Below are 288358 nucleotides of genomic sequence, written 5' to 3' on the forward strand. Positions count from 1 at the left end.
CGGGTCAGACGAGGGAGAGTGCAGGGAGATGAGGTCCCAAGGGCAAGGGTGCAGCTCCCAGGGCCCTGGGAGAGCTAAATGGAGCTGCCGTCAGACGTGGGGCAGGGCTGGGGCAAGATCAGAACTGGGTCCAGGTGTGGGCTGTGGGCCGTCCATGTCCACTGACTCAGTCTTGTGTTGTCGCTGTCCTTCTGAGCAGGAGTCAGTGACCAGCCCTGTGAGCTTGGCAAGCTGCCCGTAGGCCCCAGCTTCCTCATCCGTGACAGGAGGGAGGTGGAGGCCCCACCCAGGCAGCTGGTGAGATGGGGTGGGACAGTGCACACTCGAGCTCAGCACAGGGCTGGCAGGGTGAGTGTGGGGTGGACTCACTGGGCTGCGTCACGGCAGCTGCAGGCACGCAGCTGGAGGCGCGTGACCTTCAGGGTCGGGCCACACTCTCTCCGGCCACCTTTTGTGCTCACACTTTCTCCCCTTGAGCTGGCCGCAGCACGTGGCCCCTGAAAAGTTGCTGGTGGGCACCCCCCAGGTCGCAGTCACCCTGGGCTGTGTGGTCAGGCGCCCAGAGCCCACTGGCCACTGAGTCTGCTCTCCCTTAGCCCCAGCGGGGAGCCTCTACCAGCTGTGCGCCCGCCGAGTGTCCGAGATCCTCCGAAACAAGGTGCACAGGACCGAGGAAGTGAAGGACGTGGATTTTTATGCCTTTTCCTACTATTATGACCTTGCTGCAAACGTGGGCCTCATAGGTAAGGGTGGGGCTTGGTTGGGCTGTGCAGGGACTTGGGTGTGGGTCCCCGGGCAGAGGGCCCGTCAGTCACATCAGGGTGATAGAAATAGAGGGAGGGCGGGGGACGTGTCACTGAGTAGAGAGTAATAGGCCCCCTTTTTATAAATAGGTCAGTTCTCTGAGCCTCTCCGTTCAGGAAGGCTTCCTCGCTGTCGGTTTATTCTCCTTTCACCTGTGTGATTCTCAAACTGTCAGCCGCTGGCACCCAGGCCAGCAGGAGGGCTCAGCCCACCCCTCAGATCGCCCTCAGGAGCCTGGGGGTATCACCCTGACCCCCTCCCAGCCCGCGGTGCCATCAGGACAGAAGATGGTATCGTGAGTCTGGGACCGGTGCTGGTCAGACCAACTGGAAACCCTCGAGAGGGTTGTGAGGTCACTTCAATGGGTCGTGACCGGACATGTCTTTTGATGAAATAGATTGAGGATATTAGAACGTGTTGCCCGTGGCAAGGGTGAGAACGTTAATGTCCACAGAAAGCCGCCCTGGAGAGACGGAAGCCGTCAGGTTCCAGCTCCCTGGGCCCCGCTGGGCTACACTGTCGGGCCCAGTGTGGACGGCAGCCAGCCAGTCCAGGCGGAAGGTGACCTCTCAGCCCTCACCGAGGCCCAGGCCCCTCCCTCTGGGGCACCCGAGCAGCTGTCCCTCGGCCGCCTGGTCTGTGGGCTCCCTGTAGCTGGAGCCAGGGCACCCTCGTCTGCACGCCGATGCCCAGACGTGCGGCCGCCCGCATCTGACCCCCCATCCCCAGGGTACCCCAGGCGCAGGCCCGGGGGCCTCAGTGCTGTCTCGGCTCCACGGCGCTGGTGCAGACTGGGTGCCCCGTCTCCTCCACAGATGCAGAGAAGGGAGGCAGCCTCGTGGTCGGAGACTTCGAGACTGCGGCCAAGTACGGTGAGTGGCCTGGAGGCAGGACGCTGGCCCGGGCGTGAGGCAGGTGCTGGCCCCAGAGCTCCTGGTCGGCACCTGACTGTCGACTGGATGAGCCTTCGGGGGTGTGAGAGTGTGTAGGGGCCGCTGAGCTAGCCCAGACCGCAGGCCCACCGCGCCCTGTGTGGCCCGGGCGGTGGAGGCGGGGGTTTTTAGTCCCAGGGTTGTGAGGAAGAGACTCCCTTGATTTCACTTTTTCTGACTCTTTCTCTGCGACTCGGGTGACCTCAACTCCCCAAAGTGTCCCAGCAGATTCACAATTGCCAGGGACCCCTGCGCCGCAGAGTCCAGTGTGGGGGACGGAGAGCTGTCCCCCGGGGTGTGCCCGGTGGCTGCCACCCCCCTCGCTCCGCCATGGCCGGGTGTACGGGCTGCTTGGAGATTATGCTCTTTGGTTGCCTTTCCCAGTTGCAGGTCAAAGGGGTTAAACGCTGTATGTTTCTCCATAGAAAGACCTTCTCTCCCTCCCGTCAGAAAAGGCTTTTTTTAAATCGTTCTCATCGCCTCTGGGTTTGTCTCCCAGACACCAGCCAGAAAAGATTCCGAGCAGAGGCTGTGGGTTGGTTTGTCCGTCCCCGTCGTGAACAGGGGTGGGGTGTTCTGTGCCAGCTTGGTGGGTCCTTCCAGTCCCCAGAAGGCCCAGGTCCACACCTAGGAGAGGTGTCCGGGGTCACGGTGCAGAGATGGGCCTGGAGGCAGGCAGTGGGCACTGGGTTGGCTTCAAGTCCCTGTCTGTGCTGTGCTCTGACCAGCAGTGAGGCCCCGGATGGCACAGGGCCTAGCGGGGGGGGGTGCCCCAGGTTGGTGGAGTCCGGCTGCTCGCGCTCCCCCACCTCCACGTTCCCCCACCCAGGAGCCCTTCCCCCCGCAGTGTGCCGGACGGCGGAGACCCAGCCGCTGCGCAGCCCCTTCCTGTGCCTGGATCTCACCTACGTCAGCTCGCTGCTCCACGGGCTCGGCTTCCCGGGGGACAAAGTGCTGAAGGTGGGGACTCCCCCGGTGCCCCCAGCCCCCTCCCGTCGCGAGCACATGCCCACCTTTCACACGCACGTGCTGGTGAGCACACGCCCACCTTTCACACGCACGTGCTGGCGAGCACACGCCCACCTTTCACACGCACGTGCTGGCGAGCACACGCCCACCGTTCACACGCACGTGCTGGCGAGCACACGCCCACCTTTCACACGCACGTGCTCGCTTCCACCCCCCGCCCCTTGTCTTTTCAAGTTGACCCGGAAGATTGACAACGTGGAGACCAGCTGGGCTCTGGGGGCCACTTTTCATTACATCGACTCCCTGAGCCGACAGAAGAGCCCCACCTTGTAGCAGCCCAGCTGCCAGCCGTCCCCGTAGAAGCACTGTCTCTGCGAGAATAGGCCCCTTTGGGACCCCCAGTGTGCGGGGAGGGGGTCACGGCACAGGCTGAGACCCTCCTCCCCGTGACCTCACAGACCGGCCCCTGGACGTGCTGGAACACGGCCCAGGCCTTAGCTCCCGGTGGGCAGGGACCAGACAGGGTAAGGGGCACAGGCCGAGGCCAGGGTGGCACAGCTGCTGTCCCCACCGTCCCATCGCAGGGCTGGGGCAGCTGTGACACACGTCCTGTGACGGGAGTCTTGTTTTGTCCCACTGCCCCCAGCGGGAGCCCCCTGGGTTGGTGGACCAGGCGTCTCCTCTGTGGGTGTGGACTGTGACGTCGTCCAGAAGCCGCTTCCTTGGGTCCTCGGGTGGCTCAGGGTTAGCTGGCGGGTTGGCGCTGAGACTGGAAAGAGGGGCTGGAGGAAATGCCTCTTTGTGGCCTTCTCGAAGCGGTCTAAACGTGAGCGTGAGCTGCTGTGAGATATCTGTGTCTGTGAGTGAATGATGTCTGTGTGGTGCTGCGTGCTCGCGTAGCAGCTGTGTTCTGAGCCCAGTGGATGTATCGCTGCCCTGAGCCATTTGCAGCCAAGCAGTGTCAGTCGGGCCGAAGCCCCAGATGCGCCCTCTCACGGCCTGTCCCCGCAGGCTCGCAGGATGCTGGCTGAGCTGTGCACAGGATGCTATGTGTCCCAGGCCCACAGCCGTTCCTGTGGCATATGCACAGTTCACGGAATAAGCTGAACCTCATGTGTTCCACTTGAAATAAAGGGTTTTCCAGGGGTTCTGCTTCTTTGATTCCTCTCGGTGAGCGCCAGCCATGTCCCTCCACCCCAGGTGTCAGGCACATGGGGTCCCTGTTCACCAAAGTTTAAACAAAAACCTGCCCAAGTGGGTGACGTGATGGCAGGATTAAATCGTGTCGGTACATCTTGGGGAGACAACAGCAGAAGGACACACAGAAGCCCCCGTCGGGCCCTCCTGGCGTCCCCTGTCCGGGACTGGCCCTGTGGAGGCCCAGGCTGTTCTGGGCTCTGGCAGGGCAGAGCCCCCTTGACTGTGGCTCGCGGCACTGCCGGGTGAGGATCCGGGCTCATCACCTCCGGCGGCCGTGGGGCCTGGAATGAGCGCTGAGCTCCAGGTTGCAGTGTGTTCAGCAAGGATCTGGCTTTAATCCAGGACAGTCAGAAGGGGGTCACGGGCCGGACAAAGACTGGACAGACCCCTCCCAGGGCTGCAGCGGGTCCAGAGTGACATGACTGCTGAATAAGCCCACATGTTAGGCCTATGGGCACGGATCCCTGACCCCGGAGTGGGCAGGGCCAGGAGAGGGATGCAAGTGTACAACCTGAGAAGCGCTGAGCCTGCAGGACAGCCACATGGGGAGTCCCCACCCCCTCCTGGGTGTCCTGACCCAGTCTGGATTGGGGCATCGCCAGAACCCCAACCCTAGAGGGCTGGAGGGAGGCCACCAGGATGCAAACACTGGAAACTGGAGCCAGCTGTCCTCTGCCTGGTGGTTTGCCTGAAGTGTCAGTACTGGGGTAGGGGGCAGAGGTCTGCCTGCGACACAGCAGGAAAAGACAGAGCAGGAAGATGCTTAGCCACGTCAGCACTAAAGCTCCAGGCTCTACTTTCCACCCAGTACCCACGCCTTGGTGGGCCTCCCAGCCCCTTCCTTCCATGATACCTTACAGTTTAGATACTTAATGGACTCCAGAGGCAAGGAATCAAAAATGCATGAAGGCAGAAGTGAAAATTGATTTGGTCTGTTTATAGGTTGGTGATCTCACATCTGAAAAAATAAACAACTGGACGTTTCCCAAGAGATTCCCAAATAAGTCATGGAATGTTTTCGAGCTGAGCAGAATATGCAAGTCATTCACTGAGTGTCTTTGTGATAATGAGGTGGGCTCTTGTTTTTTAAAAATAGCCACACGTGCACATCCCAACACGTTGTGAGTGATGCATATGCATGGGCAAGAGGCTCCCACCCACATGCCCTGCCCGTGTTTCCCGCACCCCACCTTCCCGCCCTCACTCAGAACAGCTGCCCCGTCTGGATGACAACCCCACAGTGTCCAGCTGTTTGCACTCCCACACCCATGTGCGTGAGCTGGCCTGACATTGCAGACCCAACTGCAGGAACGTGCTTTATTTTGTTTTAGGGTGCTTCTTAGAAGGGTATTTTAATAAGGAATTTAAAATCTAAATTAAATTACAGCTTAAGCTGTATGATGGTGGAGAGGCTTGGATCAACATAAATTAGAAAATAATGGAATTAAACTGATTTTTACTCCCTAATATGTAATGTACCCTCTCGACACTCAGAATAGTTCAACCTACTTCCCCTTTGTCTTCACGGGGTTAAGTATCTTGAGAAAATAGAAACTGTGCTGGGAGCTCTGTGTCTTAGGTGACTCACTGAGGCGTCCCACTGGGAGACCCTGCCTTGACTTCTGGGGTCCAGTTCTGAGAGGGTGTTGTGTGGAGTTGAGGTCTATTTTCCCTGCCCTCCTGGAGGAGATGGACGAGTCTTAAGGGTGATACAAATGGAGTGGTTGAAGGAGCAGCCTTGCTGATCTAGGGAACCGCTCGAGGTGACAAGCACCTGTGAAGATCGGGGCCCTGGTGGGAACAAAGTCCTTTAAGAAGCAACACTTTTCCAGAAGACAGAGTTGTGAGACCCCTGGAGGAGTTTCGGGAAGGACTTCACTTGAAATACCCCCAAGGGTTTGCCTGCTGCTGTTATGCCACCTCAAGCAGAACGGGAACAGATTCCCCAGGCGAGACACGACATCATGTCTTGAACTGTTCTTTTCTTAACTGAGGTACAATTGACATATAACATTGTATCAGTTTAGGTGTACAACATAATGATTCCACACTTGTATATGTTGTGAGGTGATCACTGATAAGTCTAGTTAACTAATCTGTCACCATACATAGTTATAGAATGTTTTTTCTTGGGATATCTACTCTCTTAGCAACTGTCAAATGTACAGTACAATATTATTAACTATAGCCACCATGCTGTACGTTACATCCCCAGGGCTTTTATTTTATAACTGGAAGTCTGTGCCTTTTGATCTGTTTCACCTCCCCCTCACACGCCTTACCTCTGGAAACCACCAGTCTGATCTCTGTTTTTATGATTTCCGTTTTCTAGATTCCACGTGTGTGATCATATAGTATTTGTCTTTCTCCGTCTGACTTATTTCACTTAGAATACTGCCCTCTAGGTCTATCCACGTTGTCGCAAATGGCAAGATTTCATTCTTTTTTTATGGCTGAATAATATTTCACATTTTTTCATCCATTCATCCAGCAATGGACACTTAGGTTGCTTCCATATCTTGGCTACTGTAAATAATGCTGCTATGAACATTGGGGTGCATGTATCTTTTCTAATTAGTGATTCCATTTCCTTTGACTATATTCCCAGAAGTAGGATTGCTAGATCATATAGTAGTTCTATTTTCTATTTTTTAAGGAACCTCCATATCATTTTCCACAGTGGCTGCTGCAATTTATATTCCCACCAACAGTGCACAAAGGTTCCCTTTTCTCCACCTCCTTGCCAACACTTCTCTCTTGTCTTTTTGATAATAGCCATTCTGACAAGTGTGAGATGATATCTCATTGTGGTTTTGATTTGCATTTCCCTGATGATGAGTGTGCTGACTGTCTTTTTGTGTACCTGTTGGCCATCTGTATGTCTTCTTTGGGAAAATGTCTATTCAGATCCTCTGCCCATTTTTAAACACATTGTTTTGTTTTTTGCTATTGAGTTGTATGAGTTTGTTATGTAATTTGGATATTAGCCCCTTTTCAGATATATGATTTGTAAATATTTCCTCCCCTTCAGTAAGCTGCCTCTTTGTTTTGTTGATGGTTTGCTTTGCTATGCAGGGCAGGAACATTTTAAATTGTGGCTGCTTTGCCAGATTTCCCTACAACTCCACTGGCAGCTCTGGTGCCTGCTTCCCAAGCCCTCATCAACACAGCCTTGGCCAAGCTGTTTGCTCTGCCATTCTGTCAGGTAAAAAATGAGAACTGATAGTTTTACTAGGCACTGATCTAATTCATCTTGTGTGCGTGTGTTTGAGTATTTCCTTTTCTGTGAAACATCTGTACATGTCCATTGCCAATTATTCTGTAAGACTATGGTCATTTTCTTACTGATTTTAAGAGATTTTTATATATTAAGGAAATTAGCTATCATGGTAGAATGTGTTGCAAATTTTTCCCCGTTTTATTATTACTTTTTGACTTTACAATATTTTTTCAATACACAATTTTACTATTTTAATGTATTTAAATATATCTAATTGTTTGTTTGGTTTTTTTTTTGGCCGTGCTGTGAGGCTTGTGGGATCTTAGTTCCCCAACCAGGGGTTCAACCCAGGCCCCGGCAGTGAAAGCACCAAGTCCTAACCATTGGACCACCAGAGAAATTTCCTAAATGTATCTAAGTTATTACAGTTTGATACAATTTATCTTATTTGATGAATTCTGGGGTTTGTGTCATAATTAGAAAGGCTTCCCCCATGAGGCAGTTTTAAAAGCTAACAAAACAGTTTTTTTTAAATATAGTTTTAGTTTTTACATTACTTTAAGAACCCCCCGCACATGCTTTTGAATACTCTCAGGCACAGCAAATCATTGTTTCGGGGTGGATATGATTTTTAGAACAATCTCAGAATCATTGGAAGGCAAATATGATATTCGAACTGGGATAATACCATTTTTGGATAAAATCAAGGATAGCAATAAAATCATGAGGCAATTCCCAAAGGGAACTTTCAGAAGGGTGCAGAATCATCACAGGTCGGTAATATAAATACAGAGTCTCCCGAGGTAAGAACTGTGAAAAGCCACACTTGGGTGTGCAACTTGTGGTAAAGTTGTTTTTAAATGACTTGTTGGGAGACTGTGAAATGTGAGGAGTGTTCATCCTTGTAGAGGATTTTCTCCGTCTACTCCTCCACTCACCCCTCACTCTGCTCTCAATGCTCCACCCTGAGACCAGACATGTGGGGCTTTTCCCACCAGGCAAATCTCAGACACCAGCTGGGTGCACAGCATTCAGCTCCGTTCTGACACCATCTACCTGGAGGCGGCGTCGGACCCCACAGGTGAGGGCTCAGTCCTGCAAGACTGCCCGCCCTTCCGAGGCCCTTCTCAAGTCCAGGTAGTCAGCTGGGCTTCTGATGGACCAGCTGTAAATCAGAGGTTCCTATGCCCCCCTCCTGAGATTCTGTAGTTTGCTAGAGAGACTCTCTCAGAATTTAGGAAAACAGTTTAGTTCTTACTGCCAGTTTATCACAAAGGATACAAACCAACAGGCAGGCGGAAGAGACACGAGGGGAAGGCATCGGGGAGGGTACGGAGCTCCCACACTCCCCGGGCGCACCACCCTCCCGACCCCTCCCCACCCTGGGAGCTCTCCGAACCCTGTACTCTGGGGGTTTTTATGGAGGCCTCATTACGTAGGTTTGACTGATTAAGTCATTGATCTCCAGCCCCTGTCCCCACCCCAGAGGTTGGGCCTAGGAAAGGTGGAATCTCTGAGCCCTCTAATCACTTGGTTGGTTCCCCTGGCAACCAGCCCCCACCCTGTGGTTACCTAGAGGCTTTCCAAAGATCATCTCATTAATGCAAATTCAAGTATGATTGAAAGGGCTAATAGGACTGAGGACAAAAGACCAAATGCAACAAAAGATGCTCCCATTGCTCTTATGCTTAGGAAATCCCAAGGGTTCGGGGAGCTGTGAGCCAGGAGCAGGGATGAAGACCAAACATATATTTCGTACTATAAATCATGACATCATAGGCCTGGAAAGAGGCTTTAGGTGGGTGGGGTTCCGACAGCCGTCCTCAATACTGTAAGGGTTGGAAATTCCCTGGTGGTCCAGTATTTAGGACGCCTCGCTTTCACTGCCTAGGGCACGGGTCCAATCCCTGGTCAGGGAACTAGGATCCTGCAATCTGCCTGCCCTCCCCCCCCCAAAAAAAAATACTGTAAGGATTATCAGAGGCTGGCCCCGCCTGTGTGGCTCCAGAAGCTGGAGCTCAGACTCACAGGGAAGCTGCTGATGAGGAAAGATGTCCTGAAAGAAGACGGCACATCAGCATTCAGGGGTGCCCGAGAAGGGGGTCCCTGCTGGGGGTGAGAGGTCAGAAGCAGGCACCTCCAAGGCCTCTTCACACTCAAGGTCCTTGGATTCACCTTGAAAAATATGTTGAGTTCGTGGCGGGATAAGCATACCACATGCAGCATCTCTCTATTTTGAGCTACAGTAACGACAATGGCTTGTGCTGATGGAGAGCTTACTGGGTGTCAGGCATGGAGCCAGTGATTTCATCATCACAGCAGCCACGGGCAGGTACCCGTCATCTCTGTCACGCAGCCCAGAGGCTGGGACTGTCTGAGCTCAAGGTCAGTGGCTGAGGAGATGAAGGACCCCACTAGGACCCAGGTCTGGAGGCTTCCAAACCCCAAGCTGGTGTGCCTCCCAAGTTAATAGCTATTTATCAAAAGCAGGTTTCTCTGCTGAAGAATCAACCATCACGATCATAATGAGCATGTAATACTTTTTTATATATATATATAAATTTATTTATTTTTGGCTGCATTGGGTCTTCATTGCTGCGCGGGCTTTCTCTAGTTGCAATGAGCGGGGGCTACTCTTCATTGCGGTGCACGGCTTCTCATTGTGGTGGCTTCTCTTGTTGTGGAGCACGGGCTCTAGGCACTCGGGCTTCAGTAGTTGTGGCATGCAGGCTCAGTAGTTGTGGCTCATGGGCTCTAGAGCACAGGCTCAGTAGTTGTGGCTCACGGGCTTCATTGCTCTGCGGCATGTGGGATCTTCCTGGGCCAGGGATCAAACCCGTGTCCCCTTCATTGGCAAGTGGATTCTTAACCACTGCACCACCAGGGAAGTCCAAGCGTGGAATATTTAGAAAAATAGTTATAGAGTTAAGAGAAATAAAAACTAGCTCCATGGGCTTCCCTGGTGGCGCAGTGGTTGAGAGTCCACCTGCCGATGCAGGGGACACGGGTTCATGCCCCCGTCCAGGAAGATCCCACATGCCGTGGAGCGGCTAGGCCCGTGAGCCATGGCCGCTGAGCCTGCGGGTCCGGAGCCTGTGCTCCGCAACGGGAGAGGCCACAACAGTGAGAGGCCCGCATACCGCAAAAAAAAAAAAAAAAAAAAAATTGATTTCTTTAAATTAATTCATTCATTTTTAATTTAATTGACATATAACACTATATTGGTTTCAAATGTGCAACATAATGATGCAATACTTGTATACATTGTGAAATGATCACCACAAGTCTGGTTACCATCCACCACCTTACATAGTTACAAAATTTTTTCCTTCTTTTTTCTTGTGATGACAACTTTAAGATCTACACTCTTAGCAACTTTCAAATATGCAATACAGTATCATTAATGATAGTCACCATACTGTACATTACATCCCCAGGACTTATTATTTTATAACTGGAAGTTTGTACCTCTTGACTCCCTTCACCCATCTCACCCACCCCCACCCCCCACCTCTGGCAGCCACCAATCTGTTCTCTGTATCTATGAGCTTGGTTTTATGGTTTGTTTGTCTGTTTCGTTTTTTAGATTCCACATACAAGTGAAATCATACAGTATTTGTCTTTCTCTGTCTGGCTTATTTCACTTAGCATAACATCCTCTAGATCCATCCATGTTGTCACAAATGGCAAGAGTCCCTTCTTTTTTATGGCTGAGCAGTATTTCCTTGTATACACATACCACATCTTTAACCATTCATCCATCAATGGATACTTAGGATGTTTCCATATCTTGGCTACTATGAATAGTGCTGCAATGAACATAGGGGTGCATATATCTTTGAATTAGTGTTTTTGTTTTCTTTGGATAAATACTCAGGAGTGGAATTGCTGGTTCAAATGGTAGTTCTATTTTTTGTGCCAGGTCTTAGTTCCTGCATGTGGGATCTTCACTGCGGTGTGCAGGATCTTCATTGCGGCATGCAAACTCTTAGTTGCGGCATGTGGGATCTAGTTCCCTGATCAGGGATCAAACCCAGGCCCCCTGCACTGGGAACGTGGAGTCTTAGCCACTGGATCACCAGGGAAGTCCTTCTTTTTAGTTTTTTGAGGAATCTCCATACTGTTTTCCATAGTGGCTGCACATTCCCACCAACAGTGCACAAGATTCCCTTTTCTTCACGTCCTTGCCAACGCTTGTCTTTTCATTCACTTGGCCATCTGTATGTCTTCTTTGGGAAATTGTCTATTCAGATTCTCTGCTCATTTTTTAATCAGCTTGCTTGTTTTGTTTCTGTTTTTGTTTTTGCTTTGCTATTGAGTTGTATGAGCTCTTTATGTATTTTTAATATTAACCCCTTATCAGATATGTGATTTGAATGTTTTCTCCCATTCAGTAGGTTGCCTTTTCATTTTGTTGATGGTTTCCTTTGCTGTGCAGAAGCTTTTGAAAGACTTGTACACTGCAAACTATACAACACTGATGAAAGAAATTGAAGAAGACACAAATAAATGGAAAGATATTTCATGCTTATGGATCAGAAGAATTAATATTGTTAAAATGTCCATACTACCCAAAGCAATCTACAGATTCAATGCAATCCCTATCAAAATTCCAATGGTATTTTTCACAGAAATAGAACAGTCCTAAAATTTGTGTGGAGTCACAAAAGACCCTGAAAAACCAAAGCAATCTTGAGAAAGAAGAACCAAGCTGAAGGCATCATGCACCCTGCTTTCAAACTATATTGCAAAGCTATAATAATAAAAACAGACACATAGATCAATGGACCAGAATAGCAAGCCCAAAAATAAACCCATGCATATATGGTCAATTAATCTACAACTAAGCAGTCAAGAATATACAATGGGGAAAGGACAGTCCCTTCAATAAATGGTACTGGAAAAACTGGACAACCACATACAAAAGAAAGAAACTGGACCACAATCTTACACCATACACATAAATTAATTCAAAATGGGTTAAAGACTTGAACGTGAGACCTGAAACTGTAAAACTTCTAGAAGAAAACATAGGTAGAAACTCCTTGACATCAGTCTTGGCAACAATTTTTTTTTAAATCTGACTCCAAAAGCAAAGGCCATAAAAGCAAAGATAAACACTAAAAAGCTTCTGCACAGCAAAGACACCATCAACAAATTGAAAAGGCAACCCTTAGATTTTTTCAGTCTCCTCATGGTCTCCCCTCAGGCCTGTGGGCTGAGAGAAGATTCTCTCCCTGGGGCAGGTGGAGGGTCAGGTCTGTTACTTCCTGGTGAAGCCCTGGGTCCTGCAGGGGCTGGGCTCATGGGGAGGGGTCCTCGACTGCCTACTGAGTCACAAAAGGTTGCCTAAAAGAAAGCAGGAGAATTGAAAATCCGGAGAACAGGGACACTGACCTTCCCTCTCTGCCCCCCAAATTTCCTGTGGAGCCAAATATCCTCTTGTTTTCCCAGTGGAAGTTCCTGGTAGGACTCCACCCAAACCAAACAGCAGGGCTAAAGGGTTAGCAATGCAAATAGGCTTTCAGCAAGAAGACTTCCTTCACTTCTCTCTTGGATGGACTCTTCATACTCAGCTCAAAGCTTCAGCTGGAATGTCTCTGCACAAAATGAATCTCAGGAGGAACTCAGTGTTGCTTCCTAGAGGCTTGGATTTGCAAAGGCTTCTTGTTTGATGGAGGCTGTTTTTGGTACTTAAGCTCTTTCTACCTTTTACTTCTGACCTAGTGAGTTTTTTTTTTTTAAGAATATCTTTATAGAGGTATTTTCATATAGAAAAATGCACAGATCTTAAGAATAGAGTTCAAACCACTGTGACAGATACACTCATATAGCCCATATCCCTATTCTGTCACCCCAGAAACTCCCCAGACAATCCCCCTATCCTTGGCCCCTGGGGGACTGTTCTGAATTCCATCACAACACATTACTTTTGCCAATTCTGGAACTTCATGTCAATGAAATTGTACAATATATGCTCTTTTGTGTCTCGCCTTCCACTTGGCATAATGTTTGTGAGATTCACCAGTGTCATTCCTTTTTATGGTTGAGTTAGTATTCCACTATTTCAATATCTTACTTTGTTTCTTCACTTTCCTGTTGATAGTCACCTGGGCTGTTTCCAGTTTGGGTTTGGGGCATTAGTGATAAGTCTCCTGTGAACATCCTTGCACAAGTTGTTTTGTGGGTATAGGTTTTTATTTATCTTGGATGAATACCTAAAAGTAGAATGGCTGGGCCACGTAGTAAGAGTATGTTTAACTATTGACTATTTTATTATAAGAAACTGCCACACTGTTTCCAACATGGCTGTACTAGTTACACTCCCTTGAGCAGCACTCCACCACCTCACCACCACTCTGTGCTGTTGGTCACTTTCTTTTTTTCTTTCTTTTTTTAAAGGCTGCTTTAAAAAAAAAAGAGCATTTATTTATTTAGTTAGTTTATTTTTGTCTGCGTTGGGTCTTAGTTCTGGCACGCAGGATCTTCATTGAGGCACACGGGATCTTTCATGCGGCATGCGGGCTCTTCCTTGTGGTGCGCGGGCTTCTCTCTAGTGTGGTGCACGGGTTCCAGAGCGTGTGGGCTCTGTAGTTTGCAGCATGCAGGGTCTCTCATTGAGGCGCGAGAGCTCAGCAGTTGTGGCGCGTGGGCTTAGTTGCCACGTAGCATGTGGAATCTTACTTCCCTGACCAGGGATCGAACCTGCGTCCCCTGCATTGGAAAGCGGATTCTTTACCACTGGACCACGAGGGAAGTCACTGTCGGTCACTTTCATGTTGACCGTTGTATGTAGCAGGTAAGTCCTGCTGCCTGCTGGGTTTTTTTTTTTTTTTTTTTTTTTTTTTTTTTTTTTTTTGTGGTACGCGGGCCTCTCAGTGCTGTGGCATCTCCCGTTGCGGAGCACAGGCTCCGGACACGCAGGCTCAGCGGCCATGGCTCACGGGCCCAGCCGCTCCGCAGCATGTGGGATCCTCCTGGACCAGGGCACGAACCCGTGTCCACTGCATTGGCAGGCGGACTCCCAACCACTGCGCCACCAGGGAGGCCCATGCTGGGGTTTTAATGTGCGTTTTCCCAATGTGATCTAGTGAATTTTAAAGAGGCTTCAAGAATTCTGCCCAGGCCAGCCACCTCCCACACCTCAGTCCACCCTCGCCTGGAATGCAGCACCTAGAACCATGGGGATTCGCTCCATTTGGGGTACATTCATGGGGCCTGCGAGTGTGAGGCAGTGCTGGGGACATGGGGCCCTCCCCCAGGAGGAGGTCAGGGGCAGCACCCTCTGTAAGGGGCAGATTCAGGCCATACAGTCTCTGTCACGATGCTCAGCTCTGCCATGGATGTGTGAAAGCAGCCCTAGAGAAAATATAAAGGAATGAGTGTAACTGTATTTGTAGACACTGAAATTTGGATTTCATGTAATTTTCGTACATCATGAATTATTCTTATTTTCACTTGTTTCCATCATTTAAAAATGTAGGGCTTCCCTGGTGGCACAGTGGTTAAGAATCCACCTGCCAATAGAGGGGACACAGGTTCGAACCCTGGTCCGGGAAGATCCCACATGCCATGGAGCAGCTAAGCCCGTGCGCCACAACTACTGAGCCTGTGCTCTAGAGCCCACGAGCCACAAGTATTGAGCCCACGTGCCAAAACTACTGAGCCCGCGTGCCTAGAGCCCTTGCTCTGCAACAAGAGAAGCTACCACAATGAGAAGCCTGCGCACCACAACGAAGAGTAGCCCCTGCTCGCCACAACTAGAGAAAGCCCACACGCAGCAACAAAGACCCAACACAGCCAAAAATAAATAAATAAATTTATTTTAAAAAATAATAATAAATAAAAACGTAGACAGCGTTCCTAACTTGAGGGCCATATAAAAACAGGTGGTGGGGCTTCCCTGGTGGCGCAGTGGTTGAGAGTCCGCCTGCCGATGCAGGGGACACGGGTTCGTGCCCCGGTCCGGGAAGATCCCACATGCCACGGAGCGGCTGGGCCCGTGAGTCATGGCCGCTGAGTCTGCGCGTCTGGAGCCTGTGCTCTGCAACGGGAGAGGCCACAACAGTGAGAGGCCCGCGTACCGCCAACAAACAAACCAACAAAAAAAAACAGGTGGTAGGCCAGCCTGGGCTGAGGGTGAGCAGAGGCAGCCCCCCGAGATGCAGCTCAAAACCAGGCCGCAGGACCTTCACTGCAAATCCGCCTCTCCAGTGAGGGACTCTCCAGGGGTGAGGGCTGCAGAGGGCAAGATCCAGACCAGGGAGGCTTGTGGATGTTGGTTGTTGTCCTTCGCCGCCCCTCACAGACCCACAGGCTCCACAGTTCGGGGGCTCCTTCTCTCTCCCCACCCCCAGCTCTCTCACTGACCCCAGCTCTGACCACTTCCCCTTCTGCCTGGTCCCTTTGGGATGGGACACATGAGAATGCCTGCCTGCTGCAGTCGGGTGCCTGCCTTCACCTGTCCCCTCAAGTCCCCCAGGCCCAGCCTGAGGACCTGCTAGGGAGGGGCTGAGGCTGGTTTAGCAAGCTTACCTGGCTGGGGTTGTGGTTTGTAGGAGCTGTGCTGGGCTCAGCCCTCTGCTGAGGGGCTGTGCAGTCTGTAGCCTGGGTAGGATGGTTTTGGGGAGTTTCTGGGAGGCGGGGGAGCCCATGAGGAAACTACCACAGGAATCCCAGCAAGAGGACCCAAAAGAGCAGCTAAGGATGGACTAGATACATAGGGAATAAAATGGCTGGAGGACCCAGACTTCATCTTGGAGGATCAGCTCCTGAGAGAGAGTCCTTGGGAGCTTGGGAGAGAAGGCAGGCCCACCAGGCCTGATGTTATTGGCACTGGATCTGTGAGCAAGCAGGAAGGCTTTGGCCTAAAGAAGGATCTGGAGCCCCGTTGGGTGTGAAGGGAGGGCAAGGAAACAGGATGAGCTGTGGAGAAAGATGCTGGAAGGCCCTGGGCCGCACCTGTGACCGAACCCCCCCCGGGCCCCGCCCCAGGACCACACCCACAGACACTCCCCACATGGGGTAGCTCCCATGTGTGCAGTGATGAGCTTGCACACCACATGTAATCAGAGCTTTTCCAGATGCCACGGATTCACCCACTCCCCCTCCCTGCCCACCCCTCCCCCCCCAGCTATGTCCACCTCTAAGGCTCAGCACCATCCTAGGTCTGCAGGCCCAGAGATTGGCCAGTCTTAGAAACTCACGTGAGTGGAATCCTTCAGGCTGTGCTCTTTAGCGCTGCCTACTCTCACTCAGCACTGTTCGTCTGCGTATTGGATGTGGTCTGTCATTCTCACGGCTGGGGACTATGCAACTGTGGGAATACGCCACAGTTTATCAGTCCAGCACTGGTGGGCATTTGCGTGGTTTCCAGTTTGGGACTGTTTTTTTGGTTTTTTTTTTTTTGCGGTACGCGGGCTTCTCACTGCCGTGGCCTCTCCCGTTGCGGAGCACAGGCTCCGGATGCGCAGGCTCAGCGGCCATGGCTCACGGGCCCAGCCGCTCCGCGGCATGTGGGATCTTCCCGGACCGGGGCACGAACCCGTGTCCCCTGCATCGGCAGGCGGACTCTCAACCACTGCGCCACCAGGGAAGACAGGGACTGTTTTTGAATATATGAATATTATGAGCATTTCTGTACGTGCCTTTTGGTTGGTATAAGCATTCATTTCTGTTGGGTATTTTCTTTGGACTAGAATTGCTGGGTCAGAAGTAGGTGTTTGTTTACCTTCAGTGAATACTGCCAGTTTTTCAATGTTAAACCAACCTGTAAGGACTCTCCTTGATGCAGAGACCCCAGAGGCCAAGATAGGATCAGGGAGGAGCAGTGGGAGCAACACTGAAGCCGGGGACCCGAAGATGGCCCTAGGGAACAGCAGCGGTGGTGCTAGTGGGTGTAGACTGGAGGGTTGCTGGTGAGAGTGAGCAAGAGGGCCCCAGATGAGGACCTGCAGGTAGGAACCAGGTGAGCAGCTTTAGGGAGGGGGACGAGCAGGAGGAGACACTGTCTCAGGGAGTGGACATGAAGAGAGTTGCTGGCAGGAATGGGCCACAAGCTCAGGACCTCATCCTCAGCTCTGGGAGTTGAGAAACTCAGCAATACTCCTTCACCCAGGGGTAGGTGCAAGCCCCTCCAGGAGGCCCCTCCCACCCTGCGACCCCGCCCTTCCTCAGGCCCCGCCCCTCACGTTGTCCGCCGCAGCGCGCAGGCGCACTCTCAGCACCTCCCTTTCTCGTCGCCGCAGCGCAGTGCGCAGGCGCGGCCTGGCAGCCGGCGAAGCGGCAGCATCCTCTTGTGCGGGCGTGTCCCCGCGGCTTATCTTGCCCTCCTCGTCCTCCTCGGACTACCGGCGCGATGGCGAAGCCGCTCACGGACGGCGAGAGGCGGAAGCAGATCAGCGTGCGCGGGCTGGCGGGGCTGGGCGACGTGGCCGAGGTGCGGAAGAGCTTCAACCGGCACCTGCACTTCACGCTCGTCAAGGACCGCAACGTGGCCACGCGCCGCGACTACTACCTGGCGCTGGCGCACACGGTGCGAGACCACTTGGTGGGCCGCTGGATCCGCACGCAGCAGCACTACTACGAGCGGGACCCCAAGGTGAGGCGGCACCGGGGTGGGGAGAGACCCCCGCTGAGGAGGGACCTCCCCGCGAGATGGGGAGACACCCCCCCAAGTGAGGATAGACCCACGGGTGAAGAGAGGCCCCTTAAGATGGGGAGCGACACCCCGCTCCCCCAGCCCCGCAGTTGAGGAGAGACCACCGGGTGAGGCGGCCCCGCACACGGCGTCGCCTAACCCTCACCTCGCGTACTGGGCGGCCCGGAGCCCTGCGGTTGGGGCCTGCTGTCCGGGCGGGCAGAGATGGGAGGCGTCACTGGGAAGCCTCCTGAGGAGAAGGAGCCCGCAGTGATGGGCTCTGCCTTCCAGGCGCTCACACCTGCCTTGAAGAACTTCACTTAGCTTAAGGTTCGCCGACGTTAAGGAATTGTTTATTCTTTTTACATTTTACACACATGTAGGTTTATGGTAGAAAAATACACGAGAGAAAATTTGCTCATCCCTCCGTTATTAACTGTGTTAAAATATAGGTGCACGTCCTTCTACATCTTTTCCCGTTCCTGAATATATATGCACACTTTTAAAAAGCATGTTGTATATGCAATTTTGTGGTTCTTCTGTTTCGTTCATCAACATTTGTAGCTTTTTCAACAGCTTTCCAAGTCAGTAAATAGGATTCTCCAAAGTGGTAGTTTTCAGTTTGATGGGTACGGGCTTGGCCAGGCCCCTGCTACCAGTTTTGTTTGTTTGTTTGTTTGTTTGTTTTTCCTCTTGACCATGGAGAGTTCTGTCCTTTCTACCATATTAATGTAGAGTGAAAACTGGTGAGGAAAGGACACACACTTGCAGGCCTGCAGCCAGTTTGCAAAGATTTGACTTGCGGTGTACACCTGAGCACTGGGCAGTTGCTTTGTTGATAGTATTTTACAGTATTTTTGTAGGGCGTTAAGAAATGTTTAATAATTGCTAAGTCTGAGATTGGTTGCTTTTCCAAACTTATTCTGGGGCACTCTTTTTTCCGAACAGAGAGGTGGTAAAAGGGACAGATTGGTTAGAATACCAACTAGGATCTTCATATTTAGTATGCAAGACGGTGAAGAGAGAAGTGGCACCAAATGGCTGAAACAGGTTATTTCAACAAGGGCTTGGGATGAATTTGCCAGGGAAACTGGCCAACAGGCAGTGGCTCCCCCAGAATTCCCTGCTGATGGCGAGCTCTGATTTGCAATATCATTGTTATTCATGTAGCAGGTGCATCTCTGACGGCACATTCAAGGGCAACACCGTGGGGTCCCATTAGAGTGTTTATCTATATTTAGATCCTGAAAAGGCTAGTGATGGGCTCAGGGATTATGGAAATAACCTTTCATGAACAGGATTAAATCCCTCTAACAAAACAGGTTTGCTCATCCCCACTGATTGCTATGGTGGCTATAGGTGTAAACCTTTGTCTTCTTTAAAGCCACACAGCCTGTAAATGGAAGGTTGTTTGCTTGTCCTGGATAGGAAGGTCATTTGAAAGTGGAAACTTGGAATTTGAGTGCTTCCGTCTGGCTACTTCATGTTGAAAATAAGCTCATCATCTCCTTTTTCTGCAAAAGTTACATGTTTGCTTGTAAAGGACAAGAAACAAGCCCCAGGAGGATCAGAGCTGACAGGACGTGGAAGGTCTCCCAATAATAATCCTGCAGAGCCACATCCCCAGCCTAAGAACGGCTTCAAGGATGTGTGCCACTGCACTGCAGACTTAGGCAGCCTGACGATCTAAACAATAAGTTAAAGTGCTTTTATTTAATATTTTTATTTACTTTAAAACAGTTACGCAAGTCCTTGATTATTGGAGAAAAAATTTGAAAACACAGATAAGCCAAAAAGGAAAAAATTAACTAATCTCACCACCTAGTGCTAACACTGTAAATGCTACAAACATCTTGTGTTCCACATCTCTTTTTCTGTGCAGGTAGAAACATTTGTTTTTATTACACAAAATAGTATAGTGCTGTGCTGCACCTATTGTTTCATAACTCTCAAGCACTCTATTTTTGGTAGTGGTAGAAACAGTTGAAGCTCAGTGCTCAGAGGAAGAGTTTTCAAGTAAGCTGCCTGGCAAATCAGCAAGTCAAAAAATCTGGCTAAAATTAAGAAGTCTGCTCTTGGCAGGAGGCAGGCTTAGTTCTAAAGATGGCTCCAGGAGTCTCTGAAGTGATGGCAAGGTCAGGACTCCACTGCAAACTCAGGGACGGAAAAGAACTGGGTGGTGAGGGATGGCTCACAGAAATCCAGGCTCCTCAAGTCCTGGCTTTACCATTTGGCCTGTTTGACCTTTGGGCTTGGGTGGATTTCTTAACCTTTCTTGGTCTCAGTTTCTTCATCTTTAAAATAAGGAAGTTCAAGCTAGGTAATCCATCCCTGAGTACCTTGCCGTTCTAAAACATTATAGCTTTGTGTTTGCTGATAAAACGTTTCCATTTTACATTAACATTCCATCCAAAAAGAATTTGAGAATGCTTAAGCAAGATATGCTGCAAAAGTTTCAACTTCATAGAAGACCTCAAAGAGAAAGTTGGGGCATGACAGTAAGGGTAGGGAAGTGGGTTAAGTTCAGATACACGCTCAGGACACAAAATGCAGATGTAAGTTCTGGCAACCAAAGCAAATTGCAGATCATGCCCAGTTATGGGAGTCATGGAACCTCTGCAGTAAATTCTAGAATGAGTAGGTGCGAGATTTGTTCCATGGATCTTTAAAGCAGACGTTGTACGATGCGGACAGCTGGCCTGATTGCATCCTTGTAGTGGATGGACTGGCCAGTTTACCATGGCTCTTCCCCATGAGCTCTTGGCATAACCATAATGGTGGACTAAGGAAAGGAGCTCTACCACTGGGTCCAAACAGCTGTCCTAAATATTTCTAGTAAGATAATCATGATGAATACAATTAATCTTAGGGTTTGGCTGGATCTGGGAGTTAAAGGAAGATGATCTAGAGCAGTTTTTTGTTGCCTTGGCTGCACACAACCCCTACTTCTGAAATTTTGTTTTAATTAGGCAGGAGTGGGTCCAACACGGGGATCTTTTTGACCCACTCAGCTGTTCTGATGTGTTTGCCCTCATCTGTGTGAAGTTGACCTTGTATCCCATGGGCAAGCTTCCCTGATAGCAGAGAGCTCAGAGTTACTTTCTCTAGCCAGAAGCTGGGGAGGGGCAGATGTTTCGTGTTGCTGATTACCCTGACAGCTTGCCAAATGGAAGGTAGGCTGAAGCCGTCATTTATGAGATTAGGAAGCTTTGGGTGTGTGCCGTGATTTTTCTTAGAAGACAGTCTAGTCTCTCCTCCTGCAGGCTGTGATGGTTAATTTTGTGTGTCAACTTGGCTGGGCTATGGTGCCCAGATATTTGGTCAAATATTTTTCTGGTTGTTTGTGTGAAGGTGTTTTCTAGATGAGATTAACATTAAAGTCAGTGGATTTTGAGGAAAGTATATTACCCTCTGTAATGTAGATGGGCCTCTAATCAGTTGAAGGCCTGAACAGAACAAAGACTGATACCCCCACCATAGCCACCTCCCCTCTCTTCCTCTCCACATCCCTCCCCAGCCAGAAGGAATTCTCCGGCAGAAGGCCTTTGGACTCCAAATGCCGCTCCTTCTTGAGTCTTCAGCCTGCAGGCTCACCCCAGCAGATTTTGGTCTTGGACCCCCATGATTATGTGACCCAATTCCTTAAAATAAATCTCTGTGTATATATCCTGTTGATTCTGTTTCTCTGGGGAACCCTGACTTATACCCAGGTGCTGTGGATGGCTAACCCTCTGTATCTTTATGAAATATTGTAACCGATCTCATTTCTGCATCCTAGCCCTTTATAGATGATTTTTTAATCGTTTATTTTATGTGATTTCAGACTTTTACAAGTTGCAAGAATGATACAAAGAATTCCCATATGCTCTTTATCTGGATTCCCCAAACATGAAACATTTTTAACATGTTTGTTATGTCTTTCTCTCTGTATAAATACATTTTTTCTGTGAACTATTTGAAAGTAAGTTTTAGACTTGATACCCCTTTACCCCTGAAAACTCAAATGTGTGACTCGGAAAATCAAGGAGATTCCCTTATACAACCAGAGCATTTGGAAAAAACTCAGGGTGTTCACACCAACATGGTGTTGTCACCTGCAGACTGTACTCAGCTTTGTCAGCTGTGCCGCTGATAAGAAATACAATGAAGAAAACTGAGAGAACTTTACACATCTTTCCAGATATACCTCCTTTTTTCCCGCCCATTAAACAGAGCAGGCTCTAACCCATATGGAAACCCACACATTTTAAGAGATGAAGCAGGTAAACAGCAGGCAACAGATAGCTGGCTCTTTACTACCTTGTAGAGAATGGGGCTGTTGGGATATGGCGAAGGGAAGAGAAATGAACACAGAAATTTAGAAAGGTAATTGGACAACTGAAAAGTCTGGTTAAATTTCCTCTAAGATCAGGAACAAGACACGGTTGCCCACTCTCACCACTATTATTCAACATAGTTTTGAAAGTTTTAGCCACAGCAGTCAGAGAAGAAAAAGAAATAAAAGGACTCCAGATCGGAAAAGAAGAAATAAAACTGTCACTGTTTGCAGATGACATGATACTATATGTAGAGAATCCTAAAGATGCTACCAGAAAACTACTAAAGCTAATCAATGAATTTGGTAGAGCAGCAGGATACAAAATTAATGCACAGAAATCTCTTGCATTCCTATACACTAATGATGAAAAATCTGAAAGAGAAATTAAGGAAACACTACCATTTACCATTGCAACAAAAAGAATAAATATCTAGGAATAAACTTACCTAAGGAGACAAAAGACCTGTATGCAGAAAATTATAAGACACTGATGAAAGAAATTAAAGATGATACAAACAGATGGAGAGATATACCATGTTCTTGGATTGGAAGAATCAACATTGTGAAAATGACTACGTTACCCAAAGCAATCTACAGATTCAGTGCAATCCCTATCAAACTACCAATGGCATTTTTCACAGAACTAGAACAAAAAATTTCACCATTTGTATGGAAACACAAAAGACCCCAAATAGCCAAAGCAGTCTTGAGAAAGAAAAATGGAGCTGGAGGAATCAGTCTCCCGGACTTCAGACTATACTACTAAGCTACAGTAATCAAGACAGTATGCTACTGGCACAAAAACAGAAATATAGATCAATGGAACAGGATAGAAAGCCCAGAGATAAACCCATGCACATATGGTCACCTTATCTTTGATAAAGGAGGCAAGAGTATACAATGGAGGAAAGACAGCCTCTTCAGTAAGTGGTGCTGGGAAAACTGGACATTTACGTGTAAAAGAATGACATTAGAACACTTCTTAACACCATACACAAAAATAAACTCAAAATGGATTAAAGACCTAAATGTAAGGCCAGACACTATAAAACTCTTAGAGGAAAACATAGGCAGAACACTCTATGACGTAAATCACAGCAAGATCCTTTTTGACCCACCTCCTAGAGAAATGGAAATAAAAACAAAAATAAACAAATGGGACCTAATGAAACTTAAAAGCTTTTGCACAGCAAAGGAAACCATAAACAAGATGAAAAGACAACCCTCAGAATGGGAGAAAATATTTGCAAATGAAGCAACTGACCACGGATTAATCTCCAAAACATACAAGCAGCTTATGCATCTCAATATCAAAAAAACAAAGAACCCAATCAAAAAATGGGCAGAAGATCTAAATAGACATTTCTCCAAAGAAGATATACAGATTGCCAACAAACGCATGAAAAGATGCTCAACATCACTAATCATTAGGGAAATACAAATCAAAACTACAATGAGGTATCACCTCACACCAGTCAGAATGGCCATCATTAAAAAATCTACAAACAATAAATGCTGGAGAGGGTGTGGAGAAAAGGGAACCCTCTTGCACTCTTGGTGGGAATGTAAATTGATACAGCCACTATGGAGAACAGTATGGAGCTTCCTTAAAACACTAAAAATGGAACTACCATACGACCCAGCAATCCCACTACTGGGCATATACCCTGAGAAAACCATAATTCAGAAAGAGGCATGTACCACAGTGTTCATTGCAGCACTATCTACAATAGCCAGGACATGGAAGCAACCTAAGTGTCCATCGACAGATGAATAGATAAAGAAGATGTGGCATGTATATGCAATGGAATATTACTCAGCCATGAAAAGAAATGAAATTGAGTTATTTGTAGTGAGGTGGATGGACCTAGAGTCAGTCATACAGAGTGAAATAAGTCAGAAAGAGAAAAACAAATACTGTATGCTAACACATATATATGGAATCTAAAAAAAAAAAAAAAAAAAGGTTCTGATGAACCTAGGGGCAGGACAGGGATAAAGATGCAGACATAGAGAATGGAATTGAGGACACGGGGAGGGGAAGGGTAAGATGGGACCAAGTGAGAGAGTGGCATGGACATACATACACTACCAAATGTAAAATAGATAGCTAGTGGGAAGCAGCCGCATAGCACAGGGAGATCAGCTTAGTGCTTTGCAACCACCTAGAGGGGTGGGATAAGGAGGGTGGGAGGGAGACGCAAGAGGGAGGGGTTGTGGGGATATATGTCTATGTATAGCTGATTCACTTTGTTATACAGCAGAAACTAACACAACATTGTAAAGCAATTATACTCCAATAAAGATGTTAAAAAAAAAAAGTCTGGTTAACAATGCCTTCAACAGGATCTTCTGGAATAGGAATTATATGTAATTTCAGTTTTAGCTGAGTGTCTTTTCTCAGCCTTGAAACACCATTTTTTTTTAAAGGTGAAAGTAGCTCTGTTGAAAACACTGACTTATAACACTGAGTCACAAGTGTAGTTTGACATGGTCCAGATCACTTACTATAAATTGATTAGGCTCTGGCTATCTGTCAGGGACAAGGTGGCCTCCATGATTATCTGGCTCTGTGGTGGGGTGAGTAGACGCTTTGTAGAGCTTAATGGCACATAAGGTGGAAGGCAGAAGACTGTGACACTGACATCATGTAACACAAAGTGAATTTGTTTCCTGCAGAACTAAGTGATCTCTGAGTGTAAAGTCCCTGTAGATTTTACAGGGATAAAATACTGTAATTTTATCATATTTTACATTTTCCAAGTTGACTTTACACAAACAGACCTGTGTTCTACTCCTCGGTACCAGTACCTAAAATAAAAAACAGGATTCGTGGTCCACGTTGAGACACAGCCCACCAGTTAGGGGAAGCCAAGGTTCCCCGGCACTTCGCTCTGAAAGAAAGTGCGAGTGTGACTTCATAGGTTGGGCCTTAAGAGGTGTGGCAGATAGCGCTCAGCATCCTCACACAAGCACAGTAGTGGTTTTATAAAGCCGTTTCCTCCAAAAAGCCCCTCAGACGCAGTGGTGTGTACACGGGGACATGCTCCGTGAGGACAGGGGTGGAAGGGCCCCTCCCCCCAGCAGCCCTCCTCTCGCTGAGCTGCTCGGGCAGGGCGGCAGGCTGGAGGTGGCCTCAGTGCCTTTGTAGAGGCTGGGGGGCCCAGCGGAGCTGACTTCTGTGTTGGGTCAGTGGTCAGTGTCCCTGTGTCATGTCAGGGCCAGCTCTGGCTGGCGGGAGCCACTCTGTGCTGCGAGAGGGCAGCTCGTGGGTTAAGACGCCGCTGCGGCACCGACAGAATCTGATAGACAAGAGGAGTGAGGCTGCGTGTTCCTGGTGCAGGCAGACACCTTCCTGGCCAGATCTGCCTGTAGAATCAGGTTCTTGCTGGTGGTGAAGTCGATTGCCCCAGTCTGTGCTTCAATGCCCTGAGTGTTGAAAGTTATTTCTTTCCTTTTCCTGCAGAGTGTTCAGACCCTTCCGTTAAACAAGGACTCTAAACACACTTTTAGGAGAGGGAAAAGAAATTGGAGGTCTCTGAAAGTCCAGTTCTATGTATTAATCTCGGTTGTACAGAGAGCAAAATGAGGCTGTACCTATTGACATTAAACTCCATTTTCACAGAGTTCATTAACTCCTAAGATTCTTTAGGAGAGTAATATGTTGTATAATGTTTGTGTTGATCACATTTTCATCTGTGTTGAAGAGCTTTGTTTATGCTTTCCTGTGATGTTACCTGTTGGTGTGGGCTTTGCATGTAATAAATAAACTCAATTTATAAAAAACTTAAGGCTGCCTCTAGGCCATTTAATACTTGTTACAGCCATATTGCAAAGAAGGGACTCTGCAAGAAAGATCAGTGACCTAGTTCAGGCCTGCAGCCGGCCTCCCAGAGCTGTGTGGCAAGGTTAAGGGGTCCCTGCTGTTCTCAGGCTCAAGCAGGTGAACATCTGGTTCTCGATTGGCACCCCTGAGCCGGCAGGCCCTGTCCAAGATTGCACAGATGGCGCCGGGGAGGCTGGAGGGGCTGGAGAGGTAGGAAGGGGCTGGGCCGGGCCTGCGATGGCCTTGGGCCTGCAGCAGCAGAGTTTGGGCCTGGCAAGGAGCTGGCCCTTTGCAGGTGTTTTTTTCCAGAATTGTCACCCTGTTCTTTAGGTTCCACACCCCTCCCTGAAAATCTGGCCAGGTGAGGGGACCAGCATTGCCGAGTCCCAGGTAGGCATGGTGCTATCAGAGACATAAAGTGACCAGGTCACCCCACCGGCCGCTGCAGGAGCCGGGATGGGACCCAGTCCGCGTGGTTCAAAATCTGTGCATGTCATTGGCCGGTTTCTCAAGCGCCTTCTTCAGCTTGATGGTTTCACACTGAACCATCTTAAGGAAACTGGGGAAAACAAAATCAACATATGTGAGGAAACAATAAAAGTTCTCAAGTCACACAGACAAAAACAGCAACAGAAAACAAGGCACAAACCCTGAGTCCAGAGCTCCAGCCAAGCACAGCCTGCAGCGGTGCCTGACGCAGAGCTGACTGTGGTCGGTCCTTTCTGAGTGGACAGTGCTGGGGGGACCCTGGATGCCATGCTGCTCCTGCTGCCCTCTTGTTCAGGATGCCGCAGGAGGCTGCCCGGGCAGGTTTCAGAACTAAGTACACAGGTGAACCCTGGACACCCATGTTGAACTTGGGAGGAAGATGAAAGAGATTCAGAGGCTTTAAGACTGGGCCCAGCATTTTATCCCTCAGCACCCATCTCTTAGAAAAAGAGATAATCAAGCTATTTTCATAGTGCTAGTTAAAAGTTGGAAACTTTAGCAGAAAGATCAAACTACAACTTTTAAAATACATATTTATAGTTAAAGGCAAAATAAAAACATCTTAATCATATCCCTGACCTGCCAACTTTTTTTTTTTTTTAATATTATTTATTTATTTTAGGCTGTGTTGGGTCTTAGTTGTGGCACTCGGGATCTCTCATTGTGGCGCACAGACTTCTCTCTAGTTGTAGTGTGCAGGTTCCAGAGCGCGTGGGCTCAGTAGTTGCAGCGCACGGGCTTAGTTGCCCCGTAGCATGTGGGATCTTAGTTCTCCGACCAGGGATCAAACCTGTGTCTCCTGCATTGGAAGGCAGATTCTTTTTTTTTTTTTTTTTTAATAAATTAATTTATTTTTGGCTGCTTTGGGTCTTCGTTGCTGCGCGTGGGCTTTCTCTAGTTGCAGCGAACGGGCTTCTCATTGCAGTGGCTTCTCTTGTTGCGGAGCACAGGCTCTAGGTATGCGGATTTCAGTAGTTGTGGCTCATGGGCTCAGTAGTTGTGGCTCAGGCTCTAGAGTGCAGCCTCCGTAGTTGTGGCATACGGGCTTAGTTGCTCCGCGGCATGTGGGATCTTCCCAGACCAGGGCTGGAACCCGTGTTTCCTGCATTGGCAGGTGGATTCTTTTTTTTTTTTTTAATTATTTTAAAAGTGTTTTTAAAAAATTAATTTATTAATTTATTTATGTTTGGCTGCGTTGGGTCTTTATTGCTACACGCGGGCTTTTTCTAGCTGTGGTGAACGGGGGCTACTCTTTGTTGCGATACATGGGCTTCTCATTGCAGTAGCTTCTCTTATTGCAGAGTATGGGCTCTAGACGCACGGGCTTCAGTAGTTATGGCACAAGGGCTCAGTAGTTGTGGCTCACAGGCTCTAGAGCGCAGGCTTCGTAGTTGTGGCGCACGGGCTTAGTTGCTCTGCGGCATGTGGGGTCTTCCTGGACCAGGGCTCGAACCCGTGTCCCTGCATTGGCAGGCGGATTCCTAACCACTGCGCCACCAGGGAAGTCCTGGAAGGTGGATTCTTAACCACTGGACCACCAGGGAAGTCCCCTGCCAACTTATTTTTTAAATATAAATCTGATTGTTTATTTATTTATTTACTTATTCATTTTTGGCTGTGTTGGGTCCTCGTTTCTGCTCGCGGGCTTTCTCTAGTTGCGGCGAGCGGGGGGCCACTCCTCATCGCGGTGCGCGGGCATCTCACTGTCACGGCCTCTCTTGTTGCGGAGCACGGGCTCCAGATGCGCAGGCTCAGTAGTTGTGGCTCACGGGCTTTGTTGCTCTATGCCCTGCCAACTTTTTATAAAACCTCTTGGGAGAACCCCATAAATAGGCATGGCCTTCATGTGTGCCTAGAAGAAAGGAATGGCTGCTCAAAACATTCACTCACTCTCTCGGACAGCTGGGTGTTGTCGTCTCAGTGTGTTTTCACGTTGATTACTAAGCCCCATCTAGAGGGAGGAGTGGTACCGTGCTTTGGGAACCCCATATAATAATAAATCAGTTCATGTGTAGAGTAAATAGCGTCCAGGACAATGAAAAGTCAGGAGGAAGCAATGGGCCGTGAGCAGCAGTGACAGCGGTGGTGGAGCAGCGGGCAGCTCTGCAGAATCACTCGTTACACTGCCACGTGTTTGTGATTTAAAGGACACTGGAATTTTTTTTGTATGTAAGCATGTTCTTTCAATTTGTAGGTTTAATATATATGTAAAGTTTTCTTAAATTACATATTGAAAAAATTTTTAACATTTTATTCATTTTCTTTCTTCAGGAACACTAATTATGCAGATGTTAAGTATTCTTTGTCTTCTGTATGGATATTTTTCTCTCCAGTCCTCTTCATGATTTTCCCCCACTTTGCTCACTTTTCCAGCCAGCTTTTTGTTTTCAGCTGTGCCGCTGTTTTGCATTCAGTGCTGCCTACATTTCTGTGGTGGTTTTATCTCTTATTTATTTTACTTCTTTCCCGTGCTTGGTTGAGTCCCTTTGTTACCTTATCAGTGTTTCTTGATGTCTTAGATGGGTCTGTGTTTATGGATTTCATGTGGCCCTTGGTAAATGTTGGGTGTTCTTTGCCTGTTGTATTTCCTGTCTGTTCTGTTTTTCTTCTCAGGGTGTAGATCCTGAGCTCCATCTCTGAGTGGGGGGGATTCTTCCTGAGCCAGTTGCTTGCAGCTGGATGATGGTTCAGGGCCTGCTGTGTGCAGCATGGAGGGAGCAGCCCCTCCTGGTTCCCAGTTTTGTGATTGTGTGTGTGTGTGTGTGAGTGAGTGTGTGCCATGGGTGTGAATGCATGTACACGTGTGGGTGTGTGAGTGTGCACACATGTGAGTGTAAAGTGATTTGTCCCTTCATCGGGCTCAGAAGGCAGAGACCAGCAGTGGACAGTCACCCTCATCCCTCCCCTGCAGCTTGGTGGTGAAGTGGTACAAGGGGCAGTTTCTGGCTGAGTTCTGCCTCCCTGTTTCCACCTCTGTTTTCCTAGGGTCAGTGAGTTTTAGGGAGAAGTGGACAGAGACATTTTTATCCTACCACCTTTACAACTGGAAGTATTCTGTCTTACATACAATATTTATTGAGATAAAATTCAGATACCATACAATTCACCCATTTAAAGTGTACAGTTTATTCGGTGGTTTTGGTATATTCAGAGTTGTGCAACCATCACCACAGTCAGTTTTATAACATTTTCATTACCCCAGAAAGAAACCCCACGCTTTTTAGCTGTTACCCACCCTAAACTCCCTGTCCGCCTGTCTTAGGCAACTACTAATCTACTTTTTGTTTCTGTATATTTACCTATATTCCATATAAATGGAATCATACAATATGTGGTCTTTTGTGACTGGCTTCTTTCATTTAGCATAATGTTTTCTAGGTTCATTCTCATTGTAGCTTTATCAGTACTTGATTCCTTTTTATGGCTGAATAATATTCCACTGTATGGATATATCACATTTTAGTTATCCATTCATAAGTTGGTGGACATCTGAGTTGTTTTCACCTTTTGACTATTAAATACAAGTCTTTTAGTGGACACAGGGTTTCATTTCTTTTGGGTATATGTCTAGGAGTGGAATTGCTGGGCCAAATGGTAAACTGTTTAACTTTTGAGGACCTGCCAGACTGGTTTCCAGAGTAGCTGCACCATCTTACACTCTCATCAGCTAGTTTTCAGATCCTTGCTAACCATTTGTTATTATCTGATGGCTTATTGATCATAGTTGTACTAGTGGATGTGAAGTCGCATCTCATTGTGCTTTTGATTTGCATTTCCCTTATGATTCATGATGTTAGGCATCTTTTCATGTGCTTATTGGCAATTTGTATTTTCTTTGTAGAAATGTCTGTGCAGATCCTTTGCCCAACCTACCACTGGGCTGTCTTTTTATTATTGAATTGTTTATATATATTCCTGATACAGATCTCTTACCAGCTAAGTGATTTGCAAATATTTTCTCCCAGAAGAACAGAGCTGGAGGTATCACGCTGTGACTACAGTCACAAAGCTACAAAGCTACAGTCATCAAAACAGTATGATACTGCAACCTAAATGTCCACTGACTAATGAACGGGTAAAGAAGATGTGGTACATATATACAATGGAATATTACTCAGCCATAAAAAAGAATGAAATAATACCATTTGCGGCAACATGGATGGACCTAGAGATTATCATATTAAGTAAAGTAAGTCAGACAGAGAAAGACAAATATCATATGATATCACGTATATGTGGAATCTAAAAACAATGATACAAATGAACTTATTTACAAAAAGGAAACAGACTCACAAACATAGAAAACAGACTTATGGTTAACAAAGGGATAAGGGGGGTGGGCGAGGAATAAGTTAGGAGTTTGGGATTAACATATACACACTACTACATATAAAATAGATAGTCGACAGGGACCTACTGTATAGCACAGGAAACTCTACTGAATATTCTGTAGTAACCTATAAGGGAAAAGAGTCTGAAAAAGAATATATATATGTATAACTGAATCACCCTGAAACTAACACAACATTGTAAATCAAGTATACTCCAATAAAAAAACAAAAACAAACTAACAAAAACCAGTATGGTACTGGCGCAAAAACAGACACATAGATCAGTGGAACAGACTAGAGAGCCCAGAAATAAACACACCCACTTAACGGGCAGTTAATCTAGGACATAGGAGGCAACAATATGCAATGGGGAAAAGACAGTTTCTTCAACAAGTAGTGCTGGGAAAACTGGGCAGCTACATGTAGAAGAATGAAATTAGATCATTCCCTCACGCCATATACAAAAGTCAACTCAAAATGGATTAATGACCTAACTGTAAGACCAGATACTATAAAACTCCTAGAAGAAAACATAGGCAGAACACTCTTTGACATAAATTTTAGCAGTTTTTTTTTTTAATCTTAAGGCGAAGGAAACAAAATGAAAAATAAACAAATGGGACCTAATTAAACTTAAAAGCTTTTTTTGCACAGCAAAGGAAACCATTGACAAAACGAAAAGGCAAGACCTACTGAATGGGAGAAAATATTTGCAAATGATACGACCAATAAGGGGTTAATATCCAAAATATATAAACAGCTCATATAACTCAATATCAAAAAAAAACTGATTGGAAAATGGGCAGAAGACCTGAATAATCATTTTTCCAAAGAAGACATACAAATGGCCAACAGGCACATGAAAAGATGCTCAGAATCACTAATCATCAGAGAAATGCAAATCAAAACCACAATGAGATGTCACCTCCTACCTGTCAGAATGGCTATCATCAAAAAGACCATAAATAACAAATGTTGGCAGGAATGTGGAAAAGAGGGAACCTTCCTACACTGGGAACGTAAATTGGTGCAGCCACTATGGAAAACAGTATGGAGGTTCGTTAAAAAACTCAAAGTGTAACTGCCTTATGACCCAGCAATTCCACTCCTGGGTATATATTTGAAGAAAATGAAAACACTAACTTGAAAAGATATTTTCACTGTTTACAATAGCCAAGATACGGAAGCAACCTAAGTGACCATCAACAGATGAATGGATAAAGAAGATGTGGTCAATATATACACTGGAATACTAGTCATAAAACAATATACATCCAAAGAAAATGAAAACACTAGTTCAAAAGTATGCACCCCAGTGTTCATAGCAGCATTATTTACAATAACCAAGATGCTGAAGCAACCTAAGTGTCCATCAATAGATGAATGGGTAAAGAAGATGTGATATGTATATCACAGTGGCATATTACTCAGCCATAAAAAGAAGACTGGATAGACTTGGAGGGTATTATATGCTAAGTGAAACAAGTCAGACAGAGAAAGACAGATACTGTATGTTATCACTTATATGTGGCATCTAAAAAATAAAATGAGTGAATATAACCAAACAGAAATAGGCTTGAATATACAGAGAACAAACGTGGTTACCAATGGGGAGAGGGAAGAGGGGAGGAGCAAGATAGGGGTAGGGGATTAAGAGGTACGAACCCCTATGTATAAAATAAATAAGCTACAAGGATATATTGTACAGCACAGGGAAATCTTTTATAATAACTTTAAATGGAGTATAATCTATCAAAATTGTGAATCATTATGTTGTACACCTAAAACTAATATAATATTGTAAATCAACTATACTTCAATTTAAAAAAATTTCCCCCTTTTTGTGGGTTGTCTTTTTTACTTTCTTAATTGTATCAAATGTTTTACATGTTGATGAAGTCCAGGTTATCTTTTTTTTCACTTGTGCTTTTGATGTCATGTCAGAAGAAACCACTGCCTAATCCAAGGTCACAAAGATTTACCCCTATGTTTTCTCCTAAGAGTTTTATAGTTTTGGCTCTTACATTTATGTTCTTGATCCATTTTGAATTAATTTTTTGCATATGGTATGAAAGAGGAGTCCAACTTTATTCTTTTGCTTGTGGATATCCAGTTGTCCTGGCACCATTTGTTGAAAAGACTGTTCTTCCCCACAGAATTATCTGGGCACTCCTGTTGGAAGTCAGTTGACCACAAATGTGAGGGTTTATTCTGGACTCTCTGTGCCATTCCATTGCTCTGTGTGTCGTTTATGCCAGTATAGTCTCACTGACAGTAGTTTAGTAGTAAGGTTTGAGATTTGTGTGAGTCCTCCACTTTTGTTTTCTTTTTCAAGATTGTTTTGACTATTCCAGACCCCTTACATTTCCATCTGAATGCTAGGATCAGCTTGTCACTCTGCAAGGAAGCCAGCTGGAATGTTGACAGGGATTGTGTTGAATTTGTAGGTCATCTTGGGATTATCGCCATCTTCACAGCGTTAAGCCTTCCAATCCATTGACATGGGATGTCTCTCCATGTACGTAGGTCCCCTGCCTGTGTGTTTTGCAAGTTGGGAGCCTCTTTCTACCTGGCCCATCCTTTCAGGATGCTTCTTGGTTCTGAGGAGAGTAGTTTAAGAACAACTACAGTGAAGTGTGAAGTGATGGTGTGAATGCTGCTGGAAAAACCCAAAGGGCAGCACCACTAAAACGGCTGTTGGCTGGCAGATGGTCACCAGGTTTCCTCAGGTGTTTCTGGTCAGCTGCTGGTCAGAATTCTAAACAAGGTATAAGAAAGCACCTTCAGCGTGTCTCTGCCCATATGGTGGGCTCCGAAGCTGCTGGTGCGGGGCTCAGCAGGTCGCCCTCTGCAGGTGTCTCCATGAAGTGCACAGGCCCCAGCAGCCCTCTCGCCACCTGAGGAGAAGGAAAACAGGCCTTTCTTCTCCCTGCATTCTGCAGACCATAGGGAAATAGATGTTCTAGATTGCATATTTTGGAAATTTTATAGGAAAGGTAGAACCGTAGTGCAGCCAACACTCTCCCCTGGATTCACACCTGAGACCGAGACGTGCTGTCTCGTCATCGTGCACGTGCACAGCTCACAGACACACACCTTTTCAAGGCCTGGTTTTGCTCTTTTACGTTTTACTTAGAGGCAATATTAGATTGACAGCGGGTTGCAAATAGAGTGTAGCATGCTCACGTGCCCTTCACGGCTGCCCCCAATGGTAACATCCTGGGTGACCACAGTACAGGTATCAAAACTAAGAAGTCAGCGCTGGCTCAGCACTTGCTGTCAGTTCTTCTTCTGATGGCCTTTCTCTGTCCCGGACCTAATCCAGGGTCCTCAGGGCATTTAGTTGTCCTATTTCCGTAGTCTTCTATCTGCAGTGGTGGTTGGTCTTGCCTTGTCCTCTGTGACCTTGACAGATCTGACAGGGGCTGGTCAGGCAGCTCCACAGATGTCCCTAACTTTGGGTCTGACCGATGCTTCTCACCGTCAGTCTGGGGTTGGGAGTCTTGGAAAGAAAACCGTGGAGGCGAGGTCCCCTTCTCATGACAGCGTATCACCCGACCTGTTACTGGTGAAGTTAACCTTGATCATGTGGGGAAGGTGTCGTCACAATCCAGAATTGTGAATTTGCAGTTTTCCCTTTGCAGACTGTTTGTCGGAAGGGAGCTGCCATGAGCAGCCCACCCTCAGCGGGAGGGGGATTGAGCAGCACACCACCTCCTGGAGTGAAGGCTATCAGGGAATTTGGGGGCATCTGCTAAAACCACCACGGTGACTAGGATTATTTTGGGGGAGACACTTGGGGGGCTGTGCAGAATATCCAGTCAGTCCCTAGAGCCTTGGTGGTCACCTGCACAGCTGTTACTGTGCTGTTCTCATGGTGGTTTTCCATTCCTCCCATTCCTTCTGCGTTTATTAATCAGAATTCTTCTGTAGGGAAGCGTTTTTCCCTTCTCTCATCAAGGCCTTACTCTTTTTTTTTTTTTTTGAGAGTTCTAGTTTTATTTTATTTTATTTTTTTAGCCGTGCTGTGTGGCATGAGGGATCTTAGCTCCCCAGCCAGGGATCGGATCCGTGCCCCCTGCATTGGGAGCGTGGAGTCTTAACACTGGACCTCCAGGGAAGTCCCAAGGCCTTACTCTTGACAGCTGGAGGCAGCATGGAGCCCTGTATGAGAGCAGGACTCTGCGGGCCAGATCTCAGATCTGCCACTGCCTCCCGTGGCCCACTGGGTGGTCGTGTGTGCAGGTGGCACCAGGCACGGGAAGTGTTGAACCCTGTGTGGCCCGCAGCGAGTGTTGGTGGTCGTCACCTCGTTTACACGGAGGTTTACCTCTCAGCCCCCCAAAGCCAGCAGACAGTTAGCAGGTGGAAGTAGACGTGTCCATCCGTCTATCCCGTTGTGCTGACCGTGCTGTTTGCACTGAGTACTTAGTGCAGGTATCAGAAGCTGTTCATCCTGCAGGGCTGTTTCTCCCCGTGTGAGCGATGTGGTCTCCTCCTCGAGGGCGTGGCTGGGAAGAGGCCCCGCCAAGCTCAGACCTGGCTCTGTCTGTCCTGGGAGTCTGTTCCCCACTACTGCCCCTCCCTGCCTCCCTACCTCAGGCAGTGGTTCGTTTCCATCCCCTTGGATGGAAACCCCCAGAAGGGCAGTGAACAGACTACTTTCGAGGGGCCCCCACTAGGGGCACTGCCCCTGGAAAGCTGAGGTTGGCCAAGGCTGAAGGGAGTGAGCCCGTTTTAGGGATGTGCAGGTAAGTGCAGGGTTGACTGAAGTCCCTAAGAAGGTCTTCTCGGCACCGGACTCTTCTCGTGTGTGGGGTGGAATGCACAATCTAAGATGCTTCCTTTTGCTTCCTCAGCGCATCTACTATCTTTCCCTGGAATTCTACATGGGCCGCACACTACAGAACACGATGGTGAACCTGGGCCTTCAGAACGCCTGTGACGAAGCCATCTATCAGGTATGGGTCCTTGAGGCCAGGCTGCTAGGTGGCCTCTTGTGGGCACTGGGTCTTAATCCAGGCCCTGCAGAGGTGAGTGCTGCCATCTGGGATGGGAGAAGTGGCTCAGGCGTCGGGGAGAATGGGTTGGTGGGCGACACTCCTGCTCACGGGGAGAAAGCACAAGTGGATGGGAGCTAATGCATTGGAGGGCAAGGACTGGGGTGCGTTGTGATGCCAAGGCTTGACGCTTCTCGACCTTTGCACTCCGTACCCCGACCCCAGGCGGGTTTGCCACGTGGCAGGAATGGCTGGTATCGTCCCATTTCTCTCCACTTTATTGAGCCAGTGACGCACCGCCAGCTCCCTCCCCCACCCCCAGACACGGGTCGTGCCGTCTGGTTATAAAATCGCCCTTTCTCCCCTACTCGGAGTAAACACTGCCTTTGCCTGAGCTTCGTCTTTGACAGCTGTTCACTCAGAGGCCTCACCCTTTCACAGTTGATGTGCAGTTTTAGGGCAGAGCTGGAACGGCCGTGTCTGTTTACTGTGTGTGTACCCCCTCTGTGGACACTGTCTGTCTCCCTCCCGCACCGGACGCTCAGTGTAGGATTTCTAGAGTGTGAATGGGCAGCACCCCTGCCCTCTGCACGTATGTGGACGGGTCCTCACCAGAGTCGTTCCTTCCCCCAGCACCTGCCCCTGCCTTTGCTTTTGTTTGGTTTTGGTGTTGGGGTGGGAGGTGCTCTGGGGGCTTTGTTGGAAGCAGGGTGGTGTGAGCCTCCTGTGGCTGTCAGGCCCTGGCATCACAGGGGCTCCTGTCTCCCCTCCAGGACTTAGGGGAGCCAAGCATCTGGGGCAAGTAGTTTCAGTCGGCACAATAAAAACTTGGGAAAAAAATTGACTCCCCCAAATAGGAACCTTAGGCTCACAGTTATCTAAAAAGATGGAGGTTATCCTCCCAGGTGATTGGTCATTTGAGTTTCATTTACTGACTGTGAATGTTAGAACATGTCTATAAGGACCACAGAACAGTGGATTTTACAGTCGTATAAAGCATTTCATTTTCTGAAACATTTTCTCTGTATATAATTCTTACAGATAGTAAATATTTTAGGGAATGTTTATACCATAAATATGCATTATCTGTTTATAATGTTTTTAAAATATTTACTTTAAATGGCTGTTTATTATTCCTGAAGCCAATTTTTTTTGGCCGCACTGCAGGCTTGTGGGATCTTAGTTCCCCGACCAGGGATTGAACCCTGGCTCTTGGCAAGGAGAGCACAGAGTGTTAACCACTGGACCACCAGGGAATTCCCTGTTTATAATTTTCACTACACAAATAAGATGTTAATTGTAGAAACTTAGAAAATACAGGGAGGCATATATCTTTTTAAACATTATACATTTTTTTCCCTAAAAATGGTATTTCAATTATCATTTAGCTTTTTTTTTTTTTGCGGTACGCGGGCCTCTCACTGTTGTGGCCTCTCCCGTTGCGGAGCACAGGCTCCAGACGCGCAGGCTCAGCGGCCATGGCTCACGGGCCCAGCCGCTCCGCGGCATGTGGGATCTTCCCGAGCCGGGGCACGAACCCGTGTCCCCTGCATCGGCAGGCGGACTCTCAACCACTGCGCTACCAGGGAAGCCCGCCATTTAGCTTTTAATGAAGCTCGTGTTTGAAACGTTTCCCCGATGACAGACCTTGAGCATCTTCGGGCACACGTTTGCCTTCCTTCCAGGCACAAGGCGGGTACCAGACGCTGTGGGTGGGACTGTCAGTCATGCAGGGCTGGAGGCCTCCTCCCTCCAGGCTCCCCAGTTGCAGTGCAGTGTCAGAAATAAAACATGCTGCCACTGCATCACCCAGGGCTAGTTCTGGGAGCGGGTTACACTAAAAACTAGAAATTCAGAAGAAGCCACTATCTCCTGATTGAGCTGTCAAGGACACATTTAAAATTTTTTTATTGTAGAAAACTTTATATATGGAAATTGAGTGACTGTTATGATGAACTTCTTCCACATACCATCACCTGGCTTCACCAGTCCTCAAGCCCAAGTCATGGCCGGTCTTGTTTCCCTTATGCTCCCACCACTCCCAGATTGTTTAAGCCAGTGTCAAATATAATATTTCACTTGTAAATATTTCAACGGATATTTTTAAAGATAGGGTCATACGATTATGACCTCTAAAATGTTAATAATTCTGTAATATCAGTTTTTCAGCCAGTGTACAAATTTCTCTGATCGCCTTAAAATTTTTTTAAATAGTATGTTCAGAAACTTAGTTGCATTTGGTTAATATATCTCTTAAATCTCTTTTAATCCATGAGCGTTGCCTCTTTTTTAATTTGTCTGCCTTGCAGTGTATTTGTTGAAACTGGGTTTGTTCTGTAGAGTGTCCCCAGCTTGTGTATAACCTGCTGCTTTGTCCAAAGGATGTCTCAGCACTTCTACTCAACATTGTACTGATGGAGCTGGGGCATTTAGCCAAGAAAAGGAAATAAGAGGTATCCAGATTGGAAAGGAAGAAGGGAGGCTATCTCTACTTATAGATGACATGACCTAGAAAATCCTAAGGAATCTAGTAAAAATGTATTAGTACAAATGAATGGGTTCGGCAGAGTTGCAGGATAAAGATCAATATACAGAAATCAGTTGTATTTTTATATACCTGCAATGAACAATCTGAACAATCCTAAAATGAAATTAAGAAAACAATTCCATTTAAAATAGCATCAAAAATAATAAAATACTTAGGAACAAACTTCCAAAAGAGACACAAACTTAGGTTCTGAAAACTATAGAACATTGTTGAGAGAAAGAAAACCTAAAACTGGAAAGACATCCCCTGTTAATGGCTTGGAAGACTTCATGTTAAGATTGCAGGGACTTCCCTGGTGGTGCAGTGGTTAAGAATCCACCTGCCAATGCAGGGGACACGGGTTTGATCCCTGGTCTGGGAAGATACCACATGCCGTGGAGCAACTAAGCTCGCAAGCCACAGCTCCTGAGCCCGTGTGTCACAACTACTGAAGCCCACGTGCCCTAGAACCCAGGTGCTGCACCTACTGAGCCCATGCGCCGTAACTACTGAAGCCCACACACTCTAGGGCCCATGTGCTGCAACTACTGAAGCCCGCGTGCCTAGAGCCCGTGCTCTGCAATAAGAGAAGCCACCGCACCACAACGAAGAGTAGCCCCCGCTCACTGCAACTAGAGAAAGCCCACGTGCTGCAACAAAGACCCACGCTGCCAAAAAAATAAAGATTGCGAGACTCCCCAGACCGATCTACAGACTCATTGCCATTGTAAAATTCCATTTGGCTTCTTTGCAGAGATTGACAAGCTGATTTTAAAATCCAGATGCAGTTGCAACAGATCAGGATTAACTAAAACATCTTGAGAAAGAAGAACAAAGTTGGAGGACTCACATTTCCAATTTCAAAACTCACTACAAAGCTACAGGTGTGGTCCTGGCATAAGGACAGACAGACAGAGCAGTGGGACAGAATTGAGAATCAAGAAATAAACCCTCACATTTATAATTGATTTTTTTCCCAATTTAAAAAAATTGAGGTAAAATACACATAATGTAAATTTACCATCTTAATTGTTTTTAAGTGTACAGTTCAGTGGTATTAAGTACATTTATATCATTGTGCCACCGTCACTACCGTCCATCTCCAGAACTCTTTCATCTTGTAAAACTGAGACTCTAGGGCTTTCCTGCTGGCACAGTGGTTGAGAATCTGCCTGCCAATGCAAGGGACACGGGTTCGAGCCCTGGTCTGGGAAGATCCCACATGCCGCGGAGCAACTAGCCCCATGAGCCACAATTACTGAGCCTGCGCGTCTGGAGCCTGTGCTCTGCAACGAGAGGCCACGATAGTGAGAGGCCCGCGCACCACGATGGGGAGTGGCCCCCACACAGCGATAAATGAATGAATGAATGAATAAATAAAATTTAAAGAAAAACTGACTCTATATCCATTATATGCTAACCCCCCAGAGGCCATGATAGTGAGAGGCCCACGCACCGCGATGAGGAGTGGCCCCCCACACACAAATAAATGAATGAATGAATGAATGAATGAATGAAAAACTGAGACTCTATATCCATTATATATTAACTCCCCATTCTCCCCTTCTCCCAGCCCTTGACCACCACCATTCTACTTTCTGTCTCTGAATTTGATACTCTGGGTACCTCACATAAGTGAAAACATACAATATTTGTCTTTTTGTGACTGGCTTAATATCTTCAGGGCTCATCTATGTTGTAGCATATGTCAGAATCTTTTCAAGGCTGGATGAATAATAGTCCACTGTATGTATATACCACATTTTGTTTATCCATTCATCTGTCCTTGGACATTTGGATTGCTTCAACCTTTTAGCTACTGTGAATAAGGGTGTTAAACATGAGTATACAAATATCTCTTCAAAGCCCTGCTTTCAATTCTTTTGTGTGTATATATAGAAGTGGGATTGCTGGGTCATAAGGTGATTCTGTTTCACTTTTTGAGGGACCACCATACTGTCTTCCAGAGCAGCTGCACCCCTTTATATTCTCACTAACAGTGTAAAAGTTTCCAATTTCTCCACATCCTCACAAACACTTATCATTTTCTTTCTTTCTTTCTTTTTTAATAGTAGCCATTCTGATGGGTGTGAGGTGATACCTCATTGTGATTTTAATTAACATTTCCTTAAAGATTAGTGATGTTGAGTGTCTTCATGTGCTTATTGGCCATCTATATGTCTTCTTTTGGAGAAATGTCTATTCAAGTAGTTTGTCCGTTATTGAACTGGGTTGCTTGGTGTTTTTATTGTTGAGTTTTAGGAGTTCTCTATCTACTCTGTATATTAATCTCTTATCAGATATGTAGTTTGTGCAGATATTTTCTCCGATTCTGTGGGTTGCCTTTTCACTCTGTTGATAATGTCTTTTTTAAAAAAATTATTTAATATTTATTTAGGGACTTCCCTGGTGGTCCAGTGGGTAAGACTCTGTGCTCCCAGTGCAGGGGGCCTGGGTTCTGTCCCTGGTCAGGGAACTAGATCCTTCATGCATGACGCAACTAAGAGTCTGCTTGCTGCAACTAAAAAGATCCCACATGCTGCAACTGAAGATCCCTCATGCCACAATGGAGATCCCTCGTGCCACAACTAAGACCTGGCGCAGCCAAAATAAATAAATAAATAAATAAATTTAAAAAATGGTTAAGATAGTAGATTTTTTAAAATTATTTATTTTTTTATTTGGCTGTGCTGGGTCTTAGATGCGGCACGCAGGATCGTTGTTGCCACGTGCAGGATCTTCGTTACAGCATGCGAGACCTTTAGTTAAGGCATGCGGGACCTAGTTCCCTGACCAGGGGTCGAACGTGGGGCCCCTGCATTGGGAGCGAGGAGTCTTAACCACTGGACCACCAGGGAAGTTGCAATAATGTCTTTTGATGCACAAAAGATTTTAATTTTCATGAAGTCCAGTTTTCTTTTGTTGCCTGTGCTTTTTTTTTTAATAAAAATGTTTTCATTATTATTTTTTTTATTTTTTATTTATGTTTTTTGGCCTCACCATGCGGCATGTGGGATCTTAGTTCCCCGACTAGGGATCAAACCCGCACCCCCTGCATTGGAAGCGTGGAGTCTTAACCACTGGACCGCCAGGGAAGTCCCTGTTGCCTGTGGTTTTGGTGTCATATATGGTCAATTGATTTTTTTTTTTTAAAGGAAAAGTGCACCAAAACAATTCAATAGAGAAAGAATAAATAAACGGTGCTAAGACGCTTAGACATCTACTTGCAAACGAATGAAGTTGGATCCCTACCTCACACTACATATAAAATTAACTCAAAGTGGATCAGAGACCTAAGTGTAAGAGCTAAAAATATAAAATTCTTAGAAGAATATATACAAGTACATCTTCATGATTTGGCAATGGATTCTTAGAAATGACACCAAAAGCACAAGCAGCAAAAGAAAAAAATAGGTAAATTGGCCAAAGGACATCAAAGGACATAATGAAGAAAGTTAAAAGACAATCCACAAAATGGGAGAAAATATTTGTAAATTATAAATCTGATAAGGGTCTAGTATCCAGAATGTATTAAGAATTCCTACATCCAAATAACAGAATGACAGAAACATTGCTCAGCGTCATTAATCATCAGGGACATGCAAATCAAAACCACAGTGAAATACTACTTCACACCGACCTGAATGGCTGTAATCATAAAGACAGAGAACAAGTGTTGGTGAGGATATGGAGAAACTGGAACCCTCATATGCTACTATGTTGAGAAGCTAGTGTATTAAATTAAGAATATGCACATTATGGCCAGCTGAAAGAGGAGGCACAAGCCACCCACGTGGGGTCAGCATCCACGCTCCCACTTTGGGGAAAGACACACCCTGGGATCACTTTGATTGAAGGTACAGTTGCAATACACCCACATAAAGTAAGTAAAGTCACAAGACTTGTTGCTTACAGAAATGGGGGTTGGGGGGAAGAGCAGTCCTCTGTCACAGGTTGCCGGCAAGCAGGAGATAGAGAGCAGGGCAGTAAGCACTTAGTACTTACGAGGTGGTTTCAGGCCCAGTTCTAAGTGGTTATTTTAAAAGGTTATTTTTACTGGGAAAAGCAAAGTGGGGACGTGGGTTGGGAATCCTCAGCTTGAGTCCTTATCTAAATGCCCAGACTCTGAGCGTGAGCAGGGCTGTCATACTGTAAAATGCCGAGGCAGCAGCTCATCATCACATCTGGTAGGAAAGTAGAATGGTGGAGCTACTTTGGAAAATAGTCTGGCAGCTACTCAAAAAGTTAAGCATAGAATTACCGTGTAACCCAGCAATTCCACTCCAAGGTTTATACTGAGAAAAATGAAAACATACTTCTAGTGGGGGGCGTAAATCAGGAGTTTGGGATGAACATACACACACTACTGTACATAAGATAGATAACCAACAACGACCTACTGTATAGCACAGGGAACTCTACTCAATATTCTGTGATAACCTATATGAGGAAAGAATCTAAAAAAGAATGAATATATGTATAACTGAGTCAGTTTGCTGTACAACTGAAACTAACACAACATTGTAAATCAACTGTACACGAATAAATTAAAATTAAAAAAAAGAAAACATACATCTATACAAAAAATTGTACATGAATGTTCATAGCAGCATTATTCATAATAGCCAAAAGGTGAATACAACCAGGTGTCTTTCAGTGTGGCGTGGCCATACAGCGGACTACTACACAGTGATAAAAGTACTGACACAGGCTACAACATGGGTAAACCTGGAAAATAGTATTCTAATTGTAAGGAGCCAGATACAAAAGGCCACATATTGTATGTCTCCATTTACAAGAAATGTCCAGAACAGGCAAATTTATACAGACAAAAAGTAGAAAAGTGAGGGAGGGAGAAATAGGGAGTGACTGCTGCTGAGTAGGGGGTTTCTCTCTGGGGGGATGAAGTTCTAAAGCTGGAGAGTGGTGATAGTTGTACAGCTTTGTGAATATGCTGAAAACCATCGACTTGTTCGCTTTTGTGGTCTGTGGGTTATAACTCAATAAGAAAAAGTCAGGTTGTTAAGAGAGCTCTGTTGTGCTCAGTTTCCGTCTTTGTTTCCGAAGCCCACTTTAGGAAGGTTTTTTTTTTTTTTTCCTTTTTTATTATTTATTTATTTATTTGGTTGCGCCAGGTCTTAATTGCGGCTGGCAGGCTCCTTAGTTGTGGCATGCAAACTCTTAGTTGCAGCATGCATGTGGGATCTAGTTTCCCGACCAGAGATCTAACACGGGCCCCCTGCATTGGGAGCGCGGACTCTTCACCACTGCGCCACCAGGGAAGTCCCAGGAAGGTTTTAGACTTTGTGTCAATTAGCTACTTCTGTGCCTCTTCTGAATGCTCTCAAAATCAAGGCAAAATTTGCCTTCCTAGGCTGAGGTGTGCCTACAACATTCCAGGTAAAAACGTAAAGGAGCAAAACATCTTGGCCACATGCACCCTGGGCCTGTCTTCCTTGAGTATCTGGTCTCTGAGCTAAGAGAGGTGTCAGGAGTAAGAGGTTCCAGCATCAGGTTTGGAAAATGTGGCAGTTAAACACGTTTCTTAGTGTTGAGCTGGTAACATGTTATTAGGTACATCCTATCTCCCCCACACACCCAAAATATTTTGGTGGAACACACTCTTTGAAATTGCTGTAGGAGTCAGTATTTTGAAATTTCAAATTAGAAATTTGGAAGTCAGTATTTTGAAATCTTAATCAGATTGTTATACATGTTAATACCATTTGATTTAATAGATACTAAATCATTTCTTTATGACTAATGTTTTTAATTTTCTCACAACTTAGCTTCCACCCTTTGCAGTTTGTCAGATCCTCAAAGTGTGGTCTGGAGATCCCTGGGGTCCCTGAGACCTTTTCAAGGGGTCCTCTGAGTCAAAACTATTTATTCTTATTCGCATGAGTCTGTGTACGGTAGGCTTTCCAGAGGCTCTATTGTGTGTGATATCTTAACAGATTGAATGCCATTAAAGAGATTTATAAAAATGTAAAACACTGCCACTCTTTTCATTATTTTTTTTGGTTTTTAAAAATGTAGTTATTTTCCATTAAACAGTGTTGTTTGTGTTAATATGTAATGGGTTTGTTGTTGTTTTAAGATGAATTCATATATACTTTAAAAAATTCTCCATTTTAATTTCTAATTTGATAAATATTGATAGATATAATCTCAATAAACAGAAACTCTTTAGGTCTTCCTGAAATCAAAAAGTTTAGAAACCACTGATCAAGGTAATTAATGAGGGAATTCCCTGGCGGTCCAGTTAGGACTCTGTGCTTTCATTGTGGAGGGTGAGGGTTCAATCCCTGTTCGGGGAACTAAGATCCCACAAGCCATGTGGCGTGGCCAAAAAAAAAAAAAAAAAAGTAATTAATGAGCAATTTGTCAAGTTTAATACACTAAAGCCAGATTAATGGAACAATTATCCATCTATCCTAATTGAGAGCCTTAAGGTCTGCATTCTTTTGTTTATTTGTTTGTTTATTTATTTATTTTTGGCTGTGGTGGGTCTTCGTTGCTGCACAGGCTTTCTCTCGTTGTGCTGAGCAGGGGCTACTCTTCGTTGCAGTGCGTGGGCTACTCATTGCGGTGGCTTCTCTTGTTGCAGAACATGGGCTCTAGGCACGCAGGCTTCAGTAGTTGTGACATGCAGGCTCAGTAGTTGTGGCTTGCAGGCTCTAGAGTGCAGGCTCAGTGAAGCCTGCACTCTCAGGGAAGCCCCAAGATCTGCATTCTTGAATGGTTTTAAATCAGGTGCTTTCTCTCTGATGTTTAACCTACCATATCTGTTTCACAAGATTGTTTGAATGCAGTTGGAATAGATAGGAAAGGCGCTTTTAGGTTTTGGCTTTAAAAGATGTCATATAGGGCTTCCCTGGTGGCGCAGTGGTTGAGAGTCCGCCTGCCAGTGCAGGGGACACGGGTTCGTGCCCTGGTCCGGGAAGATCCCACATGCCACGGAGCGGCTGGGCCCGTGAGCCATGGCCGCTGAACCTGCGCGTCCGGAGCCTGTGCTCCTCAACGGGAGAGGCCACAAAATAGAGAGCTACTAAAAGCATTGGCTTCTTCTTAGGATACACATTATAATCTGTCCACTGTAAGTAGGTTAATAACACAGCAGTCAATATCTCTGGCTCTTAAACCATGTCTCATTTTGACTGTTAATTCTTAAGTCATTCAGCAGCTTTTGAAATACCTGGAAGCTTTCATTTTCATGCATTGATTAAACACCAGATTTTTAAAAAATTGAAGTATACTTGGTTTATAATATTGTGTTATAGGTTTCAGGTGTACAGCAAAGTGATTCAGTTTTTTTTTTCAATTATTTTCCATTGTAGGTTATTACAAGATATTGAATATAGTTCCCTGTGCTACACAGTAAATCCTTGTTGTTTATTTTATATATGGTAGCGTGTATCTGTTAATCCCATACTCCTAATTTATCCCTCCCCACTTTCCCCTTTGGTAACCATAAGTTTGTTTTCTATATCTGTGAGTCTGTTCCTGTTTTATAAACATGTTCATTTGTACTATTTTTTAGATTCCATGTATAAGTGATATCATATAATAGTTGTCTTTGTCTGGCTTACTTCACTTAGTATGATAATCTCTGGGTCCATCCATGTTGCTGCAAATGGCATTATTTCATTCTTTTTTATGGCTGAGTAATATTCCATCGTAGATTATATACCACATCTTCTTCATCTGTCGATGGACATTTAGGTTGCCTCCATGTCTTGACTATTGTGAATAGTGCTGAAATGAACATTGGAATGCATATGTCTTTTCCAATTAGAGTTTTTTTCAGATATATGCCCAGGAGTGGGATTGCTGGATCATATGGTGACTCTATATTTAGTTTTTTGAGAAACCTCCATATTGTTTTCCACAGTGGCTGCACCAATTTACATTCCCACCAACAGTGTAGGAGGGTCCCCTTTCTCCGCATCCTAACACCAGGTTTTAATGTTGGATTTGCAAGTCTAAAAGAAGGCAGACTCTAACCTTTGATTGATACAAGCTCATAAGATTTAAATATCTTTCCACCTCTCGCTGAGGGAAAATATTAAGTAATATTAAAATGTTACCTCTGTTTTTATTCACAGTTGGGGCTAGACTTGGAAGAACTGGAGGAAATAGAAGAGGATGCCGGCCTGGGGAACGGAGGCTTGGGGAGGCTGGCAGGTAACCCCGGGCTCCTGTCCAGGACAGACCTTTCCTGACACAGTGCCTTGGTCAGAGAGCAGAACGTGGCAAGGCCAAGATCAGCCATGCTCCCAGCACTGGTCCGTGGGGATAGATTGGTCCCTCAGAGTGGATGGGACAGTGTGTCCTCTGGGTCAAAATCTTTGCCACCAGTAGGGGAAAAAAAATGCAAATTATATATTCTCTTTCACACAAAGGGCACTTCCTAATTATGGTGACCAGGCTTGCCAGTACTGGGGAACTGGTGCCAGGAGGGGTTTGCAATATACCAACCACCTCCACAGCCAGTAACTGGGAGAAAGACAGAGGGCTAGAAACACACACGCACAATTTATGAATGTAGCCCAGCTTAAAGCAACTGCTCCTGCTTTACTACAGGAAACAGATTGCTCTAAAATAGCAGAGCTGTTTCTCTTGGAGCTGCTGCTCCTTTGGGCCACCCTATTTGAGAATATACCCAGTTTGAAGTCTGTGGGGTTTTTTTCTGTTTTAATTATTTTCACCAGCCTTTATGGGGGGGAAGGAGCTGGGTTAAGAACTTGGAAGTGGAAACAGCAGTCACAGTAGACTTGATGTCACTGTGTCCTTCGAGGCTTTTGGGCACAGTGCTTCTGGAGCAAAGGTGATCAAGTTCTGTGCTGCCCTTGTGTGTACGGGGCCCTAAAGTGATACACTTTGCATTACTGCCCCTTTTGAGAGCTGTCATTTTGTAAGGGGAGCAAATGCCCTAAAATTTATCTGGGTGAGTTGTGTGTATGTGTTTATGTTTTCAGAATTTAAGTTAAATTCTTCAAAAATTATAAGCACAGCGTATGTTTCTGTCCAACACAGCAGCACCCGGCTCTAGGTTAACCCTCGGCCAGGCGTGCCCCGCCTCCAGGGGAAAGGCCGCATGTGCCCCTGGCGGGTGTGGGCTCTGTGTGACCTGCGAAGGTGAGGTCACACGCACCACGCTAAGCTGTCGCTTCCCGCCGCAGACGGCGTTACAGCGTCCAGGCCGGCAGGCAGAGGCAGCCCCGCGGGCTTCGGTCCCTTTCGCCCTCACGGCATCCCGTTGAGCGTGGTCACCTCCCCACTTAGTCCTGCTCAGTCAGTAAAAACTGAACCTGTCCCCCGAGCTCAAGGGAAGCTCCAGGCCGCCCACCCTGAGGCCGGCGTGTCAGCTCGTGGGCCGTTCCCGCCCCTGCGGGTCCTCAGGCTGCGTCCGGCTGCTTCGCGTCCACTCCAGGCACCTTTCCTGCCACTGGGCGGCGCCACCAGCCTTCCCCCTGGACTCATCTGGGCCCCTCTGGTTCCACGGCTCCCCTCGCCGTGCAGACCTGGGCCGCCCCCAGCCTGCGGTAGCTTGTGTGTGGCGTCCCTCCTGCGAGAACGATTTCCTCAGAGCGAGAGCCCAGGTCTTAGTTTGTGGGTCTTCTTGTTGTTCCTCCTCAGCAGAGGATCTGACACCCCCAGGTCTGTGCATGTTTGGTAAATTGGCATGTGTCTTATGTGCTGGTGTTTCGTTGTTAAAATTTTGTGCTCTTTTAAATCCACAAGTTTAATAAGGCTGCCTTCTGAATCTTTATTCAAATCATGGTGGTTTGCTTTCAAGACATTTTGGTCGGAACGAGGGCTCCATTTGGCAGCACCTTCCGGGGGCCCTGGTGGCACTTTGGCACCTGGGTATTTGGTGCTGTGGGTGCTGAAATGTACACTTGCAGGCCCCACTTCTGTGCCTTCTTTACCAGTGTGTGGGGAGGTGTTTTGTGATGTTGCTTGGATTTCAAGTAGAACGTGTGAGGGTGGGGAGGCCTGCAGCCTGAGTGAGGGTCCCTAAGAGAACGTTGGCAGGAGGGGACAGTGTGTTGGGATGAGCTGAGTTTGGCAGTGTCCTCTGTGGGGTTCGTCCCTCTTCCCACACCCCCAAGTAGCCCCCGTGTTGGTGTTGTCTTGTCCTGGCCCCGGGCTCTCAGGCCGAAGGCCATCAGAGTGGGGTTCCATTTTCCTTTTCATGAGACCTGAAGGTGACCGGTCACCACTGGGCCACTGCCTGATGCCCGGGGGGCCGGCCCTCCGGCGCCTACTTGACTTGGTGTCTGGGCCTTGGCTCCAGAGGCCTTGGGTCTACTGATTGCCTTTGATCCCAAGAAGTTCTTTGTGTTTGGACTTTCAGCCTGCTTCCTTGACTCGATGGCCACCTTGGGCCTGGCGGCGTATGGCTATGGAATCCGCTATGAGTTTGGGATTTTTAACCAGAAGATTGTCAATGGCTGGCAGGTGGGTGCGATCTCCTTCCTTTGCTCACTTGCGGCTCTCATGCACATGAGAAAATAGCCAGGCACTGTCAGTTCTATTTTTGGACTTTCTGCTCCTCCTGGAGAGGCTGTGTGCCGGTCCTTGGCAGAGCAGAGGGGGGCAGGGGGGCAGTGCTGGGAGTTCTGGGCACTCCGTGCTTTCCACATTGTCCCCACGGCCGGCAGTGCCCGTCGCCCACATGTGCTCATTGCACACAGCTTCTATGTGGTGACAAGACGTCTGGTGGGCCAGGGCCAGAGCCCAGCTGGGCCTCACAGGAGACACTGTGGGTTGAGGACGCCACAAGCTGGTGGTGTTTTCTGTCGTCTCTGACAGAGCGAAGGCACCCCCCAGCCCAACCCCACCGCAGAGGAGGATTGGCCTGGAGTCGCTAGGAGAAGAGCTGTTGCAGGCTTTGCTCCCACCTGCCCTCGCTCCCTGACACCAGCGAGGTGGTGGCGTCCTGTGAGGTTAGGGGCTGGACTCTGCAAAGCAATGTGGCTCTTAGGAAGAATAAACCTCAATTCTAAAGCGTCAGGCAGAGAAGTAACACGGTCAAGACCCTGCTGGTAAACGGGGGGACTCAAAACGCAGTCCCACCTTCCTTCTCTTAGGCATTTGAGAAAGGAAGGCAGCACTCTTCCACTTGGGTGGAGAATAGTTTAAATAATTTGGGGTCTAAAAGTCACAGATAAAGCAGGGCTGGAGTTAGGCTCAGAAAGCTGGTAACAGGAAAGTCGTACAGTCTGAACGAAGAAGCTGATGATCGGGGTAATGGAAATGTCCTCTGTCTTGATGGGGTTTGGGTCACACAGGTGTGTGCAATTGTCAGAACTCACCAATGTTGTCCTTAAGATTTATGCATTTCACTGTGTGTCTGTTAACCTAAAAAATAAACACTGTGATGGACTGTCCTTAATGACATGCCTGCTGAAGTGTTCAGGGGAGAAGTGGATAGATGTCTGGGATGAACTGCTCACTTTGAAATGCATCAGAAAAGTAATGGATGGATGGAAGGAGACGTGGTTATCAAGTATAGCAAGATGGTAGCAGTGACAGAGCCTCGGTGGAGGGTGTGCAGTTCACTGTCAATTCCTTGGCATTTCTATGTGTTTGAAAAAGCTCATAATAAAACGTTAGCCAAGAAAAGTATGGCCAAAAGTAAAAGGAAACAAAACAGATTTGTAGCCACTGGTTAATTTATAGAAATACTCCCTCTGACCTTGAAAGGAGAAATGCACTTTTCCTCCTGCCACCTTCTGGGTGATTTTAGTCACAGTTTTTTTTTCTTTTTCTTATTTTTTTTTCCTTTTTGGCCACACCGCGCTGCATATGGGATCTTAGTTCCCCAATCAGGGATCAAACCTGCACCCCCTGCGTTGGAAGTGCGGAGTCCTAACCACTGGACCGCCGGGAATTCCCTAGTCACAGTTATTTATGTGTGTCTCTGTCAGATGTGAGCCAGCCTTTGTACATGTGTGGTCTGTGGCCCATTCTAGCTCTTTCGTGGTCGAGGCGATGTGTGTGTTTGTAAGACAGAGACTCTGAGGCTCCTCCCTGCCTGGTGGGTGTTACGGTTTTGGTGGTGGTCTCTGTCTCTGTCCGTTTGACCACAGACACTTCTTCCTCCTGGTTCCCTGTTCCTGTGCCTCTTGCCGTCATGCATAACAGTTTAAAGATAGTCCTAGGCTGATAGGCCGGCGGTAAACCTGCCAACTCCCACGCTTCTGTCAAGGGAGCTGCTCAGTCAGAATGCTTTTAGCGGAGTTTAGCTGTAGCACAAGTAAATGTGGGCAGTGGTCACAAAGCATCATTGGTGGCCAACGGGGGCCACAGACCAGCCTTCCTATCAGAGAAGGGGCTCCAGAAGGGAGACCCCCTTGCCTCGGGTACTTGGGAAGATGCTGCTTCTGCAGACAGCTCATTGAACTGCTCTGTGGAGACAGCCAGGCTCTGATGTTGGAATCTCACTAACGTACAGGAGGTCAAAGGCTTGTGATGAGTATCTGCCTGCACCAGGCAGAACAGTCTTGCCGGGAGTTCTGTGGAGACGGGCACAGTGAAGCAGTAACCTCAGCCACATCACTGTCCTAAAAGCATGACCCAGATGCTCTTTCTGGGGACTTGACTTCCTTCTGTCTGTGACTTGGCCGTCCTGGACGTGTGGTGTAGACAGGGCCATCCTTCCGTCTGTGACTTGGCCGTCCTGGACGTGTGGTGTAGACAGGGCCATCCTTCCGTCTGTGACTTGGCCGTCCTGGACGTGTGGTGTAGACAGGGCCATCCTTCTGTCTGACTTGGCCGTCCTGGTCAGGTCACGTCACATGGATGGAGTCATGCGGTGTGTGGACTCTGCGTAACGTCTCGAGGTTCGTTGATGTGCCTGCCCCAGGACTTCTTCCTTTTACTGCTGAATTCAAGCAGTTCTTAACATCTTTTTACTTTGATTTATTCTTCTAATTTTATATGAGTTTTTTCTTTCTTTAACAGTCCAAAGTGTTCATTTTTAAACAGAGCCTTGACCAGAATTGGAAACCTTTGAGCTGTAAATAGGCCACAGTTTTGTTTCCGTGCCGGGCAGCATCGTCTGGATGGCGTGGTCAGTGCGGGCGGAGGGCAGGGTCCGCCAGTGCCTGGGACCGTCTCCCCCGCCCTCACCTGCCGCCCTTCCAGGTGGAGGAGGCGGACGACTGGCTGCGCTACGGGAACCCCTGGGAGAAGGCGCGGCCGGAGTATATGCTGCCTGTGCACTTCTACGGGCGAGTGGAGCACAGCCCCGAGGGCGTGTGCTGGCTGGACACACAGGTACCACGGGCGCTTCTTGGTGGGTGGGGGGCTGAGCACGGGGACCCTCGACTCGCCTTCTCACGTCGGCTTCCCTTGGGGCTTCCCTGTGGGACCCACCTCCCCACGCTCGGTCGGGACTGTCCAGACACCAACTGTGAAGCCACACTCTATAGTTTAATGGGAGCCATGTCGGCTGAGACTGGCGGTGTCTCGTGGTGAGCAGGTCGGCGCTGGGAGGGGCAGGGCACTGACCACTGCTGCCCCGACCCCAGTAGAGGGGGTGGGACCAGCCGCGCGTCCCTGTGGGGCAGGCGCTCACCCCTCGCTCCCCGTCCCGCGTGTGGCCCCGGCTCTCAGTGCAGCTCACGGGTTATTCTGAGCGGTCGGAGCTCTGAGCATGCGGGGCGGCTGGGTGGATGCCCTGCAACTGAGCACGGCACCCCCGGCCCCCAGCTGGGCCCTGGGGTACCAGGGCAGGAGCACCGAGTGCTTGGCGGAACGCGGTGCCGTACCGGCGGGTGCACACGCGGAGTCCAGCCCGGGCTCAGAGACCGCGGAGGCGGAGGAGAGCTTCTGGGGGTGGGGATGGGTGGTGGTTACGATACATAAGAAAGACGCCACGGCAGCCATGTGGGCAGTAGAGCATAAACAGGGCAAGCCCCTGAGTCACAGGGGTCAAGTGAGTCATCCAGACTCAAGTCTTAACTGGGGCTCGTGGAGCCAGGGCTGGCTGGCAGCCTAAGATGCCAGAATAAGTTGTATTTAATTTGGAAAAGCAGAGAAGGGGGTCTGGTTTTCTAGATGCGTGTGCTTGTAGAAGATGAACGAAAGGAGGCCTGGAGACCACTCGGCACCCCAGGCGCCATGCAGTGAGGGCCTTCCCCGGGGGGACTGGCCGTGGAGAGGGAAGGAGCAGGTTGCGGATGCTTTGCAGGGCTTGTCAAGGCCGGGCAGGGCTGGGGAGCAGCACTGCGGGGAGACGGGAAGGGAAGGCTGATGCTGGGGCTTTAACCTGGGGGCCCTGCCCCGTAGTCCTTTGTGGCCATTGGAGCTGCCTTCACCTCCTGAAGCCGCACACGAAGGACCCCCGAAAGCAGGCCTGAGTGTGAGAAGCCCGTGGGAGGATCTGCGGGTGGAAGTGACCCGAGGCTTGTGCACCTCTTCCTGTGCTCGGCGAGAGCAGAGCTGGTGCTTCTGGACAGATGCGGATTGGGACGGGGGTGGAGGGCAGGCCCAGTGTTCTCTGTCGGGAGGGAGTGTGCAGGCTGCCTTGGTTTTGCTGAAGTTCGAGGTCAAGGCAACAGGAGGAGCCTCACCGCAGATGTGGGAGATGGTCTGAAATAGCAGCTGTCTGTGGGGAGAGATTAGGTGAGTCCCGACATCGCCCACGCAGAGTTGAGTGAGAAGAGGGCAGGCGTGGAGGGGGAGGCCGAGGACACGGGAGGAGGGGCTCCCGAGGAGCCAGGTGACAGTCGACGCCGGTGTCGAAGGTAAAGCTCGAGAGGGCCTGGCGTGTGGTCAGGGCCCGCCGGAGGCGGCCTCGGCTGCTCCCGGCTCAGGACGTGTGCGAGCCGGGGCTGCAGATGCGAGGGACACGGGGCAGGCTGGGTGTGTTTGAGGAGGAAGGAGCGAAGCCGGAGGAGGGCGGGCCGGTGGGCCGCTTCCTGCGAGGCCGAGCTGCCCCAGCCCGTGGGGGGAGGTGGCCCAGGCCTGGGGACCATGTCTTCCCTCGGCAGGTGGTGCTGGCCATGCCATATGACACCCCGGTGCCGGGCTACAAGAATGACACTGTCAACACCATGAGACTGTGGTCCGCCAAGGCGCCCAACGACTTCAAGCTCCATGACTGTGCGTCCCCTCCTGTCCCCATCCGGTGGCTGATCCCAGACTGACCCCGTCTGCACCCACAGCCCACGAGGCTCCCCACTGCGGGAGGGCTGAGGACGGGTTCCCTGTGAGCCCTGGACTTCCCAGGGACCCCGCGCCCTCTGGAAAGAGCCAGGGGTCTGGGGCGGGGTGTGGGCCGGTCAGCGTAGCAGCTGTGGGACGCCTTCTGCTCAGGAACACTGTCCTCAGACCGATCAGGGCACAGGGGAGCCTCGGCAGGCACGCGGGTCCTGACTCCGCTCTCTGCCCTCAGTCAACGTGGGCGGCTACATCGAGGCGGTCCTGGACCGGAACCTGGCCGAGAACATCTCCAGAGTCCTGTATCCCAACGACAACGTGAGTAGCTGCTGCGGGTGGTCCTCGTCCGCGCCATTCCTCCAGCGTAGGAAGCACCCCTGCAGGGCTGGGCTCCAGAAGGGCCCCTGTGCTGCCCTCAGGTTTGTCAGGTGAGGCCACTAGAGTGACCTCCTCAGAGTGAGGGCGGACACGGCATCCCTGACGGGGTCCAGGAGCACCTATGTGCTGTTAGCCCCTCCTTTGCCCTCTGCCCAGGGGAGCTCTTAGGAGGTTCCTGGCCTCACACCTACGCTCCCCATAAACACACGGTCGCCGAGTGCAGGGCCGCGGAGACCTCAGACCTCACGTCCAGCCGTTTCTGCTCTTCAGCACCTGGTGCCAGCTCCCCAAGAGCTGGTTGTCGCGTTGTCGCGTGGGGCCAGCAGTCCCTATTCTGCAGGGATGCCTTGAGATGCCACGTGGTCATGGTTTGGAACGCTCTTAGCAGGTGTCCCCACTTGTGAGGCGGGGGCCTCAGCGACATGATCCACTGCCACCAAACGAGCCCTTAGGATTTGTCCATCTTTGTGGATTGTGTGTTTTTCTTATTTTATCAAGGAAATACATGCATGTAGCAGCAAAGGGCCCTGTGCTGAAAGGCTCATAAGAAAATGCCCTCCCCCAGCACCCCCCGGGATTCCGCACAGAGACTCATGCTTCAGGCATGAGGCCTCCTGGGACGTGAGGCACCCGGGAGGTTGCTTTCCTGGCCTCGGCCCCAGCACCGGGGATCGAGGCATCGCACCCCTGGGCCGCACCCCAGCCTGGGCCCTGTCCTGGGTTCGGGGGCCCCAAGGGCCCATGCAGCAGAGGCTGAGCCGGGCGTGTCCTCAGTTCTTTGAGGGGAAGGAGCTGCGGTTGAAGCAGGAATACTTCGTGGTGGCCGCCACCCTGCAGGACATTATCCGGCGCTTCAAGTCGTCCAAGTTCGGCTGCCGCGACCCCGTAAGGACCTCCTTCGAGACGTTCCCAGACAAGGTGCGTGTGTAGAGGGCTGAGCGCCGTGCCGGAGACGGGCTGTTCCCGGGCTGGGCCGCCTCCTTCCGGCTGCGCCGCCTCCTTCCGGCTGCAGTGGGGGCGGGGCGGGAAGCCGCCCCCCAACCTGGGCCTCCTCGTGCCCGGGGACCAGGCCGCCTTCCTCCTCGACCAGGGCTGCCCTGGGCCTCAGGAGGCGTCGAGGCAGCAGGGGTCGCTGTGAAAGGCTCCGTCGGGCAAAGCGGCCAGTTTGCAGGCTCAGTTCAGTAATCTGAACACAACCGGCCAGTGTCCGTCAGGCAGGAGCAGCGGTGCTGCGGGGCTGGCCTGCGGGTCCTCCACCCTGACCTGCCCCCTGCTCCTCCGCGGCTTTCCATGCTGGGCCCGGAGCCCGTGCAGCGCCATCCGCTTCCTGCTGCCAGCCCTATGACCAGGCTCCTCGGGGCAGGCGGCCGAGGACCCCAGTTCTCTACACGCAGGCAAGGGACTGAGGGGGTCACCCCGTGTAAACGCAGGTGGCCATCCAGCTGAATGACACCCACCCGGCCTTGGCCATCCCTGAGCTCATGCGGATCCTGGTGGACGTGGAGAAGGTGGACTGGGACAAGGTGAGCACCGAGGGCCCGAGCGCAGTGTCCCCGAACACCTGGGCACGGGGGTGACCTCCCCGCCTCTCCCGACAGCAGGGGTGAGCGCTGAGCTGGTCCTGGGATGCAGCGGGAGGCCTCTCTGGTGGCCTCGGGAGAACAGAAGGAAGTTGTCCCTGGGAAGACGGGGCTATGGGGAGAAGGACGTTCCAGTAGCGTTTCTGGGGTTCCTCCCAAGGGCAGGGCACAGTGAGTGGGCGCAGCAGTCTAAGGGCCAGAGAAAGGTGGTTTTCTGGAAGACAAAAGGATTCTGACACTTCTGAGAGCTTCTCACCTATATTTTTTCATCTTAGAATTGTGGCGAAAAACCCAGAAGCGTTCAGTTTAAAGAAATGCATCGTTTACACATTTATAGGCTTGTTCTCCCTGCTTCACTTATTTTGGTCTGAGATTCTTTAGTGGGGTTTTGTTGATCTCGTTTACTTAAATCAACATATAAAACCATTTTTACCCCATTTTTTAGCACCAGAGCCCCTTTCTGGTTTGGGGCTGCACTTCTGGGTGGGGCTGGGCAGACCCTGTTCACCCCTGGCCAGCGGAGGGCAGGGCCAGGCACTTTACCAGTTTCCTCCGGACTGTGGGTGTGAAGTCAGTTTGGTGGCAATAAAGCAAAGCTGCCTGGAGCTCTGTCTGGTTTACAGAGGAAAGTCGTAGTGGTTCCCAGGTAGCAGGTAAGGTGCTTATTTCTGCGTGTGCTGTGGGTCAGGATGTGAGGTGCGCTTGGGCGTGTCAGGACAGGGAAGGGCGCAGGGCTCCCTGTGGGTTTAGGAAGTTCTGGGCTCCGGAGAGCAGAGACGTGCGGGGCCCCTCCTGGTGGCATCCGAACACCTGCCTCTGACCCTACACGTTCCCCTCACCTTGGCGTCTGGCCACGAGCCGCTTTTTTCTGAATAAAACATTGGGGTGTTCTGGAATGTCGTAGGCCTGGGAAATCACAAGGAAGACCTGTGCATACACCAACCACACGGTGCTGCCCGAGGCCTTGGAGCGCTGGCCTGTGTCCATGTTTGAGAAGCTGCTGCCACGGCACCTGGAGATTGTCTACGCCATCAACCAGAGGCACCTGGATGTGAGCTCGCCCTTCCTGTGGTGACGCGGGCAGGGGAGAGGGCTGCCCCGCGCTGACGGGCCCTCCTCGGCCCTCCACGTCAGATCGTCTGGCCCGGGACAGGTGCTTTACTTCTTGAAGGGAATAGCCATTCAAGAAGAGGACTCTGGGGTCTGGGGCTGTCACTTGGCAGAGCTGTTGCCTGGTCCCCACGCTTGGACCCCTGCTGCGTCGGGGGGAGTCTTCTTCTCATTTCTGAGCAGGTTCAGGTGTGAGTGTCTGTCCCTGGAATGCCAGAGGCCTTTGTCCTGCGACATCACTGCAGCATTTGGGTGATTTGGAAACAAAACACCTTTGTCTTTCTTCTGTCACCCACAGAAAGGATAGTGGTACAGGCACAGGGGCACTTAGAATTCAGGTGTGATTATAGTTCATTTTTTTAATCTTTCGGTGAAAGAGTAGCCATTCTCACTTGTAGACTGCGGTTACACCCTGCCTGGGCCAGCAGGGACAGCATCCCCATCTCTTCCTGTACATCACACGGCACCTCCTCAGCTCCCCCGAGCCCACAGGCCGGGCCCGCTGCCCCCCGGCCGAGGCAGACCTTGGCCCGGGGCCCAGTCAGGCTGGGCTGCAGCCGCCCTGGGCCTTTCTTGGGGAAAGCAGCCCCCCGCCCTCCTGCTCACTGCCCTGTCTCGGCAGCACGTGGCCGCCCTGTTCCCCGGGGATGTGGGCCGCCTGCGGAGGATGTCCGTGATCGAGGAAGGGGACTGCAAGCGGATCAACATGGCCCACCTGTGTGTCATCGGGTCCCACGCGGTCAACGGCGTGGCGAGGATCCACTCGGAGATCGTGAAGCAGTCAGTGTGAGTGGGGCCTGCGCCTGCCCGCGCCAGGGCGAGTGAACTGCCCAGAGCGCGGCGGTGGGAGGGTGAGGCTCTGACTCGGTGGACGATGCTGGGGGGCCGAGCCCTCTTGTCACCAGGAGCCCTTCCCGTTGTCTGCGTTCTCCGTCTATCCAGGCAGAGGTTCTCCTTCTGGAGCACGTGCCGCTGGCTGTGGGGCTCCGCGCCCCGCCTGGGGGGAGGTTAGGGTGTGACGGGCTGGGGCTCGTCCCCGAGAGGAAGGAGGAACCTTAGGTCAGGTCCCCTGCTCTGCCGCCTCTCTGCGGGCTGTGGTCTTGGAATTCCTCCTTTCCATCCTCGCCCCAGACCTGTGGAGCGCCTCGCGTGAGCGCCCGGCAGCCCTGGACGAGTCTGTCCGTGTGGAGGCTTCCGGGTCCTCGGTGCTGGCCTGAGGCTTTGTGTGATGTACTGTTTAATCCCCACTGTCCGTCCACCCTCCACTGTCACGACCATTGGGAGGAGGCCAGGCTCCAGCTGTGGAGTTGGGCTCCTTGGGGGATGGAACAGAAAGGCTGGGCTCTGGATGGCCCAGGGGCTCCCCTCAGAGGGCCATGTGCCTCTCGCTCACCTTGTTTGAAACAGCGCTTGTGACAGTTGCCCGTTGTCTGTGTTTTTAGCTTTAAGGACTTTTACGAGCTGGAGCCAGAGAAGTTCCAGAATAAGACAAACGGCATCACGCCCCGACGGTGGCTGCTCCTGTGTAACCCGGGGCTGGCGGACACCATCGTGGAGGTGAGGCCAGCGCCTCTGAGCCCACCCCGAGCTGTGGGCAGGCAGAGCGAGCGGCAGCCGCCTGGGGCCGTGTGGGCGGCGACCCGCTCCTCTGCGTGTGGATAGCGACGGCTCCTGGACGGGTGCGGGCGGTGGAGACCCACTGTCGCCCTGGGTGTGGGGGCCTGGGCGGTCGGTCAGCAGCCCTGGTGGCCGGTGCAGGAGTTCAGAGGGGACATCCTAGGCTTCAGGCCCAGCTGCCCCCGAAGAGGTCTGTGGGCCAGGGATGCAGTCGTCGTTGACTTGTTCCCGTGCTCACGCTCTCAGCGAGGAAGGAGACAAGTCACGCAGGGGCCAGGCCGCATGCTGGACATGGGGATGCAGCGGGGGTGCTGGGGGGCGGGCTGTGTGCCTAGGAGGCTTCTCTGGAAAGGGACGGCAGAGCCGAGGTCTGCCTGCCCAGTTACCGGGAGGGCCGGGAGCAGCGCTGCAGAGACGTGACCACCCGCAGCCTGGCTGGTGCGGCCTCGGTGCAGGGTGAGGCCACGGAGACGGCCCAGGTGTCTGGAGGCCAGGAGTTTTCCTCTCGGTCCTGAATTAGAAACAGGGAGACTGAAGCTGGGGTTCGTTTGGAAACAGTGCTGTGCTGCGGTGTCGGGGGCAGGGTAGGGTACCCAGGCCGGGCGGGAGCCGCCGGAAGGCCTCCGTCCATCTGCGGTTCTGGCGGGTGCAGGCCTTGGGGGTGGGCGGAGATGGGCCCCCAGGTTTCAGGCCTGTGGGGAGCCAGGGGAGGCGCATGCATTTGAGGGCACGTTTCAGCGGTCGGGACTTGACCGGCGCCGGGTGTGCGTTGTTTCCTGGGAGGGGGTGTCGTGGGAGAGGAGCGGGCCTGGGGCTGACGGGGGGAGAAGAGGTGCAGAAACCGCGTCTCCCTTACGACTCGGCAGAGAATCGGGGAGGGTTTCCTGACGGACCTGAGCCAACTCAAGAAACTGCTGCAGCTGGTCAGTGACGAGGCACTCATCAGGGACGTGGCCCAGGTCAAGCAGGTAGGCCCGGTGAGGGGCCCACCCCCCCACTCAGCCTTGCAGAGGGGGCCCCGCTGACCCCTGAGCGCACCGCCGCCCCAGGTCCGGAGGAGAGCTCGTCTGGAGGGAAGCAGTGGGAATCGATGCAGGTCTCGCATCTGCACTTGACATGCTGTCCGCACACCTGGGCCTCCCTGTGGCCACCTCACCACCAGGCGGCCTGGCCCACTGGGCGGCCTTTGAAGACCGAGGCTGACCCTCCACTGTGCCAACAGCCTGGCCTCGGGGGCCCAGAAATAGTCTTCATTTTGGAGTCTCGCCCCCGCCCCGGGTCTCCTTTGCCCCTCTTCCTGGGTCTGCATGTCTACCTTCCTGTTTATCTCCACGCTCTCCTGCGGATCCACTTTCAGGATCAGGCTTCCCCCTTCTGCCCACCAGGCTCCCGTGACCACCTGTGTCCCCCTGTGTCTAACCTGGGGTGGCAGCGCGTCCTGGGCATCCCCTCCCTGCTGCGTCTCTGACACCAGCCCTGGGGGCTCGGCTCTGTGAACATCCCACCATCCTTACCTCTGTTCTCCCAGGAGAACAAGGCGAAGTTCTCTGCCTTCCTGGAGAAGGAGTACGGGGTGAAGGTCAACCCCTCGTCCATGTTCGACGTGCACGTGAAGAGGATCCACGAGTACAAGCGGCAGCTGCTCAACTGCCTGCACGTGATCACCCTGTACAACCGTGAGTGCCCCGCCCCCGCGCCCCACCCACCCTTCCACCGGGCCTTTTTCTCACGTGGCCACTGGGGAGGACGTTGCACATTCATTTTGAGTGGCACCTTCTGGTTTTCTGTGTTCAGAACAGAGCAGCTACAAGGAGTGAGACGTGAACTCAGAGGTTGGGGAGCTTGAGGCCCAGGGCTGCACCTCCTCCAGAGTGGAGGCTTGGGGGTACTCGGAGGCTGGGTTCTAGGTCTGGTGTAGCATTTCTTTCATACTTAGCTATTATCGTTACTAGACTCCCCTGAAGTTATTTGGAGAGATTATACTTAGCAGGTGAGGCATTTGAAGTATACTCATAGAAGGTGAAATAGTATGTTACATCTGTACACCTTAAACTATTTAAGTGGCATTTGATTTTGAAGCACATGTGAATCAAAGACCCACCTAAAAGTAACTGTGAACATTTGCTACTTCTATAAATAAGATAATAAAGCCTCAAGGAAAAATCTGGTTCTTTTTTTGTTAATTTTATTTATTTAATTTATTTATTTTTGGCCGCGTTTGTTGCTGTGCGCGGGCTTTCTCTAGTTGGCGGCAAGTGGGGGCTACTCTTCGTTGAGGTGCACGGGCTTCTCATTATGGTGGCTTCTCTCGTTGCAGAGCACAGGCTCTAGGTGTACCAGCTTCAGTTAGTTGTGGCACGTGAGCTCAGTAGTTGTGGTGCACGGGCTTAGTTGCTCCGCGGCATGTGGGATCTTCCCGGACCAGGGCTCGAACTGTGTCCCCTGCATTGGCAGGTGGATTCTTAACCACTGCGCCACAAGGGAAGCCCAAAACGTGGTTCTTAAAATCTTGTAATGTAGTAAAGCAAATACTAATTTTGAAAATGAAGGAACCAAATCCTTTCCAAGACGCAGAGCTCCCCTCGAGAACATCAGCTCTCCGGTTGCCAGTGAGGGAGACTCCGTCTTGAGGGATCCACTCGCTCCTGAGACAGTGAAGTGACAGGACGGATGCTAGTTTGGGTTGAGTAGTTCTGACCCGACCCTCAGAAAAGGCCCAGGTGAGGGCCCTCCTGTGCGTTTGGCTGAAGGGCGCGCCTCCCGGGCCAGAGACGGCAGTTCACGGAGACTTTGTTTTGTGCTCCTTGCCGTGGTTTTCTTCTGCAGTTGTGATGTTTCTGCATTTTCCTTGTCGTTTCCCCGGCGGCGTCCCCGAGTCCCCTGCCTGTGAGCAGCAGGGCCAGTCGCTGGGTGGCCCGCCCTTCCTCCCGTCACCTCTTGTGGCCGGTGCCTTCCTGCTGCCCAGGGTGCTGCTTCTGCTCGGCTTGTGAGCGTCCGGGGCGCCTGCGGCATTCCGATGGGGCCATCAGGGCACGTGTCACCCGCCCCCCGCCTGCTCGTCCACCTGCGTGTATGCAGCGTACAACGTGGTGCTGCTGTGCCGTCCTCGCCTCCATCTGACCTGGGTTTCCGTCTGCGATGAGACGCCCAGTCCTCTTACAGGGCCGTCTGGTTGCCTTCTGCCCAGCTCCTGGGCCCCGAGCTCTTCCACGTCCACAGCAGTCTGTGGCCTTTTGCGGGAGGGGTGGTCCCGCTGAAGCGATGTTCTCAGTCTCCCGTTCGTTCCTTGAGCAGCAGCATCTGGAGGGCGGGTCTGGAGCGAGCTGCTCTCTTGCCTGTGCTCATTCTGCTCGGCTGTGTCTTGGGTGCCTGCTGTTGGGGGTCAATTTTCCTGATGCTCGGGCACTCTGAGGATGGTGGTTGATATCTTGTATCATTTCTAGGAAGAAGTTTCCTTGAAATACATTAAAACGTGTGTTTGGCTTTCTTCTCCTGGGGCTCCAGTGAGGTGTGTGGTTGGTTTCTTCCACCACCTTCTTTTTGCCTGTCGATAGCTCTCCCTCCTTTTCTGTTCCGTGTTGTCTGCTGGTCCCGCTTCCACGCTCTGTGTGTCTACTGTATTTTCTGCGCGTCTCCCCTCCCTCCTGGCTTCTGTGACCGGGCTGCACTCTGGGGGGCGGTTCTGCCTTGTCGCCTGTGTGTTGCCTTCTCCCGGGGTCTTGCGTTTCGGCGCTGTGGCCTCCCGTCTGCGTTGACAGTCCTCACAGGTCGGAGACTCACAGGGAGGCTGCTTCCACTTCCCTCGTCTGTGGCAAAGCTGTGTGTTCGGGTTGGTCGCTCGTGTCTGAGGAGCTGCGTCGGGACTCTGGCCGGGACCTCGTGAGCTCAAGGCAGCCGCAGGCCTCCCCAGCTTGTGACGCCTCTCTGGGGCTCCAAGTCCAGGCTGGCTCAGGAGGCGTCGTGGCCCTGTGGGCCTCTGTCCACAAGGATGTCCAGACCCCCTTTCCAAGGTCTCTCTGTAGGAGGGGTGCCGACAGGGTCTGCCGCCCGGCCCCCCGGGGCTCTTTCCTGCCTCCCCTTCCCCTGCTCACAGCCCCCGGGAGGCTGGGGTTCCTGAGACCCTGAGTTCACAGCCCTGTCTCCCACCCATCCCATGACCCAGCAGGACTTGCTCAATGATCTGGAGTTAGCGTATTTTTCTTCTTTACTAGTTTTAGTAAAAATATAGTTTGTGGGTTTTGGGCTTTTTTTTTTTTTTCCTGTTCTCTTTGTTACTCTGTCCACAATCTGGAAGCGGGAAGATTCAGAACTAAGGGCTGGTCATGTTCCTACTAGAACCTGAAGTCAGAGGTTAAAGGTCAGCCACGACCCTTTAGTGGCTCCTGTAAATCCTGCGGCCGATTCCTGACTCTGGTGAATGCCATCTCGGGCCGCCGGTCACTTCTGTAGACACTCCCTGCCCCCACCCCCCAGCTGGACTCTGGAAGCCGGTGGCCTGGTGAGGACACCTCATGCTGCTGGGGCCGGAGGTGAGCTGTCTGCTCCGGCGCAGAAAAGGTCCGGGGGACTTCCTACCCTCTGTCCCAGTGACGGAGGGGGCTTGGGGTCTCACTGACACCCCTCGCAGGCTGACAGTGAATCATCACCATCCCAAGGTCACCCCATTTTTGAGTACCCATCACATGCAAGGGCCTTCAGTCCTTGTGACCAGACCCAGAGAAGCTCCTGTGTTGGGCTGTTCTGGACACAAAGGCACAGCTTTTCCACTGAACTTTCTGGAAGAGTCTGCTCCTGGCTGGCCTTCCAAACCAACCTGGACCAAGTGTAGAATTCTGTAAACGGGAGCTCCTGGCAGTGCAGCACCTGTGTCGGGCTGGCCTCTGAGGACGCTGCCACTGAGGCCTGTCCCAGGGCTCAGGCATGTCTGGCTCCAGGGGCTTCACGTGGCTCTCTTTTTGTTTGTCCTGCAGGAATAAAGAAGGACCCAGCCCAGACCTTTGTGCCCAGGACTGTCATGATCGGGGGCAAGGTGAGATGATGTCTTCTTTGCTCCTGCTTGGCATTGGTCGGGGATGCACAAACCACCGTGCTTTTCAGCAGTGTCTCTGCATCGGGGCTGGATGCTGCGGGTGGCCGGGCGCCAACCTGCACACACAGCCCCAGAGGTCCTGGCCCCAGGTGTGCCTCTGGGCCAGGTGAGGCTCCATCAGCTCAGCCACAGGAGGGAGCTGGATGGGGCCCCTGCCTGCCCGGCCCAGGGTAGTGGGGTCCCCAGCCCCAAGGGCCAGTCTCTCCTGGGCTTGCTGGCCCCTGCCTCTCATGGGGCAGCACCATTTCTCCGTGTAACTGCCGGATTTCCATGCCTCCCCTGCACTTGTGTGCCAAGTAGACATGAGTCGCTGGCTGCTTCGTCAGCCAGACGTGCGCCTGCTTTCGGCTCAGCCTGGCCTTATTCATTTTATTTACATGTGCTTTTGGACATGGGATCTCAGAGTCCCAGCGTATCGCCAGCAGGCATCAGTGGGTCCCATCATCGGGCTCCACGCTCTAGGGCCCATGTCCCCACCCTCTGCCACTTTTCCCAGAAGCCTGGGCACAGCTGCATCACGGGGGCTGCGGGTGGGCCCAGGACTGTCCTCGCCCCTTACTTGAGCACATGTGAAGGTGGAGGCGCCGGCCCCCGGCCCCCCGACTCCTGATGTTTCTAAAGCAGACTCCAGACAGCATGCTGGGGGTTTTTTTCTTTTCTTTTCTTTTCTTTTTTTTTAAACTTATCTATTTTATACATATCAGTGTATATATGTCAATCCCAATCTCCCAATTCATCCCACCCCAGCATGCTGTTTTGTCAGTATTTCCGTATGCATTTTAGAGATGTGGACTTTCAAATTTTTTAAAAAATGAATGCTTTTAAAAAGAGAAAAAAAGAATTGCAGAACATGCACAAACCTGTCCCCCAGACTTTTGCTGAACTATTTCATAGTAGATTACAGACACTATAACACTTCAACCCTAAGAACTTAATCAGTTGTCTTCACAGTGATGTTTTCCTGCAAAACCACACAGCGCCACCATCACACCTAAAACACTTGACAAGAATTCCTCCACATCGTTAAATATCCAGCCAGGGCCACATGCAGCCGTCTTGTGACAGCTACAGATATCTTGAGCTTGTTTGAATCAGGACCCAGCAAGGTTCTCACAAGGTGACGGGCGGCTGTGTCTCTTAAATCTCTTCATCTGTAGGTTTTTCTCCACGTCCCCCTCTTTTTTTCCCCTGCAATTTGTTACAGAAATCGGGTTGTGTGTCTTCCCCAAACCACGTCCCTCTGGTATCTCCCAGTACCTTCCTTGGTTCCCTGTGTTTCCTGTAAGTCGGTAGTCAGTTCTCAGAGGTCCTTGTTCCCTTTCTCCATTTTTGAAAAAACCAACTAGAATCAGAAAACGAAGCTTGAGGTTGACAGATCTGTGCACGTGGGTGAGGTGCTGTCATGAGAGGCGCTCGGTTGGAGCCAAGGAAGCGGGTGGGGCACTGTGCCCCGTGACCCCCACGCTGGCAGAGCCACTCGGCTGGGCGTGTCCAGCCCCGGCTCCTGCGACCCTGCCCTGCCCCTGAGCACAGGGTGTCTGCTGAGCGCCCCTCCCCGGTTGCAGGCAGCACCCGGCTACCACATGGCCAAGATGATCATCAAGCTGGTCACCTCCATCGGCGACGTTGTCAACCACGATCCGGTTGTGGGCGACAGGCTCAAAGTGATCTTCCTGGAGAACTACAGAGTGTCCTTGGCCGAGAAAGGTGAGCCTGCCTTACCTGGGCGCAGCCAGTGGTCCTCTGTGGTCAGGGCCTGTCTTGCTTTCAGACAGATTAACAGCCCCAACACCAGGCTGCCCAGCCAGAGGGCCCCCCACCCCTGGTCTGGCTCTGGGGGAGCCCTGCTGCCGCCGAGCGTGTGGGTCGTCCTCGGCCTCACACACCCTTGGTCTCTGAACTTCCCGCCACGCCCCCTCCTCACTCCTCTGCCCCTCAGCTTGGCCTTTCTGCCCCGGGGCTCCCTCTTGCTGGCCCTCCCCGTCCCCCAGAGGATGCTTCTGCTCGTCCCCACCTGTTACTCTGGCCTGGCGTCCTGCACCTGCTCTGGGAGGGTCTAGCCTGGGGCCACTCCACTTTGGGGGTACTGGGTATGTGTTGCCATCTGGAGAAGGGCCTGTGGCCAAATGTGCCTCGGAGCATAGCTGTCCTGAGCTGGACAGGCCTTTCTGTGCCGGCCACTTCCAGAGACCTGGCAGGAAGTGCTGGGAAAACTGAGCCTGGAATTGTGGCCTGAGTAGCAGCCCCTCTGATCCACGAGACTGTGCGCTGCCCTCCAGGCGTTGAGTGAACGGCAGGCTCACGCACTCCCTCCTCCTCCCTTGTGGACGGGTCATCAGGACCATCCCTGTGGTCCTGCCACTGCCATGGGCCATGTGTGGCTCGGGGGTTGGGTTGGGGTTAGTGTTTCACTGAGCTTCTAAAGCAACTTGCGGCCGCTGCCTGGCACTCCCAGGCCAGTTCCTGCGCTTCCTTAGAACTGACCCTGGGGACAGCCAGCCTGGAGTTGGGCCCCGCACCCTCCACCAGCTCTTGGACTGGCCGTGGTAACGTGTCCACCATCCCCTCTGCCTGAGGGGCCGGGGGGGCCTGTGTCTGTGTCCTGGTGCCTGGACCTGACCTTGAAGAAGGGCCTGGTGACCCCGAGTGCCCTTCAGCTGGGTTAGGGAAGCAGCATCAGCTCTGAGAACAAGCTGAGGACGTGGGAGCAGGGATGCCAAGGCAGGCAGGATGGAGGCTGCGTTCCTGCTGCCACATGGAGAAACTCACGCAGGGAACCCACACTTGGGAGAAGCTGCAGGGCTGTGGATGGGGTCGTGTCTTGGCCGCTCTGCCAGTCTGTAAACGGCACAGAGTGACTTCGGTGTGTGTGGCCACAAGTCCCCCTGCTGTCCCCAGTCCTCTGGTGCTGTGAGTCGGGTTCCTCTTTAAGCCATTTAAGGAGCCTGTGGGGCTGATCTAATAAGACAGCAGTGATGTCAGGATACAAGGGAACGATGACAACACCAGGCTTTGGTTTGGCCCTGGTCCGCAGAAGGTTCCAGAACAAAGGTCCTTTGCCACCTGCAGGGCTTCTCAGGCGTCTCCACTGTGGATCCTCTGCCTCAGGCTGCCCTAGATCAAAAAAGGGAGCCGTACAGGTCGTGTGGTCAGTGCGTGGTGTTTCTGTGCTGTTCCCATTGCTCTCGTGTTGAGCGGTTCATGGCTGACGGGTCTTGCTCTCGCCCCCTTGCAGTGATCCCCGCCGCCGACCTGTCACAGCAGATCTCCACCGCGGGCACCGAGGCCTCGGGCACAGGCAACATGAAGTTCATGCTCAATGGGGCCCTCACCATCGGCACCATGGATGGAGCCAACGTGGAGATGGCTGAGGAAGCTGGGGCCGAGAACCTCTTCATCTTTGGCTTGCGGGTGGAGGACGTGGAAGCCCTCGACCGGAAAGGGTGTGTGTCCCTCTCAAGACCTCAGATCTCCTCTACTTGTTTTTCACACCCTTGGATACCTTGAGGGGTCCCAGCCCGGCCTAATTCTGTGCAACTGAAATTGCCTAGTTGCCTAAAATCCCTCAGGGGAGTTGTTGAGGCCTCAGGCACCAGCTGCTGAACCCAGTCAGAACCTTGTCAGCCTGTGAGCGCTGGCCCTTTCGGCCCTGTCCCATGTCTGCCACACGCCTCCCTCTCCCCGGACTCCCTAATGGCCACAGGGTGTCTCTCGAGCTTGGTTTCACATGTCATTGTCTTCTGCAACATCCTGGCACTGGGGGCGGGCCGGGGGCGGGGCTGCTTGAGCATCCTCTCGGAGGACTGCGGCAGAGCCGTGCGTGTGACTTGTACGTTCTCTAGCAACCACGGGTCTGTAACAGTAAAAGGAGGTGGTGGAATTGATGTGCTCACGGCCCATGTCCACCTCCAGTGCCTGCGGGTTGCCAATCCCACCTGGCTGTCCTGGGCCCGAGGCACAAACGGCCCCAGCACCTGCCCATGAGGCTGCCATCTCCCCACAGGTACAACGCCCGGGAGTACTATGACTGCCTGCCTGAGCTGCGGCAGGCCGTGGACCAGATCGGCAGTGGCTTCTTCTCCCCCAGGGAGCCCGACTGTTTCAAGGGTGTCGTCGACATGCTGCTGAACCATGACAGGTGGGACAGGCCCCTCGTCCCTCTCTGATGGGTCAAAGTGTCCCCCTGGCACGCTGAAAACTGCACGTTGTTTGGGGCCAAGCCTGGGCCTCGGTGAGGCTCACCCCCACCTCAGCCCACGGCCAGAGGCTCGGCCGCACCCAGGGACCGGGGTTTGTGGGGCTTCTGATGGTGCTCAGTGAGCCTGGGGGCCTGGTGACGGGATTGCCAGCTGCCAGGTCCAGCCCCAGGCCCCCGGCACCAGCTGACCTCCTGGACGGGAGTGACAAGTGTCGCCTGGGCAGGTTGGAGGCGACTTCCTCAGGGCAGAGGGAGCCTGGGTTTAATGGGGAGCCCAGGAGTGGTTCAGGTGGAATGAGCTTGTGAGGCCATGAGTTACCACATGGTTGATGTTTTATGACGAGGCCGCTGACATGGGGTTCTGCTCCCCGGGGCACAGCCTTGCACAGCACTTTTTATAGGTCGCCAGTGCCTTCTCTGACGACAGGCCTCTTCTTCACCCAGGTGGTAAAAGCTGAGTCTGTCAAAGGCTGAGAATCGACCTCTATTCCACTTTCAGTTCCTTTGGTTTAGTCACTTTTTGATGAATGCTGTCAGCTGGCTTCTGTCAGACCCGATCGTAACTCCATACACGCCCGGGGCTGGGAGCTTGGCCCTGCTGAGGTCTGTGATCAAGGAGGGACTTTACAGGGTTTTATGAATTGTGTTTCTGACTCAATCGTAAACAAGACGTGTTTCTGTGTCCATAAATCCTGCACCACCAGTTCTCAGCCCGTGAGATCTGAGAACAGATGGTGATGGAGCCTGTGGTCACCCTGTGCCCTTCCCCTGGAGGTGAAATTGGCGGGAGGCCTCAGCCTATGCAGCTCTAACCCATGTGCACAGGTTTTAAAGAACACTGGGTTAAAATAAGGTTTTTCTAGAATAGGGTCCCTAGGACAGAAGTGTTGCTCACAGAGTAGTCCCCGTGGCCACCCCTGTCCTGCAGAGCCTGAGGACGCAGCCAGCCAGGCCCGTTTCCTGACCTCCCACTCGTCACCCACCCAGCCCAGCTTCCTGTCTCCCATTTCAGGTTCAAGGTGTTTGCGGATTATGAGGCATACGTGGAGTGCCAGGCCCGGGTGGACCAGCTGTACCGGGTAAGGTCCTTGGGCCCTGGCAGGGAGGCAGCAGGGCGTGGCTGTGTCCTGCTGTCTCGGGCCACTCCCAGGAGGTCACAGTTCATCTAGTGGCCCAGAGCAGGTTGGGCTTCCTCATTTCCTGCTTAGGGACTGACTCAGCTGGCCCTCTGCCCAGGCTGCTGTCCACACCAGTGCACCTTCCCCTGCAGCCTCTGGGCAGCTGCCACGGAGCACAGGTGAGCAGGGCAGGAGTTTCCTTCTGGAGGCTCTGCACACCCTAGCCTGCGATCTGACCGCCCATGTGGGTGTGATCAGGAGAGCCTGAGGTGAGGGATGGGCCTTGTGAGCAGTGAAGACCTTTCTGTGCTTAAAACGAGAAGATGAATGATTCCTTGTAAAAGTGACAGATCTGACAGCAAGTAGAACAAGGACTTGTAGCTCTAAGGAGTGGAGTTTCTAAGGTGGGGCTGCGGGAGCCAGCTCCCCAGTCCGTGGCCCCGTGGCCCTGCCTTGGCGTGACCCACAGAGAGTGTGCATGTCCAGTGGGGTCTCCTGGGAAGACTCAGCTCCTGAACCTGGGGAGGGAAAGGAGGGTGTTCCACCCTGTGCACCCAGCCAAGGATGGCAGCAGGAGGAGACACTGGCGATGGGGGTGTGACTGCGCAGTTGTTGGGTCAGATGGTTCATTGCCCAGGTCGTTAAAGCAGATTCTTGGACGCGGCCTGAGGGGTTTGTGTGTCTGAGTTGTTGCCCACGTCTCACCCCTCCCGCCCCCCCACTCGAGGAAACAGCCCAATGTTCCCTCCTGTGACAGAACAGGAGGGGGCCTAGAAACGGAATGATCTTCTGGGCTCCGGGAGGGACTTTGCTTTCCTTTCGGGGAGGCCCCTCTCGGTGCTGGCTGCAGCCTGGGGGCACATACTCCTCTGGTGGGGTGTCTGTGCATTGTGTGCACCGCACCCCAGCAGGACCTCTGTCTAGTCATCTGGAAACTTTCCTGGTGGGTGGGCCCCCTCCCTGGGGAACTCTTGGTGCTTGTCATCCGTCAGGCTGCCCAGGGCCTAAGCGCATCTGGGAACAGCCCAAGGTCACCGATCACCGGCTTCCCTCTGCAGAACCCCAAGGAGTGGACCAAAAAGGTCATCAGGAACATCGCCTGCTCGGGCAAGTTCTCCAGTGACCGGACCATCACGGAGTACGCCCGGGACATCTGGGGCGTGGAGCCCTCTGCCCTGCAGACCCCACCGCCCAGCCTCCCCAGGGATTAGGCCCCCGCCCTCCCCCACGGGACCAGAGGCGTTTGTTTTCTTGCTGACTCTGCCCATTTCCAAGCACTTTGCCAGCACCCTGCTTTTTTCAGTGCTGTTTCCAGGACGGCCATGGGGATCCGGGTGGTGGCTTTCAGGGATTGGGTTGGGGGAAGATGCTGAGGTGAGATGCTCCCCCGTTTCCTGCAGGAAAGCAGAGCCCACAGCACTGAGCAGGGCAGCTGGCCTCCTGCTTTGCCCACCTGCCCCTTGGAGGTGGGGGAAGGTGGACTTGTCTGCTGGGCTCCCTGTAGCCTTGCACACACCTTATGTGAGCTCGTTTTTAGTTTTGAGCCTCTGGATTCTGGGGTCCGGCCAGGTAGCCGTGGTAAAGCCTGGGGTGGTGTATGTTTCTGCAGCGCCTCATCCAGCGTGGCCCCCGTCCTCCCTGGCCCAGCTCTGCCTCCTGGCCATGCAGGGAGGGTCCAGTGTGCTAGGCCATGTCGTCATAGCTGCTGTGTGGGAACCCAGCCCGGAGTTTCCAGACTGATCAGATAAACAGGCCCCAGGACAACTGAGAGTGACACTGGGGACACCTGTGTCCAGCATCTAGGGAGCTTTGTCTGGGACAAGGCTGGCTGATGCGGAATTGGTTTGGTTTTGCTTTTTCATACGATTTTTCATAAGGAAATGAAACTAGCTGAAGCCTTGTTTTAGCAACTAAAAATAGCACTTTTCAAGTTTAGTGCCTGGGGAGGCAATGCTGGGATGTTCTCACCTGGCCCTGGGGACCCAGGTGGGGTCCCCACCTCTGCTGGGTGAAGCTGAACACCCAGCCCCGCTGCAGGTCTGTGCCCGTCGAGTCCAGGAGGGTGCGTTTCCGGTCTCACAGGAGGCCAGCCTCCCTCCTCCCAGCAGCATGACAACCTGGTCTGGAAAAGGACTGAGTGGGCCCAGAGAGGAGCCCACTTTCCATTCTGCCCAGAGAGCAGGCTGGAGCTGGGGAGAGCGGGTGAGCAGATGGGAAGGACAGGGCCAGGGAGCAGGCAGGAGCTGTGGGCGGAAGCGTCCGGAGGCTGTCTCCTCACATGCTGGACCTGGGTGGCACAGGGTCCTGCCCTCATCCCCGTCCTGACTGCTCACCTCCCCAGAGGCATGAGGGTCTGGGGTTGCATCCCCAGCGCCCTCTGCTGCCCGTCCCTTAGGCCGAGTGTAACCATCACCGTGCCCCCTCACTGTCGCTGCCTCGTGTGAGACACGGATTAAATCTTCCTGCTTGTGCTCAGTTGATCTGGCCTCTGTGTGTCACTCTTGTGCCCAGGGCAGTCCCATGTCCCAGCCGGGCTAAATTATGGTCCATCATTCCAGGACTGAGAACAGAAAGTTCTCTCACCTCAGCTGCATGTGGGGCTTAGAGCCACGAGTGCCTGAACCATTAAACCCAGCCACTTGGAAAACTGTCTCCTGGGTGTTGGCATTTTTGGTGTGAATTGTACTGTTTTTTTTCACCCATCTTTTGCCACCCACTCCTGACCCTGGGAAGTGGAACGCCCTGGGGACCAAAACTCCTCCCCCACCACCCTAAATTGTATGGCTGCAGGTTAAATAAAAAACCCAGAGGGATGTGACTTGGGGCTCACTCTTACCCAAAGTACCCAAGAACGCCGTGGATCCCTGCTGGTGGCAGGATGTGCGAGACGCCCCTTGGTTGGGGGCACCTGAGATGCACATTCCTGGTCTCAGGTCTGGGGCAGCTCCTGGGACACATGCATCTGACGACCACAGTTCACAGCTGTGCACATCTCTTGCTGTTCCTGACCACCGACTGACTTCTGTGACCCATTAAAGGGTCAGTCCTAACCCACAGTTTAAGCCTAGTCGCTCAGACAGAGGTAATAAGCTGAGATGCCACCAGGCAGAGATGTGTAGACCTGATTACTAATTACCTGACAGCTGACAAGGGCGGCAGCTACCAGCCCCACGATCCCTTTTTATGCTTCCTTATCTTCAGACTGTCAGACACCTGTAAAAACACTAACAGCTTGTATTTTTACTTTATAGCTTACCTTATTCCCCCCAAAAAACTCTGAGGCAACTTCCATAGACAAAATTTTAAGGAAAACAAGATGCAGACTTGAGCCCAGGCAGAGCAGGCCAGGTCTAGACGGCCTCATTGGTCAAGACGAGCTGGGGATGTGGCTCTGAGCTGCAGGGCCTCCAGGAGCCTCAGTGACTGAGAAAAGCACGAAGGGGCTGCCCTGGCCAGGCGGGCACTTCATGCTTTAGTTACATGAAGACGGTGTCAGGTGGGGATGGGTGTCCAGCTCTGACGGAAATCCAAGGAGACATGAAGCTGGGGGACGGGGTGGGGCCCTGCAGGCCATGCTCACACCTGAATTAGATACCAGGAGCACAGAGCAAACCTGTCCAGTAGAAGATAACTGACAAACTGACCTCAGGAGGGTCTGTTCCGTTTCAAACCCGGTTTAAGAAAGACGTGGGTTTTCCAGATATAAGAATCACCGTGGGCAGGTCTAAGGTGCTTCAGAAAGAGGGTGTAACCTAACCTGCTTCTGGGCCTCCAGCCAGGGCACAGCTGCTAACAGGCCACAAGGGGGGCAGGTAAACAAGCCCCTTCCCACCCTGGGGAATTTCTGCGCTGCCGAGACTGGAAAATGCCAGAGCCTGACGACCTAGGGGAGGAAGGCCTGCCATCAGGAGAGACTTAGGTGGACTGAAGTCCTCCGACCTGGGACAAACCCTGTGCTTCACAGCTCGAAGCCCCCTTATTAAGCCACACACCCTCTCCTGGGAGAGAGGTCACAATGGGGAGGTGAGAAGTGGGACAGCTGGCAGGCGCTGGCTGGGAGCAGCACACGTGCAGGGGAGGCTGGTTTGGCAAAAAGCCAAACAACACAAGCGCCACCACCAGTAAGTGAACAGGGCGATGCCCGTGGGCCAGAAGAGTCCCTGGACTCCAGCAGCCTAAACCCCACCCACCACCTGTCCATCGACACGGCAACATTCAACGAGCTTGTTAACTGTAAGGTTGGAAAGGCCACCTGTGTAGGCCTGGTTTTTAGAAAAATGCCATCTCCACCTGGAGAAGCCGTCCCCACCTCCCCACCTCCCCACCGTGAACGTACCTTTCCCCAGAGATAATGTCCCTCCGTGCTGGGCCTCAGTGTCTGGGAGGAAGCGGGAAAGAAGGGCCCGTGATCCTCGGCCTTACAGAGGCGACACCACCTCCCATACGGCCGGGTCCTGAGAATGGCCTGGTGCTGTGGGTAGGGCCTGGCCTGGAGGCGTCACTGAGAAAACAGACAGACCACCACCACGATTTTATTCTTAAATAAATGCTCAGTCTAAGGCCAGGTTAGGTAGACAGGTGGGTGGAAATCGGAGGAAGGCGGACCACGGGCACCTCCCCCGCTGGGAGCAGTGGGGCCGCCCAGGGAGGCAGGGACACCAAGGAAGGCAAGCCGGGTGCACAGGGTGGGAGGGGCTGATGGAACCACTGGAGTCCGTTCTGGGAAGGGACAGAAAGAACCCAAGTTGCCCCACATTCTCGAGAGTGGTGCCAGAAAGCTCAACGTGGTCCCAAGACCCCACGCCTCCTGCCCCAGGCTCCCGGTGCCCAGCTCAGGAAGTGTGGGATCAACTAGCCGATGGCCAGAAGGCTGTCACTGTCTTCCCAGCAAGACCTCGGGTTGAGTGGCAGCAAGAGGGAGAGAGGGCCGCATGCCCGCCGCCCACGCTGTCCACAGAGACCTGTGCTCCCAGCCACCCGGGGCGGGTGCCTCAGGTCTGCCAGGGCTTCCTCTGCCTGGCCCGCTGGCATCCGAGTTCTCTCCAGGCGCATCTCCAGGGTGCCGGGCTGGCCGGAGGAAGCGGGGGGACAACGGCAGACATCTTCATGCTCCTTCAGGTGGCGAGTAACACTCAGTGCTGGCGCCCCGGTTCCGACTTGCCCAGGAACTCCCTGGACCAGAGGAGGACACCTGTCGGCCAAACCTCTTCAGGCCAAACATGAGACCCCACCTCCTGTGGTCCTCCTACAGCCCACCTGGGGAGGCCGCAAAGGAGCCTGGAGGACCACACTTCCGCTCAGAAAACCCCGTGAGTTAGACAAGCAGGGCGCCAACGGCAGCGCCCAAGTCAAGTCCCGACACACAGGAGCAAGGATGGGGTCACTAACTGCACCCCGATGTTGGAGCCATTCTCTGGTCTACATTTTACGTAATGTATTCCTTTTATGGGGAAAAACCACAGTCCCAGAGCAAACCCATACTCATCACTGTCCCCTCGCAGCAACCCACATCCGTGAGGCAAGAAACTGCAAAGGAACGCCCCTGCAACCTCAAGGGCGAAGTGTAACCACCTGGCACACACCTCACCAAGGGCTGATTCCAGCACCCTGGGCTCCGCAGAGGCCCCCCAGCCAGGACGTGCGGGCTGCCTGCACCCTCCAGCGGGAGGCAGGGAGCGCCTGGTCCATCCAAACCCTTCGCTTTGCCACCAGCGCACCCCTCATCCTCAGGCTCTGCGCCCAAGCTCGAGATGGGTGCCCAGGGCAGCAGCCCACGTCCTGGCCCAGGATTTCGGCCAGCGCAGTGCAGCCACGGGCACAGCCTCCCTTCCAGAAGCAGCTGGGGACAAACAGGCTTTTGAGGAGCTGGCCCAGACCTGCACCCCCCTGTGCCCCACGCGCACGAGCAGCAACCTGACGGGCCCTTGGGAAGGGACGGAGGCCTGACCCGAAGCAGCTGTGGTGTCTGCGCTGCACGACCTGCACCACAGGGAGATCACAGCCCGAATGACGGTGGGGATGGCCCAGGAGGGAGGGGTGACGCTCTTGACCCCTCACTGTGACTCGGCCCCGAAATGGCTTTTGTAGCTGCGGCCGCACACGCCTGCCTGAGCCATCGCCACGCAGGACGGCATCGCAGGTGAGAGGAGGGCGCCTCACCTCAGGATCCGTGGAAGCTCAGGGCTCTTGTAGATGTACTTGTGCCTGTAGCCAAGGTCCGAGTGGAAGGGGATGAACTGAACCTTGAAGTCTCGGAAGCTGCGTGACGGTGCAGCAATGTTGTAGAGCTGGGGAGGGAGAGGCGGGTCAGCGCCTGGGGGTGACCTGCCTACTGGCCTCCCTCTGCCACAGAGAGCAGCCCGTGGCCGCCGTCTCCAAAGAGCAGCCCAAGACCCCCGTGCCCAGCGCCCTACAGCCTGCCTCGGCCACAGCAGGGACCCTCGGGGCCACCACTCAAGACCCTCTCCGTCCTCACGCCCGTCTTGCAGACCGCCCTTCCTCAGGGGCCTGCAGCACCGCAGAGAGCCACCTGCTACGGGATGCGGTGGTGGCCTGAGTGCCAGGAGCAGCCCCGATGGCTCAGTCCCTGGGGCTGGGTGGGCTGTGTGCCTCAAACTTTGCCGTGTGCCTGGGTCAAGGCCCGCCAACAAGGTGGCTCAGGACCTGTGCCACCTCAGCCCCCTCCTCCCAGCCCGGGATGGCCAGGTCACGTGCCCGGAGCAGCTGGAGGGAAGGACCTGGCCCCCGCACACCTGCCTCAGGCCTGGTCTGATGTGGCCTGGACGTCGCGCCCTCTAGCAGGCCAGCGCCACGGCCAGACAGTGCTCTCTCCCACCCTAACCCCACCTACAAATCTAATCGGGTTTCCTGGCAGCAAAGGCAAAGCAAATACGGCAAAAGCAGACACACAGGCAACATGGCACCCCCTTTGTCGTCAGTCCCATCCCAGAGGCAAGAGAACAGGTGAGAGTTCTGTACCAATTCCAGCCACTGGGGGAGCCTCGCCATCAAGGGTTCTTTCCCTCCAGCCAGTAACTGGCAAGCCCTCCTGGCTGAGTCCCCTGTACGGGGACCCAGGAGATATTCATTTGCTTATTTTCACGTTTCCTTCTGGGGCGGCATCAGCTGTCCAGCCCCGCCCCACCCCTGCTGCCAACCTCCTCTGCCCTCTCCCTCACAAGGGGCCCTGCCAGCAGCAGGACCCTCCTCCCCACCTGCCTGGCCTAGCCTGGACCGAACATGAGTTTGCCCGACGCCCGCCAGACACCCACCTTTCTGCCGAGCTGGAAGGGCACGACAGGGTCGTCCTCGGCGTGCAGGATGAGCAGGGAGCAGGAGATATGCTTCACGCTGCAGGGAGGAAGAAAGGCGCTGGACTGGCCCCCAGGAGGAGCTGGGGTCTCCTGGGCTCCCAGTCCTGCCCACAGCAGGGACCTGGCTTAGGGAGCGCTTCACCGTGGTGTGGAACGCCTCAAACTATGGGCATTTTAATAGAGAACTAGCAGTTGATTTCTCAGATGTTTCCATCAATATCTATTCTAGGTGACAGGTGTCAGCCAAATCTAGAGATCAATTCATTCACCAAATCGGGTCCCTGAATATTTCCTGGAAATTAAAAATTATTTATTTTGCTAGTAGACTACTCTTAAAAAGTTACAAAACAATATTTACAAACTAAGTAATTTAGGTGGGCCAGGAAACTCACTCAAATGAACTTTACTGGACATCTGTTGGCAAAAGAGCCACCCTCTAACTTATCTTTCGTGTAAATGATATTTAAGGTCACTCCTGAGCGTTTCAAGTAAATTAACATTCTCAACAGATTCACAGGATCCTATCCTTCAGCAAACCACCTAACAGAAGGACTGGATGGGCCCGGGGTCTCCTAGGCGCCCCTCACTGAGGTCTCACGGGGAGCTGCTGGATGCAGCAGACACCTGTTGTTGGTGATCCCATGCTGATCTGGGGGCTTCACAAGGGCAGCCCCGGGGCAAACCTGGCAGGACCAGGCCTGGGGGCGCGCCACCCCTCAGAGGCCCAACTCTGGCAGTCTGCAACTGCTGCTAGCGGCTCGCAAGTTCACCCGCCCACCGCGTTCCACTCCCAGGGTGGAGCGCTGCTGGTGTGTGAGTCACGCTTTGGCGGGCAACGTCTTTTCTGGACTTCCACCCACGAAGCTGCTCCGTAGCCTCTCTGACTCTGGAGGCCCCCCTCACATGCTGTCACCTTACCAAATATTTGGGACCAGACCTGCCCACCAAGCTGGGGCTCCTGACTTGCAGCGGGTGAGGGCCGGCCGGCCCACCAGCACTCACACAGGCTCAGCTGGGGGGCAGCCAAAGGTGGCTTTCTCATCGTTGTCATTTTTAGAGGGAACCCAGTCTATTCAGATCATTCTTCTTTTAAAAATGTAGATTTTTAAATGTTAACTGCATATTCAGATAAGGATTTTTCCTTTTTCTTTTTTTTTGAAGAAATTAAACCCCATGAAATTAAGATATCACAAAGATAATATCAGCAGAATCTGAATGTTGTCCAAAGAACAGTCCTTAAATAGAACATGTAACTGCTGGTTTACCTCAGAGAAATACTTTTAATATAAAACTTTGTAACATCTTTCCATAACCAAACACAAAACCTATGGCTGAGGCAAAGTCATTTTTTGAATAACAGTTGCTATTACTGCTTTAATACCTGTTTAGGAGTTCTGGTTTTGACAGATAATTTTCAAATAAAACGGCGTTATGGACCAAAAATATGTTGTCTTCCTATCTCTTTAATCTAATCCTACAGTCCTTCCACACTCCTGGTTCTCCTTCTCTAACTGACATGCCCTTTACAGAGACGTGTTGCTTACAAAAGATCCCTGTGTATTCAGAATCCTATCCCACTTGGTTAACGTGACTCAAGACACTTATTCTGGGGGTTCTTGGGGTTTTTCTAAATTCTCTTCCATGGTACTCACTTTTCATCATTTGCAAACTGAATTCCACTGCTTGTGATGGGATCAAGGAAGAACCAGTCAAACCCAGGGAAGTATCGATAGATCTGGAGGCAACATGTAGACAACAAGCAGAGGATCAATTAAAACACCCCCCGCAGGGCTGAGGGTCCAGACAGAGGTGCCGTGTGCCCGGGGGTCACTCCTGCTTCTGAGCAGGCTGACCTGTGGGCCCCCTGGAGCTGGGGGGGGCGCCCCTGCCCTTCCTGGCCCCCGCCCTCAGACTCCCTGCTCAAGAGGCCCCCAGACCGGCTGCAGGGGGGCTGCCCGCAAACAGGGCTCCCACACCTCAGACTAGGAGACCAGGCTTCTCACACACAACAGGCTGCCACCCCCAAGGAATGGGGTCCGTGTGACTCGGGAGAAGAGCAACATCAAAGGAGACCCAACAAAGGACTCTTCTGTCTGAAACGGAGCAGCATGAGGTCGGGTGGGGCCGACACGGCTCCCCTGGACACACGGAGCAGTGGGAGGAGGAGGAGGAAGCAACAGGGTACAGAGGACCCTCCTCTGGGCCCGGCCTGTAAATGGAGGGTCCAAGGCCTCGAATCCGGCCAGTGACGGCACAACAGCATGTAATCCCCACCAGGCCTTCCCTGGGGTGCCCACCAGCTCCACTCCTGGGGAGGCTGCCGGGACAGCGCCCTCAGCCTGCACTGAGCCCCATGGGCAAGCAATGCCAGGGGGGCAAAGCCTCCTGTGGGTACAGCCGCCCTCAGGCAACCTGGCTGTGACTCCATCCTTCTACCTGGCACAAAGTTATAAACATCCTGAGCGGCTCTGTAGTCAGGCCAGTGCCCAGAACTAAATGAGAATTAACTTTTAATAAAGTTTGTATTCATTAGACTATTTAAATAATAATTTTATGATATTTAAATTTATTTATTATACACTTACAGTCATTTTTATATTTTATAGCAATTATTTTCATTATAAAAATAAGTCCATTTTTAATAAGATCTGTACTTGCCACTGAGAATGGATGGCTCTTAGCTTCTTCGCGGATGTTAGTAAATGGAGATTCCAATATGAGGGCATCTGGAGGTGTCTCTAGATAAACAAACGGGGAACTGGGAGGTGAGCAAGAAGCCCCAGTGAGACACACTCCTCCGCTCCCCATCCACGCACCCTCCACAGGACAGCGGAGCCCGGCCCCTGGTGACGCCCCGCCAGCCGCTGGCGGATTGGGGGAATGGGGGTGGGCCCTCAAGGGTCTGCTCAGGCCCCCACCTCAGCGCCTGGCTCTCGTCTCACCGTACGGCGCGTCCACCACCACCCACTTCACGAGAAGCCCCAGGGCCTGGAGCACAGCCGGCTCCCCAACGCTCCACCCGCCCACGGGAGCCGGGCCGTCCCCACGACGTGTGACCCCACACGAGCCCCTACCTCGCTCACAGAGGCGCCGCACCAGGTTTGTGGCCACTCTGGAAAGAAAAAAAAAGTTCAGCTGAATTATGACAAAAATTGTTTCAGATGAGATCCTCCTAATACTCAAAGGTGACCGAGGAAGCTGGGATCTGCAGTGACCAGTGGGGTTTTGGGCGGGGGGAGCACAGGTGCCCCAGCCGTCAGCCAGCCCCTCTGACAGGGCACCTCCATGTCCCCGAGGCATGCACCTCACCTGGAGCAGCCCCTTCAGGCCACACAGCGGCGCCCCAGTTCACACCCGGTCCGTATGGGTGCCGCCGGGACACAGAGGAGGACAGCAGGGCCCAGGGCCGCCCCGCCAGCAGGGAAGAGGCTGCAGTCTGCCTGCACAGCTCCTGGGGGCGGCAGCACTTGCAGTCTGCCAGGCCTGGGGGCCTCCTGCCTTCCCAGGACCAACCTGGGTGGGTCCCATGCAGACACCCAGGGCAGGATGGCCTGCTCTCCTGTCCAGGGTTCAGTCCCCCCGCGAGGGCGGGCCAGGAGGCCCTGTCCCAGGCACTGCCCAGCCTGCGGCCCCAACCCGCCTGCAGCCACCACGTCCAAAGGAAAGGCAGCAGAAAAACAGCAGGTGCTGGTCTTGGGCTCCTTTAGAAACACTGGCCCCTACGCCCGTGGAAGCGATGCAGGCAGCTCACGTGGAACATCGAAGTGCTTCCTGTCTTGGCAGATGGAGGAAGGGAACCACCACTGCTGCCTCCCCAAGTTCTCCGGTGACGACGCCAAGCGTGGGCTAAGGGGCCCACTGTTCGCAAACAGAATCAAGGCCCCGGCTCCTGGGCTTGCTGGGCAGCACATACGTCCTCAGCCAGGCCAAGGGAAGCCCGAGTGCCCTGTCCCGTTCTGCTCGGACCCCCCTCCCCAGGGCACAGTCCTGCTGAGGCGCGTCTGCATCCTCCCTGCGGAGGAGACGGCACCTCCACGACTGCTGTTGTACCTCCCGTCACTTCCTGGGTTGAGGAGCTGAAGTATCTCAAGCCCCTCGTGGTCTCTGTGGTGCTTCATCCCCTGCCCCCATCACAGCACTAATGGTGCTACAGGGCCCAGAGGACACCGGGGCCCCTAGGAGAGCCTGGGCTGGACAGTCGCCCGTGAAGACCTGCTCCTGCAAAGGCCACGCGGGGAATTCTTACCCGGTGCCGAGGGAATGGCCCCAAATATACACAGGGTTGTCTCCACTTCGCGCTTTGATCCAGTCAAAAACATGGAGTGCGTCGTACGTCATGCCCCGCTCCGACGGCGTTCCTACTGAGTCACCCCAACCTGGGAAAGCAGCAGCAAGAGGAGGACGTCACATGCAGCCCAGGGGACCTCGAGGGGCAAGCCCACCTCCTCCCCCTTCTCAGCAGGAGGCCCAGAACGTCTGGGGCCTCAAGGTCTCAGCCAAGCCAGCTCTTCTTCTCCCACCTCCTCAGCTGTCACAACCTCTGAACCCAAACGGCCATCCACCCGCCCTCATCTGAGTCTCGACGAGCAGCTAGCTGAGCAGACGGGGTGGTCGGACACGCAGACCCCTGCCGGCCCCAACACCTGGGGCTTGCCGCCAGGATGAGGCACTGACAGGCTCAGCCAGGGAGAGTCCAGTCCGCCCTGGGGCCCCTGAGCCCAGCCCTGACTCCATGGCCCAGCTGTGGCCCAGCTGTGGACAGGCGTGGAGAGGTCCCCAGACAGGCAGATGGCAGGCTCAGGGCAACTCTGACCCAGAAAGGAAGGGGCTTTTAGCATCCTGTTTGCTTAACAGAGGAAAGCCAACTGTCTCGGCCCCTAAACCTTGACCTCCCAAGGGACCTTCCCTCCAGATTCTCAGAAAAGTCAAGTGTGACTGTCATTTCCAGCAGCTCAGCAGTGAGTCATCATCAAAGGATCTGAAAGCACCACAAGGCTCAGAAAGACCAAGTCCTGCTACATAAGCAAAACCCAGAGGCAGGGGCACCACAGGCCACCTCCCTGGGGCATCCCAGACCCAGATTAGGGAAGGAGCCAATGTCAGGGACAAGGCCAGTGTGAGGGCTCGGGGCACTGGTGGCGGCAGGGACAAAGAGACAGGGAGAGACACAGAGAGACAGAGACAGGGACAAACTCTTGTACGGCTTAGAAAGGCAGAGACTCAATGGGAAATGAAAAGAGGAAGTGCTAGATGGGATCTTATTTCTGTTGGAAGCACCAGAAGGTGAACAAGGAAGAGGCCACCCCTCTCACTACCCTGAGGTTCCAGCAGCAGGAGCAGGAGGAAAGGATGGGCCTCATTTCAGAGTTTCTCCAACGCAGCACCTTCCTCCTGATGGAACACTCTTCCACCAAAGAACCATCCCTCACCCTATGGTCAGCAGAATAATGGCCCCCAAAGATGTCCATGTCCAACCCCGAAACCTGTGCCTCTGGTACCTCACACGGCAAGGGGAATGAAGGGTGCAGAAGGAAAGAGGCTACGAATCAGGAGACCCTGGGATGGGAGGTGATCCTGATCAGCGTGAGCCCCCAGTAATCACAGGGTCTTTATGATCAGAAGGGAGACAGAAGTCAGAGCCAGAGTGATGCAGACTCAGGCCACAGGCAAGGAGTGAGGGTGGCCTGGAGAAGCTGGAAGAGGCCAGGAACCTGACTCTCCCCTGGAGCTTCCAGCCGTGCCCACACCTTGACTTATCCCAGTGGCTAAAGATTTTGAACTCCTGACCTCCAGAACTTCAAGATAATGAGTCTGTGCTGTTTCGAGACATTTACATTTGTGGTAACTTCTTGCAGCAGCAAGAGGAAACTCTTCCAAAGTTCACATCCAGGTGATGTCAACTGGCTCCTGGGTCTGCGGATGTGGAACCCCCCCAACCGCTTACCCCCAGTCAGGGTGAGCTGGACAAGAGGCCTTTAGCCCTTTGGCCTCTCCCACCAAGGACTGTCCAAGGCACACACTTGCCACACAGCTGCTCCCTGCCAACACAAAGCATTTTCCTCACGCATCAAACCGTGGGAGGCCAGAAAGAAGAAATACTGAGGGGCGAGAAGATGAGTCTCTCTCTTCCCTGTCTCCATAACGTCAACAAAACCAGCTGTGCTGAGCATGAAACGTGCCCAGCTGTGGGGAAAGTCTGAGTCCAATAAAGACAGTACTTCCTACTTTAAAAATGTGGCTGACAGAGGGTGTGTGCTGGGGTTCCAGGCACCCTACAGGGGCGGATGCACGCAGGACACACCTCCGAAGACCCTGACCCTCCACCACATCCACGTGCTCACAATTGCCACAGGTCACGGCAGAGCCGCCAGCCGCGCAGGAGCCTCTCAGAGCAACACCTGCATATCCCACACCGACCTGGAGGAAGCGGGGCAGCCCTCACCTCTGTAGTCAAAGGTAACCACGTGGTAGCCAAGGGAACTCAGCACCTGGAAGTGAAAAACAAACACCTGGGCAACATGGCTCTGACTAAACCCACTAAACCCAAGCAATTCCAAGTGACTTTATGTAATTTGCCGATTTCTGGCATATGATCCACAAAGTCCATTCATCCTGATCTTGGAAACTATCCCCAGAGGCAGCAAAATGGGAAGCATTCCATGGGGAGACGTCCATAACAGGCAGTGTTAAAAAGATCAACAATGATTATTAACTCAAAATTATCAGGGGGACCCCCTTCTGTTCACGCGTCCTGGAAAGAACAGCCAGAAGCAGGCGGCAAGCGACGCCCAATCTGTCGCAGACCGTGTGGGTCACACCCCGTGGGCACTGCTCCATCCATCTGCCCACTGTGTGGCCTCTTCTGTCTGTCATAAGCTAAGGGCACCGCTCCGTCCATCATAAACTGTGTGCCGTCCTCACCTACCTTGTAAAGCTCCACCCGGTGGTCGCCTCCTCTAGATCATCAGGGAAAGGAAACAAGCATGGCTGTTAGTGCATCTTCTCAGAAAGGGGGCCCAGGATCAACACTGTAGCATCTGGGCCCTTAGGGCCTGGCCCCCAAACCTACACAGGAGGGTGGTGGACAGGTCACCTCCTCCTCAGGGCACCTACGCAGCTCCCAGCTTGCCTCCACAGTATGGTGCCAAACAAGGGACAGTCTGAGCATTTGGGGGATCTTTCTTAACTATTACCTCACCTTTGGTTTGAGCAGGCCATACAAACCTTCAGTACAAACACCAGAAGACACAAAGGGCCCCTCAGCTCCCCAGTGTCCAGGACCACCCATGAACAGGAGGGAAGCACTTCCCTGCTGGCACACACACCACGGGGACAGGCCACAGGCACCTCCCGCCCCAACCTTTTCACCTACAGAGCCAGAGCCAACTCTCAGAACTCTCCTCCTCGGCCATTCACGCCCTCCCCTCGTGGTCACTTCGGCTCTTTCCCACCTGCTGCTAACTGAGGTTCTGCTGCTGCGGCCACCCCCTAACGTCCTTCCACACACGTGTATCTGCGGGTGGATGCTGGGTCGAAGGTGTGATCGTGATCTGACAGCCACTGTGAGCCTCCCAGCCCCTCACCAGCAGGCTCCAGCTTCAGAGACTCGGCCGAACACCACGGCCGAGCAGGCGCCACTGCTGACACCACCTCACGCCTGCACCTCTCTCCAAGGACTGTCCACCTCTTTCTCCCACGTTCTGCCCAGATGCTGGCTGGCTGTTACCGTGCACAGATACCCCTCGGCAGAGGGAAGCACCTCAGCAGGCGGCTCACCCTCACCAGACTTCTCAGCTCTTTCCCTTCTTTATGAGGAGCATTTGGCCAATTTCCGGGGTGTGTGTACACGGAGCGAGTGTCCTCAGGGGAGGCGAGAACACGACGAAGGAGGAAAGCCAATATAACCCAGAAACAAACATTCAAAGGACTTAGCTTCAAGACCAGAAGAAAATACTGCAGTGTCTTCAGTTACCTTTGCAACAATTTGTCACGGCTCTTTTCTAAATGTCCCAATACCCTACCTTGAGCAAGAAGGGGGATTTAGAGCGTGATGGGGCTGGGGGCGTCCTGGGGGTCCGAGGCTGCTGCTGTCCTGCCCGGCCGGGTGGCCGCCAATATCTGCAGCCTGAGTAGTCCTTGGGGACGTGGAGGGGGGTGGGTGGGGGTGGGCAGCAAACCTTCAAAGTCACAAGATTCCTTCCATCCTGAAGTTACAGATGGACTTTGTCTTCTTTACCATGTGATTGGCACTGCTCACAAAGAACTCCAAACTTGCCTCATTTACAGAAAGAGGCTACAGGAGCTGTTTGTATTCACTTGCTCTTTGAAAAGCGGAAGAGAAACCCGCTGTAGCTTGTCCCAGACGAGGGGAAAGCAGGCTGCCAAGAGCGTGCTGAGTCAGTAGCGCAGCGCGCTGCTCTCCCGGCTCCGTGTCCCTGCGGGCCCCACTGCCTGGACATCCTGCTGCCTCCTCTGTGTAGCCCCTCTGCCCAGACGCCCGCTGTGGCCTGCTTTGTCCTCCTCGCCGGTTCTGCCTGTGAACTGACTGACCCCAGCCCGGCCCCGCAGTGCCCGGCCTCCTGCTGCTTCTTGCTGGCTCTCTCTCACGAGACCCAAGGAACAGGGACCCTCCCAGGGGTTTCAGGCAATGCTTGTTCAGAAAACGCCCCTCTTCCTCTCACCCCACCAGCTCTCCTGCAGACTCTTCTCAACAAGGCTGACCGTGTGGGCTGGAAGGAGCCCTCTTTAAACAACGGCTCCAATCCCCGCTTGTCCGAAAGACATCCATTAAACCTACTCTTGAACAGCACCTGGGATAAACCTGGGCGAGGGCTTTATCTGCACAGACGTAGGTGCTTCCTTGATGGCCCACTGGGATGCGCTGGCACTGCCGGCTCAGGGCTGGAAGTACCCTGGCCTGAGAGCGTGGCATGGCGGCCCCCCGAGGACAAGCTTGTCCCTGCATGCTCAGCTGAGTCCCATGAGGACTCCCCCACCTTCAACGTCACCCTCGCCCCTCCCCAGGAAGCATGCCTCCCCCTCCAGCAGGGCACACCTGCCAGCAAGAAAGTGTCCTCAGACCAGACAGCAGATGCTGGGTGAGCAGGGGCGACTTCCTGGGCACACGGTGGCTCTGCAGGGTCTCAACAAACCTCGGCTGAGGGACCATGCCTCCTGCCCACTGAGAAGCCTTGTTCCCTAACCCAGGAAGAAGGACACCCCTCTGGCTGAGGCTCTGGGTCGCTCTGACAGATGCAGCAACCTCCATCCCACCCCAGGCACGAGCTTCAGACCAGGGGTTTCTGGACACAGCTGCCCACATCTGCTCAGCAGGTGGTTTCCAAGCAAGCAGACCCGGTCCACCTTGCACACAGCCCTGCTCTGCTCTGGGCCTGTGGGAACACGACTTCATGCAAGCTTCTCCCAAACCCCAGACAAACCCTGCCTCTTCGTGTGTTCTCAGGACGCCCATGTCCCAGGTGCACCCACGCTCTCACTGCGATGGGCCCCACGAAGGAGCCCTTCCTCACCTGGTGCCCGCGTTCCCGTGCAGGTACAGGATGATCGGGTGGCTAGAAGCCAAGGCATCCTCATACCACATCTGGTCCTTCCCTTGGGCGTTCTTCCACCAGACAGTGGGGACAGTGTGCCTGGAAGCAGAAGCAGAGGGGAGCGGCAGGTGACGTGCCTGCAGACGGGATGCCCACGGCTCAAGTCACAACTGAGCGGAGAGCAGGAGGCTGGGTGGGCTGACTGCAAGCTGTGAGGGCAGCTTCTGGCAGCTGAGGCAGGTCATTTCCTGACTCGCGGATGGGCCCTCTCTGGGCCCCAGAAGCTTGCCCCGGCAGCAGTTACTAGGGGTGGGGCGACAGCCGCTCCTCCTGTATAAAGGGGAAGCTATGTGAGCTAAGACCCCTTCCAGCTGGGTTCCAGCACAGAATGGGCACTGAATAGACACTGGGCAACGCCATGTCCCCTCAAACTCATCCATGTCTTTAAGTACGTAACTTAACTCACGACGTAAGACATATCGTGCTGTTATATGTACTAATTCAGCAACACGGGGCTATGGGCTGGACTGGAAGCCCGGCCATCGTTAAGGCACAATTTCTAACACAGAGCCTGTCCACAAGCCGTCTTGGCCAGACGCACCGCTGCAGGAGATGTCACAGGCCCATGTGGGCAGTCCTTCCATGCCTGGCCAGGCAGGTGGACACTTGTCTATGTGGCCAAACCCTCCTTTAGAGAGGTGCTCTGGTTCATCTTAACTCAGGACACATCAAAGTCACTGTTCATCACTGGGGAGGGTCTCATTTAATACCTTTTTTCTGTAAAACTTATTCAAATTCATTCTTGGGAAGTTTTAAAAACATTACATGGCCGATTTCTTCTTTTCTAAGTGTTAGCATCTCGTTTCTAACGTAGTCTCTCTGACCCATTTCAGAGGACTGCATTTTGGGTGGTTCTGACAGCTGCAATTATCACTCCCCCACAATTACAAACCTATGAGACGGAAAGGTACATTTGGAAGGTGCTGGGAGCTGATACGCCTCCAGTAGCCAGCCTACCCAAACTCAGAGCTCCTGACGAAGGCCCAGGCAAGCTAAGCTCTCCATCCCTGGGCTCCTCCCCCTGCCAGGCAGAGGGGAGCTGCCCTCCCACCCCCCCCACCTCCAGCTCCTCTGCAGCAGGAGGACCTGGAGAGGTGCCAGTGAGGGCAGGTGGTGAATGGAGTTGCTGCCACCCAAGGGCCCGCACTGCGAGCAAGACAGCGCAGGGTGCAGACCTGGGCGGGCTGTGGTGCCCACCAGCACACAGCGGCTGTCACTTCCCGGAGACTCATGTGGTCATCACCAACACAACCTTCACAGGTAACTGTCCACAAATACCTGTCCTGTAACACGGCTGCTCTGCTCGAGGAAGAAGCCTGGCTGAGCCCACATCTTCAAAGCACAGACCCTCTTAACCATCAGGAGAGCCACCAATTCCCCCAAACACCTCTGAGCAAAACATGTCAGGCTTCTGACTGAAAATGAAAATGCACAGCAGCCCGCATGCACACACTGGTCGTAAATGCTCCGTTAAAACAAACCAGAAATGACCAATGACAGCCCCAGCCTCAGCCACTACGAACCAGAACCTCCCTCTCACCCTCTGGTCTTTACGCAGGACCCCCTGCCCTCTGCACAGCACAGGGAAGCGATTCAGAGCACTTCACTCAGAAGCTTCTCACGTCCACAGCAGTTCTACTGAGACAAAGGCAGCAATTCAGAGCTGCTTCTGAGAGAAAGAGAAGACGCCACAGGAAAGCCAGTCCGCTCTGGTTCTGTTGTTTGTAAATACCAACTAGTCCACAGTAAAAGCATTAAATCATATTCCACAGAAATGCCAAGAAGTCACAGAACTTAGGCCCAACCTAAATTTATGGCTAAAAAAGTAAACGCTAAAAAAAGAGCAAACGCCACCACTATCAAGAGCTGAGTGCTGTGTGTGAAAGAAATGCAGCTGTTTTCAACAACTGGGTGGGCCCTTCTCTGCAAGACAGGTGTGGCTCAAGCCTGCGCTCACGATTCTGTGATATATTCTCTGTTTCTGGCTTTCTTCTCCCCTGGAAACGAGGCTTTCTGCAAAAACCAATCTGCTTTGAAAACCTCAGAACAGAGCTGGCCATCTCGTGCCCCATTATTCAAGGAATTTAGTTGAGATCTTTCCTTTGGAAGCGGCAGGTAAAAGATAAAAATGGACAAGCAAGAGTTTCAGAGACGGCTCCGCTGTCAGGACAGCAGTGGCCACACCTCACAGGCCTTCTGCCTCCTGGAGAAGCTGCAGAGCCGGTGCCCGCCCCTGCAGCCCTGAGGCTGCACACTCACCAGACTCCAAGGGTCACGTCTTCCTCTGGCTGGAGGTAGTAATTACAGGTGTGATTCAAACCTTGATCCTGCGGTTTTTTCAAATCAATGAAATAGGGAACGCGCACTGTGGGGGACAAAGAGATGGAAACCAGGATTAGTGAGGGTGGACGGACACACACGTACACAGCAGAGGTGAAGCTCTCAAAAAGTGCCAAGTACTTTCCCAACGCTATACTGCCTGGGGCACCGGGCCCTCCAGCCTCAGGCGGGGCTGGAGGTAGGTGTATCTACAGATCCTTCGGCAAGGACGAGGTCCAAGCAGAGACCCACTGAAGGCTGTTCAAGGTGTGAGAAGATGTGAAGGAGGGAAGGAAAGATCCTTGGGAGACCTGAGGGTCAGCCTGGCCATGAGAGAGGCTGGAGACAAGGAGGCTACGACTGAAAGCTGGAGCCAGGGTGTTGGGGGAGGGACTGTGGGAAAGGCGACAGACGGACGTGTGTTCTGGGCCTGGGGCCACGGGCTTGATGACCACCTGAATGTAGGTGCGGGCCAGGTAAGTGGGATTCTGAGGTTCCTAGTGCTGTCATTTAACAGAGAGTGAGGCCAAATATGAGGAGTGGGTGCTAGAGGTGGAGGAATCCACAGAACCCACAAGCCACACAGAGTCGACGGAAGGCATGGGAACAAGACAGCAGCTACTCATTCAGCCCTGAATTTAACAGGTGATCTGTAGACAGGGCAACGGCTGATAAACTGCAGTGTACCCAACGATGGGAAGCCTTGGGCCTTCAGACAGAGGCAGCCGATATCGAAAGACCTGGAGGAACCTCCGTGAATTACAGGCAGATGAGAAGAGCAGGGAAGGAGGGTAAGATCACTGTGCTGCTGCTACGTAATCCCATGTCGTCACTGTACAAGCAAGCAACACCAACACCAACACCAACACTGAGTGTGGCTTGGAAAGAAATACAGAGAGACACACCAGGCTGTGAACATGGGTTTAAAGTGTGTGTGGGGGGTGGAGGCGAGTGTGTAATTTTCCCCTTGTATACCAGTGCACTTTTATTGCTTGAGATGAACACAATTTTTGAAGTTATATTTAGTTGAAAAATGAAAAACAAAAAACCAAACCTTGAGATGGGATTTACTCACATTATAAAATGGCAATTCCCAGAGCGGGTGGGGACAAAGGGCAGTGTAGCCCTGACTTCCAGCCAGTCCCGCCTTCAACAAGGAAGTCATGCAACTCTGGTTTTCTTTGGTGAAGAGAGTAGTTTCATTGTGTAACTCACACGGCCTCTCGGCACCAAAGCCCTGCATGCCCACCTCACGCCCCAGGGCCTTTGCACCTGCTGCCCCCCCAATACTCTGCACCCACATACCTACATTCCAACTCTTACTTCGTCAAATGTCCCCACAGCTCAGTAAACGTTCACTGAAGAAATGAAATAGCCAACTCACGAGGACATAAGGATATGCACATGCTCCTTCTCCCCAGGAATTCCCTGAGCATTTCAAACCACGGGGAAGACAAATCCTCCCACCAGGGCTGCTTTTGAACCTCCAGCTTCTTAATCCATCTCTTTTCCAAGCAGCAGGCTACATTTTAAAAACTTTAATTATTTTCTCTCAACAGAAAACCGGCACTCAAAGGAGGTGGAATCTTATTTACTGGTGCACCTTCCCAGTACTCTGAACACCGTCCCTGAAACAGGCTGGTACGACTGTGACCACAGCATTTGCTCAGCCATGAGTCACATGTGATGATTCTGGGATTTGCACCCAGGCAGCCCGACTCCATAGCCCACACTCTTGACTAATCGGACAGGAAGTGAGGAAGGTAAACTGGCTCTGATCCTGGTGGGCCCTGAATGTTCTCGAATTGGGTCCCCCCAAAAGATATACTGAAGTCCTAACCCCCAGCACATCAGAAGGTGACCTTGTTTGGAAACAGGGTCTTTACAGAGATAATCAAGCTTAAGTAAGGTCATTTGGTGGACCTGATCTAATACGACTGGTGTCCTTATCAAAAGGGAATTTGGATACAGACAGACAGAAGGAAGACAACATGAAGTCACAGGAGAAGGCAGCCGTGTGATGGAGGCAGGGGCAGCAGTGGTGCAGCTACAAGCCAAGGAACACCAGCCACCACCAGAGGCTGGGAAGAGGCAAGGAAGAGGGAGCCCACGCCTGCCAACACAGGGATTTCGAAGCTCCAGAACTGGGAGAGAATACATTTCTGTGGTTTTAAGCCACCCTGTCTGTGGTGTTTGTTGTGCTGTGGAGTCAGAGTTCACTCTGACAACATCCTCAGGGAGGGCTCCTGACCAGCAGGCCTAGAAAGGTCTCCCCTGGACGCGTCTCTTTTAGACAGAGGTGCCCGCTCCTGCCATCCCTGGTGACTGCTCCGTGCTGGGGAAGCTGAGGCTGCAGCGTCAGGTGGCAGTTCATCATCTGACCACTGAGGGGAAACGACTTTGTCAATAAAACTCTGACTATGTCCAACAAGTGCTGACTCAGTCAACTCTGCTCCTGAGGCTGGAGTGCCCGTGCCAAAGGGAAGGTGGGCACCATCGAGGGCTGAGGGCACTGCTGTCAGGCCTCACGGGCTCTCTCCCAGAAAAGGCAGCCATGCAGCTTACGTGCTGCCCCAGAGCTCCGAGAGGGCCCCTACCACTGAAAAGCATCTTCCGAGGATTAGCAGTTAATCCTAAAGCTTCCAAGCCTGAGAAATCTAGAACCAAGAAACTCAATCCTGCTCTAGGACAGACTCATCCCACCAAGCCCATCCTCTGGTTCACTTTCATTTCTGTTTTAGAAACCGTGGAAAAGGATGTAGTTAATGCACCAAGTGCAGGTGCTGCCTGTGTGCCTCCCCTCCAGCTAGAGAGAGGTGCCTGGTCAGTCCCGGGGGGTGAGACAGCCCCAGAGGAACCACCTGGCCACTACTGGTAAAAGCAAGCAGAACTGCTGCAAGACAAAGGAACGGAGTCAAGGGGTGCAGGGCCCCAGGCTGGCCTGAGGAGGGTCCAGGATCTGCCTGGACCAGAACACGGCTCACTCCTGTGGCCACAGCCCTTGGCCCGTGACTCTGGGATGCAGGCTGGAGCCCACCCTCCTGGCCCCTGCTTCCACCGCAGGGCTGAAGCATGGAGAGAGCACCCAGCCCGCCAGCAGTCCCCTGAGGTGGCAGGGGCAGGAATCGGGAGCCGGGGACAGTGACCCAGCTCCTCATCGCTATCGATTACAAGCTCCGCCTCACACAGAAGTTGAGTGCACAGCCCAGGGACCCAGCACACAGGCCCATGCAGCTGTCAGGACCAGGCCTCTGGGTTCTCCTGCTTCCCCAGCTGTGTATTATCCACCCTCTGCCCTCGCTGTCATTTATCAGCAACCACAAACATCATGGGGAGTGATTTAGAAAGGACCCTCGAGAGATGGTGCTCGGTGAACAGTGAGCAAACACAAGAATGAACAGAAAACAACGGAGCCTGCCATCCTTTCCTCAGCCAATCTAGAAGATACTGGTGGGGTGAGAGGCCAGAACTCCTGGGCTGCAGAGAACACGTCTGACTGCCTGAGAACTGTGAACAGCGGGGCTATGCCCCATCCCAGGCACTGAGTAAAGACCACCCTGATATACGGGCAGAGGTGGGCCACCAACAAGGGAAGGGCTGGGAAGGCCCTCTGGGTTTTATCAAACTCCAGCTCCCCGACGGGCTCTGGGCTTCCACAAGAAGAAAGGGATAAGGAAAGAAAGCTATCAGGGGTCACAGGGACTGCTAAGGGGAAGGAAAAAGAGGAGGCTGAAGGACCGCCATCCCGTGAAAGCTTTAGTGGACAGGCTGGCCTTCGGCTTGAACAACAAATGAGCAATTCATATATTAACCCTAATCTCCAAAAAAGGCCCAAGGCAGTGTGCAGACAAGAGCAGTTTTGCACCAGCCTCTGAACTCAAACATTCCTTCCCACCAGGAGACGGCTCTAAATCCCAGGGCAAAGACTGTGACAAGGGGCTGGTATCACCACAACATCGCTGGGCTGGGGGCGGGGGTACTGACTTTTGAATGTGAGTACTGAAAAGCACATATATTTATGCTTACATGTACAGACACACACAAAAAGACCAGCAGGAAATAAACAATGTGACAGCGATTTTCTCTGAACAAGTTTCATTTTCTTCTTCACGCCATTCAGAGTTTTTCAGTTAATCTTTTGTTTTTAGAAAGATCATGTAATTTTTTGTTTATGAAAATATATTTTAAGTAGAATAATGCCTTAAATCATAGATGCTATCCTTCATCTAATGCTTATTTATCTGAGTTATACATTTAGTTTCAGATAGAATTGCTATGAACTTAAGACTATTTTAATCATGTTTTGGGGCCCAAAAGATTGTTACACTTCTTTCAATATCCAAATGGAAATCCACAGCTCACGATTCACATCTTGAGGAGATAAGAATGAAGATGCCCCCCGAACACGCAGGCCCTCCAGAAGCGTGAAATGAAACTGCCACGTCACACTGCAAGACAGCCTGGAGATCCCCATCTCCTCCACAGGGGAGGGGCACAGACAACTACCCCACTTCCACACAGTAGGCATATGGAAACAAGGAGTTGGGGACGGGTGTCTCTCTGGGGGGTGCAGGATGGCCCCACGGCCCAGCCTGGCCCTCCTCTTCTGTGCCATGGAGCCCAACCCAGAGAACCCAGGAACATCCTGCCATTTCATTAGGAAATCAACAGTGCAAAATTTGTGGGCTGTGTCTAAAGTTACCCCAATGACTGACCTAAAGAAAATCAACTCAATTCAAATATTTGCTGGGACCCCACGGTGTGGCAGCCCAGAGGGCAGCAGGCCACCTGCTGCCAAGACACCTGCCCAAGGGGCCTGGAGTTGTCCGGAGGCCTGCCTTGTGGGAAAGCTGTGCAGGGCTGACTGTAAGGTCTGCTATCGGGAAATCTGCAGCCTGTGGCTTCGTGTTTGCGTGTAACCCAAACTCTCTTCTGTGCTAGACTGACTGTGGACATTTAAGGGACATTACAGTCAGAAAAAAACAAAACTTTCTTGATTTTAATAGGTTGTGAGTTCCTTCTAAGTTTGTGCTTCTCACAAGCGGTGAAAACTCAGGGATGATAAATTCCTGGAAGTTAAGCCACGTTTATGTTAGAAAAATCAAATGCTTCATAGTGTACCTACATGTGTTTTACACTTACTTTATGACACCCAAATAAAAAACGCATTTTAGGTTTATGAAGTATTAAATATCCACCTCACTGTTTCTGTTCCTCCTCCTCCTGTGCCTCTTTAGAGCAGACATTCCCTTTTAGCAGCGACATCCACTTTTCTGTGATCAAGTCTACTGCAGACTTAACACCCCAAACTCATGTGCCCCAATGCACACGGGCCTCTGCAGAGTCTGCAGCACTGGTGTTACTCCAGACGAGGGGCCACCCACCCCCTGCCTTGCTGCCCCAGGCCAGTCGCACAGGACACCTCAACACCTCTTGTGTGTCCTCTCCCCCCACCTCCTCTTCACCAGCTCCCCCGCTGCCTCCATAGCACCAGCCCAGCTTCCCAAGCCTCCAGCTCCGACACACACAAGTTCAAACCCACTCTTTGCAAACCAGCACAGCCAAGAGCGTGCAGAGCCTGCCTCATCTGCCCTGAGTGCTCCCGACACCCGACTGCAAGGCCACCTCTCATGAGGCACCTGCTGTGTGCCAAGCACCAGGTTCTATCCGCCGACCTCTAAGGCCCGCAGGCGCAGTCCCCCCTCCCTGCCTGGCCTCATCTTGAAGGTGTAAAAGGATGCTCCATAAAAGGATTATTCCTGGCAACCGTATACTTCATAAACCTGATACTTCTACCCTTTTTCCTCCCACTTGCCCAAAAGTAAACATATAGCATGAAAAAAACAAACAAACAAACAAACTTTGGAACATACCAGGTCCAAGTTAACTGAAGGAGACTATAACACCTCTAAAGCCAGCATATAATTCCACAGAAACCAAAGTATGTCAGGGTTTTTTAAGGGGGGAAAAAAAGATTTTTTTTTAGTTTAAAGAAAAAAGGCCTAATTATTTTTAAGGCACTATTGTCAGTGGTCACCTTTTCCAAGGACAGTTAACCTCCTAGACTGCACAAGGGACAGAGCCTCCCCAACAAGACAGCTTCAGAAGACTCTCCATGTCATCAACATTTCTACCCACCTCAGCTGAAGAAAGACCCCTCCACCACGCAGTAGTCACCTGTGCACACAAATGCCAACCCTGAAGAGCAATGCCCTCGTGACAAACATCTTTTAACTGGGAAGGGGCAAAGGGAACCTTCTGGACAATAAAAAGGCTCTATTTCCTGATCTCAGTAGTGAATATATAAATACATAAATCACCATGAAAATGAACTCTTACTAAAATGAAAGGAAAAATGGACACACAGCACTTACCGAAATTCAAGAAAATCAGTTTGGCCTGTATCCCAGGACACAGTTTGATGAGACATGGAATGGCCACGTACAACCCCACGACACAGAGGAGTATCTTCCTCAGTCGGAAGCACAGGCCCTTTCGCCTGAAAGAGAAAAGCAGTGAGCAGGTCAAAGGCAGGAATGAGTCTGCGTGGTTTAGTAGCAGCATCACTGACCAAGATCCATACCTATTGTTTCCAACAAGAATATCACCAATGATAAGAGGAGCCTCCCACCTGCTTTTGCCTTTTAATTTGCGCTTAGAACTCTACCAGAAGGGTAAAATTTGTTTCCTGAAAGCCCAAGAAACAGTCCTGCTGATTTCCTTTGTGTGCCCTGGGATCAGAACCCAGCACAGCCATCAGATTCTCAGAAAGTGCCCAACTTCATGTCAGACAGTAGCTGCAACTTCACCTCAGGAGAGTGGCTGCCTCTGAGCCTCTGACTGCCCTCCTGCAAGCAAGCGTGAGCTACCCATCAGAGGAAGCACGTATGGGACAGAACCTGCCACACCAGGTCCCGGGAGGCAGCAGGGGCTGAGAACAAGGCTCTGGCCATCACTGCATGTTCTCATATTTCTGCCCGCATACCCTCCAGAGGCCCCTTTTCCGGGGACCTCGGGCCAGGTCATCACCCCAGGTCTCAAGACTCTTCTAATCCACAACCAGCTCCAAGACTTCCTCATCCTGTTCCTGATCCCCTGTTAAAAAATGTCCCTAGCCCAGAGAGTCTCAAACTTCTTGGACTAAGGGCCTCTCTACAACTGAAAAATTGAGGGCCCAAAAGAGCTTCTGTTCATATGATTTGTGTTTATTACTATTTGTTTTATGAGAAACTAAAGAAAAATTTAAAATATCTATTAAGTCATCTAATAACAATAAACAACCCATTACATGTTAATATAATTAACATCTGTTATAAAAAATGATATTTTCCAAAACGAAAAATTTTAGTGAGGAGATTTTTACAAATTTCTTTAAGTCAGACAGCTTAAAAGAAGACAGATGGGTTCTCGTATCTGCTTCTGCATTCAATCTGCTGCAATCCCACACGTCATGCAGCATCTGGAAAGCTCCTGAAACCCCATGAGAGATTGAAAGTGAAAAAGGCAAACAGCATCTCAGTGTTACCATGAAATCTCTCTGACCTCACGGACATGCTGAAGGGTTCTGGGGACCCCATGAGCCCCAAGCACACATGGAAACTGCTGCTTATCTCAGCATATCAAGTCTCAACCTCAATGGGTTTAGTTATTTATTTCTGGACTATTTCAAAAAAAAGTAAGGTGGTTTAAAAAAATATACCTTGAACTGCTGACACATGCAACAATACAGAAGGATCTAAATGCATTAGGCTAGGGACTTCCCTGGTGGCACAGTGGTTTAGAATCCTCCTGTCAATGCAGGAGACACGGGTTCGAGCCCTAGCCCGGGAAGATCTCACATGCCACAGAGCAATTAAGCCCATGCACAACTACTGAGCCTGCGATCTAGAGCTCATGTGTCACAACTACTGAAGCCCGCGCGCCTAGCCTGTGCTCCGCAACAGGAGAAGCCACCGCAATGAGAAGCCCACGCACCGCAACTAGAGAAAGCCCGCGTACGGCAACGAAGAGCCAATGCAGCCAAAAATAAATAAATAAATTTATAAAAATAAATAAGTAAAAATTTTTAAAAAACATTAGGCTAAGTTAAATAAGACAGACACAAAAGACTACATACTGTATAATCCCATTTGTCTGAAATTCCAGAAAAAGCAAAACTACAGAGACAGAAAAGCAGAACAGTGACCTCAGAGGCTGGGAGTAGAGGGAAGAGATTGCAAGGGGCATGAGGCAACTTTTGTAGTGATGGAAATGTTCTTTATCTGGACTGTGGTTGTGGACACATGAATGTATATGTTGGTAAATTTTATCGCACGTAAATAATACTTCAACAAAGCTGATGTAAATAATACCTCAATAAAGCTGATGAAAAATATGCATATCTGACAATGTAATCCTTTCACTCATTCACCTGGCTCAACCACCAGTCGTTACTGAGCACTGGGCACTCCTGGGGCAGTGGACAATAAGGGCAGCAGAGGATGCCATCTGCGTCTCTACTGTGCTCTCAGCTCAGCGGGGCAGACAAAGGGCTGTGAGAGAGGCATCTGGTGCAGGGTGACCTGACCTAGTCTGGGCTTCCAGGGAAAGGGCCACTGATGGAAACACTAAGTCAGGAATACAGGAGTTAACTAGATGATGCAGAAGTTTAAAAGGGCATCTTAAATTCCACGCACAATCTACCCGTTCACCGAGGAAAGGCATACGATGTAGTGGTTAAGGTGCCGGCTCTGAAGTCAAATGATCTGGTCCAGCATCCAATCTACCACTTACCAGCTGTCATATCCCTCTTGAACAAAAAATATATATATAAATAGAAATGAAAAAAAATTATATACCTGTAGCAATAAGGCTCTTCTACATTAAAATTATTTTCTTCTGGATTGAGTTATTATAATTATTATCATACACATTAATCAAAATGACAAATATGTTATAATTTTGGTAAATTATTATTAAGCATGCAAAGTAAACTTTTATTGAAAATACATCTTTAAATGAGATGGATTCCGCTACTTTCCCAAATGCATCATGTCTCTCTCTATATATTACTTATTGATAGAAAAAAGAGGGGAGTTAGCATTAATTCTATTTGTTTTTGGTTTTTAAAAATATAAGTATTGAGAACTTGTTCATATCAGTAAAAGGGAATGGAAGTTTACTAGTATCACCACTTCTTCAGGGTTATATGCTCAAAATCACACAGTAAAAAAACTCAAATAAGCCCTTTTCATTTTTGTTGACAGCTAAGAATTTGACACCACCTGACTTGTACAGTTTTTATGCGGTCATTAGACATTCACTTAGTTTCTCAGCTTTTACCAAGAACTGAGCCCTCTTGCCTTGACCTTGACCTGCCTTAAGCAAGAATCCTGCTAAGTCATCCCCCACCTTGATATCTGATCAAGTCCCTCATCCCCCACCCTTGATGTCTCCTCAGTAATTTTTCATCCCCTGATCCCCTAACTCTACTTTCTGTCTGGAAATGCCAAGCCGTCTCCTCAGAAGGCATCCCAGAGAGGGCTGTACGCGTGCCTGACCTTTCTACCGGCTCCTTCTGTCCACCCTGCCAGGCCTTTGCCTTCCCACCCCAGCCCCACCTCCCTACAGCCACTAGAGCTTTAGGCCCCTGCCTCCATGGGGGGCTGTTAAGGGACTCAGGGACTCCACACAGCCTCTACCTGAGGATGAAAAGGAAAAATGACAAAGTGGAAACAGGTCGGGTGTTTTACCCACGCAGCTGGGCTGTGGAAACACCCAGACTGCTGCTTGGTATTCTCAAAAAGTCCCTCACCTGAAAGTTAGTCCATTGCCTCCACAGGATTACATATCATGGGAAATGAAAATCTTAAAAGTTAAATACAGTAAAAAAGCATTAGTCCTCATCTTGAGCAGGTTACCTTAAATTGTTCCATTTCCCAAAAACTAAATTCAGATAAAAAGATAAATAAAGCAGGGCAAAGATGAGAACCAACTCTTACGTTACATAAGCTGCTGAGTTTTGTGTGACTGTGATTATGCAGACTGGTGGCTCAGCTGTCAGGACGAGTGCAGTAAGATCTCTCTTTGTATCTGACTGTCTGTTTACATATGTATGGACATATGTGTGTGTATGTGTGTATGTATATAAGCTACAGCTGACCCTTGAACAGCAAAGGGGTTAGGGGTGCCAACCCTCCATGCAATTGAAAATCTGAGTATAACTTAAAGTTGGCCCTCCATTTTTGTCGTTCTGCTTCTGTGGATTCAACCAACTGTGGATCATGTGGTACTGTGGTACGTCTTTGGTGAAAGAAAATCTGTTTATGAGTGGACCCGCTCGCATAGTTCAAACCCATGTTGTTCAAGGGACCACATAGTTCAAACCCATGTTGTTCAAGGGACCACTGTATTTGTGATGTTTTCCTAGCCCTGGATGGTATTACCAAATTAATTTATAAAACCCCTTTAAGGAGCTCTGTTCCAACTGGCTTAAAGAGAAATAAGTGACAAATTAAATATTCCTAAAACTCCCAGAAGTATAAGAACCCAAATATTTTTCAAGCTCATGTATAAATAAAACCAGTTGAGTGGTGTCAGTTTAATAAAAGCACTTGTCCTCTTGAAACAGGAGGGAAGGGGGCAGGGCACAACCTTTAAAAGAATGACACAGCCAAAGGACATGACAAAAACTAGATCCAAGATGGTGGAAGATTCGACTTCCAGTAGACCTTGAGCCTCATTATATGCTCATTGTAATGCATTCGCTAAATGACACACCCACCAGTGCCATGACAGTTCTGAGACCAACCAAAACCAGCCAAAAGCGGGTGGTGGCCCAATTCCTAGAAATCCCCGCCCCTTCCCCCCGAAATAGATGGAATAATCCTGCTCATTAGTCTATGAAATTTACCCAGCCCATAAAAACTAACCACACCATACTTCGGGGACTCTCACCTTCTGAGATGGTCCACACTCTGTGGAGTGTGTTTCTCTCTAAATAAATCCACTTCTACCTATCACTTTGTCTCTCACTCGACAAGACATAAAGAACCTCAGCTTCATTAAGTCCTGAGACCAGGTGTGTGACCTCAATTAAAAGACAGTGGGTTTTGACCAGGTTCAACTCCCCGCATGTGGGTTCAAGTCCCACCTGAAGTGCATGGTTTCACTCTGAGTTATCAGCATTAAGTATAATATGAGCACACATTATTTGGCTAATAAACCCAGGTAGAATAACAACCTAATATAATCTACTAGATTATTAAGATTATAAAAATTATAAACTCAACCTAAGAATAAAAGTACAAGTAGATATGCAGTAAAATTGCTTGAAATCCATTATTTCATGTATATCAAGTGCAGCAATAAAACAAAACCCACGTAGTTAACTAAGGTTTTTATTGTGTGATTTTTTTTTGTTGTTGTTTTTGTTTTTGTTTTTCCGGTACACAGGCCTCTCACTGTTGTGGCCTCTCCCGTTGCGGAGCACAGGCTCCGGACGCGCAGGCCCAGCGGCCATGGCTCACGGGCCCAGCCGCTCCACGGCACGCGGGATCCTCCCCGACCGGGGCACGAACCCGCGTCCCCTGCACCGGCAGGCGGACTCCCAACCACTGCGCCACCAGGGAAGCCCTGTGTGATTTTTTTTTGAAACTTGCCTAACACACGTGTTATAAAAATAATAAACAGGGAAATAACTTGATGATGGCTAGCTTACAGCATTCATGAACAATCCCAGTATAACTGTTAAGAACCAGTGTATCGGGCTTCCCTGGTGGCAAAGTGGTTAAGAATCTGCCTGCCAATGCAGGGGACATGGGTTCGTTCAATCCCTGGTCCGGGAATATCCCACATGCCCGGACCAACTAAGCCTGTGGGCCACAACTACTAAGCCTGCGCTCTAGAGCCCGCAAGCCACAACTACTGAAGCACGCGCACCTAGAGCCCGTGCTCCACAGCAAGAGAAGCCATTGCAATGAGAAGCCCGTGCACCACAACGAAGAGTAGTCCCGGCTCGCTGCAACCAGAGAAAGCCCGTGAGCAACAACAAAGACGCAATGCGGCAATCAATCAATCAATCAATAAATAAGCAAACCAACCAACCAGTGTATCAGGCTGACGTGATATAAAAGTTTTATGAATGATTTTTCAACAATAGCTGAAACCAAGCAGGACTCTGCGGGGCCCTCCTGGGCACAAAAGCCCTTCTGCACCCCCTGTTTCTAGGAGATAGGCTTCACTCAGCCTCCTTGACCTTCCCTGATTTCCAAAGGGCAGATTCAAACAGTTGCTAACTGGGGAAGGGAGGCAATGAGAAACAAGGGAGGGGCAGTCAAGAACAACAGTGCACCCTTGGGGCAGGGTCCTGGCTCCTCCTCAAGGGGTACACAAAACAATATCTTTGACTTTCTTCTGCAGGAACTAAGGCCCCCACCCAGGTGGAGGATGGTAATTTCAGGCTGCGCACAAGATTCCTGTAGCACCACCGTAATACCTCACCACCAACCAATCAGAAGAAAGTTACACACCCTGCAACCCTCACCCCAAATTTTGCCTATAAAAACTTTTCCGCCAAAACCATCAGGGGTTTTTGAGCACGAGCCACCGGTTCTCCTTGCTTGGCCCTGCAATAAACCTTTCTCTGCTCCAGACTCCAATGTTCTGGTTTGTTTGGCCTCACTGTGCATTGGGCACACTAACTTTGGTAACAAACGTTTATCTTTTTCCCCCTGCCTGATCCTTCCAGAATTCAAAGACTCTGACTGACTGTTCTTCTTTTCATGGCAATGTCGTTACTTGCATAAGTTCAGCAAGAATCCGTCCTCCTTGTACAGGACACAATTGGAAACACTGATTACATAACCAAGGCTCTGACTGGAGTGGCATATTTAAAAATGATTCACAGAATTGTATACGACCAGACAGCTTTAAGGAACTAAGCCTGACTTTATGGAACCAATGTTTAGAAACGCCTCTTAGGAACACAGGCCTGCTACCTAATTTACATAGTTCCCAGCCTTACTTACACGTCACTTCCTGGCAGGCCCCAAAAACTGTAAGGTATTTTAAGGACTTCAGGAAGATAGGAATTCATCCAAATCTATAGCTACTGCAGTTCTTGGCTTGGCTTCCTAGCTTTGAAAGACTTTTAAAAGTCTGAGATTCCTTATAAAATGTTCCAGCAAAGCAAACTTTTAAGAGGCCTATGTGGTCAACTGGCATGCTTGCTGCACTTATGTAAATGATTAGGCCAAATCTTTTTTTTTTTTTAAATAAAGAAAAATAATCTTACTTTGAGTATCTCTGATCAAAGAAGGACACAACTGTGGAGAGAAATTTTATGTTTCAACAGAAAACTGTAACACACCCTTGTGGGTTATTCAGATTTCTAGTCCTGTTCATTATCTTTGAGGTTTTATTATCTATCTGTAAACTGGTCTAGATCCTGCCCTCTTGTACATTTTATCAGTCTTCACCAAATTCTCAATTCTTTGGGTTTCCTTCAATGCCTGGTTACAACCCTCCAAGTTAACATTTCTAATTTTCTTCACACCCTCCTGACTCGAGGTGACCTGACTGCCCAGATCCTCAATGGGACTCCAGGCTGTCGTGCAGTTTCCCCCTCCCTGAGGGTCTGAAAAGTCCTTCCGGATGAAGCTGGTCAACTTGATGTAAACCTTTTTGAGGCTTCACCACAGCAGATCACGTGTGGGATGCCATTACCAAAGACATTCAAACTGCAAACCAGGAAATCCATCTTATTGCCATCCTCCCTCCACCACCTAAAAATGCTTCAAACTCAACGTTTAAATATCTTCTCGACTGACTGCCCTCTGGACTCAGAAAATGGGTTTAGAATCTGCTCCAACCATTAATCTTTGTTTTTCTTTTTGTTTGCTTGTTCTAACCCAAGGTCTTCTTTCCTACTGCAGATTGCCTACTTCTCACCTTCTCAGCTGAGTCGTCTCTCTGCAGCAATCAACCAGCTCCTTGCTTGTGAAACTTCTTGGGAAGTTTCAACTGGGGGAATGTGGGGACTGATAACCCAGAAGAAATGGTCAAAATTACTTCAAAATGAAAACATCTAATTTCTAACAGAAAGAAATCTCATTGGAAATTCCCTCCTCTGCCTAAGGCAGAGCTCTAGAAGAGCAGCTGCCACAAACCGCCCTTGGGGAGGTCTCCAGTCAGGGAGGTGACTGACCTTGGGCACAGGACATCCAAAAGCACTGTATCAACAAGGCTCAGTCCTGCCCCTCCCCTTTATGACACTGGCAGTATAAACCCTTTCCCTCTGGCTGTTTGGGTAGCCACTCTCTTTACAGAGCTCTCCCACATGCATAATAAACTTTTCTCCTGTTGATCTGTCTATTGTCAATTACTTCAGATCTAAATTTATGCTGGAAAAGTTTTTCTCTCAGCAGCGTAATCATCGGGTCTGGCCATCTTTCTCCAACAGATGAAGTCCTTCCAGCAGGGACCCTGTCTTTCAACTTTGTCTCTGTGGTAGCTAAGTCAATGCCACGCCTACAGGTTGTGCTCAGTGAATGTTTGATCAAAGAATTACTGCCCCATGATCATTAATGCAGAAAATTATCAGAACCACCACCAACTTCTCTGGGCTCCCACTACACTTGAGTTCCACAGGTTTTTTCTATTTCATAGTTTGTGTCTTCAACCAAGCATCTACACTGAAAGTTACTCTGGTTGACAGTCACTTGGTTGTGTATTAGAATCTTTGGAGAAATTTACAAACTATCAATGCCTGGAACTTGCTTCAGAAATTCTAGTTTTGCAAACAACCCAATCCAAAAATGGGCAGAAGACTTAAATAGGCATTTCTCCAAAGAAGATATACAGACTGCCAACAAACACATGAAAGAATGCTCAACATCATTAATCATTAGAGAAATGCAAATCAAAACTACAATGAGATATCATCTCGCACCAGTCAGAATGGCCATCATCAAGAAATCTAGAAACAATAAATGCTGGAGAGGGTGTGGAGAAAAGGGAACACTCTTGCACTGCTGGTGGGAATGTGAATTGGTACAGCCACTATGGAGAACAGTATGGAGGTTCCTTAAAAAACTAAAAATAGAACTACCATATGACCCAGCAATCCCACTACTAGGCATATACCCTGAGAAAACCATAATTCAAAAAGAGACATGTACCAAAATGTTCATTGCAGCTCTATTCACAATAGCCCGGAGCTGGAAACAACCTAAGTGTCCATCATCGGATGAATGGATAAAGAAGATGTGGCACATATATACAATGGAATATTACTCAGCCATAAAAAGGAACGAAACTGAGCTATTTGTAATGAGGTGGATAGACCTAGAGTCTGTCATACAGAGTGAAGTAAGTCAGAAAGAGAAAGACAAATACCGTATGCTAACACATATATATGGAATTAAAAAAAAAAAAATGTCATGAAGAACCTAGGGGTAAAACGGGAATAAAGACACAGACCTACTTGAGAATGGACTTGAGGATATGGGGAGGGTGAAGGGTAAGCTGTGACAAAGCGAAAGTGAGGCATGGACATATATACACTACCAAACGTAAGGTAGATAGATAGTGGGAAGCAGCCGCAGAGCACAGGGAGATCAGCTCGGTGCTTTGTGACCGCCTGGAGGGGTGGGATGGGGAGGGTGGGAGGGAGGGAGACGCAATAGGGAAGGGATGTGGGAACAGATGTGTATGTATGACTGATTCACTTTGTTATAAAGCAGAAACTAATAAAAAAAAAATAAAAAATAAAAAATAAAAAAAAAAAAAATAAAAAAAATAAAAATTAAAAAAAAAAAAAAAAAAAAAGAAATTCTAGTTTTGGGAATTCTCTGGCGGTCCACTGCAGGAGGCATGGGTTTGCTCCCTGGTCAGGAAACTAAGGTCCTGAATGCCGTGCAGCGTGGCCAAAAAAAGAAAAAGAAAAAATAATAATAAAACTAAAGAAAGAAAAAAAAGAAATTCTAGTTTTATTGGTCTGAAGTATGACTTGACCACACTCGAGGAGACCACAGCCGCCTGCCCACCCAGCAGCCCCTGAGCACCTCGGCACTTGCTGAGACAGGAAGGGGGCAGGGCATAACATTTAAAAGAATGACAGCCATCTAGGACACAACATAAACTGGTTAGAACCAATCAGCTCCAAGATGGTGGACGAGTTGACTTCCACTAGACCTTGAGCCTCAGTATATGCTCACTGTAATACATCATGCTAAATAACACACCCACAGGCGCCATGACAGTTCCAAGGCCAACCATAAAGGTCACAAAGTGGGCGGTGGCCCAATTCCTGGAAATCCCCAAAATAGTTGGAATAATCCTCCCACTCATTAGCCTACCCACCTCTATAAAATTACCCACCCCTATAAAAACTGACAACCCCGTACCCTGGTGCCTCTCCCCTTCTGAGATGGCCTACACTCTGTCTATGGAGTGTGTATCTCCCTGAATAAACTTCCTTTTTTAAAAAATTAATTTATTTATTTTTGGCTACATTGGATCCTCGTCACTGCGCACGGGTTTTTCTCTAGTTGCGGCGAGCGGGGGCTACTCTTTGTTGCGGTACACAGGCTTCTCACTGCGGTGGGTTCTCTTGTTGCGGAGCACAGGCTCTAAGTGCACGGGCTTCAGTAGTTGTGGCATGTGGGCTCAGTAGTTGTGGCACACGGGCTCAGTTGCTCCGTGGCACGTGGGATCTTCCCGGACCAGGACTCAAACCCATGTCCCCTGCATTGGCAGGTGGATTCTTAACCACTGCTCCACCACGGAAGTCCCCAAATAAACTTTCTTATTACTTTACTATGGCTCGCTCTTGAATTCTTTCCTGCGCAAAGTCAAGAACCCACACTCGGCAGCCGTCGCCCGTCCCAGGAACTCACCTGAGACCTGGGACATGACCATCCTCTCTGGCCCCACTCTTTCTTTCCTGCGACACTGCCACTTACTTCACCTTCACGGCCTTTCCCTCTGTCCCTGCCGAGCCAGACTCAATGCCCAAGATCATTAATGTGCCACCACCCGCACTTCAGAGTTTTGTATGGCATGTCCCTTCCCCTGGGGTTGGAACAGACCAGTAAGGGTGCTGAGCACGCCTGAATTCTTCCTGAGATTCTCTGTAAAAACCTAGGAGGGGGCTTCCCTGGTGGCGCAGTGGTTGAGAGTCCGCCTGCCGAGGCAGGGGACACGGATTCATGCCCTGGTCCAGGAAGATCCCACATGCCGCGGAGCGGCTGGGCCCGTGAGCCATGGCAGCTGAGCCTGCGCTTCCGGAGCCTGTGCTCCGCAACGGGAGAGGCCACAACAGTGAGAGGCCCGTGTACCGCAAAAAAAAAACAACCCAAAAAAACAAACAAAAAAAACAAACAACAAAAAACCTAGGAGGGACAGAGAACTGGGGACAAAGGAAGCCACCCTGGAGTAGCCAAAGGAGCCCTTCAATCTCTCAGGACAGGACCTGAAGGTTCTAATTTTAAGACTTAAACCACTTTCATAAGCAAACAAACAAAAAGGAGTTTCTGGCCTCAACAGATCAAATAAGCTCAATGAAGCAGGAAACTGCATCTGGCAGTAAGCAAAAAACCAATAACCAGAATTGGGCCCTAAGGACTGCTCCTACCTGCAGTGCCAGTTCACCGCTGTGGGAGGTGGAAGCCAGACCCAGGGGTACATGCTGTCCCAGAAGCAGGATGGGAGTGGGCAGGAACGGCAGTGAAGGAGACACCTACTGGCTCACAGTGCCCACAGTGGGAGGACTTTCCCGCAACTGACCTCAGCTCTGGTGCCAAAATAGGTCCTTCCACAGAAGTTCATTCACATTTATGGCTGACTTTTAAGCATTCTGGCTTTTCGGCATCAATTGCCAGGCCTCATGCCTTCTGGGCTAAAATGTTGTATATAAGTTCCAGGTTCCAGATGAGAAACTGAGGCTCACATACGAGCACACGGTCCACGTGGAACTGAACGCAGGCCACCTTTCCTTATGCCCAAGACAAAGACATTCTCCGGTCCGACCATTCACAGAGACACAGAGGATCCCAAGCGATCTGGGGAACATGACAACACCAAACCAAATCCAGCAAGCCAAACTACTGAGTCCGCAAAATCCTATGCAAGACAGGACTGTACTGTCAGAAAAAATTAATCAAGGTTACACTAGAAGAAAAATGAACTTGTCTGGTCTGCTCAGCTCTTGGCCATCCGTCCCATCTTCTCAGAACGACAGTCTTCACACCCCCTCCAGCAGTTCAGACCAAGAAACTGGCCCCATCGCTTCTCTGTCTGCTCGCTTATCTGACCTGGGCTTTCCCTTTCCCACCTCTCTTTTTCTTCTCCTTCTGTGCCTTCTAAAGAGATACTCAAACATAGTTAAACTGCTTTGAACAATGGAAGCATTATTTCTTTGTAAGAGGTTTGAGCTGTCAAAGTCTGTCTTTGGAACAGGAAATGGGAAAAATAACAGTACAATCATCCCCAAGGGCCCCCACCTCATATAAACACTACCATGTCCTCTGCGAGGCTAGAGCTGGAAATTCTGTATTATATGGAACCAGCAGGTGTTAAGAAGTGAACCCTGTCTGATACTCTGTCAATCTGCAGCTGGAAAACAGTTCATGCAGGACATCAAGACTAGCAGGGGTTCACTCTCATTCTCTGCTAACAAAGGAAAACAGGCAGATAACAAATGAAGATTTTAAACAACAAAGCCCTGTCCCCATTTTAAGGTCAAGACAGAAAATAAGAATGAGGCTGCACTCATCATGTGTAATGAGAAAGGCTGTGTCTCTAAGCTCAGCCTAAGAAAACTTCCTGTGGATGAAGCTCTCATTTAAAAAAAAAATTTTTTTTAAACCATTTCCTGCCAAAAGAGCAAAACCCCTTCTTTGAGCAAACTGAGAAGGTATATATTTTTAAAGATTTTTCATTGCATGCCACCAAATGAAAGTTGTCATTTATACTTTAAGGAGGCTGTCTTCTTTTTCCCCACTTTGAGCTGTGAAACTAGGGCAATAATATGAAGCACTGATGGGGAGATAAAGAGAGGCCTTTCTTGGGACTTCCCTGGTGGTGCAGTGGTTAATACTCTGCACTCCCAAAGCAGGGGGTGGGTTCAATCCCTGGTCAGGGAACTAGATCCCACATGCACGCCGCAACCAAGAGTTCGCATGCCGCAACCAAGAGTTCGCATGCCACAACCATGGTGCTGGTGAGCCGCAACTAAGGAGCCCGCCTGCTGCAACTAAGACCCGGTGCAACCAAATAAATAAAATAAAATAAAATAAAATAAAAGAGAGAGAGAGAGACCTTTCTTGAGAGAACAGAAGCCAAATCTAGGAACCAAGGAAGCCAAAAAGATGCTCTTTACTGAGGAAAACGTCAGTGAATGAGCTTGTTTATATCAATGTAGTTCCTGCACTATGGAGATGAAAAACAAAAGTATACCTTAGTGTGTTCCAGTCAAATAGCACCTGCCAAACTGAACAGGAGAAATGATACCTAAGGCCAGGCCCCCACAGTAACTCCTGCTGGTCCGCCTGCTCCCAGCACCTGACGCTGTGGAGGCTTCGTTTCCCACAGGCCCTCTGCAGGGCAGCTGGTACAAGCCCTCAGACTTCCCTTAGGCAACAAATGCTCAGCGCTTGCAAGATTCTCTGCAACTAAGCCTATCAGCTTCCAAACAGCCGTTTCCCATGCACTGCTCTGACACCCAATGGTTTAAAACTGTTGGGAACTGGCCACCCTCTCTTTCCTGGACGTGTGACCTCAGCCAGCATACCCACTGCTGCTGTGGACGTGTCCACCTCTCTAGCACCAGGACTGGAGCCCTTCAGGGACCAACCTGGGGACCGACTCCACCTCCACGAGCCCTGGTGAGCAACCCTCAGATGCGCCCAGACAGGCAGAAGGGCTGCAGTTCTAGGAAAATGTGTGAGGAGGCAGGTGCAGGAATGGCACCTGCTTCCCCTCCGATTTCCAAATTGATAGTGATTTGCTTTTCACCTTACTGTTCCCGAGTTAGATGTTTCAATAACCTGCCTGATTCCTCTGCCAGGGGAGGGAACAGAGTGCTGGGTGAAGACTCAGAGCAAGGCCCCCATCCAGTAAAACAGCCCTTCAGGCAGTTGGGGCCCTTGCGGTGCTTCCCTCCAGCGGGAGCACCTGTAAAGTGCGAGGCACCGTGCTCCCAAACCTGGGCTCTGCATAGCCGTGAAGACAGAGATGGCCTGTCACTCCTCACAGCCCGACTCTCTGAGCCTCGGTTCCCTCACTCTAAATGGAATCTACCTGAAAGGCCCGTTGTGCAGAGTAAACGAACAGGGACATGAAATGCTCAGCACGGTCATGGTCTCGGTCTCGCACATGGAGGAGGAACACTGAGCTGAACTGAAAGAGCTTCTGTCCTGGGCTGGCTTTGTCCAGCCCTGCTTGGTCGAACTACCCAGCTGAGCTCTAATTTCCTGCTCTGGCATCCTAAATTACAATTACTCTTTAACCACGTTAGTGCTTAAAAGCAGTAGTTTCATGCTTCAGAAATGACGCCAGTAACATGGCATGCAGCACCAGAAGGGAAGCTAAGCGGGAAGCGGGTGCACGGTGGTGGGGCTGCCAGCCTCCTCCGGGGTGGACCCCACCCGGCTCTGGCAGCTCACAGGCAGACCCACCTCACTTCTGTGGCCCTCGGTCCCCAGGACACTTGCGTTTTCTAGCAGTCACAGGACCTCCCTGTTCAGCTTGAGTGGTGTTCTGCCCTAGGCCTGCAGGACATGCCCTAAGGCAGCGAAGAGGGGAGCAGTGCTCTGGGCTGTGGGCCCAGTGCTACTCGACTGTCATCTGCTAAAAATAGCCGAGCCCATCAGCTCTTGCACAGAATGCATGGCAGTCGCCGGCGCTGCTCACCGTTCTCTCTGCCTCTGTGCCTTCCTGGGCCCAGGGTAGGATGGCACGTCCCCCTTCCCCTTTAGAGTTAGGGGCGGCCAAGTGACTTGCTTTGGCTAAGGAAACGTGAGCAGAGAGACCATGTCCCTTCCGCTTCAGGAGCAGCAACGGCCCACAAGGTGGAGGGAGGGTGTGTGGAGCTGGAGGCCCTGCTGGCCTGGATCCTCGGTGACCACAACAAGCAGAGGCCACACCAGACACACAGTGGGGTAAGAAATACACCAGTGACCCAGGGGTTCTGCTGCATGACCTGGTCTGCCCTGACCAACACTCAGGTCAGATCAACAACGTGCAGGCCTCAAAGGACTGAGCTCCAGGTACAGCGCTGTATACACAGCTATCTTCAGTGTCTCCACGTGGAGTCCCACAGGCAAATCAAAACTATCACGTCCCAAACCAAATGCTTGATCTTCCAACCTCTCCCCCTCTGCTTCCATCTGCTTCCCCTCCAGTTCTCCATCTCAGCAAATACCTGTGCCCGTGGCAGACCCCCAGCAGTCATTCCTGAGACCCATTCTTGCCCCACTTCCACTTCCAATGCACACCAAGACTCCAAAACATTTCAAACCCATACACCTCTAGTCACCTCGTCTGCTGCCTCTCTGCTCCAGGCCAGCCACATATCTTGCCTAGACCAGCAGCCCTAAACTTTCTTGATTACACATTCAATCAGTAACATTTTTGGAACATGCCCTCAATATACACGTTCGTTTTAAATTAAACACATGTATAACTGGGTGGTTAATATCTGAATATGAATATAATTAGAAGTCCCAGTATTTCCTTCCCATATCTTAATGACTGTGTCTCACCCACCTCCTGGGTGAACCCATCCCATTTTGGAGATCAATACCTTGGTCTTCTGGAGAGACTTCTTAAATGGAACCCCCAACCTCCACCTGCCTGCTATACAGCCAGAGAGACTCTTTTCAAAGGCAAACTTGGTCATATCACTGTCTCACTTAAACCTTTACATGCAAGAGCATCTGAAACAGGTCCCAGGGGGAATGCCCACCTCTGACCCTCCAGCTATCAGTTACCTGCACGGGCCTAATGCTTCCCCACCTCTGAGACCAGTTCATGTCCCCAGCCCTGTGCTTCCTCCAGGTTTCAGCTTCCCAGCTGTTTGCTCCCAAGTCTCCCTGGCTGTTCAATCTAATTGTGCTCTCCTCTTACAATTACTTATATATGAAGGATATTGTCCCTCTGTCTGACATTTTATATATTTCTAAAATATTTCCCTCTGTCATTTGTCTTTTTATTTGGTAATATTTGTAATTATAAGAGAAGTTTTAATTTTTTTCTGTTCTTATTGTATTAGTCTTTTTCTTTATGCTTTCTTCCTCTAAGGGTATACATTCTTCTCTGACCTTGACACTGGATAAATATTTTTAAAAAAAACGAAAAGATAACCTATGCAATGGGAGAAAATATTTGCAAATGATACGACAGACAAGGGCTTAATCTCCAAAATATACAAACAGCTCATACAACTCAACAACAAAAAAACAAACAACCCAATCGAAAAATGGGCAGAAGACCTTAAAAGACATTTCTCCAAAGAAGACATACAGATGGCCAGTAGGCACATGAAAAGATGCTCAACATCACTAATTATTAGACAAATGCAAATCAAAACTACAATGAGGTAGCACCTCACACTGGTCACAATAAACATCATTAAAACATCTACAAATAACAAATGCTGGAGAGGGTGTGGAGAAAAGGGAACCCTCCTCCCACCTGTTGGTGAGAATGTAAGTTGGTACAGCCACTATGGAAAACAGTATGGAGGTTCCTCAGAAAAATAAAAATAGAATTACCATATGATCCAGCAATCCCACTCCTGGGAATATACCTGGACAAAACTATAATTCAAAAAGATACATGCAAGACTCCCCTGGTGGCGCAGTGGTTAAGAATCCACCTGTCAATGCAGGGGACACGGGTTCAAGCCCTGGTCTGGGAAGATCCCACATGCTGTGGAGCAACTAAGCCCACGTGCCACAACTACTGAGCCTGTGCTCTAGAGCCCATGAGCCACAACTATTGAGCCCACGTGCCACAACTACTGAAGCCCGTACACCTAGAGCCCGTACTCCACAGCAAGAGAAGCCACCACAATGAGAAGCCCACACACCACAACGAAGAGTAGCCCCTGCTCACCGCAACTAGTAGAGAAAGCCCATGTGCAGCAACGAAGACCCAAGGCAGCCAAAAATAAAAATAAATACATTTATTAAAAAAAAAAGATACATGCACCCCTGTGTTCATAGCAGCACTATTCACAATAGCCAAAACATGGAAACAACCTAAATGTCCACTGACAGATGAATGGATAAAGAAGATGTGGTACATATACACAATGGAATATTACTCAGCCATAAAAAAGAATGAAATAATGCCATTTGCAGCAACATGGATGCAACTAGAGATTATCATACTAAGTGAAGTCAGAAAGAGAAAGACAAATACCATATGATATCACTTATATGTGGAATCTAAAATAGGGCACAAATGCACCTATCTAAAAAATGGAAACAGACTCATAGAGAACAGACTTGTGGTTGCCAAATGGGTGGGGGGGAGAGGGATGGACTGGGAGGCTGGGGTTAGTAGATGCAAACTATTACATTTAGAATGGATAAACAACGAAGTCCTAATGTATAGCACAGGGAACTATATTCAATATCCTGTGATAAAACCATGATAGAAAAGATTATAAAAAAGAATGTATATATGTGTATAATTGAGTCACTTTGCTGTACAGCAGAGACTGGCACAACACTGTAAATCAACTATACTTCAATTAAAAAAATCAAAAAATTTTTCTTATTTTTCTTTTAGAGCTTTACATTTTACATTTAATCCTGGAATATATTTTGGAATATGGTGGGAAGAAGGGTTGAGTTTATATATTCCTAAATAGTTACCCAAAAGTTTCTCTCCATCTAAAATGCCTCCTTGAAGAGACATTAAAATTTTATATACAAGGCTAAAGATGGTAGATTTAACTGTTCTTTCTCAAAACCCCACAAAAATGACAGTAATATTTTTTTAAGCATAAAACCCTAGGGGCAAAGAATGAGAGGAGAGACACCCAAATTTTAGAAGCTGGAAAGCTTCCAAATTTAGTTGACACCCCCAGGAGAGTCCTAATCCAGCAGGCAAAGAGATAAGGCACGTGACAGGTGGCTCCAGTGCCTGTGGAAGGGGCTCAGGCTGGGACCCAAATCAGGAGGACAATGTGAAAAATCCCTCCAGACTCCTACTTCACTGATGGGGCCACTACCCCACCCCACCAAAAGACTGAAGGTTTATTCTCTGCAAAAGGTAAACAGAAGGTTTCTGGACTACAGAGGGCCAGGTACTCTAAAAAAACAGAAGAAATACATGAAAGTTTAGAATGCAGAGAATCCCAGTCTTCTTCCTCAGTTCCCAGAGAGGTGGTGAGTTCAGAAGCAAAAAACACAGGGCAGCCTCCGCACCCTGACTACCCTTCTGCTGACCTCCCAGTCCCTGGTCCCTGGCTTCCTGTTTGCAACCCTGGGAGACGTGTGTTCCTCGGAACTACTCATGACCTTGTGTCCTGCCTTCCCTAAAGGAAAACTGAGGCAGGCTGATCCCAGGCAGAATTGCATTAAATCTATTTGGGAAAGAAACACCATCTTCTCAATATAATGGATTCTCATCTAAAAACAAATGTATCTCTCCACTTAAACAAGTATTATTTTATGTTCTCAGTAAAGCTGAATAATTTTCTTCATAGAGATGCTATGTACTTCTTATATATTTATTCTTAGATATTATACAGTTCTTGTCTTTAATGTGAAATAGAGCTTATCCTGTTACATTTTTCTAGCTGGCTAGTTACTGGTATATAAAGAAGTGATTAATTGCTGTATATTTATTTTGCATTTGAAAATCTAACTGAGCTCCATTAGTTCTGAGAATTTTTTGGTTGATTTTTATTGGAGTTTTCCAGTTAAAAATTCATTATCTGCAAGCAAGCAATGAAAATTTTTGCTCCTCTTTATAGGTTTATCTTTTAACATTTCCTTAACTTCCCATAATATCTAGAGTATTCAGAATAATATTTTACAGTAGCAGTGAGTACAGATGAAAAGTCTTGCTTCTTCACTTGAATTTCCATTCATCTAACAAATATTTATCAGGTATCTACTATGTGCCAGACAGTAAATAAAATGTTTGACATTTTACTTTTCATTACAATGTTGGTTGATGAGATAGATGTCTTTGATCAATATTTAATGTTAAGTGTAATAGATAGTAGACTTGTCAATGAAGCAGTAGAATATGAAGGTACAAAAGGCAGCTTTAGAAAAAACAAACGTAAGCATCTGCATTTCCATCCACTTGAGAATCTCTAAGCCTGGGGTTTCTTGTGCCGCGAATGGAGTAGAAAAGCCTCCTGCTGCACCGCAGCAGGAAACAGGGTGACCAAATGCCCCAGGACCATGCCATCCTGCTCTCTGGGTCAAGGCCATTCTGAGACTCTACTGAAGTAGCTCTTGAATTTATTCTCCTTCCATTTTCATTTGACCAAAACAAAGACTCACAATGAGACAATACTGTGAGAATTTATCCTCAGTGCAAAGGGCTACAGAGCTACAGTATTTTGTGACATTTCCTGTTATTGAAACACGTAGCACATGTAGAAATACACATTAAACAATGAAGTTCCATCTTCACCTATGTTATTGGCAAAGAGTAAGAATACTGACAGGGGGGACTTCCCCGGTGGCGCAGTGGTTAAGAACCAGCCTGCCAACACAGGGGACATGGGTTCGATCCCTGGTCCGGGAAGATCCCACATGCCGCCGAGCAACTAAGCCCATGCGCCACAACTACTGAGCCTGCGCTCTAGAGCCCACGAGCCACAACTACTGAGCCCGCATGACACAACTACTGAAGCCTGCGTGCCTAGAGCCCATGCTCCACAACAAGAGAAGCTCACACACCGCATCAGAGCAGTCCCCACTTGCCGCAACTGGAGAAAGCCCGCGCGCATCAACGAAGACTCAACGCAGCCGAAAATAAAAATAAATAAATAAATTTATATGTATAAAAAAATACTGACAGGGAATTCCCTGGTGGTCCCGTGGTTAGGGCTCCTCGCTTCCACTGCAGGGGGCACGGGTTTGATCCCTGGTCCAGGAACTAAGATCCATCAAGCTGTGCAGTGGCAAAAAAAAGAATACTGACTATACCAAAACAGTAAGTATGATGAGCAAACACCCTACCCACTGCCAGAGGGCCCTGCTCTCTGACCAAGCAATTCCATCCACTCTGAAGGCCTGACCACAAAGGAGGAGAGCATCCTAGCATGTCAGGAAGGCTCTGCACAGATGTCCTCTCTGTAACACAGTCTGTGAGAGGAAAATGGAATATGCTCGCAATATGCAACAGGGATTACTTTTTCATAGCTTTATGCCCTCTCTGATAACAGATGAATGTAGAAAACTTGCAAACTGCATAAAAGCATTGAAAAGAGAATACAAATAACCCCAAATCCTATGATCCTATAGGAGCCTCTGTTATATACTAGCGTAGTATGTTCTTATAAACTCGATTCCATATAAAGTTAGGATCTGTGGTGGAGATGGCTAGCGAGGCAGAGCTGATGATGGGAAGTGTCTACATTTCCAGTCAGACTACATTTCCAGCCCACCCGGGGAGCAGGCGAAGCTGAGTGAGCAGGCTCACCAGAGCAATGTGATTCTGGCAATGTGCGTGTAGTTGTCGGTACTAATTTGGTAAAGTAGCTGGTATCAATGCTGACATGAACTTATATTCTACATGTTTATGTTTGTTTTTCGTTTACCAATAAATTTTTTAAAGGTCACATGTTTACCTATTTCAAAAAGTAAACCAACATAGTCTCACTGACAACTCGCCTCCATGCATTCGGATAACCACTTTTATTAGATACTTATTTATCCTCCCAGCGTTTCCTTATGCAAATACATGTACATGTTCTCATCCTTCTTTTTCTCATACAAAAGGGGGCACACTACACACTGTAAACTGTTTCACACCTTGATTTTTCTCTCTCAACAATATACCCGGGCAGTCTCTCCCTGTCAATTCACAGCTATGTTGCAGCCCCACAATATTTCACTGGGTTGATACATCCTAGGGCATTAAACCAGTCTCCTACCACTGGACACTGAGGCTGTTTCCAGCAGTCAGTGCACCACGAATCATCTGTACAAGTGCAATTTTGTATGTGCAAGTGCACACTGGATAGTCCCAGAATGGAAACTGTTGGATCAAAGAGTAAATGCATCTGTGATTAAGAGATTACTCTCAAATTCCTGCTTCCCTCAAAGCCTCACTAGCAAAATGGTTGTCTAAGATGCATGTGTGCCAATCTGATAGGTGAGAAATGGCATCTTGGTGTAGTTTTGATCTGATTTCTCTAATTATGAATAAGTATGGTTGAGCACCCTTTCACATACTGAAGGGATATGGTATTTCTTTTTCTATTAATTATGCATGCCCTTTGCACATTTTTCATTGGGTTTTGATCTTTTTCTTTTCAATTCCCAGAACCTCTTTATCTATTAGAGCAATTAGCTCCTTATCTAAATGAGTTGCAAATATTTTTTTCTTTTTTCATTAGTGATATCATGCAGATGTTCTTTGTATTCATGTTTCTGGAATTTCTGTCCTGTCTCAATGGCTTGTTACTCGGAGTTGCTGCCATCCTGCAGAACCTGAACACGGCAGCGTGGTCCAGTCTCTACTCACACTCCCCTCCACAGGGCTCCTGGCACTCCTGTATGTTGTTTGTTCAGAATCAGCTCGTGTGGAACCCGAGAGAACCAGGTTGGCATTTTTACTTGGAATTTTGTTAAATGAATAATCAAACTTCGGGAGATTAGGCAGTTTATGATGTGAACTTTCCAACTCAAGAACAAATAGGTCCTTACATTTGTTCAAGTCCACTTCTGTGTCCTCCGAGAATGTCTGAAGTTTTCCTCTTACAGATTTTGCATACTTCTTTCCAAGGCATTATTCCTTATAGGCATTTTTTGTTATTGTCTTTATTTGGTCTTCTCTTCCATTATATCTCACAACCAATTTTTGTTGCTCTGCCTCCAGTGGCTGTGTGACCCTAGGCAAGCTACCTATCTGTGCCTTGATTTCCTCATCTGTGAAATGGGGACTACAGTACCTTGTGAGGTAGTTGTAAACATTTAAAAGTTAATACAGGGAATTCCCTGGTGGTCCAGTGGTTAGGACTAGTGCTTTCACTGTGGTGGCCCAGGTTTCATCCCTGGTCAGGGAATTAAGATCCTGCAAACCGCATGGTACAGCCAAAAGAAATAATAAAAAATAATTTTTATTTTTTTAAATTTATTTTTAAATTTTATTTATTTATTTTTGCCTGCGTTGGGTCTTCGTTGCTGCACATGGGCTTTTTCTAGTTGTGGCGAGTGGGGGCTACTCTTCATTGCGGTGTACGGGCTTCTCACTGCAGTGGCTTCCCTTGTTGTGGAGCACAGGCTCTAGGCATGCGGCCTTCAGTGTTGTGGCACATGGGCTCAGTAGTTGTGGCTCGCGGGCTCTAGAGCGCAGGTTCAGTAGTTGTGGCGCACAGGCTTAGTTGCTCCATGGCATGTGGGAGCTTCCCAGACCATGTCCCCTGCATTGGCAGGTGGATTCTTAACCACTGCGCCACCAGGGAAGCCCAAAAATAATTTTTAAATAGATAAAAATAAAAGTTAAAACATGTAAAGTGCTTAAGAAAATGGTATCTGGTACAAAGCACTCAATGTTATTTTTATTACCTCTTTCTGTGACTATCTTTATTGATTCTTTCCTTTTCCTTCTCTTCATTTCTTTTTGATGGTTCTGTCTCTACCACTCTCCTTCACTTTCCTTACCCCCATCTTCAGCAAACACCAACTTGCTTGATGCTATTTTTTAAAGACAGTGGGGCATCCAGGATACAAGAGTGCTGCTTTAAAAGCTCAGCAAACACAGCCTTCCTGCTCTTGAGGGACTGCAGACCAAGACCTTGAGTGTAGCCTTGGCTCTTAACAAAGGCCCCCTCAGCAACACAGACATTTAAACACAGTGAATGTGTTTAATGCTACTGAACTACACACTTAAAGGTTAACGTGGTCAATTTTGCTTTGTATATTTTACCACAATAAATTTTTTTAAAAGGCTGTCTCATTTGGGAAATTATTATAACTCCCTTTTCACTCAAGAAGCATTGTTTGCCTAGCACTAGAATTGTCAGTAAGAGACAATACAAGTCTCTAAGCAAAGTAGTAAGCACCCTACCAACTAGAAACTACTTACTCTCCAGTGCTATTTTCATAGCCAAAAAGTATCTGAGAAAGTTCTGAAACCTGTAGCAATACAAAGCAAAAAAATAAGGACTTAACAATACAGGTAATTTAATTATCTCCAAAAAAAAAGTATAAAAACAAGGAAAACAAATTAACATGCAAAACAGGTGTCTCTTGCGAACTTCTTTTAAATTAACAGAAAAAGTAGATGGGGTAAGTGGACAGGGAAAAAAAAACATTATACCACTCACTTTATACTTGTATAATACTGATAAACTTCGTTGAGATATTACTACAACTCCATGAAGCAGGTAAAATAGGTAACACTCCCATTTTAGAGATATGAAAACTAAGCTCACAGTTATTAATTCACTTGCTCAAGGTAAGGCCTCAGCTGAGGATAAGCTCGTGTCCTGGGCCTCTCAGTCAGGCCCACTCTTTCCATTCCACCAAATCCTCACTGGGAATGAACTAAACATTGCTAGAAATCCAAAAAGTAACTTGACCCTCAGCTTACATGGGTTTCCCCTTGGTGTTTCAGCTCACCTGACAATGCCCATAATTTCAGAGGCTGGTGGCAATAAAACCAAAAGAAGTTCTACACTGAGCAGGTGGTGACAACAACGTGGACAAGAATGAAAGCTGGGGGAAAACTTTTTTCAAAATGCTCATGTAAAAGCTCAATAATATTTATTTTGTCTTCTAAACACATTTACTGAGGTACAATTGACATAAACTGCACATATTTAGTGTATAATGTGATAAGTTTTAACCTATTAAACACTTGTGAAACCATCACCACATTCAAGATAACGAACATACCTATCACCCCAGAAGCTTCCTCTTGCCCCTTTTTATTCCTCCCTCCTGCCCCTCTCTGGTCCCCATTCCCCACCCCCAAGCAACCACAGACTTTCTATCACTACAGGTTACTTTGAATTTGCTTGTTTTACTTAAATGAAATGGATTCTTTCACTCAGCACAATTATTTTGAGATTCATTTGTTCACTTACTCCTGTCTGTATCAATAGTTCATTCCTTTAAAAAAACTTTTTTAGAGCAGTTTTAGCTTTACAGCAGTACTGAGCAGAAGGTACATACAACACCTCCCCCCCACCAACCTCACCCACTTTTTTTTTTTTTTGGCCGCACCCTGTAGCATGCGGGATCTTAGTTCCCCGACAAAGGATAGAACCCCTGCCCCTTGCATTGGGAGCATGGCGTCCTAACCACTGGACCACCAGGGAAGTCCCCTCACCCACTATTACATCCCCCACCAGTGATACATTTGTTACATCTGATGAACCTCCACTGGCACATCATCACCCAGAGTCCATAGCTTACTTTAGGATTCACTCACCGTGTACATTCTAAGAGTATGGACAAATGTATAAGGATATGTATCCACCGCTGTAGTACCATGCAGAGTAGTTCATTGCCCAATATATCCTCTATGTTCCAAGTTCATTCCTTTTGATTGCTGAGTAATATTCCATTGTAGGGATACATAATTTGTTTTTGCATTCACTTGTTGGACATTTGGGTTGTTTCCAATATTTGCTTGTTATACATTAAACCTGCTATAAACATTGTTTTTCTGTTTTCTATTTTTCTGATTTGTTTGGTATTTATCATATGCTTCTTTCTGGTTACTTTGGGTTTAATTTGCTCTTTTTTTCTAGTATCTTAAAACAAGCTAAAGTCATTCACTACAGACATTTCTTCTTTTCTACTGTAAGTATTTAGTGCTATAAACTCCCCAAGTATGCTTTAGGGGCATACATGTTTATTTTCATTCAGTTCCAACTATTGTCTAATTTCCCCTTTGATTTCTTCCTTGACTGGTGGCTTATTCAAAAGTGTGTTATTCAGTACTCAAATGTTTGGGGATTTTTCCAGACATCTTTCTATTATTGATTTCTAATTTAAATCTTTGTGGTCAGAAAACAGACTTTGCATGACATAAATTCTCTTAAATTATTGAGACTTGTTTTATGGCCTAGAATGTGGTCTGTCTGGTAAATGTTCCATGTGTACTTGAGGAGAATGTGTACCTGCTATTGTTGGGGGAACTGTCAACCAAGTTAAACTGGTGAACAATGTTGGTCAAGCGTACTATATCCTTACTGATTTTCTGCCTCCTGCTTCTATCAGTTATTGAAATCTCTGATTATAATTGTGGATGTGTCTATTTTCCTTGCAGTTCTATTTCTGCTTCATGTATTCTGAAGCCCTGTCAATTATGTATTTAAATGCTTAGGACTGTTATGTCCCCTTGATTATTTTATCCCTTTGTCATTATGAAATGGTCTTCTTTGTCTCTGGTAACATCCTTTGCTCTGAAGTCTACTTCATCTGATATTAATATAGACACCCCAGCTACCTTCTAACTAGTGTTACCATGGTATGTATATATTTTCATTCATGTAATTTTAGCCTTTTTGTTTTTGAAGATTTTTTTTTTTTTTTTTTTTTTTTTTTTTGTGGTACGTGGGCCTCTCACTGTTGTGGCCTCTCCCGTTGCGGAGCACAGGCTCCGGATGCGCAGGCTCAGCGGCCATGGCTCACGGGCCCAGCCGCTCCGCGGCATGTGGGATCTTCCCAGACCGGGGCACGAACCCGTGTCCCCTGCATCGGCAGGCGGACTCTCAACCACTGCGCCACCAGGGAAGCCCTAGCCTTTTTGTTTTATATTTAAAATGCCTTTCTTTGGTAGGCATCACATAGTTGGATATTGCTTTTCTTAACCAATCTGAATAATCTCTGCCTTATAATTGGGTGTTTGGACCATCTTGCTTTTTGTTTTCTATTTGTTCCATCTATCTTTGTTCCCCTTTTCCTCTTTTTCTGCCTTCCTTTGAATTAACCAAGTATTTTATTTCCTTTGTTGGGTTCCTATTAACTCTTGGTTTTGTTACTTTAGTGACTGCTTTAAGGTTTACAGTATCCATCTTTATCATACTGACATCCAAGTGAGATTATACCATTTCACATATAACATAAAGATCTTATAATAGTTTACTTCCATTTCTTCTCTCCTGGCCTATATCCATTTGTTGTCATGAATTTTACTTTATAGATGTTATAAACTTCACAAAGCATTGTTACTACTTTTATATAAGCAATTTTAATATAAAGATATTTAAATAATAAAAAATATAGCTTACATATTTTCTCACATAATCATTTCCAGTGTTCTTCATTCATTTGTGTAGATTCAGGTTTTCATCTGGTATAGTTTTTCTTCTGCCTGAAGGACATCCTTTAACGTTTCTTACAGTGTGGGTCTGCTGGTGATTAATTCTTTCAGCTTTCATATGTCTGAAAACTTCTTTGTTTTTGGAAGATGTGTTCACCTGGTAAAGAATTCTAGGTGAAGTATGGCCAAGATGGTGGAGCAGGAAAACCCTGAGCTCACCTTTTCCCACAGGCACACCAAAATTACAACTATTTACAGAACAACTGTCTATGAGAAGAACATGAAGACTAGCAGAAAAGACTTTCCAGAATTAACGGTATGAAGAAGGAACCACAATGAGACAGGTAGGAGAGGCAGACCCACACCCCAAGTAGGCAACACACTGACAGAAGGATAATCACAATTGCACATGTTTTCCCCAAGGAGTGAGGAGTCTGAGCCCCACATCAGGCACCCCAGTCCAGGGGTCCTGCACCAGGAAGATCAGTCCCCAGAACATCTCGCTTTGAAGGCTAGTGGGGCTTCTATACAGGAGAGCTAGAGAGCTACAGGAAACAGAGAGTGTGCTATTAAAGGGTGCACACAAAATCTCACATGCTCCAAGTCCCAGCAGAGAGACAGTAATTTGAAAGTAGCCTGGGTCACACCAACTTACTAATCTTGGAGAGCATCCTGAAGAGGCAGGAGGCAACTGGGACTCCCCTTGGGGACACAGATAACTGGTGGCAGCCATTTTTGGGAGCTCATTCTACCACAAGAACAGTGGCATTGGCAAGCACCATTCTGGAGTCTCCTCCCTAGCCTATTAGGGTCAGGGGCTTATCCACCCACTAGCAGGCTGGCAACAACCCCAGGACACCCCAGGACATGCAGCTAGATGTACCAGGACTCAGCCCCAACAACCAATGGGCCAACAGCCACCGCATGAGGCAGGACCTGGCGGTCAACCTGGCCGGGGTCCAGGCCCACCTCCCAGCATGCCCACAGTAGTAGACCCTGCCACAACAGGAGGGCCCATGCAGCCAACATAGGGGGCACCCCTAGAGCATATAGCTCTGGTGGCCAGAGGGGAGCAGACTGCTAAGCCACACAGGACATCTCCTACATAAGGCCACTCTTCCAAGATCAGGAGATGTAACCAACCTACCAAATACAGGGAAATAAACACAGAGAATTAGACAAAATGAAACAACAAAGGAAACTGTTTCAAATAAAGGAACGAGACAAAACCCTAGAAGAAGAACTGAGCAAGACGGAGATAAGCAAACTACCCAACAAAGAGTTCAAGGTAATATTCATAAAGATGCTTAAAGAACTTGGGGGAAGAATGGATGAACGCAGTGGGAATTTCAACAAGTTAGAAAATATAAAGAAGAATCAAACAGAGCTGACGAACATAATAACTGAAATAAAACTACACTGGAAGGAATGAACAGTGAATGAGAACGAATCAGCAAACTGGAAGACAGGGTAGTGGAACCATCCAGCCTGAACAGAAAAAAGAATTTTTAAAAATGAGCATAGTTTAATAAGAGACATCTAGGACCACATCAAGCATACTAACATTCACATTATAGGTGTCCCAGAAGGAGAAGAGAGAAAGAGGCAGAGAACTTATTCAAACAAATAATAGCTGAAAACTTCCCTAACCTGGAAAAGGAAACAGATATCCAAGTCCAGGAAGCACTAAGTCCCAAACAAGGTGAATCCAAAGAGATCTACACCAAGACAAATTATAATTAAAGTAGCAAAATTAAAGATAAAGAATCTTAAAAGTAGCAAGAAAAAAGCAATTAGTTATGTGCAGGGGAACTCCCTAAGACTATCAGCTGACTTTTCAGCAGAAACTTCGCAGGCCAGAAGGAAGTGGCGTGATATATTCAAAGTAATGAAAGGGAAAAAATCTATATACTAAGTCCCCTACATACAAACGAGTTCCATTGCAAGAGTCCACTCGTTAAGTCCAATTTGTTCATAAGTCCAACAAAGTTAGCCTAGGCACCCAAACACAATTGGCTATATAGTACTGTACTGTAATAGGTTTATAATAATTTTCACACAAGTAATACATAAAAAACAAACACAAAAAATAAAGAAGGGGGCTTCCCTGGTGGCGCAGTGGTTGAGAACCTGCCTGCCAATGCAGGGGACACGGGTTCGAGCCCTGCCTGGTCTGGGAAGATCCCACATGCCGCGGAGCAACTAGGCCCATGAGCCACAATTACTGAGCCTGCGCATCTGGAGCCTGTGCTCCGCAACAAGAGAGGCCACGAGGCCGCGATAGTGAGAGGCCCGTGCACGGCAATGAAGAGTGGCCCCCGGTTGCCACAACTAGAGAAAGCCCTCGCACAGAAACGAAGACCCAACACAGCCAAAAATAAATTAATTAATTAATAAACTCCTACCCCCAACATCTTCTTTAAAAAAAATAAAAAAGATAAAGAAAACACTTTTAATCTTACAGTACCTTGAAAAGTCCAGCTACATCATCACTGCTTTTACACTTCCTTGCAGATATCCTGGGCTTGAAATAGAGACACTGTACTACTGTACTCTATACACTACTGTACAGTAAAGTACACAAAAGGACAACCACTTGTAGAGATGCACGCACGTGACAATGTATGCCAGACACATGAACTAACTTACATGACTGGACATGTGAGCACATGCTTCCATTTTTGAAAGTTCACAACTTGAAGGTTCATATATAGGGGACTTACTGTAACCAAAAATACTCTACCCAGCAGGGCTATCATTCATATTTGAAGAAGAAATAAAATGTTCTACATATAAGCAATAACTAAAAGAATTCAGCACCACTGCACTGGCATTATGAGAAACGTTAAAGGGACTTCTCTAAGCAGGATTAAAAAAAAAAAAAGGAAAAAACCACACAACTAGAAATACGAAAATTATGAAAGGAAAAAGTCTCATTGGTAAAGGCAAACATACAGTAAATGTAGTGCATCAACCACTTATAAAGCTAGTAGGGGGCTTCCCTGGTGGCGCAGTGGTTGAGAGTCCGCCTGCCGATGCAGGGGGCGCGGGTTCGTGCCCCGGTCTGGGAGGATCCCACATGCCGCGGAGCAGCTGGGCCCGTGAGCCGTGGCCGCTGAGCCTGTGCTCCGGAGCCTGTGCTCCGCAAGGGGAGAGGCCACAACAGTGAGAGGCCCGCCTACCGCAAAAAAAAAAAAAAAAAAAAAAAAAAAAAAAAAGCTAGTAGGAAGGGTAAAAGACAAAAGTGGTAAAATCATCTATATCCACAATAAGTAGTTAAGGGATACACAAAACAAAAAGATGTAAAACATGATGTCAAAAAAATTAAACATGGCGGGAGAATAAAAATGCAGGGTTGTTAGACTGAATTTCAACTTAAAAGATCATCAACTTGGGCCTCCCTGGTGGCGCAGTGGTTGAGAGTCCGCCTGCCGATGCAGGGGATACGGGTTCGTGCCCCGGTCTGGGAGGATCCCATGTGCCGCGGAGCGGCTGGGCCCGTGAGCCATGGCTGCTGAGCCTGCGCGTCCGGAGCCTGTGCTCCGCAACGGGAGAGGCCACAACAGTGAGAGGCCTGCATACCACAAAAAAAAAAAAAAAAAAAGATCATCAACTTAAAATAATAACACAAGTTATTACTAACATATATTACATATGTGTCTGTAATTGTTATATATGAACATCATGGTAACCAAAAACCAAAATCTTACAACTCTCTCTCTCACACACACACACACAGAGAAAGCAACCCAAATATAGCACTAAAGATATCATCAAATCACAAAAGAGCAAAAGAAGAAGGAACAAATGAGAACTATAAAAACAATCAGAAAACATTTAACAAAATGGAAATAAGTAGCGACTTCCCTGGTGGCACAGTGGTTAAGAATCCGCCTGCCAATGCAGGGGACATAGGTTCGAGCCTGGTCCAGGAAGATCCCACATGCTGTGGAGCAACTAAGCCCGTGAGCCACAACTACTGAGCCTGTGCTCTAGAGCCCGCGAGCCACAACTACTGAGCCTGCATGCTACGACTACTGAAGCCTGCATGCCTAGAGCCCATGCTCCACAACAAGAGAAGCCACCACAATGAGAAGCCCGCACCAACACAACGAAGAGTAGCCCCTGCTTGCCACCACTAGAGAAAGCCTGTGCACAGCAATGAGGACCCACCGCAACCAAAAATAAATAAATAAATTTATTTTTTAAAATGGCGATAAGTACATACCTATCAATAATTACTTTAAAAGTAAATGGACTAAATGCTCCAATCAAAAGGCACAGAACGGCTGAACAGACTAAAAAAAAAAAACACGATGCATCTATATGCTGACTACAAGAGACTCATTTCAGATCTAAAAACACAGAGACTGAAAGTGAGGTAATGGAAAACAGTATTCCACATAAATGGAAACAAAAAGAGAGCAGGGGCAGCAATACGTATATCAGACAAAATCGATTTTTGAACAGACTGTAACAAGAGACAAAGAAGGACATTAAATAATGATCAAGGGATCAATCCAATAGGAAGATATAACAAATGTAAACATATACGCACCCAACATAGGAGCAACTAAATACATATAGCAAATATTAACAAACATGAAAGGAAAAACTGACAGTAACACAATAATAGTAGGGGACTTTAACACCCCACTTACATCAATGGACAGATCATCCAGAGAGAAAATCAATAAGGAAACACTGGCCTTAAGTGACACATTAGACTAGATGAACTTAAAAGATATATCAAGTCTCAATAAAGTTAAGATGGAAAGCATAGCAAGCATCCTTTCCAACCACAGTGGTATGAGAGTAGAAATCTACTACATGGAGAAAACTGTAAAAAACACAAACACACATGTGGAGGCTAAACAATATGCTTCTCAACAAACAATGGGTCACTGAAGAAATCAAAGAGGAAATTAAAAAATACCTGAAGACAAATCAAAATGGAAATACAATGATCCAAAACCTATGGGACACAGCAAGAGCAATTCTAAGAAAGAAGTTTACAGTAATACAAGCCTACCTCAGGAAACAAGAAAAATCTAAGGAACTAGAAATAGACGAACAAACTAAACTCAAAGTTAGTAGAAGGAAAGAAAAATAAAGATCTGAGCAGAAATAAATGGAGACTTAAAACAACAGCAGAAAAGATCAATGAAACTAAGAGCTGGTTCTTTGAAAAGATAAACAAAGTTGACAAACCTTTAGCCAGACTCATCAATAAAAAAAAGAGTGGGACCAAATCAATAAAATCAGAAATGAAAGAGAAGTTATAAATGACACCACAGAAATACAAAGGATCATAAAAGATTACTACAATTAAACACCAATAAAATGGACAACCCAGAATAAATGGATAAATTCCTAAAAACGTACAATCTCCTAAAACTGAATCAGAAAAAACCAGAAGATACGAACAGAATGATTACCAGTCATGAAACTGAATCAGCAAAATAAACAAAAACAAAAAACAAAACAAAACAAACTCCCAACAAACAAAAGTCCAGGATCAGATGGATTTATAGATGAATTCTACCAAACATTTAAAGAAGAACTGATATCTGTCTTTCTCCAACTACTGCAAAAAAGGAAGAGTCAGGAGTGCTTCCAAACTCATTCTACAAGGCCAGCATCACCTTGGTACCAAAACCAGATGAGGATACCACAAAATAAGGAAAACAGAGGCCAATATCCCTGATGAACACTGATGTAAAAATCTTCAATAAAATATTAGCAAAATGAATTCAACAATACATCAAAAAGATCATAGACCATAATCAAGTGGGATTTATCCCATGGATGCAGGGTGTTTCAATATCCAGAAATCAATGTGATACACCACATAACAAATTGAAAAATAAAAATCATATGATCATCTTAATAGATGCAGAAAAAGCTTTTGACAAAATCCAATACCCATTTATGATAAAAACTTTCACCCAAGTTGGTATAGGGGGAACATACCTCAAGATAACAAAGGCCATCTATGGTAAACCTATGCCAACATCATACAAAAAGGTGACAAGCGGAAAGCATTTCCCCTAAGATCAGGAACAAGACAAGGATGCCCACTCACCATTTTTATTCAAGATAGTACTGGAAGTCCTAGACACAGCAATCAGACAAGAAAAATGAAAAGAATCCAAGTTGGAAAGGAAGCAGTAAAACTGTCACTGTTTGCATATGACATGACATTATATATAAAAAAATCCTAAAGATACAACCAAAAAACTATCAGAACTCACCAATGAATTCAGTAAAGCTGCAGGATGAAAAATAATACAAATCTGTTGCATTTCTGTACACTAACAAGGAACTATCAGAAAGAGAAATTAAGAAAACAACCCCATTTACAATTGCATCAAAAAGAATAAAATATCCGGGAGTAAATCTAACCAAGGAGGGAAAAGATCTGTACCCAGAAAACTATAATACACTGATGAAAGAAACTAAAAAGAAACAAATGGAAAGATATACCGTGTTCATGGATTGGAAGAATCCCAAGACAATCCACAGATTCAATTTAATCCCTATCAAAATTCCAACGGAATTTTTCACAGAACTAGAACAAATAATGCCAAAATTTGTATGGAAACACAAAAGACTCCCAAATAGCCAAAATAATTTTAAGAAAGAACAAAGCTGGAGGTATCATGCTCCGTTATTTCCAACTATACTACAAAGCTATAGTAATCAAAACAGTATGACAACACTGTAAATCAACTATACTTCAATTAAAAAAACAACAACAGTGGGACTTCCCTGGTGGTCCAGTGGGTAAGACTCCACACTCCCAATGCAAGGTGCCTGGGTTCAATCCCTAGTCAGGGAAAAAGATCCCACATGCATGCCACAACTAAGAAGCCCACATGCCGCAACTAAAGATCCCGCATGCTGCAAGTAAACATGCTACAAGAAAGATCTCGCATGCCGCAACTAAGACCCAGTGCAGTCTAAATAAATAAATAAATAAACAAACACACACAAAAAACAGTATGATACTGGCACAAAAACAGACACATGGATCAACAGAACAGAACAGCAAGCCCAGAAATAAACCCACACTTATATGGTCAATTAATCTATGACAAAGGAGGCAAGAATATATCATGGGAAAAAGAAAGCCTCTTCAATAAACGGTGTTGGGAAAACCGGAGAGTTACATGCAAAAAAAGCGAACTGGACTACTTTCTCACACTATATACAAAAATAAATTCAAAATGGGTTAATGACTTAAATGTAAGACCTGAAACCATAAACTCCTAGAAGAAAACATAGGCAGTATGCTCTCTGACATCAGATAGATATAGATATATAGATATCTCCTCAGGCAAGGGAAACAAAAGGAAAAATAAACGAATAGGACTACATCCAACTAAAAAACTTTTGCACAGTGAAGGAAACTATCAACAAAACAAAAAGGCACCCTACTGAATGAGAGAAGATATTTGCAAACAGTGTATTTGATAAGGGGTTAATAGCCAATATGTATAAGAACTCATACAACTAAACATCAAAAAACAAACAGCCCAATTAAAAAATGGGTCAGAGGACCCAAACAGACATTTTTCCAAAGAAGATACACAGATGGCCAACAGACACATGAAAAGATGCTTAGCATCACTAATCATCAAGTAAATGCAAATGAAAACCATGAGATATCACCTCACACCTGTCAGAATGACTATCATCAAAAAAGACAACAAATAACAGATGAATGGATAATGATGTGATACACACACACACACACACACACACACACACGACCATGATTCAGCCATTTAAAAAAAATGAAATCTGGGAACTTCCCTGGTGGCGCAATGGTTAAGAATCTGCCCACCAATGCAGGGGATATGGGTTTGAGCCCTGGTCCAGGAAGATCCCACATGCTGCGGAACAACTAAGCCCGAGCACCACAACTACAGAAGCCCGCGTGCCTAGAGCCCGTGCTCCGCAACGAAGAGTAGCCCCCGCTTGCTGCAACTAGAAAAAGCCTGCGTGCAAAAACAAAGACCCAACACAGCCAAAAATAAATAAACTTATTTTTTAAAAAAATGAAATCTGTCATTTGCGACAACATGGAGGGACCTGAAGGTATTATGCTGAGATAAGTCAGACAGAGAAAGACAAATACCATATGATTTGTCTTGTATGTGAAACCTAAAGAACAGAACAAACATAACAAAACAGAAACAGACTGATAGAGAACAAATTGGTGGCTACCAGAGGGGAGGCATGTAGGGGGATAAGTGAAATAGATTAGGGAGATTAAGAAGTACAAACTTCCAGTCAAATAAGTAAGTCACAGGGATGAAACATACAGCACAGGGAATATAATCAATAATACTATAACTCTGTAGGGTGAGAGACGGTAGCGACTTATCATGGTGATCATTGTGTAATGTATAAAAATACTGAATCACTATGTTGTACACCTGAAACTAATAATAGTAAGTCAATTATACTTCATTTATAAGGAAAGAAAGAAGGCAGTGAGGAAGGAGAAAAAAGAAAAGAGGAAAGAAAGAAGAAAAGAGAAAAGAAAGAGAGAATAAATTCTAGGTGGACAGAGGTTTTTTGGTTTTCTTTCCTTTTTTCAGTGTTTTAAATATGCTGCTCCATGGCCTTCTTACTTTTTTTCCTCACAAGAAATCTGCTGTCACCTGCATATTTGCTTTTCTGTACATGTCTTTTTTCCTCTGGCTGCTTTTAAGATTTTTCTCTTCATCACTGGTTTTGAGTAATTTGATTATGATGTGGCTTGGTATAGTTTTCTTCCTGTTTTTTGTGTGGGTGATTCACTGAGTTGAGTTTACAGTTTCCATCGAGCTTGGAAAGTTTCTGGCCATTATTCTTTCACCTATTTTTTCTTTCTCTCCTGCTTCTGTGGGAACTCTAATTACCCATATATTAAGTTGCCTGAAGTTGTTCCACAGTTCAGTGCTAGTTCTGAAAATTTTTTGATTCTTTTTTATATGTTTCATGTTGGATAACTGAATCTTTCCTTCTGCAACATCTAATCTGCCATTAATGCCCCTCAGTGTATCTTTCACTTAACATGCTTGTAGTTTGTCATCTTTAGAAACTTGATTTGGGTAATTTTCATATCTTCCATGACTCTACTTAACTTTTTGAACACATGGAATATAGTTGTAACAACTGTTTTAATGTCCTTTGCTGACTGTGACATCTGTGTCGGTTCTGGATTGGTTTTCATTGATTGCTTATTCTCATTACAGGTTACATTTTCCTGTCTCCTTGCACTGTGCTCCCCAACTGTAATTCATACATTTAGATACTAACCCAAGGTGCTAAGAATGTGACTGTATTTGGAGATAGAGTCTTTAAGAGGTTAAATTAAGTTAAAATTCGGTCATTAGTGAGGACTTCCCTGGTGGTCAAGTGGGTAAGCCTCTGCGTTCCCAATGCAGGGGGCCTGGGTTCAATCCCTGGTCAGGAAACTAGATCCTGCATGCATACCACAACTAAGAGTTCGCATGCTGCAACTAAGAGTCTGCGTGCTGCAACTAAGACCCAGCGCAGCCTAAATAAATAAATGTTAAAAAGAAAAATTGGTCATTATGGTAGGCTGTAATCCAATAAGACGGGTGTCCTTGTAAGAAGAAACTTGGATAGACATGCAGAGGAAAGACCATGTAAGACACAGGGAGAACATGGACATCTACAAGCCAAGGAGGCCCCAGAAGAAATCAATGCTGCCAACACACTGATCTCAGACTTCTAGCGCCCAGAATTGTGAAAAAAATAAATTTCTCTCATTTCAGCCACCCAGTATGTAGTACTTTGTTACGGCTGCCCAAGCAAACTAATACATCTGGTAATATTTGATTAGATATGAGACATTGTGAATTTTACTTTGTTGGGTGCTGGATATTTTTATGTTCCTATAAATACTGAATCTTGTTTCAGGATGCAGTGAATTGGAAACAGTTTGATTCTTCTGGGTTTTGTTTTTATGATTTGTTACGTGGGTCCAGAGCAGTACTCTGTCTAGGGCTAATTGTTTCCCATTACTGAAGCATGACATTCCTTAGTGTTCTACCCAATGTTCAGTGAATTATGGTCTTGTTAGAGGGAACTGGAACTGTTTCATCTAAACCTTTCAGGAAATTCTCTCCCCAGCCTCAGATAGTTTCCTCACACACATGTGCTGAGCAGCACTGTGTTGAATACTCAAGGTGTAGAGATCTCCAGATTCTCCTCTGCAGATCTTCAAAGTTCTCTCTGTACCGATGTCTCTCCCTGGTCCTCTGTCCTATGAAGTGTAGGCATGTTGGTGTCCCCAGACTCTCAGCACCTTATCCACAGCTCAGGAAGTCCACCAGGCTCCACATCAATTTCCTGGTCCCTGTGATACAGTGGGGAAACTCTCACACGGCAATAAGCTGGAGTTGTTGTAGGGCTCACTTTGTTTGTCACCTCTCAGAGACTACTATCTCTCGTTGCCAGTGGCCAGTGTTTTGAAACCTTGTTTCATGCATTTTGCCTGGATTTTGTTGTTGTTTTAGTTATTTCAGGGTAAATTCAGTCCCTGTTACTCTATCTTCAGTGGCCAGAAGTGGAAGAACTGTATTCCTATTAAAAAGTATTTATATTTAGTTTTTACCAATTCCTCTATTACTGTAACCATCAAAATTATTAAGGAAGAGTTTTTGGCTTTATTCCATTATATTAATAGATATATTCCAAAATACATCTTATATTATATATTCCATCATATATATGTGTGTACATACATATATATATATATATATTCTATTCTATTATCTCATTATATTCTCTCAGAAGGAACAAAAGAGTAAATCCAAAATTCACTCCCCAAAACTAATAGGTGGACTTCTACCTAGTTTATAGGTGGAAAACTTAAGAACAATCTTCAAACTCTTATTCAAACACAGTATTGGGAGTAATTTCACTGAACAGAATTAAAAGCTTTAAGGCCTTAATAAAATACACAAGTGCAATCCATAAATGTCTTTGTTCCCAGAGAAGAAAACAAAAAGTCATGAGGATGTTGGCAGAGTTTAACAGCTGGGTGACCTACTGTGAAAAGGCCTTGTTCTCCTGACAGTGACAAGGATGTTTTATCACTATAGTATAGCTTGTTTTCAAGTGCTTCATACACAACTCTTTTACCTCCTGTTAAAAAACAAAATTCATCTGAGCAAACCTTAAAGATCTTATTGGCTTTATTCAACAATTCATGAATCGGGCAGCATCTCATGTAGCAAACAGAAAGGAGCTCCAAGGAGCTGTACAAAATGAAAGACTTTCACAGGGAGAAGAGAGCGGGAACAAGGAAGTTTTATGAGACAACAGAAGCGAGTTATTTATTCCACGGTCACTTTCCTTTAGGAGACAACAGGGGTCTATCAGGCAGATGACCACATTAGTGCTGACCAGGTGATTCCTGATTGACTGGTTTAAGAACCCATTTCTAGGAGAGCCGAGTCTGTAATGAAGTTAAGTCTCCGTTTGGTGACGTGGGCTTATTTAGCATAAGCAACTCCATTTTGGGTCTGTTATCTTCTTCTTAAAGCTATCTTGCTTTACTTATTTATTTATTTATTTTGTTTTTGGCTGTGTTGGATCTTCGTTGATGCACATGGGCTTTCTCTAGTTGCGGCAAGCGGGAGCTACTCTTCTTTGCAGTGCACAGGCTTCTCATTGCGGTGGCTTCTCTTGTTGTGGAGCATGGGCTTTAGGCGCACAGGCTCAGTAATTGTGGCATGTGGGCTCAGTAGTTGTGGCTTGCAAGCTCTAGAGCGCAGGTTCAGTAGTTGTGGCTCACGGGCTTAGTTGCTCCGCGGCAAGTGGGATCTTCCCAGACCAGGGCTCAAACCCGTGTCCCTTGCATTGGCAGGCGGATTGTTAACCACTGCGCCACCAGGGAAGCCCTGTTTTTCTTTATAGCACTTTACCACCTCTTGAAATTTACTGTGTATTTACATGTACCTTTTTTGCTTTCTTTCTCCTTCAGGAGGAGAATGTGAGCTCCACAAGGGTTGGGACCTGTCTGACTCTGTGTAACGTTTTATCCACAGACTCCAGCACACAGTAAATCTTCAACAAGTATTTGTTAGATGAATAAAAGAATAAACATGCAAGCAATCTTCTCAATATATGTCACACTGTTAACAGTAATTATCCAGGGGATAATTCCACTTTCTCAATTATATTCTCTGTTTTAAATTTGTATTAAGAAATCTTTTTTTACTTCTGTAATCAGAAAAAAAACAAAATGAGAAAGGAACAGAGGGAAAGAGACAGGATCTCTCAAGGGCTGCCTTTCACCATGGCAGTTGCCATCCCTTGTGGTGGCCTCATACCTGAAGATCCCTGCCTTGGTCCCTGCAGAATCTCCCTTGTGCTTTCTCTTGAGGCCCTGGAGCTGTACTGGCAGGCTCCCAGCTGGCCTCCACTGGTGTAACAGTCCCTTCCTTCTGGAACCCAAAGCCAAGTATCCGATGTCCTAGAATGGCAGTCTTATTTTCCTTCCTGTAGGTTCTGCCATGACATGCCTTGTGAAGGTGTGCTGTGTCCCTAAACTGTGAACATTTCTTTTCTTTTATCTACAGAAAGCTTGGTACGCCAGGGATGCATTGACAGGATGAGTTATATCCTGTCATTGAAGTGGGAGCCTAAAAGATGAGATACTGCGAAGATAAAACAGCACAAAAAATGTCAGAGCAACAAAGGATGAATGTCAGATCAGACTAATCATCTCCAGCCACACTTGCATTTTGTCTCTTCTATAGACATCATAAAAATGTTTGAAGAAACTAACACACCATTGTAAAGCAATTATACTCCAATAAAAATGTTTAAAAAAATGTTTGAGCATAAGAGCAGACGGCTGCCACACTTAAAACTGATAGACAACACACTCCCTGAGGACAGATACTGCCATCTTTCATCTTTCCCAGTGCCTAGCTTGATATCAAACAAACAATAGAAGCAAGTTAACTGTTTGTTGAATACAATAATCTATGAGCACCCAACAATGACACGGCCACTTTCAGGTAGGAACCACATGATGTTCCAGGCCTAGGAATGGCACAAGTCAAACATGAAATGGTAAAGAGTCTGTGTTGTACACATTATTAGGAGAAAGAAACAGTTGAAAGTTAAAAGGCATATATCTCTTTTAGGACCCTGAACTACGGCATCCAAACGACCTGCTTCAACACTGAACATTCTTCCCTTCCCATTACGAATAGTTCAGTCAATATAAACCTTGGGACTTCCCTGGTTGCACAGTGGTAAAGAATCCGCCTGCCAATGCAGGGGACACGGGTTCGAGCCCTGGTCCTGGAAGATCCCACATGCCGTGGAGCAACAAAGCCCATGCGCTACAACTACTGAGCCTGCGCTCTAGAGCCCGCGAGCCACAACTACTGAAGCCCACGCACCTAGAGCCTGTGCTCTGCCAGAAGAGAAGCCACCATAATGAGAAGCCCACGCACTGCAATGAAGAGTAACCCCTGCTCGCCGCAACTAGAGAAAGCCCAAGCGCAGCAACAAAGACCCAACACAGCCAAAAATAAATAAATAAATTTATTTAAAAATATATATGTATATATATCCCCAAACCTTGTGTGGAGATCTGAAAGTGTGATAAGAACTGAAAATAATTTCAACTTTCTTTTCTTTACCCTAAAGCTCAGGACAACTTTCAAGCTTTAAGGACAAACCCTAAATTGCAGCATTCCCGAGATGTGCTTGTATTCCTTCATTGACACTCCTTCCCTGCCTTCATCTTTGCAAGATGAAATTCCTTCTGAAACTGCTCACACTGACACTCATCTACCCCCTTCTCTTTTTACCTTCTCAGGGCATTTCCATACCTGGTAAACAGATTACACATGATTAAGTCAACTAAAGCCCATAAGTATCACCTCAAGACAAATTCTATTTAGAAACTTCTATTTGTGTATTAGCAAAACCTGAGAGGTTAGAATTCTGCCTACGTCCCACATACTCACTCTGTGTTGCCCTCCGTTCATGTTGATCTCTTCCCCACCTCCACCTCAAACCCAGCTTAACACCCCTGTCATTGGGCCGTATGCAGGGCCCTCCGGGGGGCAGCTGCCCTCAGGCCCCCCAGGACCAGGCAGTACTCGGCTGTGCAGAACGCACATGGCTTCTCAGACACACAGCAAGTCACAGCTGAAACGACTTCCCACGAGAACCACTTCTGTCATCCATTTTTGCAACACCACATGTCAAAAAGAAGAGTCTCGGGCTTCCCTGGTGGCGCAGTGGTTGAGAATCTGCCTGCTAATGCAGGGGACACGGGTTCGAGCCTTGGTCTGGGAGGATCCCACATGCCGCAGAGCAACTAGGCCCATGAGCCACAACTACTGAGCCTGCACGTCTGGGGCCTGTGCTCCACGACAAGAGAGGCCGCGATAGTGAGAGGCCCGTGCACTGCGATGAAGAGTGGCCCCCACTTGCCACAACTAGAGATAGCCCTCGCACAGAAATGAAGACCCAATGCAGCAAAAATAAATAAATTAATAAATAAACTCCTACCCCCAACATCTTCTTTAAAAAAAAAAAAAGAGTCTCTGCCAAGGAGCTTGACTGTCCGTGTTAATGAGACTTTAGCAAATAATGGTAGGAAACATCTGATTAGGTTAAGGATAGAGAGGTAAGACGGGGTCCAGGTTGAGAAGTGAAAGGGAAACACCTGCAGTACCTCCTCTCCCCTCGGCACAGGGCTTTGCTCTTATTTCACAGAGAAAACAGAAGCACCCAGAAGAGAACCTCCAGTGCTCCCCCAACACATCTAACCACCTCCCTGCAACTTCACAGCACCCTTGGCCTACCTCCCTGTCTGGGGACCGCTGACTTGGCCTTGGGGTACTGGGTCCCGAAGACACCACGCCACCAGCGCTCGGCATCACCGGTCTTTCCTCCACCACTCAAATTAACCACACTAACAACCACTGATCTCTATGTCTCCAAATCCAAAGGCAGACCACACTCTCCTCTGCAACAGGCTTTCTTCCAATAGCTCCCTTGACCCCCTCCTCCAAGCTCTCCTCTCAGCTGCCTCCCTCCAGGTCTCCTTGGTTTGAGACTCTTCTTCTCCAGCCCCTACCTGTCCAGGGCCCAGGGTCCAGCCCTGGGATCCTGTCGTGACTCTGAACACTACCTGCAGGCTAACGTCAGATGTTGGCCCCAGCTCTGCCCTGAACTCCAGCTCCTCCTACCTATTCCACTTGCATATTTCAGAGGGACCTCCATATGCCCCAAACCAAACTCATTTCCCACAACTGCCCCATCTCAGCACATGGCAGCTCCACTCTTCCACTGCTCAGAAGAGAACTGGTGAACCCTGTGACTCTCCTCGCTCTTTCTTACTAATCCATCAGCAAATCCTGTTGACACCTCCTTGGAAACAGATCCAGAATGCAACACTTCTCATATCCACAGCTACCCCAGGCCCAAGTCCCCATCGTCTGTTGCCTGGATGACTTCTAGCGGGTCCCCCTGCTCCTGCTGCCCTTCCAGTCTGTCTTCATCCCAGCAATGAGAGTGACATGTCAATGACATCCATCATACCCAGGCACTCCTCCACTCTGAAGCAGCCAGTGGCTTCCATTCAAATGTCCCCTTACGAGAAAGGCCTCCTGTATACACGCCTCAGCTGCTCCTTACTGGCCCTACATTCCTCCTCAAGCCCTGAGCACCTGACACAGCACATACTTGTTCGCTTCGCTTGTCACCTGCCTCTGCCACCAGAAGGTAAAGTCCACAAGACATGACCCACATCCACTGCTGCAGCCTCAGCACTTAGCAGAGTTACTGTACATACATCAAACTTTGCTAAATGAACAGGTGAAAAAAAAGTGTTGCATAACCAAAAAGTATTGCTTAAAACGTTCTATTCCCAACAGATGTGTTAACTGATCATGATGACAACCACATGCATGACAACTGGCTGAGAAGACATACTGTGATAGTTTGGGGGCAGGGACTTCCTTGGTGGTCCAGCGGGTAAGACTCCGTGCTCCCAACACAGGGGGCCCAGGTTCCATCCCTGGTGGGGGAACTAGATCCCACATGCATGCCACAACTAAGAAGCCCACATGCCACAACGAAAGGTCCTGTGTGCCACAATGAAGATTCAGCACAGCCAAAATAAATAAATAATAAGTTAATTAATTAACTAAAAAAACCTGGGGGCAGAAGGGGAGGGAGGGGTACATTCTTCTTGACCTAAGTTAACAGAGCTTTCTCAATACTCCAACAAATAACACTAGCAACAATACTGGGGATGACCAAGATGCCACTGACCGAGTGCTCACTGTGGGCCTGGCTCTTTCATACACTGGACCCTCACCCCAATCCTATAAGGAAGATATTTTTATCCCCACAGTATAGAGGAAGAAACAAACTCATAGTTAAGCAACTCACCCCAAGCCACAAACCTGAAAACACTCACTTAAGACTCAGTTATCCATTCAAGCTTTCCCCTAAAATATCAAACAATACTAAGATGGGCACCAAGCCTAAACAACGGGTCTTTCTACTAACTGGACACCTCAGGCTGGGTTTCCTGGCATCACACTTCCCTGTGTCAGCAGCCCGTGTCCTCACTGACACTCCAGACCCTGGCCCTCAGTTCAGGAAGAGACAAATGACCTACGCACTCTCCACGTGGACACTCAAGTTCTGTGGCATCACGTCCGGGTGAAAAGCATTGACTTAGTCTGTCAGTTTTCAAGATAATATTGCAGTTAAAATTTTCCCATAGACTGCATTTTGGAAGGAAAAGTGCTCTAGTGGGAGGAGGAGGAGGATCATGAGTCTGGAAAGGCATCCTGTCTCCACTGCTGTCAACAGAACCCTGAGAAGATGACCCATCTTCTAAGCCTCTTTCCAAGGTTACCTTTGTGATAAGTATCTTCTGGAGATTTTAATCTCCTGCATTTGAGCAGTGTATGCTCAACATTACTGTAGAAGACAGACACTCCCTTGAGAAGGGAGAGTATATGCTGGCTGGAAGGAACTGGGAAACAAGCAGAGATACAGGACACAAATCTCACCAAAGAGGTGCGAAGTTCCAGGGTCTCGGGTCCAGGGCTGGAATGTGTCCCTGACAAGATAAACCACAACTGGGAAGAGAGGGACCCAGTTGGGGGCCCCATTTGAGGCACCATAACAAAGCCTTCCCCCCTGCTTGTCATGGTCCAGGAACAGACTCTACTCTGGGGAGTGGGAGGAGAAGGGGGATGGAGAAAAGCAGACTTTAAGGACAAAAGCTAGCTCCGAGACAGACATTCACCGTGGTCACCCGCCTTTCTGGGTTATGGTGAAGCCATCAGCAGCCCTGCATGAAGTTCTTTCTTTTGGATCAAGAAGGAACCAAGGGTGATGCCTGAGTTCTTCTGTATTTACAAACAAAGGTCATGGGCTGTGATATCTCCCAGGCCCTCCACTGATCTCGGTTATCTGGCAGACCTGGCCTGTGAGTTGACAGTCAAAGGATAGTCTAGTTGACTGAAACAGAGACCTATACATCTCATTACTGCCTCCTTAGGGCCAATTTAAACCACTTATGCCTTTATTGCATATTGCCAAGAACTCCAAGATTACAGAAAAGAAAATGAAAGGCCCAGAGAATCCCTCACTTGCCTCCTTGTACCAGACATACGCAAAGCAAAAATAGTATCCAGTCCCTCCTCTTATGGAGTACACAGTTGACATGTAAGTCAGATAAACACTTACCTTCAAAAATAACCCTTTGGTCCAACAATTAAAACAACCAAAAGAGAACTATATTCAGTATGTTGTAATAACCTATAAGGGAAAAGAATCTGAAAAAGAACATATATATATATATATATATATATATATATATATATATATATATATATATATGAATCACTTTGCTGTACACCTGAAACACAACATTGTAAATCAACTATACTTCAATTAAAACACACACACACACACACACACACACACACACACACACAGACTTCCCTGGTGGTCCAGTGGTTGAGAATCCGCCTTCCAATGCAGGGGACATGGGTTCGATCCCTGGTCAGGGAACTAAGATCCCACATGCCCTGGGGCAATTAAGCCTGCACGCCACAACTACTGAGCCTTCAAGCCGCAACTACAGAGAAGCCCACATGCCCCAACTAAGACCCAAGGCAGCCAAATAAATAAATAAATAAAATTAAAAACACACACACAAGCTGGTTTTGGTTTTGTTTTCCCTCTAAGGTTGTTGTTTTCATCTGAATTAGTTGCCAGCAACATTTAAAAAGTTAGAAATCACAGAAGCAGGCTTACACCCAGCTATTCTTCAGGAAAGACTGGAATATCTGGCTGTCCTGGAGCCACATTCCTGCTGGGGAGCAACAGGAGAGAATGCAGTAGCTGCTGCCCCCTTCAGATAGAACACATTCTCTCCATCCTGGCCTCAGGTTTTCTTTGGGAAAAAATATTTTTTTATTTAGGAAAAAATCCACTTGTGTGTGTGTGTGTGTGTGTGTGTGTGTGTGTGTGTGTGTGTGTACTAGAGCAAGAAAAAAGGGGAAAAAGTATAAGTATATAAAATAGGAAACAAGACTAGGGAACAGCCCCAGGTACAGAGGAAAAAGCTAGATATAAAAGATGATTTACTATAAACATATAAATCACCAAAACTGAACCCAGAAAGAGAGAGCAAATCTAAGAAACTATAATAGTTATCAAAGTGCTATATTCTAAAAAAAAGCACCATGCTTAGGTAGTTTTACAGGTGAATTCTACCAAAATTTAAAGAAAGAGATCATTTCAAAAGTATTTAAACTGGCTAAAGAAGAGAAAGAGAAAACTTTTAATAAAGCTATAGAAAAACACTAAAACAACTTGGTAAAGACAGCATTGAACAAGAAAATTACAGACTAGTCTCACAAATAATGGTGTAAAATATTAACAGAATCTGTCTACACAATAAGAGTTATCACTGATGATTCAATAATGATTCAATAAGATAAAATGATGATTCAATATTATAAAATCTATTACTACAACTCAGCATATTAACAGGTCAAGAGACAAAGTTTATATGATCACTTCACAGATGCTAAAACAGCACTTGATAAAATTCAACAACCATTTTTGACTTAAAAAGACAAAAGAGCAACACACCCCTTACTAAAATAACTAACATGGCACAAACACTAAAAGAATTCTCTTTAAAGTCAGGAACAGGACAAAGATATCCAGTATCATCCCTATTATTCAACCTCATTCTGGAAATACAATGTGATCAAAAAAGAGAAAGAAACAAAAGACATAAGAAAGTAGAAAATGAGACAAAATTCTTATTATTTGCAGCTGACATGATAGTATACCTGGAAAATTCGAGAATCAACTGCAAAAACTACTTGAAACTAAGATTATGTAAGTTGCTAGTTACAGAAGTAATAAATACAACCAGTTACAATATGTAATATAAGAAAATATTCTATTTTCAATAACAACAGAAAGGTAAAATAACTAGGAATAAACTTAAGAAATGTACAGGATTTTAAAACTAACTTAAAAAGACATTTCTGAGACAGGGAAATGTATATGTAGACTGGATATTAGATAATATTAAATTAATTACAGATTATAAATTGTTAATTTTGATATAATATGATCATAGCTTTGGGGTTAGATATATTTCAAAAAGTCCTTATTTGTTCATGATATACTGCGAAATATTTATGGATGAAATCATTTGCTTTAAAATAGCCTAGTCCCCCACCATACTAAAAATGGAGGGGAGGAGGAAGAGATGATTCAAGATTGGCAAAACATGGAAAACTATTGACTATTCATTATATCATATTATACTGTCTCCTCTACTTTTGTATATTTGAACACGTGCACAATAGAAAGTTAAAAGAAATGTGCAGGAGGACCCAAACAAAGGCGGATCATTAAATAATCCCAAAGATGTATAATGAGCTTAGAAAAACACACAAAAATTGCCACCTAACCATTAAGAAATGCAAATTAAAGTTACAAATCAGATGTCATTTTCATCAATCAAGTAGAAAAAGATCAAAATATCTGGTAATGTTCAATATTGGGGGGCAAGCAACTGACACTACTGGAGGGAGTACAAATCAGTACAACTTCTCGGGAGGGCACTTTGGCCTTCGCTTTCAAAGTCATAAACACACACCCCTTGGCTCAGCAACTCCAACTCTAGGAATCTATTCTAGATATTCATTCAACAAGTATTTTCTCCCACCTACTATGTGCCAGGCCCTGGAGACAGGCGCTGAGAGAAAAATTGTCCCTGCTCTCAGAGGGCTTCCATTCTCGTGAAGGAGACTACCCACAAAGCAAGTCAAGTGTGCAGGCAACCACACCGTCAGCTAAGGCAGCGGTCCCCAACCTTTCTGGCACCAGGCACCAGTTTCATGGAAGACAGTTTTTCCACGGAAGGGAGGGGGATGGTTTCAGGCAGTAATGTGAGTGACGGGCGGGGATGGTTCAGGCGGTAATGCGAGCAATGGGGAGGGATGGGGAGTGGAAGATGAAGCTTCGCCTGCTCTCCCGCTGCTCTGCTCACCTGCTGTGTGGCCTGGGGACCACAGGGGACCCTGAGCTAAGGGATAAGTGCGATGAAGAAACAAGTAAACGGAATAGGGGGGTTGGGGGCGGCAGGAAGGCTATTTTGGATGTGCTGGTCTGGGAAGGCCTCGCTGAAGAGGTGACGGTAAAGCAGAGACCTGGTTGAAGGAAAAGACACAGCAGGAGAACATCCAGGAGAGCATTTCAGGCAACAGGGAAGGAAGCCATGGGCTGACACACAAATTTGGCCTTCCCGCCCTCTGCTTTTCTTTTTATTCCCGAAACAGCCTTTTGTTTATCCAAAGGATATGGCACCGCTTGAATGTCTCTCTTTGTCTTCAACTCAAAAATAAAAATAATCAGATCCTTTTAATACAGTACATCTTTCAAGGAAGGTGCCAGGCCAGCACTGTTTCCCCAAACATTGTGCATCACAACTTGATTTCTTCAGAGGAAGAGTTCCCAACCTATCTAAGTGCTATGTCAAGCTTGTTACTAAAAGTGCATTAAAGCCAATTGTGTTTTTAATGCAGATAAACCTTTCCACAGATTAGTTTCACAAAAGATACTAACCAGTTGCTAGATAATTTTACACAAAAACAAAAATATTGTCAGTCCCTGAACTTCTGGCAGGACTGGGAACCACTGACTTAGAGAAGTATATAGTTTAATTTCATGATCTTTCAGGCAATGCAGTTGATGTTTTTAGGGGCTATTTGGATAAATATTTTACACGGAAGTGGCCAGTGTCAATTAAGGGCATTCCAGTTGACCCCAAAATAAGTGACTCTGCTACAACACCTGAGAACATTACATACTAACTTCTTCAAACACCATGAAACATCAAGACTTCAATACTGCCATGAGTGATACATTCTACAAACAGCCAGCCTACGCGGAGAGACTTGCCCGCGTGAAATATGCCCCTATCCCCACTGTGAGATTAATTTAACATAAACGCATTCATCTCCCCAAAGGGAGACCGAAAATAACCAGGTGACTTCCGGACGGGACGGAGATTCCCAAGGAGACGACTCCTGCGGACACATTCCACGTACCACCAGCCAGCTGCTCGCGAACGCCGGGCTTCCCCCCACTCCCTCGACAGCCAAGGATGCGGTGCACCCCGTGTCCCTGCACACGGCCGACCCCTCAACGTTCCCCGAGGACGCGGTGCACCCCCTGCCCCTGGACACGGCCGACCCCTCAACCGTCCCCGAGGAACCGGCAGCTTCGAGCAGAGGGTGCCGCGGAGACTCAGGCACCGGTGAGCTGCCCACCCGGCGAGAGGGACGATGGGTCGGAGTCGGACGCAGAGCAGGTCGGAGCGGAGTCGGCGCTCCCGGGCGTCCAGGAGCTCGCCACCCTCGTCAAGAGGCGCTCACCTGCCGGTCGCTGGAGGGGCTGCCCAGGCCCGCCCGGGAAGGAAGGGGGCGCGGGGGCCAGAGGGGGACCACGCGGGAGGCACCCGGGGACGCCCGGAGAAGGTCGGGGGGCACGCGGGGTGGAGGGCAAGTAGCTCTGGAGGATTGTGGGTCCCGGCCCGCCTCAGCCGCTCCTCACCTGCCCAGCGCCCGCTTCATGCCCGCGTCGGCGGCGCAGCGCTGCTCGGCCGGCCCGGGGCCCGCCAGGCACAGGTTCTGCTTCAGGCGGCAGTCAGCGTCCAGTGCCGCGGCGGCCGAGCCGGCGGAGGACGAGCCCGAGGCGGCGTAGCGCTCATGCTCCAGGGCGACGGGTTCGGTCCGCTTCCTCATTCCGTGGCCAGCACCGCCGGCCTCACCCTCGCCCTGGGCCTCGCCGCCGGCCGCCGCTCAGGAGAGCAGCCGCTCAGGTGAGCCGCCGCCGCCTCTAGCCCGCCGCCCAGACGTCCCTGCCGGCCGGGGTCGGGGCGGGGCCGGCGGCCTCCCGGCGCTGATTGGCCAGCGCTGAGTGGCTGTAGGCGGGTACGCCGGCCGGGGCCCCCTACCCGGCGCCCGGCGCGCCCAACATCCCCAGCGGCGATCGCAGCCATCTTGGACACGGGCAAACGAAGCCGCAAGGCGCGTCACCGTTCGGGCGCGGCCGACTGGCAGAGTAGCGCTGGGCAGGGGTCGGGCTAGGTCAGACCAGAGGCCGCCTGGGGCCCACTGCAGCGGCCCGAAGGGTACTCTGCTCATATCCCCGGATCTCTGACTACCCCCAACAGTGGAAACCCCCGAAAGGGTTTTATAAGAATTTACACAACAAAAAGAAAAAGGTGACATGACAATTCTGTCCTAATAATGATTTATAACTATTTTCCCACAAGGACTTTTCTTTAAAAAATATGTGATCTGGTAGTTTTTTTTTTTAATTTGAAACAGAAATGTATAGATATTTCTTTTTTTTTTTCTTTTGGGCCGAACGTTTGAAAACTGAGCTGCTTAAAAATTTTACTTTTTTGAAAAACCAGTATTAGATTTTAGATTTTTATGAAGCAGAAGTAGCTAATGGGGGAAGAATCCATTTCACAAATTTCCACTTGTGAAACAAATTAAGTACTAATTCAACCCATCCTAAAAACAGAAAGGAAAGAGCAGTTTCACCTATTCAGTTTTATAGCTTTGGCTTTCTTTAATATGGCATTATATATTTTTTTTACAAATGATCCACAACCAAGAGATTCGCTTATTTATTCCAAAGTAACTTGTAATTTCAACATTTGTGCCAGTGAAAACTATTGGCAACTGATAATTTAAGATCAATTAGAAACGTCTTTAGAAATTCAATAGCTCCTTATATTAGCTTTGTAATGATACTTAGAAATTGCAAAAGAATTTCACTGACCATATTACTAAATATCACAACCAGCATTCATATTTGTCCAAATATACTTTTGGTGAATTCTTTAAAGTAATGTAGAAGCACATACTGGAGACTGGGAATCCAGCAAATAAAGTAAATTAAGTAAAACATTTTTTTACTCTATCACTCACTAAATCCTTTCCAATCAATAGAAAAACAAAAAAGCTAGGAAGGGAGGGCTGCAAAGAAGAGAGTAAGGGGTACTGAGTCTTTCTTGCTGGTATTAGGCCTTGCTCCAGTCTTCAACTCTTGGTCCACACTCACTCTATAAGTAATCTTATTCAGGCTCTAATCTTATCCAGGTCACCCTACAATGGGGACACCTACATTTGGATCTCCAGTCCACACCTCTTCCTTAAACTCCAGGCTCCTCTATCCAGTGGTCTACTCAACCACTCTGACATCCTACATGCACCTAAAATCATGTTCAAAGCTGAGCTCTCAGCTCTTCTCCCACCCCAGCTCCATCCATAGCCTTCCCCACCTCCAGAATGCTAAGTCCATCCTTACAGTTCCTCAGGCCAAAACCTTGGAGTCATCCTTGATTCCTCCCTTCTCACGACACAGCAGGTCTATCACCAAGCCTGGTCAGCTCTCCTTTCAAAATCTATCCAGGATCAACCACTTCTCACCACCTCCACCATGGGCCAAAGTGCCATAATCCCTCACTTGGATTTTTGTAATAGTCTAAATGGTCTCCTGCCTCACTTCTGTCTACTTAATCCAGTGGCCACAAAGGTCTTTTTAAAAACCCTAGATCCAGTTCTGTCACTTATTTGCTCAAAACACTTCAATGGCTCCCCACCTAGTGGAAAATGAAACCGAAAGCTTATGAAATGGGCCAATGGGCCCTACTTGACTTGGCCTCAGCCTCCAGCCCTCACTCTGTTCTCAGCCACCAGCCTCTCTCTAGCTCACCCTGCTCCAGCATCACTGACTCCTTGCTGAGGCAGGGGCCCCAGGGTGTGGGTCGCATGTACATCAGCCATCATATCCGCATGGCTAACTCCCTTCCACTTAGGTCTGTGCCTTCTCTGAACACTAACTTGAAACCTTCAGGCCCTCTCACCATCACAGTTCACCCTCCCTGACTTACACTCTTTTTTTTTTAAATTAATTTTCATTGGAGTATAGTTGCTTTACACCATTGTGTTAGTTTCTGCTGTACAGCAAGATGAATCAGTTAGAGGTATACATATATCCACTCTTTTTTTAGATTTCCTTCCCATTTAGGTCACCACAGATCATCGAGCAGAGTTCCCCATGCTAAACAACAGCTTCTCATTAGTTATCTATTTTATACATATATGCCCTGACTATTTTATACATATATTCCCTGACTTATACTCTTCTTAGCACTTTTCACCAATATATTTGTCATCAGTATATCTGTGTCTGCGTATCGCTGATTCCCACACTAGACCTTAGACTCTGACAGCAGGGACTTTGCTGCTTTATCTTCAGTGTCTAGAACAATGCTGAATATGCACTTCATAAATATTTGCTGAAGGAATAATGAATCATCACGAACCCCCAGAAGTGGGTACTACTGCCCCTACTGTATAGGTAAGGAAGTGAGTCTCAGGCCTGAAGTCTGAAATTGAAAAGGTTTATGGCGAAGGAAGGTTGTGGATACTGGTGTTCTTTGGATTACACTATAGAATTGTGTATTTGATAAAAACACTTAGCTAAATTATCCGTTACTGTAGAGCTGGGAAGGAAAGGTCACTCAACGTAAGGATAAGATTCAGAGGCTTTGTAGGCCATTCCCAGGCTCATTTCTCAGACCACACATCTACTGTATCTATACTTGCAAAAGAGGAACAAAGTTTCTAGGGTAAGATAGAATGGATCCAAGTAACGTTGTTTGTTTGTTTTATTTATTTATTGGCCGCTTAGCATGTGGGACCTTAGTTCCGGATCAGAGATGGAACCAGCGCCCCCTGCAGTGGAAGCGTGGCTTCTTAACCACTGGACTTCCAGAGAAGTCCAAAGTAACACTAAAAAAAAAAAAAAAAAAAAAAAATAGCCACGGGAATTCCCTGGTGGTCCAGTGGTTAGGACTCTGCGCACTTCCACTGCAGGGGGCATGGGTTTGAGAACTAAGACTCCGCATGTCACACCGCGGGGCCAAAAAAAAAAAAAAAAAAGCCAAATAAAACGAATTGTTTCCATAGCAGTAATTCCCACCTTTGATTCTATATGGTTATGAAAATTTCCGTAATCATCTCGGCGGGAATATGGCTATGTGTATTCATGTTAATCTAGGGCAATCCCCCACCACCACCTTGTGAGTTATTGTACACGTTTTTAAATGACTGATTTAATATCAAATGTAGTACGGTGGAGTTGAAGGCTTAAATACAGGGTCTGTCACTTTACGAACTGTGTGACCTTGGGCAAGTTCTCTAACTTCTGGTTTCTAATCAGTACCAAGAGTCTTAATAACCACTTTAAGGATAATCGTGAGAATTACGTGAAGTATGTCACAGTCCCTAGCACACAAGAGATACCCAATAAAAGTTGTTTTCCCTTTACCATCACACAAACAAACCCACACTGCAAAACCGAACGGACGCAACGCTGGGTGCTAACATCACTGCACGCCTTTGCCGGGTCTGCCTTCTAGACCGCATCGTGCGCGCCCCCGTTAACCTAAACGAGAATGAATGAATTCAACGGAAAAGGGGACGTACGTCCATCCCGAGCTGTGCTGCGCGGGAGCTGTCCTGCGGCTCAGCCTGAGCTCAGACCGAGGCCTGGACAGGAGGGCTGGGCTGAAGCCACACCAAGGTCCGCAACCGCCCAGGTGTGGGGCTCCCTGTGACACTGCGGCTGCAGAGCGGAGGCAAATGTCCCCTGGCCGCCGCCGTAGCCTGGAGGCCGGCAGTGCGCTCCTATTGGTTGCGCGTTTGGGCGCCAAAGCGGGGCGGAGGCGGGGTCGGCCCCGCGCGTCGCGGACCTGTAGGAGCTGAAATCGTAGGGCCTGGTTCGGTGGCCGTTTGCCTGAGAGCCGGTGGTCTGTAAGGGCCGGCGTGTCCACCATGTTCTGCGAGAGGGCCATGGAGCTGGTCCGCGAGCTGCACCGCGCGGCCGAGGGAAGGCTGCCGGCCTTCAACGTGAGGGCGGCGGGCGGGCGGGCGCCTCCCAGGGGTGGCTTTTCTGGGGGCTGCGCAGCCGGGACGGGACGGCGGGTGTGCCCGTGGTTCTCCGCGGTGGATGTGGCCGGGTTGGTTTCTGCGGCTTCCCGCGCGCGGTCTGGACGGTCGGCGTCTCGCCCCGGTGACGCGCCGGAGAGGCCCGGAGACGGGTGCTGGAGCGCAGGTGTGAGTTGCACTGGGGAGGTGTGGACCGGGGTAGCGGGGCGTTAGGGCCGCGCCTGGGAGGATGCGGTGAGCGCAGCCCCGCCGGGGAGCCGGCGGTGCGGACACCCTCTCCCCGCCGGCGAAGGGCGACCGGCGCGGGGTCCACGGGCCGCACGGGGGCTCCGGGGCCGGGAGGTTTGCTGTTCACTCACAAGGCATTTCAGGGCAGCGATGGGGTAACTCTTCGTGTTTTGAAGATAATTGTGGCGGCACTTTGGGGAGTGGATCGAAGAGAAGAAAGAATGGCTCTGGGTGGTTACAGGAGACCACACGAGAGCTGTGTATGGTCCGAACGGCCCGGTCAGCGGGTGCTGAAAGCCGTGTCCTGAGACAGCAGGACTTGTAGCTACGAGGACAGGGCTGGAGATGGGATGGATAGTGGGGGAGGAGAGGGGTCGGCATCTCGGGAGGCTTCTCTCTCTGGTAGCGGAGTAAACATCGGAGGTCAGCAGGAAGAGTGTTTGGGGAAGGTGAGTTTTGTTTTGAACATTAAAGAGAAGTTAGTTTGACACTTAGGTCATTTAACGGATGGGGAAACTGAGCCGCGGAAATTATGGATCCAGTTAAGCAACTTGCCTGAACTTGCAGCATATTGGAGCCAGAGCCTCAATCTGAATACAGGTTTCCTAGAGTCCAGTATGTTGTTCTTGCAACTTCAGACAGTTACTTCATCTAAAAAGTTAGGAGACCATAGTGGGAGGTTCAGTAGAGACGCTGGAATGCAGAGGCGTGGAGGCTGTCAAATGTGGCCCCGCTGGGGTCGGAAGACTAGGTCCTTTGGGGGTCGTGGTACATGGGAGGAAACCAGCCCAAGGGCTCAGAGACTGCCCACGGTGCTGGCTATTCAGACCCTTAGTCCAGCTCTCTTTTTCACTCACATTTTAGGATAAGTGTTGGTTTCGCAATTCGGGGTGGGGGGCTCAGGGGCGGACTTAGAAGTTGTAAAATCACTCGCTTTTCTGGGTCTTAGTTGGCGGAGGTGTACCTTTTCCTGCAGTCGTGCCTGCTTTCGGAGCCGGCCACTGGCACAGCTGAGCTGAGACCAAGAATTGATCTGATTGACCCCACACACCCTTGACCACACAGACTTTCAAGAATTATTCCTCCCAGGCGGATGATGGCTGGTTTAGAGCAGGGACTCTGCCTTGTTCATTCCAGAATCCCTCATGGTTAGGTGCTGTGTTCAGCAAATTGGAATGATTATGCACTTTCTACATGCAGAACTGGTAATCGTTTAAGTGAGTTTTTAGGAAAATTATTTTAGGTATCTTTAAAAAATTATTTCACACTTGTCTTTTGTATACCTGCTGATCTACTCATTGTGCAAGAGTTTCAACTATTCCTTAAAATAATATTTGTAATAAATGGAATATTTAACTGAATTCTAATAAATCAGACTTTTCTATGATCTCTTTAACCACCTGATGAAAGAGAAGGTAGAAATCATGCTTTCATTTTTCATCAAGAATCATTTCTTATATTCGAGCAGGGTTAAGTAAAGTGTAATTCTGTAATTATACCAGTAGTGCCAAAGCATTTTGCTAATGCATATATTTTGGCTCTAAAAGTAGATGGGTTACTTATCTTTGTTTTGTTTTGGGTGGGTTTTATTTTGGTTGTTGTTATAGCATTAGTGGGTTTTTTTCTCCTTTTTAAAAAATTTTCAATTTAGTTGGTTTACAATGTTTCAGGTGTAGGGGTTGCTTGTTGACAGACTTATTGTGTGACATTTATGAATTTTATAATTCTAATGTTTTTATCCTTCCAAGGGAAAATTTTGCGTGCATGTGTGTTTTATATCTTTATTGGATTGTAATTGCTTTACAATGTTGTGTTCGTTTCTGCTGTACAACAAAGTGAATCAGCTGTATGTATACATATATCCCCATATCCCCTCCCTCTTGAGCCTCCCTCCCACCCTCCCCGTCCCACCCCTCTAGGTCATCACAGAGCACCGAGCTGATCTCCCTGTGCGATACCGCAGCTTCCCACTAGCTGTCTGTTTTATACATGGTGTATATACATGGTGTGTATGTCAGTGCTACTCTCTCAATTCGTCTCACCTTCCCCTTCCCCCTCTGTGTCCACAAGTCAGTTCGTTCCTTTTTATGGCTGAGTAATATCCCATCGTATTTATGTACCACATCTTCTTTATCCATTCATCTGCTGATGGGCATTTAGGTTGCTTCCATGTCCTGGCTGTTGTAAATAGTGCTGCAATGAACATTGGGGTACGTGCATTGTTTTGAATTATGGTTTTCTCCGTGTATATGCCCAGTAGTGGGATTGCTGGGTTATATGGTAGTTCTATTTTTACTTTTTTAAGGAACCTCCATACTGTTCTCCATAGTGGCTGTACCAATTTACATTCTCCTCAACAGGGCAGGAGGGTTCCCTTTTCTCCACACCCTCTCCAGCATTGATTGTTTGTAGTTTTTTGATGATGGCCATTCTGACTGGTGTGAGGTGATACCTCATTGTGGTTTTGATTTGCTTGTCTCTAATGATTTGCCTAATGATTTCTCTAATGATTTGCTCAAGTAGAAAAACTCCTTTGACCTTTCTATTTTCTATTCTAGCAATGGTTTTTTTTTTTTTTGGTAGTAACCTTTTAAGATCATTTTCCAGTAAATAATAAATTATTTATGTACTTTTGTCATGCATTATTGCTTCTGTAGGGCTATTGATTTTTTTGGTCATTAGTTTTATCAAGGTATAATTTATATACAACAAAATACACATTTTAATAGACATTTGAGTTTTGACAAATGTATACAATCCTTATAACCAGCAACCCAATCAAGATTTCTGTCACCCCAAGGATTCCCTTTTCTCTTTTGTAGCTACTAGCTACCTCCCATCTGCAGCCTTAGGCAACCATGGATTTTCTTTCTGTGCTACAGATTATATTTGTCTTTTTAAGTGTATTTCTGGAGTCAGCATGCTCGGAGTTGCAAACTTTTCTGGACGGGGCCAATTGGAAGCATACAGTGTGTACTCCTTTCTGACTTCTTTTCTCAGTACAGTATATTCAAGATTATCCTTAATCAGTATGCTAATTGTATATTTTGTGTTAGTAATTCATTCCTTTTTATTTTTTAAAATTATGGTAAAATATACATAACTTAAAATTTGCCTTTTTTTTTTTTTTTTTTGCGGTACGCGGGCCTCTCACTGTTGTGGCCTCTCCCGTTGCGGAGCACAGGCTCTGGATGCGCAGGCTCAGCGGCCATGGCTCACGGGCCCAGCCGCCCCGCGGCATGTGGGATCTTCCCGTACCGGGGCACGAACCCGTGTCCCCTGCATCGGCAGGCGGACTCTCAACCACTGCGCCACCAGGGAAGCCCCAAAATTTGCCATTTTTAAGCGTACACTTCAGTGGCATTAATTATATTCACATTGTTGTGCAACCATCACTCTTATTTCCAAAACTTTTCATAACCCCAAACAAACTCTATAACCTTTAAGCAATAACTCCCCACTCCTCTTTCCCCTCAGCTCCTGGTAACCTCTGATCTACTTTGTCTCTATGAATTTGCCTATTTCAGATAAGTGGAATCATACAATATTTGTCCTTCTGTGTCTGGCTTACTTCACTAAGCGTAATGTTTTCAAGGTTCATCCATGTTGTTGCATGTATCAGTACTTCATTTCTTTTTTTGGCTGAATAATATTCCGTTGAATGGATGTACAGTATTTGGTTTATCTCTTCATCAGTTGGACATTTGGGTTGTTTCCACTTTTGGGCTGTTATGAATAATGCTGCTCTGAACATTTGTGTACAAGTTTCTGTATGAAAAACTAGGTTTTCAGTTTTCTTGAGTATATACCTGGGAGTGGAATTGCTGGTTAATATGGTAATTCTGTGTTTAACTTTTTGTGGACTCATCAGACTGTTTTCTACAGGGCTGTACCATTTTACATTCCTACCTGCACTGTACAAGGGTTCCAATTTCTCCCCATCCTCTCCAACACTTGTTATCATGGCCATCCTAGTAGGTGTGGAAGGACTATTGGTTTTTTGTTTGGTTTTTTTTTTTTTGGCTGTGTTAGGTCTTCGTTGCTGTGCGTGGGCTTTCTCTAGTTGTGACGAGCAGGGGCGACCCTTTGTTGTGGTGCGTGGACTTCTCATTGCAGTGGCTTCTCTTGTTGCAGAGCACAGGCTCTAGGCACGAGGGCTTCAGTAGTTGTGGCTCGCGGGCTCTAGAGTGCAGGCTCAGTAGTTGTGGCACATGGGCTTAGTTGCTCTGTGGCATGTGGGATCTTCCCGGACCAGGGCTCGAACCCGTGTCCCCTGCATTGGCAGGCGGATTCTTAACCACTGCACCACCAGGGAAGTCCCGTACTATTGGTTTTTCATAACATACATAAATCAAAGATAAACATAGATAAAATATTGCTACAAACTTGATGGGGGAATTAATGAGTGTAATTTTATATGTTCTAGGAGGATGGACTCAGGCAAGTTCTGGAGGAGATGAAAGCTTTATATGAACAAAACCAATCTGATGTGTAAGTTGATAAGATTGATATTTTAAAACAATTTAAGAAATATATTGAAATCAGATAATCTTAACATTAGTTTTAATTTTTTAAACTTTTTATTATTTTAAAATTAATTTATTATTAATTTATTTATTTTTGGCTGCGTTGGGTCTTCATTGCTCTATGTGGGCTTTCTCTAGTTGCGGCAAGCAGGGGCTACTCTTCATTGCGGTGCACGGGCTTCTCATTGCGGTGGCTTCTCTTGTTGGAGAGCACAGGCTCTAGGCGCACAGGCTTCAACAGTTGTGGCTCGCGGGCTCTAGGGTGCAGGCTCAGTAGTTGTGGCACATGGGCTTAGTTGCTCTGTGGCATGTGAGATCTTCCTGGACCAGGGCTTGAACCCATGTCCCCTGCATTGGCAGGCGGATTCTTAACCACTGTGCCACCAGGGAAGTCTCAACATTAGATTTTAGATATGATTTGTTTTTTCTAATTCTCTGTGAGCCTGATCATACCCTAACTATACAGAACTAGAGGGATTTGTGTTAATCACTGCTATGTCCATAGGGATTCAAACAGTGCTTGGCACATGGTAGATGTTCAATAAATATTTGTTGTTTGACTGATATGACTTGAAAGGAATCGGGGTGGACCTAAAAGAGATGAGACGGGAGTAAGTAACAACCTTAATAAGTGAAATGTATTGTTTCCACTGCTTGTTTTCATCAGTAGAAGACTTAGTGGTTTAAAAGGAGAACAGGCAGTTTGTAAACTTAGCAGGAACAGCAGTGACTTACAATATCTTGAATGCAGTTCACTGAGAACTAGTGCTACAGAAGGCTTGGTAGGTGAGAGGGTTCTTGAGTTACAGACCATTTAGAGCCAAGCATGGTAGTTGGCCCAGTGGAGAATTTGGGCTGAATGACCAACTTCATAGGGTCCTGTGATTTGGTGAAGAGTAAGACACAGAGTACTAACTGCTGGATCAAAGGCGAGGTATTCAGATCTCAACCTGTCTGCAACATGAGGTTTCATGTTTGGCCTTGTTAGGGAGTGTTTTCATCAGTAAGTTGGACATAGAAATCAGTACTTTGCTGTTAAGATTTGTGGAGTACACAGAACAGTAGGCACATTTTGCAGTTACTGTATTTAAGGATAGATACAGATGGAACAAGGAACTGAACTGCAACAGGTCTGCAGTAAATGTAAGGGAAATGTAAAGTCCTGAACTCAGGTTCCCATACTGTTCATTTGTTCATTCAACAGATATGTACTAAACAATTATGAGCTGATAAATGGCTCTGGTATTTCAATTGTGAACAACATAATCAAGATTTTTGCCCCCGTGACCCTTACAGTGTAAGGTAGAAGGCAGATATTAAATACAGATACACCAAGTTGGAATACATGCTATGAAGGAAAACAACAACACTAGGAGAGAGAATAATGAATTGAAAATATTAGTAGATTGAGGCATCAGAGAAATTCTCTCCAAGGAAGAGACCTTTCAGCTGGGGCCTGAAGGAGAAGCAGGTTTTAGCGAGGCAGTAATTGGGGCAGAGAGCATTCTAGGTGGAGGAAACAGCATATGCAAAGACCCTGAGTCATGAAAGAGGGTGGGATGCTCAGGGAACTGATCATTAAAGAAAGCCAGTGTGGCTGAAACTTAGTGAGCAGGCAAAGGGTGACACCAGGTGAGATTTTTAAGCATGTGGGGCAGGTGGAGGCACGTTTGTGTTTTAAAAGACCACCCTGGCTGCTGTGTGGATAGTAGACGGAGGGGCTGAGAGGATAGGGAGGCATGGTGGTCATGCAGGTGGCGGGAGAGGTAAGCCAGACTAGGGAGAAAGTGAACAGTTTATAGACATTTAGGAGGTGGCCTGGCAGGCCTTGGTCCAGTAAGAGGATGATTTTCCTGTATTCATACCATCTGGAAATTCATGATCCAAAATTCTGTGCCCTTTCCTCCTAGTTTGGTTCTCGGGGGTCAGTCACTGTGACCAGTTTCTGGTTAAAATTACTTGTCAGAAGAAATCTATTTAATTACTCAGGTGTAAATGTGAGTTTTTTAAGGAAGTTCTTATGTACCTAATAAAGTACTCTGATGTTAGGTTGGGTGTATTTTATTTGTGCTATTTCTTTATAATCCAGAGCACATTGTAAACAATGTGGAGAATAGGGAATTCCCTGGTGGTCCAGTGGTTAGGACTCTGCGTTTCCACTGCAGGGGGCACGGGTTCGATTCCTGGTTGGGGAACTCAGACCCTGCAAGCCTCTTGGTGTGACCCAAAACAAAAAACAGACAAAAAAAAAATGTGGAGAATAAATCTAATGTTTGTAGAGTGGCAGAAGTGTATAGAACAATCTAGAAGACATGGTAAAATGGGACATATATTTTACCTGTATTTTCAGGGCCTGGAGCAGGCATGTATATTTTGTATTTGTTTCCTTTTAAAACTCCAGAGTAGATTCTAATTCATTCTGTATACCTGGCTTTGTTTTCAGTTTTTTTTTTATTATGGTAAAATACACATCACATAAAATTTGCTATCTTAACTTTTTTTTTTTTTTTTTTTTTTTTTTGGCCACACTGTGGGGCATGTGGGATCCTAGTTCCCTGCCCCCTGCCCTGCAGTGGAAGTGTGGAGTCCCAATTACTGGACCACCAGAGAAGTCCCCCATCTTAACCATTTCTAAGCATACAGTTCAGTGTATTCAGCACCTTCATAATGTCATATAGCCATCACCATCATCTCCAGAACTCTTCATCTTGTAAAACTGAAACACTATGCCGATTAAACAATTGTACATTTGGTTTTATTTTATTTTATGTATTTATTTTTTGGCTGCGCCACGAGGCTTGTGGGATCTTGGTTCCCTGACCAGGGATTGAACCCGTGCCCTCAGCAGTGAAAGTGCAGAAGTCCTAACCACTGGACCACCAGGGAGTTCCCAAACATCTGGTTTTAAAGTGCAATACTCGTCTAATATCCAAGGAGATATATATGTTACAGTGTAAAACCAAAATTTTCTCCCTCTCTGTGTGAAGGACCCTAAAGTACAGAACATGCACATAGTTGAAGGTCAATAAATATTTATTGGATGAGTGGAGGACCACCTGACTCCAGAATTCTTAGCTCACGTTATTAGAATGAGGATTTGGAAGTACCACAGAAAGAGGACTCCATAGGATCAGAACATGATGTGAGGCCATGATCTTATGCACCATGATATTCGATCTGTCTCTTATCCCACCATGAAAAAGGGATTCCAAAAAGTGAGGAAACACAATATTTGTCTTTTGGAGACAATGGAGATTAATCAGTGTGCAAAATGCAAAGTGCCACATGGCTAAACAAAACACTGGGAGTGTGATCCTAGGCAAATTAGTTAGCTTTTGCCTTTTTTTAATCTTTTAACATGTTAGCAAAAGCTCTGATGTGGAGGCAGGTACTATTTGGGTAGGTTAACTGCTAACATAAATGGATAAAAACAAGCATGTAGTCAGTTGTTAGTAGGCTTGGAAAATTTGACTTATACTGAAATAGACATTCTTTTCCTCCTTAAATGTTCTACCAGGAATGAAGCGAAGTCAGGTGGACGAAGTGATTTGATACCAACCATCAAGTTTCGACACTGTTCTTTGTTAAGAAATCAGCGCTGCACTGTAGCATACCTGTGAGCTTCTCTGTTTGCTGGGGTGGCAGGGAGCAGTGGAGGGTTCCCATGTGGTTTCCTAATTAATTGTTTTATATGGATAACAGGAATTCTTAGATTTGTCTCTCTTTTAAAGGCATTCTAAATTCTTCTCTTTTTTCTATTTAAACATTTTTTTATAATGAAAAATTGTAGTATTCATAAAATTAGGGAATAATATTACAAACCCCCATGGAGCCATCATATAGGCTTAACAATTCCTAACATTTTGCCATAATTGCTTCATGTTGTTTTATTTGTCTATGCTAAAACATTGTAGAACATTGGGCATTTTACCACTGAATACCTTAGTATGCATCTCTAAGAAATAAGGACCTTTTGGACCCTTTCTTACATGACCACCATGATTCTCATACCTAGAGGAATGAACCCGACTTCACAGCATCCATCCATACTGTATTCCTATTCTCCCTGTTGTCCCAAAGATGTCCTCTTACAATGGTTTGTTTGCCTCAGGAACCAAATAAAAGTCCACATGTTAAATTTTGGTGGTTGAGTCTGGAGTCTCTCTTGATCAAAACAACTTCCGATATCCCTCTGTTACGCCATCTAATACCTTATTAATGTCCTAGGTATGACCGATTGCTTCGGATTAGAGCACTCAGGTGGGAATGTGGCAGTGTCTTGCCAAGTGCTTTACGATTTCACATGTCTGCCGAAGAAGTAAGTCAGCACTGTTGTTCAAGTTTGTGAATTTGGAAAATCGCTGAGGTTATGGCAGTGTTCTGTAATAGTATTAATAGTATTTCTCTTTTTTTGTTTTAACAGAGTAATTTTTGGTCTGTAGTATATACTGTGATGAGAATGGTAGGAGTAATTCTAAATGCTATATGGAAAACTACTATTACTTAACAAAATAAAGGGTCCCATTATGTTACTTGTTAGTGATCCATCAGTAGGATGAAAAACCTGGCATTATTATTGGGAGATTTTCCATAAAATATGTGGGTATACATAATTTGCTTGTCAATGTGAATACTTGAATTCTTGATTTCTCCAGTCATTAAGGGACAGTATTTCAGGACACAGAATTGGAGCCAAGCAAACCTGTGTACAGACCTTGGCTCTGCCACTGTCAGATCTTGGGCAAGTGACTCGACCTCTCCCTGTGCCTAAATTCCCTCATTTACAAAGTGAGGGTCACACTGCCTACGGTGTTGCAGTGACTTCGGACACTACCTAAAGTTAGACCCAACTTCATAGGTTAAGACTGCTCTCACTTCAGGTACCAGCCATAAAGTTTGAGGTTCCCAAGGCCACCCTCCCTTCTGACCAACTGGCTACAAATTCAGAGGTTCCCACCATCCCCTCAGGTTTGGGGCTTTTAGCCTCTTGATATTAGTCCAACTTGGAGAGAGGAGAGGCGAGCTAGAAGTAGAGCTCAGTCACCTGTGATTCAATCAACCATGATTTGATCCATCGATCAAGCCTATGTAATGATACCCCAGAGCTGTGTGAGCTTCCCTGGTTGACAGTACTTTGTGTGTGTTGTCACATATCAGTGTGCCAGGAGGGTGGTGTGTCCTGATTCCTCAGGGAGAGGATACTCGAAGCTTCCCAGACATCATCCTGGGTGTCTCTTCCTTTGGCTCGTTCTGATTTGTATTGCAATAAAACTGTGATTGTCAGCGTAGTGCTTTCCTGGGTTCTGTGAGTCATTCTGGCAAATTATTGAACCTGAGGGAGGGGTGTGTGTATGTATGCGCACGCACACACTTTACTAATGCAGGTTATGTGTATAGTCTTTTAGAAGTTATCTTGTTTTACCTTTCACAAAGAGATTTACAGTACTGGAATCGATTTTTGTGAATAATGTGAAAGCCTAGTTGCATTTTGAATGTGGATATTGAGATGGCATCATTCATTGAAAAGGTCCTCTTTTCCCCTTGGCCTGTGCACAGTGCCACTCGTCATAAATTGAATGTCAGTATATCTGTGGATTTTGGATGGGGGACTTTCTCTTCTTTCTTAGTCTATTTGTCCTTGTACCAATTTCATATTGTTTAAATTATTGGAATTTTATAATAAGTCTTGAGTAAGTGTTCCCATCTTGTTCTTCTTTTTCAATATCTTCACTGCTTTTGGCCTTCTGCATTTCCTTGCAAATTTCAGACTCAATTTATCAAGTTCCATTTTTTAAAAAATTGGGGTTTTGATTGAGATTGAATTGAATCTATAGATCAGTTGACGTTACTACAATACTGAATCACCCAATCCTTGAAAGTGGTATATCCTTCCACATATTTTGGTTTACTTTAATTTCTCTCAACAGTTAAAAAAAAAAAACAGATTTACTGAGATACAATTTACATCCCCTAAAGTTTATCCTTTTACAGTATACAATTCAGTGTATTTAGGATATCCACAGAGTTGTGCATCCATCACCACCATCTTATCCAGAACATATTCTGTCCCCTCTTCCCAGGCCCTAGAGGCCACTACTCTACTTTCTTCATGGATTGGCCTAGTATGGACTTTTCATATGAGTGGAATCGTACACTATGTGGCCTTTTGTGGTTTTCACTCAGCATGTTTTCAAGGTTCATCCATGTGGTAACACATATAAGAGCTCCACTCTGATTTACGACTGAATAATCCCATTGTAGGGATGTACACATCTTATCCATTCATCAGTTGATGGACATTTGGGTGTTTTTCTCAACAGCATTTTATAGCTTTCAGAAAACCTGTCAATACAGAGTTTGAAGTTTGAAGAGATCATAATACTGAAATGGTGTATTTTTCATGGTTTGGTTTCTGGTGGAAAGTTCCTTAGGTCTGTGATTAAGTATGCTGGGATGCAAGTTCTGTGAGAACAGAGATGTTTGTTCACTTTGTTAAATGATCCTAAGTACCTAGACCAGTGCCTGGTTCATAACAGGCAGTCACTAATATTTGTAGTTTGAATGAATGGTCGTAGTAATGATCCATGTGGGGATGTGTGCTGTTTTTGAAAGGATTAGTATATAATTTCTGCAAGTTTGTTTTCTTACAGCTTTGTCAAATGGCCATCTTTATGTTTGTAGATGGAATGGTTCAATCATTACAAAAAGTCCCTTGCTACCTACATGAGGTCGTTGGGAGGAGATGAAGGTTTGGACATCACACAGGATATGAAACCTCCAAAAAGCCTCTACATAGAAGTAAGTATACCTTTTTAAAATGGATTTTTCTTTAATGCATAGACTGTAATGACTTTTGTCTAAGGGGTGATGTGGCACATATATACAATGGAATATTAGTCAGCCATAAAAAGAAATGAAATTGAGTTACTCATAGAGAGGTGGATGGACCTAGAGTCTGTCATACAGAGTGAAGTAAGTCAGAAAGAGAAAAACAAATACCGTATGCTATCACATATATATGGAATCTTAAAAAAAAAAATGGTTCTGAAGAACCTAGGGGCAGGACAGGAATAAAGACGCAGACGTAGAGGATGGACTTGAGGACACAAGGAGGGGGAAGGTTAAGCTGGGACGAAGCGAGACAGTGGCATGGACATACACACACTACCAAATGTAAAATCGATAGCTAGTGGGAAGCAGCTGCATAGCACAGGGAGATCAGCTCGGTGCTTTGTGACCACCTAGAGGGGTGGGATAGGGAGGGTGGGAGGGAGACACAGGAGGGAGGAGATATGGGGATATATGTATATGTATAGCTGATTCACTTTGTTATAAAGCAGAAACTAACACACCATTGTAAAGCAATTATACTCCAATAAAGATGTTAAAAAAAAAAAAAGAGGGCTTCCCTGGTGGCCCAGTGGTTGAGAGTCCGCCTGCCAATGCAGGGGACATGGGATTCGTGCCCTGGTCCAGGAAGATCCCACGTGCCGCGGAGCGGCTAGGCCCGTGAGCCATGGTCGCTGAGCCTGCGCCTCTGGAGCCTGTGCTCCGCAATGGGAGAGGCCACAACAGTGAGAGGCCCGCGTACCGCAAAAAAAAAAAGAAAAGAAAAAGGGTATATGAATATATATTAGTTTATACAGGCATACCTTGGAGATATCATGGGTTTGGTTTAAGACCCACAATAAAGTGCATATTCAATAAAGTGAGTCACGAAATGTTTTGGTTTCCCAGTACATATAAAAGTTATGTTTACACTATACTGTAGTCTGTTGAATATGTATTAGCATTATAATGCTAACCATCATCTGACAATGCAGGGTTGCCACAAACCTTCAATTTGTAAAAAGCGCAATATCTGAGAAGCACAATAAAGCAAAGCATAAAAAAGAAAGGAAACAAACTCAAACCAAAAATTTTACCTGTAGGTGGTGGCAGGAATAGGATGGAACAGCTAAAATTTTCTGACTGTACCTGTTTTAAAAGTTTTAACTTTGGGGCTTCCCTGGTGGCGCAGTGGTTGGGAGTCCGCCTGCCAATGCAGGGGACACGGGTTCGTGCCCCGGTCTGGGGGGATCCCACATGCCGTGGAGCGGCTGGGCCCGTGAGCCATGGCCGCTGGGCCTGCACGTCCGGAGCCTGTGCTCCGCAGGGAGAGAGGCCACAGCAGTGAGAGGCCCGCCTACCGCAAAAAAAAAAAGTTTTAACTTTGGAACCATGTAAATATTTTACATATTGTTAAAACAAAATGAAATCAAAGTGGAAAACCAACCTACACATTTTGAAAACAAAATGAAACAAATGAACCTGTGTTTTCATGTTGGTAGATTAGTCAAACAGGGGTTATTTAAATTACTTTAAAACACATAGATTGATTGTATTTCCCTAGTAGGTACATACTAAGGATGAAAAGAATTACAAAGAAATCTTAACCTGTTTTTAGTAATCATATTACTCGTAATAATGTTATTAGTAATAATATTCCTAAGAATAATATAATATTCTTTTTTTTTTTTTTTTTTTTTTTTTTTGCGGTACGCGGGCCTCTCACTGTTGTGGCCTCTCCCGTTGCGGAGCACAGGCTCTGGATGCGCAGGCTCAGCGGCCATGGCTCACGGGCCCAGCCGCTCCGCGGCATATGGGATCCTCCCAGACCGGGGCACGAACCCGTATCCCCTGCATCAGCAGGCGGACTCTCAACCACTGCGCCACCAGGGAGGCCCAATATAATATTCTTTAATAAAGTTTATATATTGAAGAATAGAGCAAAAAAGTAATAGCATGGACTCATGTTGAATCATCTCTTCTAAAGAAGTATTTCTTAGCTCTGTCCACTGAAAAGGCCTAGAAACAAGGACCAACCCAGTAGCCATGAGCATCCACATTCTTGAGTCTATATGCCATTTCCTGTGAAAGGAAACCAGGACTCCTGGGGGGGAAATGGCTGATTCCAGGTCTCAAGTAGATTAAAGATGTACAAGCTGAGCATGGAAAGCAAAGAAAGTATCAAGGACTACAAGGGGAGTGCGGAAAAGACTTGGGAGCTGATTCGAAGGAGCTCTCATTAGCCAAAGAAAGGACAATTTGAGCATCAAAATGATAAACTGCAGTGAATTGCATCACATCAATTGCGTTAGAAGCATGAATGATAATGACACCTAACAACAACAGTTTTAAAACTGAAACCTCTTTGGGTCTCCTTGGAGAATATGAAGGATGCAACTCATTTTGGAAAATGGTAAATGAAAGAATGGAGTCAAGCATCCATCTGCCGTTACTGCACAAATTCTATCTCAGGGTAGCCAAATTGTTTACGAGGGAAATCTCTTTTGTATAGAAGAATTCCAGCTAATAAATGCAGCAGGAATAAAAAAACTAGATTAATGCCGTTTTGTAGCCCTAATGCATGGAGGCAAGTAGCTGCTAAAGCATTAGGTGAAAAGCTTAAGAGAGACCTTAGTAGTGGATGGGTATGGATAGCACCTAGGCCCATTGATCAGTCTTAACATCCAAAAAGGGACACCAGGATTTCCCTGGTGGTGCAATGGTTAAGAATCTGCCTGCCAATGCAGGTGACACAGGTTTGATCCCTGGTGCAGGAAAATCCCACATGCTGTAGAGCAGCTAAGTCTGTGCAACTAAGCCCGTGCGCCACAGCTACTGAGCCTGCACTCTAGAGCCCACACACCACAACTACTGAGACCACATGCTGCAACTACTGAAGCCTGCGTGCTCTAGGGCCTGTGTGCCACAACTACTGAGCCCGTGTGCTGCAACTACTGAAGCCTGCACTCCTAGAGCCTGTGCTCTGCAACAGGAGAAGCCACCGCAATGAGAAGCCCATGCACCGCAACTAAGAGTAGCCCCCGCTCGCTGCAACTAGAGAAAGCCCGTGCGCAGCAATGAAGACCCCACACAGCCAAAAAAAAAAAAACCAAAAAACAAAAAGGGACACCAGACATTTTGTGCTTCACGACATCATAACACCATTTGCCAGAAAACTAAACCTGATCTGATCCAGCCCCTATACCTAACTTCCAGTTTATAAGAAATTCAGGGGTGGGGCAATGTGTTAAATGACCCCATGGGAGTCCACAACAGAATCTGTGTTTTGGGAAACTACCAAACTGCCCAGTTTCTTTAACAAATAAGTTGCCAAGGGGCAGGGGAAGGGAGAGAACCCTGTAGATTAAAGGAGACTTGGAGACATATTGGAAATGTGTGATGTGTAGCTCTTGTTTGACCCTCATTTGAGCATGGCAATTTAAAAAAAAAAATTCATGCGACAAAATGGGGAAATTTGGATTCTAACTGGGTATTTCATAATATTTTAAAAAATTATTAATAAGATGTGATAATGGTATTGGGATTTTTTTTAAATCTTATTTTATAGAAATAAGCACTAAAATAATTATAGATTAAATGAAATGATGTCTAGGATTTGCTTCAAAATAACCCAGAGGTGGGTGAGGGAACAAGATTGGCCACATGTTGATAGTAGTTGAATCCAGTTGGTGGCACATTGAGTTTATTAGCCTTTATACTTTTCAATGTGTTTGAGATTTTCCACAATAAAAGTCTATTTAAAGCAGCAAAATGCTGGTGGTGGGGGGGATTTTTCTTTTATTTCTCAAACCAACTTAAAATACCTTTGGGAGTCATGGTAGGATTGCAGAGGAATCACAGGACATGAAATTATCCAGGAAAAGTAGGAATCTGAGACTTGCCATTGGAGTTGGCTTTGCTAACACCAGTGCTAGTACTCTGGAGAATAAACTGAGGTCTGAACTCTCATAGGAGATGAAAATGCCCTCCCGCCTTCCTATGGCAGCACTTGAAGCTGAGCCAGGTCTGAGATTTCTGGGGCTACCTTTGAATGTTCCTTCTTTGCAGTTGCAGAAGTGGTTATCAGGCTCCTTACCCCTCCCACCTTCCAACTAAGAGCCTCTCCTGATTCTTGTAGCATGAGTCTATATGTTTTCTTTCCTAGTGCGCTTCTAAGTAATGCTGGGAAAGAGTCTGAATCAATCAATCAAAGGAGATTGGCAGAATCTGTAAAACAAATCTTATAGACTTATGTCCTGTTCTCAGATATTGATACTTTATGGGAGGAATCTATAAGAGGCAGGTTGTGGTAGATCTAAAATGTTCTCTTTTCTTTGTAGATATGGGGTTTTTTTTTGTTTTCTTTTTAATTTTATTTTTGTCTGCATCATGTCTTAGTTGTGGCACGTGGGATCTTCGTTGTGGCATGAGGGATCTTTCGTTGTGGTGCACGGGCTTCTCTGTAGTTGTGGCATGCGGGTTTTCTCTTCTTTGGTTGTGGTGCATGGGCTCCAGGGTATGTGGGCTCTGTAGCTGTGGTGCAGGGTTCCAGGGCGCGAGGGTTCTGTAGTTCGCAGCTCGCGGGCTCTAGTTGAGGTGTGCAAGCTCAGTAGTTGTGGTGCGCAGGCTTAGTTGCATGGGCTTAGTTGCTCTGTGGCATGTGGGATCTTAGTTCCCTGACATGGGATTGAACCTGCGTCCCATGCATTGTAAGGGTGATTCTTTATCACTGGACCACCAGGGAAGTCCCTGTAGATGTGTTTTCAACTGCTTGATTTTTCACAATTTGCAGAGGGAAAACAATCCAGTGACATTGTCTCTTTTTGGCAGCTCCTTAGGTTTCCTTGCTGTCAGTGCTGATGTACACATATATTCGGAGATTTGCCATTTTTCTTCCTCCCCGTCAAAACAGGACAATTGGAACCACTAGAATACCACAGGAAGGAGTACTAGGCCTAAGTACACAGAGAAGAAATAAAGAGAAAGCCTAATACTTTTCATATGGGTATATATAAATCCCCTTCTGCTTTATGGTTTCTACATACTAAAAGGTAATTTAGATAAAACATCAGTTTTTCTTTTCAGGTGCGGTGTCTAAAAGACTACGGAGAATTTGAAGTTGATGATGGTACTTCAGTCCTATTAAAAAAAAATAGCCAGGTATTTATTGTCTTAAGATACTTTAAATTTTGTAAGAGTGTTGAATGACGAAAATGTTGGAATCAGTAACAAGGTAAGTATCACCTTGGGATGATCATTTGTATCGTAGGAATTACGTTTATTATAAAATACTCTTGTCCTTTTTCTAAATGTAAAGACGTGAAGCAAACGTTGCATATAGTAAGAAAGGGTTAATTACAGTTGACCCTTGAACAATGCACAGGGATTAGGGGTGCCTACAGACTCCCCTCCCCCCACACAGTCGGAAATCTGAGTACTTCTATCTCTGCCTCAAAAACAAAGGGATTGATAAATGACTCACCCAAAGGCTGGAAGCTAAAACAGTTTGAATAGGATTAGGACCCAAAGCCCTAGTTCTTTTGATCCCACCTGTTGTGATCTCTAATGGAACATAAACTTTTCCCCATACTTAGCCAATTTAAAGATCTGTAAAATGAAAATACAGGTTTTATATATGTGTGTGTGTGTGTGTGTGTATATATATATATATATATATATATATATATATATATATATATATGCATATTTGAGTGGAGTCATGCAGTTCAAACCCATGCTCAAGCATTAGCTATAATTTACTAGGGTATTGCTTGAATTTAATACTAAGCATTTCCCTGGGAAGTTGCCACAGTGGGTCTTACTCTAGTTAAGGGGGTATTAAGTTGTTGCATTTAGCTCCTTTCTTCAAATTATTATTTATTAAAAAGGTGCTAAGCACTAGTTTTCTGCCTATACTTCTTCACCTTGTAAATCTTAGTTCTTTAGCTAACAACTAGTGATATGGATCAAAAAATTTCTAAGTATTTAATATATAAACATAATAGAATTTAATAGGGAAAGACTGAAATTGTGAAATTGTAACTCACTAAATTTTTCCTTACGAAGAATCTCAATTTATGGTCTCCTTAGAAATCTTCAAGTTCACATTAGATGAATTCACATTAGCTGAATTTATTTTATCCTGTCTCTATTTTCTGTAGTCATATTAGCACAGGAGGAAAGGTGAACTAGTTAAAACCACTCTTTCCTTTGTTGCCTGCCATCTTGTTATGAGACGGTCGGTATTTAATGACCCTAGTCACTTTTGTTGACTTCTGTTTGTTCTGTTGAGCCAAAGGATGGTTCTGGTTATGTGGTTCTTAGCTCATTTCTCTAAGGGAGGGTGAGTTGGTCTCTTATTTTACTAGTACCCTTGGAGTTTTAAATAGTTTCCTGAAACCAAAGTTGAAATTATTAAAGACAGATTTTCAGGGTACCCTAAAATCTTTGGTCATTAAGGCAAAAGTTTCCCTTCCAAGGATACTAATGAATAGAAAATAGATGGTGAAGCTCTGGGTTCACAAGAACAAAGCTAGCCTTATAAAGCAATATCTGAGAAAATGCACTTCACCCCAAAATGTCCCTTGGTTGAATTTCTTTATCGAGCTTTGTGGCCAGTCTTCCCACCAGGTGTACTAAGACTCCTCAGCAGGGAGGGCCTGGGTGGGGCCAGGGCGGCCCAAAACCAGTCCCTCCTCTGTCTGCTGCTGTTAGACGATTGCTGTTTACTGTGTGGCGCATTCAGAAACCTTCTTCTTAATGAGACTTTGTCTCTCAGTATCACCCTATAAAAATGGGGAAACTTAAAAGCATAATCTACTCTAATTGATATTAAGGGGCTTCTAAAATGTCTGCACACATCTGAAACCAGTTTTCTATAAAATCTATAGTGTAGATCACCCACATAATGTAAAATGTTAATAGGGAAACATTTTCCTACTGTACATTCCTATATTATTGACTCTATGGCAGGCATGCTTCTCTGGTTGTCCAGAAATCAGAACGCCCTCTTTTTAGTAGATATTGGAATAATTGTTAAATGAACAACTCTATAGTTTTTTCTCTCTCTCTTTATTTTTTTTTTACATTTTATATTCTTAAGGCTTTTTAAAAATTCAGTTAAATTAAACAGTCCTTGGCCCATGGGTCTTCATGACTGGTTTGGAGGAGTTTCTTTGGTCATGGGTCTCACCGGAGGCCTTTGAGTTTGTGGAGGACTGTCAGGTGCACGGTGCCACTGAAGTGGCATCCGCTTCCTTGAATACTTTGCATACTCTCTCCTTCAGTTACTTTCTAGGGTTACCTACACTGCACTTTCTAATGTACTGTTTCTTGTTTTTACCCAAGTATCTCTGTCTCGTCTTTGAGATTTCTTTGGTCACTTGTGACCTTGGAAAGTCTTCCTGCCTCACTTCCAGCACCTCCCCGCTCCAGAGTTTACTAAATGTTCACTTTTGTTTTAAGCCCTGGTGTTCTGAGAGGGAATCAGACAAGGAGACTCCTTTCCACCTCAGAACGAGAGCAGTGTCCTCTCAGGAGACGTTGAGGATGAGCCTTAGCCAGGCACTGGCATCCTCACACACAGCGTGTGACCAGCACCCATGTCATAGGTTACAATGACTTTTAATCCTTAGAAAATATGGGAGAAGAGTTGCACTGTTAGTAGAAGAATGACTGTTCAGACTCAGATCCTAGAAAAGGTTTAATGGAGAAGACACTCCTTCCGTTTGCCTTCCTAATGAGCTGTTGCCTTACCACTTGTGATCCAGTGCCCCAAATCTCACCTACCTGGGTTTTCTGTGCATAAATTTTAAAATGCAATCATTAAGGAAAATACCTACTAGAATTCAAAACTCTTTAGTTAAATTTAACTTAAGCAAAACGTGAATTTGTTTATAAAATTCAGATTTCAGTACAGCTCTAGGTGACATCCATTTCAGTTGATTAAAAGAGCAAAAATACATAAGTTTAGCTTTTAACTACTTAGCTGGTGGAGTTTGAAATATATATATAATGCGCTGCTGCTTTTTAATGATGCGTCGTGCGATTTAACATTCTTTTCATTCCCTTTTCTTCCTCCCCCTCTTCCCCCAGCACTTTCTACCTCGGTGGAAGTGTGAGCAGCTGATTAGACAAGGCATCCTGGAGCACGTGCTATCGTGACCTCGCGCCAGGTGGCTGCCAAGGCTTCCCCCGTTCGAGGCTGGACCCAACCAAGGACACTTCTCCACCTCCCTCTCCACCTCCCCCAGGCCCACCACTTTTTGGTTTTAAAATTTAGACTTACTTTAACCAGGAATGCTTGGCCAAGGAGTATGGTTTGTTTTTCTTTTTCTTTTTTTTCATTTGAACCTTAGTTTCTCTTTCATTTAATTTCCAAATATAATTCTATAACCTTCCATGGTAAATATATTTTTGAATCTATGTTGTATGCTTGCATTTTGAAGCATCAGTTCTCAATAGAGTGTTTGAATTCTTGCCATACAGAGACTCCATATATCCAATCTGCTGTCCACAGTTCTAGAGGGAAGTCCAGGATCAAGGCTCTAGCAGATTCTGTGCCTAAAGAGAGTGCTTCCTAGTTCATACACCGCCATCTTCTCATTCTGTGCTCACAAGGTGGAAGTGGTTTATTTTTCTATTGTACAGGATTCTCCCCTTTGTGTGGTAAGTTGTATCTGTAATCACAACATTCCTACAATTCCCAAAATACTATATACAGTTCCCAAAATATTATAGTGTGTTTTTGTTTAATGAAAGTAAATTATCAATATTACATTTTAATCTCTTTTAAACAATGAGGAAGTTTCACCTGGCTGTATAGGGAGATAGGAGGTCCTTGTGCATCTTATGTTGCTGGAATTGTGCATTGTGCAAGCCGGGGAGCTGAATTTCTGCAATTCATGTTTCCAAATCACATGGGCAGGTGGAGCTGATGGCCTATAAAATTTTCAGCGTATTTAATGTTTAATAACATGTTAACTTATCACCTGGCTGTTAAGAAAGGAAGGACACAATGGATTTTGCCCATTTCCAGCAGTGGTGGCTGATCTGGCTCATGCCTGTCTGCAAACTTGTGAGGTGAGCACCAGGATCTCCCCTTTGGAAAGGGAAATTGAAATTGGGGCTAGGAAAGGAACTTTGTGCAGTTTCCCCCCAACAGTCACAGTGACCAGAAAGTCACGTGAAGAGCTGGTCAACTAAGTGGAGCGCAGTTTCTGTTGCCTGATAAACTGAAAATGGTAGACATTGGAGAGGCACAGAGTGGGCTTGCCTGATGGTCAGTGGCCTTTCCGCACCAGTCCCCTCCATGACCAGTGACTAGAGCCAGTCAACATAAATCAATAAAACCTACAAAATTTTAACTTTTCAACTAGTATACATTCACTTCAAATAAGGAATATACTTATTATTTTATTCTGGGAATTAAACAGAAAAGTACAACATATATCAATAATTTACATACAGGAATGATGCTGGGCTGTAATCTCAGAGGCATTCAGATTTAAAATCCAGATAAACACAGTACCTGACACACTCTGTGCAGTTTATGTCTTAAACAGGTGAATGTTTCTGGCCAAAATTATACTCAAGAAATCAAGCTATAGAGAGGCTCTACCTAGGGTGTGGATCTGCATATTTTCACAACACACGTACTTAGGTCAGTAGGCAGCCCTTGACAGACTGTTTGTTTTTGTTTATGTATTTTTATGGCCGCGCCACTCGGCTTGCGGGATCTTACTTTCCTGACCAGGGACTGAACCCATGCCCTCAGCAGTGAAAGCACAGAGTCCTAACCACTGTACTGCCAGGGAATTCCCTTATTTTAAAAAATAATTCCTCCCATAGGTTCGTAGCTGCATCAGATTTTCATCTGAATCCCTGGTAATAAACAATATGGAATATTTCCCTAGTGATTGGGATGGATGATGTTTTAACTGTCCATCAGTGGTCACTTCCTTCCCTTGCATTTTGCTCTTCCAAGCATGTGGAACCATGTGCAGGTGATCCTAGAGTCCGTGTGAATCAGCCGTGAGGACAGACAGCAGTGAAGGCCATTGCCCTGTTGCCAGCCCAGCATCATTCCTGTACGTAAATTATTGATATATGTTGTACTTTTCTGTTTAATTCCCAGAATAAAATAATAAATATATTCCTTATTTGAAGTGAATGTATGCTTGTTGAAAAGTTAAAATTTTGTAGGTTTTATTGATTTATGTTGACTGGCCCTAGAATTGTGGCTAGAATTTTAAAATTTATGTGTTTTTCTTATTATAGAGGTAATATATGCACAGTTAAAAAGGTTAAAAAAAATACAGTGTAAAAAATGAATACCACCATCCAGTGTGTCCACTGTTAACTGGTTACGGGTATAAGTGCAATCCCATTTCTTTTTAGTGTTTGCCCAATTACTTTCTAGTTTTTGTTTCTAATATGAATGGAATCTTCTATTATATTTTCTAATTGGTTTTGGCTGATACATATAAAAAGCTGTAAATTATGATTTGGCCACATTCCTATATAAACTCATTTCTTTTTCACATTGATTTTGTTGTCTAGAACTGTCAGGAAAATTGACTAGTGCTGGTAATAGCTAACAACTTATCTTTTTCCTGACTTGACTGGAATGCCACAGTCTTCTTAATCTCTCTATCCCATACTTCTCCAGGAAAACTACCAAAACGTGTGGCCAGTGCAACTTGAAACCTCAAAATAAATTTAATACCATAATAAAACAGTGGTAGTTAACAAACATGATTTTTCCAAGTACACTTTGGGAACTTAAGTGATGATCATATATGGTTTCTCACTTAACTCCCTAAAGTTTATGAATTATATATATAGAATTTTATTGTTGAACTATCTTGCATTCCATTTTTAACATTCTTCTTGGCTGTGGTGTGTTAACCATTCAGTGAACTGCAGGATTTGATTTGGTGTTATTTTATTGTGGAATTTTGCAGCTGTGAGTGATGCTGGTTTATAGTGTTTGGGAAGAGGGAAACGTGTGTGTCTTCACATATGTGTCTATACTTTGTGTTTTCAATAATCTGTTCCTATGAAACAGCCATCTGAACACAGTGGCTTTAAATGACACCATTTTATCAGTTCTCCCAGTTCTGTGGGTTGAGTGGGCTCAGCTGGGAGGTTCTGCAGATCTTGCTTGGGGTCCCTAATGCAGTTGCATTCAGGTGGTGGCCTGGATGGGATGGCTTGGCCTCTGGTCTCCATGTGGGCCTCTCCCGTGGTTCTCTCCAGCAAGCTGGCTGGGCTTCTCACCTGGCAGCTTAGGACTCCTGCAGGGTTAAGAGGGTGGATGTGGGTGCTGCTAGTTTTCTTTCTTTTTTTTTTTTTAATTTTTTAAATTGTTTAAAAAATTTTTTTATTTTTTTGGCCGTGTTGGATCTTCATTGCTGCGCGCGGCCTTTCTCTAGTTGCGGCGAGCAGGGGCTACTCTTCGTTGCGGTGTGCGGGCTTCTCATTGCGGTGGCTTCTCTTGTTGTGGAGCACGGGCTCTAGGCATGCGGGCTTCAGTAGTTGTGGCACGTGGGCTCAGTAGTTGTGGCCCGCAGGCTCTAGAGCGCAGGCTCAGTAGTTGTGGCACACAGGCTTATTTGCTCCACGGTATGTGGGATCTTCCCGCACCAGGGCTCAAACCTGTGTCCTCTGCTTTGGCAGGCGGATTGTTAACCACTGTGCCACGAGGGAAGTCCCGCTGCTAGTTTTCTGAAGGGCTAGGCCTAGTACTGAACTAGTACTATTTCTGCCAAATCCAGTCAATTAATACAGTCATAGGCGCCCAGATTCAGTGAAGAGGCCACGTGAACCACATGAAGGCAGAATGAGAGGCCCCACAGTCAGATGGGGTGTCAGTGTTCTGGTGTCTCTTTTTAGTGGTGCTTGTTACTTTATTTCTAATAGAAATGTACCTTTTAAAATAGCATTAATACCTACAGAACCATCTCAGTATGAGTCTTCTTTGGAGAGAGATGTTGATCTTTGATGAATTTTTTATTTTCTTTAGTTTATGGTCAAGTTTTCTACTTTTTCTTAAGTAAATTTCAGTTAATCATGTTTTTCTAAATATTTTATTCTATATTTCGAAATGTTTTGAGGAATTGTTTTCTTTTCTCTACATATGGTCATTCCTAATATGTATTTGTCTTCCCTTTTTTGTCTTAGTCATGTAACTAAAGAATTATCTGTAATGATAATGCATTAATCTTTTAGGATTTAGAGGAGGAAGATGTAGATTTCAGGTGATCTATTGCTTTTCACAATTGATAGTATTTTTGGATGAGTTGAATTTATTCTGTTTTGTAACTTAAGAAAAAACAATGTTTTCATATAGTACAAAATGTCATAGCAAAGAAAGCAGCCATCTGCAAGTCAAGGACAGAGGCCTCAGGAAAAACAAACTTGCTAATAACCTTGATCTTGGATTTCTAGCCTCCAGAACTGTAAGAAAATAAATTTCTTTTGTTTAAGACACCCAGTCTGTAATATTTTGTTTTGGCAGCCCCTGCAAACTAATAGAGGGTGTTAAATACCTTTTGAGAAAAAAATCTATTGCCTTATTGATGGACACTTGAACAGTTTCCATCCTTTTACTAATTTCTAATTTCTTCATTGCTTTGTGGGTAATTTCAGTTTCCAAATAGTTGGGATTTTCCAGATGTCATTCTGGTCTTGAATTCTAATTTAGAAGAACCTTTTTTTTTTTTTTTTTTCAATTTAGTGAAGTTGATTTACAACGTTGTGTTAGTTTCAGGTGTACAGCAAAGTGACTCAGTTATACATATACATGTATTCATTCTTTTTCAGATTCTTTACCCATATAGGTTATTACAGAATATTGAATAGAGTTCCCTCTGCTATACAGTAGGTCCTTGTTGGTTATCTATTTTATGTATAGTTGTGTGTGTATGTTAATCCCAATCTCCTAATTTATCTCTCCACCCCCCCCACATTTCCCCTTTGGTAACCATATGTTTGTTTTCAAAATCTGAGTCTGTTTTGTAAACAGAATTTGTATCATTTTTTAAATTAGATTCCACATATGAATGATATCATATAATGTTTGTGTTTCTGACTTACTTCACTTTGTATGATAATCTCTAGGTCCAACCTTGTTGCTGCAAACGGCATTATTTGTTCTTTTTTATGGCTAATATACCATTGTATATATGTACCACATCTTCTTTATCCATTCCTCTGTTGATGGACATTTAGGTTGCTTCCATGTCCTGGCTATTGTAAATAGTGCTGTGTTGGGGTGCATGTATCTTTTCAAATTATGGTTTTCTCTGGATATATGCCCAGGAGTGTGATTGCTAGATCACATGGTAGTTCTATTTTCAGTTTTTTAAGGAACCTCTGTACTATTCTCCATAGGCTTGTACCAATTTACAGTCCTACCAACAGTGTGGGAGGGTTCCTTTTTTTCCACACCTTCACCAGCATTTATCATTTGTGGACTTTTTGATGATGGCCATTCTGACTGGTGTGAGGTGATGCCTCACTGTAGTTTTGATTTGCATTTCTCTGATAATTAGTGATGTTAAACATCTTTTCATTTGCTTTTTGGCCATCTGTATATCTTCTTTGGAAAAATGTCTATTTAGATCTTTTGCCCATTTCTTGATTGGGTTGTGTTTTTTTTGACATAGAGCTGCCTGAGCTGTTTGTGTATTTTGGAGATTATCCCTTGTTGGTCGCTTTGTTTGCAAATATTTTCTCCCTTTCTGTGGGTTGTCTTTTTGTTTTAAAGTTTCCTTTGCTGTGCAAAAGCTTTTTAAGTTTAATTAGGTCCCATTTGTTTATTTTTGTTTTTATTTTCATTACTCTAGGAAGTGGATCAAAAAAGATATCGCTGCGATTTATGTCAAAGAGCGTTGTTTTGTTTTTTTAATTTATTTTTTGGCTGTGCTGTGCTGCTTGTGGGATCTTAGTTCCCTGACCAGGGATCGAGCCCAGGGCCCATGGCAGTGAAAGAGCTAAGTCTTAACCACTGGACCACCAGGGAATTCCCTAAGAGTGTTCTGCCTGTGTTTTCCTCTAAGAGTTTTTACTCTCTGGCCTTACATTTAGGTCTTTGATCCGTTTTGAGTTTATTTTTGTGTATGGTGTTAGAGAGCGTCCTAATTTCATTCTCTTACATGTAGCTGTCCAGTTTTCTCAGCACCACTTTTCCCCATTGTGTATCCTTGCCTCCTTTGTCATAGATTAATTGACCACAGGTGCGTGGACAGAAGAACCCACTTGATGGTGTTGAGTCCTCCTGTCCAGGATCTGATCTTCCCATCTTTTCCAGTGGTTTAAGGTTTTTCTCATTCAAGCATGTACAGTGACTGTACAGATAGATAGTGGGGAGGTGCAACAGCTTCAGGACAGCAGTTGCCTCCAGGAAGGTTGAATGCAATAGAACAGGGACTGTGCTTTTATCCAAAATGTTGTAACAATGTTGTTTTTTTTTTTTGCGGTACGCTGGCCTCTCACTGTTGTGGCCTCTCCCGTTGCGGAGCACAGGCTCCGGACGCGCAGGCTCAGCGGCCGTGGCTCACGGGCCCAGCCGCTCTGCAGCATGTGGGATCTTCCCGGACCGGGGCACGAACCCGTGTCCCCTGCATCGGCAGGTGGACTCTCAACCACTGCGCCACCAGGGAATCCCATAACAATGTTTTTAGTACATCTGAATATTTATGTAATACATATGAATGTTTCTTATGAAACTATTTTTCTATATCTTTGAAATATTTTATAGTTTAAAAAATACTTAGGGGCTTCCCTGGTGGCGCAGTGGTTAAGAATCTGCCTGCCAACGCAGAAGACACAGGTTCGAGCCCCGGTCTGGGAAGATCCCACGTGCCGCAGAGCAACTAAGCCCGTGCGCCACCACTACTGAGCCCGTGCGCCACCACTACTGAAGCCCGAGAGCCTAGAGCCCGTGCTCTGCAACAAGAGAAGCCACCACAGTGAGAAGCCCACTCACCACAATGAAGAGTAGCCCCTGCTCGACACAACTAGAGAAAGCCCAAGCGCAGCAATGAAGACCCAACGCAGCCAAAAATAAGTAACAATAAAAAAACACTTAGAAATCAATTTGAATAGAAAAGGACTTTTATTGCAAATACAGTGACTCTTCATGTTACAGTAGTTTATTCTGATAAACCAAAGGGCCATAATTTATGTATATTTTGGATATAAAACTATACTTTTTTTTTTTTTTACATATACTTTCCAGTGTGATGACACTTCAGTGAGGAAAAGATTGCATTCACAATAGAAACCATCCTCCCTGAGTCCACAGCCCTAAAATAACAAGCACTGTCCAAACATCCCTGCAGTGGAGCTGACCCCGACAAAGGGGCTTCCCCTCCTCTATCCCTCATCGCCAGTTGACAGTCACAGGCAGTGAAGCATTTCTGGAGTGTCTGTATCCACCCACTATGGAGAATGCCAGTGACTCAACCAGAGCAGCAACAGTGCAGCCCTGACTTTGCATTTTAGTCTCTGTAGCCAAGGTCAGAAGTAAAACATCAAAACTATTTTACCATTTACCTTGCTGAGAGCCCCCATAACCTGTTTCACTAGTAAGCAGCAAATTTAGGAATTTTACCTAGGGACCACTAAAAAAATATATAGTCTTTTCCAACATGTCTGTTTCCCCAGCATCTGGCACATAGTCGACCTTCATTAAATGCTTGTGGGGCGAACAGAGAGTCATAATCCTCATCTGTCCAGGGGTGTGCGGCCAATGAGCCATAGAAGTTATGGCATCACAGTGGTTTACTTTGAAAAGATGTTCTTTCAAAATGAACTCCAGGGAGAAAAGCAGTCTACACAGAGAGAGATGCTGAAGCGATCTTACTGAGTAGTTTGTTGAGAGCTCTAACTCTTTCTTCCAAGAATCGGGATTTTTTCTCAGCACCTCGTTGCTTCTCTTCAGTGACCTGAAGCGCTTTCGTTAGGTGAGCATTTTCCACGTAGAGCTCCTTGAGCAGCAAATCAGATCGTGTATTCTTTTCAAACTGGACAGGGGAGAAAGCCACACTGCACTGTGAATCTAATGCAGAAATGCCATGCTACCAGCTTGCCCCTCCCAGTCTTCCACGTTGTTCAAACCACAGTTTGGGGATTCTTAACAAATTGGAGACAAATATTGGATGTAATGACAATTTTTGTTATCCTGGCGGGAGAGAGGAAATTGAGAATCTGATGAACTATGTGGTAGGGAAAACTTAAGCAAATTTTGCACAAATTGATTTTTACCATAAAATGAAGACAAAGAGACCAAAATCTGTAGGCCTCAAAAAGAAAGGAAATTGTCAAGAGTACCCAAAATGTTTGGCTCATCTCAGTGTGCTCTGCAGGCCCATCCCGTCACCCAGGACACAATGAGGCACTGTGGTCACCACACACACAGCAGCTGTAGGGGCTTCAGTGATGGGGACACAGGCCACACTAGTCAGGTGCTAAGACACAGGGGTCCCAGATTTGCGCTTCGTGAGTCAGCACTAAATACATGCACTCAAGTAGTTAACTGAGCAGCTCCGTTGGCCAGGTGCTGCCCTGGCAACAGCCCTGCTCTCACAGGGCATGTATTCCAATGGAAGGAGACAGACCAGAACCAAGCACGCAGTGTTGGATGGTGGGACTGGTGGTGGACCAGTGTCGGGTGGTGGGACCTGCTAACAGAAAACCCAGGAGAGGACACACAGCTGAGACTGAGGTGAACAGAGAGGGCTTCTCTGTATGTTGACATTTGGACGGAGATCTGAATAAAGCACCGGGTAAGTCAGTGAGGCTGTCTGGCATGAACATTCCACGCAGAGCTGGCACGTGGGGATGACAGGAATGGCCAGGAGGCCTGTGAGGAAGTCAGAGCTGCCATGCTGGCTGGGCAGGGGCCCAAGGGGAGGGGAATAGGTCCTGCAGAACCTTGAAGGCCACTGTAAAAACTGCCTTTTACTCTGAGGGATGTGGACAGACTGGAGGTTTCTGAGCAGAGGAGGGCCAACACCTCCGTCCCATTTGAAGGTGACTGTTGCCACCGAAAGCACATCAAAGGAAACAAGGACACCAGCTGTTAGGACCCAAGAGCTGGGGGCTCTGTATCCAGGATGAGATGGGAAGGGGTCCGTCAGGACGCCACGGCTTTGGACTGGGGCGGGCAGGTGAGAGCACAGACAGCTCTGAAGGGACTGCCGTAAAGAGGAGCAGAGAGGTGGTAGGACCAGGGCTCTGGAGGGTGGTGTTGAGACAAGGCTGCAGAGGAGGGGGGCTGGGGCGGCGGGGAGGGGACACGGGCACATGCATTTCTGTGGGCACGTGTGGTCGTCCAGTGAAACAAGCGCAGAGCACAGCTGAGGGGAGAGGTGCTGGAGGTCAGAGACAGGAGGGAAGGGGCCCGCCGGAGAGGGCAGTGGGGGCGAGGGTGTCGTTGGGACAGCTCCCCGGCCACCCTGGCACCTCCACGTGCAGGAGCCTCAGGATTCACCTGGGGTTTGGGTTGAGGATTTGCCAGGAGTGACTGGGGGAGTCACCGAGTCTGACTGCTGGGAAGGAACGTGAGGACCAGGGACAGAGAGGGTGGGAGGATGGCAGTGCCGGCAGGGGAGGGGCTGCAGAGATGCGGGGGTGGTCAGGAGTGGGTGGCCTGCACAGAGCGACGCTGCCCGGGGACCTGCAGCTCCGGATGCCGCAGATGAGCCATACTTGACTGCTGTGTAAGAACAGTATTTCTACAGATTCTCATGCTTCACTTCCTGTAGCTCCAAGTAGAACTTTTAGGGCAGCAATGGCCTCTCTCTCTCTCCTCTCCCCCTCAGCGATTCCACAGGACATGGGGTTCTCTTGGGCTATGTCTCCCTGATCAGCCACTTGAACGCCCAGACGAGGCGGCATCACTTACCTGCTCCTTCAGCTCACACACTTTCTCTTGGAGGAGCGCTTCCACGTTCTTCAGAATCATTTCCACCTCCTCCACCCGCTCTTCTGCGGCTTTCAGCTGTTTTTCATGTGCTTCCTGCACAAAAGGAGGTTAGAGACGAACACTGTACATTTTAAAAAGAATCATCACGGGTTTATTTACTTTAGAATGGAAATGAGCTGAAGTGTGCAAATTTGAGCGTGTGGATAACCTTTCATTCGTAGAGGGATGGTTAGAGATGTCTCACAAGCCACAAAGCTGCATTCCTCATTGTAGTCTAAGCAGATCAGCAGACTGCTTTGTGCTAGGATTTGTCCTTTGAGTCCTAAATGACTCAAAGGTGAGTTTCCCCAAACACGTTAGTCTTTCTAAAGGATTTCTGACTAAATTTCTTTGTTGTGTCAATAATCTCTCACAGCTTAGCTGTCTCTCCAGCGTAACGTTTTTGCATAATGCTGAAAGGCTATTCTTCGTTAGAACTTGTTTTACAAACGTCGAATTTCACCCACCTTTGCAGGCTTGCGCCAGTTCCTCCCTCGTGAAGGTGCCTCACCCTCTGGCCCCCCCACCCCCACCTCACGATCTCTGAGGAACAAGATGTGCCCCGCAGGCTTACACTTTAAGGTGCTCACTCACTGGTGCCTGAGAGGCTGCTTTGAGGTGGGAACCGCTGCCACCAGAAGTTGACAGAAACGGAAGCACAGAGAGGTTAACTGGCCTGAGGTCACTCGGCTGGGGTGGTGCAGCCAGGGTCCAGATCCCTGCAGTGAGTGCTCTGAGCCACTGCCCTGCTGCCCTTTGAGGCTGCGACTCTGCTTCTACGTGTCTAGACGCCTAGGTCAGCACCTGGCACACAGCCGGGCTCCCCAAGTCTGTGCTGTCACTGCGCTGACGTCTTGTCCAACCGCCCCCCATGCCCTGGCTACCTTTAAACATGCCAAGCACAGCCCACCTCAGGACCTTTGCACCTGCCTGTACTCTCACAGGGCTACACAGGCAGGGACCCTGCCCATCGCCTCCCTCGCGGCCCCTCTATCACCATCTTTCAGGCCTGGAAGCAGGGACCGTGTGTGTGGCCGTGTGGCTGGCTGCAGACACGTGCAGCCCGGAAGACAGACTGGGGGGCCTTCTGGGTCAGCTACTCAACGCCCCCCAGTTCTCAGGGAAAGTTGGGTCCCATAGCTTCCATAAACCAGTCCTCACGTAGTGGGACATCTGCGGGGCCATCTTCCCCTGGGCACCTGGGCAGCTTTTGGCTAAGTCACCAGAGAGCCAACCTTACCCTCCCCGTCACCCTCGGCCGGCCCTCGGGCCCCTGTCCTCACTTACCCGTTCCTCCTCCTGGAGCTGCCGAGCCGCCTGCCGCTCCCCTTCCAGCAGCTGCTGCAGCTCAGCCACGCGGCCCCGAGGCACCAGCTGCTCCATCTGCTCCTGCAGCTGCTGGACCGCGTGGGCGTGCTGGGACTGGGCCAGCCTCAGCCTCATGGTGGCCCCATACAGCTGCCCGGGGAGAAGGCACCCAGTGTTGGGGTGACTGCCCAGAGCTACCGGGTCACTACCAGACACAGAAGACTGCATCCCTACCTTTAAGGTCACCCCACAAGGGAAGTGTCTGCAGCAAAACCCACGATTCCTAAAGAGCCCGTTCAGCTGAATTCTGACGCCCAAACTCCATTCAGCTGGCGCTTCTGCACAGCGAGAGCCAGGAAGGCCTGCCTGTAATCCTCCACGTGACCTCCCGCCGGATTACGTAACCTGTCATGTTTACCTTCCGGGTACATTACTGGGGTGTAATTCCTTTAATACTGTGACCCACGCCAGCTGTGTACGGCAGCCTTCCTCTAAGTGAAGAGTTCACGCTCCTGACACCTGGCTGCGGCCGGGGTCCCAGAGGTGGGTTACACAGTGATCAGCGAGGGGCTAGGAGCAGGTGTGGATGGACCTCAGCACCCGCTCCCTGGGCACAGAACCCACTGGGTCATTGGTACCAAGCTGTCCAGAGCCTGGCCACTTCCCCTGACGGACCACCTGGGAGGCCAGATCTCAACACCACTTATATCACTTGGACTCTGGCGGCTTCGCCTGGAACACACAGAACTTCCCTCTGAGACCCCACAGACAGGAGAGGCAACAGCTCTGCCAGGGCTCCTGCCGAGGGCAGGTTGGAGAGGAGGGCACCGGCCACGCCAGGCAGGAGCGAGGCTGTGAGCCCGCAGCCCCACGTCCCTCACTGTCCCGTGTCACTGCGTGTCTGAGGGGCCACCCCAGGCGGTTCTCCAGGATGGGTCCCCCCCAGAGACACACCCGTACACACGGGTCCAGCAGGGCAGCTACCATGCTCTTTGGGATGAAGAGAGGGGAGGACAGTTCTCACACACTCTCCACCAGATGTAGCCTCCTCCCGCCTTTCGAGATTCAGACGGTCACTCTGCAGTCACTCTGGCCCGTGTCTGAGGCCCCGCCCACCCGAAAGGGCTCTTCACGCCCCTGCCCAGGTTCTTCGCCGCCCGCTCTCCACTTGGCTGGGTGGTACATCAGCACCGCCCAACTGAGTGCCCCGAGCCCCCTCCTTGTGAAGTGAGGTGCGGGTGGAGGCTAGGCTGCCTCCGGAGAGCCCTGCTCAACTGCCACGTGAGAAGGGGGACGTCCCCAGGAGAGCAGTGGGGCCACTGCAGCCGAGAAGCCAGGGCCTCCGCGTTCTGGATGCCGGGGCGGGGCAGCGAGCCCCTCAGACAGCAGCCCCTCCTGCCCTGAATCCAAGCTGGACCGGCAGAATGTGGGGAAGTGATATTCAGAACTCCCGGGCACCGGCCTCAGAAGCCCAGCCACCTGTATGCTCTTCTGGGGGCGCCTGGTTGCTGCACCACGAGAAGCCCATGCCGTGGAGAGGCCGGTGCGGGTGCCCCAGTCCATGGCACCCCTGTAAGTGCCCTCTTGGACGCCTGGTTCCCCTGCTGGACCTCTGACCTTGAAACCACTCATGGTGCACCGGTGGCCACTCCCGCCTTCCCCCGTGGCTCTGTGTGCACCTCACCTCCGCACACCCAGAGGGTCCCTAGGTGCCCTGGAAGCTCCTTACTTCCCTTCTCCACACTTTCATCCAGGTGTGTTTCACGGGGGTCCTTGTCTAAATCACAAAAGGGGACGCCAGCTCATGTCACAGCAGCCTGCTTAAGTGCAGTATCTCCTGCCTGTGACGGCGGCTGAATGTTGGGCATCCCAGCGGGCACGGAAACCTCTGGCAGCCCAGCCCTCCTGCCAGCAGACGGATCTGACTCCTTAGCCTCGAAGGCTCAATCTAGTCCAGGCAATTTCTCAAGGTTCCTCTTGCACTAAAAACAGAGAAGGGAGCCCCCAGTACGTGGCGGCACCTCGGGGAAAGTGCCTGCTTACAGCGGGGGGCTGAGCCCACAGGAGCCTGACAGCACCTCGTAAGGCCCAGGTGGGGGGTCCCACACCCAGACTGACCCCTCTGCAGCCCCGGGCCATCTGAGAAATGACTGTTCACACCAGGTGACCACGGCCAAGTCCAGGAATCAGGCCAGGGGCCAGCTGGGGAACCTGGTACAAAGGCTGGGCAGAGGCGTGCGGGTTAGAGACCCTCTCCCACGGCCCTTTTCCCGCTGCCGTACCCTGGCCCTCCAAGCACACCCCAGGTCTGAGTCCACACTGGGCCCGTGGCCCTCAGGGCACCTCACCCCGTCACCTCGCTTCTCCTGCTCGAGCTCCTCAGAAGAACCAGCCCCGTGTCCCTGAACCTCACGCTGTCAGGCACCCGCCGTCCCTCCTGGGCCCACTCTGCTCACATCTGTGTGTCCCACACCGTGAACTCCCTGCCTCCCGAGCCTGGTGCGTGCTGGACAAATGCTGCGGCAGGAAAGCGGGTGGAACACCCACAGGTATGTGACACCTGGGCTCCACTGGGGGCGCGGAGCTGGGTCACCTCGGGGGCTGCTCTTCCCTGTTGGCCTGGACCTCAGAGGCCACCTGCCACGTTCCCTGGCCCCTCCATCTGTAGAGGGCACACCTGGAGGCACTGCTATGGCCTCCTCCCCTCGTGAGGAACAGGCACAGCTCTTCACGTGGCTCACTCGAGTTCAACCCGACCCTGGACTGAGCCTGACTCAGTCCTGGGCCTGGCAGGTGCCCAACTAGCCGGGTGATCTGACGCAGACCAACGATGCCCCTGGCTGGACTAGTCCCAGCCAGGCTGTCAGAGGCAAGGCTGACCCCTCCCGGGCCGGGACCACCGCGCACACCCACCTGGTCCCGACTCTCTTCGAGGGCCTCTCTCAGCTGTGACTGTGCCAGTCTCAGGCTCTGCCGTTCCTGAGTCACGTGTTCAAGTTCAAGTTCAAGTTTTTGGATTTGGTTATCCTGTTTTTTAAAAATCAATTTCACAAGCATAAGAAGTATCTTAGCAATGTGATACACGTTTAATGCAGAAACTTCAGAAAAGCAAAAATTACAAAATTCAACTCATCCATGATCCCAGCAGCCTGAGGACCGCACCCGACGTTCTGCTGTATCTCCTGGCCCTCCCTCCACACGCACGGGCTTCCGTCACTAAGACGTATGCTGTGCTTTCCCCCTCTTATTATATCTTGGCTGTTAAATACTTTTCAAAAACATGGTTTTTAATGGCTGCACCATCATTTACTGACTAATTCAATACTGTTGATGATTCAAAGCTGATTCCAATTCTGTTTTGCTATTATAAATACCACAGCAATGAAAATACTTCCACCTAAGTCCTTACACAATGCTCAGTAAAGTTCCCACTAGCAGAACCATGAAGCCAGAGTGCACGGACGTTCTTGATGCTCTTGATGTATATTTTGCCATATTGTCCTCCAGAGAGGTTGTACCAACTTACTCTCCTATCATCAGGATTTAATCCCTTTCTACTACTTTTTCTAGATACCAGGCTTTGTAAAAGCTGCTGAAGTCCACATATTTTCAGGGCTTGCTTGTTAAGTCCCTCCCTTTACCTCCAGGCACATCAGGGCTGTTCCGCATCTGTTTCAGGCCAGCCTGTCTGCCCCTCCCTGCCCTGCCGGCCACTCACCTGCAGCTCCTCCCGGCACGCCGCCTCCTCCAGTCTCTGTGTCAGCAGCTGAACAGTGATGTGATTCTTCTTGCTCTGGGCCTGGTGGGTAGAGGCCTCCTCTCCCAGCTGCAGGACCCTGTGGTTGAGCTGGGACAATTCATCCTTGCATTTCTGACTCTAGAACAAAAAGGGATAAAACACAGATGAAACAGTTATTGTTTTAAACCAACAGCATTCCCGTGGTTCTCAACCAGGGACACTCTTGCTCCCCGAGGGACTCTTGGCAATGTCTGGAGGCCATTTTGGTCATCACAGCTAGCGGGGCGGGGTTACTACTAGAAACTAGTGGGTGAGGAGCTCAGCGTCCCCAGAGTGATGGGCTCTCTGGCCACGGGGCAGAGGATGAATTCTGGTCCATCCAAGAAGCAGCAGCCTGGGCACCAGAGGGGCTCACAGCGCATCAACACCCAACCACTGCTCTGGAGAACTGGCATGGTTTTCTTGTTTCTCCCACGGTTATTTCTAACATTATCTTAAGCAATTTGAAGGGGAAAAAAAACTCTCGTTATACTTGAGGCACGTGATTCTCCTCAAATCATTGTCATTAAACACAAAAACCAAGGCTCCCGGTGCGGGGAGCACGCTGATAAAATCGCTCACTTTGCAGGCAGCGGATGCTGGACCCTGGGCGGTGCTGCCTGGGATGAAACAGCAGCCAGCAGGTGACACACGGAAGTTCGTTATTTCCAACCAGGTGTCACACACCTTCACACAAACCACGTTTCGCTCATCTGCTTTTCCCCAGCAGCCGCTCTGGAGGCCGAGGGTCTGCAGCCCTCCGTGCCTCAGGGCGGTGTCCACACACAGCTGGTGGGCGCGTCACTGTCACCCCAGGGCCGGGTGTTCCCACCACACCAGCCAGGCGCAGGAAGAAGCAGGCTGGGGCGAGAGCTATGGGTCTCTCCAGGGGACAGCAGAGGTCTGAGAAGCCAGAGGTGACAAAAACACTCCCAGAGGACTTCCCTGGTGGTGCAGTGGTTAAGAATCCACCTGCCAGGCTGCACTGAATCCATCTGGTTGTGCCTTCCACACACACACACACACACACACACACACACACACACACACACAGGCATAATGATCGATTGCTTAGAACGAGTTCCTCTAGGATTTCCTTTTTTTCTCTAAATTAGTTTTTTCTTTAAATTTAACCTTCAGTTTTGAGTCACTTAGTTGGCTGTTGCATCATATGATTCTCTGGTTGTCTCCCAGTGATGCCAGATGGGATCAGCACAGCCCCAGGTGCTAGTTGCTAATGCCTATAACATACCACCCACCCCCACAAAGGAGAATCATTTAAGAGTTCTTTGGACTTCATCTTCAAAAGCAGCCAAAGAATTCATGTGACAGGTTATCCCAGAAAATCTTTTGCAGTTAGTGAAATTAGGGTATAACTAAGAACATTCGGAATACTACACACACAGTTTAGGTGATCTTGGTACAGTGGTGGGACAGCAGTAAAGTAATTAACACATACGTGCTCTGCTGGGGGAGACTAAAGGGAAAGAGGTGTTCAGCCTAGAAAAACATTCCTCAGTGGATTTCCTATGAAGTCAATGTGTCTTGGGTTTAACTTTGAAACAAATTAAAACATTTAAGAACTGACTTACTAGCATTTGTGGATTTCAGATTGAGACCCATGTAAAAGCAGTGTTTTATTCTGTGAAAAAAAAAAGAATCCACCAGCCGACGCAGGGGACATGGGTTCGATCCCCGGTCCGGGAAGATCCCACATGCTGAGGAGCAACCAAGCCTGTGTGCAACAACTAATGAGCCTGCACTCTAGAGCCCGTGAGCCACAACTACTGAAGCCCGTGCACCCTAGAGCCCACGCGCTGCAACTACTGAAGCCCGTGTACTCAAGGGCCCGCGTGCCGCAACTACAGAGCCCACGGGCTGCAACTACTGAAGCCCGCGCACCTACAGCCCGTGTTCTGCAACAAGAGAAGCCACCGCAATGAGAAGCCCACACACGCAACGAAGAGTAGCTCCCGCTCACCACAACTAGAGAAAGCCCACGCGTAGCAACGAAGACCCACCGCAGCCAAAATAATAACAATAGTAATAAAAATTAAAAATAAATAAAAACACTCCCAGAAAGAGTAAGAGCTCAGCAAGGTGTCAGGACACAAGGTTGGCAGGTGAAAATCCACTCTACTTCTATGTCCTGACAGTGAACACGCAGAATCCCATGTGAAAAACAAAACACCATTTCTGGCTTCTGGTCTGGCCTGTAAAAAGCTTGGAAGTCGTCGCTCCCAACCTCCCAACAAGAAAAAGCTGAGTAACTGAAAACTCAACCACTCTTCTGAGACCCATCAGAGAACTGAGGTCACAGGGCAAATCAATGCCCTGAAAACTGGAGAGACGGGCAAAGAGAGTCACAGCTCACCAGGAGCTGATGGCTGGAGCCTGAAACAAAGTGGCTACTGTGGGCGGAACTGTGTCCACAAACTCTTGGCTGTGTCTGGAGACAGGGCTTGCAGCAGGTAATTAAGGTTACATGTGCTCACGAGGTGGGGTCCTAATCTGATAGGACAGTGACTTTATGAGAAGACACAGTGAGAGGGCATCGTCTGCAAACCCGGAAGAGCCTTACCAGAACCAAGTCAGCCTTGCCTTGATCTTAGACTTCCGGCCTCAAGAACCGTGAGGCAATAAACTCCTGTGGTTTAGGCCACCTGTCTGTGGCATTCTGTATGGAGCCTGAGCAGACTAAGACAGTGACCATTTTGAAGTACACAGAGCGTTCTGTTCTCCTGCCCTCAAGGGAAATGGCCTTTTCACCAGATCAGAACCAGCGTGGGGAAGGGGATAGCCAACTGCAGCCCCCTCTGACCTTTCTGACTCAGTACACACCTATCAGAGTGGCTAAAATAAAAGAGTGACAACACAAGTGTGGACAAGGATGTGGGGAAACTGGATCAAGCACACATTGCTGGCAGGAACGGAAACTGTTACAGACACTCTGGATGACAGTCGGGCAATTTCTTATAAAACTAAACACGTAACTACCATACAACTCAGCAACTGCTCTCCTGGGCATTTATCCCATGAAATGAAAACCTATAACCACACAAAGACCCGCCTGAGAATGTTCATGGCACCTCTGTGACAGCCCCAAACTGGAATCAGCCCAGCCGTCCTTTAAAAGGTGAGCGTTAGGCTTCCCTGGTGGCGCAGTGGTTGAGAGTCCACCTGCCGATGCAGGGGACACGGGTTCATGCCCCGGTCCGGGAAGATCCCACATGCCGCAGAGCGGCTGGGCCCATGAGCCATGGCCGCTGAGCCTGCGCATCCGGAGCCTGTGCTCCACAACGGGAGAGGCCACAATGGTGAGAGGCCCGCGTATCACAAAAAAATAAATAAATAAAAATAAAAGGTGAGCGTTAAAACAAGCTGTGGGTGACTTCCCTGGTGGTCCAGCGGTTAAGACTCCATGCTCCCAAGGACCCGGGTTCGATCCCTGGTCAGGGAACTAGATCCCGCAGGCCACAACGAAGATCCCACATGCCGCAGCTAAGACCAGGCACAGCCAAATAAAGAAATAAATATTAAGAAACAAAACAGAACAAGCTGTGGGACATCAATGCCTTGGAATAGTGTCCAGCGACAGGAAGAAGCTAACCGGGGACACACAGCCGGGAATTACGATATGCGAGAAAAGGCAACCCCAAACTTCGTATTCTGTATTCCTTTTGTATCACATTTTGAAATGACACAATTTTGCAAATGAAGGGCAATTAGAGGTTTTCAGGGGTTGGGGGCTGCGGTAGGTGGGCAGGAAGGCGGTGGGTGTGGCTATGAAAGAACAACGTGAAGGATCCTTGTGCAGCTGGAGCTGTTCAGTGTCTTGACTATGGTCGTGGATACACGAACGTACACAGGGGATAAAACTGCACAGAACATGACACACACACGAGTACACAAGTAAAACTGGGGAAGCCCGACTGAGGCACATGGAGTGTATCAATGTCGACATCTTGGTTGTTGATATTCATTATGGACTGATCCCTGCCAACTCACATGTGGAAGCCCAAACCCCCAATACCTCAGAGTGACTGTATTTGGAGATGGGGTCTTGAACGAGGTGATTAAGGTAAAATGAGGTCATATGAGTCCAATATGATGGTGTCCTAATAAGAGGTGAGGACACAGACACGTCCGAGGGACGACCACGTGAGGACACAGGGAGAGGACAGCTGTATACAAGCCAAGGAGAGAGGCCTCAGAAGAAACCAGCCCTGCCCTGATCTTGGACTTCTAACCTCGAGAACTATGAGGAAATAAACTTCTGTTATATAAGCCACTCACTCTGTGGTACTTTGTTATGGCAGCCCTAGCAAACTAACACAGATATATTATACTATAGTTCCATAAAATGTTACAACTGGAAGAAACTGGACAAAGTGTATTTCTCTGTAATATACTTTTTTTTTTTTTTTTTTTTTGCGGTACGCGGGCCTCTCACTGCCGTGGCCTCTCCCGTTGCGGCGCACAGGCTCCGGATGCGCAGGCTCAGCGGCCACGGCTCACGGGCCCAGCCACTCCGCGGCATGTGGGATCTTCGTGGACCAGGGCACGAACCCGTGTCCCCTGCATCGGCAGGCAGACTCTCAACCACTGCGCCACCAGGGAAGCCCTGTAATATACTTCTTATAACCACCTGGGAGTCTGCAATTATCAATACTAATTTCAATTAAAAAAAGAATTAAAAAACAAAAACAAGAATGACACATCCCAGCCTCTGTGCTTCAGTCCAAAAGCCAGTAAGTGAGACCAAGTACAGAAGGCATTTACTTATGGGGCAAAGGGAGACCAGTGTGGAGGTCAGTGCTGAGTGAGACAGGGCATTTACCTGCAGGGTAAAGGGATTAATCAAATAGTTAAGTAAATCTATTGAAGATGAGGAAACCAGGTTTTTCATTGCTAGAGGCAAGAGTTATGGAAAGGGAGAAAACTAGAATTATCCCTGTGATGTTGGAATTGCAGATAACAGTTTGAATTCATGGTTTTCAGTAGGGAGATATATAAATAAATATACCTGAAACCATGTGCATGTGAGCATGATAAATATACGTATACACTCCCTAGCTCTATGCACTAAATGCACCTGGACATAGCGATGCCCCATGAGCCGTGAGCACTCCTAGCGCCCAGATCTTGGTCTCTAAATACCATTCGGAACTAAAAGTCACCAAGGGCTCCTTGGAGAAATGACTGCTTCCAGGACTGGGGCAGGGAAGTAGTAGATGAACCTGGAATATCGTGGGGCACCAGAAAGTGAGGAAGTGCGCAAAGAATGGCCAGGACCTGTCAGGAGGACCCAGAAGTCACCCCGAGGGGGCTCTTATTGGCCAAATCTGGGACAAACTGAGCGTGAAAATAAATACTGATGGTAACATATTAATAACCCATTGAATAAAACAGGAATCTATGATAGTAACATAATGATGAATAAATAAATGGAGGGCTTCCCTGGTGGTGCAGTGGTTGAGAATCCGCCTGCCAATGCAGGGGACACAGGTTCGAGCCCTGGTCCGGGAAGATCCCACATGCCGTGGAGCAACTAAGCCCGTGCGCCACAACTACTGAGCCTGCAGTCTAGAGCCCGTGAGCCACAACTACTGAGCCCATGTGCCACAACTACTGAGCCTGTGCTCCTCCACAAGAGAAGCCACCGCAATGAGAAGCCCGCGCACCACAACGAAGAGTAGCCCCCGCTCGCCGCAACAAGAGAAAGCCCGTGCGCAGCAACAAAGACCCAATGCAGCCAAGAATAAATAAGTAAAATAAATAAATGAAAATAAATAAATAAATGGAGAGAAAAAGCTCTTCCTTACACTAGAACACCAATTAACAAATATAAAAGGAAGCTGGGATTAGTCACCAACTGGCCACCATCACAGTAATAACTGACTCCACCAAGAAACAGAGGATGGTAAAACAAGGGGGTGAGAGTTTGATGAAGAACAGGATATTCACATCATATCAAAGCATTTCCCCATAAAATATTCAGTAATTACCAAGGGGAAAGTAACTTTGTGGAGAAGCCTGACCAACACCACCTGACCAAGAATCTAAGTTGACGTCACTAATGCTTGTGTCCCCGGACTGGATGGGATGAGAAGGACACAGCATCACTTTGGGGATATTCACACATAATCTGAATCCAATCACAGGGAAGCACCAGATACACCGAAACAACCACTTGTAACCTTCAAAAGCGCCAGGTCCTAACAACAAGGACAGGTGGACTGAAGCCACACGAGGTCCTGGGCTGGCTGATGGGGCGGTTTCATAGTCACACTGAGGTCCTAATTTGGGGTGGGAGAGGGCTGATAGGTCAGCAACTCACGCTCAAATCTTTCCTAACAAAGCTCTGTGCTTCCTTGTTGTAAGCTGGAAATTATTTCAAAATAATGGAAAAGGGAGGGTGGCATCAGCTTCATGCCAGGTGTCAATACTTCACCTGTGTGCAGAGCTCTTCCATCTCAGAGCAGGCCTTTTCCTTCTCTCTCTTTAAAACCTCAACTTCCTTCCTGTTGAAGAAGCAAAGTTAACAGTATCACCGACCACTCATCGCTCACGGTCACCTTGGCGGCTTGGATTTGTACACCTGCTCCTGGTACCCTACAGCCACTGCTCCGTCACTGTCCTACACTATTGCTGCTGCTGGTCCAATCGGATCCCAGCTTCGGAACCAGAGGGACCCTGACAGCACTGTAAGAACAAACCCTCCATGATGCTCCTCAGTCACACACGTTAATCTCTCTCCAGCACACGCGACTGCTCTTCACACCCAGCAGCATAAACACCAACACAGGCTCACATTCACTGACATCTGAGGTCAAAGGGGTCCCAGCACCAAACTTAGGGAAAAATGGTTCCTGGAGGGGAAAATCTTGCAGATTTCAGAACTGCTGTAACGTAACAGTGATCGCTTATTGACCATCAACTTTGGATCCCAGGCTTTCATCATCAGGCACTTTAATCAAATCAACACCACATTCTTGGCAGTTTAGAGCCGAGCTCATCTTGAACGTCATTAAAAAAAAAAAAAAGCCAAACAAACCATCCTTGGATGAGGCTCTGACGGTCACTGACAGGCAATCCTGAGCCTGCACCGCAACACACACACACACACACACACACACCTTGGATGAGGCTCTGACGGTCACTGACAGGCAATCCTGAGCCTGCACCGCAACACACACACACACACACACACACACACACACACACACACACCTACCTTCCTGGCTCAGTGCTCAGGCCCCCGACCCCAAGAACAAACAGATTCTACTTGCAGAGAAAGGCTGCAATGAGCAGGGAGTATTTCTGCAGGGTGAGCAGTGCTTGCAGAGCAGCATCAGAGGCACACGGGCCTGTGCTGGAGCTGGTGGCGGTGGCGCTGACCTGGCACCTCCTACTTCTGCGAGCCAGGAACTCAGGAAGGAAGGTGGCTGCTGACATCTGCAAGGAGGCCCGAGCCCCGCTGGGCCTGGCAAGGCTGGTCAGAGGGCAGCACGGCTCTCCTGGAATGCGGGTTATCTGTGCATACGTCCCACTTTCTACAGCAACGCCTTCTAAGCTTCCTCTACGAAGAGCAAGCCCTGTCAGGGACCCGGGTCGGGGTGGGACCATGAGACGGCCCTTACCTCTGTGCAGCCTCTGTCCTTTCCGCAGCTTCAAGCTCTTGCTGGATCCTCACCAGCTCATTTTTCAAAAACGTGTTTTCTTCAGAAAGCCTATCCAACTTGATTCTGCATGAGAAATTTAAGAAAGGAAGAAGAGTGGGAACTCCAGAAGCTGGTCACCCCCACGCACTCCAGTCTTGCAGTGACCCTGCAGCCACGCTTCCCCTTCCCTAGATGAGGGCACAGGACACCACTTCCTTCGCTTGCCTGTATCCCGTGTTAACTTGCTCTGGTTTGCATCTCCCAAGAGATAAGCTATAGAAGACAAAGCTTTCTTAGCTGAAACGGCCACACAATCAACAACTTCTTGGTATATTCAGCACCTTGGTTCTTCGTGTTCACAGCTGGCCTGTTCCTGCATCTTATAACCGCCACTGAAATGTGAGTGTGCCCATGGCTGGCACCAGTGCAAGATGCTGGGTGAGTCCTCGCGAGGTCATTGCAAGGAGAGTGGCCACCCCCTCCGCCCAGGGGACTCCAGCACAAAGCTGAGGAACACAAGGACTGGGGAGGCCGGATCCCAAGGGAAGAGTGCTGCCATCCTACACCCTGAGGTCAGTACCAGGAGGAGCCTGGGACGATGCCCATGTCAGTGGACAGAGGGCGACCTGATGCAACATAGAGCCTTCAGGGGGAAAAGCAAGTACCGACAGTGGCTGCCGGGACCAAGTCTGCCCGGAGTCCCCCTGGCTTCCGATGCCCTTAGAGTCTCCCTGGGAAGGTAACCCCATCGATGTGTGACACACGAGCAACTGACCAGTAAAGATCACGGGGAGGCAGCCTGAAACCCACGCCTGCTGCCCAGAGAGTCTATCCTTAACGCATGTTGGTCTTGCGGACATTTATTCCCCTAAACAGGTCTCTACCTGGCATTAGCTTCTTTTCAATCTAAAACTACTCAAAGCCACATGACCTCATATGTTTATGTATTATTCTTATAATGTCAAGCATAAGTATCTCCTTCATAAGCATAAGTACCACTTCATTTTTCCTCATGAGGAACTAGAGAGAAAAATAAAGACATAGAAGTCAACAGAATTTTAAAAGCAGCAAAGGGTTTCAAGCAGGGGAGTGACACAAATGAGGTCTGTGTTTTGAACTGTCATTCCAGCTCCACGATGGAAAACAAACTGATTCAAGGCAGGTGTGTGTGTGTATGTGGTTGGCAGGGGATTCTGCCTCCAGCTTCCTGGACCTCAAATAAGATGGCAGTTGCTCCACCCCAGCTGCCCACACTCACCAAATAACCAGAGCAAAGCTGATCATCTAGTGTGTGATGTCCTCACAGAAGGTAATGGAAACCTCCAGGGGTCCCCAGACAAAAAAACCCCGGAAGCTGAAACCAAAGCCTTGAGTATTAAGCAACACAAAAAATGGGGTTACCCTGAGGCCAGCGCCTACACCAGTGTGGAGAAACCACACCGTGGATACATGCACTGGGCCAGTTCCCCGGAAGAGGTTAAAGTGGTCTCAGATTAAGAGGCTCCCAACTCTTGGCAAAAGCAAAACACATCCTTTCTGCAGGGAGCACCCTCTACTACAGCTCCCAGGATTCCCAGAGATAAACATCATGTAAGCATGAGCTCACAATTAAAGATCACCACAATTTATGTGGAAAAGGACCACCTATGAGAGTCAGAAGAAGCCAGAACAACAGAATTAGATCCTGTAGGAACCTCAGATACTGGAATTATCAGACACAAACTAAGGATAAATATTATGAAATGTTTACTTAACGAAAAGATGGAAATTTAAAAAAGGACAAGCAACAAGAAGCTATCAAAAATGATCAGACAGGACGAACTGAACAGAATTCTGGAAAATAAAAAGCCAATGTCAAAAGAAAAACTCACCGGCAGAATGTGCCATAGACAGAAAAGAAGTTGGAAGTAATGAAAGAGAAGTTAAGAAACGGAGGAGGAAGGATGCTCAACATCACTAATCATTAGAGAAATGCAAATCAAAACTACAATGAGGTATCACCTCACACCAGTCAGAATGGCCATCATCAAAAAAACTACAAACAATAAATGCTGGAGAGGGTGTGGAGAAAAGGGAACCCTCCTGCACTGTTGGTGGGAATGTAAATTGATACAGCCACTATGGCGAACAGTATGGAGGTTCCTTAAAAAACTAAAAATAGAACTACCATACGACCCAGCAATCCCACTACTGGGCATATACCCTGAGAAAACCGTAATTCAAGAAGAGTCATGTACCAAAATGTTCATTGCAGCTCTATTTACAATAGCCAGGACATGGAAGCAACCTAAGTGTCCACTGACAGATGAATGGATAAAGAAGATGTGTCACATATATATAATGGAATATTACTCAGCCATAAAAAGAAACAAAATTGAGTTATTTGTAGTGAGGTGGATGGACCTAGAGTCTGTCATACAGAGTGAAGTAAGTCAGAAAGAGAAAAACAAATACCGTATGCTAACACATATATATGGAATGTAAAAAAAAAATGGTTATGAAGAACCTAGGGGCAGGATGGGAAAAAAGACATAGACCTTCTAGAGAATGGACTTGAGGACACGGGGAGGGGGAAGGGTAAGCTCGGACAAAGTGAGAGAGTGGCGTGGACATATATACACTACCAAATGTAAAACCGATAGCTAGTGGGAAGCAGCCACATAGCACAGGGAGATCAGCTCGGTGCTTTGTGACCACCTAGAGGGGTGGGATAGGGAGGGTGGGAGGGAGGGAGATGCAAGAGGGAAGAGATATGGGGACATATGTATATGTATAACTGATTCACTTTGTTATAAAGCAGGAACCAACACACCATTGTAAAGCAATTATACTCCAATAAAGATGTTAAATAAATAAACAGATAGATAGAAAGAAATGGAGGAAAAGTGAAAAGACCTAACATCATACATCCAGTTGTAGAGGACAGTGAGGGGAGAAGCAATATTTTACAAATAGTGGCTGAGAGTTTTTCATAGGATACAAATCTATACATTCAATAGACAATGTTTTCTAAGTAGGATAAGTAAAAAGAAAACCACACCTATGTCCTACGACCCAACAATTCCATTCTTATGTACACCAGCACCCAGAACAAAAAATGGGGCTCTGCAAAGGCCCCAAGGGTTGCCACTATCCTGACTTGGAAAAGTGACCCCTGGGGGACTTGTGCTGGGGACACAGATGTGTCCAATTCATCAACAATTCTTCCAGCTGCACACACGTGTGTATTTTTCTTGTGCATATAACACTTTAATAAAAAGTTAAAGCGAAAGAATACACACCTAAACTTACCAAAGAGAAAGACCATAGAAGATGGAGAAGTTAATAGCAGCCAGAGGATACAACTCAGATCACCATTCTCAGGTTCTAGGGTTCAGTCCCTAGAACCTGAGAATGAGCTGTTTCACGGCAAAGGGGAATCAACGCAACAGAGTTAAGGCTGCTAATTCGCTGACCTTAGACGGGAAGAGTGTCCTGGCCTGTCCAGGTGGCCAAGGTGGGCACAAGGCTCCTCAGCTGCGGAAGAGGAGGCAGAAGAGTGGGCGTCAGGACAGTGGGAGGAGGACCAACCAGTCACTGCTGGTGTTAAAGAAGGAAGGGGCCGGACCGAGGAACGTAAGGCCTGCAGGTTCTCCTCCAGAGCCTCGGGCAAGGAAGGCAGCTGCCGACACCCAGATTTCTGCCCAGTCGTACCCACTTCTGACTTCTCGGCTCCGACACTGTGAAATTCTAAATCGCGATGCTTTAAGCCTCTGACTCTGTGGTAATTCATCACAGCAGCAATAGGAAACGGACGCTCACACAAGGCAGCCACGGTTGGATGGAGCAGACTGCCCAGGTCAAAGGGCAGAGGGCAGCCCTTTGACGGCTCATCTAAGTTCGTGCTCCTAGGAAGACCATCCTTCAGAAACGGGAGAATTTGAGACATTTTCAGATAAACAAAAAACGGAGGGAATTTCCTCCAAAGAGAGTTTCACTAAAGGCCACACATCAGAGGAAAGAAGATGGACCCATAAAGAGGGCATCTAACCAGGCATCCAAGCTGAGGGCCGTTCAGCAAAATGCCTCGTCTGGATTCTTCAAAAATGTCCATGTCCAAACTCCCAGAAACAATCTACCAAAACTGACTCAGGAAGGAACAGAAGAGTTGAACAGACCTGTAACTAGGGTTACAGGTGCCAGAGCATGGAGCCCCACCCCGAGCCCCACCTGGGCGGGGCGGGGCGGGGGGACGGGGCGGCTGAAAGCTCCAAACACCTGTCTCGCTCCCGGCTGCACCCCCGGCTGTGCTGGCACATGGCAGTGCCCAGGAAACGGTGTCCAATGATGCAGACCCCACTGAGACTCAGACTGTGACTTTAGCTATGGGGCCAACAGGTCAGGGCAGGCAGCGGGGCAGGGGGAGCAGAGAGGACCAGGACAGCCTGCTGGGCCTCGAGGCTGGGGATGGGGTAGAGAATTTGGACAGCACACGTCTGGGCTCACGTGTCTGTCCACCGGGAAGCACCCGAGACGGACAGCAGAGTGGGATTCTGGGCGCTGGGCTGCGTCTGTGCCGAAGGCCCCTGTGTGTGCCTAGAGCCTACTGTGAACTCGCGTGTGCGCTGGGTCTGAAACAAGCCTGTCAGCAGCAGCCAAGATAGTAGACATGTGCCCACACATTCACCTCGGGCTCTGTGTCACTTGTGTGGCCCGGCACCAGCTCTGCTTCATGGTGGAGGGAATTCAGAAGGCAGGCCACCACAACCAAGGTTCCACGTCATCTGGGACACCCATCTCTGAGGCAGGGGCACAGAGCAAGGTCTAGATGGTGGTAAACGGTCCAGATACGACCGGGAGGAGTGAGGGGGTCTGGGGACAGAGCCCGGGGCTTCTGGCTATGCTAATGTTTTCTTTCTCAAGCTGGGAGGTGCACTGACATTTATTCCTTTTGGTTTCTCATAAATCCCACATAACCCTTTTATTCACTGAAGCAGCCTGCCCTCGGTCACCCGGCGAGCAGGAGCTGGCACCTCAGCCGGACACACCCGCGTCTGTGGCGAGCCAGTGTCACCTGCCTGGACAAGTGGCACGACACCTCACGGAGCCACTGTCTCCACCGGACCTTGCAGGTGTGCTGTGCGGGGGTTAATGGGGCCAAAGACACTGCACGCAGAGCAGTAACCACATCACATGGCTGTGCATGGCCTGCAAGTGCCTGCATCACCTCTGCAGCACCTGGAAAAGCCCTTCTAGAATCCTGGACTCCTGAGATGGAGCGTGTGCCAGCCTGAGCCCCCGGGGGGCCGGGGAGGAGGCCCAAGCGGCACACCTGGGCGCTCCCCTCACCTGCCCACACACCATCTCCAGCCACCTCCCCACCCTGAGGCTCCCCTGAGGGATCTCGAGGCCCCCAGCCTCCCGGCAGAGCCCAGAGGACAGGCGTGTGGGCCTTTCTCCTGTAACACAGAAGACCATGTTCCGGTTTTCCAAACTATCCCTTTTTCTCCTTTGCTCACACATCTCAGCTTTTTCAAGAACCCCACTGACCCAGACTAATAGCCTTTCCTGTTATTTTGGGGCTTTTAGGCCTTTTATCCACCTCCCCAAGGACCATGAGACGACAGACGATGGAGACCATGTTGCCCTTGCTACCAGGCGAGTCAGAGGCAGGAGGTAAAGTGAGTCAAAATTCTACAGAGCAAAGGGCTTCAGGGCCTAAGCTCTAGTTAATACGTATTTTTGAAGTCAGAATCTTTGGGACTTCCCTGGTGGTCCAGTGATTAAGACTCCGTGCTTCCACCAGAGGGGCACGGGTTCGATCCCCGGTCAGGGAACTAAGATCCTGCATGCTGCATGCGCAAAAACCCGAAAAGTCAGTATCTTTGTAAAATAGCCTGTTCTTTCAGGGCTCACGTGTCTGCACCAACAAGAACCACTCAGGTAACAGCCATTGTGATTCTGAGTAGTTTGCCCAAATCCAATTTCAAATTCAGGTTCTGAGCAAGAAACCCTGGACGCGAAATCCCAAAAGGATGCAGCGCCGGACCTGACCCGCTGCAGCGCCTCCTCCAGCTGGTCCCTCTCCTGGGCCAGCTGCCGTGCGTGGTCCCGCTCCAGCTCCACGGCCCGCTGCAGCCGGTCCCGCAGGCCTTGGACAACCTCCTGCGACTCCTGGTGCAGCGTCACCAGCTCAGCCTTCTGACCCTGCAGCATGCCAACCTCGAGCTTGAAGGCCCGCTCCAGCTCCTTTCTCTCCTCCGCAAAGGCCCTTTTCATCACCTCCATCTCCCTTTCATAGTAATTCACCTGGGAAAAGAAGCGTGAGCGATGTCAGCCAGGGGCCCCCAAACATGACCTGCCTGACGATACAAGGCTGCCCGGCACAGCGTCCAAAGAGCGGGGGGCCCAGCCTCAACAGGGTGCTGGGGCCTGTGAAAGGCTCCCCAGGGCCCGTGTGGCCGCCTGCTCTGTCACGTCCCGTAACCTTCACTGAGGCCTAGGGGGCAGGCCTGGCAGGCACAGAAAGGCTGCTGGGGGCCGAGCTGGGCTGGGTGCCTGGCAGCAGCAGCAGGAGGGCAGAGGGGGGACAATGCCTACCGCGAGGCCGCAGTGGCTCTGAACCCCCTGGAGACCTGGCGGGCAAGGCCACAGCAGGGGCCCAGGGGCAGGACCGCAAGGAAGAGGTGGCCCCGCCTCGCTGGCAGTGACACCTGACGAGACGTGGGTACCGTCCCTCAACAAAACCCACCACAGTTGGGTCACGGAGCTGGAGACATGTTCACCCAAGAAGACAGGCCTGGCCAGGGTGGCCCGGGAGCCCCCCACGCAGGGCAGTCCCAGGGTGCTTCAGCTGGAACAGAGTTGGGAGCTGTGCCTCCCCAGCACAGAGCAAGCAGGGAGGTCTGGCCTCAGCGCAGCCCTCGTGACGCTGGGATACCACAACCCTCCCATTAGTAGTTATACCTTCTGTCCTGCCTGCTTCCAAAGCCGGTGTGAGGCACAACATCAATGTCATGCACAGTTCCCTGCAAACCTCCGTCCCCGAGCGCGCTCACTATGGGGCAGACGTGTGCGCAGAATCGTCCCAGCAGCAGGAAGCTCCCTGACCGCTCCGGCCTCCCTCAGCCCCCCTGACCTTGGTCTCCAGCTGGATCTCGAGGTCTTCGTAACGTTCCTTCACCTGCTCCAACATTATCTCCGTCTCTATACTCACTGGGATGGAATCACCCACAAACGTGACAATGCCTGCAACAAGAGGACACTTCCGTTTATGTCTTGCCCAGGACGCTGCGGGGTCTGATCCAACCTCCAAGCCGACATCTGGGCAAAGCACGGCCTTCTGTGGGCACTTTCTGCAAGAGGAATGTGATGCTGGCAGTAAGAGGACGTGGGCCATGGACCGTCCGCTGCGCCGAGTTCTCAAAGCTGGCATCTTTACAAATTTCGAGTCTTTGCCAGAACACAGATCACTCAGAGGTATGAATGGCGAGGAGGCTCCCTGCAGATTTGTCAGGTCCTTGAATTCCCTGAAAGATGCCACATGGGGTACATGTCCTGCCCCCTTGACTGTGGCAGGCACACACAGGGATGGGGACAATGGGAAAAAGTGACCACCGCACAGACGGTGCTTTAGGATGAGCCATGACGAAGCTCTGTCTTCATTCCTTATTTCGGCTTCCTCCTTTTCTCAGAGGCCCTCCCTACTTTCTATTACGTCACACAAATCATGGTGGGGGGGTCTCAACAAAAAAGTCAGGCAAACGAAGCACTTGTGGAAGCTCTGACAGATCGTAGGAAGAGGGTGTGAGCTACACCTGGTCCAGAAGATCCTCCCCACCGGCAACATCACCCGTCCTTACAGCTCGTCCCCAAAGGGCGCCTATGAACCCACAAGCGCGGCCAGCCCTCCTGGGCCCAGGGGTCCCCCACATTGTGCGTGTTGGGGGGCACACCCAGGGCTTGACTCAGAATGTGGGTGTGACCGCCGCTGCTGGTCCACGGGCCAGAAAGTGAAGGGAGCAGACACACCCTGACCTCTTGCCCCAATTGTTTTCCACAAAAAAGAGTGACAGGCTCAATGACCTCCTGAGAGAACTCAGAGTAAGTATCTCAGGAAAGAGAGCATCCCGTTGCCCTGACAACTGGAAGCCGCCACCTGGGTCTGGCCAAGTGGCCCCCGTCAGGAGTGACCCCAGCTGGATGCACTGCCGGCCCCGACCCCACGACCCGCACGGCCCCGGCCACCACAACCCTGCTGTCCTGACTGTCCCCTCCTCCTCTGAAGGGGCCGACAGAACCTCTACGGTCAGACGAGGGGGGAAAGTGTAAGAGAAAATGCTCCAGCTGGGAGAGCGCTCTGGTTGTATCAATGCCAACACGAAGCTTGCGGCTGCCTTCGGTGCCACACCTCAGAGACTTCTGGACACGGCACCCTGGGCACAGACCCCGTCTCCCCACTCCCTGTGTTACGGATCGTGGCTCTCAACAAGGGTCACATGCTCTGTGCAGCTCAGTCTCCTCCAGGGACAGAGGAGGTGACAATAACCCCCTTCCCCGTGGCCACACTGGCACCAGACACTCATCTGGGGATCAGATGATACCAGTGCACCAGCCACATGCCAACACCTCCTGGCTGAGGGCAGCAGGGCTGTGGGTCTCGGCAGCCATCAGCTCCACTAATGCAGCTGCAGGTGAGGGGCTCCCTCCGGGCCCAGGTGCACAGCAGACCCCACTCGGTTTCCCTTGGAGGCTCCCATGTTGACTTTCCTGTTTTAAGTAACAGCTTTAGGACAATACGGGAGCCCAATGCTCTCAGGGTTACGGATGAGAGCGACATGTCCTCTGGGGCTGCGCCTGCGTGACATGTGTCCACAGAGGCGGTTGGGCTGCTGGGCTGGGGCTGTCTCGGTGGTTCCCACAGCAGCAAGGGGCGTGGAGCCTGGAGCATGTGAACCTGTAGTGCCCACCCCGCCCAGCTGCCAGGGAGGGCGCAAGCAGCCAAACCCCGTCCTCCTCAAGGACAGCTGTGGCCTCAGAACCTCCAGCCCAGTCTCTAGAAGGAGCCAAGAACATTAACCCCTCGGTGCTTGCAGCCTGTCGAGACCTCCCGGCTGGGAGGCAGGAGCCTGGATTTTCCGAGTGACGCCTTTGGCATTGGCTCTGCACGCAGCAGGTGGAAGGGCCCTTCCCAGGCGCCACGGCCCCCCTCCATCTCAGACCCCTTCCACAGCGGCCCGCCGGCCTCGGTCCACACAGTTTAGCACCTGCCTTGTATGAGCCATCACAGACCCGAGACCAGCCTGTCCCCTGTCCCCCCAGCCTCCTCTCTCCTCCCCTCCCCCAGAGGACCGTCTGTGTGGAGCATCTCCTTTGATCACCAACTCCACCCACCTCCCCGGGACCCAGGAGGCTCCCTGGGACATGCCTGCCCTGAGGTCATGGCAAGGTCCTCATAACCTTCACCACTTCTACCCAAATGGTAGAACCCTCATCCTCCTCCATCTCCCTTGGGGCTCTGGGGATTGCACAGACCCCTGGCCTCAGGTAGGCCCTTTCTCCCACATAAGAGGTCAGAAGGGCTTGTGACCACCTGTGCAGCTGGCCAGCCCCACGCCCCCCGTCACGCCCCCCCTGGGAAGGAGCACACGACCCACCACCTCAGAACACGGGGCTCCTACCTGCCGGGCCATGTCCCGGGGGCAGCTGGCCGTGCCGACTCGGGGGCAGCTGTGCCCGCAGGCCTTCCAGTGCGGCCTGCAGCTCGTCGTTGCAGTCCTGCAGGTCCTGTGGGCAGAGCCAGACCGTTCCTCCAGCCGCTGTGGCCACTGGGCCCAGGAGTCAGCCCCCAGCTCAGCAGGGCGGACGGGGCACCGAAGCTGCACCCAGGCACCTAACTGCTCCGTGAGCAACACAGGAGCAGGGGTCATTTCCCGACATCTTATGCCTGGCACCACCTTCCATCACGGGATACAAGAAAGGGACTCAGGGGAAAAAAGTGCAGTGAAAGTGAGAAATGGAGAAAATATAGAGAAACCACAGGTGGTTGGGTAAGCACGCACATAAGGGGAAGAGGGCACTTGGGGGCGTGAAGGCTTAAGAGGAATTGTCTCTGGGAATTCCCTGGCGGTCCAGCGGTTAGGACTCGGCGCTCTCACTGCCGGGGCCCAGGTTCGATCCCTGGTCGGGGAACTAAGATCCCACAAGCTACACAGAGCAGAGGAAAAAAAAAAAAAGAGGAAGGGTCTCGTTTGTGACAAGCGTAATTTGTCCCCCCACGAATGAAATAAACCTGAACAAGCACATTTGGTTACCTGACTTTCAAAAGGCCAGAAAGGGTAGCGTTCACATCCCACCTTCCCAGGTGGCCCCAGAGCCGGCACCACGGCAACATGGCTTTGGGTCCACGTACTCTTCCCCCCAACCCCGGGTGGGCTGTGGCTGCCCCACCTGGAGGATGGCATGTGTGATGCAGTTTCCACCCAGCTTCTCCTCCCGGGAAACTGGCTCTGGAGGAAGCCAGACCAGCCAAGACCATGGCACGCCCTCAAGGCCCCACCTCCCTCCCTGATTTTTTTTCTTTTTTTTTTTTTTTTTGGCCGCACCCCATGGCATGCAGGATCTTAGTTCCCCGACCAGGGACTGAACCCCTGCCCCCTGCATTGAGAGCGCAGAGTCCTAACCACTGGACTGCCAGGGAAGTCCGCTCCTCTCTGATTTTTTAATTTATTTGAGTTTCTTCTCCAGGCAGCTCTTGTCAAATAAACCTCATCTTCCTGAACTCCCCGGGGGCCAGTGCCTGGCTTGTCTCTGCATCCGCCCTTGGAGAAGGAGCCTTTCATCAGCAGTTCTAGGCCGTGTGGGAGAAGGGAAAGGCCCTGCAGATCTCAGAAGCAGCACAGATTTACTAGGGTCACTGTACCTCCTTCAGAAACTCCTGGGCAAATACACAGTTTCCCCACAGAGGGAGCAGCTCCTTCCTGGGGGAAAGGGCAGGCCCGGGATGTGAGAGCCGCGGGGTAGACCTGCGGGGCGGCAGGTGTGGGCACCCCCGGCCCCTCTATCCCACAATGTCGCCACGCCAGCTACTGAGAATGTCAGGTGTGGTCAGTCTGGATTGAGGTGTGTGTAGCATAAACTCTACACCGATCTTAAACACCAGATTCCCAAAAAGGGATGTGAAATATCTCATTTAAAATGTGTTTAGGGCTTCCCTGGTGGCGCAGTGGTTGAGAGTCCGCCTGCCAATGCAGGGGACACGGGTTCGCGCCCCGGTCCGGGAAGATCCCACGTGCCACGGAGTGGCTGGGCCCGTGAGCCATGGCCGCTGAGCCTGTGCGTCCGGAGCCTGTGCTCCGCAACGGTAGAGGCCACAGCAGTGGGAGGCCCATGTACCGAAAAAAAAAAAAAAAAAAAGTGTTTATATTGATTATATGTTGAAATAATGACATTGTGGATGTAATACAGGAAATAAAATGTAATTAAAATGATTAATGTCACCTATTTCTTTTTACCTTTTTTAATGTGACGACTGGAAAACTTGAAATTACACATGTGACTGGTATTTTCACTGACAGTGCTGAGCTGCCAGGAAACACTGACAGAATCATTTCTACCCAATGTCCTCCCCTCTCGGTGGTTCTTTCTGTCCCTCAGATGGGTATTTGGTTTTTTTTTTTTACGGTACGCGGGCCTCAGAGCCGCTCCGCAGCATGTGGGATCTTCCTGGACCGGGACACGAACCCATGTCCCCTGCATCAGCAGGCGGACTCTCAACCACTGCGCCACCAGGGAAGCCCATCAGATGGGTATTTTAAGAGCATATGCACGTCCCACAAATTCAGCAGTGCCAGAAAACAGGTCCTTAGGTGCCACGCTGGGCACAGACTTCTCTGCTCTCAGGTACCACTGTCGGTTCTAACCAATGAGGATGACATGTGCCGTCCTGGGTCCCAGCCGGTCTACACAGCAGGTGTCCCAGGGCTGGGAGCCAGGGTGCCTGTTTTCATGTGGGCTGCATGTGAATTTGGGGGTGCCTGTGGATGCCCAGGGTAGTCACAGGGTCATAGGGTGTTACTGTGCTAGCCAGGAAAGGCAGCAGGTCCACTGCACACACTGTAGCGCTAAGGCTCTGAGGGCTCTGGACCTGTTGAGGCTTCTCTTCTCGTTAGTGGGAGAAGCGAGCTCAGCAAGGAAGCAGGGGAGGGTGGGATTTCAACAGCAGCTTGGAAAGCATCGAAAGCATCGGAGAGGAAGGCGGAGGCGGCAGACCAGCTGGGGAGCCGGGCTGTGCTGAGTCAGCACACACAGAGGGGCTGACCACCCAGGCACAGCCAGTGGGGGGGACGTCTGTCAGGGCTGGTGCGTGTCTCAGTCCATCCGGGCTATTGTAACAAAATTCCACAGATGGAGAGTTTATAAACAACAGAAATTTGCTTCTCACAATTCTGGAGGCTAGAAGTCCATGACTGAGGTGCCTGCAGATTCAGTGTCTGGTGGGAGCTTCCCGGTTCATAGATGGCCGTCTGTTCCCATGTCCTCACTTGGTGGAAGGGATGGGGGAGCTCCCTGGGGTCCCTTTATAAGGGCACTAATCCCCTTCATGGAGCTCCACCCTCATGACCTAACTGCCTCCCAAAGGTCCCACCTTTGAACACCACCACACTGAGGGAACAGGCTTCAACATATGGATTTATGGGGAAACACACATTCAGGATGTAACAGGGTAGAAATGGGTAAAGAGAAAATCTGTATCTGGCACTTCTGACCAAGGACAAGCTACTCCATTATGGTGTCCACCCGAGGGTGCAGTGAAAATATGAAACCACAGAGAACCCCTAAGGAGGAAGCGATTAACATTTTACACTTCCCCCAACTGTTTTAAATCTTTTTTTTTTTTTTTGGCTGCGCCTCGTGGCATGTGGATGGTAGTTCCCCAACCAGGGATGGAACCCATGCCCCCTGCATTGGAAGTGTGGAGTCTTAATCACCAGACCACCAGGGAAGTCCTTACACTCCCCTTTACCAAAGTCAGCCTTGCCCCAGAAAACTGAGGCTGACAGCTGAAAGAAAGAAGGAAAGAAAGAAAGAAAAAAAAAAGCTAAGACAATAGTTGAACAGGAAGGGAACTCAGCAACAAGGGAAAACATGGTTTCTGTGCTAGCAAATATCCTGCTTACAAGCACGGGGAAATGTCAAACAGTGACTTTGGAAAGATAGGTGACACACAGCAGGGAGGTTCAAGGTGTCTCTACTCTGGAGACTGAGGATAAGAAACACCCTAGGCCCGAGGGAGCGCCCCCAGGAGGCTGAGCACACGCAGCACGCAGATCTTGGTCTCTAAAGCCATTCTCTCCAGTTAGGAGCCAGGACTCATTGGAGAAATAGCTGATTCCAGCACAAGGGCAGGGGAAGCATAAGATGAGTCTGGAGCATCTCACTGTGCTAGAAAGTATGGAACAACTTAACAAAACAAAACATGACAGTGACAAGTCACAAGGTCATGGCTGCCGGCCGGAAGACACTCCCACTGGCCAAATCTCACATGACTTGAGCACCAAAGTAATTCGACATAGTAACGAATTATCAATACAAACCACTGATGAGAATGGCGATTCCTGAGCCCATACCAACCAGACACACAGATAGATAGATAGGACTTCTCTGCCTGACGGCAGATGCCAAGTGCCAACCGACAGATGTGGAGTGGATGATGGAAAACCATCCTTGTGCAACAACCACTGGGGCAAAGACGGGAGTTGGCAGGAATCACTAACTGATACTAAATCCAGTGAAACTTCTGATGAAGAGCAGGACATTTGCATGGTCTTAAAGTGTCACCCCACACTGTGACCAGGTGATCAAAATTAACGTCGCCTACACTGTACAGCTGAGAAGGCATAACCTCAATTTAATCCAAAGGAAGTATCACGAAAACACAAAATGAGAATGTTTCTATTGAAAAGGAAGGAGAGACTGTATTCTTCAAAAATATCCACGTGGAGGACAAAGAAAGGCTGTGGGAATGTGCTACAGACAATGTGTCTCCCCAAATTCATATGTTAAATCGTGATCCCCAGTGTGATGGTATTTGGAGGTGAGGCTTTTGGGAGGAGATCAGGTCAGGAGGATGGAGCCCCATGACGGGGTTTGTGCTCTAATAAAACAGCCCCCAGAGGGCTTCCCTGGTAGCGCAGTGGTTGAGAGTCCGCCTGCCGATGCAAGGGACACGGGTTCATGCCCCGGTCTGGGAGGATCCCACATGCCGCGGAGCGGCTGGGCCCGTGAGCCATGGTCGCTGAGCCTGCGCGTCCGGAGCCTGTGCTCCGCAACGGGAGAGGCCACAACAGTGAGAGGCCCGCGTACCGCAAAAAAACAAAAACAAACAAACAAAAAAAACAGCCCCCAGAGAACTCCCTCGCCCCTTCACAGAAGGACACAGTGAGAAGACAGCCGGCCACCTGCAACCCAGAACAGAGGCCTCACCAGACACCGAATCTGTCAGCACCTTGGTCTCAGACCTACCAGCCTCCAGAACAAAGGGACTAAATCTCCGTGGCTTATAAGCTCCCCAGTCTATGGTATCTTTGTTACAGCCACCTGAATGGACTAAGAATGTTCCAGATTAGAGGACATCAGACTCTGGCCCTGGTCCTAGACTGGGTCCTGCACTGGAGGAAGATGCTCTAAAGAACATTGTTAGGGGAATTCCCTGGCAGTCCAGTGGTTAGGTCTCCAAGCTTCCACTGCTGGGGACCCAAGTTTGATCCCTGGCCAGGGAACTATGATCCCACAAGCCAAGCAGCACAGCTAAAAAAAAACAAAGAACATTGTTAGGTTGACTAACAAAACTGAAACACAACAAGCAGGTTAAAGGACTGTATTGGTGGAAATTGTGAAGTTACTAAGTATCTACAGCTACCTAGGAGGTGTTGGGAAGCTGGCTCTCTAGGAAGAAAAGCCCAGCTTTGTAGCTTCTGCACATTTCTTGGTATAAATAACTCCCCCATCAAAGGTTTAACAAGAAGCCAGCAAAGTTCCTGAACATGTAACATCAACGTTGGGCACCTGAACAGCACTGCGAGGCTGAAGGGTCAGCCTGCTCTCAGGAAGTGCATGGACCAGTTCGGGGTGCAGGGTCATGATCGCCTGACCCACCTCCAATGTACACGTTCACGTCCACATGCGCACGGTGAAACGTACACAGCAGGTGGACTGGGGCAGAGGCATCCAGGTGTTCCCCAGGCTAGTTTCACTTTTGTAACTTCATGTATTAGAAATTACTTCCAAATAAAACACTTTTTGAATGCTCTGTTAGTTTGAAACAGCCAAAAATATCCCCCAAAATAGAGAGGGCAAATTTCTAAATAAGTAGCTTAGCACTAAAATGTAAAACATTTCTGCTGATATTTGAAAAAGTAAAATTTTGAGAACCAAAAGTGAAATCAGCAGCAGCAGTTAAGTGACAGAGTCATGTGAAAAAATGAAGGCAGTTACATTTGTTTGAAAAAATTCAGGTGCACTAAAGCAATGTATTCATTGATGGTTAGTTACAGGTGCTCAAAGTGAGAGAGAAAACACAGCAGGAAAGAGAGTTCCTTTCAGAAAGTCAAGCGGCACATTCCAGCTGCACCACATCCCCCAACCACAAACCACACACACCACTCGGGCACCCAAGGAGGGTAAGAGCTGACCACACGCAGGCGCACCCGGGATTCAGGATGTGGAGGGCAGGAGGTAAGGGTCACGTCACACTGCAGACCAGCACAGGCTCACCTTTATCCTCTGGTGTGGCCAAAGCATCGTGTGCAGAAAGACAGTTCTTAACATTAATTGGGAGGGAAATATTGAGAGGCAAATGGATACTAGACCCCTAACTCCAAACAATAATGTTCTATCTGCTGGAGTCCTCGGTAATCTCCAGAGAGTAACTGGTTATGATCTGTTTCCCCAGCACTGACATTGTTTACCACCTACGCCCTCTTCTGCATAGCAGCAGCGCCAGCCGAGTGGGCTCATGTTGGTAGATTTGGCCCAGGAAATGCAAACACTCAACCACGGGAGACAAGATGAAGCCCTACATGGTGTCCGGACACACAGAGGGGGCCTTAGGACAGGGGCCGTGTCACCACCTGGGCAGCCCGTGTGGGGCTGGGCACACACGCTGAGCAGGCAAGTCCCACCCGTCTCCTTTCAGAACATGCGGCTCGGAGGACCCCACTGGCAGAAGGCAGGCCGAGATCAGAGGCTCTGCCTGCTCTACTCATATAGGGATGCTCCTGTGGACCCGGGCTGGACCATCCTCCACGTGGAGGCCAGGGGGTGGGAGGGATCACCCGGGTCTGAGCGGACAGACCCTGACGACCCCGCGGGTAGGGGGGCCACATACCCGGCACTTGAGCTTGTACTCGTTCAGGACCTCTGAGAACCGCTCCTCCTGGGCCAGGGGCTCCGTGCTCTGTGGCTCCAGCTGAAAGCCAGATGCAGGCAGGAAAATGAGGGCCGGGACCTCAGGCCAGGTAGAGGGTGTGTTGTCACCCCCAGCCGCTGTCCCCACCAGGCTTATTAGCATCTGCAGGTACAGCTGCCCATCCCTCCTCTTCCTCCCCTCCCCTTGTCTAAAAGGTCTCAGGGCAGAAGGGTGTTTGGAATTTATGGAAGGCGGCCATGCTCCCACCTGGAGCCTGGGCTGCCTTCCTGCCTTGGCCACCTGGGAGGCCCCCTGCCTGGACCCTGCACCTCCCCTCCCCTCCTCCTCTGAAGGTGATGGTAAGGGCCAGCTGGGGTGCCTCTAACCTCTCCTCCGTGCCCCCCACCACCAAGACCCTGTCACTGGGGTCTGTGCAGAGGGTGCTGACTGCTCCAGGCTTTGTCACTAAAAGGCCAACGTGCAGGGCATCACCCGGGCGTCACCAGCACCCCTGCACTGCATGAAGGGAGGAAAACACAGGGAAAGTCGCCGTGATAATTTTCTCTCCATTACAGAATTTTAGTAGAAAAAACCTAAATTCCATCGCCTGTGTATTCTTCGTCAAGACCCTGATGGCCTTTACCCAGCGCCCACGGGCGCCTCTCTGGAGACTCAGAATCAGCAACAGGACCCACCTTGTCCCTCAACACAAACTCCAGATCATTCTGCAGCTTCAGGACCAGCTTCTCCGACTCTGCGAGCTTCTCCACGACTTCAATCATCTCCTTCTGCAGTCGACTGTTCTCCTACGAGACACAGGCCAGCGGTTGGCCGGCTTTGGGGGCGGAGGAGGGAGCTGTGTGGCAGGGCTGCCCCCTCGGAGCGAGAGGCACGGCTATGAGCAGGGAAGGTGGACCCCACGGAGCCCTTGGGGATACTCCCCCTTTCCCATTGCCTCGACTTCTCCCACCCACCCAAGCTCTCGGGCAACCCTTCCCGAGCCGTCTTCTAAAAAACAAATTGAAAGCTGTACCACGACGGCCCAGGTGTCCACCAGGAGGAAGGCAATGTCCTCAGACACGGGAACCGACAAGAAGGCATGCCCAGCCTCTCCTCCAGGGGGCCGGAGGCAAGAGACGCACGGCAGGTGCAGACAGAACCCGCAGCCCCAAGTTAGGGAAGGAGGAGGAAGGGGGGCCGGGGACACCTCACTGGAAGCCAGCGCAGGGTGGGTGCCGGTCGTGGGGCGCTCTCCACAGCCCAGAAGACTGCGTCTGCTCCAGGGCTGGGGGCGCAGGCTGATGCTTTTGTCTTTTGCTGACCCCACTGGTGCTGTGGTCCCAGGGGTGCAGCAGAGGTGGCTGCAGCCACTGACCCAGAGGCCCTTGGGTCCCCATCCTGCTGCCCACACAGCTGGAGATGAGGGACCATGTGTCTCCCAGAAAAGCCAGGACTCTTCCTGCTTTGGCTGAGAAATGGGCTCTTTCCATGGCTGCAGGAAATGTTTAGTGTAAAACCCCCAGCCCCACGGGGAGGGTTTAATCCTGGACCAGGAAGGTGTGGGTGTAGAGGATGGACCCTTAGGCAACCTCGCCTCCGTCTTTTTGAGAGGGAGGCCCTGGGGAGGCACCCCTCCGCCCCCCCAAACACCCCTACCTTCAGGGCCAGGCTCAGCTTCTGGCGGAGGCTGGCCTCCTCGGCCCGAAGGCGCTGCAGGTCCTCCTCCAGCGCAGCCCTCTGCCGCCGGGCCTGCTCCCAGAACAGCTCGCGCTCCACCTCCACCTCGGACCGCAGGAGACTCAGCCTCCCCCTGTACCCCTGCTCCAGGCGTCTGCAAGGCACATGGCACGTGGTTCGCTGGGCTCCTGAGGGGCGCCACCTGGGCCTCTCCCGCCCCGGGGTCTCTCGCCAGAGCACTCGGCCACAGCGTCTGGGACTCGTTTGTCCCCCCGGCAGATGAGAGAGCTGCAGATGCTGTGCCATTGAAGGATGCGGGGCCTCCTTAAACCCCTCCTCGGGGCTGGTGGAGGTGACCCCACACAGACAAGGTAAGCCAGTGGGTCCCTTGGCCTCTGGGGTGAGCTAGCGGTTGACCTCTGGGTAGGTCTCTGACACTCCTCGGCCATTCAACCTCCTCCACATCATCAAAAAATGAATCAATAAATAAAAGCAGCACCAAAGCCTTCGGTGACCAAATGCGCACAGAAGCCAGCCCCTGTCACGAGGACACAGGCATCAGAAAACCAGTACGTGGCGAATCCCAAAGCAGCCAGGGAAAGGTGCGGAGGCCCTTCCCCTCAGACGCTGCAGTGATCTTTTGCAATAACCATTTCTTTGTGTTTTTTTTTTGGCTGCACCTTGCAGCATGCAGGACTTCAGTTCCCCAACCAGGGATCGAACCTGTGCCCACTGCAGTGGAAGCACGGAGTCTTAACCACTGGACCGCCAGGGAAGTCCCCGCAATAACCATTTCTATCAGCAGGGAAAACAGTGCTAGATCTTAGCTTTATCGCTAAAACAGTTGCTTAACAGGATTCTCAGACCCAGTCTATCTAGATTGAAGATGAATGAAACTCTTCGGCAGAGCTTGGCCACGTCAACGATCGAGCATGAGAAACACTGGGCTCGGCCTCCCTCAGTCTCACCCCAGAGCTTCCAGGAGGGAGCATGAGGGGAAGGAGGGCAGGCATCACTTAGGGAAAAGGTTGGACGAGTGTGATGAATCTAACAGCCCGCAAATCCTGGGGCTAATTTTACAAATACAAATTTGATCATATCACTCCACTCTTTAAAGGGGGAAGGTGCAGTAAAATACGGCAGAACAGACCCACATCACGGGTGCTCTGTGGCCATCAGAAAGTATATGCAACACAACACCATTTTGTAAGTAATGACGTGCACGGAAAAGCGAGGGACTCACAAAAAATGTTAGGAGTGATAACCTCTGTGGACGCAAGACTTTTCCTTTTATTTTTCCTTTTACTTGTATTTTCTTTTATTTATTTATTTATTTATTTATTTATTTATTTATTTATTTATTTATTTATGGCTGCATCGGGTCTTAGTTGCGGTGTGTGGGCTCTTCGTTGCGGCACGAGGGCTTAGTTGCCCTGCGGCACGTGGGATCTTAGTTCCCTGACTAGGGATCGAACCTGCATCCCCTGCATTGGAAGGTGGATTCTTAACCCCTGAACCACTGGGGAAGTCCCTACTTGTATTTTTTAAGTTTTCTACAATGAACATGTATCATTTATTACTTTTGTAATAAAAACAACCTAACACAACCACAAAAACTATTTCTAAAAACGTACCAATGGGGCTTCCCTGGTGGCGCAGTGGTTGAGAGTCCGCCTGCCGATGCAGGGGACATGGGTTCGTGCCCCGGTCCGGGAAGATCCCACATGCTGTGCAGCGGCTGGGCCCGTGAGCCATGGCCGCTGAGCCTGCGCGTCCGGAGCCTGTGCTCCGCAACGGGAGAGGCCACAACAGTGAGAGGCCCGCGTACCGCAAAAAAACAAAAACAAAAACAATGTTGCCCCACTGCTCACTGGGCAAAATCCAAACACTTGCGTGGCCCTCAAGGCTTCGTGTGTTCCCCCACCAGATTCTTGGACTGAGATATGGCCTTCGAGTCTCTGGTTCTCCGACCCAGAGCGAACTTCCCTGAGTCCCTTCTGGGCGGTTGGGAGAGTCAGGCCGACCGGGCTGAGACCAGCACAAATCAGTTCTCAGCTCCGTGACAGATCGTCTAAAATCGTCCACACATAAGTTTGTGGGCGCTGGGGAGGGGGGCAGCACAGGCCACAGAGGAAGGACGTGTGCGGGTCAGGCTGCTCCAGACCAGGGAACCCCAAGGACCCCGCGTCCCCAGGCCTCGCCTCAGGACACAGCCCCACGTCCACCCACGTCAGGGATGCAGCAGAGCGCAGCCGCAGTAAAGAGCCACCGGGAGGCGGGTGGTGACTCAGGAGAGGTGGAAAGCCTTTCAAAAAGGTCAGAAATTCTTTCCTCTGGTTTGTCCACCACCATCCCGGCCAGCTCACCATGAGTCTGCTCAGGCCACCCGATGGGCGATGCCCGGTGTGCGGTTTTGGGCCCCGGGCTCCCTCCTGCGGAGCCAACAGGCTGCAAAGCCATTCCCTGGTCCTCTCAAAACGTCCGCCCATCTCGCTGATCACAGGCACGGACAGAAGGCTCGGCTTGAGTGGGACAGACCCCGACAGATGGAGCGGAGAGGGAGGCCCGCAGAGCACTTTTCCCTGCAGACGCTCGTCACAGGCACTCGGCCAGACACCACGCTCCCAAGCGAAGGGCAAGACTGCTTCTTAAAATGCACCGTCTTCCCTCAAGGAAGGACGTCAGCAGAGTGCTGGGCTCAGGTGAGACAGCAGGGCCTCAGCTGGCGGCCGCCCCGTCCACTGCCCACCCTCGGCCGGGGGCCCCGGGGGGACCTACCTGACCTTCTCCTCTGCGAGCTGCTCCAGGGCAGAGTGGAGGTCGTCCGTCTCCTTCACAAACTCCAGGTGCCTCTGCTCTGCCTTCTCCAGGTCCTGCCTCGCCTTGTCTCGCTCCCTGACCATCTGCTCCACCTGCCCCCTGCGTGAAGGAGGCGGGGTCAAAGGGGACACCGCTCTGGGCCCAGCAAGCCCGTCTGCAGGAACAAACACGGCTGGGCTAACGGCGCCGAGCAGTGGCCAGCGCTGGGCTCTGACCCACCTCCTCCCAGGGCCGTTTCTACAGTTACTGTGCCCAGTTTACAGAAGCACATACAGTGACAGGCCAACTGCCTGGCAAAGGGGTCTCTAGCAGGTTTCTGAACCAGGAGGTCTGAGCCTAGAACGTGCAGCGTGCCACCCCTCCAGATGGCCTCAGGACAGGCAGGAATTTATCTACGCTCCCTCTTGCCTGCAGCTGGGCCTCGGGCCCCAGGGATCCCTAGCACCTAACCTGGGACTGGATGCATAAAGGGGAGAAGGCTGGCCACCCATTATCCTGCCTGGCCACAGCCCTGCCACCTGCAGCCTGGCATCAGAGTGACTGTGCAGGGAGTTGCCCAGAACAGAGGAGATTCCTGTATGTGGCCCTGTCCCTGTCTGGTCACCCTGGGTCCCGCCCAAGGCTCTGTACAAACCATCTCTGGCACCAGCTATTCTGGTGCCCGTTTCTCCCACTGAAGAGGCATCCCTGTCCCAAAGCACAGTCTTTCTCTGGTCCCCTTTGCCGAACTGCCTGACAGAAGGCTCATCTGTTGGTACCTAATGAGATGCAAAGTCTTGAGGATCGAGATTGGGATTTCTGCCAGCCTTTTCTGTAGCTTCAGAAAATCAATAAACACACGAAAACCAATGTTTGTGCCGACCTGCTAAGCAGACAGACGGCCTGAAAAGCCAGCCAAACCCAGAGCCAAACCCAATTAAAATGGTTTGTGTTCTTGGCCCAACTGCCGTGCTGTGCTTTGTGACTGTGTTCGAAGCATCCTTCTTTCTCCTCCTGCCGGGTGCCCGAACCCGGGGGCAAGGAGGCCGGTCTAGCCAGGGGCACCCACACACCCTCCCCATCGGGGCTCTTACTGGCGGAAGCTCAGCTCCTGGCGGTAGCAGGCCAAGGCTGCCTGCTGAGTGGCACCGCCCACCATCATGAGCTCGTTCTCAAGGGCCCAGGCCAGCTCCAAAAGGTTCACCTTCTCGTCCACACTGAAGTCGAGGCTCTGAAAATAGCAAGGCCCATCAGCCAGGCAGGATGAGTGGGTCTCCAGACACTTCCTGGCTCCCTCAGGACAGTCAGGCCCAGACCACGTCGTCCCTGCACCTTCCTTTTCTCTCTGCAAAGTCTCTGCCTCTTGGGTGGAGCCCTTCCCCTGCCCCATCCCCGCTGACGGTCCCCCCATCCCTGTCAACCCCAGTGTCCCCCCATCCCCACTACGGTCCCCCCAACCCTGTCAACCCCAGTGTCCCCCCATCCCCACTACGGTCCCCCCATCCCTGTCAACCCCAGTGTCCCCCCATCCCCACTACGGTCCCCCCAACCCTGTCAACCCCAGTGTCCCCCCATGCCTCGAGGGTGGGCATGACCCAGGCTGGACAGAGTCCCCCTCCCTGGACAAAGTGACAGACACAGAAGGGGGCATGTCCCAAGCAGAGGACTTTGGGGATTGATAGGGAGGCCAGAGAAGGGCTTTTTCCCTGTGAAATCAAGTGTTGTATAAACCACGTGGGCCCTGGGGAGCTGCACAAGGGGACTGAACCTGAGGCCAAGGCCCCCAAGAGGCCAGCAGAGTCCAGACAACACCCGGGGCTGGGACCCCCGAGCCTAAGGTCCTTCCCCGACTGACCACGAAGGTCCCTAACATCCTCCTCCTGCCCAAGCTAGTTTGACTTGGGTTTTTGCCATTTCAGACTCAAAGAATCCTGACTTAAATGTCTCTGAACTATACAAACAGATACAGGAACAGATGGGGGTTCTATTGGTGGACACAGGACCTATCAGAGAGAGATGAGCCACAGCCCAGCATTCCAGAGAGTCACACTCATTCGCCCTCGGGATTCGGAAAAGTACAGTTAAAAGAATGGAAAAATTTTGTTTTATGTATTTTACCATAATAAGAGAGAAAGTAGGACAGGAACGCCCGTCCATCCTGCTGGCTGCCCAGTAAGAACACTTTTGCCACGTCTGCTCTTTCAGCGATAGGTGCGCTTGGCTACAAGGCCCAGACACACGGGCAGGGCAGGCACGTGGCAGGGCCCACGGGGAGGCCCTTCCTTTAACTTATGAGGTGGAGACTTGAATCTCCGTCCTTCCCTACGGCCGCGAGTGCTTCTGGAGAGAAATGACACTCAGCTGAAGCGTGTGCAGCAACTGGGAAGCTGAAGTCCTGACACAAGCGCACACTTCCCAGCAACGAAATCACGGGTGGGGGCAGAGGACAGAAAGTGGTCCCAGCAGCAGCTTCCCAATTAGAAAAACCACGTGGCACAACGTGGGCGCCTGCCTCCTGGTGTTCATGCCCGTGTACTCCTGCTGTGCTGACCGGGACGGACCTACGTAACCCCCAGGATGGTGCCTGGGTAGCAGTGTGTGGCTTCCCAGGCCAGGGCATGGGAGGCTGAGGCCCCTCTCCGCTCTCCTGGACGGGGCTCTGGGGAAGCCAGCGCCATGCTGGGAGGAGGCTCAGGCTGCCCTGGAGAGGAGCCCACGTGGCAGGGAGGGGTGGCCTCCAGCCTCCAACGAGGTCCACTCCCCATCCTGCTGGGCCTCGGGAAGACCGCAGGGCAGGCTCCTGGAGACCCCAGGCTAGGAACACCCGGCTGCGCGGCTCCCGATTCCTGAGGAGGTCAGGGATCCGCACAGAGCAGCCCTGGCGGTGGTCCCACAGACACTCGCGTGAGGTCCTGAGAAGCTGGGTGTGGGAGGCCAGCACGTCCAGGCCAGGGCTCGCCTAGCGGGCTTCCTCCCCCAGGGAACACACCTCTCTCAGGCAGGTGTGCTCAGGGCAGCTGGCGGTCCCGCCCAGTGTCACAGGTGACCAGTTATGGACCTGCTGAGCCAGGACACCCCGACTGCCTGCCAGCTCGCCCGAGAGCCACCCCGTGTCAGGGGGACAGATACGCCTGGGGGGCCACGTGGAGGGTCCTGCTGAGGGGAGTTCAGTAACATCGCTGCCTCTCAATTCAATGGAATCAAACCCTGAGCAACTGGAAAATCATCAGTTGCTAAAGGAATGGAAACATGCTGCGACAGCAAGAGATTAGTAAAAAGAATAAGTCCTGAAGTGTCGGGGGCAAGCGTGAGACTCGTCACTGGCCAGATCCTGACGGCAGCCAGCCCACCTCCACGTGCAGGGAATCAGGAGCAGCGTCTTAGGGAGAATCTCAAAACCATGAGCCTCTGGGACTTTCCTGGTGGTCCAGTGGTTAAGGGCTCTATGCTTCCACTGCAGGGGGCACAGGTTCAATCTCTGGTTGGGGAACTAAGATCCTACGTGCTGTGTGGCACAGCCAAAAACAAAAAAACAAAAAACCATGAGCCCCTCTGCTCTTGGCCCTCCCCGGGGGCCAATTTCAGTGGTCCGGCCTCAGCCTCTGGTTCTCAGAATAGTCCTGTGGGCCAGCTGTCCACGGATGGCCTTGTGTCGGGCTCCGCCCGGGCTGCTGGGCAGCGGAACCCAGCAACGGCTAAGCTTAGGTCCAGGAGAGTCTGGCCTGAGGAGTTGGGCAGATCGTCTTCAAGGCTGGATTTTTGCTCCTTCCTGTTCTATTGTTTTGTGCCAATATGGACATTTTTGGAGGCAATACAATAGAAGCTATTAAGAGGTAAAATGCGTACCTTCAGGAATCCGCCCTACCGAGAAATACCAGCATAGAGGCAGCAGGCTATACGTGCATTACAGATGACGAGATTCATAACAGGAAAAAAACGTATGTGTCCCACGACAGGGAAAGGGTAATGTAAATTAGCAAGGTATACGGTGTGACACCAATTTTGCAAAAGAAAATTTTTAAATGGGAATGTCTAAATATGCATTTCTTTCCTGTGCCAGGGAAGAGCTCGCAGAATGCCCACCAGACCTTTACCTGTCGCCATCCCTGGAGACCAGGAGCAGAGGGGGGCAGGCTTTATTATTCTATAGATTTCTGTAGAGCTGAAGCTTTTTTTCCAATGGAAAGTGAAATTTGGAAATGAAACTAACTCATCTAGTTCGCGACACCTGCCCCAGCACCCTTCCCTTGCTGTGCCCTCCCTGTGTGCACCTGACTTGCCACCCAGGGCAGAACTCCCTCCAAAGCCCCAGGGCTGCCCTGCGCCCCCACAGAGGGGACCTGACTGACCAGGGAGAGCACAGGCCTCCTCGTGTGCGACCACTGGAGGGAGGTCGGAGGGTGGGTACGGGGAGAAGAACTCCCCACAGAGCTCGTCCGGGGCGAGTAGAAACACTCGGACGTCTGTGACAGTGGTGTCCACTAAGACGTCCCTCCTCCAGGTCAGCAGATCAGCTCCAGGGCTGACACGCACCGGGGAGGAGAGTCTAAGATGCTGAAACCTACCTTCAAACAGATTTGTTTCAGGCTGTGGTTTTCTCTGTTTTTTACTTATTATGTTTTTAAGACTTCCTATATCTCAATATCAAAAAATAAAGAAAAAAGTATTACGATGGGCCTTCCCTACACAGGGCCTGTGTCTGCGGCGGGGGGGACGGGGAGCTCCGTCCAGCCTGCCCTGTGGGCAGCGGCCCCGACCGCCTAGACGCCTCTGCTGGAGCAGCCGTGCACGACCGGTCCAAACCTGCAAGACCTCCCTGCCGTTGCGCAGCCCCTCCTGGGCCCATAGGGTGACGATCTGCTCCGGGAACGCAAAGCCGGTACCGTCGTCCACGCTGCACAGGAGGCGCGGGCCCGAGCTCACGGACACAAGGGATGACGTGGTGGTCTGGCCACCACCCTCCTCTGGGACCTGCACGTGGGGACAAGTTCTGTGAGCCCCCGTGGCCTCCTCATGCACCCTCCCCGACCTCCCCGCCTGTGTGGCCTCCCCGAGGCCTGAGAACAGCGCTGATTCCTGCTCCAGGGAAGGGGGCGCCCGCAGGATCTGACTCGAAGCCCAGGGCTCAGCGCTGTCCACGCCAGGCCATGCAGGGGACGCCCAGCGCCTGCCAGGCCCCGAGGTAATTTCTCCCCAAACCACTAATGGCTTCCTGCTGAGGGAAACCTGGTCTGTGCAGAGAAACCCAAGACGGGCTTCAGAAGGAGGGCGGGGGTGGCCCAAGCAGAGGACGCGTGTCCTCAGGATTCAGGGTCAGGGAGTTTTAAGACAAGGACAAAAGAATCCCTCAGCCAGAAAGCTGACCTGTGAGGCCGAGGTGCTGCAAGAATCCAGCTGTGGGGCTTCCCTGGTGGCACAGTGGTTGAGAATCTGCCTGCTAATGCAGGGGACACGGGTTCGAGCCCTGGTCTGGGAGGATCCCACATGCCACGGAGCAACTAGGCCTGTGAGCCACAACTACTGAGCCTGAGCGTCTGGAGCCTGTGCTTCGCAACAAGGGAGGCCGCGATAGTGAGAGGCCCGCGCACCGCGATGAAGAGTGGTCCCCTCTTGCCACAACTAGAGAAAGCCTTTGCACAGAAATGAAGACCCAACACAGCAAAAATAAATTAATTAATTAATAAACTCCTACCCCCCCCAACATCTAAAAAACAAAGAATCCAGCTGTGCTTCCTGCCCCTTGGAGGGCAGGGCCCTTCACACACGCGTCTGCAGTCGGGGCCAGAACAAGGAGCAGCAGCTGGGGGCCCCCAGACCACCAGGCCCACCTGCTCCCCGATGGAGCAGGAGAATCTCCGTCTGGGCCCAGGTGCGAGGCCCCACGTCACCACTCCAGCCACGCTGGCATCCACATGCACAGGACGCAACCCCATGGCCACGTCAGCACTTCCCGGGCAGGAACGGGGGCCGCTGTACCTCAGAGGAGGCCCTCCCTCCCACAGGCTCTGGGCACGACTGCACTGTGGTCTCTGCCCTCAGGTGGCCTGGCACCATTCCTCATCTCTCCTGGTTCCTTCCCTGTCTCAGTGGCTTCAGGTGCAGAAACCTGATTCTCAGACGCGCCTGGCCTAGCAGAGAACAAGGTCACTGTTCCTGCAATGCCGCCCACAAACTGCGGGATCAGCCACGTCACCAAAGAAGCCTCAGCAAGACTCCCCAGGACAACCGTGCCCTGTGGTGGGAGACGGAGGCTGACTGTCCTGGGATTGAGCAAAACCAAATGCACCGAACATCACAATTTAAATAACCACCTAAAATCTGCTCTCCTCCAGCTGGCCTTGTACAGGATAAAATTCAGGAATACAGGATGGGGAGAGCACAGCTCCAGGAATGCTTGTTAAGGTTAATCCTGGGGAAGGCACGGACCCGTCAGTGACTCTGCCCTCCGGGGAGGAGGGAAAGGGGGTACCCTTGTTGGAACACAGTGTACCCCACATTGAGGCATAACAAGGCAACTGCCAGGGAATCCTCGTAAGACCCCTATGAGGTAGGTGTGTCCATTGTACAGACAAGGAACCTGAGGCTCAGAGAAGGCGAGTAGCTCACCAGTGACACACAGCTTGGCAGGAGCCATGCCAGGTCAGCCCAAGGTTGCACAGCCTCCCACAGCACACGTGTGTGTACACACCACGAGCAACTCCTGGGCACCCTCTGTGGAGACCAGGCGGAGAGGTCAGGCCTGCCGAAGATGCTGAAGGCCAGAGAGTGATGGCCGTCGCCCTGGGGTTCAAGAGTTAATCGTCCCATTTTACCTGGTAATGAGACCAGGACCCGCTCGGCTTGACAAGTGTGGAAGATTCCAGAAGTTGAGGGAATCCATGACTGAACAGGCCAAGCTGGAATTCCTCTAGACTCACTCTGCCGTCACCGTCTTGGTCCAGCTTGTTGAACAGGTCTTCAAGTTCCTAAATAAAAGCCCCCAGGCATCTGCTCAGAGGCTCTCCCACCGCAGTTGTGCCCACCCCACCCAGGCCTGGCCCCCACCCTCCCCAAGCAGGCGGCTCGCTGTCCAATCCAAACAGTGGTCTCCCCTCTCTGGCTTGTGAAATCCACACACCTGGTCAGTTTCCATCCTGCTGTGAATGGCCACCTGCGCTTCCCAAAACCCACAAACACCCATCCCGTGTCTGCCGTGCCAGGAGCTTGCTGGATGGAGGGACATGTACGTATGGAACATGGCCCGGGCGCCCAGCAGTTCAGGGTCAGCAAGGGCAGGGCTGAGGGCACTTCAGTAAGGAGGGGCCTGTCCCATCACACTGCCCTCCTCTTCCCCTGGCCCCCGCAGGAGGAAAGGGGTGAATACAGCTGCTGGGAGCGTAGCCAGACGCTGCGGGCACCACACTTGGGCTGGGTGGCAGATCTGGGCCGCTGAGGAGGCGGGGGGAGGAGTGCCCCCAGCAGAGGAGGATCCTGCGTGAAGGCGGCCAGAGACGGACCTTCGACACAAGCCCTGGGAGTCAGCACAGGATGTGAGACCAGAAGGTGACAACTGAATCAGTGTCTGACGGTGAAGGGGTTTTCCAGGCCCAGCACCAACCGTGACCACCACAAAGACCCAGCCCATCAGGGAGGTCCACCCCGCCCTCTCTCACCTCCTTCTCCAGGCCCTGGAGCCCGACGCTCTGGCAGAGCAGGGCCAGCTCCTGCTCGGTGAGGTGGCCGCTGCTGCCCACACCCAGCTCTTCCCAGAGGCCCCGGACCCGGCTCTCGGGGGTGTCGAAGGAGGAGCTGCAGGGCTTCCGGAGGCTCCCGAAGACCTCAGAACCCCAGGTTGGCAGCTGGCCTGAAGCAGGGGACACATACCAAGGCTGTAATTTACTCTGAAATCGGATGGAGTGATGACTGGGCGGAGGGACGGGCACATGGACACATGTGAGACACAAGCTTCACAGGAGGAATCCAGGTGGTGGGTACACAGTGCTCGCGGTACAATCCTTCCACTTTCAGTCTATGCACATTGTCACAATCAAATGGAGGAATCTGCTGCATGTGGGGAAAGCATTTTCTTTCTTCAAAAAAATATTTATTTATTTAGGTTGCTCCGGGTCTTAGGTGCAGCATGCAGGATCTAGTTCCCTGACCAGGGATCAAACCCGGGCCCTCTGCATGGGGGCCACGGAGTCTTGCCCACTGGACCACCAGGGAAGCCCCAGAAAGCATTTTCTGAAGGGAACCTGCGAAGCCACAGCACTGAGAGCACAGCTGCAAGGTTTGTACTTAGAACAAAAAGGCCAGGTTTAAAAAACGAATTTTTAGAAACTCTTCAAACCTACCCAAAGTAAAGAGCACAGTCCAGCAAAGGCCAGCGGTCCTGTTCCTTGGGCAGCCGGCCACCCCGGCTTCATCTACCCCGGTTTATTCTTTTTTTTTTTTTTTTTTTTGCGGTACGCGGGCCTCTCACTGCTGTGGCCTCTCCCGTTGCGGAGCACAGGCTCCGGACGCGCAGGCTCAGCGGCCATGGCTCACGGGCCCAGCCGCTCCGCGGCATGTGGGATCTTCCCAGACCGGGGCACGAACCCACGTCCCCTGCATCGGCAGGCGGACTCTCAACCACTGCGCCACCAGGGAAGCTCCCCCCCCCGTTTATTCTTGCCCAAGTTTTTGAAAGCAAATGCCAGCTGCTGTATTCTCACCCCTGTGTGCTTCGTGCGTACGGCTGATCCCAGTGCCACTATCACCCGACAAACCAACAACGATTTACCCAGCTCTCTCTCAAGAGTCTCCCGACAGTCGATTTCTTTGAATCAGTATCAACACAGAATCCTCCCCGTGCATGTGGTTATTCCTCTCGAGGCCTTGGATCACGAGCAACTCACTGCCTGCCCCACTCTGCTTCCTCGCATCCCTCCAGCACTAACATCGTCTATAAACCAGAAGTTAGCATCAAAGCCTAGTTTGGATTCAGGCTCAGTTTTATCTTTTCTCTTTTTCTTTCTGGCAAAAACGACCCAAGGTGGGCTGTGTTCTCCACGCCACCCCACCGCAGGAGGCACACGTGTCTTTGAGATGCAAAGACACCTCAGTGAGCCTGGATGACAGACGGCCAGGTTTCATAACTTTTATACTTTAGCCAGGTGGCTTACTGAGGTTTCTGAAGCTTTGCCGGAGAGACACCCTCTGGAAGAGGACAGACCTTGCGGGTGCCCACGAGGAGCTCTCCTCGGATGAGCGAGGCTTCAAAGCAGAGTTCCCTCCACACCCAGGCCACACCACCCAGCCCAACACAGGAAGAGGGCTGCCTGCACCTGACCAGACCTGGGCTCTCGGCCAGTGGTCTAGAGTTTTCAGGAGAGGAGCCACCTTGGCGTTACTTTGATAACCCAACTAACGATCAGAAAGCCACTTTGCCAAGGAAAGCTAGGGCCTGTGTGCTCACGAATGACGCTGTGGGTTGAGCTGAGGAAAACACAAGGAAAGGGCCACCTCCGAGATCCCTTCCAGCTTAAAACATCTGAAAGTTCTACGTAACAATGGAAAAGCAATTCTGACACCCGGGTGTATTCTCATGGTTGGCAGAGGAGAAAATAAGTCCTCTGAGGTCTGACATGACTGTTCACACACCAGAGTCAGTTCTAACCTGGAGGGAAAGAAGAACTCCAACCTGTCTCTGGGCAGAGTCCGAAATGACTCGCTGAATAACCTCCCCAGGAGCCCTTCCTCTCGTCCCCTAGATTTACAGAGTCCAGGGAATTTAGGACATGACTTGGCTGCTCTTCTGGACACAAAAGCGTCCATCTGCTTCGTCCAGTAGCACAGGCACTCCGGTCATTCCCCTGACGTCACCAAGCTCAATGCTGAGCCACCAAGAGCCTCAGCCCCCGAGGACCACAGTCTGGATAATGCTCAGTGCCAGTGCAGACTTCTCACTCAGGAGAAGCTCAAGGTCAGCTCGGGTCTCGCCCTCGAGCCATGTTCCTGCACGTTCTGCCCTGTGACACACTCCAGTGGGAGGTGTCCTTAAGGCACCTGCAGACCCATGTGCTGATGCACCCAGATTTGCTAAGCACGCCTGCGGCTGCCTTCCAGGTGCTCCGTCAGGCTCTCCAGGACCAGAACCACGTCTTACCCTTGACTCGGGGAAGACAGGGCCCCAGGCGGCAGGGAGGCTGCTGGCCCAGGCCGGGTGCTTCAGGAAGGAGTCCCCAGGCCCACGCCTGCCGGCTGGGGTCATGCTGATCCTCCCAGACCGTGAAGCTGCTCCCTTAGCCAGCGGCCCCCGCTCGAGGGTCTGACCTCAGGGGTCTCCCAGAGCTGGGACCCTGCCCCCAGGAGAAGGGCCCCCCAGGGACACCACCCACACCGGGCACTTCCCAGGAAATTGTCCTTGGCTGGTGGCCCGCTGCCTGGCAGCCTAGCACTGGCCAAAGGTGGCACCGACCACAAGGCCGGGCTTTACCTTGTGCTTCAAACAACTCATTCTGAGGGTCCTTCGCACTTTCGGCTTCTTCATCGGACTTGAGACTCTGGAAAAACAGAAAGAAAAGGACGTGTGAGTCCCCAAAGGAAAGGGCAGTGGATGGAGCACCGGGAACAAGCAGAACAGTCTGGTGGGGCTGGGGCGGGGGACACCTGAGGAAGGGGAGCCTCAGCCCACAGGGCAGCCCTGGTGGTCAGCCACGAGGCCCCGTGCACACCAGCTTCCTCTCTCGGACCGCCCACTGCGGCCTGCACTCGGCACCCTCTGCATCCCGCCCCTCATCACCCATGTCTGTTGGCAACAATCAAGGAAGAGCAGGTCTCTGACCCCCAGGGGCTCCGGCGACAGCAGGTGATCTGCTGAGACCTCGGTGGCCAAGGGGCTGGGCCACCAAGAAGTCCAGTAAAACCTCATGCTTCTGTGACCGAGTCTGCGGACCACAAAGTCAAAGTCTGCTTCTGATTTTGGAAGGAACACTGGCTTGACCAGGACTCAGCACTTAGAAACGGTGCTGAACTGAGGCTGGAGCTCTGGGGGCAGGTGGTATATCTCATTTTTCTAATGCATTCAACCTGCTGACAACCCTAAAGGCAGCAACCCTAGGGTCCTAGTTCTGGGGAGCAAAGATGGTTTTAAGAAGCAGAACGGCCACAGAGATGGTGTGGACACATGAAGCCTTCCATCCCTGGGGCCAAATTTAAGAGAGAGAATAAAGCAGCAAGGGCCTAGGATTTATTGGTGCCGCCCAAGTGCAGCACATCCCTCAGAGAAGCGACTCCAGGATCTAAATATATATTTATTTGCTTTTCTTTTTGGCCTCAACAAATGTTGAAAATATAAACAAATTAATATGGGGGCCCAGAGCTGTCTTATTACAGGGAAGCCCCCCTAGAGCCTCATCAGACAGATGTGGACATCATGGAGAGGAGACAGGAACCTTCTGGAACCCCGAAAACAGGTCCAACGGGCCACGATCAACCTGTGGGGTGTGGATCTTCCCCGTGGACGTCCTTCCTGACACAAAGCCCTCGAGGCTCCTGCAGTGGACAGCTCAGGGAGCCCGGGGTCCCCGGAGGCATCTGGCATGACGTGCCCGCCAAGTTGTGGAGGGTGAGCCTCGGTTGCGCCCGGTGCTGCTTTTTCTATCCTCGGCTGATTAACCTCCCTCTCCTCTGGCAGTGCCAGGGGAGGGGGGGTAGTGGTGAGCAGGGGATTCTCCATGGCCCCCATGTCTGAAGGAGGACGCTCTGTGGCCAGAGTTTCCCTGCAGACAGCGAGACCCAGAGACACCTTAAAACTAAATGTCACTCCCCATAGTGCTCTGGCGATGAGACAGATGCCCCTCCCATCTTCCCGTATCGTGTCACGTGAGCAGTGACTATGGGGAGGGGCGTGCGTACTTGGGGGAGGGCAAAGGTGGGGTCGACCCACCTCCACACTTTCCAGGGACGCGGAGCGTCGGAGCTGGCTTCTCACACTGGGCCTGGCAGGCTGCTCCGGTAAACACGGGGCTCCACCCGCAGCGTCGCAGGGCTCGGGGCAGCTCCGACGGCCATACCACTTAGAGCCGCTCACGTACTTTGGGGGGACGGCCCGGGGGGCACCTGGAATGAAAACGGGAGGTGTTCTCTCAAACAGCCTCTGGGCCCACATGTGCTGCCAAGATGCCCTTTACGAAGGTGCAGGTTCGGGCGCAAAGCGTGGCTCTCAGGGACACACACGGGAAACGTCTGGAAGAACACAGGGAATGGTCGACAGTGGGGCCGGGGCTGAGAGAGCCAGGCTGGGAGGCAGGGACTTTCCATCCTAAACTCTAGGTGCTGTTTAAATGTTTCCAAGCAAAATACGCTTTTATTATGCAATAAAAGACTAATACAAAAATCTAGCTTTTTACACAAGGAGAAAAGCCTCCAATAATCCAGCAACATACTGCTCTAGAGACCAGAAGGTCACGTCCCACCCACCCCCCTCACTACAGGACCCCCGCCTCGCTCCCCGGACGGGATGCCGTAGGCAAGGACCTCAGCATAGCTGGGGAGCCTGAGACTCCACATGGGTCTGAAGTCTGGGATAGAGGCAGGAGTGCAGTTTAGTTTGGGATTCATGAGAATCCCATAAGCCCCAATAAACCCCTTGCACTTTTCTTCCCTCCTTACCTGCCCACGTCTGCAGAGCAGTGGGGACCCCGCAGGCAGAGAAGAAATGATGCTGACTCTGTAGGGAATCTGGGCAGCCGGAGAGAGACTGGGGAGGGCGATGTGGGCCACGGCCAGGAGAGGACACAGGTTCAGAAGGAAGCAACCAGAACGGGCAGGTTGGGGGAGAGGATCCAAGGAAGTAAGGCCAGGTCAGGAAAACTGAGGACCGTTTCACACAGATGCGTCACGCTTCCTAAGGCCAAGTACCACCTCCCTTCTCTCCTCCGCACCAACGCTGCAGCCCCTGACCTTGGGACCATCAGCGGAGGAGGCTGGGTCCAACCTAGCCAGTGGTGCCAGTGACCAACAGAAACTGGGAACAAGGGAGGAGTTTGGGGAGGAAGCTGCTGAGTTCCACTTGACAGCAGACATGTAAGGCAGGCTGACCATGTCCCTGGGACACTCGGAGGTTATCACGGGCCCTGCCCGGGCCTGGAATCTCTCCCGTGTGGGAACTCCCGGGGCTGCTGGAGAGCAGGGAGCTGACGTCCTGGCAGGGAGGAAACAGGAGGCTCTGAGTGCCCCACGCCAGGGGGAGGGGCCAGCACACAGGCTCCGCACCTTCACTGCGGGGGGAGGTGCTGGAAGAGGAAAGTCACGGGAGGTGGGAGCAGGCAGCTGCAGCTCATTCTGGAAACCAGCTGCAGAAGACGAGGCGGGGCCTGATGCACGTAGGCCCTCCCCGGGCTCGCGGCTCACCTGGAGGTCGTGACCCAGCACCACGTCTGCCCCCTGTGGCTTGACCTTGCTCCTGCCCTTCCCCTCCCCAACCCGTCCATGTCCGGAGTCCCACCCACCCTGGACGTGGCCCCATTTCTTCATCATTTCAGCAGGTCAGCACTTTCCTCAGAGGAATGAGACGCCCAGAAAACACACAGCTGTTTCATAATGTTCCCCAAATGTGTCACTCTCCTCCCTCCAACAGAGAGAAACGCTCCTCTAGAAAAGAGTGTCCACGTGGCAAATCACAACAGGAAGCGGGCAGCTTCCCACCACCCACAGAACACAGAGCCGTGGCCTCTTGGCGGGAAGCACTGGGGGTCCCGGCCAGTCCCCACCTGCTGCCCAGACGGCCCGCAGAGCACAAGGCCAATGGTTCCCTGTGCTGGACACCTGGCTGTGCCTCCTGTGTGTGCGTATTTATTTATAGGAGTGGAATACCAAGGTCTACAAGTGAAAAGACATTGGTTATATGTTCTGTAGCGGCCTTTACTGAAAGGAGCAGAATGACGGGGAAGCGGGATGTTCTTCAAAACCCCGGGGCGTTTGGCCCCCTGATGACATGCTCATCCCTGAAGCATCAAGGCTCCAATCATTTTTCCAGTCATGGTGGGAGACGGTGGGAAGGACCGGCAGACAGATTAGAAAGCAGGAGAGAGCGACACTGTGGACAGGGCCAGGGAAGGAGGGATGAAGCCCCTGGACGGGGGAGGCTGGGAAGGTGGCTGCGGTGAGAAGCTGAAACGCGCACGGCCCTGGAGGACAGGGCAGGGCTCGCCCCAGCTCTCACAACCCGCGCCTGCAGGGCCACCCGGCGCCCTGCCTCTGTGAACAAGCCCCGTCCGAGCCACCTCAGGTGGGCTTACGACCGTGTAATTGAGGAAAGCACTGAAAATCGAAAGAAGAGAAAAACAACACAAAACAAAACCGGGGGGCTTCCCTGGCGGCTCAGTGGTTAAGAATCCGCCTGCCAATGCAGGGGTCACGGGTTCGATCCCCGGTCCAGGAAGATCCCACATGCTGTGGAGCAACTAAGCCCATGCGCCACAACTACTGAGCTTGCGAGCCGCAACTACTGAGCCCACATGCCACAAGTACTGAAGCCCATGTGCCTAGAGCCCGTGCTCTGCAACATGAGAAGCCACGGCAATGAGAAGCCTGCGCACCACAACGAAGAGTTAGCCCCTGCTTGCCACAACTACAGAAAGCCCACGAGCAGTAACAAAGACCCAATGCAGCCAAAAATTAAATAAATAAAAAAACTAAAAAAAAACCCAAAACGGGGGGGCTTCCCTGGTGGCGCAGTGGTTGAGAGTCCGCCTGCCGATGCAGGGGACACGGGTTCGTGCCCCGGTCTGGGAAGATCCCACATGCCGCAGAGCGGCTGGGCCCGTGAGCCATGGCTGCTGAGCCTGTGCTCCGGAGCCTGTGCTCCGCAAGGGGAGAGGCCACAGCAGTGAGAGGCCCGCCTATCGCAAAAAAAAAAAAAAAAAAAAACCCAAAACGGAACTGGTGTGGAAAAGCACCAGTCCTGAAACAGCTTCTTCCGTCTTTGGAGGAAGTGAGGACACCCCCACAGACGCACACGTGCTCCAGCATGGAGGGGGGGGCAGTGACATGGCCTTTCTTGGGCACATCCACGTCCACGGTCACACGATCACACTCCAAAACCCTGAGTTGAGAAAGGCAAGTGGGCTTCTTCCCATCTAAGAGGAGACAAGTGTGAGACAAAGCAGCCAATGACCTGAGCTGCAGGGCGATGGGGCTGCTGGCCGGCTGACTCCTCCCCTGCATCAGGGCTCTGGCGTGGCTCCAGCAGGAGGAGGTGGGGCAGCTGACTTCAGCCCCAGGGGCGGGGGCGGGGCCTGGCTCCAGGCTGCAAAACCCCACCTGAATAACAGGCAGGAGCAGCCACAGGACTTCTAGGATGGTTCACTGGAATCTACGTAAAACGTCCATCAGCTCCAAGCCTGGCACACAAAGCCTCCCTCACGGTACCCCTGGTGCCCAGATCATCGTGCACCTGCTCCCAACTGAGGACCTGCCCGGGCTCCAGGAGCAGACCAGGGGGCTGCTGCGGGGCAGACTCCTCAAACGCCTGCCCCACGTGGGAGGGAGGGACCCGCTGCCACTTCACTCTCCTTCCCAGCACTCGGCAAATGCAGCCTTGACCAGCCGGGGCACAGCAGCCGAGCCCGAGGGTCCAGCACGGCTTCGAATGAGCATGTCCGCCATCACCTTCCGACTGGAGCCCGCGGTCCACACATCAAGCGGGCCTCCCTCCAAAACCCTCCCTCCACCTCCTGACCAAAGCCACTACTTCCGTTTGTTCTGAAATATCACCTTTGTCCCACTGGCCCTGCTCAAAACCAGGATTCTCACAAATCCTAGAAGCACAGAGCACTACTGTCTGAGACAGAAGACAGGCTGAGGGCTGCCTCGGCTGGTGGCATCCTGCCTGCTCCGCCAGCCTCGAAGCCCTGGCTAACACCTCACACCTGCCTTGCGCTTTTGATTCTCCAGTGCTTCCACCCACGACACCCACTTTATCTTGTCAACACCCTATGCTGTAAGGACAGCACGTGGTATTAACTTGACATCTGTGATACTGAGATTTATAATAAATATGTATTTGGTCTTCCATCCCTGGCACAGCTCCTAAAACCCTTGGAATTTCCTAAGTGATGAGAGCAACCACACCTGAGTTTATGTTGATGCGGTGACTTTTGGAACCACACCTCAGGATGGGCTGGTTGCCAGGGAAACCAACTTTCAGCCCCACCCCCTGACCTCCAGGGATGTTGAGTTCAATCCCCGATGCCCAATCATTTGATCAGTCATGTCTGTAATGAAGCCTCCATAAAACCCAAAAGGACGGGGTTCTGAGAGCTTCCGAGTTGGTGAACATGTGGAGACTGGGGAAGAGTGCGGCCTGAAGGGGGCGTGGGCGCTCCAAGCCCCTTCCCACAAGCCCTCCCCACAAGCCTCTTATCCTGAGTCACATCATTTGTAATAAACCGGTGATCCAGTAAGTAAATGGGTTTCCCTGGGTTCTGCTCTAGCAAATTCATTGAACCCGAGGAGGTCGTGGGAGCCTCTGATCTATAACAGGTGGGTCAGAAGCACAGGTGACAACCTGGATTTGAGATGGCTGTCTGAAGAGGGTGCAGTTTTGGGGGACTGAGCCCTTGCCCTGTGGCGTCTGACGCCGTGTCCAGGTAGACGGTGTCAGAACAGAGTTGACTTGTAGGACACCCAGCTGGTGTTGCAAAACGGCCTGGTGTGGGAAAAACCACATATATCTAGTGACCAGAAGTGCCAGTATATTCAGAGGATTGTGTGTATTGTAGAGGAAAACAAAAGAGTCTTCCCCTTACAACACCATTTTACAAATAAGGAAGCAAAAGAAGAAAAAACCCGAACGTCAGTTCCAGTCTACGCAGCTTGGCAGAGACAGATCTGCTGCGTCGTTCGGTGAGAACATCATACCCCAGAAGTCACGGAATCACGGGAAGAGACGTAACAGAGACCGGGAAGGCCTCTTACCTGGCTCCAAAGAACTACTGTCTTCATCTGAGGAGCCGACACCAGCCTGTGATGACAAGACGGCCACGAAACCGTCCTTAAATTCCTCAAAGTTAACCTGTGGATTTGAGAAGAGAGGTCAACGCTACTTTTTACAGGTCACATACGTAACACCCTGGCCTTTTGGTTTTTCTCAGATGGAAGATCTTATGTTGCCTTCAGCACTGAGGACATTCATTTTTTCAAATATTGACTTAAGATTTAAAAGAATTGAAGATGTAATAAGGCAAGTAAAAGTGAACCATAACCCCATCACCAAAAAACACTATTAACAACTCCATAAAAGTAAATCAGACCACATAATTAGAAAGCAGTGTAGAAAAGAGGTGTCTGATGACCACAAACATTAACACATAAAGAAAAAGAAAAATCCACGTTCTCACCACCCACCAAGAAAGAGAAAACAGCAGCACCTGGGCGAGCCCTCCACCACGGTTCCTTTCCTGATTAAGTCCCCCGGCCCCTACTCTGACTCTAATAACATCGTTGCTTTTATACCTCATTTACATGCACCCCTAAACAATACAGTTTACTTCTGCCTCTTTTAAAATTTGATCTAAGGGCTTCCCTGGTGGCGCAGTGGTTGAGAGTCCGCCTGCCGATGCAGGGGACACGGGTTCGTGCCCCGGGCCGGGAAGATCCCACATGCCGTGGAGCGGCTGGGCCCGTGAGCCATGGTCGCTGAGCCTGTGCGTCTGGAGCCTGTGCTCCACAACGGAAGAGGCCACAGCAGTGAGAGGCCCGCGTACCACAAAAAAAAAAAAAAAAAAAAAAAAAAAATTTGATCTAAATGGAATCATGTGTATACACTATTTTGTGTCTTAGACTCAATATTACCTCTGTAATATTCATGTAACTTGCTGTGCATGATCCACCCATTTTCTCTGCTCTGTGGTGTAACTGAGCAATAATTTATTAATCTACCCTCCTGGGCTTCCCTGGTGGCGCAGTGGTTGAGAGTCCACCTGCCGATGCAGGGGACATGGGTTCGTGCCCCGGTCCGGGAAGATCCCACATGCCGTGGAGCGGCTGGGCCCGTGAGCCATGGCCGCTGAGCCTGCGCGTCTGGAGCCTGTGCTCCGCAACGGGAGAGGCCACAGCAGAGAGAGGCCCGCGTACTGACAAAAAAAAAAAAAAATCTACCCTCCTGCTGGTGGATATTCCCATTGTTTCCAGAGTTTAGTTATTTTTTAAAAACCAACAAAAAAACCCAGCTTTGAACAGTTACACATGTGTCCTTAGGCGTTTCTTTGGAGTATACGCCTAACAATGGGATTGCTGGGTCATAGAATATACATTTAAATCCTCTTGGTGAATTGAATCTTGTATTACTGTAAAATGCTGACCCTCTTTAGTTCAGTAATGATTTTACCACAAAGACTAGCTTTCTTATGGAGTATTTACCTGTTATATCTTTTTACCAAATTTTGTTTTTTTAACCAAACTTTTAATAATGTCAATTTTTTATATCCTTATGTTTTAGACATGTCTCTTATGAACGGTATATAGTTGGATTTTTTTCCCAAATCTGAAAATCTTTATCTTTTAACTGAAACATTTTACATTTAATGTCGTTACTGATATATTGGGTTGGCCAAAAAGTTCGCTTGGGTTTTTCCATAATATTTAGATTTAAATCTACTATTTTATTTGTGCTTTCAGTTTGACCTGCCTGCTTTTTCTCCTTTCTTTCCTCTCTTCGGATTTACTGATTTTCTTTTAGGACTTCATTCTTCCCCTTATTAATTGAGAAGTTATACAGTCTATTTCCATTCTCTTATTGTTTATCCTAAAAATGACAGTACACATCCTTAGCTTGAAAGTTTACTATCAATCAATGCTTTTTGTTTCAGCAAAAACATAATTTATTAAAAGACTAGTGGAAATGATCCAGATGTCCAAAAAGAGAATGGGTAAATAAACTGTGATTCAGTCAGACAATGAAAGATGACAATAGGGGAAAAAAAACCCAAATCACTGACAGAGACAATGTATCTACATTGTGTGAATGTAGCTCACAGACATAATACAGAGTAAAAGAACCAGAGAGTATACACTGAGCATATGCTGTGTATTTTCGCTTGTATAAAGTTCAGAAATAGGCAAACAAGTCTATGCTGTTGGCATCAGGACAGTGGTAACTGTCGGAGGCAGAGGGACCGCAAGGGCACCTGAGGAGGGATGCAGGATGCTGGCGGCCCAGGTGTGTTCAGGGCAGATGTTTACTGAGCTGCACTCTTCAGCTCTTTTCTCTACCTGTGCTTCTACTGAAGTCCCACAGAAGGAAATCAACACAAGAGCTTACTGTCACCAGTAAAACAGGCCTGGGCTGTAGGTCCAAGCATGCTTCCCACACCTGGCACAGCACTTGAATGAGCACATTCTGTTGCTGCCGATGGGCACTAAATGCAGCTGTTGGCTTGGGGGCACCTCTGCCTCAGTTACACACGTATCGGATCTGACACTGGATTACTTGTTTATTTTCTGTCTCCCCGACTAGCATGTGATCTCACAGTGACCCAGTGCAAATACTCAACAAATATCTAATGGATGTGTTTGCCTCTATATCGTCTCAAAACTGAGCAGAATTCACCTTCTCACAGGTGCATTCTTTCGCCTTTGCTCTTAAAGAGTATCTTTTTTTTTTTTGGCCGCTCCTCGCGGCACGCGAAATCTTAGTTCCCCGACCAGGGACTGAACCCTCGCCCCCTGCAGTGGAAGCTCAGAGTCGTAACCACTGGACCGCCAGGGAAGTCCCCTTAAAGGGTATTCTTGCCGAGTATGAGATTCAGGTTGCCACCAGTCCTCTTTTAGTACATTGGAGACACCTTTCCATTGGCTTCTGGCTTCTACGGTCACATCTGAGAAAGCAATAGTCAATCTAACTATGGCTGATTTTCAGGATATGTCTTTTTTCCCCTGGCTGCTATTTTAAAAATTATTAAATGTTTCATTTTGAGATAATTATAGATTCACATGCAGTTGTAGGGAAAAAATACAGAGAGATCATGTGTACCCATCTCTGGCTGCTTTTAAGATGTCTTTGTTTCCCTTCACTTTCACAATAATATGGCCAGATGTGGATTTCTTTTTATTTATGCTACTCAGAATTCCATGGGTTTTTGGAACCTTAAATCTGTTTTGGAAACTTTTTAGCTATTATCTGTTCACAAAATCTCTCCTCATTCACTCCTCTCCTCCTGGGATTCCAACCAAAGGGATGTTCCCCGGTCTTCACCTTCTCTTTATGACATCACGCTGCATCCTGGGTCAGTGCTCTTTTCAGCTGTGTCTAATCTGCTGTTAAACTCTTAAAAGTTGTATTTGGTTCTTTATTCAGATTTGTTATGTCACTTTTTAGAGTTACCTCTTTCCTGTGGATATTTTCAAGCTTGTTTTTTTTAATTTTTTAAAATTTTTTGGCTGCATTGGGTCTTTGTTGCTGCACGCGGGCTTTCTCTAGTTGCGGCAAGCAGGGGCTACTCTTCGTTGCGGTGCACGGGTTTCTCATGGCAGTGGCTTCTCTTGTTGCAGAGCATGGGCTCTACGTGTGCGGGCTCAGTAGTTGCAGCACGCAGACTCAGTAGTTGTGGCTCGTGGGCTCTAGGGAGCTTGGGCTTCAGTAGTTGTGGTGCACGGGCTTAGTTGCTCTGGGGCATGTGGGATCTTCCCGGACCAGGGATCGAACCCATGACCCCTGCACTGGCAGGTGGATTCTTAACCACTGCGCCACCAGGGGAGTCCCTCAAGCTTGTTTTTTGTTTAATCTCTCCTAACATAGTAACCATAGTTGGCTTATACTTTTTGCCCAGTAATTCCAATACTTCACATCTCTGTACTCTGCTTCTGTTGCCTGTTGTTTCTCTGGCTCTCGCTCATCTTGATTTTGTGCCTAGTTACCCTTGACTGTATGCTGGTTATTGTATATGACTATTACTTAGGAAGAATTACAGACCCAGGCTGAGGGAACTTTCTCAGGAGAGGACTTCTGTTTGCTTTTGCCATGTGCCTGAGGGCACCGCCTGTGCAGGACCACCTGATCTAAGTGCAAGGCCTGAGGTCATCTAGACCCCTGAGTGCACGCAAGCCCAGACAGCAAAGAGCACAACGGCTGATTCACTTACCCTATATCTTTACCCTACAGGTGCACCCTCAGGATCCTCCCTTAAACTGGGGGCTGGTTCACCAGTTTCTCCTTGGATGAGCCTGTGTTTAGACATGCATTTCCCTGGCCCTTTAAAACCCCCAAATGACGTATCAATTTCACAGTTGCTATTTAAGACCAGAAAATATTCTCAGGGCAAATGGGGTTTTGTGTGCTGAGCTTAACTTCTCTCGATACGTGACTTAGCATAGAGTTTTAGGTTGTAATTCCCCCTGACTTGTTTGCTCTTTACCATTTTCAAGATCTTTTGTTTTTTCTATTTTGTTCAGCCTTTTTAGTAGCACTAACTGGAAGGTAGGCCTGAGTTTGCTAACCTGCCACTAGGAGAATGTCTGAAGTCTCTTCCCTCTTTTTTAGGGATGAGGCATCAATTTCATCATTTGGATCTACCAGAATGTATTGAACTAATTTCATATTCAAAAGGCTGTTTCCAGTCTTCTGCCATGTGAATCAATACTAGAATGAATAACCTTGCATAGATTTCATTTCACAAAGAGAGACGTTGTATTGCTTTCATTTTTACATTCCTAGCTTCTAGATTTGCCTCGCACATAATAAGAGCTCAAAAGTACTTGTTGACTACATGGGAGCAGAATGAAATGGCCATTTTGCTTGATCCAATCTCAGATTTCTTTTGCATCTTTGATAATATTGATACTTATCAGCTGACTTTCTTCTGATCCATCAAACAGGAGGCAAGCTGATTGCCGAGTGTGCTGCTGTTTTATCTGATACCATTTTGACTGTGCTTGTGTGTGCTTCTGTGTCCTCTCCCCTCACAGCCCATAAAAGAAGGAAGGGCCAGCCCATGGCATCAGGTGTTTGACCCAACAGGATACACCATCATCCCTGCTTGGTCACGGACTCTCCTCACAAATGAAGAGGCTGGACCCTGTGATCAAGAATCACTCTCAACCTTAAAATTATTTTCAGTAACACTATGTTATCAATTTTTTTTGAGAGGAAAATTCTCTTTCTACCCAAATTTAACATACTCGAGGTAAGAGCCTCACCGCTGGTAAAGAAACATGAGAAATAACAAAACGCCCATGGAAATTGCTCAAGTCACAGGACTCTTAGGCCACGTCAACTTTCTGGCTTGAAACTAGACCTGATAATGTTTCTTTAATGGGAAAAAGGAATTATAAACAAGCATATTGGGACTTCCCTGGTGGTCCAGTGGTTAAGACTCCATGCTCCCAATGCAGGGGGCCTGGGTTTGATCCCTAGTCAGGGAACTAGATCCTGCATACCGCAACTAAGACCCGACGCAGCCAAATTAATTAATTAATTAATTTAAAAAAAAAACAAGCATAGCCTCATAGCATTAAAAATTACCTTATTAATTCAGATATTATAATATTGTTTCTTCATCGTTATAACTGGATTACTGTATCAATGACTAACATTTCTGTGGCGTCATATATGTTAGTTCCTGCAAGGAAACTGAATATGTGATATTTGAATTGAAAAGCCAATCCATTCTCCTGGACAAAGGATTTATCTTGTTTTTCTTCAAAACTCCCTGAAAGCTCCACCATTTGGTTTCTGTCACAGAAAATGATGACAACTACCTGGATACTTCTGGCTTGACACTGGTGTCCCTCAAACCTCTACAGAATGTTCCACCTAAACGCTGGCTGTGTGCGCTCCCCCGCCTGTGGATGAAGCAGGGGAACGGTAACAGCCCTTTTCCCTTTGCAGCTACTCCAACGCTGACCTTCCTCCAAGTGTAACTCAGGGTTTCAAGGTCACACTCCCCTTCTCACAGACAAAGCACAAAGTAGAGAAAGGCCGGGAATGATACATCCTACAATGAATCTGGGCCCAAAAGTGATTCTTTTGGTTTTGAATTTTCCAAACTGTCAAAAATCATCAAGGAAACCATCTGTTCATGCTGTTTTTTGTTTTGTTTTGTTTTGTTTTGTTTTTGTCACACACGGCATGCAGAATCTTAGTTCCCTGACTAGGGATTGAACCTGTGTCCCCTGTGGTGGAAGTGCAGAGTCCTAACCACTAGACCGCCAGGGAAGTCCCTGTATGTGCTGTTTTAACCAGAGTGTTGATTTTCACAAATGTGCCTTTTGCTTATCCAGCCTCCAAATACAATTCCAGGTGATATCAAGAGGCGCTAGGACATTTTCTATCAAAAACACACCTGATTCTTAAGTCCATAAAGAAAAAGCAGGAACAGAGTAAAGAGACAGAAAAGGGTGCAGTGGGTTTGTGAGGCTGAGTCCTCCACGCAGGGGGAGCAGCACTGCTGACAGCACTGGCCACACGGCCTTCGGGGAAGTGACAGGAGGTCAGATCCGCCTGGACCCTCCCCCAGGGCCAGCAGGGAGGGGTTTTTGGTTGTTCTTCTTCGTTTGTTTTTGCCCAAAAGCCAACTCAGAATATTTGCAGCTAGATTTTTTTCTCCTTCAAAATGAAAAGAGTTTTACTGAGTTCTATGGAAAAAATGCCCTTCCTTCAAAGGTAAGATTATAGCCACTGGGTTTTTTTTCTTTTTTGGGCTGCGTCATGTGGCCTGCGGGATCTTAGTTCCCTGACCGGGGATCGAACACAGGCCCCTGGCAGTGAAACCCCGGAGTCCTAACCGCTGGACCACCAGGGAATTCCAGGCACTGTTTCTAAAACAAACGTGTTAACATCTGGACACATTTAAGAAGCAGGAACACTAAGAAGCTTCTTAGTGTTTCAATCAGGAAAGCAAGTTGTGGTCCAGGCTCCAGATTACCGTTCTGGATGACCTTGAATTTCCTAGAGAAAAGACCTCTCTGAGTGCCTACTTCCTATCTGGGATAGATACACTCACAGAGATACACTCTGAACACAGGGAGCCTTGGTTCCTGCAACAGCAGTGGGCAATGTTCTGCCCAGCTGCTGGATGAATTTCACGCTGGGTAATTTTACAAGACAATGTGCCTTCGAGGTACTCTGCAGCTGCCTCTGAATGACCCAGTGTGTGAGCTGAGCACAGATCACTGTGTTTTGTGAACCACACGCACCATCCATACCAACCTTCCACTCCCCGGATGAATCACCCAAGCATCTTTCTGGAAAAAACAACAAAACAAATCTCTGGAAGTTACTATGCTTTAAAAAAGCAATCTTAAGGAACTTCTTTCTACAACATAGATGTTGCCCAGAAGGAAAAACAGCACCCCATTTCCTCCTAACTTTCCTTTGATGAGTATCTCCAGTCAGTTGGTATTTCTCAGATGCCAGCAGCTATAACCACACACCCTCTGTGCTTTGCTTTGTGAGAATGAAGTCAATGAAGTTACTCACCCTGGCAAAGTGGTCGTTTCCTAGAAGTGTTTGCAGAAGGACAGGCAGCTGCTTTTCCAGATGAAGCTTCAGGCAGAGTTGGGTCAGCTCCTCCCGGTCCAAGCAGCCTGTCCCTGTGGTGTCACAGCTGCTGTAGACATCCCTGAGCTGCGAGACATAGTGGCTCTCTTCCTCTTCGTCCATCCCATCGCAGGCTGCGTGCAGGGAGAAGAAGACAACGGTGCCCTCTGACTGCCACTCCCACCTCCCTCCACGGTCCCACCTCCCTCCACGGTCCCAACGCGCCAGGCAGTGTGGCCCAGGGCAGGGGAGGAGCTGGCGTGTGGGAAGGGGCACCAGGGCCGTCTCAGGACACGTGAGGCTGGAGGAAATCAGGAGAGGCCAGAAACGTGTTCCCAGGGGGCTCGTTCTCCCTCACTGGCTCAAAGAACCAGAATTACTTTGTTCTGTAAAAAAGTATCTATTACAGAATAATCAGAAAAAAAGAGGTATAAAGAGAAAGAAAACCATCCAAAATTTCACCACTTGAAAATCATTTTAATATTTTGGCAGATATACATTCTACTTTTTCTCTATACATATACACACAGGGCCTGCTGGATGCCTGGCACACTTGCCCGAACTTCTGCCCCAGGATTCTGGTCTTGGGCAGAACTCAGGCTGGAGGTCAGAGGGCACCGGGGGCCCTCCCAGGAGCAATGACAAGCCAGCCCCCTCCTGAGAGAACTTGCCGTCTGCCACGTGCCCCCAACCCCTGCCTCCATGCAAGGGCTGATTCAGGGGCGAGGACCCTGCACACTCAGCCCACATCCCCTTGGTCATGCCAGCTTTGCCCAACACACAGTTCAGCTCTGACCACTCAGAAACACTTCTTTTCCTCTCCTTTCCCTCATCCCCAGAAATCTGAGACACTGTCCCAAGACAGCAGGTGATTCGTCTCTGGCCATCCAGGCACAGGCTAGTGGTGTGCTCAGGCCCAGCATTCTACAGGTCAGGCAATAAGATCTTTCAGCCGCCATTTGCTATGACGCTTCCTAACCCCCATCCAAGATAAGGTCCATCCATGCTTTGCTTTCAAAGTCCTGGGAAAAACACTGGAAGAAAGGCGGCACTGCTTCTGGTCATGTGTGCCCTATGGAATTTGCCCTCCTCTTGCCCCAGGATTGGGGGGGTCTTTCTGTAGCTGAGATACCACATGACAAACCTTAGTGCTGAGATGGGCCAGGAAGGCTTGGAAAAACTCCAAGGGCACCTTCATCTGGGAAATACAGCCCGGGCTCAGGTCTGTACCATGACCACCGCATTGGAGTCACACTGATGCACGTGGATTCGCCGGGACTCTGGAGTCCCAGAAAAGGGCTCAAGTGACAAGTCACTGGACACTCTAAACACCCTGGAACTATGGAAGGCCTCAGGGGTCGTGTAGAAGTCTGAGTGGGGCTCAGAATCCTGATGTTCACACACCCCCATTCGCTGGAAGCTGAAGGCACTGATTTGGAGGGTGATACATGGGGGAGGCGAGAGGGGAGTAACCCAAGACACGCACGCAAGCACACACACACGGGGTGGGGGGGAGAGAGAGAGAGAGAGAGGAACTAATATCCCCAGAGAGGTGAAGGAAAAACATTAACATCATGCAACAAGATAGCCTACTAGACAATAGGGATGATTAGACACCAAGGGAGGTTTCCTGACATTGACATATGATAATCACAATAAAAAATTCAGTGGCAACACTGGAAGACAAGGACCAAATACATCTTCGATTAAGTGTACCCAAATAAAGAGACAAAAAATGAGACAGAGAAGAAAAGGAAATTAAAAATCAATAAAGTAACCAAAAAACATAAGGACAGACATAGACCAATGGAACACCCTTGAGAGCCCAGAAATAAACCCTTGCATATGTGGTCAAATGATTTTCCAAATGGCCAAGATCACACAATGAGGAAAAGACAATCTCTTCAATAAATGGTGCTTGGAAAACTGGATATCCACATGCAGAAGAATGAAGTTCAACCCTTACTTTAAACCATAATCAAAAATGAACTCACAGTGGATTCAAGATCTACACATAAGATCTAAACTATAAAATTCTTAAAAAAAAAAAACAGAGGAAAAGTTTCATGATGTTAGATTTGGCAACGATTTCTTAGATATGACACCAAAAGCATAGGCAACAAAAGTAAAAATAGACAAATGGTACTATATCAAACTTAAGAATCTGCACATCAAAGAAAACAATCAACAGTGTAAAAAGGCAACTTACATACAGAATGGGAGAAAATAATTTGCAAATCATACATCTGATAAGAGGTTAATGATCAGAACAAATAAAGAACTCCTATAACTCAACAACAAAAACCAGTAACCCGATTAAAAAATGGGCAAAGGACTTGAATAGACAATTCTCCAAAAAAGATACACAAAAGGCCACCAAATGGCCAAGCACGCGAAAAGTGCTCAACATCTCTAATTAGGTACACACAAAACAAAACCACAGTGAGATATTATCTAGCACCCATTAGGATGGCCACTATAAAAAAAAACAGAAAACAACAAGTGTTGGTGACGATGTTGAGAAATTGGAGCCCTTGGGCACTCTTGGTAGGAATGTAAAATGGTGTAGCTGCTGTGGAAAACAGTATGGAGGTTCCTCAAAAAACTAAAAATAGAATTACCATATGACCCAGCAAATTCCACTTCCAGGTATACAACCCAGAGAACTGAAAGCAGGATCTCAGAGTTATCTGCACTCCTATGTTCCCTGCAACATTATTCACAACAGCCAAGAGGTGGAAGCAACCCAAACGTCCATTGACAAAAGAATGGATAAAGAAAATATCAATAAAATGGAATATTATTCAGCCTTAAATGGAAGGAAATCCTGTCACCTCCCACAACATGGATGAACCTTATGTTGAGTGGAATATGCCAGTCACAAAACGACAAATACTGTATGACTTCACTTCCGTAAGATAACTAGTCAAAATCAAGGAGACAAAGTAGAGTGGTGGGTGACAGGGGCTTGGGTAGGGGGATAGGAAGGGTTGCTCAGCAGGTAAAGAGTTTCAGTTTTGCAAGATGAAAACGTCCTAGAGATCTGTTACACAGTAATGTGGATACCAGTTAACACTACTGAAGTGTATATTTAAAAATGATTAAGAGGGTAAATTTTTTTTAATTTATTTTATTATTTATTTTATTTTATTTTATTTTTGGCTGTGTTGGGTCTTAGCTGCGGCATGCAGGATCTTCACTGAGGCATGCGGGATATTAGTTCCCTGACCAGGGATCAAACCCACATCCCCTGCATTGGAAGGCAGATTCTTTCCCACTGGACCACCAGGGAAGTCCCAAGTGGGTAAAATTTATATCATTGTGTTTTTTACAATTAAAACTTTAAAAATAAGAAAAAACTTTTTTTAAGGAAAAAAAGTTCAATATTTGGTGGTTTGCTTTCTGAAATTGCCTGGTTCTGTTTGTGGCACTTTTACCTGGATTTTTTTTCCTTAAAAAAAAAATTCAAAATCAACACCCAAAGTCCAGGCATCCTCTAAAAGCCCAGGAAAGGCAACCAGCTGATGGGAAGGGGGGTTCTGGAAAAATACAAGACTTTTCCAAGCAGAGAGACGGCAAAGTCCCACCGTGAGGGCCAACAAATAAAAACATCCAGACCGAGTAAATCCTCAAGAAACTTCAGAGCAAACAAACAAGTCCTAAAAATGTCTAGAGAGAAAAGAGCATTCTGCACTCAGCGCCAGGCGTGACTCCCACAGCAAGAATGGGATTGGAGGCTGAAACACCTCCTGAGGAAAGGGCACTTTCCACCAACCTGGAAGCTAGCGGACGCATTACTTCAGCCAAGAAGGAGGAAGACGCAGGTTGTAGATCTGGGTCCCCTGCAAGCAGTGCACACCGTTCTGGGAGGGTGGCCTGGGGCAGGGCCACAGTGCAATCCACACAAACTGGCCACTAGGGACCCTAGGGTCCCGTATCGTGGGACCACGTGGAAAACAACATGGGTGGTTTCTTCTTCTTTTTTAAAAAATATTTATTTATTTACTTATTTGGCTCCGCCAGGTCTTCGTTGAGGCATGTGAGATCTTCGTTGCCGCATGTGAGATCTTCGTTGCCGCGTGAGGGATCTTTAGTTGTGGCATGCAAGCTCTTTTAGTTGCAGCAGGATCTAGTTCCCTGACCAGGGATCAAACCTGGGCCCCCTGCATTGGGAGTGCAGAGTCTTAACCACTGGACCACCAGGGAAGTCCCCAATGTGGGTGGTTTCTGACAGAGCTGATGGACCATTTGGAAAAGAATAAAGATGTTAAAAAGTAATTATGGAAAACCCAAGAAAGCCTCCATAAAGCCAAGCTGGGCACAAGAATGGAACTGTAACTGTGCCCCAGACAGCGTCCCTGTGGTAGGTGGACAGTGCATCTTCCGTGGGGGGTGGGAGAGACAGGGAAGCCTCGAGGTGAGGGTGATCCGAGGTACCAGCCTGCCCGCTTATGGCCCAGGGGATGTTTCTCAGGCCTCCATAAAGCAGCTCCAGACAGGAGTCCAACGGCACTTAGCACCTCCACGGCTGCTGTGCGCCCTCTCCCCACCCGGGGAACTGGCTCCACCTCCCGCCGGCCCCCCACAGTGGGACCCTGAAGCCCGCACAGAGCCCGAGTTGGGAGACTCGCCCTGGTCAGCGGTCGGGGTTGCTGACTTGAGCTCTGGCCCATCCAAACCCTCTCTACTGGGAGCACTGCAGCATCAACCAAACTGGGAGTGAAGGGCAAGGAGGGGACGGTGCCGCCTCCCAGATGGTCTGCTCAGCGGGATGATCTCGCTAAGCAAGGGACCACTGTGTCCTCACTTGGGCTCTTCCTCGAAGGAAGACACTAACCCTTGTGCAGCCCCCCCACCCCACCCCACCCTGCGTCTGCTCTTGCCTTGGGTTCTGAAGGCCTCCCTCCAGCAGGCCCCCCTCCTCGGCCCATCCACCTGCTGCTGGTCCACTGGGTGGGCCTGGGGCGGGCAGGGATGGGGGCCCAGCAGGCACCGCGCCTCAGACACAGCAGGAGGTGACGGAGGATGCTCTCGGGACACGCAGCTGCACAACCCTCCACACTGGTTTGCAAAGTTGGCTCTTGGTGTCCGGTGGGTACTTAAGACAAACCAACACTGAAATGGACTGGATTGGGGTCAACTCCCTTCAGGTCCCAGGATCTGACCCCCCAAGCCTCCAGGTGCCAGATCCCCCCCGTAAACCCTGCTGTCTGCACGTTAGTGGCATCACTGCAGGGTGGGGAGCCCAGAGGCCACCTTCCTGCTGTCGAGGTCAAAGGAGACCAGCCAAGGGCTCCCTGAGAACATTTTAAAGCACTAGAATCTTCCTGAACCGTGCAAAGGCCACCCTAAAAGACCCCAGACATGGGCAACGCTGCCTTCACAGCTGAGGTGACCCATCCCCTATCCCCATGCCTCTCTGCAAGGCTGCAGGGCCCCCAGCCAGGCTCAGCTCTGGGCCAGTCAGAGCTTCTGTCAAATTGGGTCTAAAACACCACCTTTGCTGGGCTGCTGAGGGGAGGGGAAGGTTCCAGGCCCTGGTACTCATCACACCACGAACGACAGTAGAATCACCATCCCGCACACCGGTCCCCAGGCTCCCAGCCTTCCAGCTGCTCAAATCCTATTTCCAGAAATGTGTCACTGGGAAACGCCTCTCCCTCCTGACTGGGAAAAGCAATCAACCTAAACCACAGGACACAACAGTGAGCAGGACAAGGGCCTTAACCCTGCCCCTCCCAGCAGGGAACCTGTAGCTCTGTTCAGACTCCCTGAGGCCTGTGTGTGAGGACAGAGAACGCCGTCCCCTAGAATCCTTGCAGAGAACCCAGGGAAGGAGAAGAGAAACAGGGGACCTCTCAGGCGGGGCCCCGCCTCCTGCACCACCCATCCTCGGCGCCCAGGCCTACTCACACGCGACGGGCAGGCCTCACAGCCAAGTGGCCGTTATAAATAATAAACATCCAAGGGCCTCTTCAGTTTCTTCTTCACCCAAGCTGAATTATTTAATCCTCTCCGGATTCCACAAATGCATAAATGTCCACACATCAAAACCACCAGAAAACCCCGCTGCGTTCAGTGCTGACTGCAGACAGGGGACAATGTTCCAGATAAAGAGGCGCCCTTGGCTTATTACGGTTTGTTTCTTTTGAAACTGGAATCAGTAGACTCTCAATAATTCTAATGCTATAAAGCTTAATTAAATATATGAGCATAAACTTTGCTACCAGGTGAAGCAAAACACTATTTTCATCCTGGGGAGAAAAACCTGCCCTCAAACAAACTGGATACGGGCCAAGAAACAGCTGCTGACCACCACCCTGCAGGACCACGCAGCCCTCTGGAGGAAAGGTGTAGGTTTGCATTTAACTGATGCACAGCGATGAGGGGATTTAATCTGTGGCCCTGGAAACCCGCTGGGTATCAAGGACAGGGAACCACAGAGACCTGTGGTCTCTCACAAGCAGCTGGGTGGGCCGATGTCTGTGGACCCAGAGCATCGCACCCAGAAACAACTCCAAACAAGCCCCTCCATAAAAACCTGTAAAAGCCTGCTGACCCAGAATGAACAGCACCAAGGTAGCTATTCTAGATGGCGCGTTCTGTATCTGCAAAGATGTTACGACCCAGATAAAACACTGAAGTCCAGCCCTGGGCTCCAGAAGAGCAGGTCTTGGCACCATGTCAAATAGCCTTGGGGTTTGTAATCAACCTCCATACCTCAGCAGTTCTGAGCTTGTAGGATTAATTTCTGCATTAACTGTTTTCATGGCTTCTTTCTTGTTTCTCAAAACTTATACTATTTATTTACTTTGCCAGCGTCGGCCCTAACTATCTCAGCAATAAGGCTTGAGAAGCTATCATTTTTATCCAAGGGATTTTCCAATCCCAACAATATAAAAATAAGCTGATGCGTCATTTAATTGGCAATCAATATAGTATTTGCTCTTCCTACAAAGTAAGATGTTTAGACTGAAAACTATAAGGATATCAAACTCTAAAATAGTCCTAGAAAACCTGCTTTCTAGGGTCTCCTCAAGAAAACGTTGTGGGACCCACTCCCCTCACATAAAAACTTTGTACCCTTTAGCCAATATCTTCTTGGTTCCTAAAGATTTTTATAACCACATGTACTTATATTTGTGCTAGGACTATAGCTATAGACCCAATAGTTATAAAACATCTACATAATTGTAGTTATACATATTATACATACATAATTAGTTATACATATACAAGGTTATCCACATAAGGTTCTACATACAAAAAAATGAGCTTTCTCTATATGTATCGTTACATATATGCAAATGTAGAAAACCTACTCTCAGTATCAATATCAACTTCAAACTTAAATTCAACTGGAAAATTCTACCATAAAGAAAGCAATAGTTTCTCTTCTTTACTAAAAATAGCCAATAACAGTGTAGAAGAAATGACAGAACTGGAAAATTACAATTTTGAATCCCCGTTTTAATAGGTGATAGGGTAAGGATCATTAATGTATGATTAAAAACAGTGGGGAGGGAAAAAAAACAGTGGGGAGGGAAAAAAAACAGTGGGGAGGGAATTCCCTGTGGTTAGGACTCTGTGCTTTCACTGCCGAGGGCCTGGGTTCAATTCCCTAGTCAGGGAACTAAGATTCCCACAAGCCACACGGTGCAGCCTAAAAAATAAATAAATAAAAATAAAAATAAAAACACTGGGGAGAGGTGATGTCATGCAAAGTGGCAGGGGACGACACTCCACCAAAGCAAAACTGAGCCATAAAGAGTGACTAGAAGGAACTATATTGAAACTCTGGAACCAGATCAGACACTTAGAGCAAGGTGATGAAAACAGGCTGCTGATGTTTGTAAGAGAGCAGCGAGCAGGAGCCATCTACCACCGTCAGTGCCTCAGGGACCAAAGCCGTAAGGACAGCGGTCCAAAGTCCTGGAGTGTCTGGCTGGAGCCAGAGTGGGCAGTGGGGACCATGTCCTCCATAATCTGGGGATGTGTGTTTTGGTTGGTCTGGTGATTGAGGGGCTAGGGCAGATTCTGGCCTTGGGGTCAGCCTCCTTGGGCTGCAGCAGCTTCCCTCAGAGTATCTAGGAGAAGACATTTGGGGGACCTTTGTCAGGTCACTGGCTGACCGCAGACATAGCAGAACGGAAAATTCAGTCACCATGCACAACAAAGAATACACTTTGCAAAAACAGCTAGGAAAAATCGCAAAGACAGCTGCAGCCCTCAACTAGTAAAAATCGTTAATCCCTGAGGTGTGGGAGAATCAGAATGTCCAGATTTAAACAAAAACTTACAAAGCATGCAAAGAAACACACACGCTGGAGTCTTTTCCACACTAGAATTTCTTTTTTATAAGGCAGTGTGGTCCGTTTTATTTTATTTAATTAATTTATGTTTGGCCACGCTGCACGGCTTGTGAGATCTTAGCTCCCTGACCAGGGATTGAACCCGTGCCCCCTGTAATGGAAGGACGGAGTCCTAACCGCTGGACCGTCAAGGAATTCCCTATACTAGAATTTATAAATTCAACTCTCTGCACTTTTACCAAAATATTAAATAGCATTTGCATAGAATACAAAGCAACAGTTTTTCCTCCTAAAGGAACCAAGGTGAGTGCAAGGCAAGGGCATTTGCTAAAAGAGACTTCTGATTCTCAAGCACCCCCAAAATAACTTTTATTCAGTTTAATCACTGCCGCCCAATCTCCCTCAACACGACTTTTTAAAATTAATTAATTATTAAAAAAATGTTTGGCTGTGTTGGGTCTTCATTGCTGCACGCACGCTTTCTCTGGTTGTGGTGAGCAGGTGCTACTCTTCGTTGCGTGAGCGGGCTTCTCACTGTGGTGGCTTCTCTTGTTGCGGAGCACGGGCTCTAGGCACAAGGGCTTCAGTAGTTGTGGCACACGGGCTCAGCTGTTGTGGCTCATGGGCTCTAGAGCGCAGGCTCAGTAGTTATGGCGCACAGGCTTAGTTGCTCCAGGGCATGTGGGATCTTCCTGGACCAGGGCTTGAACCCGTGTCCCCTGCATGGGTAGGTGGATTCTTAACCACTGTGCCACCAGGGAAGTCCAACACGATGAATTTTTAAACAAACCAGTCTGTCTTCAAGCTTCATTTGTTACAGCAGATGGACATTTAACCAAGGTGATGAGTAATAGCTCATTATCTCAATGAGTAGAAACTTGAATTTTCAACACTGAGCAGATCTGGCATCCATGGCCCACCCTCACTGTTTTCCTCATGTGGACTCTTATTGGATGTTTTACGAGTGATTCCTCTAACCTTGTTATTCAATCCAGATTTCCCCTGGATAAGCTGCTTTCTTACTTTGCCTGTGACTCTCAATCTGAGGATAATGTTACAGAACATCAGAGTCAGAAGAGGGGTCCCAAAGAGCACCATTCAATCACCCATTTCACAGATGAGGACCTGATATCCTGTAAGTAAGCACAGAGGTGGATTTCCTCAGTCAGCTGAAGAATGTGGACGGAGCATACAAGGGCACAGGCAGGGTGCAAAGGGAACGTTTCCCTGCCATTCCAAGTGTGTGGTGCTTCCCTTAATCTCCAGGTGAGACCTTTTATCCATGTAAATGCCTGCTGATGCTTATAACTGTACACAGTCACTGTATACAGCTCAGTAACCGAGGAGCATCCCCCATGGGTTCCCTGCTGTCCTCTTCTCCTGTCTTAGACTTTGATGGCTTTCAAGAGGTACCAAATGGGTAAAACCAGGAGGCTGGAGCTGCTCACACTGACTGTTCACAGCTCCATCCAATTCTGTCTCAATGGCATCATGTTGGTAGCTTAAAATCTGCTCTGGTGGGACTATTTACACACAGTCGTTGGAAAATGCTACAGTTCAGGGCTTGGGGGGCAGTTGTGAAAGCTTTATCAGTATACTACACCATGGCTAAAATATAAAAGACTGATCATATCAAGTACTGGTAGAGACATGGAGCAACTGGAACTCTCAGATCTTGTTAGTGGGGGTATCAATGGCACAAGAGCTCTAAAAACCTGCTCAGTTTTATCTACCAAAGTTAAATACATATCCACTCTACAACATGGCAATCCAACTCCTAGGTAACTATTCGACAGAAACCATGGATTTGTGTACCAAAAGACACACTTTCTTAGACAGCATTATTCATGGCACCCCAAACTAGAAGCAATCTAAATATCCATCAGTAGTAAAAATAAGTAGTTGGTGGCATATTCTGGGAAACTGTAAAGCCATGGAGAGGAATGAACTACATAATGACAACCTCAATCTTACAGACATGATGGAAGAAGCAGATATTGCATGATTCCACTTGCATTAAGTTCAGAAGCAGGAAAAATCAATCCATAGTGTTAGAAGTTAAGATAGTGGATGGCAGGGAGGGAATAATAAATAGGAGAACATATAAGGGGCTGTTCTGGGGTTCCTGAGATACTCTGCTTCTGACTGGGATGGTGGTTACACGGGTGTGTTCACTGCGACAGTTCATCATTATCTGTGCACTTTTCTGTGTGTGTGCGTGTGTGTGCGTGTGTGTGTGTGTGTGTGTGTGTGTATATATATATATATATATATATATATTTACTTATTTATGCATGCCGCACCTCCTGGCATGTGGGATCTTACTTCCCTGACCAGGGATTTAACCTGCGCCCCCTGCAGCGGAGTCCTAACCACTGGACTGCCAGGGAAGCCCCTCTGTGCATTTTTCTTCCGTACATTACACTCCAACTTCAAACAGTGAAGAGGGAGAGTATTAGAAGCGCTGACGGCACTTCCCTGGTGGTCCAGCAGTTAAGATTCCTCGCTCCCAATTGCAGGGGGTCCGGGTTCGATCCCTGGTCAAGGAACTAGATCTCACCTGCCACAACTAAGACCCACCACAGCCAAATAAATAAATAAATATTTGAAAAAAACGAAACGCTGACCTTCCACACCCACCTCCTGGAACAGTGGCAGGTACGACGGACTCCTGTTGCTTTGTCATGGCTAGAAGACAGACGTTCCCAAAAGGGCAAAGGAAACAAAGGGCCTGAATGAGAAACAAAAGGCCCAGGAAGCACTTAGGAAAATAAAGCAAAACAAAGCAAACCTGCAAACTGTTTCCCCAAAGCCACTCCTGTTGCCCCTCCCCCCAGGTGATTTCTAAAACTGTATGAGTATTTTCTGCAAGACTCTTCATAAGACCTGGCAGCTCTGGCTCCTTCACTCCACTGGTGTGACGGAACCAAAAACATGCAAAGCCATGGAGTCCATGCTGGGTAAACAGTTGCACATCATGTGGGCTAAACTGCTTCTCACAGATGCTACAAAGTCAGACACTGTCCAAGACAGGAAAAATAGGACACACTTGACAAACTGTCTAAAAGTGAATCATACTTTAGCTGTACTCTTCATGGAGCAATAAAAAGAATAAATAAAAAGAAATGAAAAGTGACTCTGACATACCCTCATTAAAGTCAACAAAATGCTATGGGCTTGTCCTTAAGAATCTTGGGGATATTAAAATAGCCTGCATGTAAGGAACAGGATATGGGGGACCATATCTCTCTTAGTCTGTTACGGCTACTATAACAAAATGCCATAGACGGTAGTTTATAAACAATAGAAACTTATGGCTCACAGTTCTGTGGGCTGGAAGTCCAAGATCAAGGCGCCAGCCTGGTCACGTACTGGTGGGGCCTGCTTCCTGAGTCTTACACTGGCACCTTCTTGCTGTGTCCTCACCTGGTGGAAGGGATGAGGGAACTCTGTGGGCCTCCATATAAGGGCACTAATCTCATTCGTGGGGCACCACCCTATTGACCTACCTCAGCACCTCCCAAAGACCCCACCTCCTGACACCATCACCTTTTGGGGTTAAGATTCCACATATGAACCTAGGGAACACACACATTCAGACCACAGGAGTATCTTCCAAGCTCAATTCTAGAACTTCCTAAACATTCCAAAGCTAACTTCTTCAGCCATCACCATATGTGAATTATACCAGGCACTCTTATTTAAGGGAAAAGAAAGCTTACAAGGTAAAGTGGCTAAGATATTATTATGAACCAAATGTTTGTGTCTCCTGAAATTCATATGTTGAAGGCCTAACCCCTCAGTGTGGCTGTATTTGGAGATGGGGCCTCTAAGGAAGTAATTAAGGTAAAATGAAGTCACAAGGGTGGGGCCCTGATCCAGTAAGATTCATGTCCTTACAAGGAGAGACACAAGAGAGCTCTCTCCCCACAGGTGAGCTAAGATGATTTATGTGAGCAGACAGCAAGAAGGCAGTCGTCTGCAAACAAGGGGAGAGTCCTCACCAGAACCAACCCTGCTGACACCTGCATCTCCGACTTGCAGGGTCCACAGCAATGAGAAATGAACTTGTGTTGTTTCAGCCATCCAGTCCGCGGTACTTGTTACGGCAGCCCAAACAGAATCATACAGATTTAATAGCTTTTGAGAATATGTATTTCATCTTTCACATATGGAAGGAAATAAAGTAAAAGACTTCTTATTCTTTTAATATTTATTTATTTATTTTGCTGTGCTGGGTCTTAGTGGTGGCACTTGGGATCCAGTTCCCTGACCAGGGATCGAACCCAGGCCCCCGGCGTTGGGAGCACAGAGTCTTAACCACTGGACCACCAGGGAAGTCCAAATGACTGATTAAGAAAGGTTCATGAACAGACATTTCCTAAGCCCCTTCTATATGCTAGACCCCAGATGCTGCTCTCATGAACTAATGTTAGGAGCAAGGATTTTGCTGCCATGATTCCAAGGCAGAAATCGATGGAAATGAAGAGACCACTGGAAAGGCCTCTAACTTGACAAAGGACTTGGCTGGAGACACCGCCACCAGCAGAGGGAGGTTCAACCATGTCCGGGTAGGAACTGGTCATGCAGATACATCCAGTTTGTGCAGCACCTGAGATGGGCTGGTTGGGTATGAAAACACAGCCGACCAAGAGGAAAACTGGCTTGTGAACAGGCACAGATGCTTGACTCAGTCCAGGTGAATCATTAATTTTAGAAATCCATGAAGATACAAAGATGGGAACTATCAGATGAGCAGAAACTCATGGAGGCTGCAGGGTCTACGCTATGCAGGCTGGGTGGCAACCTGTCAGCAGAGGGAGGGGAGGCCCTGCTCGGCACTGCCTGTGATGGGACCTCCTGTGGGGCTGGGAGACATCGAGTCTACACCAGGGCAGGAGGAAAAACGCAAGCCCCTGCCTGCCCCACAGATTTCGTCTTAAATTTCTGAAAGTCTCCATAATCAGACATGGACCTGCACTGCTAGATTCCCCAGAGCTTTTCAATTCATTGCTACATTTGTCACAAACATTTTTTTAAAGATTCAAATTTATTAGCAAATGCTTTATTATCTGAATGAAAACTATTCACTAATCTGACTAGTTCCAAAATTAGTAACAAAGAAATTAGTAACCTTCACTCCTATAGTCAAATAACAAGCAGTTAGTAGATATAATGAAGAAAAAGCCTATTTACATTAAAATAAATACACAGGATGGGCTTCCCTGGTGGCACAGTGGTTAAGAATCTGCCAATTCAGGGAACACTGGTTTGAGCCCTGGTCTGGGAAGATCCCATGCCACGGAGCAACTAAGCCCATGCGCCACAACTACTGAGCCTGCACTCTAGAGCCCACGAGCCACAACTACTGAGCCCCGTGCCACAACTACTGAAGCCCACAGGCCTAGAGCCCGTGCTCCACAACAAGAGAAGCCACTGCAATGAGAAGCCCGCACACCGCAACGAAGGGTAAGCTCCGCTCCCTGCAACTAGAGAAAGCCCGCACGCAGCAACAAAGCCTCAACACAGCCAAAAGTAAATAAATAAATAAAATAAATACACAGGAATAAGCTTAAGGAATGTGCAAGATCTGTATGAAGAAATGTTTTAATGTTCCTGAAAGGCACAGAGAAAAGACTTTAACAAATGCAAAGAGATACCACGTTCTTGCATAAGGAGGCTCATTATATAAATATCAAGTCTCCTTCATCTATACACTTAACGTGTCTGCAGTAAAAATATAATGGGGGGGGGCTTCCCTGGTGGCGCAGTGGTTGAGAGTCCGCCTGCCGATGCAGGGGACACGGGTTCGTGCCCCTGTCCGGGAAGATCCCACATGCCGTGGAGCGGCTGGGCCCGTGAGCCATGGCGGCTGAGCCTGCGCGTCCGGAGCCTGTGCTCCGCAACGGGAGAAGCCACAACAGTGAGAGGCCCACGTACCGAAAAAAAAAAAAAAAAAAATATATATATATATATATATATATATATATATATATATATATATATATATATATATATATATAAAATGGGGTATTTTGGGGATACAGACAAATTGTTTCCAAGGTTTGAATAAATAAGCAGAAAAGTCAGGGTTTTCTGAAAAGGAAGAAGAATAAGAGACGACCAACCCTATGAAATGTTAAAACAATTATAAAGCTGCAATAATTTAAACAAGGTAGTACTACCCAAAGAACTGATTAGCCATATGTCAAAAAAAATTTTTTTTTGGATACCTATCTCATTCTTTTCAGCAAAGTAAATTCCAGAAGAATCAGAAATTTAAACCAAAAAAAATTAATCTATAAAACAACTAGAATGAAATGCAGCTTTTGCATCATCCTTAAAAGAGTGGGAAGCTTGCCTTAAAAGTCAAAATTTCTATGAAAAGAATAACATCAGAAGATAAATGGCAAACAAAAAAACTTCTAATATAAATCACAACAAAAGGCTAATTTACTTAATAAAGAGCCCCTAAAATCAATAATGAAAAAGACTTACATCTTAAGTGATCTAGCAAAGGAACTACATTGCATACAAGGAAACACAAACGGCTCTTAAACATGTGAAGAGATGCTGACCTGTACTTACTCATCAGGAGAAATACAAACAAAGCACAATGACATATGACTTTCCACTTATCAGATTGTGGATTAGTTTGCCGGGGCTCCATAACAAGGTACTATACACTGGGTGACTTAAAACAACAGAAATGTATTTTCTCACAGTTCTGGAGGCTAGAAATCCCAGACCAAGGTGCCGGCAGAGTTGGTTTCTTCTGGAGTATCTCTCCTTCCTGCTGTGTCCTCAACATGGTCGTCCCTCTGTGTCTGCCTGGATCCTAATCTCTTTTTCTTGTAAGGACACCAGTCATACTGGACTAGAGCCACCTGTTGGGCTGCACCCCTGAAGGGCCTGCAAGCCTTGTAGTTGCCCCACCGCGAGACTGAAGAAAGACCCCAGATACAGCGACAGAGACGTCCACGGTTTATTGAACAGAGAATCTTACAAGTCTGAAGTAGAAGGTCCTCAAGAATTTTGCTGCAGCTCCTGGGATGGCCCAGCTGGTAGGTCTGGTCAGGAAGCAGCTGTGTGGCCTCCGTCAAGGTGCTTCAGCTCACAGGGCCTGGGCTTCCTGAGACACCAAATGAGGAGGCCAAACCTCATGGCCCAAGGCACCTTCCATGCTCTGACATCCTAGTTCTCTCCGGTCCAGCATGATGTCTTTGGGCTCCACTCACCACTGCACTCCGCAGGTGTCCAGGGGTGAGGCCGCAGAGACACCGGGCCTTTGGGTCCACGCCTCCCACAGCCGGAACTCCCAGAACCAAGTTTTGCCCAGACACTGTCTCCTGTCTCCCTCTGGCCTTTGCACGGATTCTGGATCAACGTCTGCTGAGTCTCACTTTCTCTCTCCCTCTGCTGCTCTGGGCTGGGGAAAAGGTGACATGAATTTTTCTTTGACATCCATGCAAAGACTGGCAGAAACTCATTATGCATCATTAGCAGAACACTAATTATGTAACCAGAGGTACTAGAGCACAGTGCATGGTGGCTAAACAGACCCCGTCTTAAACATCAATAGGGAAACGCCCTGATACTTTGGAGCTCCAGAATCGACATCCTGGAATGACACTCAGACACTCAGAATGACAACTACGTTTGTCATTCTTTCCAACTTCACAATGTCCTAAACACACTAAAATGTTTTTTAAAATGTGTCTACATAGAAAAACTTGAAAGTCAGGTCAGTCTCAGAACATGAAAGACGGTATTTACAAGGCTCTAGCACAACTCGCTGCACACGTGGCCATCCACAAATATGCAGCCAAAGATGAAAATAACATGGATCAGAAATGGACTCAAAGCTGACAGGACAGTGAAAAAGAACTTATAAATAAAATAACGGACGGCATTTGTCTCTCTTTTCCAGACACTTTGGATCACATCACATTTACTCAAAGGAAAAGGGACTGCCGAACAGACATAGAAAAGTGAATGTATTATGAAGCTATTTCCCTTAAGCCTTCTCTTGTTTTCTCCCTCCTCCACTCAAGTAAAAGATCTACTAAAATAACTGCAATACGTAATCCTCTGGGCTTGTGAGGCCAACTGCACCTTTACCCTATTAATCAAACACGGAAGTGGATTCCAGAGGTTTTGTTCCAAGCCAGGATGACACAATGCAGACAGACACCACCTCCCAATGATCTTCTGTGGGAATCAGGGAGGGCTCCACGCCTGGCCAAGGCCTTCGGGTAGAGTCAACTCATCCAGGTCTAGAAACGCCCCCTCGGGAGGCTGGAAAGATCCAGGTGCCAGGCTAGGCCCAGGAGAGAGAAACAGAGGGACGGAGCAGGTCCTGGGAAAAGGAAGGAGACACAGAGGAATTCAAATGAGCTCTCTGGTCAGTTCTCACAGCTTTGATGACAGGTTCTGGATGGGTCCCCCTGGTGCGCCATTAGCTCAGGGATCCAATAAATGAGCAACTTCACCTCTGACGAGAGCCCCCCTGAACCAGAGCAGCTGCACACTCACTTACCTCCCCACGGCTGCACGTGAGGACACAGGCCTCGGGGACCTGCAGTCCCTCCACCCCCTGCTGCCAGAAGTTATCTCTCATCCTTGCTTTATGCTAGAATCTTAACTGGCCCCAGAAGCACTTTGGGAAAAGAAGTGTGTGATCTAAGGCAAAGGCTGGAGGAATGGCACTTTAAATGGAGCCGTGCGCTGATGGGCCCTGGGTGTCCCGACTCCTCTGAGCAACTGCGTCCCTAACCGGTGGCCTGTGGGCAACATCAGGAAAAGCTTTTTCTCATTTCCTTTATGGTTAGAGACAACTTTGAGAAAAAGAATCATCATTGGGCTTCCCTGGTGGCGCAGTGGTTGAGAGTTCGCCTGCCGATGCAGGGGACACGGGTTCATGCCCCAGTCCGGGAGGATCCCACATGCCACGGAGCGGCTGGGCCCATAAGCCATGGCCGCTGAGCCTGCGCGTCCGGAGCCTGTGCTCCGCAACGGGAGAGGCCACAACAGTAAGAGGCCCACATACCACAAAAAAAAAAAAAAAAAAGAATCATCATTCCACAGTGAAGATACGTTCCTCTGGTTCAACGGCGGTGCAAACTGGCCTGAAGAAATTCCAGCTGGGTTAGTGGGGAAACACGGGTCACGAGGAAAACCTGAACAAGACCTCATTCCCTGAATGAAAAATACACACCGTGCACCCTGGATTGTGTGAGCCTGGGTTGAGAAGGACTGTCCTTCCCACGCCTTTCCCCACGGGGAAGACAATGGGGAAGGAAAGAGCATCCCAGTGACACACCTGCGACAGGTGAATGTGGGCTCGTGAAAGCAACCATGGTGCTTCGTAGACAGAATGACACTCCCTACACACCTGAATTTAAGGTTTGTAATTTATATGCAGTACAAAACTTGTGATCAACTCTGCAGCAGCATGGAAGGGAGACCAGTAGGGGAGGGGGTAGCTGGGGGAGCAGCTGGCAGGCTGGGGGTGTGGACGCCGATAATCCATTAGGTGGCATGGGCAGGAGGCGTCCTTCCTTGTTTTATAGCTTGTGGACGGAGGTCATGTGATCAACATTTCAGGTCACATTACTGTTACACGGTTTGAAACTCTTTAAATACAACCCTATTCCATTTTGCAGGTGAGAAACGACAGGTTTCACTATATTTGAAGGTGTATATTCCTTTGAGGCTCATAGGATTTGATCCATGATTTGAGACCTTTTGCCAGTTTTGGAAAATCCTCAGCCATTATATCTTCAAATATTGCTTCTGCTCCATTCCCTCTCCTCTCCTTCCAGGACTCCAAGGACAGGGGTGTCAGACCCTTTCATGCCATCCTCTGTGTCCCTAACACTCCTCTCTAGTCCACACTTTTGCTCCTTTTGTCTACATGCTTCCTTCTGGGTGTTTTCTGTCAGATCCTAACGTTTTCTTCATTGGTGCATATTCTAAACATATCCACTAAGTTAACGTTAGTTATTACAGTTTTTAATTTCTCTAATTAATTCTTTTATAAACTATTATGCCCTTTGGAATAGTTCAGCACTCTGATAACATCCTAAGTCAAGATCACAGGTTGAGATGAATACACATGAGGTTTGGTTCCCGAGAAGGCCAACCTGTTCCAGCTCACTCCTGCTGCTGGGAATGATCTTCCAGGTCCTAACCTGAACGCAAGCAGTTTGCCAGGTGCTCTACCACGGTGAGGTCTGTACACCAGTTTCTGTCCCCCCGACCCCGTGAGGCTGTCACAAGTGCTGCTCAGCCTTCTCGCGTCCTTCAGAATGTATGACAGTCCCACAACAATGCAGCCCCAAAGGCCAGACTCCCCTTCCTGGGCTTTCACCCCCTCCAGGGCTTGACCTGTTCATGTTTTACTGCCTCCTAGTTCTCCAGGGTCTTCGAGTGATGGTTAAAAACAGTCTGCCCAGATGTTTCCACTTGACTACAGCAGGAAATCTAAATGACCCAGCCCGACATGATTACATTCTTAGGTAGTTCCAAACCCTAGTTATAGTCAAGGCTCACTGCTTTACCCACATACTCACTAGTTTTTTTTTGCTTTCCCATTCTTCTTGCACTTTTAAAATTTTTTTTCCCTTAATTTTAATTTATTTATTTATTTATTTTTGGCTGTGTTGGGTCTTCGTTGCTGTGAGCAGGCTTTCTCTAGTTGCAGTGAGTGGGGGCTCCTCTTCATTGGGGTGCACGGGCTTCTCATTGAGGTGGCTTCTCTTGCTGCGGAGCATGGGCTCTAGGCACGAGAGCTTCAGTAGTTGTGGCACGCAGGCTCAGTAGTTGTGGCTCACGGACTCTAGAGCACAGGCTCAGTAGTTGTGGCACATGGGCTGAGTTGCACCGCGGCATGTGGGTTCTTCCCAGACCAGGGCTCAAACCCATGTCCCCTTCATTGGCAGGCAGATTCTTAACCACTGCGCCACCATGGAAGTCCCTCTTCTTGCATTTCTGACTTTCCATCTTGAACTATCTTTCTTTTGCCTAGAGTACAGCACTTAGAACTTCATTTTGGGTCTGCGGGTGGCAAACTGTTTTTGTCTGTTTAAACTTTCTTCCTTTCATCTTCATTCTTTTTCCTTAATTAATTAAGTTATGGCTGAGTTGGGTCTTCGTTGCTGCATGCGGGCTTTCTCTAGTTGTGGTGAGCGGGGGCTACTCTATGTTGCAGTGTGCGGGCTTCTCATTGTGGTGGCTTCTCTTGTTGTGGAGCACAGGCTCTAGGTGCATGGGCTTCAGTAGTTCTGGTGCGTGGGCTCAGTAGTTGTGGCACACAGGCTTAGTTGCTCCATGGCATGTGGGATCTTCCCAGACCAGGGCTCAAACCCGTGTCCCCTGCATTGACAGGTGGATTCTTAATCACTGTGCCACCAGGGAAGTCCTTCACCTTCATGCTTGAAGGATGTTTCCACTGGACATAGATTTCCTTTATCATGTTGAAAGTCATCCATCTTCTGTTCATTGTTACTGTTGAAAAGGCAGTTGTGGGCTATCTGTTGCCCCTAAAGTAATCTGTCTTTCTTCTCTGGCTGCTTTTAATAATCTCTATTTTAGTTTGTTTTGTCTCATTTCTATCAATACATTTACACTATGATGTACTTTTTAATTTATCCTGCCTGGGATTCACTAATTTCTTGACTCTGTGGGCTGATGTACCATTAGTTCTGGAAAATTCTCATTCATTATTTCTTCAATTATTGCCTCTGCACTGTTGTCTCTTTCCTGCTAAGCTCAAATCAAAATGTGTTAGAACTTTTCCAACAAGCCACTCTGTCACTGATTCCCATCACTTCTTTAGTTCTACATGCTGCATTCTGTATAATTTTTACTTACCCACCTTCCAGTTTACTAATTCTTTCTCCAGCTCCATCTAATCTACTGTGAAGCATGTCCATATCGATGGCTTAATTTTAGTCACTGTATCTTTAAGTTGTAGGATTTCAATTGTGTTCTTTTCTAATTTGCTGTGTTACTTTTTATTATTTTTTACTGAATAATTCCATGCTGAAATTTCCAAGCTTGGCTTTTACTTCTTTCGTTATGATTAGGATATTTGTTTTAAAGTCTCTGTCTGATCATTCTAATATCTCATGTCTTTGTGGCTCTGTTTCTGTTGTCTTTTGTTCCTGCTGGTCCTGGTTCATAGTATCTTGTTTGTTTCTTTGTGTGTCTGGTTATAATTGACTATCTGTGAACACTGTACATGAAGAATTACTTGGGATATTATTTTTTGATGCATGGGATAATTATATCTTCCTCTGGAGAAAATGTTCAATTTGCTTCTGCCAATAGATTTCTGGGGGCAATAACAATCTGAGACAAATCCTTTTTTAATAAATTTATTTATTTACTTTTGGCTGTGTTGGGTCTTCTGAGACAAATCTTAAACTACATTCAAGATTTCAAATTCTTTGAACCACAGAAGTTGTATTATACTACAAGCCACTGCAGGTAAATGGAATACTTCTACTACATTCCCCAGTCAAAATGAGGGATGGTTTGGTTAGTTAAATAACCTAGAAACAGAAGTTTTACCTGAAATTCTCTTTACTGAATAACCTATCTTGGATATTATTCCATATGTGTATGCACAAATACATTAAGATGCAAATGTAAATATCATTCAGTTATAGAAAGAGCTTCCTCATTCTTTGCTACACCTACATGTACCACATTTGCTTAACCAATTTCCTATCAATGAGAATACAATGATCAGATATATATATATGTATATATAATATATATATATATAATACATATATTTCTTTTTCATATTCTTTTCTATTGTGGTTTATTACAGGATACTGAATATAGTTCCCTGTGCTCTACAGTGGGTCCTTGTTGTTTCTTTCATATATAGTAATTTGTATCTGCTCATCCCAAAATCCTAATTTATCCCTCCCCCCATCTTTCCTCTTTGGTAACCATAAGGTTGTTTTCTATGTCTGTGAGTCTTTCTGTTTTGTAGATAAGTTCATTTGTATCATGTTTTAGATTCCACATATAAGTAATATCATATAATATTTGTCTTTCTCTGACTTAACTTCACTTAGTATGATGATCTCTAGGTCCATCCATTTTGCTGCAAATGGCATTATTTCATTCTTTTTTATGGCTGAACAGTATTCCATTGTATATATATACCACGTCTTCTTTATTCATTCATCTGTCGATGGACATTTAGGTTGCTTCCATGTTTTGGCAGTTGTAAATAGTGCTGCTAGCGTTGCTATGAACATTGGGGTGCATGTATCTTTTCAAAATAGAGTTTTCTCCAGATATATGCCCAGGAGTGGGATTTCTGAATCATACAGCAACTCTAGTTTTAGTTTTTTAAGGAACCTCCATACTGTTTTCCATAGTGGCTGCACCAATTTACATCCTTACCAACAGTGTAGGAGGGTTCCCTTCTCTCCACACCCTCTCCAGCATTTGTTATATGTAGACTTTTTAATGATGGCCATTCTGACCAGTGTGAGGTGATACCTCATTGTAGTTTCGATTTGCATTTGTCTAATAATTAGCAATGTTGAGCATATTTTCATGTGCCTATTGGTCATCTGTATGTCTTCTTTGGAGAAATGTCTATTTAGGTTTTCTGCCCATTTCTTTTTTTGTTTGTTTTTTTATTACTGAGTTGTATGACCTATTTGTATATTTTGGAAATTAAGTCCTTGTCAGTCGCAGTATTTGCAAATACTTTCTCCCAGTCCATAGGTTGTCTTTTTGCTTTGTTTATGGTTTCCTTTGCTGTGCAAAAGCTTATAAGTTTGATTAGGTCCCATTAGTTAATTTTTACTTTTACTTCTATTGCCTTGGGAGACTGACCTAAGAAAATATTGGTACAATTTATGTCAGAGAATATTTTACCCATGTTCTCTTCCAGGAGTTTTATGGTGTCATGTCTTATATTTAAGTCTTTAAGTCATTTTGAGATTATTTTTGTGTATGGTATGAAGGAGTGTTCTAACTTCATTAATTTGCATGCAGCTGTCAAACTTTCCCAACACCACTTGCTGAAGAGACTGTCTTTTCTCCATTGTATATTATTGCCTCCTTTGTCAAAGGTTAATTGACCGTAGCTGTGTGAGTTTATTTCTGGGTTCTCTATTCTGTTCCATTGATCTATATGTCTGTTTTTGTGCCAATACCAAGTTGTTTTGATTACTGTAGCTTTGTAGTATTGTATGAAGTCTGGAATGGTTATGCCTCCAGCTTTGTTGTTTTTCCTCAGGATTGCTTTGGCAATTCTAAGTCTTTTGTGATTCCATATAAATTTTAGGATTATTTGTTCTACTTCTGTGAAAAATGTCATGGGTAGTTTGATAGGAACTGCATTAAATCTGTAGATGGCTTTGGGTAGTATGGTCACTTTAACATGATTAATTCTTCCAATCCAAGAGCAAAGCATAGATTATTTCTAATATTTTGCTGTTATAAACAATACTACAGTGAATAATCTTATATATAGGTCATTGAGCACATGCATTAGCATATCTGAAAGATGTATTACTACAAATGATGAAAACACTGGGACAAAGGATCTGCACACTTACAATTTTGATAGATATGGCCAAATGCTCTGCATCGAATTTAAATGGGACACACCAGCAGTTTGTGTCCTCATACCCTCATCAACACAGTGTTACAAGTATTTTTATTTATACTTTTGGGTGTTTTTTTTTTCGGATTTTTAAAATTACAAGACAGAAGAATATAATATATATTACTGCAACTTTTTTTTTCAATTAACAATATATCATGAATAATTTTCCAGGTAGATAAACAGAACACTAACACACTTTTTCTAAGTAAAATTTATACTGAGGTATAAATATTCAGGACTTCCCTGGTGGTCCAGTGGTTAAGACTCCACGCTTCCACTGCAGGGGGCACAGGTTCGATACCTGGTTGGGAAAGATCTCACCTGCCATGTGGTGTGGCCAAAAAGAATAAAGAGTAAATATTCAAAGATAAAAGTACACAAATCATAAAAGTATGGCTCAAGGAATACTTACAAAGAGAACACACTCATGTAACTACCATCCAGAATAAGAAGAAGACACTGACAGAAGGCCCCATTAGTCACTATCCTCAAAAGTAATAAAATGATCCTAACACCCAATTCCAACGTGTGTGTGTGTTGTGTTGCTTGTGTGTGTGTGTGTGTGTGTGTGTGTGTTTTCCCACACCACCAAGCAATTCTCTGATACCAGCTGGGTGTCCTATAATTCTACTCAAATTTTTTAAAATTAATTAATTAATTTTATTTTTGGCTGCATTGGGTCTTCGTTGCTGCATGCTGGCTTTCTCTAGTTGTGGCGAGCGGGGGCTCTTTGTTGTGGTGCATGGGCTTCTTATTGCGGTGGCTTCTCTTGTTGCGGAGCACAGGCTTTAGGCACGCAGGCTTCAGTAGCTGTGACACGCAGGCTCAGTAGTTGTGGCTCCTGGGCTCTAGAGCACAGGCTCAGTTGTTGTGGCGCACAGGCTTAGTTGCTCTGCGGCATGTGGGATCTCCCTGGACCAGGGCTCAAACCCATGTCCCCTGCAATGGCAGGTGGATTCTTAACCACTGCGCCACCAAGGAAGTCCCTCTACTCAATTTTGACAGTATCCACCCAGAGACAGCATCAGACCCCACAGGTTAAGGGCTCAGTCCTATAATACTGGCCCCCCCACCTTCTTCAGGCACCAAATGCAAGTCCAGGTCATCATCTGTGCTTCTGACTGAGAGGCTATAGACTGGAGGTTTTAATGACACTTTCCTTGGGTTTATTTAATTTGCTAGAGCAACAAAGAGCAGGGAGATTCAGGAAGGGAGTGATAGACAGTGTCCATTTCCCATTTTCACAGCTTCTAGGCTGAGGGAAGCTCCAGCCCACACCATGTGAAGTAGCTAAAACTTTGATAGAAAAACACAGTTTTGATAGCTTACAGAGTTTGAGGCAACCACAGCAACTGAAAAATGAGCGAGGAATCCTGAAAAGGAGAACACCAAAGAGACAAAGCTCTGAATTCTGCAAATGTTACCTAACTCTCCAGAAAACCCATGGACTATGCATGTGTGGAGCAGCCTCCAAGCAGCTCAGACAAGAATAAAAGAACTGAAATGAAATCTGAGCTGCTTCAAGAGGCAGAGTTTTCAGTCTGAGCCCAATCTCACTGCCTACTAAAACCAACACAAATGAACACTCTTCAGAGAAATGTAACAGAACCTTCATTCTCCACAGCACAACTTCACAATGTCCAGGATACAATCCAAAATTATTCACAAAAATGAAGAACCAGGAAAGAGGAAGCCATTCTCAAGAGAAACCACAACCAGAGATTAACCTCAAGATGAATGAGATGTTGGAATTAGCTGCTTTAAAATCCTCTGCCAGCATGATTATACTCAAGGATGTGAAAGAAAAGATTCTCTTAATGAATGCACATATCGAAAGCCTCACCAGAGAAACAGAAACTATAAAACAGAGCTAAATGGAAATCTGAGAACTAAAAAACACAATACCTGAAATCTTAAAATTCCAATGAAGGGCTTAACAGCAGAATGGATATGACAGAGGAAAAAGACAGCAAACTTAAAGACAGATGAATAGAAATCATCTAATCTTAAGAAAAGAGAAAAGGGAATTTTTAAAAGATTAGCCTCAGGGATTAAAGAGACAATTGTCAAAGGTCTAGCATACATCCTAGAAGGAGAAGAGAGAGAATTAGGCAGAAAAACAGACTGAAGGACAAATGGCATAGATTATCCTAAGTTAGGTGAAAAACAAAAATTTACAGATTCAAGAAACTCAGTAAACCCCATTTAGGATGAATGTTAATAAAGTTATACCCAGGCACATCAGAGTCAAACTGATAAAAAACCAGCATAAGGAGAAAATCCTTGAAAACAGCCAAAGAAAAACAACACATCACATATAAGGGCACAACAATTCAAAATGACTGCTGAGTTCTCATCAGAAACAATCGGCTCCAGAAGACTGTGCAACTTCATCTTTAACATGCTTAAAAACAAAACAAAAGGAAAACTCTGTCCAACTATAATTTCATACACAAAAAAATCCATCAAGAGTGAAGATAGAATAAATACATTTTTGATTTAAAAAAAGCAACTAAGAGAAATGCCAGCAGGCCTGTTCTAAAATAAATGGTAAAGAAAGCTCTTTAACTGAAGAGAAATTATACCAGATGGAAACTTATATTTTCGGAAAGGAATAAACAGCATCCAGAAAAGTAAATATTGGAGTAAAATAAGAGAAAAAAGTCTTAAACTTGGAAAAAATACAAACAACTAAAGTAAAATAATCATAACGTTGTCTTGTCAAATTTATAACATATGCAGATGTAATACACATAAAATCTAAACTATCATAAAATGGGTGAGATGGATGTATACATTTGCAGGATTTCTATATTACATGTGAAAGTGGAAGAATATTAACTCCAAATAAATTATGAAAAGTTAAGTCCACAAAAAAACCTGCACACAAATGTTTACAGCAGCTTTATTTATAATTGCCAAAACTTGTTAATAACCAAAATGTCCTTCAAAGGGTAAATAGATAAACTGTGGTACATCCATACAATGGAATATTATTTGCCACCTTTAATTAATTAACTAATTATTTTTTGGCTGTGTTGAGTCTTTGACTGGGGAAGTCCCTATTCACCACTTTAAAAAAATGAAATATCAAACCATGAAAAGGCATGGAGGAACCTTAAATGCACATTACTAAGTAAAAGAAGACAATCTAAAAAGGCCGCATGCTGGGGCTTCCCTGGTGGCGCAGGGGTTAAGAATCAGCCTGCCAATGCAGGGGACACAGATTCGAGCCTTGGTCTGGGAAGACCCCACATGCCATGGAGCAACTAAGCCCGTGCGCCACAACTACTGAGCCTGCGCTCTAGAGCCCGCGAGCCACAACTACTAAGCCCACGTGCTACAACTACTGAAGCCCATGCACCTAGAGCCCGTGCTCTGCAACAAGAGAAGCCACTGCAATGAGAAGCCCACGCACCACAACAAAGAGTAGCCCCCACTCGCCGCAACTAGAGAAAGCCCGCGTGCAGCAACGAAGACCCAATGCAGCCAAAAATAAATAAATATAATAAATTTATTTTTAAAATAAATAAATAATAAAATAAAAAGGCCGCATGCTATATAATTCCAGGTATATGACATTCTGGAGAAAGTAAAACTGTGGAGACAGTAAAAAGATCAGTGGTTGCCAGGGGTGGTGATGGAGCATGGCTGAACAGACAGAGCACAGGGAATTTAGGGCAATGAAACTTCTCTGTATGACACTGTAAAGGTGGAAACGTTATTATGCGTTTAAAAAACCCACAGGATATAAAACACAGAGAGTGAACCATAATGTAAACTATGGACTCTGGGTGATAATGATGTCAATGTAGGTTCATCAACTGTAACCACAATGGTGAGGGATGCTGATGGTGGAGGAAGCTATGGGGTGGGAGAAGTATATGGGAACTCTCTGTACTGTTTATTCAATTTTGCTGTGAACCTAACAGTGCTCTAAAAAAATGTCTATTAAAATTTTTTTAAGAAAACAGAAAAAATGGTCAGATAAAATGCTGATTATGCTACAACACTTATGACCCTTGAGAACATTATACCTAATGAAAGAAGTGAGTCATAAAAGACCACATATAGTATGACTTCATGTATATGAAATGTTCAGAATAGGCAAATCTATAGAGATAGAAAATAAATTAGTGGTTGCCCTGGGCTAATGGGGGTGGGGTGTCAGAAAGAAATGGGGAGTGACTGCTAATGTGGAATTCTTTAGAAATGATGAAACTGTTCTAAAATGTGTTGTGGTCATGGTTGCACAACCCTGTGAATATACTGAAAACCACTGAATTATACATATTAAATGGGTGAATTGATGGTATGTGAATTATATCTCATTAAAGCCTGTCATTTTTTTAGAGTAAAGCTGCAATTTTTTAAAAGTAACTGGTTAGAACCCATACCATGCATACTTTAAACATTAGAATGCTGAAGAGGCCATATTAATAGACTTCTAGAGACAGAGTATTATCAAAGATAGACTTTTCATAGTGATAATTCAGCAGGAAGGCATGTCATAAGTATCCACATGCTTAACAATAGAGTCTCAAAATAAATAAAGCAAAAACTGAAAGAACCAAAGATAGAAATATTCAATTCCACAATTATAGTTGGAAATTTTAACACCAGTTTCTCAGCAGGTGAGAGAACTAGATTCCCCCCCCAAAAAAAAACAAATCAATAACGATACAGATGACCTACACAACACCACTGACTACCTTGCCTAAAAATAAATATGCTGGGACTTCCCTGGTGGTGCAGTGGTTAAGAATCCGCCTGCCAATGCAGGGGACACGGGTTCGAGCCCTGCTCCGGGAAGATCCCATGTGCCGCGGAGCACCTAAGCCTGTGCGCCAAAACTACTGAGCCTGCACTCTAGAGCCCGCGAGCCACAACTACTGAGCTTACGTGCCACAACTAATGAAGCCCTCACGCCTAGAGCCTGTGCTCCGCAACAAGAGAAGCCACCACAATGAGAGGCCCACACACCACAACAAAGACCTAATGTAGCCAAAAATACATACATACATACATAAAATAAATATGCTGAGTATGGTGAGCAGTGGTTAAGCAGTCATTCTCCTCAGAACATATAAGGATCTTTCAGCGGTCTGAAATCTTTCTTTAAGTCTTCGTAAAGAAGCTGACCAAGGTAATTTGCACTGATGCCTTCTTCCTTCTTAACATCCTTTTCCAAACACGAAGATTCATTCAAAACCATCCATTTCCCCCAAGGCACAGTCCCCTTATTCTTTCCTCTTAGACTTTTAAATTCTCTACTCCCCAGAACCCACGTGGTTTTGATAAGAAGCCCTTCTTCCCTTCAGAAATCTGTTGAGGGTCAATCACAAGCGGTCAGTCAGAGGTAGGGGGTATCCAGGCGGGTGGTTTTTGAGTGCTGCAAACACCACGCAGCAAAAAATGGACCTGGCCTGTATCCTCATTTCATCACACGGCAGCGGACACCTGGAAGGCATTTGTTCATTTCCTAACAGCAAGCAGCAGAGTCGAGGCACAAGCTGCAGTCTCCTGCTTTTCCCAGGAGGTTGTTTCACCGCCAACGCCTTGTGATGTTCTCCAGAGTCTTAGGTTCCATAACACTGTTGCTTTTCAGCAGCTATCCGCCAGGCTCTGCCTCAAGAGACCCGTACAACCGCCTTCCACATAAGTGACTATCACGTAATGACCTGCATATGGCCTGAAAAGACAGCCCCATGTCCAGAGCATCTGCACACCAGAGAGCCTCCATCACATGGACGAGGCCACACTGGGGGCTCCATCCTAAGGATCAAGGGCCCCAGGGCACGTCCTCTCCCTCAAACCACTCGCAGGTAATACAAGTTGCTCTGCATCTGTGGAACCAGGCTAGGACAGCAGGGAGAACATTAAAGAGGAGGTACCCGATGGGGCTACGTACACCATGGGAGGATGTCAGGGACAGCTTATTTTTAAAAAGGAAGAAAGAAAAGCAAGTTGCAAAACTGTATTCTTTCATTCAAGAAATATTTACTGAGGGAATTCCTTGGCAGTCCAGGGGTTAGGACTCCATGCTTTCACTGCTCAGGGCCCGGGTTCAACCCCTGACAAGGGAACCAGGGTCCCACAAGCTGCACGGCGAGGCCAGGAAAGAAAAAGAAAAAGAAGAAATATTTACTGAGCGTGTGCCATTCTAGGCACTTGGGACACTGCAACTAACGAAACAGACAAATGCTCTCAACTCGGCAAATAAGCAAATCCTATCTTAGATGGTGCTAAGTGGTACAAGAGAAACAAAGTAGGAGCCGGTGGGGAAGTTGGCTCACAGTTTTAAATGGGGGGACTGGGAAGGCCTCCCTGTAAGGTAGCCTTTCTGCATGCCTGAAGGTTCCCTCCCTCGGTCCGCATACATATGCTTCACAACCAGCCAGGTTGGCCTCAAATGATTTCAGGAGGTCCCTGAACCCCTGAGTATTCCCCTGCCTTCTTCTGAAGCCTGAAATTCCTTTAATGAGGGTGTAAAAAAACCTATTTAATTACATACTCTCAAAGAGGAATATCTGATGGTTTTGGAAAAGCTGGCAGGCAGTGCTCCCATGTCACCAGGCGACCATGGAAGCATATGGCTGATGGCTGGGCTTTGCTCTGTCATAGGAGAAGGGGGGCACCAATTCCAAGAAGACAGGGGGTCACTGAGTCAGGAGGAGCCAAGGGGGATATCAGACGGCACTCATCCAGGCTCAGCTACCTCTGCCTGGTTAGTGCAGGACAGAGCAGCTGTCTGCTGCATGGTGCTTAGCTTGTGCGGCTGACACCAGGCAATTCCAGGACACTAACCATGATGTTTACACAAGACAGTTTAGCAGTGGCTGAGCACCCTGGAGACTCACCGTTCGGCAGCACTGAGCTGAATCCTTACCTTCTGCACCATCTGCACTAAGGGGAGAGGAGAGCTCTCTAGCAGACCTGCTCGAAAGAAACGTTAAAGAAAATTCTTCAGATGGGAAGGAAATAATACCAGAGGGAAAACTCAAATTTCAGGAATAATGGAGGAGCAATAGAAATGGCAAATAACTATGTAAATATGAGACCATTTTGTATGTACATGTGACGGATGGATGTATGACAGCAAAAAGCAAAACTTCTAACACTGAAGCAGTTTCTGATGCATGAAGATGTAACACAAAGTGGTGGTGTGGTTTCTATGTTCCCCTTGAAGTGGCACAATCTTATTTTCAAGTAGACAGGGAAAAGCTAAATATGAGTACTGTAATCTCTAGAGCAACCAGTAAAATAGCTATACAAAGATACATGGTTAAAAACTTCAAGAGTAAAAAAACACTTCAAGAGTGATTAAAATGGGACACTAAGAATATAGTCAATAACATAGTCAATAATAATGTAGGGGAATATAGCCAATAATAATGTAATATCTTTTATGGTGACAGATGGTAACTAGACTTACGGTGATCATTTTGAAATGTACAGAAACAGCAAATCACTATGTTGTACACCAGGAACTAACATAGTGTTGTAGGTCAATTATACTTCAAAAACAAACAAACAAGCTCATAGGAAAAAGATATCAGATTTGTGGTTATTGGAGGGGTATGGGGAGGGGGAATTGGATGAAGGTGGCCAAAAGGTACAAACGTCCAGCTATAAGATAAATAATTACTAGGGATGTAATGTACAACATGATAAACACAATTAACAAACACTGCTGTATTTTTTTTTGTTTTTTTTTTAAGTAATTTTTTATTTTATTTATTTTTGGCTGCGTTGGGTCATTTGCTGCGTGCGGGCTTTCTCTAGTTGTGGCAAGCGGGGGCTACTCTGATGCGGTGCATGAGCTTCTCTTGTGGAGCATGGGTTCTAGGCTCACGGGCTTCAGCATGTGGGCTTCAGTAGTTGCAGCATATGGCTCAGTAGTCGTAGCTCACGGGCTCTAGAGCGCAGGCTCAGTAGTTGTGGCGCACAGGCTTAGTTGCTCTGCGGCATGTGGGATCTTCCCAAACCAGGGCTCGAACCCGTGTCCCCTGCATTGGCAGGCGGATTCTTAACCACTGCACCACCAGCGAAGCCCCACTGCTGTATGTTATATATGAAAATTGTTAAGAGAGTAAATCCTAACAGTTCTTATCACAAGGAAAACATATTATTTTTTCATTTTCTTTTATTTTGTATCTATATGAAATGATAGGTGTTCATTAAAACTTATTGTGGTAACTATTTCATGATGTATGTAAGTCAAATCATTCTGTACATCTTAAACTTACATAGTTTTGTATGTCAATTATATCTCAATAAAACTGGAAGAAAAAAATGAAATAATATAAAAAGAAGGAATACTAAGAAACATTCAAGTAATCCAGGAAAGGAAAAGAGAGAAATAAAAATATAGAGGACAGTTATATGTCAACTGTACCTCAAAAAGCATACACACACACACCGGGGACAAACAGAAAACAAATAATAAAATGATAGACCTATATCCAAACATATTAATGTTTACATTAAATGTAAATGGTCTAAACACACTGACTAAAAGAGAGGGACTATGAGACCCAAATACATGCTCCCTACAAGAAATCTACTTCATTTTTTAGTAGAAGGATGGGTAAAATAAGCCATACAAACAATATTTCTTTATGTGAAGTGGCTATATTAACACCAGAGGTAGACTTTGGAGCAAGGAAATTACCAGAGATATAGAGGGGCATTAAATGACTTCAAAATGTCCACTCACCAAGAAGACATAATAATCCTAAATGTAGATACACCCAAAACTAGACCAACAAAATACATGAAGCAAAAATGGACAGAACAAACTTCTTTTTCAGTTCCACAGCTTTCCTGGGGCAAAATTCTCTGCAGCCAGTAACTGATAGAAACACATAAACAGTAGGTGACAACTGCTGGAGGCTGAAGATGGAGAGATGGAGTTTAAAACTCCTGGGCTGGGGGAAGGGAGAAGAGATGACACACATTCATGAGTTTTACTTCCAGGATCCCCACCAGGTAGGTCTTCATGGTAAAGACTGGAGAAAAAAAAAATCTCATGATTTGGACAGGGAGGAGAGGAAAACTTACAGTTTTGAAATGCACCCAGAGAAAACTAACCTTTTTGAAAAACCACCCATAGCAAATGCCTTGCCTCAAAAGAAAACTACTTTATCAGAGCCTTATCAGACCTGTGGGGAAGGGCAACTTGACAACTGGAGCGTCTTCTAGCCTTCCTGTCTTACAACAGGGAGGAAAAACAACAAAAAAAAAAAAAAAAAGGAAAAACTAAGAGACTTCTGAAGGGCACAGTCCAGGACCTCAGGCCCACAAAAACAGTCTGACTCACAGGATTACAGAATGCTTTCCTCGCCTAGCAACTCATCACCACATGCACAGGGCTCCAGTAGAAAAACAGTTCATTACGCCAAGAGAGCTGCAAGACACAGATTCCATTTCAGATAGAGTTTCTGGGGAAACCTATAGACAGTAGGGAGACAACATAGGACACTTGAAGAATCTGAAGCCCCTACCACTTCAGCAAACGTCAAACACAGTAGGAGTTAGGATTTCTAGCCAGAAAAACACAAAACCTCACACTACACATCTACTTATTTCAGTTCCTATTACCCGATATGTCAAGTCCAGTTTTCAACAAATAGTTACAAGGTGAGCTAAAGGCAAGAAAAAGCAGAATTTGAGGAGATAAAGCAGGCATGAGAACCTGACTCAGATATGGCAAAGATTTTGCAATTATCAGACTTGAAGTTTAACTATGATTACTATGCTAGGACCTGTAATGGAAAAAAAGTGGACAACCTACAAAAACAGATGGATAATATAAGCAGAGAGATGGAAATTCTAAGAAAGAATCAAAAGGAAATGCTAGAAATCAAAAAGACAGTAACAGAAATGAAGAATGCCTTTGATAGGCTCATCAGTAGACTGGACACGGCTGAGGAAAAATCAGTGAGCTTTAATTTATGTCACTAGAAACTTCTCAAACTGAAAAACAAAGAGAAAAAATAATGGAGGGGGGGAAAGGAACAGAATATGCAAGAACTGTGAGACAATTACAAAAGATGTAACATATGCATAATTAAAATATGAGAAGGGACTTCCCTGGTGGTCCAGTGGTTAAGACTCCACACTTCCACTGCAGGGGGCATGGGTTCAATCCCTGGTTGGGGAAGTAAGATCCCACGTGCTGTGCAGCACAGCCAAGAAATAAAAAATAAGAATAAAAACAGGGGCTTCCCTGGTGGCGCAATGGTTAAGAATCGGCCTGCCAATGCAGGGGACACGGGTTTAAGCCCTGGTCTGGGAAGAACCCACATGCCGCGGAGCAACTAAGCCTGTGCGCCACAACTACTGAGCCTGCGCTCTAGAGCCCATGAGCCACAACTACTGAGCCCGCATGCCACAACTACTGAAGCCCGCGTGCCTAGAGCCTGTGCTCCGCAACAAGAGGAGCCACTACAATGAGAAGCCTGCACACCACAACGAAAGAGTAGCCCCTGCTCACCACAACTAGAGAAAGCCCATGTGCAGCAATGAAGACCCAATGCAGCCAAAAATAAATAAATAAATAAATAAATTTATTTTTAAAAATTAATTTTTTAAAACAATGAGAAGGAGAAGAAACACAGAAATAAGCAGAAGAAACATTTGAAATAATAATGGCTGAGGATTTTCCAAAATTAATGATAGATCCCAAAGTACAGATCCAGGAAGCTTGGAGAACACCAACGAGGATACATATCCAAAAAACTACACCTAGGCATATCATATTCAAACTGCAGAAAACCAAAGACAAATCCTCAAAGAAGCCAGAGGGAAAAAAAATCTCACCTGTAGAGGAGCAAAGTAAAGAATTACATCCGACTTCTCAGAAGCCATGAGCAAGAGAATGGAATAACACATCTGAAGCATTGAACGAATAAACCACCAACCTATAGTTGTATATCCAGAGAAATTATCCTTCAGAAGTGAAGAAGAAATACTTTCTCAGACAAACAAAAACTGAAGGAATGCACTGCCAGGAGACCTGCCTTGCAAAAACCGTTAAAAGTTCTTCCTAGAAAAGGAAAATATATATAGGTCAGAAACTCAGATCAACATTTAAAAAGGGAAAGCATAAGAGAAAGAATAAATGAAGGTAAAATAAAGTGTTTCACTTTTCTTTTTTTTTTCTTTTTTGGTCACACTGCATGGCTTGCGGGATCTTAGCTCCCCAACCAGGGCAGGGATTGAACCTGCACCCTTGGCAGTGAAAGCACGGAGTCCTAACCACCAGACTGCCAGGGAATTCCCTCATTTTTCTTATTGACTTAATAGATAACTGTTCAAAATAAAAAAAGCAACAATGTGCTGGGTGATCATAGCTTATGGATACGTGAAATGAATGACTGCAATGTTATAAGGAACGGGAAGGAGGACTCGGGAATACTCTGTTATGAGGTACCTGCACTATCTGTAAAGTGGTACAGAGTTACTTGAAAGGGTACATAGGGACTTTCCTGGTACCAGTGGCTAAGACTCTGCACTCCCAATGCAGGGGGCCCGGGTTCGATCTCTGGTGAGGGAACTAGATCCCACATGCTGCAACTAAGAATTCAAATGTTGCAACTAAAGATCCCACAGGCTGCAACTAAAGATCCTGCATGCTGCAACCATGTGCCACAAAGAAGAGCCCGCACGCAGCAATGACGATCCTGCGTGCCCCAACTAAGACCCAACACAGCCAAATAAATAAGTAAATAATAAAAAAACAAAAACCGGACATAGATTAGTTGCAAATATATATTACAAACTCCAGGGCAACCATTAAAATTTTTTTTCAAAAGAAGAATTGATATGCTAAGAGAAGAGAGAAAATGAAATCATATAAAATGCTCAATTAAAGCCAGAGAAGACAGGAAAAAGGGGGAATATATTTTAAAAAGGAAACAAAGAATAGTGCAATGAATGGAAAACAGTTACAAATATAGTAGATATTAATCCAACTATATCAGTAATCACTTTCAGTGTGAATGGTCTGAATACACCAATCAAAAGACAGAGCCTGGGGGCTTCCCTGGTGGTGCAGTGGTTAAGAATCTGCCTGCCAATGCAGGAGACATGGGCTGGAGCCTTGGTCTGGGAAGATCCCACATGCTGTGGAGCAAGTAAGCCCGTGCGCCACAACTACTGAGCCTGCGCTCTAGAGCCCGTGAGTCAAAACTACTGAGCCCGCACGTCACAACTACTGAAGCCCGTGCTCCTGGAGCCCATGCTCTCCAACAAGAGAAGCCACCACAATGAGAACCCCGTGCACTGCAACGAAGAGTAGCCCCTGTTCGCCACAACTAGAGAAAGCCTGCATGCAGCAACGAAGACCCAACATAGCCATAAATAAATAAATAAATAAATAAATAAATAAATAAATAAATAAATAAATAAATAAATAAAATTTAAAAAGAAGACAGAGCCTGTTAGAGTGGATAAAAAAACAAGACCCAATCATATGCAGTCTACAAGAAACCCATTTTAAATATAAAGACACACATAGATTGAAAGTAACGGGATAGGGACTTCCCTGGTGGCGAAGTGGTTAAGAATCTGCCTGCCAATGCAGGGGACGAGGGTTCGATCCCTGGCCCGGGAAGATCTCACATGCCATGGTGCAACTAAGCCCATGCACCACAACTACTGAGCCCGTGAGCCACAACTACTGAAACCCAAGCACCTAGAGCCCATGCTCCACAACAAGAGAAGCCACTGCAATGAGAAGCTCGCGCACTGCAACAAAGAGTGGCCCTTGCTCTCCGCAACTACAGAAAGCCCGTGAGCAGCAACGAAGACCCAGCACAGCCAAAAATAAATTTAAAAAAATAAATTTATTAAAAAAAAAGTAAAGGGATAGAGAAAGATTTACCATGCTAACACTAATCAAAAGAAAGCTGGAGTAGCTATGTGGATCTCAGACAAAGCAGACTCAGAACAAGGAAAATTATCAGGGATAAAGAGGGACATCACATAATGATAAAGGAGATAATTCTCCAAGAAGACATAACAATCCTTGAACATATGGACTAACCACAGAGTACAACATACAAGAGGCAAGATATGATAGAACTACAAGGAGAAATAGACACATCCACTATTACGGTTCAACACTTCAGCACACTTCTGTCCATAACTGACATATCCAGCAGGCACAGAATCATTAGGGATGTGATGTAGTTGAACTGAAGAGCATCATCAGTTATGTGGACCTAATGAACCTTTCTAGAATACTTCATCAGAATTCATCAATATTCAAAAAAAGAAAAGTGGCAGTCCCATGGTTAGGGTTTGGCACTTCCGCTGTGGCCCGGGTTCAATCCCTGGTCAGGGAACTAAGATCCCACAAGCCTCACAGTGCGGCCAAAAAACACCCCCAAAACACAAGGATTTTATTGTATAGCACAGGGAACTATATTCAATATCTTGGAATAAATTATAATGAAAAAGAATTTTAAAAAGAATATAGATATATACATACATATGTATAACCAAACTACTTTGCTCTACACCTGAAACTAACACAATATTATAAATCAACTATACTTCAATTAAAAAAAAAAGATTCATCAGTATTCATAGACTATAATAGCAGAATGCATCTTCTTCTCAAGCTCACATGGAACACTCACCAAGACAGACCTCATCCTGGGTCATAAAACATACATCAACAAATTTTTAAAAAACTGAAATCACACAAAGCATCCTATCTAACCACAATGGAATTAAACTAGAGGTAAGTAACAGAAGGAGGAAAATCTCCCAACACTTGGAAATTAAACAACATACTCTTAATAATCTATTGGTCAGGGAGGATATCTCATGGGAAGTTTTAAAATATATTAAACTGAATGGAAATGAAAGTGCAGCATATAAAAATCTATAGGGTGCAGCTAAAGTAGTTCTCAGAGGGCAATTTCTATCACTAAATACTTACATTAGAAAAGATGAAGAGTCTTGAATCAGTATTCTCAGCTTCCACCTTAAGAAACTAGAAAAAAAGAGCAAAACGAATGTAAGCAAGCAGAAGAGCGCAAATAATAAGAAGGAAAAATCGATGAAATTGAAAACAGAAAAGTAATAGAGAAAAATCAATAAAACTCAAAGCTGATTTTTGTTAGAGGTGATTGATAAACCTCTAGCAAGACTAACAGAGAAAAAAGAGAGAAGACACAAACTGTCATCATTAGAAATAAAAGAATATCTTTACAGATTCTGCAGACATTAAAAGCATAATAAGGAATACTACAAATACCTCTACACACATAACTTCAACAACTTAGATGAAATGGGCCAATTCCTTGAAAATCACAAAGTATCAGAACTTCCCCAAGATCAAATATGTAGATAATCTAAATGATAGTTCTAAAACTATTAAAGAAATTTAATCTGTAGTTTAAAAACTTCCAAAAAAGAAATTGCCAAGTGCAGATGGCTTTACTAGCAAATCCTACCAAACATTTAAGTTGGAAATAACACCAGTCCTATACAATATCTTCCAGAAAATAAAAGAAACAACCCTTCCCACCTCATTTTACAAGGCCAGCATTATCTCGATGCCAAAAGCAGGCAATGACAATACAAGAGAAAAAAACCTAGGTCAATATCTCTCATGAATATAGATGCAGAATTCCTCAACAAAATATTAGCAAATCAAACCCAGGAATACATAAGAATAATAATACACTTATGAAGTGGGTTTATATCAGAAATGCAAGGCTGATTTAATATTCAAAAATCAATCAAAGATAGTACCAAAACATCTACTTAACTTCTTTCATTTGTACCAATCCTTCGAATAAAGTAATTTGGTACCTCCCCACCTCCTTCCCCTCCCAACAACAATGATTGATCATTGCAACAACAGACTAAAAAGAAAAACCTACACGATCACATCAGTGGATGCAGAAAAAGCATTTCAAAAATTCAATATCCACTCATGCCAAAAACTCTCAGCAAACTATGAATAAAAGGGAACTTCCTTAAGCTGATGAAGAGCATCTATTAAAAAACCCATAGCTTAACCCACCATACTTAACAGTGAAACACTGAATGTTTTCTCTGTACGACTGGAAAAAGCAAGGACGTCCAGTCTCACCCTTCTTATTCTGCATCATACTGGAAGACATAGTACAATGAAGGAAAAGGAAACAAAAGCCATTCAGATTGGAAATGAAGAAACAAAACTCCCTATTCACAGATTACATGATTGTCTATGTAAAAAACCCCAAGAAATCTACAAAAAAAAACTCCTAAAGCTAATAAGTTTAGCAAAATCATAGAATACAAGTCAACATACAAAATCAATCATATTTCAGTGGAGTTGAAACTGAAATTTACAAAACAATACTACTTACAACACCTATGCAAAAAAAGTGAACATTTAAGTATAATTCTATAATGCAGATCTGTATGCTGAAAACTACAAAACACTAATGAAAGAAATCAAAGAAGATCTAAATAAATGAAGAGACATACCATTTTCATGCATTAGAAGACTCAATATAGTTAAGATGTCAATGCTCCCCAAACTGACCTGTAGATTTAACATAATTCCGAAAGAAATCCCAGCAGAGTTTTTTATTTGGACAGGCTGATTCTAAAATGCATATGGAAGGGCAAAGGAACTAGAATAGACAAAGTATTTTGAAAAAAAGGAATAACGGGAACTCCCTGGCAGTACAGTGGTTAGGGCTCTGTACTGAGGGCCCGGGGTTCAATCCCTCGTTGGATAAGATCCTACAAGCCACACAACTCGGCCGAAAAAAAAAAAAAAAAGGAATAAAGTTGGAGGATTCATATTACCTAATTTTATGACTTATTTCAAGTCTACAATAATCAAGACAGTGTGGTGTTCATGAAGGGATGAGCACAAACAGTCCTCTCTTGGTATCCGCAGGGGATTGGTTCCAGGACACCCTAGCAGACACCAAAATCCGCAGGTGCTCAAGTCCCTCATATAAAATGGCAGAGTCCAGTCGACCCTCCATGGCCTTCCACATCCCAGGGTTCTGCATCCGGGAGTTCAACCAACTGTGGATCAAACTGCGTGGATACAGAGGGACAACTGTGTACATACCTAAATCAATGGAACTGAATCCAGAAATAGACTCACAAATATTGCCATGTGATCTCTGATAAAGTTGCAAAACCGATTTGATAGAGTAACAATAGTGTTTGCAGCAAACGCTGTTGGAACAATGGAATATCCATATGCAGGAAAAAGAAACAACGAAAACCTCACACCTTATACAAAAATTAACTCAAAGTTTATCATTAATCTATACATAAAACATAATAGTACAACACTTTCAGAAGAAAACATGGGAGGAAATCTTTATCACTTGGAGTTAGATGAGTTCTTAAAAAGGACACAAAAAGTAAAATCCATTTAAGACACCGATAAATTGGATTTCAGCAAAATTAAAACTTTTTGATGTTAAAGGTACTGCTCAGATAATGAAAAGGCAAGCCACAGACTGGGAGAAAATCTCTGCAAATTACATATTCAACAAAGGACTAGCATAAATAATATAAAAAGAACTATTAAGGGGAATTCCCTGGCAGTCCAGTGGTTAGAACTTGGAGCTTTCACTGCCAAGTTCGATCCCTGGTAGGGAACTAAGATCCCGCAAGCCGCATGGCAAGGCCAGGAAAAAAAAAAAAAAAACCTATAACTGAACATTTAGAATACAACCCTTAAAAAAAACTTGCAAGGCACTGGAATGGACACACTTCCAAAGGAGATACATGGATGGCAGATAAGCACATGAAAAGATGCTCAAGGGACTTCCCTGGCGGTCCAATGGTTAAGACTCCTTGCTTCCACTACAGGGGGCACGGGTTCGATCCCTGGTCGGGGAACTAAGATCCCACATGCGGGGGATCTGCACCACAAGGTGCAGTGAAAAATTTTTTTAAAAAAACAGAAAAGAAAACATGCTCAACATCTTTCCCCAATAGGGAAATTCAAATTAAACTGCCATGAGATACCACCACACACACCTATTAGAATAGCTAAAATTTAAATGTTTAAGAAATTCCAATACCCAGAGCTGGCAAGGACAGCAAATGAAACTCACATTGGTGCTGAAAATGCAAAATGTGTAGCCACTCTGGGAAAGCAGTTTCTTATGAAATTAAACAAAGATTTACCATGAGACTCAGCAATCCCATACCTCAGTATTTACCCTAGGAAAACGAAATGTTTACAAATGCAAATGCTTACAATAGTTGCATTCATAATTGTCAAAAAGTGGAGACTATCCTAATGTCCTCCATCAGGTGAATGGATGGACCGGGTGTGGTAACCCTCACCTGGAACGCTGCTCTCAGTGAAAGGACAAGCATCCGTGCAGCCACACCGACGCTGAGAGAAAGAGCCAGGAAAGGCCACGTGCTGTAAGATTTCATTTATGTGACATTCTGGAAAAGGCAAGACTATGGGGTCAGCAAACACGGGCAGGGTTAGCGCTACCCAAGGGCAGCACGTGTTTTTGGTGATGGAGCTGTTGTGTTCTCATTGTGGTGACAGTTACACAAATCTGCACGTGTTAAAACTCTTGGAACTATACACATGCATGCACATATAAGTCAATTTTTGTGTAAGCAATTTTTTTTTTAAAGGGAGAGAGAGGTCATTTTCCAGAAACTTCTGCCTTCAGCCCTTTAACATAAGTCCCCTGGAGGCAAGGGAACACCAAGGTCTGGTACCATCTTGGAATGGGAAAAACAGATAAAACACATATTGTGGGTTTTTTGTTTGTTTGTTTGTTTTGGACACATGGCATGCAGGATCTTAGTTCCCCGACCACCAGGGATCGAACCCACGCCCCCTGCAGCGGAAGTGCGGAGTCTTAACCACTGGACCGCCAGGGAAGTCCCTAAAACACATATTGAATTTCAATAAATTATCCTACTACAGGCTTACAAACGCTAAGGCACATATAGCTAGCTTGACCAAACAAAATCACTTCAGTTTTCCTCTGAGGGTCTGTTATTAACTTCCCAACGGGTTTCAACCTCACTCCCGTTTGAGCAGCAAAGGTGTGGAATGTGAAGCTGCAATTCCCTCTCATCTCTCACCCAGTCTCAAACGCTGGGAACAGGACCAGCCCCAGTAAATGGAGGTGGGCAGGTCACCTTCTCCCTGGAGGCCACTGTGGAGGAGAGATGTGGGTGCAGATGCATTCTGAGAGACAAACGAGTAACCTACATTTCTCTGCCTGAAGTGAGAGGCGAGGGCACACTGGAGCCAGCAGGAAGGCGGGCAGAGCAGAGACTTTCCCAAATGGGATGGACAACTCACACCCAAGGCTGTGAGCCCCGTGACCCTTACCATCAGAGAAATGTTATTAGTGGTCACAGAACCACCTAGAGCTTTATCAGCAAGCCAGCTGGAGCATTTGATTTTCTATTGCTAGAAATTCTAGGAGAGAATTCACATAAACACTAACATTTTTTTCTTTTCCAAAATGTTTGAGATCCAAACTTTGAGGTGAGTGGATGTTACTGTGAAGGCTCTTTTTTCACGCATTAGTCAGAGAACAGATCAGAAGGTCAGCGCAAGGGGCACCTGCTGGCTTCAGGGTCCCACACCTGCCAGAACAATGCTGTCAAGATACCCAAGAACACAGGCTGAGTCCTAAGGGCATGATCTTGCTTTTCTTTATCAAAAATAAGCAAACATTTAACAGGCACAATCTTGCTAATCACTAAAGAAACCAAATTAAAACAACACAAGCAAGAGGTTTCCACCACAGGGTGCACGTGAGCTGACTGCAGCTGCCTGGCCCTCTGGGGTCAAGGGCTGACTCTCCCACACCCCTCGCAGGGAGGAGCTGGTGAGGATGTTCTGGTCAGAGACCCCGCTGCACACTCATCCCACCAGCCACATAAAGGAGCAGTGGCGGGGCTGGAGGAAAGAAGCGAGGAGTGTGCTTTCATATCCAAAGAGAGAGAAAATAGAAAGCCTGAAATTTTTCATTGAATGTTATCTGAAAGTCCCTAACTGCTCAGAAAAAAACAAGAAGCCTAACCAGAGGGAATAGCTCAGCACACCAGGTGAATGTTTTCAACAGCAGTGAAAATGGACAGACTTGTAAACTGCATGAACACACAAGGCTCATCTTTTACAAAACTACAGGGACTTCCCTGGAGGCCCAGTGGGTAACACTCCACGCTCCCAACGCAGGTGGTCTGGGTTCGACCCCTGGTCAGGGAACTAGATCCTGCATGCATCCCGCGACTGAGTCCACATGCTGAAACTAAAGATCCCACGTGCTGCAACTAAAGATCCCACAGGCCGCAACGAAGATCCTGTGTGCCATGCAACTAAGACCAGGGCAGCCAAAATAAATTAAAGATAAAACACTACAGAAATTAGCAGAAAAAGACAGAAGTCTAGCACACATTTCAACTCCACACAATACGTTCATCCACACGGGAGGAAATGAGGAAAGAACCTGCAAGGTAATGATAACGTCTTGGTGAACATATTCTTTTCCTTTAAGTTACCCATGTTTATCATTTTCTGAAATGTGTGTATATTTTGTTTGCCATTCTGAGTAGTTTCTTTTTGTGGGATAATTGTTGCAATTTATTTTTATTTCAGTCAAGTGACCTTAAAGGTTGAGAGAGAAAAATGAAAAGGGCTCTAGGAGTTTTTCTCAACACCCCACTCCCAGCTGTGCAAGCCCTGGAGTCTACTTTCTGTGGACAGTCAGAGCCACTGGAGATATGTCTCGACCTTTGACACCTCCATAGGATGCTTGCTTTTGCTAAATAATCTTGCGACAATATAAAACTAGTATTTCTTAAGCACTCATCCTGTAATGGGCACATTCCTAAACACTGAGGAATTTAGCTTTGTGAGGGAGGCACTATTATCAACCTTCTATTAAAAGCAAGGAAAATGAGGCACAGAGAGGTTAGGTAATTTGCCCAAGGTCACAGAGCTAGTAAGTGAACACACACTGAGGTCTAACCACACAGTTAGAGCTACCAACCTTAACCTACTACCTCATGCCTACTAATAACATGTAAACCCACAAAGCAGTTTTGAATAGTAAAAAAAAAAAAAAAGTTTTTCCATGAATAAGTGCAAGAATCTGAAATCCAGAATAGATAGGAAAATGTCTCTTCTAGCTCTAAACCAAACTAGAAAGTCCTAATGTTATGCAAGAATTTTGTATTAGGAAACCTAACTATAAGGAGAGAACATTAACTTGGATAGTCCCCCAAATTAAAAAGCAGTACTTCAACCAAACATTCCGTGCCCCAGTCCATTTCTATTCATCTGTTAGGAAACTTTCTCTGTGCCAGAACCTTTCTTGTGTTGTGTTGATGAAGTAACACGGTCCACAAAATCAATTCAGAAAACCCTGCGAACAAATTGCCCCCTGCTCACTGTTATCCTACCTTTCTTATCTTAAATTCCAGCCATGAAGTTAGGAGCCTAAAGGCACATCACACAAAACTGTTGATCTTGTTTGTTCTCTACACATATTTAAAAGTCCACAGAATCCAGCAGTGGCCTGAATACCCTGGGTTTCTCCTTCTAAAGAATGAGCCTGCTGTGAAGGTCACTATCAACACCAACAACTCAGTGGTCCCCAAAGCAGATTCAGAATCACCAAGAAGTAATCACCCAAAATGCAAATGAAATGTGGTAGTGGAGAAACTAGGCCACGGGGAAATCACAGTATTTTGCTACTGCAGTTGCTTTAAGTCCATGCCAAACAAAATAAAGGAAAATGTTACCATCCTGGGCTGACTCAAAGTTTCCCAAGTCAAATGGCACTACAAAGACTCAGATGGAGCCATTCCCACATCTGACACACAGGGGTTCAAGAACTAGTGAGATACTGTGGTGCAACAGAAGTTCCAACCACACTCACAGTGGCCCTAGCATGGAGATGAGCCCAGAAGCACCAGGCACGGCCAGTTCTATAAAACGCACCTGCTCCTGATGGAGCCTGCCAGCATCCGGTGTACAACCAGCCCCACCCGACTCACCCATGAACTGAACACTGTACCAGAAAGAAACCTGGGAGGAAGTGCTAGGAGTCAAGGAGCAGCAGGGTCGGCCATACACTTGCAGGAGCTCAGAGCAGGGTCTACCTAGCGGGAACTGGCCACTTGAATGATTCTAATTTAAAGTCTTCCTAAAATGCTCTCATCTTTTAAGTCACAGAATTGCAGAGTTTTATGGTAACTTAACTTGCCTTGTATATTATCTTGACAGACTTGGGAAAAATATCCTCATTTGACAAATGGGGAAAATAAGGCACAGACATTTGGAGCCCAAAGACACTTCTAGAAATAGGCAGTCTAGGACTTCCCTGGTGGCGCAATGGTGAAGAATCCACCTGTCAATTCAGGGGACATGGGTTCAATCCCAGGTCCAGAAAGATCCCACATGCCATGGAGCAACTAAGCCCGTGCGCCACAACTACTGGGCCTGTGCTCTAGAGCCCACGTGCCACAACTACTGAAGCCCACGCGTCTAGAGCCCGTGCTCTGCAATGAGAGAAGCCACAGCAATGAGGAGCCCGGGCACCGCAACAAAGAGTAACCCCCGCTCACTGCAACTAGAGAAAGCCCACGCACAGCAAGACCCAACACAGCCAAAAAAGAAAAAAGAAAAAAAAAAAAAAAGCAGCCTCTGTTCCAGGTGAGACTGGGACACACACACCCCATCTCCATAAGCACTGACAGGTCCCTGTGCTCCTCCCATGGGGCCATTCTGGAGCCAACTCTGGTTAAAAATCAGGTTTACACTCCCTGAGATAGGGAACTCAGAGGGAGAGCAGTTTGGGGTGGTAGAGGTGAAGACAGAAATCCAACCTGGAATGTGTTGAGTTTGAAATATCTACCAGGCACAGAGGTGGAAATGAGCAAATGTAGCTGGATATCTGGCCTGGAACAAAGACGCGAGCTGAGAGACTGAAAAAACTTTACACATGAAGCTACTCGAAGCACTGTCTTCTTTTTCCCACTTCTCAGACAAAGCCAGGGAGAATACCATATCTCATCAAATCCACGATGCCACCGATTCTAAGACAAATCACTAAGAAAGAAAAACTGATGTCCAAACCTGACACAATGAATTCTAAGAAAGCATTGATTATATATAAGATGCACCCCAAATTCAGAGATGTTATAAGATGAAAAAAAATGCATCTTAGAAAAGATGTAATATGGGACTTCCCTGGTGGTGCAGTGGTTAAAACTTCGCCTTCCAACGCAGGGGGTGTGGGTTCAGTCCCTGGTTGGGGAGCTAAGATCTCACATGCCTCACGGCCAGGAGACCAAAACATAAAACAGAGGCAATACTGTAACAAATTCGATAAAGACTTAAAAAAACAAACAGAAGAAAAGATGAAATACTGCCAACTTTTATTGGTGGAAGGTATTTAGATTGCAGTGAATCCAGGGTGGACATCTGTCTTTGTAACTTTTTATTCTGATATCATTTCAAGTGTATAGAGAAGTTGCAAGAACAGTACAAAGAATTCTCGAATACTCTTTACCCAGCTAGCTTCACCAATTGATTGTTTTTACTTTGCCTCATTTATCATGTCCATGTGATCATTTTTCTTTCCCACCCTCTCTCCCCTTCCCCCACTGAGTTTCAGACTCTGTGCCCTCTTATCCCTAAAGACTTCCATATGTATTTACAAACTCAAGGACATAGTCAGAGTATGATGATCAAACTCGGGAAATGTGACATGGCTAACATACTATTGGCCAATCTACCTTTACACTCATATTTTGTCCACTGTCCCAATAATATCCTTTATAGTCACTCCCTCCCCAATCCAGTCTACAGTGAAGCACTGTATACAGAGGACTTCCTTGGCAGCCCAGTGGTTAAGACTCCGTGCTTCCAATTCAGGGGGTGTGGGTTCAATCCCTGATGGCGGAACAAAGATCCCACATGCCACACTGTGCAGCCAAAAAAAAAAAAAAGAAAAAAAAATCACTGTATACAGAGGACTTCCTTGGCAGCCCAGTGGTTAAGACTCCGTGCTTCCAATTCAGGGGGTGTGGGTTCAATCCCTGATGGCGGAACAAAGATCCCACATGCCGCACTGTGCAGCCAAAAAGAAAAAAAAATCACTGTATACGGTTGTCAGATCCCTTTAGCACTTTTTCAACTGGAATGGTTCTTCAGTCTTTCTTTGTGTTTCTTGACCCTGAAATCATGAAAGTTTTGAAGAGTACAGAGGCCACTTACTTTACAGAATGTGGCTCAAATGTAGTTTGTCTCAGGTCTCTGCACAATGAGATTCAGGTTACGGCGGGAATACCCCAGGTAAGGTGGTGCCCTTCTCTGCACCTCTTTTTTTTTTTTTTGCGGTACGCGGGCCTCTCACTGCTGTGGCCTCTCCCGTTGCGGAGCACAGGCTCCGGACGCACAGGCTCAGCCGCCATGGCTCACGGGCCCAGCCGCTCCACGGTATGTGGGATCTTCCCGGACTGGGGCATGAACCCGTGTCCCCTGCATCGGCAGGCGGACTCTCAACCACTGCGCCACCAGGGAAGCCCTCTCTGTACCTCTTATCAGGAGGTTAACTGGGACCTTAACGTTGATTGCTTAGTTAAGGGGCGTCCACAGCAGGGCAGTCAAAGTCTTCTTTTATGTGTACAATTTGGAATAATGAAAATTCAAAAAGAATTTAAAATGTATCAAGAACTGCTTAATTTTAAAGCCACATTGCTGCATGAACTATCAGCTATTTTTTTACTCTTTTGCTACAAAGCAGGGCCGGCTAAGTCTGAATTACACAGGACCCTGCAAACATCCTGTTTGAAGAGGTTTTCTGAGGAGTGCTACCAGCAGCGAGAACGGGCCATTAATGTAGATTATGAGGTTTAGAAATTGGGCGTTCATGTTTCTGGCCCAGTCAGGGGGCAAACTCGCCCTGTCACTTTCTTCATCTAGATCCTCGGAGAGCGGAGACTTCACTGGAGCCAGACCACAGAATCGGTCACCTGGGCCCAGGGAGCTACCGGGTGGAGCTGCAGTCGGCACAGAGGAATCACCCCCGTGGGACAGAAGGCACCGCCCTCCCTGTTATCACGGGGTCACACATTCCCCAGTGTGAGGGGAGGAGTCTCATCTGTCCAAGGCTCAGCCGTCCCTCCCCAGCTGCAGAACTGATGATTCTGCCCACTTTTGCCTGGTTTTGTCCACTTCCACGAAGGCAGCCGGAAGCCAGGAAGCCACGTGGACGGACAGTGCCAGCACCTCCCTCCTCGGACCACCCGAGTGCGGGGCAGGTGGACATACTCTAGATCCGGTGAGCTCTCCCTGGGGTGTGACAGCCTGCTTGTCAAACTCTCCACTGAGCAGACTGCCTTGTTGGTTTTTAAAGAATTTACAACCATTTACAAAATTCCTGTGCCCTGAAACTAAACTCCAAGTCAGTGAATGTTTCATTACATTACTTGATGTTGGCTCTTATGTTCATGCCATCTTGTGACCCTGAGAGCGACCCCACGGCCCCGTGTGAACCGCGCTCCGACGGATCCGCCCTGGCAGGACCAGTCCACTGCCCTCCGCGGCGGGGCTGGCAGAGGCTCAGCCCGATCCTAGCATCAGACTCTTCTGTTGTTATTGTTAGTTGTCGTTGTTACTTCCGAGGGCACACACAGCCACGAGGCCCACAGGAGGCAAAGCCCAATTTATTAAGCCGTCCACACTCTTGCCCACAGGCGGAATTTGGGTGGACAGTTCCTCTCTTGCCCCGCACTTCACGTGTCTAGACAGATCACGTAAGTCACAGGTTTGTATCAACACTGAAAACTCCTCATTTTCTTTCTAATGTAAAGAAATGATGTTGTCACTGAGGCAGTGAGGTACAGTCTTCGAGATGGGGAAGACAGCACGCCCCAGCTCAGCGGACTGCTTGCTGTGAGCACCACCCAAAGGAATTTACCCAAAGCACTGAGAACAGAGCCTGGCACACAGTGTGCGCTCAGCCAAAATTTAAACACAGATCATCAAGAGATCGGGGCTCCATTTCCAACAGTAGCTTGGCCAGGGCACGAGCTCAGGTACTGGGGACATGCCACCTGTGTGGCGAGCCACACAAGCCCTCTGGTGACCAGGCACCCAAAGCCTGCCCCCCGCAGTCCCCACACACCCCGCTTCCAGGGAGTAGCGGCAGGGAAGTGGGGGGACCTGACGCAGATTGGGGAGGGGGTCCTCTCCCAGCCAGTGACCGGTTCAAATGGCCCGGAGGCCAAGAGGCGTTTTACTCCTCATTCTTTTTTTTTTTTTTTTAATTTAGGCTGTGCCGGGTTTTAGTTGTGGCATACGGGATCTTCATTGCGGCATGCAGACTTCTTAGTTGCAGCATACATGCAGGATCTAGTTCCCTGACCAGGGATCGAACCTGGGCCCCCCGCATTGGAAGCGCAGAGTCTTACCCACTGGACCACCAGGGAAGTCCCCACTCCTCATTCTTAAAGCGAGCCATGGAAGCCAAACTCCCTCTCCCTCCGATGTGAGTGAGACAGCCACCACCAACATGACACTGTGAGGAAGAGGGGCAACCTGGCCCCAGAGGCTGCTTCAGCCACCAGAACAACCCATCCTGAAGCCTGTACTTTCCTTTGGGACCTCTCTTTGTTTAAGCCAAGACTGAGTCAGGCTGTCTATCACAGGCAGCTAAAAACATAACTGATGTATACCTACAAATGTAAAATCCTTCACTGGAAACTTAAAAACCTAGAGATTGTGAAGACTGATTTCCCTTCAGATCTTTAACAATCACAGTAAATGATGACCATTCTGAGAAACTCCAACATACCAAAATCTTAACTTATTAAGCAAAGCAGATGCCCAAACAAGGTAACTGGGTTATAAGAGCATGTGTCACATCACAAGGATTTGCCAGTTTCCTCTCATGAAATACAAAATAACTGTCAACACATAAAAGCTGGTATGTGCCAGCACCTTCAGGGCTGTGGTTCATTTGAGACTATGCATCAGTCTTGAGAAATGAGAAGGCATCATCCCTTGAAGTCTAAGGAAGGACAATCCAGGGTCAAGGGAGACAGAAAAGTGCAACCACCAGCAGCAGATGCAAACTCCAACTTCCATCAAGAGGTTAAAAACACAGAATGCTCCAAAGGACTCCTTTGTCCCACGGTTCACAAACCAAAAGATGTCGACAGTCAGAATCCTTTGGTAGAGAGGTTTCACCAGGGGCTCAAGGTTACCTCAAGGATGGGGGAAGAAAAGACTTCTGCTGTCACCTCCCTCCAAATAGCTCCAGGTAGGGTCTGACCCAAAGTATTGGCCTCCTGCTTGTGATTAACCAAATTGCTGGCCTTGAGCCTGAATTCCTAATTCGTACTTGAAGCCAAGGACTAAGCTAAGCCCAAATCTAAAGTCCAGTTACAGCCACTGCTACTCAACTTTTTAGGGAATGACCACGGAATCGGAGAGCAAAGTGGCCACGGCACTGGAAACACCCTTCCAGGCCGGAAGGCACTACTCCTTCCAGTCAGGAGCCACACCACAGCCCTGACTCCACCTCTGAAACGTCCACTTCCAGGCCACGCCAGACACTGATTTGCCTCCTTCTTCTGGATCTATCTTGAGTCAGGAAAGGAGAGAGATGTTTAGCAACCACCTGTTTGTGGCAAGATCCAAAGCTAAGCATCCAAGGTGAAAAGAATGTGGTCAGAGGGCTCTCTCACATGCCCCAAGTCCCAAACGCCACGTGTGCCATCTTCCAAAAAAACACGAAACGAACTATCCAGTAACCGACACCTAAAGCTACTCATAATAAAAGGGCAGGATCTGAACACCCTGAATACTTACAGTTAGAACTTTGCAACTTTTTTGTTACTCTATTTCCCACCACCAGATGTTCACAAGGGCTAAGGACACAGAACCCAAGACACACTAACGCTAAGGGATTCACAGCACGGCATCAGCAATTGCACAGCTCGCCCACCTCCAAGCAGCCCTGCAAACCGCAATGTCTGGGGTAAACATGAGCTAAAGAAAAACAGCTTTCCATCAAAGTTTATATAAACTCCTCAGTTGAAGGGCATTCCCTGGCGGTCCAGTGGTTAGGACTCTGCGCTTCCATTGCAGGGGGCACGTGTTCGATCCCCGGTCAGGGAACTAAGATCCCGGCAAGCCCGGCGGCACGGCCAAAATAAAAAATAAAAACATAAACTTCTCAACTGAAAAAATGTTAAGACCCTAATTTTTCCATAAAATGTTCTCTTTCTAATTTGATGATGTAACGTTATCTGAAGTTCAGGTTCTTTGGAGATGGCTTGTTATTTTACCATTCTGCCATAACAGTTATCCTCTATTTTTTATTGAACCTGAGCTATATATGTCTGTTATTTGCCATATAGACCAGTTCAATCTGTAATAGCTTAAACCACTACGGATGATGTGGAAATCAAACAGAAAAGGGACAGCGCGGTGGTAGCCGCTTCCCTAACCGCCTTAGCTTTCTTTAATATACACTTACTCCTGCACTCGGTTCATAAAACTGAGAGGCTGCTGACTTAGCCTTCTGTTTAACCGACCAGTTTTAACTATCTTTTTTTTTTTTAATTTTCTGCTTTTAGAAGTATCCTAAGTCCGATGCGGAAAACCTGGAAATCACAGCAGCTGCCTCTAAGGAGCAGCTCACCGTCACTCAAGAGTCGCTCCGTCTTATCGACAGTGTTGGCTGTGGGAGTGCGAGCGTCACTCGACCCTCCCGGCGCTCCAGCTCCACAGTTCTTGCCCCCGACCCCTCCCTGTTCCACAGCGTGGCCTAAGTCTCCAGTTGCAGAAGGGAACCCAGCGACCTTCTTCACTTCCATCCTGTGCAAATACACGGAGCTCCCTACGCGGAGCTCCCAGTAATCAGCACGATTTATGGGTTCTGCGACTAAGCGCACTGGCGGGAGGAAAGCTGCGCTTCTGCAAACAACTCAAAACAGACAAAACTCGCAGCAGACTTTTCCGCCCCAGAGCGTGAGTCCCTATTTCTAACAATTTTTCCATGTGCAAACTCCTGATACACCAAAAGAAGCAGGTAGGTCCTAGAGCTTCGGCATAGTGAGAGGGTGTTATTCAGAGCTCATCCCGTGCAGTAACTGGACGCCAGCAGCCGCCCAGAGGACGGGCCCGGCAGCCTCGCGACCCCAGCTGGGTCGCCCGCCGGCCACCTGAGCCAAGGTCCCGGAGCGCCAAACTAGACGCGGCCCGCCGGAGGGCCTGGCTCTACGGGACCCGCCCCGCGCTCCAGGGTCTCAGGAGAAGCGGGGTCCCGCCGGACTTCCCGAGGGGCCCCCAGGCCCGGAGGCGGAGCGAGGCGCGGGCCCCCGGCACTTGGTCCCTACCAACCCACCCTTGTGCGCCCCCTGATGCGCTATCACGCCCCGCGGCCGGCTCACCTGGGCGTGGGGGCGTCTCCGGTTCCGCCTGCGCGTGTACAGGCCAAGGGAGCGGGCGGGCGCTCTTCTCCCACCCGCGTCCTGCAGCCGCTCTTTGTGTCTGAAGAGCCCCGCGCCGCGCTCCTCCCGGCCTTCAGGCGCCGAGGCTGCGGCAGGCGCGGGACGCGGAGCGCCGAGCCCGGGGCGGGGCCGAGGGGCGGGGCCAGAGGAGGCGGGGCCTGAACCAGGCGCGGGGCCGAACTCAGGGGCGGGGCCGAAGAGGAGAGGCGGTAGAGTGGGCGGGGCAAAGACGACGAGGGTACCCTCCGTTGCAGGGACAAAACCAGGCGCTAGGCAGGAGGGGCTGGGGCCGACAGAGGAGGGGGCATCTTAAGGGCGTCGGAGGGGCGTGGTCTGTGCTGAGTGGGTGGGGCCTGGTGGGCGGGTCCGGAGTGGTGGGGCCTCTTCGGAAATATGATGGGTAGGGATGCGAACGCTGGTTGGGGCTGCCCCGCCGCCCCGGGGGCATCTCGGAAAAGTTTAGAGCCTCAGGGAATGAACCCCGGGGACGTTAGTGATCTCTGTGAGCGATACACCGTTGTTCACAGGTCTCGGTCTAGCATCCTCTTTTGGAAACAAGCCGAGGAGGCCAGCCAGGCAACACCCCAAATCGCAGTTGAGGAAACCGGAAGACATAAAACTTTCGGTTATTGTTTTTCCATCATGTATTCAATCAATAAATATTTATTGAGCACCTACTAGTGCCAGGCATTGTCCTAGGGGCTGAGAATAGAGCAGTGACGATGCGGGGAGGACGTTGGCAAAAACAATCCCTGCCCCTCGTGGAGTTTACACGCTAGAAGACAATTGAAAAACTTAAGGGAAATATACAAAAACGTTAGATAGTTGTAAATGCTAAGGAGAAGCAAAGTAGGAGAGGAGCCTAAGGAGTGCAGGAGGTTGGCCAGCAAAGGTCAGCGGGAAGGTCAAAAGGCCAGAAGAAGTGAGGGAAGGAGACAACTCTGGGGGACCAGCTGGTTACACCTTCCTGGGTCTTTATAGTCTGTTACTCTGGTTTTCTCTCTTTCTCTCTTAAAGCCCCAAACATCCAACTGCCAACTGGATATTCTACTTACGTGCCCCACACACAATTGAAACGCAACCAGTCAACAGGTCTCAAACTGAAATATTTATCTTTGCCTTAAACATGCTTCTTCTTATGGGTTCCCCACGTTGATGAAGGTCACAGCCATTCACATTTACTCACATTTACTCGGTTGCCGGGTCCTATAGATTTCTGTGTCCTCTCTCTCAAATCCCAGCCACACCACCCGCTGTGTCAGGCCCTTGGATCCCCTCCCAGGACCACCGCAGGAGGATTGCTAAAGCTTTGAAGATCACTGTCTGCACTTTGTGCGTGCCACCTCCGTGCAGTGGCCAGATGTACTTTCTAAAACTTAACACCTGTGTTGTCCCTCTCCTGCCTAAAGCCCTGCAAGTTCTCCTGCTGAAATTCTTCTTCTAGACCTGGCCCTGTCACCTTTCCAGCATTACGCCCAGCTCACACAGTCTTCAGGCAGCGGGGCCTTCCCGGTTCTCTGTGAATGAGGCCGAACCTGGGCGTTGCCGACGCCCTGGGAACCTCTTGGCCAGTTTTCAGCATTCAACCCAGAAATTCCCGCACCTGTGTATGCCCCTTTCCTCGGTCCTCCCAGGACACCCATGCTCACTTCCAGACTTGTATCACTCTTTACTTCGATAATCTCTACAACAATTTGCTCTTTTGGCAGTTTCTGAGCTCCTGCGGGCAAGAGTCATCTTTTGTCTCTGCCTGCCACCGGTGCCTAGAATCCAGCAAGCGTTGTTTGCTTTGCTAAGTGATAGAGTGGGCTATGCTGACACCGTCCCTCTTTGACCTTGTTAGTGATGCTCCTCCGACTCTTTGCTCTTTCCTCCCACTGCTGATGTGGAAGGGGAAGACTTAGTAGCATAACAATACATCAGTATGATGAAATAAGCTGTAATCTAGCATGGGGAAGGGGTATGTACTTTGTAGGGACTCCACTTTAAAAGATGTGAAGATATAGGGCAAAATGGTTTGGGAAGGAGGTAGGAAGGAAGCTAGACGCTGGGGGAAAAGGGTAGGAAACTGTGGGCAAGGGACCAAGGGAAAGTAGCAAACTTCACACAGAGTGAACGGCAACCAGAGGGGGTTAGTGAAGATGTGCTCACACCACGCTCTGCTGCTCTGAGTGACGCTGGAGCCCTTCTGCTGTGCCTGTGAACTTCCTCAGCCAGGGAGGGGCACAGCGGCAGGCCACACCACGCAGAGGTGGTCAAGCTGCCAAGACCCTGATTGATTCTAGTTGATGGTATTAAATTCCCAGGGGTGCATGCTGCCAGAGTGAAGAATGTCTTTTCTCTAATGTTCCTTACTCTCTGCTTGGATTTTCACTCACCAGTTGGAGAATGAATTTGGGGTCAGATGATGCAAATCAT

At 48.2% G+C, this 288358-nt stretch overlaps 5 protein-coding genes across 11 annotated transcripts in view; 3 read left to right on the forward strand and 2 right to left on the reverse strand.

Moving 5' to 3' along the window:
• Positions 1-3061, forward strand: part of ENTPD6 (ectonucleoside triphosphate diphosphohydrolase 6) — a gene marked incomplete at its 5' end in the record, with an annotated part of 15521 nt that extends 12460 nt beyond the window's left edge. For 3 of the 4 annotated variants that reach the window (XM_079719479.1, XM_079719481.1, XM_079719480.1), the window contains 4 exons: positions 603-743; positions 1620-1676; positions 2584-2696; positions 2940-3061. In XM_079719479.1, coding sequence (XP_079575605.1) covers positions 603-743; positions 1620-1676; positions 2584-2696; positions 2940-3038 — 410 coding nt within the window. In that variant the 3' untranslated portion in view covers positions 3039-3061. Of the gene's footprint in view, positions 1-602; positions 744-1570; positions 1677-2583; positions 2697-2939 lie in introns of all 4 variants that reach the window. The other variant, XM_079719478.1, reaches the window with a different exon arrangement.
• A 14421-nt stretch (positions 3062-17482) lies between these two features.
• PYGB (glycogen phosphorylase B) lies at positions 17483-69765 on the forward strand (the record flags this gene model as incomplete). Of its 2 annotated transcripts, XM_079718471.1 has the most annotated exons (20): positions 17483-17725; positions 35588-35689; positions 46364-46442; positions 48619-48722; positions 51414-51545; positions 53264-53375; positions 53668-53750; positions 54585-54728; positions 55241-55333; positions 56295-56441; positions 57123-57286; positions 57943-58057; positions 58984-59085; positions 59646-59793; positions 63088-63146; positions 64772-64913; positions 66442-66649; positions 67210-67344; positions 68417-68483; positions 69581-69765. In XM_079718471.1, the coding sequence occupies 20 exons, from the start codon at positions 17483-17485 to the stop codon at positions 69731-69733; spliced, it is 2532 nt and encodes an 843-aa protein (XP_079574597.1). In that variant the 3' UTR covers positions 69734-69765. The 2 variants fall into 2 exon arrangements, with proteins under 2 accessions (XP_079574597.1, XP_079574598.1); XM_079718472.1 differs by lacking the exons at positions 35588-35689; positions 46364-46442 and having other exon boundaries at positions 48702-48722.
• Positions 69766-73045: 3280 nt separating this feature from the next.
• ABHD12 (abhydrolase domain containing 12, lysophospholipase) lies at positions 73046-142583 on the reverse strand (the record flags this gene model as incomplete). Its single annotated transcript, XM_079718825.1, has 13 exons — positions 73046-73694; positions 74682-74809; positions 75794-75872; positions 77488-77570; positions 78494-78573; positions 78910-78947; positions 80082-80211; positions 82278-82323; positions 82761-82791; positions 85366-85485; positions 87706-87811; positions 94140-94264; positions 142393-142583. 13 exons carry the CDS (start codon positions 142581-142583, stop codon positions 73655-73657), a joined length of 1197 nt encoding a protein of 398 aa, XP_079574951.1. The 3' UTR covers positions 73046-73654.
• Positions 142584-146640: 4057 nt separating this feature from the next.
• On the forward strand, positions 146641-166555 carry GINS1 (GINS complex subunit 1; the record flags this gene model as incomplete). Of its 3 annotated transcripts, XM_079719485.1 has the most annotated exons (7): positions 146641-146771; positions 151465-151529; positions 155082-155180; positions 155792-155882; positions 158246-158362; positions 163478-163552; positions 166487-166555. In XM_079719485.1, the coding sequence occupies 7 exons, from the start codon at positions 146697-146699 to the stop codon at positions 166553-166555; spliced, it is 591 nt and encodes a 196-aa protein (XP_079575611.1). The 3 variants fall into 3 exon arrangements, with proteins under 3 accessions (XP_079575611.1, XP_079575612.1, XP_079575613.1); XM_079719486.1 differs by lacking the exon at positions 158246-158362; XM_079719487.1 differs by lacking the exons at positions 151465-151529; positions 155082-155180; positions 155792-155882 and having other exon boundaries at positions 146697-146771.
• A 7505-nt stretch (positions 166556-174060) lies between these two features.
• Positions 174061-234607, reverse strand: NINL (ninein like). The gene is made up of 24 exons (XM_079718958.1): positions 234419-234607; positions 226921-227017; positions 221888-222060; positions 220436-220502; positions 217632-217822; positions 216792-216944; positions 214783-214950; positions 211074-211210; positions 209959-210099; positions 207160-207334; positions 206199-206309; positions 205483-205563; positions 198776-198881; positions 196234-196343; positions 195145-195404; positions 194445-194554; positions 192572-192632; positions 189096-189200; positions 187907-187976; positions 181393-181551; positions 180588-180701; positions 177654-177824; positions 176307-176420; positions 174061-174423 (listed from the first exon to the last, which is right to left on the reverse strand). The coding sequence occupies exons 1-24, from the start codon at positions 234599-234601 to the stop codon at positions 174232-174234; spliced, it is 3249 nt and encodes a 1082-aa protein (XP_079575084.1). The 5' UTR covers positions 234602-234607; the 3' UTR covers positions 174061-174231.
• Between the last annotated feature and the right edge of the window lie 53751 nt (positions 234608-288358).

This window comes from Hyperoodon ampullatus (genome assembly GCF_949752795.1).
Source record: "Hyperoodon ampullatus genome assembly, chromosome: 14".
NCBI lineage: Eukaryota > Metazoa > Chordata > Mammalia > Artiodactyla > Ziphiidae > Hyperoodon > Hyperoodon ampullatus.

Excerpts from the sequence above, each read along its gene's own strand:
- NINL (XM_079718958.1), bottom strand. The coding sequence starts at position 234,601 with ATGGACGAAGAGGAAGAGAGCCACTATGTCTCGCAGCTCAGGGATGTC. Across the intron at positions 217,823-220,435 it reads TGAGTTGTTTGAAGCACAAG|GCCAGCTGCCAACCTGGGGT; the intron begins GTAAAGCCCGGC and ends CCCCTGCTTCAG. Across the intron at positions 176,421-177,653 it reads AGCTCCAGGAGGAGGAACGG|GAAGCACATGAAAAACAGCT; the intron begins GTAAGTGAGGAC and ends CCTTTTGTGCAG.